Genomic DNA, 288,358 nt, shown 5'->3' with positions numbered 1-288,358 from the left:
CGGTGTCATCTAGAGGCGTCGCTGCCAAAATGCCGCAGAAATTCAGCGGCATTGCGGCGGATGCTCCATCGCCGGCCAGGACGCGGGCGCATTTAGATGCACCCACGGGCACCATGGTGCCCACAGGCACCGTGTTGAGGACCCTTGCCCTAATTGCATCTACAGTGGGTGGTTAGGTCAATCTAACTTTGTCAAACAGGGCGTGAAATCTTTCACAGCCTTGAGAATTATAAGTAGGTTGATGTAATTTTTAGACCAGGCCTTAGGCCCGCTCCTGCAAACACTTCCTCATGTGCTTAACTCTAGGGGTCAAGTATCAGAGGGGTAGCCATGTTAGTCTGGTTCTGTAGAAGCAGCAAAGAATCCTGTGGCACCTTATAGACTAACAGACATTTTGCAGCATGAGCTTTCGTGGGTGAATACCCACTTCTTCGGATGCAAGTAGTGGAAATTTCCAGGGGCAGGTTTATATAGGCAAGCAAGAAGCAAGCTAGAGATAACGAGGTTAGTTCAATCAGGGAGGATGAGGCCCTGTTCTAGCAGTTGAGTGAAAACCAAGGGAGGAGAAACTGGTTCTGTAGTTGGCAAGCCATTCACAGTCTTTGTTTAATCCTGAGCTGATGGTGTCAAATTTGCAGATGAACTGGAGCTCAGCAGTTTCTCTTTGAAGTCTGGTCCTGAAGTTTTTTTGCTGCAGGATGGCCACCTTAAGATCTGCTATTGTGTGGCCAGGATGGTTTCTGAGGCTGTGGATGGCATTGCGTTCTGCACGACTTAGGTTGTGGAAAAACAACATCGCTTGCCTCATAACCTAAGTCGTGCAGAACGCAATGCCATCCACAGCCTCAGAAACCATCCTGACATTATAATCAAAGAGGCTGATAAAGGAGGTGCTGTTGTCATCATGAACAGGTCTGACTACCAAAAGGAGGCCGCCAGACAACTCTCCAACACCAAATTCTACAGGCCACTTCCCTCAGATCCCACTGAGGAATACACTAAGAAACTGCACCATCTACTCAGGACACTCCCTACACTAACACCGGAACAAATCAACATACCCTTAGAGCCCCGACCAGGGCTATTCTATCTACTGCCCAAAATCCACAAACCTGGAAATCCTGGACGCCCCATCATCTCGGGCATTGGAACTCTCACTGAAGGACTGTCTGGATATGTGGACTCTCTACTCAGACCCTATGCCACCAGCACTCCCAGCTATCTCCATGACACCACTGATTTCCTGAGGAAACTACAATGCATTGGTGACCTTCCAGAAAACACCATCCTGGCCACCATGGATGTAGAGGCTCTCTACACAAACATCCCACACGCTGATGGAATACAAGCTGTCAGGAACAGTATCCCTGATGATGCCACAGCACAACTGGTTGCTGAGCTCTGTGCCTTTATCCTCAGACACAACTATTTCAAATTTGATGACAATATATATCTCCAGATCAGTGGCACCGCTATGGGCACCCGCATGGCCCCACAATATGCCAGTATTTTTATGGCTGACCTGGAACAACGCTTCCTCAACTCCCGTCCACTCACACCCCTTCTCTACCTATGCTACATTGATGACATCTTCATCATCTGGACCCATGGGAAAGAGACTCTGGAAAAATTCCACCACGATTTCAACAGCTTCCACCCCACCATCAACCTCAGCCTGGACCAATCTACACAGGAGGTCCACTTCCTAGACACCACGGTGCAAATAAGTGAAGGTCACATTAACACCACCCTATACCGAAAACCTACCGACCGCTATGCCTATCTTCATGCCTCCAGCTTCCATCCCGGGCACACCACAAGATCCATTGTCTACAGCCAAGCACTGAGGTACAACCGCATCTGCTCTAACCCCACAGACAGAGACCAACACCTACAAAATCTCCACCAAGCATTCTCAAAACTTCAGTACCCGCATGAGGAAATAAGGAAACAGATCAACAGAGCCAGACGTGTACCCAGAAGCCTCCTACTGCAAGACAAACCCAAGAAAGAAACCAACAGGACTCCACTGGCCATCACATACAGTCCCCAGCTAAAACCCCTCCAGCACATCATCAGGGATCTACAACCCATCCTGGACAATGACCCCACACTTTCACAGGCCTTGGGTGGCAGGCCAGTCCTCGCCCACAGACAACCTGCCAACCTGAAGCGTATTCTCACCAGTAACTGCACACCGCACCATAGTAACTCTAGCTCAGGAACCAATCCATGCAACAAACCTCGATGCCAACTCTGCCCACATATCTACACCAGCGACACCATCACAGGACCTAACCAGATCAGCCACACCATCACCGGTTCATTCACCTGCACGTCCACCAATGTAATATATGCCATCATATGCCAGCAATGCCCCTCTGCTATGTACATCGGCCAAACTGGACAGTCTCTAAGGAAAAAGATAAATGGACACAAATCAGATATTAGGAATGGCAATATACAAAAACCTGTAGGAGAACACTTAACCTCCCTGGCCACACAATAGCAGATCTTAAGGTGGCCATCCTGCAGCAAAAAAACTTCAGGACCAGACTTCAAAGAGAAACTGCTGAGCTCCAGTTCACCTGCAAATTTGACACCATCAGCTCAGGATTAAACAAAGACTGTGAATGGCTTGCCAACTACAGAACCAGTTTCTCCTCCCTTGGTTTTCACTCAGCTTCTAGAACAGGGCCTCATCCTCCCTGATTGAACTAACCTCGTTATCTCTAGCTTGCTTCTTGCTTGCCTATATAAACCTGCCCCTGGAAATTTCCACTACTTGCATCCGAAGAAGTGGGTATTCACCCACGAAAGCTCATGCTGCAAAACGTCTGTTAGTCTATAAGGTGCCACAGGATTCTTTGCTGCTTAACTCGAGGGGTTACTCCAGTAATAAAGTTTCACATGATCTGCTGGAACTGCTACCTTGGCTCCATTACCCAGGTGTTCACACTAGGGTTGCCAATTCTGGTTGGAGGTATTCCTGGAGGTTTCATCACATGACATAATCTTTAACTCAAAATTAATTTTAATTCCTTGAGACTCCAGGACAATCCTGGAGCAAGGTTGGCAATGCTAGTTCACAGGGTGCCTCCTTCTCAGTGCCCCTGCAGACTGTCACCACCATTGTGGAATTGTTCGCTGCTGAGGCATGTGTCATAGGAAACACTTAGGGTGACCCGATTTTTCACACTTGCTATCTGGACAAGGTGTGGGAGGTAATAGAAGCCCATTTTTTTTTAAAAAAAGCCCCAAATATCAGGGCTGTCCTTATACAATCGGGACATCTGGTCACCCCAGAAACATTCCCCCAGGCTGTGGCAGGGGACGTCGCGGGTTTCGCAGGTTCTGTGCACTCAGACTTGCTCTGGTCTCCCAGCGCTTCACAGTCGCGTCCCCTGGCGTGCAGAAAGAAACCATGATGGGAAGGACAGTTTCGGCGTCTTCTGCAGCTGACGTTTCCCTTCGCGTTTCAGCTGCTCGCTCCGCCACAACCCCAGGCAAGAAGCTTCCTTGCCCGCCCCTCCCTCGCACAGGGCGCGCTGCCGTGTGTCTCTTCACACCCCCCGCAGACAGGGAACCACCCTCCTCCCAGGTGTGTGCGTGCGAGCAGCTGATAATACCCCCCCACACACACACCCAGCCCCCGCCACGCCAGTCCCGCCTTCCCAGCCCCGCTGCCGAGGCCCCGCGAACTCAGCTCACGAGTGAGGCTGTGCGGGGCGGCGCAGGCACCAGCCAATGGGCTAGAGAGCGCGGCGAGCATCCGTCCTCCGCGGGGCCACGGGTGAGTACGAGCCGGGCGCGCCGCGGCCGCGGCGGCGGCCCCCGTATGCCGGGAAGGGCGAAGGGAGCCGGTGCCCCGCGTCCTCCCGAGGGGGCTGCAAAGGCTCCACCCCGCGGCGCACTCGCCCTCCCGCTCTCTCCCTTTGTTCGGCCGCGCGTCCCCGGGGCGAGGGGCGGCTGGGCCGAGCCCCGGTCCCCCTCGGTGTCTCCCTCTGGCGCCGGCTGCCTTTAGCGGGGCGCTAGTTACAGCGGCGCGGCTACGTGCCTGGATGCCCGGAGGGTGATTTCAGACGGGCTGGGTCAGTCTGGCCAACCCACGTCCCAGGGTTAAACCGGCAAGCGGCTGTGAAGACACACCCTGAGGCCTCAGTATGGCTTGGGGGGGCTAAGGGGGTGATTTTTTTTTAACTGAAATAGTTCTAGGGATACCTTGCACCCCTGATTCCCCTGCCTGTAAAGCGATGAACTGTACTAGCATAAGCAATTTAATCCAGTGTAAACTGTGTCCACGCTAGGGATTTTTTTTTAACTGCTTTAATTATACTGCTATAGTGAATGCAGTGCAACTTTGTAGACCATCCCTTGGAGGCAAACAGAATTAGGAACAATCATCTTTTCAGCGCTGCTAAATAATGTGCATGTGTTTCCAAGGATTGCAGGGAGGAGGGCCTGAAATTAACTCCTTTGAGGGCTGAATAACTGCATGAACTTTTCCCGAAGCCTGAATGGACCATTGTGATGACCCGGTCTGCCCTGTGTTTAGATCTTCCCCAAAATAATTCCCACACTAGCAGTGTTTGCTTTTATAGTTTTTAAAAATTTAAGTTATCCAGAAAAATAAGGCCATGAAAACAAGTTCCAAATTTTGCTATAAATGGGTAATAAAATGTACATGCTATTTGTTGCTACCTACTCTTTACTTGTCTCTCAGTATAATTCAGTATAGACTCGGGCCCCATTAGAATTCAAAGGATATCTCCTCTGTTGCAGTTCTTCACTAAATATAAAGTCTAACAGTCCTTTGGACTGTCAAGCTACTTGTTCAGATTTGTCTGGTACATAAGCACCCTCCTATGAAGTATTTGATTACACATTCAAGTTGTTAAGTAATCTTGAGGATAAGAGCGATACTACAGAATGTTAGAACATCAGCCTTCCTCTTCGTGCCGCCTAATGCTCTGAGCAATTTTGTCCTTTGTCAAAACTGATTTTTTTTTTTAATTACATTTTATTGTATACTGACAAATGGGAAATACTGGGTAACTTTCATGAAACTTCCTGTTTTGCTGCCCAGAGTAAAATGTACTCACTTTCACAATCCTCTTTGCCCCTTGAAAAATGTTCCTGTAGAATTAATATTCCTAAATACAGATTACTGGGGTTCCTAAACATATAGCTATGGAATTGCAGTAAATGTATACAAATACTATGAAGTACAGGGAGATGTTTATTTAACTAGATTGCCACAACAGTACAAATAAACAAAACATCTACAAGCCCTAGTCATGGACCAGAGCCCCACTGTGATAGGCACTGCACAAATACAGGAAAAAAAAAAAAAGATAATCTCTACTCCAAAGAATAATGAGGTGTCCATCATGGGAGGGCAGGGGCAGGGGACGGGAATGAGTTTAGCTGACATGTTTTTCCTCTGCATCTTTTTAGTGATATTCTTATTAAACACTGTCCCCTCCCTGTCCCACATGCAAACTCATTTTAAAGGCTTAGCTCAAGTCTGCAGTTAAGCAAGCAAAGCACCCCTCCTCTTCTCTGCTGGTTTCTTTCATCAGTCTACAATAATTTGTTTCATTTAGACATGGGGAATAGCTTTCCCTCTAGTTCTGTCAATCCAAGCCCTGGTCTAACATAAATCTCCAAAGTAAGAAAATGCAAAGATAATGTCCTCTAATGCTTAGTGCCCTGCCTGAGAGGCCCCTGCCCCCCGACCCCTCGCTGAAGTTTTTTAGGAAACCCAGTAGAACTAGGGCTGCCCAGGGGATTCAGGGGGCCTGGAGCAAAGCAATTTTGGGGGCCCCTTCCATTAAAAAAAAGTTGCAATACTATAGAATACTATATTCTCGTGGGGGCCCCTGCAGGGCCTGGGGCAAATTGCCCCACTTGCCCCCCCCCCCCGGGCGGCTCTGATTAGAACATCGTTTTACCACTGAGACTAGAAGTGTCCCTTTCAAACAGTTTTATCTGAATGGAAGTCTGTGAAAGGAGTATGTAGGATTAGTTGGCATCAAGGTCAAGGAGACAATGATATTTCTATGATTAATAGGTTTAAAATTTGAATTGAAAAAACAAGATAATGCCTTCATGTAGCAGAAATTTATCTTAACAGAAACCTGTTCTAGATTCTTCCATTGAGATTCAGGTTAATCTAGAGACTTTTTGAAGGAAAAAGTAGTCAAGGACATTGAGGTCAATGGTAATTGGGACAAAATACAACATGGTTTTACAAAAGGCAGATTGTGCCAAACCAGCCTGGTCTCCTTCTTTGAGAAGGTAACAGATTTTTTTAGACAAAGGAAATGAAGTGGATCTAATTTACCTCGATTTCAGTAAGGCATTTGATACGGTTCCACATGGGGAATTCTTAGCTAAATTGGAAAAGATGGGGACCAATATGAAAATTGAAAGGTGGATAAGGAACTGGTTAAAGGGGAGACTACAACGGGTCGTACTGAAAGGTGAACTGTCAGGATGGAGAGAGGTTACTAGTGGAGTTCCTCAGGGATCCGTTTTGGGACCAGTCTTATTTACCGTATTTTCCGGTGTATAAGACGACTTTCTATACTAAAAAAACAACCCCCAAAAAATCGGGGGTCGTCTTATACGCCGGGTATAAACAGCGGGCAGCCCAGAGCCCTCTGACTCCCCGCCGCGGCTGGGATTTAAAAGGCTCTGGGCTCCCCGCCGCAGCGGGCAGCCCAGAGCCCTCTGACTCCCCGCCGCGGCTGGGATTTAAAAGGCTCTGGGCTCCCCCCCTCGGAAGGGGGGGTTGTCTTATACGGCGAGTATAGGCCAAAACCTATGTTTTAACTGTAAAATTAGGGGGTCGCCTTATACGCCGGAAAATACGGTAATCTTTTTATGACTGACTTTGGCATAAAAAGTGGGAATGTGCTAATAAAGTTTGCAGATGATACAAAGCTGGGAGGTATTGCCAATACAGAGAAGAACCGTGATGATATACAGGAAGATCTGGATGAACTTAGCATGAAATTTAATAGTGAAAAGTGCAAGGTCATGCATTTAGGGATTAATAACAAGAATTTTTGTTATAAACTGGGGAGGTATCAGTTGGAAGTAACAGAGGAGGAGAAGGACCTCTGAGTATTGGTTGATCACAGGATGACTATGAGCCGCCAATGTGATATGGCCATGAAAAAAGCTAATGCGGTCTTGGGATGTGTTAGGCGAGGTATTTCCAGTAGAGCTAAGGAGGTGTTAGTACTGTTATACAAGGCACTGGTGAGACCTCATCTGGAATACTGTGTGCAGTTCTGGATTCCCATGCTTAAGAAGGATGAATTCAAACTGGAACAGGTACAGAGAAGGGCTACTAGGATGATCTGAGGAATGGAAAACCTGTCTTATGAAAGGAGACTCAGAGCTTGGCTTGTTTAGTCTAACCAAAAGAAGGCTGAGGGGAGATATTATTGTTCTCTATAAATGTATCAGAGGAATAAATACCAGGGAGGGAGAGGAATTATTTAAACTCAGTACCAATGTGGACACAACAAATGGATATAAACTGGCCATCAGGAAGTTTAGACTTAAAATTAGACAAAGGTTTCTAATCATCAGAGGAGTGAAGTTCTGGAACAGCCTTCCAAGGGGAGTAGTGGGGGCAAAAGACATATCTGGCTTCATGACTAAGCTTGATAGCCTAATTGTTGCTATTAATTGATCTTTGGGCATATTTGCTGCTAATAGTCAATGGCCTGTGATGGGATGTTAGATGGGGTAGGATCTGAGTTACTACAGAGCATTTTTTCCTGGGTGTCTGGCTGGTGAGTCTTGCTCACATGCTCAGGGTTTAGCTGATTGCCATATTTGGGGTTGGGAGGAGTTTTCCTCCAGGGCAGATTGGCAGAGGCCCTGGGGGTTTTCCGCCTTCCTCTGCCGCATGGGGCACAGGTCACTTGCTGGAGGATTCTCTGCACCTTGAAGTCTTTAAAACACAATTTGAGGACTTCAGTAGCTCAGACATAGGTTAGGGGTTTGATACAGGAGTGAGTGGGTGAGATTTTGTGGCCTGCATTGTGCAGGAGGTCAGACTAGATGATCATAATTGTCTCTTCTGACCTTAAAATCTCAGTCTGATTTCTGAAATTCCTATAAGATGAGGGTGCTGTAGAGTAGATTGAGGTAAATGTGTCATTTTTAGGATCCATTTCTGCAATTGTATCTGAGTGAGCGGTGAACCTCCTTTCTGCATTAACCTCTTTGAAGTCAGTGGCCCTTTTCATATGTAGAAAGTTCTGCCTATGCAGACCTGATTCACTCCATTTCAGCATAATGAGTAAAGGATATGCAAACGTATGTGTGTACAGAGAGAGAGAAGAAGAAGAAGATGTTCCTTGGGGATTAGAAGTCATTGGACATTTAGAAACAGGTAACAGGTACTTTAGCAGGGAGTGAGAATTTCTGTAGTATTCCTCCTCCACCACAAATAACTTGTTAAGTTAGTTCCAGAAGTCAGCTTTACCATAGTAGAAGTCTATGGGGGAAACCCTGTCTGTTTATTGTTGAGGTTCTTCCCTTCCAAATATAAATGGAGTTGAATGATTCTTTTAAAATGTTCTGAAAATGTATCCCATACTTGTACATATGCATGTCAGTTTTAAATTTTCATTGAGCCTAAGACTGGGGATGTGATTGGAAGTTTGAGAATGCAAGAATTTGAACAAAGGTAGAGCCAAGGAATTGATCCACCAGCCACTGAAGTTAGTGGAGGTATTCCCATTGGGCTTTGGACTGTGCCCCAAGTACATTGCAGTAGCAGTTTATAATGAAAGTGCTGAGAGACCTTTAGGTAAAATATTGTTTGACTTTAAAACATTGTTAAAATTCCTTCCATTTTTTGTGTAGTCAGGAAGTATCTTTTACTAACCTTGCTTAAATATAGAACTAAGAATAGGCCCCAGGGGTCTCATGAGAAAATACCTGTACATCAATTGGCTAACACTGTGTGAAGCATTATCTGAAATGGAATTTTGGGAGAGTTAACAGGCAAGTTTCTATCTCGGTAAAGAGATTTTCTTCTTTTCCTCTATTAATAAATGAAACAAGCTCTGTGGTCAAGCTCCCCTCAGTATTTTTCTTCTGTCTTTTTTTTTTTTTTCTGTCAATATTCACTAATGCTCACCGAGTGTCTGTCCTTGCTTTGAAGTCTGTCCTCCCCTATCCTGGTCTGCATCTCTAACTGACAAATCTAATACCTGCATGGAACAGAACAGATAATTAATGAAGAATGTGTGAATATACAGTTTCAAAGAAAAGAAATGGACAGTAAGACATTTTACATTTCAACTTGAACTCTTCAGCGGTAGCAGTCGGATTTAAAAGAACACTGTCAAGTTAAAAATTATACTTATTCTGAAAATATTTTACTTAACTGTTGGTACAAGTATCACATGGGCATATAAAAACAGATGGGAGAAAAATATTTTCCTCAGTTTATAAACTTTATGTAGTAATTTTAATTGTTTCCTCTGTATGGTTTCACTTTTAGAAAAATCTTGTGAAATACACTGATTTGGGTAGAGGTAGGCCCTTAAACAAAGAGATACTAATACTGGCATTCTCGTATTAACTCTTTAAAACTCTAAGCTTCTTCTTTAAAGGGGACAACTAAGCATGGAAACTTTCCAGTTGTACTTTTAAAGGGGACTTGTTCTTTCAGATATTGAATGATTCAACAAGATGTTTGCAAAAGCAACAAAAAATTTTGTGAGAGAGACTGACTGTGGCGGTGACTTGATCCCTGTATCCCGCTTGAATGACTCAGATAAATTACAGCTTCTGAATTTAGTAACAAAGAAGAAGAAATTGTGGTGCTGGCAGAAACCGAAGTACCATTTCTTGACAGTCACGCTGAATGATGTGCTTACTGAAGACAAACCTATAAAACCAGGTAAAATTAGACTTATGACATTACAGTAGATAAGAAGAATGCAAAGTACAATCTGTTCTAACCATTATTAAAGAAAGCTCTTGCAGCATGTTACTGCATGGTTTCTCTTGGTTCTGAAATATTCAGCACTTTTAAATGAGATGGTTTGATCTTTTCTATACTTGACTTGTCATTTAGTTAATAACAACACTAATAAAATGTTAGTTAAAAAGTGAAATGTCTTGTCCAGTGGGAGGAGTGTGATTGAATGCTGGAGACTCCAAATGACAGTGTTGTTAAATATTATTATTTTATGGCTTGACATTCTGAAGCTCTCTTTCAGAGTCACTGTCAGGCTCCAGTGTGTAGTAATACTGTGCAGTCATAATGCACTCTAGGTGAGAGTGCACGGTGATATGCCCAGCAGTTTCCTGTTGCCCCACCACGGTGAGGTGAGCTGCATCTCATAATCCTCAAGCCCTGGGGCAAATGATGATGAATTTTTGGGCAAATCAGTCTTGACAGCTATCTGAGCTTTTATAATACCTTTTTTAAATGTTTGTTTCAGATGCATAATTAGCTGACATGGAGAACAAGGTTGTACATTGATTCCCCAAAACAGAAACCACGCAGGTAGCAGGAATGCAAGCTTTCCCACAGGCTCCCCCCAGTATTTATTAACCCTGACCTGGAAAGTCCAGTTCCAGTTGTATACAGGGGAGAGCTCAGTCTTCCTGTCTGTTTATTCCTTGGCTTCTCTGCCAAAACTGAAGATTTTTGGTCACAGGTGACTAAAGGTAGATTTGATTGAGTGACCAGCAAGTGAAGGAGTCTGGGCCTGATTCTGATACTGGTTTATGCTAATGTGTACCAGTGAAAATCTGCTGGTGATAGCAATATTGGAAGTGTTTGTGTAGACAGGGCTCAGGCATTTTTATCCTCATGTCGTCATCTCCTGTGTGGCGTGTCTGTACTTGTGTTTCCTTAAGTTGTTCCCACCATTTGAGTTGCACCATTGCTAGACTAACATTCAAAAGGGTTATAGCATGAACAAGGTCAGTATCTCTAGGCAGACATGAGTGTCCAACATAAGCAAGTAATCTGGAGTGATCTGTTTATAACTTACACATAACCGTTCCCAATTTTGAGTTCTGTGCCTAGAGTGTGTTGTGTTTTTGGCATAGAGGCCATGATCCAAAACCCATTTAAATCAATGGGAGTCTGTCCATTGGCTTCAATGGGTTTTAGCTCAGGCCCTGATAAGACAAACCAAGATAATGGAAAATAGAAAGCTGAAAACATAGGTAGTTGAGTTGTGTATTAATTCTGTGTATGGCAGGAAAAAATCTCTAGGGTACTTTATGAACCTCTCATAGGATTTGAACTCAGTACTATAATCATCATACATTTCCTTAAAATGCCAAAATGAAAAATAGTTAAGAGCCGATTGAGGAAAAGATGGAACAAACAAAAATAAGGGTTGTAGGCCTGTTAACTCTTCTATGTGACTTTATTTACCTGTTTATATTTTCCACAAGCTTCTGTGTTTCAATCACATTCTGCTATTGTTTCAGGATCTATTGTTTTCAAGTCTGCATTAATCATTTTTTTAAATTATTTTTTCCAAGTTGTTGTTGAGTCTGAGTTTGTGAAATATGAAGGGAAGTTTGAAGACTTTGTCAGAGGAAGTATTGAAACTTCATTTGGAAAGATCAACCTGGGTGCTGGAGGAAAAGGCTTTGTAGAAAGCCAGTCTTCATTTGGAAACCTAAAAAAGCAGGAGGCTGATTTGCAGCAGCTTATGAAAGACCTCAAGGGAAGGTATGAGTGGTGTTTGTTTGTTTGTGTGTTAATTTTGCCAGCCACAAAGTTTAAAAAGGAATAATGAAAGTGGCTTATTTTTATGCTGAATTTACATGTTTAACTTGGAGCCAAATCCTCCCTCTGTGGGGCTCTCTGTGGGTGCAGGGATCTGGTTGTTTGGTGCAGGATTGGAGCCTGAGTTTAGACAGGTTGTAATCAGTGGGAGTAGTGAACCATGGGAAAAGAAAAGGGAATGCCAAAGATAGGAATAGAATCAGGCCATTTTTTGGATTGTAAGTCTTGATGGATCCAGTAAGAATACTTTTCTCTTAATGTATATTGGTTGTTTACAAACTAGAAGATTTGAGGATTTTCTTCACCAGATGTCTAGTGCAAATGCTCCTGGAAACCAAACTTCAAATACCCAGTATTCCAGTAAGCAAGCCTTAAATTCCATTCTCTGAGTGTTCAAGCTAGTAAAACTTGATTACACCAATTTAATAGGCATGAAGTATAACAGGGGAGCAATATGTCAATGAATAATCAAAACATTTTACACTAAAACTATCACTTATAACCTGAGAAAAACAGACTTCCGAAGTCAGGGGCTCAGTTCCATGATGTACAGAGCACCTCCTGCCAATCTCTGTGTGACCCATATAAGGGGCTCATACTACAATGAGTTGTCCATGGACAGACCCCCTTCGTGGAACCCAACTTACTTCAGTGGGAATCTTGTGCACTTTGGCTTGCAGGAGTGGGGCATGAGTCATATGGGAGTCAAGGGTACTCAGCATGTGGTAGGATCAAGCCCTTAATCTATCAGATTCAATGCAACATAATTAAACGGCCATTACTAATGCTCTGATGAGAGGTGGCAGGTGTAGAAATGAGATGGAAGAATTAGTGTTTGTTTGTTTTTTCCTAGCTGCATGATAGTTGTCTAAAGCAGTGTAAATTTCCTTTAAACAGCTGCTCTAAAAGTAATCAATTTCTCACAGTAACAATTGCCTGCTGTTCTACTTGTCATGAGTCTTTACAAACAGTCATCAAACTTTCTCTGTTGAAAGGCACCTTGTTACCTTCCTAGTAAATTTCCTGATTAAAAACATAAACATCATGGCAAATGTGTGTGCCATGATTCAAAAATGAATTTATATATAGTAAAACGGTGGGGGGGAAAAAAAATCTCAAGTTTTAGAGTAGAAAGCATGACAGTGACACACTAGATCATACCTAGTATCCGCTGGAAAAGATGAGTTTTGAAAAAGCTAGTTAGCTGCTCCATTGGAACAGGCAACTCTCCCATAGCAAATGGAAATGTTCTGAAGTTAATCCAATGTCTGTGGGCTCACAATCTTAACAGTAATTAAACCACATTTACAAACATTATCTGTATTCCACTTGGGATGTCATAAAGTATACACCAATCTGTGAATATCTAAAATGAAAATTAAGATCCCAATGATACACCTCATGTTTGTAAATGTAGTGTATTAAATTAATACAAGCCCTAATCTAGTAAGAAATATATATTTGGCTTCTGAAGTGTGGGAATGCACATGGGACTGCAGAATCCTTGGTTTGTTACACTCAGAAACCAGTTATTGAGGCCCTAATTTTCTGACAGTAATATGCTCTGTATGAGTCTCACTGGATTGTTTATGCAGATTTTGCACTGGAAGTATGCCAGCGCAATATGCCTGCATTGCACCCAAGCATCTGGCTCATTTTCTCTAGAAAAGACCCTTCATAACTTAATGCTTATGATACAAAATATATTGCCAATATTCCAGCCAGTCCTAGTTTCACTAGGAGTTGGGAAATTACAGAACAAGATTAATTTGCGGTTTTTCTGTGTCCTTGGTCATAAGCAGTATGGCCCTTAGAATTTACCCTACTGAGGCTGTGGCAGTACTTTAAAATTGAAATTTCCTGTATTTGTATGTTTTCATGATGTACCACAATTTTTTTTTCAGCATCTACCTATTATCTTGCTCATAGATATAACATTAAGAAACACTGGTAACCTTGAAACTGAGGGTTTGATTTTAAGCAATATATTATCAAGGAGATGCTTACTTGTTTTCACCTAATGAAATTACTGTTATCCGGGTTTGCTGGATCTGTAATTATTTTCTTCATTTTTAATGTATATTCTAATTGTTTCTTGCAAAACAAGCACTGCATTTTTGCAATTACTTGAATTGTGATATAATTCAAAACTTTAAATAAAGTTTAAAAAATAATTTGTCCTCAATGTACAGAATGTGATACTGTGCTGTGTGGTGTAAAATCAGCTTCCCTCCCCTTATATGTACCTTCTAAAGAAGAACCAGAGTAAAGCTCCTAATTAAATTACAAAAACCTATGGTGTATCCCCTTTTTAGCAAGGCTTTAACAGCTGAATGGTGTGATGTAAGGTCCCGCATAAGTAAAATATCATTACTTTTACAAAATATGCCACACATCTGTTAACATAATATGAAGCATCACAAATTAAAATGCTCATGTCAAATATATGAACAAAGCACATTTTGTGATACATTATTCTTGTTCATTTTTTTGTTTGTTTGGTTTTTTGCTGTTTGCTGAACTAAGTTGCTAATTCACAAAATGCAGTAATTCACTGTCTTGCAGCTTCTTAGGGTGAGTAAATGAGGCTCTACTACTAATCAATTTGTTAGAAAATAAGATCAATCATAATTGTTTTGTTTTATACCATCATAGAAGTGTAGGACTAGAAGGGACTTCAGTAGATCATCTAATCCAATCCCCTGCACTGAAGGCAGGACTAAGTAGTAGTAGTGCTAGACAGGTGTTTGGAGGTTTTTAAGAACAGATTAGACAATGAGGGAGATTCCATACCCTGCCTAGGCAATTTGTTCCAGTGATTGATTGCCCTGTCAGGAAGTTTTTCCTAATGACCAACCTAACTTCCCCCCACTTGGTGCAATTCAAGCCCATTGCTGCTTGTCCTACCCTCAGAGGTTAACAAGAACAATTTTTCACCCTCCTCTTTGTAACAACCTTTTATGTACCAGAAAACTGTTATCATGTCCCCTCTCAGTCTTCTCTTCTCCAGGCTAAACACACCTAATTTTTTTCCTCCATAAGTTATGTTTTCTAGACCGTCAATCTTTTTTTTATTTTTTTTGCTCTTCTCTGGACTTTTTCCAATTAGTCCACATCCTTCCTGAAATGTGCCCAGAACTGGATACAATACTCCAACTGAGGCCTAATCAGTATGGAGTAAAGTGGAAGAATTACTTGCTTTCAGCACTCCTGCTAATACATCCCAGAATGATGCCTGCCTTCTTCTTTGGCAACAGTGTTACACTGACTCATATTTAGCTTGTGACCCACTATAACCCCCCAGATCCCTTTCTGCTGTACTCCTCTTTATGCAATCATTTCCCATTTTGTACATGTGCAATAGATTGTTCCTTCCTATTTACTTTGGACCATTTCTCCAGTTTGTTCAAATAATTTTTGAATTTTAACCCTATCCTTCAAAGCACTCGCAACCCCTCCTAGTGTGGCATTGTCTGCAAACTTTATATATGTTCTGTCCATGTCATTATCTAAATCATTTATGAAGATATTTTAAAAGAACCAGGCCCAAATTGAAATATGTTCTGGTATATTCTACCTTCAAAATTCACTTTATTGCTTATGCACTGAGTTAATTAGCCAGATAACCTATACATATGCCTAAACTGAGTAATGGTGGGAGTTTTATTGCTGTTAATCTTGTTCTTCCTCTATTCTCTCCCCCACCCCGCACTTGTCAAGTAATGCATGAAGTTAAATTGTAATCTCATCAAGGCAGGGACTGTGTGTTTGTATTTGTTCTTTAAAGCACCTAACACATTTTTGAGCACCCTTGAAATACTTAGAGGCTGGTAACATACCTGGGCCAGTTCTCTGTTCAGTGTAGATTTCAATCAGTAGTATTATGTGGCTTAAGTGAACTCATAAAATGTCACCACTCAGACTTGCATTGTGTGTGTGTGTGGAAAATTCAGGGGCAGTGTCCTCCTTTTGAACTCAGTCCTAAATCAGGAAAGATGTGGTATAGAGTAATTGCCTGGTGTCTCTGTAGGGGAACTGTGAAATCTATTTAAGGAGATTATAGTAAGTATTGTGTTATGGTGTGATGGTAAGTAATCACTCAGAAAACTGATTTTAAATGGCTTAATAAAGGAAATAATATGGAACTGTGTTTGGTGGAATGTGACAGTGGATTAGACTGGTGTTCTCTGCTGTCTGAGACCAGGCTACAGACTTTTGTTCTGAGAAGGAATAAAGCTTTGCAAGAGTTGACATTGTAAAGTAGGAGGCAGTATTTGAATAGAAGAAATAGGCTATTGTGCTTTATAAGTGAGGTGGAGAATATTGAACCAACTAGCACATTTCTGTTGAGTAGGTCAGAGGACTGCGTTTTATAATGTGAAGAAGTAGATGCATTTATTTTCATGGGGGTGGGGTTAGCATCCATTTGCGATTGGTACAGCTAGAAATCGGTTCACATGTGGAAAGCAGAAATATGTGGTGCTAGAAGATTGGATGTTGCCCATCAGTGAGTGTGCCTAAGGGCCCAGCATTGCAAACCCTCTCTGTTTGGCAACTAGCTGAGTACTTAGCATAAAGAGTTTGCAGGATTGTGCTTTTCCTCTTGTTTCCCTGGAAAATCTAGGTAGGATTGGATGGAAGAGTGGTCCTAGCCCTCCTGAGGAAACTCTGGCTGCAAGGGACCCAAGGACGCCACTCAGCTGGTGGCTCTAGATTTGTATCTGCCTGTCGTGCTCCTTCCTTTTATTGGCTTCTCTAGTTTTCTCTTTGCCGTAACCATGGAACTCATTGCCATAGAACATCACTGAGTTATAAAAACTTTCATTTCATCTTTTAACGTACAACACGGGTACCGAATTTAAAGTAAACATATCTGTGATTTGAGGTATCCAGCATTTCAAATGTGTTTTGTTTTCTTTGTAAGGCTTTTCAGCTCACCTTTAAAGAGTTTGAAAGGAACGCAGTGGAGTGATAGGAAGTTAACCCAGATCAATGATGCATGTAAAATAGAATGTGAAAGTGATTAGAAGAGTGATATGTTGCATACAATAAGAGCATTAAAATACCCTTGTCAAATAAAAACTGCAACTACATTTGTATGCATCCTCGTTCATTTAATCTAGCCCTTCCTGCGTCTCATGTTAACTATTCTCATAGTACAAGGCTAAGGTAAAACTGAGTGAATGAGGTGTCTTAGACTTGGCCTATACTACAGAGTTAGGTCAACACAAGGCAGCTTATGTCAACCTATGACAGTGTCTACACTACAGCCTTGCTCCCGCTGATGTAAGTGCCCTACTACACCAACATCATAACTCCACCTCCAAGAGAGGTGTAGGGCTTATGTCAGTGTAGTTAGGGTGACATGAACACTGTTTCTTACATCAGCTGTTGGCTTTCTTGTCAATTTCAGGGCCAGGGAGCTCCCAGCTCCCCAGCCTGGCTGCTGTCAGGCTCCCCACCAGGAGTCCTGCTGCCCCCCAGGGTCGTGGGACTCCAGGTACAGATCTCTCCGCTGAAGGCAAGAAGCTCCCAGCAGGGAGCTATGTGGACCTGAACGCCCTGGCTTTCATCCCCCCCCCTCCCACACTTCCCCTCTTCAGTCAATGGAAGCGCTCCTGGTGTGGACTCACACCACCAACAGAAGGAAGGTAGTGTGGACATCAGCCACTGCAGTAATTACTGTGGTGCCTGTAAGTCAACCTAACCTAGGTTGACTTAGATTGTAGTGTAGACTTGCCCTTAGTCATTGGAATTCTCTGATGCATGGTGGACACTGTCCCTCCGATACATTAAAACCAGCTTTAACTGCTGAACCTTTGCCTAGTTATGTTGTGTCCTTGAAGATAATTAAGATAAGATGGCTATTCATTTACTTCATCTGGTGAGGTTTATTAAATGTTTGATTTAGTTTTCTTTTTTTCCATCCAAAATAGCACCGTTTTCTCTAGGGCTCCAGTCCTGCATTGTGATCCACATGAGCAGTTGACAGCACCCCAGGACTTCAGCAATCTGCCCACACAGATCACAATGCAGGACTGGGGGGGCTAAGATGTTTATATTATAGCTGTTTGAAAATGAACCGAGTGGTGTCTCTGTGGGAAGTTATTTAACTGTGGTGTCCTTAAGAGACTTGTTTCAAGATTAATCATTGCCATTATAAATATGTTTTTACATTCCCAATCCTGTTTCCTCACTGATTTTAATGTAAACAGGAGGGGGGCCGCTAGTGTATGGGGACTGTATTCAGAAAAGCATTTAATGCATGTCCTGTTGGAGTCAATGGAATTGGGATCTGAGACTAGGAGGCTTCAGTTTTGACACAGGACTCTTAGTTGTTTAGCTGTACTTCAGAGTCAAAGGGTATAAGGGTTTGGGCCAGATTAACTCCATTGCAGTAGATGAAACTGAACTCTGCAGGGCCGTTATTTTTAACGAAATTTAACCAGGTTTTGAAGTACTTCTTGAGTTAGTACTGCTTCTGGGACCAAACTAATCTGGTTGTATTCTTCTACATTCTCTTTTTTTTCTTTTCCTATAACTGGATAGAATGGAGGATGTCCTGTAAGTTTGTAACCACCTAAAATAGGTGGAATGAACGCAAGAGAGCATGGGGGAAATGTTCCTGTGTTGCATCCCTGTTGGTCCTTACGTTGCTTATTGCAAGTTCTTTGAAGCATGGACCCATCTTGCTTCAAGATGCCTAGTACACTTCTGAACACTGCATAAAGCTTAATTATAGTAGTAATAGGGAAAGTGTAATCTCTGTTAGTTACTATGCTGCTCAGTAGCTCCCGTTTTGCATGTCAGTGGGAGTTTCCAAGAACAGCGGTGTTTGTGACCATGTGAAAATTCTTGGATTTCGACTTGGATTTCAGAGCCTGACCTTTCAGATATAAAACTAAGCTTTGTAAATAAATAAAAATTTAAGCCCCAAAAAATCTCAGGAATGTTTGGGTGCATTGTTTATAATCTATTTTTCCTCATCTACACAGTATTTAGGGTTTCTAGATAGTTCTTCCTGAATGATTGAGATTTCACAGAAACAGTTAGAGGTTTCTAAATTCCACACAGATAAAAAATTGTCTGAGGGTGTTGGGGAGGTTTTTGGGGGGAGGGGTTGTTTTTTAAAGAAAATAAAAGAACCAAACTGACTTCCATCTGACGTTGTGCTCTCTGTATCATTTCTGAAGCTCCAGAAACTGGGGTGTCTAAACTTTTTTAATTGAAGGGGGAAGGAGGGGAAGCTAGATCGATTTAAATGAATCTGAGGCAGAACATGTCTTTGTCTTTTTTTCTGGGCATTTATAGTTTAACCCCTTTGAATACCCCATTTACAGTAGAATGGAGAAGAAAGGATTAAATAACTCCTGTCAAGGATAGCAATCTTTTAATCTTCTAGCTACCTTGCTAGAGCTGTCTGTTAAAAGAGGTGTCATACCTTCTATTAGGAACCCTCAGATGAGTATTTTGAAAAAGGTTGGTATAATTTACACATTTTAGTTGATGGAATACAGTTAAAAGTTCCTTTAACTTCACTGACAGGACTGAATCCTTTATCATAGACCTCAGAAGATGTGGTAATGAAGTATGTCATCATTTCTTAGAAAAATCTTGTGGCCTCTTGATATTTTTAGGGCATGATTCTGGTACCTTTTCTCATGTTGAATACCATCTTACTTCAGGAGTGACTTCAGTGGGACTTAAGGACGTGCTTCGCTGAGTTGGGATGATTTGCTAAATTGGGGACGTATTAAGGTGCTACTCAACATGAGTAAAGGGGGCAGAATCACTCCTCCCTCTTCATATCCTGCCCCCATCTTTTGAATGTGCCAGTTCTGGTAATTGACTCTCTTTTTAAAATGTATCCTTGACCTTCACAGGTGCATTGGAACTGAGGCCTGAGGCACCTTATATTTTAATGCAGTGGTCAGGTAAACAGGAAAAGCCCCGCGAACTTTGAATATTTCCTGTTGCCAGCGTGGCATGGACCATGCGGATGTGATCGCTGTGTAGGGGCAGGCAAATCCGTATCAGCAGCGCTCCAGAAAATGAATGAAATTCAGATTTTTTTAAAAAAAAGACAGACGACATAGCAGGACCTCAGCAGCGCTGCAGCGTGACAAGAAAGCCAAAAAGCCAAAGAATCAAAAATGGGATGGAGACGGACTGGACTGCTATCCCACAGTTCCTGCAGCCTCCGATGCATTCTTGGCTGCTGAGCTCCAGCTGCTTCTAGGGTCAAACACACTGTCATCAGCCTATTGGCCCTAATTTTTCTGGTGGATGGATGGTGCAATATGGGTGGTAACCATCCCATCATAGCAACAGGGGGGAGAGCAGCCCATCCCCCCCACCCTGTGTGTAAAAAAAAAGTTGCTCCCTGGACTAGCAGTGGATGCTGGGCTTCTTCTCTCCACACCACAACACTGTGTGTCCTCCTGTCTGATGGCAGCTGCTGGCTGCCTTTTCCACTATTCACATCTCACAGTCAGTGTGTCTTATTCCTGCATTCTTTATTATTCATCACACAAGTGGGGGGACAATGCTGCAGCAGCTAAGAGCTGGGGAAGAAGAACGGAAACAACAGGGGGGTTACAGGGGTTACCCTGAATAGCATATATACATATAGATAACAGAGTCTTTCTGCAGAGAGCAGCTGTCTCTCTTCTACTGATACGGTGGTTCTCTACTGTTCTTGCCTACTTATACAGCACAGATTTGATTTTATTTTTAGAAAGGAGGGATTGACCAGGGAGTCATTTCCATTTTTTTTTTTTGCGCTCTGGCTGATCGGCCAGGGGCAGGGCAGACAGCAGCACATGGTAACAGCAGAAAATGGTACAAATATGGCCTGGCTGATTGGCCAGGGCACTCAGCAGCAAATGGTACAAAAGACTGGGTAGCCATGATCATCCTCAGTTCCAATTTTTGGAAGGAATGGTATGGTGCATGGCTAGTAACATCTCTGTCTGCCATGCAAAAAAAAGCAAATCTGTGCGTGGTCTGGCTGCTGAATCGCCTCTGTGCATCTAGCACACACACGGTATGAGAGAGTCAAAAACAAAAAAAACAAGCTCCATGCATGCTATGGCATCTGCCAGGGCAAATCAGGGAAAAATGGAAAAATGCCGCTGGCTGCTTGTCTGCGTTCCCGAAGGAGTGACTGACGACATTTTACACCCACCCACGACCCAATGATTTTTGTTTTTTCCATCAGGCACTGGGATCTCAACGTTTGCGGGAACTATGGGATAGCTAGGAATAGCTACCCACAGTGCAACGCTCAGAAATCGACGCTAGCACGGACCCCACGGACGCACACCCATTTTGTGTGTGTTTAGTGGGCCGCGCACTCTTTTTTTTTTTAAAAAATCTTTTTACAAAACCGGGCAAATTCGATAGTCTGACACGGAATAAAATCAGGGTATCCTTTTAGTCCACGGAAGAGCTTTAAGCTCAACAAATTCATGCTAGAAATAAAGTATGCATTTTTAATTGTGAGGGATAATTAACCATTGAAACAACTTCCTAGGAAGGGGGAGGATTCTCCATTTCTTGAAGTCCTTTTTAAGTCAAGACTGGATTTATTTCTAAAAGATGTATGCATCACTGAAATAAAGTTATGGACGCAATTCAGAAATGATTGGGTGAGGTTCTGTGACTTGTGTTATGCAGGAGGTCAGACTGGATGATTTTAACGGTCTCTTCTGTCCTTAAAATCTATGAAATGTTATCTACTTCCACCATGTAAAGTATTTGGTTGTGATCTCAGTTTACTAGCCATGAGTCTGACTAGACACTAAAACTGATTTATTAATAGCAAGATTAGAAGACCGAGGTTATTAGTTATTATATGGGGTTGGGAGCATGACTTCTTATTAAGGTTGCCTGATAATGTCCCATTATAAGACCTGTTTTCAGTTGTTTATAACTTTGCCAAACTTTAACTGATTGGTCTGAAATTTTCCATGTTGGTGGTCTGTCTCAAGCGGAATTTTTCTGAACATTTTTAGCCAAAACAGTTGAGTTTTTGTTTCTGAGAACAAGGCTAAGGAAAAATATCTTGTTTTGCCCATTTTAAAAAATTCTGGTGTCCATTTCTTTGAAAAGTTGTAGTTGCCCCCATGCTTTGGAGCAGGGACTGGAAATTTGCAGGAGAGCGATCTTTGTGTCAGGGATGTGCCTTTTGCTATCCCCTGATAAAACTATCCAAGTTATAAGCTTTTGAAAAATAGCAGTTCAGACATGCTCAGTTGAGACTTGCTACAGCATTACAGATAAAATCTTGGAAAATTCTTTCCTCACAGAGCATGCTTGACCCTCTCGCAGCTACTAGTGTTGACCAGACTGTGCATGTACCATCCACACAGTGCGACAGAGCATGGTCCAGCCATGGTCCAAAGCTGGACTTCCCCTGTAACGGCTGCTCTGTGCCAGAGTGGAGCCAGTCTCTCCTGTGCTCTCAATGATATCTCACCCCTGCTGGCACCCAGACGGTGTGGAGGAGGAAGCTGTCTGATTCAAATGCCGAGGGGATAAAAAACGGAGCAGGGCGGAAGGAAAAGGAGTAGATTGGGACAAGGAGATTGTTGGAGCTGGGACTGGGAGGCTGGGGAGGCAAATTAATTCTGGTATTTTTTTTAGCATTTGAATGCTTTGATTTTGTAACCTTAAAAGAAAATTAATGGGTTTTTTTTTTTGGTATAATTAGACATCCTCCTTATCTACTAGCCAATAATTTAAATCTCACACCCTTAGGTATGCCACTGGAGGGACCACACATCTTTTTTTGGTACTTACTGCAGTCCTTATTTGGGAATTGGCTATTCTGTGACTCAGTTACTTCAATGGGGCTATGCTTGTTAGTCCGCAATAGACTCTGAAGCTAGTGGGGCAGATTCTCAGCTGGTGTAACTTGCCATAGCTCCATTGAAGTCAGCGACAACTGACCCACCAGCTGAGGATACGCCCTTATGTTTGCAAGATCAGTTTATTTGTTTTCAAATCACAAAGGAGTCTTCTATTTGTCTGAAGTTATTTGGCTTTTATTTAAACAAATAAAAATAACTAAATTCCCTTGACTGACGTTTTTGCTGGAAATGGTGAACCAAGAATTCACTAAATATGATGGGGATTTAAATTGTTCCAAGCAGATAATTACAGTCTTGCTGCTACCCGATAACAAAAGAGAACATCATAATTTGAGGAGGCTACTCATACTGAAACCATTTATACTTTACAATAAAAGCTTCTTACAAAGCTCGCCAGGCATACAATTAAGAAGAATGCTGTTTTATCAGCTGCAGTGTTTATGCTATTAATACTTTTCTTTCTTTCTTTTTCTTTTTTTAATTTCAGAACAATAAATCTAAACAATAATTTACTGCAACAAGTGCTAGGAAGAAAACATGAGGTACTGTGTATCTTGACAGAAAAGATAGTAACAACTCAAAAGTGTTTGGTATCTGAACATGTTCAGACAGAAGAAAAATATGCTGGCATGGTGGGACTCCGTACAAAAATTGTAAAGGTAAAAAAAGAAAACAACCCACCAACCATGCAGCACACGCAAATATTTCTTCAACATCATTAGATGCCTTCAAAACCTCAGTTACGGTATTAAAAAACAATAATTGAAAAAATTGCCACTTTTTTTCTCCTCATTTTGGACAACCCGTATTATAACTGACCATATCCTGCCCTTGATCTAATAATTGATCTAATAGATCTGTTCCTTCTCTAACTGCTAGAGCTAAGCACATAATTGGCAGTGAACATGTTATCCAATTAATTTAGCTCTTTTTCCTCCATATGAATTTTCTGAGAACAGATCAGTTTTCTCATATGTATTAATTATTTTTAAGTATTTGACAATTTTTGTCAATATTTTAAACTGTATCTGTTGCAAATAGTTCTCCACAACTTGTGGGCCACAAGTATTTGATACATTGTTTAGTTGTCACTGATCGGTGGAGTCCCCTAGTTGGATGAGAGTGCAGGCTCTTCTTCTGGTGTGACTCTAGAATGTGGTTTCCAGGAATACTCTTGACCTGTGATTCAGCTTTTGTGAATGTTCATGCCCATGACATAAGATCACACAAACATTAAAAGAAATGGCACATTAAAGGGGTAAGAGCACAGCTGAAGCCAATTCATTTAAAAATTCAAGTGACTTTGGAAACCAGGTTTTGCCACGTCTCCCAGCTCCATGGAGTACAAGCATCCTAATTGTTTGACCGTTTTTCTCCAGGTGCATTACAAGCGCTTCTGAAATGACTGTCTGACAAACTGAGGCAAAATCATCCGAACTACAGACAAATCCCCACTGTAGGGGGTGCCTCCACTGGCGTAAAGCTGGCAGAGCTAGCTCTGCCAATCTGCTCTACCAGCTCTTGTGCTGCCTGGTTGTAAAGAGGGAAGGGATGAGCAGGAGGAGTGTCAGGATGGGACGGCAGGCAGAGCAGAGCCGCAGTATGGCAAAGCGAGGACCAGTTTTCCACTGGTGTCATGAGACTTTACACCAGGAGCATAAGTGAAAGTTGCCCCCTGCACACGGTGGGGCTGGGAGGCTGAGGGTTGAGGAGCTACTCTTGTCTCCTGCCCCAGGGCAGAGCTCAGACACGGAGAGCTTTGCTGGCATAAATGTTTGCAGACATCTAATATCACGTGATCTTGACTCGGGCTAGGGCAACTAGACAGCAAATCTGAAAAATTGGGACGGGGTGGGGGGTAATAGGAGCCTATATAAGAAAAAGACCCCCCCAAACCAGGGCACAGTGGAGAATTGAGCTAATTCTTTTCCTAATCTAATTTGTGGTGTTACCCTGAATTTGTGTGCAAGCTGCTCTGTAGTTGAATCAAATAAACAGTGGATGAATATGTCCCTCAGGTTTCAGTGAGCGAAAATGGGAATGTGAGAAAGGATTCCAATGTGGTCTTAGAGATTCCTGCTCCCACCGCGATTGCCTATGGCGTAATTGAACTGTATATAAAGCGTGATGGTCAGTTCGGTAAGTACGATGTCCATTTTCTTTTACATGTAGCTCTGATATGGAAAAGAGTTACCTCCTCAAGGAAAGCCTTTCATTCACCTGCAGGCTTACAGCACCTGGTTCTTCATTGCCCTGCATCTTGCATGGTCGTCTACACCAGTGCAAAATGGGCATAAAATGCCGCTACTCTTTTGATTTAGTAGCATTTTATACACTCTTCGCACTCCCTTTTCACTAGTGTAAATAACTACATAAGATGCAGGGCAACAGTCAGTCAAATATTGTCTGTTTGTACAACATTTGATTAGAAAAAATGATGACGAAATAAAGTGTAAGGCTGGTAGTTTGTGAACTTTACTGATCTACATTCAAATGAATGTAGATCAGCTCAGAAAAGTGACAGTAAAAATGTCCTTGCCATGTTCAGTCTTTGTCTCTTGGTTACTCCAGATAAAATTTGCTGAGATTACAAATAAAAATACATTGGGGATTTTGGTTTGGTTTGCTGGTTTTTTTTTGGTTTGTTGTTTTGTAACTCCCTGCTCTGGACATTCCATCTGGCTCTTCCTTCTTGTGTATCATCACTACAAATCCCAGACCCATGTGAGGTTACTGAGGATAATGTGCAAGAAGGAAAGAACCCAGGTTGGGTGTGCAGTGCAGGCAGTTAGAAAAGTTGAAGTGCATCTGAGATGAACTGTAGATGTCCTCAAGGTGCAATTGAGATGTAAATCTAAAATGTATTTCATTTGGGTCTGTTACAGGAGATGATGACTTTTTTTGAATCTCCTGATGAGTTTGTAGGACTGGCAGTAATAATAATAATACAATTTTATTTATTTGTAAACAAAATGTATTTGGCCTAAAGTCGTCAAGATGCGACAAACAGGAAAATTCCCTAAGGCCGTGCATTTTATAGTCACTTTTCAGAAATGAATTACATTTCCCAGTTAACTACACTGCTTGCTGAATCAGGTGTTAATAAGACAGGTTAACAATGTGTATAAAAATATTTAGTAAAAGTTTTTGTAGCTGGGAATCTCTCCCTGGGAATATCATGTGTTCTGTCAGCTGGTTGGGGTGTGTGTGTGCATTCATTGATGTCTCTTTCTTCACTGCTGCCTAACCTTATTTTCATTTTAATTATCTAATCTTTCCATCTTCACAAACAACATATGTCTCATGTTGCCTTTATTTGTTGGACCTCATAAACAACATATGTCTAGTGTCTGGGTTTTGTTTTTGTTTTTATATTTGTAACTATCATCCATCCCTTCCCTTCCTTTCGGTGGGCAGGGAAACCAGTGGGACTAATTGCAGAGTAAGGTACTCTTCAGCAAGAGTAAGAATGGAATTAATGTCTGGTTAGGAATAGAGGAATTGCCATACTGGGTAAGACCAGAGGTCCATCTAGTCCAGTGTCTTGCCTCCGATAGTGGCCAGTACTAGCTGCTTCAAAGAAAGATGGAAGGATCCCCATAATGGATAATTATGGAATAACCTGCACATGAGTTTTGTTTGTTCTCATTTCTGTCAGTGGTTGGCTTATGCCATAAGGCATGAGAGTTTAGTCTCTCTCTCTAACATGACCACAGAGGTCTTAGCTATAAAAATGTCTAATCCTTTTCTGAATCCTGCTGAGACCTTTACCACAGTGGTGTGTGTGTGTGTGTGTGTGTGTGTGTGCCTGTGTTCCACGTGTTAATTATGCACTGAATGTGTAAACACTCTCTTTAAAGGGTTTAATTTTTTTTTTATTTTTTTTTTTGCCTTTTGATTTCATTATGTCCCCTTGCTCTTGTGTTACGAGGGAGGATAAATAGTAGCACCTGGCTGATTTTCTTTGTACCATTCATTGTTTTATATATCTTTGACATGTCTCCCCTTAATCATCTTAATCTCTCTGCTTCTCATCATTTTCATTGCCCATCTCTGGATCTCTTCTGTTCTACCTGCATGTTTGAGATATGGTGACAAGAACTGATCACTGTGCTCTAGGAGAGGGTGCACCATTGATCTTGTATAATGGCATTATGATACTTTGACTTTCCAATCCTCCCTGCCCTTACCCCCACCTCCATAAAGGGTCATGCAAACTTAATGTGCTATAAAAATAATGAACAATAGTAACAATACAAACTTTCATGGCCTTGCGTTTTGCTTTTGAATCCAGATCTGTTATGGGTTTTGACAGTTGTGACTGCCTCACTTATTTTCACATGATGCTGTGTATGTATTTCAGTCACTGGCCTCATTCTCTTGTAAAGGGCAGTTAGTGTGTGTGTTGTTGGGGTGGTTTTTTTTTTTTTTGTTGTGCATATGTAAACCTCATTAACACAGGGGTTCTCAAACTGGGGGTCAGGACCCCTCAGGGGGTCATGAGGTCATTACATGGGGGGTCACGAGCTGTCAACCTTCACCCCAAACTCCGCTTGCTTCCAGCATTTATAATTGTGTTAAATATATTAAACAGTGTGTTTAATTAGGAGGGGTCGCACTCAGAGGCTTGGAGGCAGCAAACAGGGCTGCCAACAGGGGAGTTAGCGTGGGAGTTGCATTGGGAGGAGCGTGTTTTGTATCTGCTGTAGGAGGAGGAGGGGCAGGCTGCTGAAGGGGGGCTGAGCCAGGATTGGCTGAGCCCTGAGTGGGAGGGAGGGAGGGGGGGGGGAGGGCCTGCGCCGCCGCCCAGCCAGGCAGCACAGGAGCAGAGGCACAACAGGGCTGCCAGGGGAGTTAGTTGGGGGGAGTTGGCAGGGGAGGAGGAGGGAGGGAGGCCCCCCCCCCAAGAAAAGCAAGCGGAGCAGCGCAGCAGCAGCAGCCAGCAGCATGAGCCCAGACAGAGAGGACACATGAGAGTGAGCATGCAGCAGCTGTGGTGTGGTCCTGGTCTGGTCCCGGGGTAGTAGATACTATATATATATGAAGTGTATAATAGCGCTGGAGAGGAGCTGGAGAAAGATCCAGGGCCTAGAGCTGCAGGTGGAAAGAAGAGAGAAGAGAAGGAAGAGGATGGAGAGCAATGGAGCAATGCAGCAGTGGCAAAACAGGGGCAGGGGGGGGCAGGGGGGGGAGCAGGGAGGGGGGGGGAGGAAGAGGGAGGAAGAGAGAGGGAAGCATGGGTGGAGGAAGAAGGGCAGGGAAAGGGAAGCAGGCCAGGGGAAAGGAGGCTAGGGACAGGTTTGAAGGGGTGAGAATGAGGAAGAAGTAAGGAGAAGGTAGAAGTGGTAGGTGAAGTGAAGAAAAAGAGGGTGAGAGGGCCAAAGAAAAAGAAGGAGCGAAAGGAAGATGAGAGAGAGGAGGAGATGGGATTTAGCAGGAATGGGGGGGAGGGAGGGAGGATGGATGAATGGGGGAAAGGGAGGGAGGAGGGGGAATGCTGGGGGGAGGGGGGGGGGGACGTGGGAGAGGGGGACCCAGGGGAAGGCAGGAGTGGTGCCAGGGGATTCCATATTGGACAGGCCTGTGAGCAGGGCCGAGGCCTGCCTGAAGGGCGTGTGAGGTCTGTGGGGTGCTAAAAAGTGCTGATGGAAATACGTTGTGGAGGTTGAAAAAGGAGCGGGTAGAAAGGGAAAGAGGATCCTTAAGAACCCGCGAGATGACTTTCACGAATGACACGAGAGGATTCTCGCTAGAGAAAGGAGGAGGAGGTCATCTTGGTTAGATCAGGTTGCTCAGGGTAAGGGGCTCAAGGGATTGAGGCTCAGATTTCTCTCAGTGGTGATCTGCAGTGGGAGGGGGAAGGATCGTGATGATTGGGAGTTGATGGAGGGGAGTTGATAAGGGGAGGCTTTTGGAGGGGGGGGAGGGGGGGGGAGGGCTGGGGGGACAGACTGTTCTCAAGGGGGATGCTCCAGGAAGTAGGGGGAAGGAAGTAGACTTCTAGGAGGAGGCTGGCTCATCTGATTAAAAAGAGCTTTAAGAAGGAGGCGGGGGGGAGGGGTCGGGAGAGGTCCTAGGTAGTGTCCACACGCCAAATTTTTCACATTGTGAGGACAACAAGAAGAACACAACATATAACAGAGGGAAGAGGTTACTTGTAGGAAGAGGGGGGGGAGGAGGGATGATACTAGGTCATACAAGGAGTACTCCCTACCGAGGTGGGTGGGTGAAGAGTGAGAGAGAGTGAGAGAAAAGAAACAGGGATGTTTGTTCAAAGGTTCACGAGAAGTAGAAAACAAATGGGAGGAACTGGAGCTCCTGGGAGGGGGATTGAAATATCGGATATCATGGGAAACATGGTGGAGGTGTGATGGTAACAGAGTGTGGTAATGAGGGTATATATGATGTGGGGGTTAGGCTGTGCAAGGAAAAAGGTGGCAGGATATAAAGGTGGGGAGCATATAATATGAATAGAGATAACTAATAGTAAATTATAACAAGACAAACTAAAATGCAGAGTCTGTAGTCAATGGTCACATTGGGGAAGAAAACTAGGATGAGCCTGGGGGAGGATAGTGATTAGGGTGTGCTAGGATCTAAGCTTAGAGATGGGGAGAGAGGAGAGAGATGATTTAAGAGATTTTTTTAATGTTAACAAAAATAAAAAGAGGAACTTTGATAATGCTTCGGATTTCCTTTACTAGATAGATTGAGTAGATGCTAGAGTTGTAATAAGTAGTAATAATAGGGCTCAGCTTTATAGATGATGATTTGAACATGGTTCAGTTTCATCAAAGGGGATGCCATTTTTGAGGGGATTTTTGGTTGGGTGATGATTTTGGAGAGTAACGTTGTATTGTTGGGACAACCTGTTGTGAGGACAATCAGAATTGGATCTGAATCCAATCCATAAAAAAATAAATAAATATCTGATTTCTATGTGAAAGGGGTCGCCAGTTTAAAAAAAAAAAAAAAAAAAAAAAGGTTTGAGACCCACTGCATTAACACAAGCACCTTGAGACAAGACTATACTCCTTAGTCAGTAATGTCTTGGCTGCTGCCTTTGCTGGGAAAGACTTGTATTTGTGTCAATCTCTTTCTGTTCCTCTATAACTTGCTTTCATCTTTAAGTTGTTTTGCAGGTGACAGCAGCTTTCTGAAAGGTTGCTTTTTTCCTCTTTCTGTAGCAGAGATTTCTTTCCTCCCTCGCCCTTTGTTTACTTTTGGACTTTCCTCTCTCTTTGTCACATACTACTTTAAAACTGATTTTGGTTTGCTACAAAATGCCATGGATAGTATATGGTTCAATATCTTTTGGGGCCATTACATTTTGTAATAACATACAGGGTCTTGGATTATTTCACATATATTATTCCTTTGGGCATGGCATAGTAGTCTGAGAAAAGGTCTGGAAGTTACAAACTTGTACATTCTAATCCTGGCTCTGACAATGGCTCCCTTTGTGTCCTTAATCTCTGCCTTGGTTTCCCCATCTGTAAAATGAAACTTGCTTAACTCTCAGGGTAGTTACTGTTTGTGAAGAATTGTAAAGCTGAACATTGTTGGGTAGACTGTACTCTGTTACTAGCGAGTGTCTTCTATTTGAGTCACATTGTGCCCTCTGAATTGAGTGAAGAAGGAATCCTCAGCACACATGTCCCCTCTCCTTCGCAGAAGGCTGGATCATTGCCTTCTGTGGCACTGCTCCTGCCTCCTTTCCAGTACCAAACATAGAAATCTGGCTGGGGGCAGGGAGGTGGCAGCCCCACATTGGGTGGGGTAGAGGATGCACATCAGCCCATTATGAACTCGCAGAGACTAGACCGGAAACATAATGCAGCTCGAAGCTGTATTTCCTTTCCCATGGAGTCTCCTCCACAGTGGGTGTCTCCCTTGAAGAGTAGTCCTGGAAGCATCCATGGCCGGAGGAAGACCCTAGTGATGCAACTCTGTGGGAGCCAGGCTGCTACTGAGCTGGCATGGACCTGCCCTCCCACTGATCTGTAGGGCTTAGACATGGACCTGCAGCCTTCCAAAAGCAGGGCAGCACACTGATAGAAGGACCAGGGCAAAGCTCTGAGGGATGCTCATGAAGTTTTTCTGACCTGTAACTCTTTCACAGGGGTTTCCTACAGGAAGGGGTGATCTGAGCCACTGTATATAACATCTAGTAGTTTTATAGATAATGTGAGAAATATATAGCTCCTTCCTTCATATACAGTATGCAGGTTTTCATTGTCCACAAGGAGCATTGCTGTGCTAATTTACCAGGTTGCTTCTTTTCTTGGTATTTGCTGAACGGATTATTAAATGTATCCACAAAATCTTGAATCAGGTTCTGTAGTTAGTACTCTGTTTCCATTTACATCAAGGCAGATCTGTGCACAGCTCTGTTCTAAATATGCACCAACATATAATGTATAGTAGTTCATGTAGACGGTGACTATTGACTTCCCCCCCGCCCCCACAAGAAATGGAATACATGGCCTTCCCGAGTGCACGTTTCTAATGCCTACCTTGAAAGTACAATCATTAATATTTGCTTCTGTACACTCATCTGGTTTTATTTATTTATTCGCTTGTGTTTCTAATTACAGAATTCTGCCTGCTAGATGAGCAAGAAGGAGGTTTTGAAAGAGAAAACACAGAAGGCTCATCTTATCCATATTCATTTAGAGACTCTTCCTTTCTATATCAGCCAGACGCTGTGGATAGTGACAGGCACTCTGGAGATAGAAACATCATTCCCAGCGATGTTTCCTTAAGTGTACTGAAACAAGGTATTACCAGAAATGCTTTATTTGATTACACTAGAGTCTTAAGCAAGATAACAGAAGGAGGCATTATTGCAAAATAGTACATAGAAATTAAGCTGTCCTGTTTTAATAGCCACTAGCAATAACTCCATAGCGATCACTTAAAAAAACGGGAAGATATTGTACTTCTGGAATGAATGTATGAAGGGAATGGGAGTAAGTTGTATATCTCTTAGGAACATATTGTTACCCTTTGTCATAAATATAACCTTATACAATTTTGGTTTTGCATCAGTTTTGTTATATCCCTGCTAAACTGCACAAGATTAATAATTTATGTTGGCACTGAAAAATGTTCATTGAGAATATTTGACACATGATGTGAAAACATCCTCTTAGTAAAGCTTCTCGGGGAAGGTTATTTGACATCTCTAGAAATACAAAGCTGTTTTTTCTTCCTGAACCTCTTAGTTCTGAGAAACGTGGAAAAAATCAGAGTTTAACACTAGGATTAAATTCAGATGCGCGCTAAATGGCAGTGTGAATTACATGTTGGTACATTGATTTAAGTGGCTAGGGAGTGGAAGGGAATGGTTGTACCAAGAAAAACAACAAACAGGAAGGAGTAAGAAGGTGTAAAATAAAGGAGGCCCCATCCCTCTTTTATATTTTCTCCTGTAGTCCTGCCTTTACACCCACTTTCACATACCAAGATGTGATTTACCAGTTATGTCACCTCTGAATTTGGCCCTGAGTTCACAGTTTAGTCAGTAAATTAATTATGACCAAAATAGCCATTTTATTGTACTAGAATAAATCCTATTCTTCTCTAGTGTAGACTTGTTTAAGGGAAATAAATTTATCTTTGTAGGGATAACATTTTTGTGTGAAGGACTCTGTGTTGCACTGTTCTTTATTACCCTCTGTGCCTGTCTTAGTTAAAGAATTGTCATTCTGTTTCTTTATTTGATTAACCTAACCTATTCATTGAAATGCTTGTAAAAACTTTTATATTGGAATAATTTGGGGCAGGCGTTTGACCTGTCCCGCTTTTCCTCCCATCATGATGTTCTAGTATTTGTATAATTATTTGGTTGAACCATATGTAGAGACACTACCTATAGTAAAATCGTTTTTCAATATCTTATTATTGATGTGAAATAGGCATCTTTAAGGATCAATTTTTGGTTGACAAATGTTGCATGTGGTGGTATGGCTTCCAAAGTAACATCAGGCATCCTCAGGGATTAAAAAACCCAAGCCCTAAAGTTCTGTTGACTGGAACTCACAGCTGGAATATTGATGATTTGCTACTCATAAAACATCTTGGCTTAATGCCATGTTTGCATTGCAGGAAAAGGAATCTAATAAACTGTAGTTGAGTTTCTAAACTACATACTGTAATAGATTAAATATTATGTAAAACATAAAGAGATCCTCTTGAAGCTAATTAAGCATTTGATTTTTATTTTATTTTTTTTTGGTCAAAGGAGAAAGAGGTGTAAATCTTGTAAAGTCTGTGGTGAAATATGAGGACAGTAAGAAATTGTGTTACTGTCTGAGCTTTTAATTTGAAGTATGAACAACACCATCAGCCTTAGTTATTCATGATGTTTTACTATAACATGAAGCAATTCCAGAATAAAATATTCTGGTTGAGAAGTAAGACTACCTGGTTCTAAAAATGAACATCCTATTGGGAATCATTAACAGCTTTCATGTGAAAAACAGTATAAAATATTTGAAATCTTAAAATTGAATATTGATTCCTAATAACAGTATTTATTTTTCTCTCGGTTTGCACTGACAGTTCATTAATTTGCAAAGGTCATTAGGACAAATTTGGTTACAGGTGTGTTTTACTAACATTTCATTATGAATTCTAGAGATGAGTGGTTAATTACAGAATTTTAGTTGCACATACTGGCATTTGTAAGAGTCATGAGTTTTTAACATTGTGTTTCTTTCTTGGAAAGATCTGTTGCTGTTAAAGATGCAGTTCCAACCCTTCGTGAAGCTTCCAGAAGACAAGCAAGGAGCTTTAAATAAAATATTTTATGAGCTCTTGCATCATGAAGAAATGGTAACTGCACTGGAGGAGGTGGTAAGAGGATGGAACTTTTTTTCCTTCTAAAAATAGAGCCAACATGTCCCTCTATTCAAACACTTCTTTTAATAAGTATTTTTTTTAACGAGTTTTTTGTTGATTTCAGTGGGAGGAAGATCAGGGCTTATTTCTCTGTCTAGTTTAAAATGTAAGAACCTGATGTATCTTTTCCTCTTTCCAGTTAGATAGTATTTTCACAGGAGAGGAGCCGGATTTTACAGACCTGAAGGAGTTGAAACCTCCACAGCAGCAAAACCTAACCGACTTCTTGCAGCTGGTCGGGTACAGTTTACAGAATGAGCTGTTGTTGCAGAAAGACCAGCTTCATTATAAGGGACTCTTCTCGGCTGCTCACATCCTGATCAGTGCGGTGGCAGGTACAATGGAGATAGTGGCAGCTTTCCCACTTAGAAACTCCTCTTTTGTGTACAGTTTGTAGGTAAATTGTAACAGCTGGGTAGCTTCAGTACGTGTCTTGATTTCGGTTTCAGTTTTATGGGGCTAGGCTGGATAGAGAAGAAAGCACTTTATGATTCAGGCTAAGAATTAAATTCAAACCCCCCTGCACTGAATATTTTACAAGTAAAATTTAACATTCCCTGGAAATCATTTGATTTGAGTTTTTTTTTTTCATTGAAGCCAAACCTTTTCACTCCGTTTTGTAAATTAATTATTGTTCTCGTGCGTCAGAATCCTTCATATCTAGTGTCTCAGGGTTGCATTGTAGGTGCTGGCTTCCTTGTATTTGCTGAATATGTGGCTTATGTTAAAGTACAAACCATATTTAGCAAAAAGAGTTTAACATGTAGATCTGTAATTAGAGGGTTATTTTGCTGCCACAGAAAAAGGAAATTACTCATAAATGTAAATGAATGGCACCCTCACAATGAAATTGGCAGTACAGTATTAATTAAAGCCACCTGCAAATCCAACTTTTTCTCATAAAAATCTTCATTCCATTAAGACAGGTGTTGAGAGGCAGTGAAGTGTGATATTGGGTAAATATGTAGCGCTGTACAATGGAAGGTCAGTTTCCATGCAACTGTACATGGTGCCAGTTTATGAAAGATGAGAGAGACACTTTGAAAGCATGACCCAGTTGCAGAGAGTCAAAAGAAATTGAACAAAATAGACCCACTGATGATACTTGTCAGATTCTATTAAAAGTAATGTAGCCTGGCTCTGGACATAATATCTAGATCTGACATTCATGTATACCTGAGGCAGTATCAGTAACCAGAAAGCTGCTTTGTAGCGGTTTTCCATTGGGAATTATAATTATGTGGATTGTACACGCTGTGTCTCATATTAATATTGGAGCATGGACCCTGTCTTCCTTTAGGCCCAAATCCTCTGTCCAGCACCCAGACCTAATACCATGCCTGGCACTAGGATAGGCAGGAGAGAAATTCTCCCAGCCAGGCTGGAAAGCTGCCTTTAGCACCCAAAGGCTTACATGGCCCTCCTGGCTCCACCCCTCTGCCAACCTACTTGCACTGCCCAGTATGTTGCTGCTCAGGGAGTTCACACAGAACAGGACTTTGCAACACATGGAGAATGTACACAGTGCAGCTCCTAGCATCCATTTTCCCCCAAATAGTCTCAAAGGTTGTAAGGCCAGAAGGGACCATCGTGATCATCTAGTCTGACCCCCTGTACATTCCAGGCCATAGAACCTTGCCCACCCACTCCTGTAATAGACCCCTAACCTCTGGCTGAGTTACTGAAGTCCTCAAATCATGAGTTCAAGACTTCAGGTTAGAGAACCCATTTGCACTAGTTTAGACCTGCAAGTGACCCGTGACCCATACTGCAGAGGAAGGCAGAAAACTCCCCTAGAGTCTCTGCCAATCAGACGTGGGAGGGAAAATTCCTTCCCAACCTCAAATATGGCCATCCGTTAGACCCTGTGCATGTGGGCAAGACCCACCAGCCAGATACCTGGGAAAGAATTTTCTGTAGTAACTCAGAGCCCTCCCCATCTAGTGGCCCATCACTGACCGTTGGAGATATTTGTTGCTAGCAGTCACAGATCAGTTACATGCCATTGTAGGCAATGTCATCACACCATCCCTTCTATAAACTTATCAAGCTCAGTCTTGAAGCCAGTTAGGTTTTTTAGCTCCCACTGCTTCCCTTGGGAGGCTGCTTCTGCTGCCTCAAGAGCCTGTACATGCGCAAGGAAGGGACTAGATTTGCCTCTTATGGATGTGTGGCACAGAGCATGCTGACAGGGCTCAATAAAACACATAATTGTCTTCAATGGTGGGTTTGTGTTGGTCTCCAGAGCACTTGATGCTAATCAGGGCAGCACTCAAGAGAAGCAGTGCATCTGTCACTGCCCAGCAGTGGAATTTCATAACTCTGTGTGTAGGCTTAGCTTATTCATATACATTCCTACAGTCTCCTTTTTAGCAACCAGCCTGCTTCAGAGATCATTGAAACTAACTCTTCTCCTTTTTGTATCTCCTTCCACAGAATTGTCTGACTACACACTGGCTCTGCTGCGTGCTTGCTGTGATATACAAATAATCCCTGCCTTGTGTTGTTTGGTAAGTAATCCAAAAGGGAGTGGACTACCTTAGTGTTCAGAGGTCAGTCCTAGTGACTGTGAGGAGTTTGTAGGCTCTAGCTGATTTTATCTGTCATTAAATAAAGGAGAGGTCAGAATGTGCTACAAATTAAATCCATAGGCATTGATTAAGCCTAGTCACCATCTGGTCCAGTGTGTTAAAATGACTAACAATGCAGTTAGTTTAAACCAAAACTGGATTTCTTCCTTCTGACACTTTGTGGCATGTAGAAAACTACATCAAATGCGAAGCAAGAGAAAATAGGAACTTTTGGTTTGAGTGTCAAAGGTTACGATTTTATTTTACTAAACATCTAATTAGACCACTTCATAAACCAAAAACCTGCAGTGGGCATCAGAGGCAGGTGAGGTAGGAATTGCATTGTGCAAACAGTAATATGTAGGCAGTGGTAAGTTTGAAGTGCAGAAGCTCTGAGCTGGCCTGTTACAATACTTTAAGTGAGAGGTTGTGAGGAGAGGAGTGGGAGATCCCAGTTGGGTTCAGTAACAAAACCTTGGTAGGGAACTATAGGCAGGCTTGTGAAGAACAGTCAGAGTGGAAAGTCAGTTGTGGGAAGAGCTGAACTTGCTGTTTGGATGCAGAATGACAAACTCTTTCACTGTGGGCAGGTGTTGGGCTGGGATCGGAGGCCTGCTGAGGTTGTAGAATAGACTGGAGTGCTCTTGGCCGTGCACCACTCTGTCCCATTATACAACCAGGCATGGTTGTAAGCCTGAGCTTCAGAACTTCTTTGGAAGTCCTCTAGCCAGCTGAAACTGTCACACCACCCTCTCGATTGCTGGTCCATGGGCTTACGTCAATAGTGGCCAGAAAAGATGATGTGGGTCTCACCCTTGCTACCTATCGGAGCAATGGCATTCTCTGTAGGGCACCAGGGGAAATAGTAGCCCCCACAGTGAGGATCTGAGCAAGAGGCTTCACTCAGTTGCTTTTGAGGAAAAGGGTTGCAGTTAAAGCATAACTTTCCTTTAACACCAAGCCCCTACTTCAAATGAGTGTTTGGGGCAAAACGAGTGCCTCAAGTGTCAGTGCCAGTCTGAGAGACCTTGGGCCTGATTTTTAGATTTGCCAAGCACCCAAAACTCCCAGGGAGGTCACCGGGAGCAGCAGGGTGTCAGCTCCTTTTGAAAGCCAGGCTCATGTTGTCTCAAACTGAACTCCAAAAATGGAGGCATCTAAAAATAGTGGATGCTTCTGAAAATGTCTGCGTGAGCTTAAGTCTCCATTCAGGCTGAGTGTATCACACTGGTTAATCTTTGCTTTACCTAAATGTACCTTTTGGCAGCAAGACAAGATATTTTCTTGTTTTTAACAGAACTTGAGCCCCCTGAGTTTTACTGCAGAGAGCAAAGTTGTATGATGTCAGAAACTGTACTCTATATGAAAATAGCTTTAACATCTTTCTGTCTCTATAAATACAGCCTAACGTCGCTTCAGCTGATGGCACTTTGACACTGAGAGATCCTGCCCTGGCCCCTCTCACTGACACAGGAAGATTTCATATAGTGCAAAGGCTGTTTGCCGTATCAAACATTAACCTCGAAATGATGGAGTCTTCAATGAAAGCTGTAACCATGAAAGAACCTAGCTTTTTCCCATTCATTCTTTATATTGCATTGTATGGATTTTATGCCTTAGGTGGGACCATCTGAGGGAAAAAAAGAAAAACCTAGAATAATAGCTGAAATACTGCACTAATAAATGCCAGTTTTTTCAGTGCTATAGAATCCTGCCAATTCACACTCGTATTCCTGGGAGACAACTGCAAATCACTGAATTTTGTAACCAAGTGGGTGAGTAAATGAACATGAAAAATACAAGGGCACCGCATCCCAGCATGTTCTCTGTTCATTTAGGGTCCGCTCACGTAGAGCGCCCTCAAGTACTACTCAACTCAGCACCTTGCAGAATCAGGTGTTTATTTTGTCAATAGTAGTTTAGATTGATTTATGGCAATACTCCACAGTATAGCAAATACTCCCATGCCTCTCATTTACTTTCCTAACACGAATCAAATTAGTGATTAGACCTCACTACAGCATCTTTGCTGATCACTTTTTGTGCAAGTTAGCAAGTTTCAGCAGCATGCTATGTTTAAATTGCACCCTAAACTCTCCCTTAAAAATGTAGTAATTCCTTTTGATGTGTGTGTATGTGCTTCAACCTGGTTCAGTCCAGACTAATACTTGTTATACCCTTCTGACCTCTTCAGTGTGGTGGTTTTTTAATAAAAGTAATTTTCAGTGCATTACTTTGCTATCTGTCCTCTTTAATCCTAATTGTTTTTTTTTCCTCATTGTGTGAATGGAGATAAAATGTCCCTGTGCTCTAAAAATACAATGCAAATGATTGCAAATGTTGTTTTTGGGAAAATTTCAGTTAAGACGGAGGATCATGATCTTATACTGCACATAGTGGATCATAAAGTGAACAAGGGCAGCACTGTGGACATGTGTCTAGGCAGGAAGAATGGTTGAGTAGTTAGGGTGCTAGCCTGGGATTAAGGAGATTGGAGTTCAGTTCCCTGCTCCCTTCCTATGGGTCTTTAAGTATGTCATTTAGGGCCAGATTATCAAAGTGACACCAAGGGATTTACAAGCTAAGATTTCAATGGCTATTAGGTGCCTAAACTGCTTTGGCGCTTTTGGAAATTCCATTAGGTGCCTATCTGCATCTTTGAGCACCTAAATACCTTTAAAAATCTGGTCCCCGGGCTCTGTGCCTCCATTCCCTATCTGTAAAACAGAGAAAACACTTCCCCACCTCACAGGATGCTCTGAGGGTACGTAAATTAAGATTGAGCTGCTCAGCTTCTGTGGTGGCAAAGGCCACGTAATTACCTTATTACAGACACACACTGTCTATCATTTACAGTAGTCATGTGTTTGATTTGTAAGTGGAGTGGCAGAAGTTCCTTTGTCTAATAATAATAATTAACCTACTTTGCTGCTTAACTGCCAACCACTAACTCTTTGAAAGCATTTTCACTGTAACTGTGTAAGTTATCAACTGTTTGAATTAAACATTTGATGTGAAAACAGAAGCGTAATTTATAATCTCTCATTTTGTTCCCATTGTGTTGTATCCATTATGGACATAGTAAGTCTCTTGGGCAGTTAAAGTCCAAGGCACGAGTTCCCATTTGTCTGAAATCCTTTTACATAATTTGGGAGAAGCCTGTGTACAGTATTTTGTTCAGGGATTTCAGTGACTGGGTTAGACTGATGGATTTTATGAGGGCCGAGTCCCCATTCTTCCCCAGATGCTACCACCCCCTTCCCTAGGCTTCAGAGCCTGGAGCTCCAGTCTGAGCCACGGATTCAACACACTGTCTACACAGCTACTTTTAGAGCACTAGTGCAAGCCTTGCTAACCCAAGTCTGTTGACCTGGCTGGAAAGCTTGCTTCTGCTGGCTCCAAAATGCTGCTCCAAACCCAGAGAGTAGAATGGCCACAGATCTGCTCCAGAATGGAAGGTGCTTTCTGCCCCCATCTATTGGTGAACAGAGGGAAATATGGCTAAAGAGAGACTTGTATAAACTTTCTACCCAGAATTCTTCCATTGACACTTCAGGATCCGCCATACTAGTACACAAACTCAGAATTGCTTGGGTAATGGAACTGAAAGGAGAGTAGGAAATGGCTCTTATCTGGTAGCAAGGACTTTTTCTGTTTAAGGGTCCTATATCTTACTGGTTATCTGCCACTGCGGTCCCATGCCTTCAGGAGGACTCATCAAAGGAAGACAAAACAGGGGATAGCAGCAAAGTTGAATGAACATGTGTGAGCCTCCTCCCATGGGGCCATAAATGAAGCTCAAGTCAATATATCTAGGGTAGCAGGTGGTATCTCAGGACAGGACCAGGCACCATTTCCCAAGGGGCTGGAGTCAGGCATGCCCACGTATATCTCAGGACTTTAGACGGCTGCTTCTGGGAGCTGTGCGAAGCGACAGCAGGCAGGGAGCCTGCCTTAGCCCCACTGCGCTGCTGACTGGACTTTAAATGGCCCAGTCAACTCTGCTGGGTCCCTTTCCAACCAGGAGTTCTTGTTGAAAACCAGAAGCCTAGCAACCCTACCTGCTTCCCCTCACTTGTCTCTAGTTGCCCTCCCCTCCAAGGTCCCTTCTGCACTGCTTTGACTCCCTCCTTCAAAACCCCCCAGCAATGGTCTTCAGATGTTTCCTCCTACCTACCCCTCAGCTACCAGTGGTGCCACTTGAGGCCTCAAGCAGGGGTGAAGCCCACACCATGTAGTGCAGGGATCGGCAACCTTTGGCACGTGGCTTGCCAGGGTAAGCACGCTAGGGGGTCAGGCTCGTTTGTTTACCTGTCATATCCACAGGTTTGGCTGATCGCGGCTCCCACTGGCCACGGTTCACCATTCCAGGCCAATGAGGGTGGTGGGAAGCAGCGGCCAGCAGTCAGCCCATGCAGCTTCCCGCAGCCCCCAATAGCCTGGAGCAGTGAATCGTTGCCACTGGGAGCCGTGATTGGTTGAACCTGCGGACGCGGCAGGTAAACAAACAAGCCTGGTGGGCTGCATGCCAAAGGTTGCTGATCCCTGATAGTGCCTTGGTCCATGAGCTAGGGCCACTATAACCTAGGAGCATGTGACAAATCAAGTGTGTGGAGGGGGGGGGTAAGGTGACCAGATGTCCTGATTTTATAGGGACAGTCCTGATTTTGGGGTCTCTCTTATATAGGCTCCTATTACTCACTCACCCCATTTCCTGATTTTTTTTCACATTTCCTATCTGGTCACCTGGGGCAGGTGAGGCCTTACAGCTGGAGTCAGGTGTGTCGGGTGTGGGATGGGAGGCCTTACCATATGTGATTGTGCACCACAAACGTGATCTGCTTCTCTGCACCACCTTGCTCCCTCCTTATTGGCATCCTGGACTGGGCCCTTTGCTATGGCTCAAGGGCTGGGATTAAGCCATCCTGGCCCTACTCTGCCTTGGGCACTACCAGGAGGGAGGGGTACAGTTTGGGCTGCTGGGTGGGGCCTGCACAGGAAAAAAAGGCCTGGCAGAGGAAACACCATTCCCTGGGCCTGGCCATCTCCTCCCCACAATCAGCACCCTCAGAGCCAGCTCCTCAGTAGCATCCCTTCCCCCTATAGACAGCTCCTCCTCTTTCCTCCCTTCCCCACCCCCAGGCACTCTCCACAGCCAGCACCTCCTGCCCCCACAGCACCCACACCCCATGAGCCGGCACCTCCTCCCCTCATGACACACCACTCCCAAGCCAACACCTACCTTCCCCATGGCACACCCCACCCCAAAGCTAACACCTCCCCACCCCATGCCACTCCCCACCAGAGGCAGCACCTGCCCCCTTCATCCCCCAGAGCCAGCACTTCCATCACCCATAGCACTGCTCCAGATGCAGCTATCCAGCACCTCCAGGGGCAGCGGGTGAGCTGCTGGCTCAGGGAGGCTAGCCCTCAGCTGCCCTGACCTCTCCTTCCCCTGCTAGAGCCACAAGCACCCCATGACTGCCAGCCCTGCCCCCCTCTTTCCCTCTCAAGCACAGGGCGGGCAGCCCCAGCTCCCCCACTGTGGCCCGGCAGCATGGCCCTCCTAGCCCCAGCCCCAGCACGCTGCCGTGAAGATGAGCAATCAGCCTGCCTGGGCTGGGACCAAAGGGGAAGGGCAAGGGCAAGCAGTGGGGGGGAATTGGGGGGGGGTCTTCCAGACAAAGCCTGGGCAAGGCCATGCTGGGCTGTTTGGGAAGGCACAGCCTCTCCCAGCCTACTATACACACCACCCCCACCCACCTCCCCTGCCCCAACAGGCAGCACAGAGACAGAGAGAGAGAGGCAGCAGACCCCCAGCAGTAGCCGGGGGATCAACTTTTACTGAATGAGTTGGGGGAGGAAGCACCTCACTCCAGCTGCTTGTGATGCCTGCCAATTACCACGCACACCTTGCCCCCAGCCCTGCAATGCTCCCCCCCCGTCTGCTCTGTGCCAACCAGACCATGTGGTGCCCAACCCGCATGTGTACTTTCCTCCCTAAACTCAGTCCAGCAGCCATGGTTCGTGCTCCTCACCCCTAGGGCTGGGAATGTTAGGTACATTTGCTCCCTGCCCAGCTTGAAGTGGTCAATGTCCATCTCTCTCGCTCGCGCTCTCTGTTCTTCAGGGCACCACCCAGGAAGGTCAATGTCCTGCCTTCCCAAATTAAGCTATCATCTTCAGGAGCATGGCAGCTGTCATGCCGCTTGATAGGCATGACCTTATTGAGCCTTGGACCTTATTGAACCCGGTCAGTGCCATCTTGTTATAGGCAGGGGAAGAGTGAAGCCCTGCTGCCTAAACACGGGAGTCCCAGTGGTCGGCCAGCTTGCTATACATGCATGTTGAGGCGCCCGCCCAGTGGACGCCTGCTAGGGTGTGAGATGGCCACAGGCCTAGCTTGAGCCAGGATGACAGTCAGAAGATGCTAGACTTTGGCCCCTCTGGCAGAAGGAACGAGAGTGACCTTGCTGCTTGGATTAGGGGCCTCGGGGCGGGTGGGGGGGGGAGAGGTGTGCTGGCTCAGGGTGTGTGCTGTGGGGGAGGGCGGTGCTAGCTCTGGCGAGGGGTGCCACAAAGGGAAACTGGGGGGGGGAATGTTATGGGGTGGGGGTGTGCAGGAAAAAAGGCCTGGCAGTGGCAACACTGTGCTCAGGGACCACCAGCCTTCTCCCCACAACCAGCCCCGGCAGAGCTGGCTCCTCTGCAGTCCCCACCCATGACCCCACCCCCAAAAGCCAGCACCTCCCTCCCCTTTGCCACCTACTCCAGGGCCAGCCCCTCGCTCCCTCATGGCACCCCCCCCCCAACCCCAGAGCCAGCACCTCTTCTCCTATGGTGCACCCTCCCTCCCCCGATGGCACTGGGAAGGATGTTGGCTCTGGAGGTGTGTGGGACAGGGAGGGGTTGGCCCTTGCCTTGGAGAAGGGAGGTGCTGGCTCTGATGGGGGATGGCAGTGCTGGAAGTGGCTCTTGGTGGGTGGTGCCATGGCGGATGGAGGTGCTGGCTCTGGGGGAGGGGAGGGAGGGCACATGGGGTATGGGAGAAGGTGGTACAGGCTCTGAGTGGGTGGTGCCATGGGGGGGGGCAGGAGATGTTGGCTCAGGGAGCTGGGCGGGGGGGAGGGATGATGGAGCCCACAGTGTTGCCACTGCAGTGCCTATTTTCCTGCACAGCGCCCCCCCCCCCAACCCACCCACACCAGCCTCCTGAATGTCAAAGACGGACATGGGTGAAACACTGATCACAGTCAGAAGCCCTTGCCCCCTTCCCTCAGGTAGTGCCTCCATTCCCCCCCGTTCCGTCACGCACTCCCATCTTCTCCCCCCGCCCGGCTCAGCTTCACCAGGCTGGGGCCGGGGGCGGAGGGGGTGTGAAGGCTACGGCTCAGGGTGTGGCCTCTGGGCTGGGGCTGGGGATGAGGGGTTAGGAATGCCGGGGGGTGGGGGGGGGTGCTGACCTAGGGCAAAGGGTTGGGGTACAGGAAGAGGCGGGGGGGCTGCTGTCTCCAGCCAGGCAGCACTTACCTCAGGCAGCTCCTGGAAGTGACCGGCATGGCCAGCACCTAGGCAAAGGGGCCAGGGGACTCTGCATGCTGCCCACACCCACAGGTGCAGCCCCACGCAGCTCAGGGCGGGGCAGCGCACAGAGCCCCCATGGCCACCCATGAGCCTAAGAGCTGCATGTAGCCACAGGGAGCCTCCCTTAGCCCCACTGTGCTGCCAACTGGACTTTAGCAGCCTGGTCAGCGATGTTGACCAGAGCCACCAAGGTCCCTTTTCGACCAGGCATTCTGGTCAAAAACCAGACTCCTGGCAACCCTAGTGCTGGGGCTGTGCTTGGCTATGCCATGCGACCCATTCCTCAAACAGGGGCTTGGCCACTGCTGGAGCCAGCCTCACTAAGTGTGAAAATACCTGCTCTAATGCCTAGCCATGGCTGGAAGCTCGGAGGTGACCAGGCCCATTTCCTTGCCTCCTGGGAAAAAGAGTAGCCAACCAGGGCTACTAGACCAAGTTCTCCCACCTCTCAGGAGCCACAGAAGTGTCTGGGGAGGGGAAGAGGCGAAAGAGCCCAGCAGTGCCAGGGCGGTCTCTAGCCCTGCCCTCTTTCCCCTGCCACCAGAGAGCCAGGCCCCCCCGAAAAAATCTGCAGAAGGATATATGGGGAAGGGATGGGGGAAATGAAGCGTTCCCTGCTCTCCTCCCATGCAGGAGAGCAGGGGCGGGTGTGAAGAGGCTCCACAACTGCAGGAGGAGTAGAGGTGGGACTGCTGGGGGCAGACATGCGTTATCTGAGAGTGCGTCAGTGGGGGGTAGAATTGGTGCAGTCATGGGGAAGCAAAGTTGATGGACTGAAGACTGGGGCAGATGTAAGGGCTTGAACACTATTGATACAGCAACAGATTTACATGGGGCTGTGTAATTAATTGCTAGGCAAGGAAATGGGCAGATGTGGTGGTGGGAGGCATGGTCTTCATGGGAATTTTGTAGAAAAGCCATCAAACAGCACCATGTACAAATTTGTCATTTGACCACAGCTAGGTCTTCCTGTAAGAGCTCCTGCACTGAGGGGTAAAACACATTTTTCACTGTGAATTTGTGAGCTGTTGTAGCACTGTAACTGTCCCACACACTGGGGATGGGTACTAGGAGCTCAAGAGGATAGTGTGTTTTGGTTTAGCATCTTTTTAAAAAAAGACCTTAAGCTTTTGGGGCTAATTTCATTATGTTTCAGGGGTAGAGGTCTGACTTTCCCCCCCTGAGGTTGGAAATACTGCTGTGTCACTGCAGCAGGGCTCTCCCCCTATAACTAGCCCATGGCCAAGAGGAGACAAGAGCTGCTAGAGCAGTGGAAGGGAAGTGGAGCAGCAGCCATGGGGTGACCAGGGCTGCTGAGGTGAAGATTAAGAAAGCAGAAGCGCTGTGCTCCTCCTGAGGCTCATTGCTACCATAACTGTGCCTGCTGCTGCCTTTCCAACTCTCCTTTGACAACTCATGTTAAAGGGGCCACTGCTCCCTGCCTTAATACACGTGATACGTGCCTATATGAATAGCTAACAGAAAGGTGCCAGGGGCTAGCACTCATCGTTCCTAGGTAGAGCACAGGACTAAAACTTGTGCACTGCGTTTGGCTTCTTCTGTTAAGCTCTCCATCAATTGCTAAGAAGATCCCCAAGGGGGAAAGGTCAGGATCTTCCCCTTAGCTCTGCTAGGATATACCTCAAGGAAAGGGGGAGTGTCCCTGCCCCCCCACCCCATTGACTCACCCTCTTCAGCAGCCACAGCCACCTACCTGGGTGATGGGGAACCTAGAGCCCCTTCCCTCGTTAGGGATCATTCTGAGGGAAGCAGCTCCAGAAGCAGCAGCAGCTGGATTTTGAAGTCCCTTCTGCTGCCAGCTGTTCCTTTTACAAATGCTAGCAAAGAGGGTTGAAGGAAGGATGGATGGATGGATGCAGGAGCAGCAGAATGAAGCTGGGGGTGTTCTGTAGCTGTTCCCAAACAGTTTTAGGACTTGTCTAAATTAGTATTTAACATGTAATGTCTGCATGAGGTAGCTAAAATGGATTGGGCATTCACCATGGCTGTAACTCAGTGTTTCTCAAACTGGGGTGGCTGCTTGTGTAGGGAAAGCACCTGCCCCATCCACAGGTCCGGCCGATCGTGGCTCCCACTGGCCACGGTTCAGTGCTGCGGGCCAATGGGGGCTGCTGGAAGCAGCAGCCAGTAAGTCCCTTGGCCCATGCCGCTTCCAGCAGCTCCCATTGGCCTGGAGCAGCGAACCATGGCCAGTGGGAGCCGCGATCGGCCGGACCTGCGAACGGGGCAGGTAAACAAACCGGCCTGGCCTGCCTGGGGCTTTCCCTGCACAAGCAGTGACCCCCAGTTTGAGAACCACTGCTGTAACTCAAGCAATTTACCATGCTACATGCAATGTGTTTGTCTACACTATGCTCTCAAAACACATAAGTACATTAGTGAACAGGTGCAAATATCACACCTTAAATTCTAGTCTAGACAAGGCGGCTGCTCTCCCGCTCTCCTTGTGCTGCCCTTTGGGTGGGAGAGGGAGAGGGAGAGGCTCCATTTGGAAAGCTGGCTTTCATGGCAGCAGCTGGTTTCAATGGGCACAACATCTCATTGCCCTGGGTGCTTGCCCTCCACCACAGAAGCAAAAGCTTCCATGTCTTTTCTCCAAGCATTCCAGAACACAGACTTATCAAACCACTTTCCATACCCTTAGCCCCACCCCTTGCTCTGGCCACACCAAGAGATGCAGCCCCACTCTTCCAAAGCCTTCCTCCCTAAGGATCAATGACCTGAAGTCGGCCAATGTATGTGCCACCCCTTCACATCATGTTAGGGTCACTTTGGCCTTTCTGAAACACACCTTAAGTCCTGAACAAAGCTGACTAAGGTCAGTAGATCCTTGCAGGGACTTCAGCTCACAAAAGGATAAGGTTTACTCTGGACATGTGTAAGATTCATTTCTAGGTGTTGATGGAGGCCCATGTAATTGAGCCTATCCTGCACTCTTAACAGAGCTGCAACTAGCAGCTCTCTTCCTTTCCTAGCAAGGGAGATGGAAGGTACAGGAACAGGGGATGGGGAGGGGAGCTAGCATTGAAGAAGTCTCTCAAGAATAACTAACAGTTCAGATGATCCGCCCAACAGCTGCAGACACCAGAAAACTTAACAGCTGCTGCTGTCACCTTCTTCCTGCCTCTCCAACTCTTCAAGACACAGGACTGACCTAAACGAATGCAAGCCAGCTTTTATCTCTTTCCTGTTCTGCAGATAGAACCTTTTTAGAGATTAGGTATAGGACTCTTTCATAGATCATGGCTACTAAAGCTGTTTCTGAAGCTGCTGGTGGAACACAGAGGCCTGCAGGCCTCCAATGTTGAGGCTACACATAGAGGTTGAGGGCATGTTCTTCTTAAATTTTCTTTGGTTATACCGATAGCTGAGGCAGCAGCGTCTTGCTCCTGCCCCACCCCACAGCCAAGTTTCCCATACCAATAGCTAACCCAGAACTGACGCTGAGACAGATTTGTGGCCATGTGTACCAATTTTTTAAGCTTCTAGGGCCAGATTCTAGTGGTATTTAGGCACCTAAAGATGTAGTTAGGGCATTTTGAAAAGCTGACTAGGTGCCTAACTCCCATTGCTTTTTATGCTTTAGGCATTTAGGGCCTTTTGAAAATCCCACTACATCTTTACCTATGTAAATTTAAAATCTGACCTTTTGTGTTAGTCCTGGGTAAGGAACTAGAAGGTATTATTATGCACGGCTTAGGAAGTTTAAACCAGTGGTCCCCAATGCTGTGCCAGCAGGCACAATGGCGCCCGCGTACTGGCCGGCAGACAAGCATCCGCCAAAATGCTGCCAAAAAGTGGCATCATCAAGAGGTGTCGCCGCCGAAATGCCGCGTCACCTTATTTTCGGCGGCGACGGCTCTTGATGACGCTATTTAAGCAGCTTCTCGGCCGCAATGCCTCTTGACGTTGCCACGGTCCTCGGTGGCTCGTCGTCCGGTGCCCGCCACCCGGAAAATGACTCCCACTACCAAAGTTCAGGAATTTAGGACACATTATAATGGGTCTGGCCTATTTCCCTGCTCTAACCACAATGATTAAGGCACCAAGCTCTGATGGCAGAGGAGGGTGTGGGAAATATCTATGGTACGTCTATGCTCCCATCACTATGCTCTCTGAGTGCCTCACAGTCTTTGAATGCATTTATCCTCACAATATCCCTGTGAAGGGATGCCTGCCATTGCCTCATTTTACAGATAGAGAAGTGAGGCAAAGAGACTAATGCCCCATGTCACACACAGTCTGTGGCAGAGTCAGGAATTGCACATGGGTCTCCTGAGTTGTAGGTTAGTACCCTAATCACTAAACCAGGGGATCTCAATCTTTTCCTGTCTGAGACCCCACCCCCCACATGCTATAAACATTCCATGACCTAGCTGTGCCACAACTGTTTTTCAGTAGATTAAAAGCCAGGGCGAGCATTATGGGGGTAGCAAGCAGAGCAATTGCCCGGAGCCCTCGCAAAGCTAAGTTAGTCAGGCTTTGGCTTTCTGCCCTGGGCCCCAGTGAATCTAATGCTGGCCCTGCTCTCTGGCTTATTTTGGCAGACCCCCCTGAAACCTGCTCACAGCCCCCCAGGGAGCACCAGACCCCTGGTTGAGAACTGATGCACTAGACCATCCTTTCCCCGTTAGATAGAGGTAGGAAGAATACATCTTCTTGCCTTTTAGACAGGGATGTAGAATGAAGCTGTCTGCCACAATGCCTTCGGCAGCTAGTCCGAAGTAGGATGCAAGATTCCAGCCACCCTACTGGAAGGTGTTTCCTGGCCCAGGTATCTCATCTACAGCTCTTGTAAATTCCTGGATTGGCATAGACTCAAAAAAATCTGGCTGACAAACTCCGGAAAAGTTGCCTCTACCAATGGCATCAAAAGTATCATTCTGGTTCACTTATTTTGAGTACACAAGTGAGTGGCTGAAAAGGTCATCCACAAGGCTGTATCCTGGATAAGCACAGTCAGTATGGACTACTCCTTTGTCAAAGACCCTTGGTGCAGGGAATACTGGTGTTGGGGCCAATTTCTGCACATCAAGAGAGCAAACTTCAAGGACTTGGCCATTGATGTGGGCACATAAAAAAAGTCCAACGGCACCCAGAGATCTGGCATTTTATGTCATAGGCCTAGGGGAAAGCTCAATGGAAGCACTGCAACCTTTCAGCCAGCTTCAGAGATGACCAGGTCTGACTTGGCCAGGTTCTTGAACTTGCACTGCTACTAAATCTTCCCAGCTTAGTCTCCTCCCTGCACTATTATCCATCTAAGGACAAAATACCTCATTGGATAAGGCAGACCTTAGTACCCTCAATTTCGAGAGTCAAGGCTTAGACAGCAGTACTACCTCAATATACAGCAAGAAGTTCCAGGCTTAAAAAGGGACACAGAAGAATGATAAAAGACAAAAACACCCTATCACCTGGGGGTGAACACTTTCCACAAAGTGATCACTCCATATCTGACTTATCAGTCCTCATCCTCAAAGGAAACCTACCCAACACGTTCAAAAGATGAGCCTGGGAACTTACATTCATAACTTTGCTAGGCACTGAAAATCATAGTCTCAAAGAACTGTATTTATGGCCTAATACAACAATCTGTAACCTACTATTCTGCCTTGCCCATCCCCCCACCCACCCTGCTTTTGTCCTATGACTACAGGAGTGTTAACAGGCACTTCACCTTGAATGGTTCCTTAGAATATGTGCTAACTACTTGTACTAAACTATTTGTTTGACCCCGTATTTAGCGGTGGCACTATGTTCCCAAACCTGAGGAAGAGCTGAGTAGCTGGAAAACTAGTCTCTCTCACCAACAGAAGTTGGTCCAATAAAAGAAATTATCTCACCCACCTTGTCTCTCTATAATCCTAAAAAATAAACTATACTTGAGGCAGGCAGTTTTGAAGCCCAAAACTCGGAAGCCACAGAGAAAACTGAGGCTTTATTAAATGTTTCATGGAGGAGCCCAAGTACAGGCACTAAGGCACCAATGTTCTCAAAACACAGACACAGAAGCACCAAGGCAAGGTGACAGCTCACCAAAACCCTGATATGAGATGGAACTAGAAAGTACTGTGAATACAGGTGCTGGCAAGGCCAGGCCAAGGCAAACTGAGAAAAGTGCCTAAAAAATCTTGACCAGAGACTGCTCCTGGTGGAAGTCTGGAAAGAAGTTCCTTCACTAAGGAAGAAACTTCCAGTAGTTTTGTTGCCTAAGAACAGTGGTTAGAGTCCTGAGTGGTGCACACAACCACTAGAAACAGGGAAAGGATGAGGATCACTTGCAGAGTTCTACCTTTCTTGTGCTGCAAAGAGCATAAGAATTTAAGTGTGTAGATTTCCTTTGAGCATGGGGACTGAGAGGTCAGATATAGTGATCATTTTGTGAAAAGTGTTCACCAACAGGTAATAGAGTGTTTTTGTGCTGTAAGAGCACAAGAGCCAGAAGACCTGCCAAAATACAATCTATAGAGGGAAAAAATGTTTCCACTGGAATATATGGAAGGAATGGAATGGTTGTCCAAAAAAACTTTAGAATAGATTGTGGTGTTACACAAGCACCAAAGTGCTTGTGGATATTCAAGGACCCAGGGTATTTTCCCCCAAATATTTTTAAACTTAAAGTATACATCCCACCAATATATTCTCTATGTTATGACTTTCAAGTTAATTACCTTATTGGAAAGTTGCCTGCTGGCCTCCGAGAGAGCGTTTTGGAGAGGCCATGCCTAAACTAATTTCTCATATAATTTTCAGTGGAAGTGTTAAGAGGCAAACTTTAGGACCACTGCTACTGTTTTAGACACAAACATAGAAACTTTAAAATATCTGTTTGAAGAAATAGATTGAAGCCATTTATGTAGAACCAATGACTTTCATTTAATTTTTACATCTGGCCTTTTTCCTTGCCCACTTCTGAGAACAGTACCATACTTCACATGGAGTGAATGTTAAAACTGATTTTTAGTAACTAAGGAAAACTACTGCATTTATGTGCTTAGGGCTCAAACTGGCAATCTGATCCACATGGATGGATCTGAGTTCATGTGTAACCCCTTTGACTTTAGTGGGATTCTGCCCAGGCAAAAAGATTAATTGCTGCTGATCAGATCACAAGGCCCTGGTTTGTAAGATGTCTGCCAGAATACTGTAGCAGAATTTCCAGGTATACTGATTAAGTGCATTGGTTGACAGACAGTCCACTTGCAACATCAGAGGAATTTTTGCACTTAAGAGAATAAGATGGCTGTAGTTAGGGATTTATTGAGGTAGGATCTAATGTGTAGTGTGGTCTAATCTTGTCAACTTTTATTATTTGGTTAAAAGTCACAGTATAGCGAACATCATGAAAAAAGACTACATTTTCTCCAATATTAAATCTTTATTATATACAAAAATATTTTGTTGCAAATTAACATAATTTCACATATTTGTACATTAATATTTTTATGCTGGACTATGCATGGCATGAAAAAGATAACTGTGTAAAAGACAACATGATAATGTTGGGGATCTTTGAATACAAAATGATTAAAAACCATAGTCCGACATGTAAGCTGATTTTATCCATGTAAAGATATAATAATACTAACAGGTTCCATTTGTTGGACCTGTTCCACAATATCGTATTTCTTAGGCAAAAGTTTCATTGCTAAGTTATTTTCAGTGTCTTGCTTTAGAAAATACAACTCAATAGCTGGTTAATGTGGCAACGACAAGGTTTTCTTAGTTTTGTTTTTTGCACTGCTGAGACCTGTATACATCAGAAGAGAACAATTTTTAAAACTCACAAGTACCAAGTCCAGTTTTAAAATTTAATAAGTTACACAAAAAGCATGCACGTTAACATCCAGAAGAAAAAGCCACTTGTGAAAACACGCAAGGTAAGTCAAATCTTAATTCAAGGTGACAGAGACATATTTTATATTAATGTAAATCAGAGTTTCACTTGACCGAAATCTTGAAATTTCTTAGCACAATCCCCTGACAAAGAAACTCCAGATTTTAGACTTCTTCAGTAATAGTGGGTCCCCTTACTGTACCACAATATATAGAAACATTATACATATGAAGTGTACGATTTGTGGGAGAAGAGTATACTCAACATGCATTTTTAAAAGTCAAGAAAAAGTTTATGGAAGTAATATTTTGTACATCATGAACACAATATGATGTCCTGGACCGTGTTTTGAAACAGAATAGACACCAGTTCAAAACTGCATTGTACTGGCCAATATACTGCCATCTAACAAAACCCAGTGTTAAAAGGAATCTTGTGACTCCTGCTCTATGCCTTATTTGAGAGGTCAGATAGTACGGAAAAGCCACTTGGGTTCTGGAGGAAGCGTTACTAATCTTCATGTTCTAGAGAAGTACCTGTTGGGTATGTTATGGAGCAATATTTAGATCAGCCTTGGAGGTGCCCAACTATCCTGTCCTTGAGCCTGGATAACAGCTGGCAGAGACTTATTAAAAAGAAGAGAGAGTACGGGAGAAAGTGTCCCCATAGCCAATGTAACTCTTTCACGCTTGAGGACCCAATCTTACATTAGCAGCAAAGGAAGGGGAATCCATGCCCACTAGCATGGAATTATGAATTATTATAAAAATTATGAGTACCAAAAATCTTTCCTTCTAATGTACGTGTATGATTTCACATTTACTTCTGAGTAGAATTTGCTCCATAGAATATAAATACTGCCCACTATAAAAAGTAATTAACTGTTTATAGATGGGTTTACTTAACAGAAATGGAACTACTTACTTTACAGAATGCCTTTAATCAAGATGCTTTTCATATTTTGTACAGTTAAACTAGAACTTGAATAGAAGTACAACATACTGCAAATACTTTCTTACAGACAAGACCCACTGACTTACTTAGGAATTCTCTATGCTGAAAAACGGTGGGGTATGATTCCTCATGGTGATGGACATGTTAACCACCACTCCTGTTATGAACTCATGTACCAAAATATCCCTTTTAAAAAGAAGTAGGACCTGACATTTTCAACACTGAATTTGGCAGTATAAATTATACTTAGTAATCTCTCCAGGATTTAATGAATGGGCCACAGTTCTAATTACAGAAGCATGAACATGCCTTTGAACAGGAGCATGCATGTTCCCCACTGGGTTTCTCAACTGGGTTTTGAGGCAAAAACCCCTATGTACCACACTAAGTTTAGAATCTAGCCTCATAGCTGTATTACAGTAGTGCCTAGAAGTACCACCTGAGCTGGGGGCTGTATTGCAGTAGGCACTATGTAGACACAGTGAGAAACGGTGTTGTTTCTAAAAGCTTACAGTCTAAATAAGCAAGACAAAGTGTGGAGGGGAAACAGAGGCACAGAGAGTGGAACTGACATAGGCAAGGTTATACAGAAGGTGAAGGGCAGAGCTGGGAAAAGAACCCAGATCTCCTGATTGCCAGTCTAGTGCCTGACCCACCAGACCACAATTGTTTTTGCTGTAGCTAAAATAAGGAACAGTATGGACACAAACTTTAAAAAGGACCCAGCCAGGCATTTTTCATATTTCATAAAACATTTTTCTATTTCGTATTTGCATCACCATCCTGGAAACCTAGGACAGCTCGAGTGCTGAGCATCAGGCAATTTGTACAATAAAAGCACTGAAGTTTGATTTTAAAAGACACAATTAGGATTGCATGCAAGGAGCAGGAAAAAGTAGGTCACATTTTGAGCCTTCATAATCCTTGACAGTGTCTTTAAGCACAGAAATTCAAAGTTAAGGTTGACTTGCCATCCTGTTCCACACAATTCTTGCACCTCAATACACATACAGAAATTCTGATCTGAAAACACTGCACGAGGGAAAAAAATAATCATACTGTGCTGCCCATAAGGCTGAGTTTCCTTGCCGGTGTCAATTTATGATACTGCTCTAATTTCACATTTTTTTATTTAATACTGAACATTTTAAAAGTCCTTCATAAAATACATATAAGTTGACAGGTTCTATTATGGTTTACCACACTGAACCTTAAACAGACTCTGGCTTGTCACAATATTTAGAAACTTAAGTTGAATCAATAATATAACTTTTAAAGAACAGAGTTATTATGAACGAATCAGTTATGTGCCCGAAATATTTGCATTAAAGTTTAGTTTGGTGTTTACTTAAATTAGTCCATCTATGAAACAGGGTGGATTGATTTATATCAAAGCAATTGAAATCAGCAATCAGGAAACCTTTATTTAAATAATCTATTTTAATTGTATTTTGCATGTGTACATTTTAGTTATTTTCCCTAAAGATTGATTCTTATTGATTGGTAACCATTAACACATATTGATTTGCAACTAAATAGAGCCTTTACACTAAACTGGTGTGTGTTTTGTTAACCAGGAGGATACATTATATCTATGCATATTTAAGCAATTATATAGCTTAACATACATTTGTTCAGATTCTTAATTTTTACATCTTTTATGTTAGAAAATGGTGAATGATGCATTTCTTATTTACTAGATGATTATTTTACTTGTGATTTGTTTCAAGATGTATTTGGATGGATATTCTAATTAAATTAAAGATGCACAAAACCAAAAATTTTTAAACATTAAATAAAACTACATCAAATGTGCTACACGCTTAAGAAAAAAGTTTATCAAAGAATGTTTTGCATTTAAAATTGGAATTGAACTGATAGTTTCTGGTCACTTTGTTCAAGATTTTAGAACTAGTAGATCTCATCCTGACACCTAGTCTTTATTCCTAGGTTGGAAGAAGAAAACAACCTTTCCTGGTTTTCAACTCTCAATTGGTTTCTTAATTATGAATGAACTAGTAACTGAACTGAACTAGTTGAATAAACTGAAATAAATAAAATATTGTTTCTGCACCTGCAGAAGAGGCTACTGCTGTCAAAACTGCTGTGTAAGCCCTTAAACAGACTTTGGTTCCAGGTGCTTCGCCAGTGATTACCACCAGTTCAGTGGTTTGATTTTCTTTAAAAGTTGGCAGCAAACATGAACTGCTTATTATTTTTGTATTTAATTTAAATTATTTTAATAGATAAAATTTAAACAGATATATTAAAAATAAACCTGCATTTAATTTAACTTAAAAAATCCATTTTTTTCTTTTTGATCTTTTAAAAGAAAAGCATCAATTTTTTTCCATCCTGCCATGGAATAATTTGTGGTTCATGACATTCTGATTGCATTCTAGCAAAATGCTATCATTCACAGGATGAACCCAATATTTCCTCGATAACTCTATACATACACGTACACAATTTTATGGTACCTCATGAACTGCTTAATATAGATAGAACTGGTTTTCAATATATCTCATATGTAGGAATATTTCCTGTTGATTAAGTCTTGGTACATCAGTAATATGATTGTGTACATTAACATTTTTTGTTTTACCATCCATGCATGCACACATTCACCTCCCAGCTATTTTACTATTATGAAGATAAAAGTAAACTAATATATTCATGTACCTTACAAATTTAGCAACATCTCTAACTCACTCACACATACCCATTGTGGTGTTATGATTAGTCAGCATAAAGTTTAGCTACTTTACTTTTCCAGTGTCCAGGAAAAAGTAAGCAAGTGCTTAATACTCAGAAGATGAACCAAACACGAAAGTGATTTCTGGACAATAGGAAATGTTATAATTTTAAACCCCCAAAATACTATTAACAATATAGTACATGCTATGAGAAATATTTTCATTTTTTTCAAGCTTAATGCATTCACAGCATCTCATCATTACTTGTATATTATGCAGGTCAGTCTAACTTGTGTATCTTCTAGCCCAGTGGTTCTCAACCAGGGGTACGCAGAGGTCTTCCAGGGGGTATGTCAGCTCATCTACATATTTGCTAGTTTTACAACAGGCTACATAAAAAGCACTAGCGAAGCCAGTACAAACTAAAATTTCGTACAACGACTAGTTTATACTGCTCTGTATACTATATTATACTATACAGTAACAACGTGCATATACACACTGTATTAAACATGCGTTTTATGTCATTTACTGATGCATGCAAGCACATTAATGAGGTTGAAGTTTTCATGGTATGTATGCAGTTCCAATATAAAAACGGACCGATTTTTAAAACAAGATGCTGGAAGCGGTGGTAGTGGTGACAATGAAATTTGTAAGAAATTGAAAATGACTGCAAAAACTCCATCAGTTCTGCAAGGAATATGTTGCTTTTGGATTCACATCTACAAATAGTGATCCACCTCAAACTTTGTGTTTCCTTTGTGGAGAAGTCTATTAAACAACAGTATGAACCTGGCATATTTGCAACAACATTTGAAGACAAAACATCCTGTGCATGTGTGTAAACTGGTAGAACTTTTTCAAAGAAAGGTTTCTGAGTTCCAGATTTGCCAGCTTAAAATGAAAAAAGCTTAAACTATTTCTACAAAAGCACATGAAGCCTCACATGCTGTCTCCTTTCTTATAGCAAATCAAAGAAGCCGTACACTATTGCAAAAGATCTGATTCTGCCTGCTGCTGTGGCGCTTGTTAAAAAAGCAGTTGATACGCTCAAGAAAGAATCCTTATCAAATGATACTGTGTGTCGTAGAATTGAAGAAATGGCTGAGGAAATTTTTTCTGAACTTGTAGAGAAACTTAAATGGCAAAAACATTTGCCCTTCAGCTTGATGAGTCACAGATATTAGTAGAGAAGCTCAGCTGATTACTTATGTTCAATACCCTGAAACTGGTATCAACAAGCACATACTGTTTTGCAAAAGTTTAAAGGCAAACTCAATTGGAGAGGACATTTTTAAACTGACTTTTTCTTCTGAACATGATTTGAGTTGGAATTCATGCAAAGTCATCTGCACTGAGAGGGCCACTGCAACGACCGAGAGAGTGAACGGACTTGCAGCTAGGATCAGGAAAGAAAATCTTTCCGTGCAGTGGGTGCACTGTATCATACACAGAGAGGTACTTGCTTCAAACAAGATGAGTTCTTAACTGCATGAAGTTTCAAATGAGTGTCAAAATTGTCACTTTATCAAGTCCAGGCCCCTCAATGCTCACCTGTTTTGCATTGTTTGCATAGAGATGGAGTCAGAACATCAGCTACTGTTGCTTCACACAGAGGAACTGGCTTTCATGACGGAAAGTACTTGACAGACTGTCTGAATTATACACAAGTTCATGCGTTTCTTTCCGATCATTCATTCCCTCAGCCATTTCTTCAATTCTATGACACACAGTGTCATTTGATAAGGATACTTTCTTGAGAGTATCAACTGCTTTTTTATCAAGCATGTTTTCTGCAAGCGCCACAGCAGCAGGCAGAATCAGATCTTCTGCAATAGTGGACGGCTTCTTTGATTTTGCTACAAGAAGGGAGACAGCATATGAAGCATTGTGTGCTTTTGTAGAAATAGTTGAAGCTTTAAGAATACTTTGTGGTTACCTCAACTTGCCTACCTCGCAGATACACTTAGCAATCTGAATTATCTAAATTTGTCCATGCAAGGCTGTGACACTAACATTCTGAATCTCTATGACAAAGTGAATGCTTTGATCAAGAAAACTGAATTCTGGAAGTCCAAATGTGGAGACAAAGACTTTACCTGTTTTCCACTGCTTCATGCACGTCACTGATTTCTGCACAGGAGAAACTGAGCAGAGCAAAATTAAAGATATAATAGTAGATCATTTTGCTCAATTGACCTCTGAGTTCATATTGTAGTGAGAGAGATTCTGCTTTGAATGTTCTGAAATACCATGAATATTTCAATAGAGGCTTACAGAAAAACCTCAGAAGGGGTTTAAATATTGCGAAAATTCACTTTTCCCAATTGATATAATTACGGTGGTGGCGGTACTCCTCTACCCCAATATAACGCGACCCGATATAACACAAATTCGGATATAACGCTGTAAAGCAGAACTTGCGGTGGGGTGGGGTGGGGTGGGGGGGTGGGAGGGCTGGGCCGTGCACTCTGGCAGATCAAAGCAAGTTCAATATAACGCACTTTCACCTATAACGTGGTAAGATTTTTTGGCTCCCAAGGACAGTGTTATATTGTGGTAGAGGTGTATCAGGACACTTTGGTTTGCATAAAATAGTAGTTAGTTTTAAGGTTAAGGCTCTAATTAAGTAGAAATTAATGATAGTTTAAATTTAGAAAATCCAACAAGGCTAATCAAAATGGGAGAGATGGGGATTAAGTAGTTCAAAATTAGGTTGTGGAAAGTTTAGCAAACAAGATGGCATCAGAGGGAGGAGCTTAGAAAGGTCTAGAATCCAAGATGGCATCAGAGGAGTAGCTTTCCTGCTTAAGAAATAAGTATGATGTCATACGGAGGAGCTGAAAAACTAGCAGCTGATTGGCTGAGAGGAGCTGACCTTGAGAGATCAAACAGTATATAAGGCTGACAGCCAGCAGCTGAGTTTGTGGGTTCAGCCAGCAGGCTGAAAATATAGAAGGCTCCCAGCTAATAGGCTGAAAATAGTGGGTTTATAGTGGGTTCAGCCAGCAGGCTGAAACTGAAATACGGAAGCTGCTTGAAAAGAAGAATGGAACATCCTGGAAAACAGCTACCTGAAAAGTAGCTACAACAGCAGAATTCCAAGGCTGCCATGGCAACTGCCTGCCAGCAGCTATCTTACCAGCAGCAACAAACAAGCAGCACCCACCACTGCATCCGTGGCCCGACTGAGCAGTGAAACTGCAAGCTGTGAAAACTGTGCTCTCTAAATTCAGACAAATCAGAGGGACCAATGGACGAATCACAGGGAAATTTTTAATAAGAAGTGTAAGTCTGATCTTTTTTATCTAATATTTAAGAGTGTATGGGTTTGTCTGTAAATAAAGCTGGATGCCTGTGTCTTGAGGGAGATCTTCCCTTCCCCTCTTGTAATCTCTTGGCCAGTGCTTACAGGATGTTAAATGTTAAGTAAAGATTTTATGTTAAATGTTGTGACAATGATTTCTTATAGGTGTATATAGAGACTGCATATCTTACATTAAGTACAGGATTAGATTGTAACACTAAGACTAAAAACCTTTGTGTATGTGGGATCTTTATATACATGTTACACTGAAGCTGCTGTATTCTTTGTGTGTGTAAATACTGTAAGCAGTTTGTCTTAATTGCACTGCTTTAATTACGATGTTTTAAATGTAGTTTTATTGCATTTTTACTATATTCTATGTATTCTTTCTCGCTTCATTAAATACATTGTAACCACTTATCTTTTAAATAAACAATTATTTTATTTTCGAAGAATTACTGCTTGTGTGTCTATCCTTGAGAGGAAGGCTGTATCCGTGTCCTTTTAGGGGGTAGCAAGACTAACTTGCCCTGGGGAGCCCTCTGTGGGTGAGAAACAAGCCCCCTGGTAACACCCTGGCAATTCCTTTAGGGCAGATCACAAACCTGGTTACCCTTTTAAGAAATTAAAAGTGCCATTGTAGGTAACGTAACTGGCGTCTAAAATTTTAGGGTAACAACATTGCCCCAACATTCAACACAACTTAGCTTAACTCGACTGGGTAAGAAACCCATTCAAAACATCAATTTTGTCAGATGTTAACAGCAGTAACCTCTCTTCCAGGCGGCAAGAAAATCTTCTTGAGCCATTCTAAGTCCAAGGTCGGCAAATGAAGTTTAAAGACTCTGTACTAAACACCAGAACTGGGTTAGTATGGAAAGAGTACAGTGACCTTGGGAACCATGCTTTGGATGTTCAGTTACCTTTTGGGTCAACATATTTTTGTGAAGACTCATTTTCTGTTATGACTCCCATCAAGACAAAGAGTAGGAATAGACTCAATGTGGAGAAAAACTTAATTGTTGCTGTTGCTTCACTGCCTCCCAGAATGATAAGGCTCAAGTATCACAATGAAATGTAAGTACAATCAATATTTATATTCCAATCCATTTATTTTATAATTATATGGTAAAAATGAGAAAGTAAGAATTTTTCAGTAATAGTGTGCTGTGACACTTTTGTTTTATGTCTGATTTTGTAAGCAAGTAGTTTAAGTGAGGTGAAATTTGAGGTACGCAAGACAAATCAGACTCCTGAAAGTAGTGTAACAGTCTGGAAAGGTTGAGAACCACTGTTCTAGCCTACCACCCTTCCTACCAATATGTATTATGAGATGAAGCTATCACCGTAGTTATGGTGGAAATAGCATCTTCATTCTCTAACCCTCTGGTGAATGGCAACCTCTCTAAAAGGTTAGTTTGAACTCAAAATTCTCATTGCTGTCAGACTAGAAGACTTTTTTTTAAAAGAGTAAAAGAAAAAAATTCAGCAATTTGAGTGACCATATGTGCTGAAAACCTATTTTTTATAGTTTAAAGAAAAGTTCCAATGTTTTCTTGACAGTTGTTTTAAATCCAAAGCAGGTGTGTTTATATAGCTAACCTGGTCCTCAACGAGGAAAGCATACTTCACTAAATTTGAAAGATTTGGTTAAAAAGTCTGGTAAAGAGTTTACGTTGCTTACCACCTTAAGTGTAGAGATCCAGATAATCCCCATAAAGGTTTTGATACATTAGGTTCTTATATACATCCTGTCAGACAATCCTTCCTGTGAGGGAGTCCCAGAATCACACTCCCCAGCTGCTTCTACATTAAAGACAATACCTAAAAGGATACAGCAGGCCTGATGGCACTTACGATAGGCTCCAGTGTGATAAATTTCACATTTTGCATGCTACTGAACACAGGAGGGCCTAGGCCCCAGCACAAACCACCACCACACTGTCCCTTTTGACAGTCCTATTTCTATGATGGTACTGGAAGTAGTACAGTAGTTTTCTGACTATACCTTGGTGCCTACATTTCCATTTGGGGAAATACGCTCTGACAAATCTGCAGAGTAAGTGAAATTTGCAATATACGGCACTACAGTGTGGAAAGTAAAATCTTCTAATGTCACTCATTAGGGAGGAGCTAGCTCAACCCACTTTTGGCATCACAGTTCAGGAGTTAGTCGTTTATAACTCATAATGAAAGGCGCAGTGTCTGTCTAGATAACATTTCCCACATACAGCACACGTTTATCTCCTATTACATAGTGTACAACAAGGACACTGATAGATCAATCATAGCTATAAAGTCCTATAGTACCAAGATTGAATCTTTAAAATATTCAAGCAAAGGCTCTGCTATTTGTTGGCAACAATAGATCTATTCCTCAAAGTACCTTTAGAGCAGTAGCATCATAGAACCTAGTCTCCTGAGAGTACCAAATGGAAAAAAGTGTCATGATGGCACCAAATATTATGAAATCTACCAAACTTTTAAAAAGAAAAAAACAAACCCATATATACTTTGAAGAATTTAACAGAATAAAAACAAAGTAGTGATACAAGTTTTCCTTAAACGTTTCAGACTCACTTTAAAAAACTGAAATCTCAATACCAAGAGCCACAGAGACGACCAAGGCTATGCAAGATTTTGTGGAACATTTACAAAATATACTGGACTCTTTGAAAAATATTTTAGGGGTTTTTTGATTGTCTATAACTTTTGAGACTCACAGTTTCTTTGTATAAAGTAACTACATTAAACTACCTGAACCCTGTTTTCTTGTGTACATAATCAAAAATCTTTAAAAGCCCAAGAGCACACTATTGTTTTTACAGTGTATCTACTCTTTTGGGCTTTTCATCAGAAAGAGAATTCAGCAGAAGTCCTCTTTTTGTTGGCATTCTGTGTAATATGCTTTGGCCTGGAAAAAACTTCAGAAGACAGGTGCCTGTCATCAGAGAGAAAATAAATTAAGTGGATAGATGACTGTAATTTAGGCTCATAAAGCTGGTAACTGATGAAGAAATGTGACTATATACAAGAGCTAGTGTAATATAAAATATGGTCACAAGAAAAGTTTGTCTTAGTGACAATTTGTATTTTCATTTTATACTTGTTAAGGAGAATTTATATTAGTAAAAGTCTTGAAAATATGAATCAGTATGAACTTGGAGATAACAGGAATTATGCCAGTGAGTCTACTGAATTGAGAATTATTTCATCACAAAACAAAAAAATCCTGTTATAAAACAAAATATAAATAACATTGATTTTTAGCATCTGACAACAACTTTCCAACACAAGCTATCCAATGAAGAATGCAGTTTAAACACAACAAATAGCACAAAAATTTCATCACATCACATTTCATAAAACACAACAGCTGATCACTCACAATATTCCAAAATGTAAAATAAGAGCCAGCTAAATATCACAGGAACTCAATTCACAGATCAATATACAAATACCGAACAAGGTATCAATAAAAAAGCAGGTTTCTTTAGCCATGTGTTTTCACAAGTGTGAATAAATAGTCCTACACACCAAGCCTCCTTGTAAGGCTCTGCAGTATAAGGCTCTCTTCTCAGCTACTTCACCATGATCCTAACTACAATGATTTACATTACATACAACCTTTCTGACATCAGTACCTCAACTGTAAAGGGCTAAAAGGCTGGCTCCCAAGAACAGCCTAATAAGTAGAGTGCAAGATATTGTTTTATATTATTGGTTTTTTAACGGTACACAGAGGGGAAGTCTACAGTACATCTGTCTAAATCAAAATAGACAACAAGAAACCATGAAACTGCAAACGTGTATAAACATTGAGCAGAAAAATGTCAGAGCAATGTAGCAAAGCAGTGCTGGTTGCTGCTTTAATATTTAAAATTCTGCTCCCATAAAAAAAAATAATTTAAAGGTGCCTATTAGGAAAAGAATTAGTGTTTTTTCCTAATAACAACTGACCTTTGACCAGATGAACACTAACTTGAACAAGAGTTTTACAAAAATTGTTTCAAGTATCCTTCCTTATCACAGTGAAAATGTAAGACCAAAATGTAAATGTTAAAGTGAATGACTTGGAAGTTTAGATGAAAAAGGCAAAGGTACTAAATTAAAACATATAAAAATGCTTCAACGCATTTCCTTCATGTGACATGAATAGAAAGGTTATCTGTAAAAAGTTAGAAAAATTAAAATAAATTACATATTTAAGTACACTTTTCCTTCAATATGTTATATAAAAACTCAGAATAGTGTACTATCATCTGAATATACACAGCATAAAAATGCAAGGGTGCTGCAGGTATCTTCCATCTCTACAGAATGTCTTCTGAGAATGTTTGTTGCAGCTAATTTCATTTGTTAGCTAAGTCCATCTTCAAAAATCTGTCAGTATACCCAACTAATTGGGACCCATTGTTGCTCCAACCTCAATTTCTCTATAGCAGTCTGTAGCTTCTCAAAGGCTTTGTCTAGATTGTCATTTACAATGATGAGATCAAAATAGTGGTTGTATGCTCTCTGAATACGTGCACTTTCATCAACTGTTTTTTTCAAATCAGTGTCCTGTTGAAAAGATTTGGAGACTAATTAAAAATTGTGACATTAGCAGTTCATTACAAGTTCAAACAAAGATAAATGAATGAAACAATTAGTAACATCAGTTTGTCAGGTAGTGCAATTGACTTTCAGTTTAGTTGCAATATTGAACGAAAGTTTTCATTTACTACAAATACTTGGAAGTAAAGTTTAAAATATTTGCTGGAGATGGAAGAAGGTATGCTTAATGTAATTTGGGTAACAGTATGAGCAAAAAGAACGAGGAGTACTTGGAATACACCTTAGTCTCTAAGGTGCCACAAGTACTCCTCCTCCTTTTTGCTGATACAGACTAACACGGCTACCACTCTGAAATCTGTCACCAAGTAAGGGCAAAACTTTCAAAATCTGCTAAATTTGAAAGGTGACTACCAGCCCCAATTCAGGAAAGCACATAAACATGTGCTCAAACTTACATACATACATAAATGCTCTGATCAGCTGGTGCCTATCTGCCCAAAGAGACCTTTTACTGCAGCTACTTATTTTGTATGTGGAACTGTTGGATGCAATGAGTGTGGAGGTAATATTTTCAGGAATCATTCACTCCTCCAGCAGCGCACTCTCTCACTCCTTGCATACACTCCTACTAACTGATGGGAGGTCCTTTTAAAACCAGGTGTCCTGATTAGCCTGCCTGCCATAATTGATTCTAGAAAGTTCTTAATTGGCTCCAGGTGTCTTGATTAGCTCGCCTGTCTTAACTGGTTCTAGCAGGTTCCTGATTGCTCTAGGGCAGCCCCTGCTCTGGTCACTCAGGGAACAGAAAATTGTTCATCCAGTGGCCAGTATATTTGTCCTCTACCAGACTCCTGTAACCTCACTCCTGTTCCTGTTATTTCATTAGTTGTCCCCCAGAATTATTTGGTATCACAGACCTGTGGATTCTCCCCTTAGGCTGGGGGGAGGTCCTTTAGCAGTGGGCGGGCTTTGCCCACCCACTCCCTGGATACCAACAGGACCAGACTCCTATACCCCACTGATCTGGGTCTGTCACAATAAGAAGACAGTAGATATCATAATGCCACTATATATATCCATGCTATGCCCACATATTGAATACTACATGCAGTTCTAGTTGTCCCATCTAAAAAAGATGCATTAGAATTGGAAAAGGTACACAGAAGGGCAACAAAAATGATTAAGACTATGGAACAGTTTTCATATAAGGAGAGATTAAAAAGATTGAGAAGTTTCAGTTTAGAAAAGAGACAACAAAGGGGGGATATGACAGAGATCTATAAAATGTGAATAATGTGGAGAAAGTGAATAGGGAAGTTTATTTTCCCCGTCACATAACAAAAGAATTAGGGGTCAGCCAGTAAAATTAACAGGCAGGAGGTTTAAAACAAACAAACTTCATACAACACAAAGTCAAACTTGTTGCCAGTGGATGTTGTGAAGGTCAAAACTATAACTGGGTTCCAAAAAAAGAAATAGTTAAGTTCATAGGGGATAGCTCCATCAATGGCTATTAGCCAAGACAGTCAGAGATGCAACCCCATGCTCTGGTGTCCCTAGCCTCTCACTGCCAGAAGCTGGGAGTGGAAGATAGGATGGATCACTCACTAATTGCCCTGAGGGAATCTGTTCATTCCCTCTGAAGCACCTGCATTGGCTGCTGTTGGAAGACAGGATACTGAGCTAGATGGACCATTGGTCTGATCCAATATGGCCATTCTTAAGTTCCTCTTTTCTAAAGGAGGAATGCTAATTTAGCACCAAAACAGCCAAAAGCAGTAGGGAAATTTGCAATTGCTTGTTATATTAGAAGTGATTTAAAATAATCCACTAGTATGCAAAACAGATTCAATGGGGGGAGGGATAGCTCAGTGGTCTGAGCATTGGCCTGCTAAACCCAGGGCTGTGAGTTCAATCCTTGAGGGGGCCACTTAGGGAACTGGGGCAAAATCAGTACTTGGTCCTGCCAGTGAAGGCAGGGGGCTGGACTTCATGACTTTTCAGGGTCCCTTCCAGTTCTATGAGATAGGTATATCACCATACATTATATTATCATCCAAATGCACCCATTTACTCAGAAGTGGCCGCATAAACAGATAATATTAAACAAATACACACTTTCTGTCTGTGTGTGTAAAATACACACACAGATTCTGTATACATACATATATAAAAGGCAGAACAAAAACACATTAAAAGAACATTCTTTAGGTTGCAAAGTCACACTTGAAAGTCAGGAAATGCCAGATTTACAGTTGCACAGGCAATCTGTTTTCCAATTTTAAAAAGAAAAAGGTAAAAACTAATTATTTTATGTGCAAATGTAAGAATATTGTACCACAATCATGAATCATCAGTAGGATTTCAACCTTTGGTATTACAACAGAAATTGCTTCTACTAAAACATCAACTGGCAGCAGGAGAAGGCTGTTTTCTCATACAGGACAGGGGAAGAAATGGGTTACTGGGTTCAGATGGTGGATCCAAGGAGGAGCCCAGCCCAGCTCTCTCCCTTATGCTGCTGGAGTTGGGGGAGTTCCTGCCCAGTGTGTTGACCCGAGGGTGGATTGGTATCATGTGCTTGGTCTATGGGATAGCCTGAGGAAGCACAGCTCATATTCTCTCCCCTGCCCTCTGCTCTCCCCAAGGAGTTAGGGGAGCTCCTAGTCTATGGGACCACTTGACTCCATGTGTTGCAGCCAGGTAATTTACAGGGGCAGATGAACCCAGCTTGGCTCTCCATCATCTCCCCTCCCCCCAGCAGCTCCCAGGTGTTCCCAGTGCAGGACGTGCTGCTGCTGTGGTAGCAGCACCACAAGCCTGTTCAGTGATTGACAGGCTGTCAAAATCTTTCCAAGGAACACAAAGGAGAGAAGGACCATTTTGATTTTTAAATCATTTATATTTTAGACAAATCTCAATGGAACTTCATTGGACAAAGAAAAGCTACCTCTGCAGCCCTAAAAGATTCTGCCTCTCAAATATCAACGGTCTACTGCAAACAGTGGAGGTGTGAGAACATCCCAAAGAAAAGTTTTAAGAATCCTTTATAACAGAAAGTATTAGGTAAACCAAATTATAGGGGGTGCCACCATAATAAATTAATTACCTTTATTTAAAAATCTATCAATTCTTGTCAGAACATAACAACTTGTGTTAGTAGTATATGATCAGTTTAAATTACTCTGTATTATGTAATCTAACATAAATCTTGCCTAATCTTCCTCAGCAAGACATTACACTCACATGTGTTACAAAGAACTTCTTGAAAAGGAAAAAGGTTTAAGAAAATCCTGTGAAAAAGAAACTATATATGGAAGAATTTGCTTACTGTTAGAAGTTTGGTTGTAATTCCAGCATCCACCACAGCCTTGTGCATAGCACGCAGAGTCTCTAACTCTGGAGCAGCAATAAACACTACATAGGGCATAAACTCTGAAGTCCTCAATACTTTCAAGGCCTAGAAACAAGAAAACACACAAAAACAAACAAACAAAAACAACCCCCCCCAAAACACTAAATTGAATTAGTTAAAAATGAGAATAAGTCACTGTACTTCTCAGTCACTAATCACTGAAGTACTGCAATTTTAATCTGGTACCATTAACAAAATAACAAGACAATTTTTGCACTCCTATCCCATCCTCAAAATGCTACCTTGCCAAAGGATGCTATGAAACTCCCCTTTGAAATGTTCAACATCACTCTTTCATTGGCCAAATGGATTACTGATCAGCAATGCAAAACACTCTCTGTTACAGGCCTAAACTGCCTTTTCACATTCCTGATCTCTTCCACCTCAAAATGTTAAAAATCCAAACTAACTTCTGAATCTTCCATGGTACTGTAGGATACAAGACTAGCTTACAAGTCTTTAAATTTAAAACATATCTCTTCAACACTCTGATATTCATCTTAGGATACATGACACATTACATACCTGTGGGTTCACATCCAAGATGCATGTCCTTCCAGTCTGAACCACTTCAAGGATGGAATCTATTTTGGTGCCATAAAGGTTTCCTTCATACTCTCCATGTTCTAAGTATCTGCCAGCTTTAATATCTGCCTCCATTTCAGCTCGTGACACAAATCTGTATGCTTGCCCATCTTTTTCATCATCCCTTGGCTTTCGTGAAGTAACTAAATAGAAATTTTTGGCAAATCACTGGATATAAAAACTCCCAAGACATCTGAAGATTGATTGGGTGTAAAGCCATGTACATATAATGTGTGTCTTTTCTGTGTGGGGAACAAACCACTGTCCAAGCTCATGTTCAAAACTTATGAGCATAATTCCTCCCAAACCAATTCCCTCTGCCCTTACTCTCTTCCCTCCCTCATTTCATCTACCCTTTCATTTATTCCCTCACCTTCATCATTCCATATCCCAAATTCACTATGCCTCTTCGTCAATCACTATTGTGTAAGATTTTCAACAGCACCTAAGTCCCATTTTCAAAGATGACTTAGATACATAGGAGCCTAAGTCCCACTGACTTTCAATGAGACTTAGGCTCTTTCCAGCTGATCCCACAACACATTTATTTTCTCTCTCTCTCAGACACACAGTGTGGAAGTGGAAAAGCCGTAGAAAAACACTAATTACCCATTCCTCCTTCAAGACCCACTTCTATTGTAAAGCCTATGGTAAATTTTCAAGTGATAGTAATTAGGCAGTTGGCCAGTACAAGCTTCTAATATTTGTCTTATTTATTTCTTATAATAGCATTTTTTAAAAAATTGACAACTAAAACTATCTAGCTGTGCTCAAAACTTCCCTACATAAATGCATGTCCTTTTTACAGCTTCTCTGATGGTCCCTCCACCACTCCTTCCTACTGTTTGTCACATCTTATCTTAAATTAGGTAGTAAACTCTTCAGGGCAAATGCTGTCTTTTTATTCTGTACAGCACACAGTACAATGGAGCTTGATCCTGAATGGGGCCTCTAGGTGATATTGTTATACAAATGAATAATAAAATATTAAATGTGTTTTATTATAGTTAAGTAGTTTTCATCATTATTATAGAAAACCACAAGTCTCACTAGCTTCTTATGATGCATCAGACACCACAGTGATGAGTATGGTATAAAAACCTGGATGGACTAGACAGGGGATCTGAGGAGCTTGAAATGGCATTTGGAAAGTGAGCAATGGAAGACTTCATATCCAAAATAGATATTATGAACGCTGCAGAGGAGGGAAGGTAGACTTTGCACTGAATCCAAATCCACAGAATCCAGAGGATTCTAACTCAGTGCCAGAAGGTATGCACATACACATCCCAAGAGTGGGGATCAATACTGACAATATTTGAGGGAGAATACAACTCTGATAAAGAGAAAAAAATATTTAATGAAAAATCTGAAAACATTTTACCGTTCAATTATAGAAACTGTGATGCCTTTCTGAGCCCATTCCTATCTCCAAGTAGGAATATGTATATAATTTATTTATTTAGGTGTAGTTCTGCATATGAAAGCAGTTTTAAGTATACATCATTTATATCCACATACACACACACGCATGCATGCATGTGTACAGACATACACTAATATTACTGAATATGTACTTATATGAATCTCCAAATAAGTTATTATGGTAGCTTGATTAAATACTATTTAACTTTACATGTTTTGTTTATATGTTGCTGGTTTACTGCTTGGTAATTTGCCTTGTCTATTTAAGTTGTCAGATCTTTGACACATGGACCATGTCTTCTCTGAGTTCTGTGACATTCCTATTCAAGTGGCCAAAAGTGCTCTAAATAGATTAAACAATAAATAAATAATGTTGGCACATATGCTAATTGTGAGATCTCATTTATTACTTATCTGCAGTTATGACATCTTACAGAAACCTATAATTTGTTAATTTTTAGACAATTTATTGTTAATGTCATGTTGTGCATTACCCTTTGCCTACATGGATTATTAACCTCATTCCCAGCACAGGTTCCTTTGGACAGATTATGCTAGCAGATATGCACATTGATTCTAATGGCATGGACCAGTTTGGAGGTTTGGTGAGCATTACAGATGAGGAAAGAGATTAGGACTCCTAGGGCTATCTGGTTTCCCCACCTCAATCACAAGACACTCCTGGCTTGTCTTTCAGACTTGCCCACATCCCCACTACTGCCAGCCCTATTCTTTGCCACACACTATGAGGCAGAAGTGAACAGATGGCTCTTAGAAGTGGCTTGGCATAATGGGGATGGAGCAAGGAATGTGCTCAGAGGTCAGCCAGAAGGGGTGGTCTGGCAGACAGGAAGGAAGGGGTTCTTTCAGAAAGTGCAAGGTAGGAAAAAATTCTAATACTGCAGGAAGGGGCAGCTTTTTCAGCAGCTAAAAGGAAGAAAGACCAGAGCAGAGAGGGAAAGGGCTGGTGCTGGAAGAAGTAGGAAGAAATTACATCAACTGGCCTCTCATCCCTCAGTTTATAACATTAACAACCAATAAAACAGAATTCATAGTTTATTAATCCCTAGGGCTAAATCCATGAACTAAAATTTTCATATGAAGTTTTAGTTTCACATACAGAGAAAGATAAACAATAAACAATAAAACAATAAAATGAGTTTCTAAGCAAAATTCTAGTAACTGTTGATTATTAAAATTTATCAGGAATTTTTAGAAGCATTCAGATATTGATGATAACCTGAACTATAGGCCACTGCTTGCATCCGAAGAAGTGGGTATTCACCCACGAAAGCTCATGCTGCAAAACATCTGTTAGTCTATAAGGTGCCACAGGATTCTTTGCTGCTTCTACAGAACCAGACTAACACGGCTACCCCTCTGATACTGAACTATAGGAAAACCCCAAAATAGATATACTTGAATAATACTGCCAGATGAATGCAAGGGAACTCCTGTCTTCCGCATGAGCAGACAAAAGTTTGGCTGGTAGTTAGATGTCATTAACACAGAAATAGGGTCTTCCTACTTATTGAGGAGATTGAAAACATATTTCATTCTCCAGTCAAAGTTTTCAACCCACAATTATTACTCCCAGATTGAGTCACTACAACAAGCTTCAGATTAGAGTAAATTTTTCCAGATGAATTACAGGCTTCAAAAGGATCTGACAGTTGGAGTGTTGATAACTTACATGGCACTGTAGTTCCAAACCTAATAGGATTCAATACTATAAATCTGTTTTTCAAGCTTCTTCGACCCACTCCCTGGGCCCCTATTAAGACCAATGTCTTCCTCTGAAAAGGAGGCATTTTGGCTACCTCCTCATATATCTGGATTTCATGACGATCAAATTCTATATAGAAAACAGTGACAAAATATTAAATGCAGATCAAGTCATTACCATTTGTAGAAAACCAGCAATTCTATTCTGTATTCACATATTACATATTACAGTAAATAGTACTTAAAAGGTATTTTTATCTGATATTTTTATCACAGTTTTCATATGTATAAACAGAAATGGGAATACTGTAGATTCTTTCAATGACCATCTGCTCTAAACAGTGATTCTATAGTAGGATTGTTTTTCGGAAATGTAGGCAATAGTCACACCATGCATAGGTGCTGACTTTCTAATGTGCCATGGGTGCTCCCCCCCACCCCCCAGCTCCGTCCCAGGCCCTGCCCCCAACTCCACCTCTTCCCCAAGGGTCCTTGCTTCTTCCCATCCCTGCCCTGCCGCTTCCCACCTCCTCCCCCGAGCGCACTCCCCCCCTGCTCTCCCCCAGCGCCTCCTGAATGCCATGGAGCAACTGATCCATGGCAGGCAGGAGGTGCTGGGGGGGCGGAGAGGGGGAGGAGGTGCTGATCAGAAGGGCCTCTGGCGGGCTGGAGGGGTTGGGAGAAGGCATTGATGGGGGGCTGCCAATGGGTGTTAAGCACCCAACATTTTTTTTTCCCGTCGCTGCTCCAGCTCTGGAGCACCCATGCAGTCAGTGCCTATGACACCATGCCAGCATTTACCACTGTGCCAGTGGTGTTTAAGCATTTGAAAATTGTTCTTTAATCCTTTGATCCCCTAATACATCTGCTCAAGAGTTACAACTTTTCTTTGGGCACCATGACTTTACCACAAAAACTACCCTGTTTATAATTTCTGATCTAGCTGATCAATTTGCAAATCAAGCTACTATAATTTATTTTAAAACTTTCTCCTATAACATAGGCATTCACTGTCATGGTAGTTTAATCTGCTATACCCAGTGTGATAACCTACGTTTAAAATGCAGATTCAGAAACTCTACAACATACTGGACTTGTACACTATTCCACTAGATTTTACTCATGATGCAAGACTAAAAAGTACCTGCATTTCTAGTTGTGAGGTACATCATCTTTTTCTTTTTTTTGCTACTTATTGTTCCACAAAAGGGCCCTGAAAGTAAAATAGACAAGAATACTGAAAGCTCTCAAACTCACTTTTTGATAAATATCTTTTCATGGTGGCTTACTCTATGTAGATTTTAGGGTTAACTAAAAAGACAGCCATATTTTGAAGGATGGTTGCACTTTTTTTTTTTAAACCAGAGACACAGTATGACCTTTATTGGAGAGACTAATCATTATTAAATCCTCTTTGCATATACTTTAAATGGTATAGCAGACACATAAAAGCTAATGCTCTACATAAATGTACCAGAAAACAAAATAATTTTCTAGAAACGAATAGGAAAGGGTCAAAACAGTTTCCAGTAAATATTTACATTTGGGCTGTTGATTAATCACAGTTAACTCATGCGATTAACTCAAAAAAATTAATCACAATTAATAGCACTTTTTTTAATCGCACTGTTAAGCAATAGAATACCAATTGAAATGTATTACATATTTTGGATGCTCTTCTACATTTTCAAATATATTGATTTCAATTACAACACAGAATACAAAGTGCGCAGTGCTCATTTTATATACTTTATTACAAATATTTGCACTATAAAAATGATAAACAAAGAAATAGTGTTTTTCAATTCATCTGATACAAGTACCATAATGCAATAAAACTTACAAATGTCCATTTTTTTTTGTTACAGAACTGTACTCAAAACCCAAAACAATGTAAAACTTTAGCGCCTACAAGTCCACTCAGTCCTACTTCTTGTTCAGCCAATCGCTAAGACAAACAAGTTTGTTTACATTTATGGGACGTAATGCTGCCTGCTTCTTATTTACAATGTCACCTGAAAGTGAGAACAGGCATTTACATGGCAGTTTTGTAGCGGGCATGGCAAGGAATTTGTGTGCCAGATAAGCTAAACATTCGAAAGCCCCTTCATGCTTTGGCCACCATTCCAGAAGACATGCTTCCATGCTGATGACACGCGTTTAAAAAAATGTATTAATTAAATTTTTGACTGCACGCCTTGGAGGATAATTGTATGTCTTCTGCTCTGTTTTACCAGCATTCTGCCATATATTTCATGTTATAGCAGTCCTGGATGATGATCCAAGCACATGTGGTTTGTTTTAAGAACACTTTCACTTCAGATCTGACAAAACGCAAAGAAGGTACCAATGTGAGATTTCCAAAGATAGCTACAGCACTTGACCCAAGATTTAAAAATCTGAAGTGCCTTCCAAAATCTGAGAGGGAGGAGGTGTGGAGCATACTTTCAGAAGTTTTAAAAGAGCAACACTCAGATGTAGAAGCTGCAGAATCTGAACCACCAAGAAAATCAACCTTCTGCTGGTGGCATCTGACACAGATGATGAAAATGAATGTGTGTCACTCCGCACTGCTTTGGATCGTTATTGAACAGAACCCGTCATCGTCATGGACGCATGTCCTCTGGAAGGGTGATTGAAGCACGAAGGGACATATGAATCTTTAGAGCAGGGGTCGGCAACCTTTCAGAAGTGGTGTGCTGAGTCTTCATTTATTCACTCTAATTTAAGGTTTTGCGTGCCAATAGTACATTTTAACCTTTTTAGAAGGTCTCTTTCTATAAGTCTATAATATCTAACTAAACTATAGTTGTATGTAAAGTAAATAAAGTTTCAGAATGTTTAAGAAGCTTCATTTAAAATTAAATTAAAATGCAGAGCCCCCTGGACTGGTGGCCAGGACCCGGGCAGTGAGAGTGCCACTGAAAATCGGCTCCTGTGCCGCCTTCGGCACCCGTGCCATAGGTTGCCTACCCCTGCTTTTGAGCATCTGGCATGTAAATATCTTGCGATGCTGGCTACAAGTGTGCCATGCAAGCACCTGTTGTCACTTACAGCTAACACTGTAAACAAGAAGCAGGCAGCATTATCTCCTGCAAATGTAAACAAACTTGTTCGTCTGAGCAATTGGCTGAACAAGAAGTAGGACTGAGTGGACTTGAAGGTTCTAAAATTTTACATTGTTTTATTTTTGAGTGCAGTTTTTTTTGTACATAATTCTACATCTGTAAATTCAACTTTCATGATGAAGAGATTGCGCTACATTATTTGTATTAGATGAACTGAAAAAATTTCTTTTGTTTTTCACTGTGCAAATATTTGTAACAAAAAGTAATATAAAGCGATCACTATACTTGGTATTCTGTGTGGTAAGTGAAATCAATATATTTGAAAATGTAGAAAACATCCAAAAATATTTAAATAAATGGTATTCTATTATTCTTTAACACTGTGATTAATCGTGATTAATTTTTTAATCGCACAATAATCACGATTAATGTTTTTAATTGCTTGACAGCCCTAATTTATATATTTTAAAAGCAACTTGAAAATGGTCACCCTATGGCTGATTTTCCCGCTTAATTTTACCATTCACCAGCAGGTGGCAAAAAGGCTCAGAACTCTGAAAACAATGAGTGTACATTTTAATTCTCGCTCTTCCAGTCAAGGTAAAAATAAAATACATTTGCAATAACTAGCATCTATTTTATGTATTGAAACCATCCGTGGAGCCTCTTTTATAAGGTCTGCCTTATTGTGTAAATGGAAAAAGCAAAGCAAGCTAATCATAAAGGAACCCATCTCTGAACACGCATTAAACCTTACCCGAATTATCCCAGTCCCTCCTAACAAATGCCTTCCGCTTCTCTTCCAGGAACTGGCTAGGTATAAGGCCAGCACTTCCTCCTTCTTTGACATGGCTAGCCTGTAATCAAGTTAATAAGCTATAAATCCCCTGTGACAAATACTTTGAATTTTAGTCCAATGATGCAATCAAGCAGCAAACTTTCAATCAGACATTCACTCTTGAAGACTGGCTTCTTGAAAGATGTCACACTGTCAGTTAGGATTTCTGGAGGCTAAGCACTGATGCATTAGTGATGGACACCTGAAAAAGGACAGTTACCTGTTCCGTAACTGGCGTTCTTCGAGATGTGTTGCTCAGGTGTATTCCACAGTAGGTGTGCATGCTCGCCACGTGCACCGGTGCCGGAAGTTTTTCCCTTAGCAGTACCCGTAGTGGGGGAGCCCTGCTGCGACCCCTGGAGTGGTGCCCCTATATCACACTATAAGGGGAGCTGCACACTCCCCCCACCCTCGGTTCCTTCTTGCCAGACAACTCCGACAGAGGGGAAGGAGGGTGGGATGTGGAATACACCTGAGCAACACACCTCGAAGAACGTCAGTTACGGAACAGGTAACTGTCCTTTCTTCTTCGAGTGATTGCTCATGTGTATTCCACAGTAGGTAACTCCAAGCTATACCTGATGGAGGCGGGTAGGAGTTTAAGGGTTACCGGGGTGGAGCACCACCCTACCAAACCTGGCGTCATCCTGCGTTTGGGAGATGATCGCATAGTGCGATGAGAAGGTATGGACAGAGGACCATGTAGCAGCCTTGCAGATGTCCTGGATAGGGACATGAGCCATGTAGGCAGCGGACGAGGCCTGAGCTCTTGTCGAGTGAGCCTTCACTATAGGAGGTGGGGGAACCCCTGCCAGGTCATAACAAGTGCGTATGCATGAGATGATCCAGCAGGAGATCTGCTGGGTGGATACTGGTCGCCCCTTCATGCGCTCGGTGGAAGCAATGAAAAGCTGAGGGGATTTACGGAACGGCCTGGTTCGGTCTAAGTAAAAAGCCAGCACGCTACGCACATCTAGCATGTGCAGGCGTTGTTCCTCATTAGAGGCATGGGGCTTAGGACAGAGGACTGGGAGGATGATGTCCTGATCCATGTTAAAAGCCGAGATTACCTTCAACAGAAAAGCTGGGTGCGGGCGGAGCTGGACCTTACCCCTATTGAAGACTATATACAGGGCTTCGGAGGTCAGGGCCCTAAGCTCCAAGACCCGGCGGGCTGAGGTGATACTTACCAGGAACGCCACTTTATACAAGAAGTGAGACCAAGAACACGTGGCCAAGGGCTCAAATGGAAGCCCTGTGAGGCGGGAGAGCACTGGGTTCAGGTCCCAGAGCGGGACCGGGGATCTAGCGTAAGGGAATGCCCGATCCAGCCCTTTGAGGAACTGGGAGGTCATGCAGTGTGAAAACACGAGTGGCCCTGCACCGGGGGGTGGAAAGCCAAAATGGCTGCCAGGTGCACCCTGACCGAGGAGGGAGCCAGCCCTTGGGTCCTAAGGGACAGGAGGTAATCGAAGATGAGCTGGATAGACGCGGAGGAGGAGGAAGAACCCCCTCCATTGCCCACATGGAGAACTGATACCATTTGGCCAGGACGGTTTCCTGCTCTCGAGCAGGACTTGTCTAACATCCTCAGAACACCTCCCCTCCTCCTCAGTCAGCCACGGAGCAGCCACGCTGTCAAGTGAAGCGTGGCCAGGTTGGGGGGGAGGAGACATCCTCCCTCCTGGGAGCAGAGGTCCGGTCGGAGCGGCAGTCTGCATGGAGGGGAGGGGGGCACTAAAAGCTGCAGGAGGGTCCCGTACCAATGCTGACGGGCCCAATCCGGGAGTATGAGGATAATCCGAGCCCTGTCTGCCTTTACCTTCTGTAGGACCCTGCCTATAAGGGGAAAGGGTGGGAAGGCGTAGAACAGACAGACCGACCATGGGATTAGGAACGCATCCAATATCAGCCCTTCGCCCTCTCCTGCCCTGGAGAAGAATCGTGGGCATAGGTGATTCTGGATGGTGGCGAATAGATCTACCTGAGGAGTGCCCCACTGTAGGAAGAGCTGCCTGGCCACCTCCCTGTTTAGAGACCACCCGTGTTGTTGGGAGAAGAACCTGCTTAGGCGATCTGCGAGCGTATTGCACCTGCCGGGCAGGTGAAAGGCCCTCAGAAGGATGTTGTGGGCTATACAGAACTCCCACAGGAGCTGGGCTTCCTGGCACAAGGCCACAGAATGCGTGCCCCCTTGCCTGTTGATATAATACATCGCAGTCGTATTGTCCGTGAGGACCCTGACCACCCTCCCTCTATGTGCTGGCTGAAGGCTACGCACACCAGGGGTATTGCCCTGAGCTCCCTGACATTTATGTATAGATGCAATTCCGAGGGCAAACATCTACTGTGGGTTTTGAAACTCCCGACATGGTCTCCCCATCCCAGGCCCGAGGCGTCCGACACCAGATCTAGTGAGGGAGGGGGTTCCCAGAAGGGGATACCCTGAAGCATGTTGCCCGGGAGGGACCACCATTGCAAGTCAGCTACTACATTGGATGGCAACGTGACGACCTTGTCCAGGTCGTCTCTGGCCTGGGAATACTGAGACGCCAGCCAGAGTTGGAAGGGGCTCATCCTGAGCCTGGCATGTCGCACCACGGAGGTGCATGCTGCCATATGGCCTAGGATTTGAAGGCACACCCGTGTCGTCGTCACCAGAAAGGCCATGACCGAGGTGATGAGACCTTTGAGTGTCTCGAACCTGTCCTGGGGGAGGGAGGCAGTGGCTACCAGGGAGACTAACAGCGCCCCTATGAAGTGTATGCGCTGAACTGGGACTAACCTGGACTTTTCCTTGTTCACCACTAGGCCTAGACTCGTGCAGCAGGAACTCCATCTGCGCCTGCACCTGGGACCGAGACTTGCCCTTGAGCAGCCAGTCGTCCAGGTAGAGGAAGATCTGCAGCCCATTCCTCCTGAGGTGGACTGCCACCACCGCCATGCATTTGGTAAAAACCCTGGGGGCCGTGGAAAGGCCAAAGAGAAGGACCGTAAACTGGTAATGGTCTGTCCCTACCAGGAAGCGGAGGAAGTGCCTGTGACCCTTGAAAATGTGGATATGGAAGTATGCATCCTGGAGGTCTAGGGATGTGAACCAATCCCCCGGGTCCAGGGACAGAATAATAGAGGCCAGGGACACCATATGGAATTGGCAGCGAACCAGAAACCGGTTGAGATTCTGCAGGTTGAGGATGGGCCTGTGCCCGCCTTTCGCCTTCGGGATCAGGAAATACCGGGAGTAAAACCCTTTGCCCTGGAATTCCCGAGGTACCCTCTCCACCGCGCCTAGGGCGAGAAGGCATGTCACCTTCTGATTTAAGAGGAGGGCGTGTTCTGGGTCCCCAGGGACACCCTGGGGCGGAGGATGATGTGGTGGGGTTGCATCAAACTGCAGCCTGTACCCCTCGGAGATGGTACTGAGGACCCACTGGTCCGACGTTATACGGGACCAATGCACTCTGAAGGTCGATAAACAGTTGCCAAAAACCAACTTTATTAACTGGGAGGTTTCCCTGGCAACAGGCCAGGTGGCCCCCCGCAAAGAGTCAAAACCACCTCTTCCCTTGCCTCTTGCCCTTTGAGGGGCCGGGGCGTGGGGCTGGCGCTGTGACCTGTGCCTCTGATCCCTAGGCCTTTTCGACGGGGGCTCGTATCTGCCTCTTACTGGGGGAGCCAAGGGCTGCGGCCTGGGTTTGTCCTTGGCTGGCGGGACATACAGGCCGAGTCTGCAGGGTGGTGCGGGAGTCTTTCATCTCGTGCAGACGCGTATCCGTTTGGTCCGCAAATAATGCTTTGCCGTCGAATGGCAGGTCTTGCATCAGGGACTGGGATTCCATGGACAGCCCCGACAGCAAAAGCCACAATGCCCGTTGCATGGAGATAGCCGAGGCCATCGAACGTGCCACTGTGTCAGCCGCACCTGAGGCTGCATGGAGAGCTGCTTTCGCTGCTGCCGCACCCTCGTCGACTAGAGCCTTGAATTTCTTCCTGTCCTTCTCTGGGAGGGAGAGCTCAAATTTAGGCAGAGGCCCCCACAAGTTAAAGTCATACCTGCTCAGGAGTCCTTGATGGTTTGCCACCCTGAGCTGGAAACTTGCAGAGGAATAAACCTTTTTTCCAAAAGTGTCCAGCCTCCTCGCATCCTTGTCCTTAGGGGAGGGCACAGGCTGGCCGGGTTTTTCATGGTGGTTGACCAATTCCACCACCAGTGAGTTCGGGGCAGGGTGAGTGTAGAGATACTCATGCCCCCTTGTTGGCACAAAGTACTTCCGCTCTGCTTTCTTAGAAATGGGCGGCAGAGAGGCCGGGATTTGCCATAGAGCAAATGAAATATTGGCTACCCCTTGGTGAAGCGGTAGGGCCACGCGGCCCAATGCCGAGGAGGACAGGACATTAAACAAATTGTCCGACGGTTCCTCCATCTTCTCCACCTGGAGCTGGACGTTGGTGGCTACACGCCGGAGAAGCTCCTGATGAGCTTTGAAGTCCTCCTGAGAAGGAGGAGGCGGCACCGCTATGGACTCGTCTGGTGCCGACGAGACAACCGGTACTGTGCCTAGGGCATCGGATGGCGCTGGTAGGTTGCACTCCATGTCTGGGTTCGGCGCCCAAGGACTGCTCTCGGTGCTGAGGCGGAGACGCCGAGGGTGCTTGAGACGCCCCAGCCACGAGCGGGGCCCAGTGGTGCAGGTGCCTGGGACCACGGTGCCCACTGGCACCACTGTCCTTGCCATGGTGCCCTTTGCCACTGCGCTGGCTGAGGCCCAACCAGGGTTACACGTTCCTGAGGGACGATGCGGCCTGGGGAAGGGTGGCTGGGAGCTGAGGCTGAAGTGACCGAGGATCGCACGGAGCCATAGGAGTGGCTCGATCGGTCCCATCCATGTCAGGTCCGACCCCGGGATTTAGACCTCGACGACGATGAGACAAACGGCGGAGGTGCTATCTCTGGACTCCCGTCGGCAACCGCGGATACAACACGTCGGTGCCGGTGACTGTCGGGATGCACTCCGAGCTTGGCATGTGCCGTGGTAAGATTGGCGGTGCCGATGGCGTCGCAACCTGCTATCACTGCGGCTGGACAAGGAGCGTAGACGCTTTCGGTCCCGGTGCCTGCGGCTCCTGTGAGCCAAGGAAGACTCCGGCGACTCGCTCCCAGGCGACGACAACGGAGCAGAAACGAGACGCGGGCTACGGGAAGGCCCCGTGGATCGAGCAGGGACCTCAACCTCCAACCTGGCTGGTGAGAGCTCATGGGCGCTCAGCGGCGGCTTTCCTCGGGACCGGGGCCCCAACTCAGGTGGCCCGCTCGGTACCGGCATGATGAGGATGTCACGTGCTGCCTGAGCTGCCTCCGGTGTCTACGGAATCCTCATCATTGGGTAGGCATGCAATGACGGGGCCAGACTACTCCGCTCCACGCGAGTTGGAGGTCTGGATTCCAAGGGGGATCGCGGGCTGCCCAACTCGGGTCCGGCTTCATCCCGTCCTTGTCTCGGCGCCGCTGGGTCTTGCCTTGCTTCTTGGCAGGGGAGCGGTGCTGACTGGTGGATGGGGCTTTGCTCCATACCAAGGATGCGGTGCCCAGTGCCGGGTCGGCGCGCCGGTGCCGGTGCCAGAACCGACTCCATAAGCAGAGCCCGGAGTCGAATCTCATGTCCACGTTTAGTCCAGGGTTTGAAGGACTTACAAATTTTACAGCGCTCACTTATATGAGCCTCGCCCAGACAGAGAAGACACTCGGAGTGTGGATCGCTTCTGGGCATGGAATTGCAACAGGAGTCGCACGACTTGAAGCCTGGGGCATGCCCCGAGCCAGGCTACTAACTGGAGAAACTAGTAACGGTTGAAGATCGTACTACTAAGGAAGACACTACAGCAAAGCTGGAGCACAAGTTCCGACTACCTTCACTGGCGGCAAGAAGGAACTGAGGGTGGTGGGGAGTGCACAGCTCACCTTATAGCGCGATACAGAGGCGCCACTCCAGGGGTCACAGCGGGGCTCCCTCACTACGGGTACTGCTAAGGGAAAAACTTCCGGCACCGGTGCACGTGGCGAGCACGCACACCTACTGTGGAATACACATGAGCAATCACTCGAAGAAGAATCCAAATTTAGCACACCATGCTTCCCAGAAACACAGGGGGGTTTGCCGGTTCTCTAGTCCATTTAAGCATCATAATTCAAGGGACACGGCTAGAGTAGAGACACAGAAAACTACTTATTGATAATGACCTTATTGTACTGTTTACCACATCAATTATTAAGTCTCTAATTCCAGAGGTTTATATTTCAGCAACTAAAAAACAACAAAAAAAACCTTTGATAAAATGTACATTTACCAAATTGACCAAAATGGCTCAGGAAACACTTAAAGCCAAACATAATTCATTTGAAAGGATTCTGCATGGCACATCATCTATGGAGCTCTGCTGCATACTTATGCATTTATTCTGCATTCTTGTTGGAATCCAGAGGCCCTAACCTAAGCATGATTCCAAATATAGGTACCTGATGCACCTATTTTTTCTGTCATTTCACAACCATGGAATATTATCCTTGCCTAATAAGTGACCATACCTTAAAATTCCCCTTGCATTGTACTGTTTTACTACTTCTTGGGAGAGAAAACTCATAGATCTAGGTTTTATAAACCAAAAATTATGCTTAGTTGTGAAAGATTAGAAGACAGATATTCTCTACTGAAATCATGTTATGGTGAGAGTCCCACTGTCAGTAATTCAGGACACAAAAATGTGAAATTTTATAGTTTTGGTCCTCTCAATAGCAGCTACATACATCCATTTCTCTTAAAAAGGAATGGTATAAACAGCAGGCTGAGTCATATTTTCATCTTATTAGTAGCCAGGTGGAATGAAGTTAATATCTCACTTTTTGCCCACTCAAGAAATACTGGTTGGATGCTGAAAAGTCTCTAGCTGTAGGAATTCAATTACATCTATTCTGATACACCTGCAAGGTACTACTTACAACATAATACATCGTTGTTCATGTCAACAAACAGAATGAAATGCAAAAAAGCACTAGAGATGGTTTGTGTGAGAGGGCTTTTGGTTTATTTTGTTTGGACTCTTGCAAGTTGCCAGCTGGAGGAGTTTGAACAGACAGATAGGTGACAGCATGCATGCTGAATGTCTCCAATATGCTCTTGTGAAGAGATTCAGAGTGCCTTACTTCGGAAACACATTTATTTGGCAGTAAGTAATTGCACAGACTATTTTTTTCTTCTTTATTTTCCCTTCTTTAGTTACTGTAGCTGGCTGGTTAGAAGAAGATGGGAACTTTAAACACACAAAAAGAGTGAGATGGAAATCCAACTCTTTGAGCAAACAAGAGAAAAGATACCTGCATCATAACTGTTGTTCTATGAAATGTGGGTGCAGACATGTATTCCACAACATGTGTGCGCGCATGGGATTACTCTGTCTTGCAATATTCATCATGCTCATTCCTGCCCCAACCTCCACCCCAAGTTCCTTCGCGCCAAAATACCTGGCTGAAGACTCAATTGCAAAGGGGTGGAGAGTAGGTCATGGAATACATGTCTGCACCCACATCTCGAAGAACAGTTACAAAATAGGTAAGTAACCATCTTTTATTCTTTGAGTGGTGGTAGACATGTATTCCAATCAGATGACTCACAAGCAGTTCCAGCGGGAAGCGGGCTCAGAATTATTTAAATAGTGAGTGCAGAACTGCTCCCAAAAGTTTGCAGCTGATCTTGATGCTGTGGTGATAGCGCAATGTCTAGCAAAACTATGTAGAGAAGACACATCTCAGCCCCGCAGATATTCACTACTGAGACACCACGAAGAAATGCAGCTGATGTCACATGAGCTCTCGTTGAATGAGCCCACAAATGATGGTGGAGGTGTCATCTGAGTCACTTCACAAGCCATAGTAATTCAGGCAGTTATTTACTTGGAAATAGTCTGGGCAGAGAATGGTTGTCCTTTCATCTGCTCAGCATAGGAAATAAAGTGCTGAGGTGATGAATGAAATGGCTTAGTCCTTTCTAAATAAAATGCCAACCACTACATTTAAACCACGGGTTCTCAAACTGGGGGTTGGGACCTCTCAGGGGGTCACGAGGTTATTACATGGGGAGGTCATGAGCTGTCAACCTCCACCCCAAATCCCGCTTTGCCTCCAGCATTTATAATGGTGTTAAATATATAAAAAGGTGTTTTTAATTTATAAGGGGGGGGTCACACTCAAAGGCTTGCTATGTGAAAGGAGTCACAAGTAAAAAAAGTTTGAGAGCCACTGATCTAAACTATGCAGATGCTGTTCCTCCACACTTGAATGTGGTTTGGGAAAAAAATATTGGTAAGTAAATAATCTGATTAAGGTGAAACTGAGATACTACTTTAAAGAAAAAATTTCGGTGTGGTCTTAAAGCCATCTTGTCCTTGAAGAATTGAGCATATGAAGCATCTGCCATTAAGGCCTGCAACTCACTAATTCTTGTAGATGTTATAGCCACTAGGAAGGCAGTCTTCTGAGAGAGCTCAGAGGAGAGCCCATGAACATGTTGCTATCAGCTTCAATGGTGGACCAATCAGTGCTGGCAGGACCACGTTAAGGTCCCACAATGGCACCATTTCTTTTGCTAGTGGAAAAAGATGGATAATACCCTCTCAAAAACCTCATAATCATAGGGTTTGAGAATACCAACTTCCCTTGAATGGGAGGATGGAAAGCTGAGAATGCCTCCAAGTGAACTTTCAGGGAGCTCAGAGTGAGGCCTGAAGATTTCAAATGCACCAAATACTCCAAAACGTGGGCTGAATTTGCATGGATGTTGGGTTTAACTAGCATGGACGCTGCCCAAATCAAAAATTGTTTCCACTTAGACAAGTAATGACCCTTAACGGCTGGTATGCTACTACTAAGCAGAATATAGCTAACTGCCTCCGAGAGCTAGCCATGCAACATCCACACAGTAAGGTGCAGACTGCTCAAAGCTGGATGAACAACCTAGCCAAGATGTTTGAGTCAGTAGGTTGGAAAAAAAAGGAAGAGTCTTGGGAGGTCAAGGCGACAGAGAGAGGAGGTTGGAAAATTAACACTGCCTAAGCCATGCTGGTGCAATCATAATAAATTTGACATGGTCCAATTTGAGTTTGAGGATAGCCTGAGAGATCAGAGGAATAGGGGAAAAGGCATACATCAGGTTCCCTCCTCAATTTAGACGGAAGGCCTTGATAATAGACCCTGGGCTAAGCCAGGCTCAAGAGCAGAATTGATGACATTTTCTGTTGTCCTTTGTTGCAAAAAAGTTTATGTTAGAGATACTCTATTGCTGAAAATGAACCTCAACACACTCTTCTTTAGGGACCACTCATGGTTGATCAGAAAAGATCTGCTGAGATGACTGGCCATTTGGTTCTGAGAGCCTGGCAAGTATTCTGTGGGTATAATATCTTCCTTGGTGCAGAAGTTCCAGACCTTTATTGTTTCCTGACAAAGCTGGTTGGAGCAAGAACCACTCCAGTTGTTCACATAATACACTGCAAGGGCAGTGTCCTTGAGAATATGAATCCATGCCCCCTAAGATCTGATCCTGAAACACTCGATAAGCATTGTATACTGCTTGAAGTTCCAGCAGGTTTATATGACAGGAAGCTTCCTCTGACCATAAACCCTGAATTTTTAACTCTCCCAGATGTGTTCCAAAACCAATTGGGGAGGCATCAGTAACTACTGTCTTGGTTGGTGGAAGGTAGGCAAAGGGGACTCCCTGACACACAGTATTGAATTCTATCCACCACTGTAAAGAGTGCAAAATGTTTAGGGCACCTGGACAGGGTGTCCAGCAGCTGGCAACACAGGTGACTCCAGCCACAACTGAAGAAGGTGAAAATGCAACCTCACATGTTTCACTACATACGTGCATACCATAGGGCCCAGTAACCTCATGCGTACCCGGTCAAAGGGTGCAACTGAAGATCCCAACTAAGGTGATGAACTGCCTGGAACAGTTCAGACAGAAGAAAGACTATGAATTTGAGGGCCTATCAGAGCACCAATGAACTCAATTTTTTGAGTTGGCTTCAAAATTGATTTGCTCCTGTTTCAGACCAGATCCAACTGATAAAAAAAAGTCCAGTGTGAACCTGACGTGACAGAGAACCTGTTCCCTGGATGCACCTCTCAGTAGCCAATCATTCAAGTATGGAAAGATACAAATTCCCCTTGTCCTGAGAGATGCAACCATCAACGACATGCATTTAATGAAGACATATGGGTCTGACGACAGTTTGAAGGGAGAACTGTGTGCTGGTAGTGATGGCTGGTGATGAAGAATCTGAGGTACTTCCTGTAGCCTGGGAAGATTGCTAAATGAAAATAAGCATCCTGGAGATCGAGAGCAGCAAACCAGTTGTAATTCAGAGCAGGAAGAACAGTAACCAGGATAACCATGTGGAATCTCTGATAAGTTTGTTGAGATCAAGGATAGGTCTCATTCCTTCCTTACATGTGAGGATCAGGAAATATTGTGAATAAAACACCTTTCCGCAAAGATGACGAGGAACCTCCTCTATAGCGCCCAAAGTACACAGGGTTTGTACCTGCTGTAAGAGCAGTGACTCATAAGATGGGTCCCTGAAAAAGATGGGAGTGGAGAATGGATGGGAACGGAATGGCATAACCTAATCCCCCAGTGTTTAGGACCCGTCTTGACCATAGTTATTGTCTCCCAAACACTGTAGAAGCAAGACACCCTGTCCCCAAGTATCTGGGGCATAGAAACGACATTGACAACTGAGGTGCTGCTCTCAAAACACCAGTCAAACAGACTGTCTAGCAGAAGAAGGAAGATAGGCCATTTGACTAAAAGTAGACCCAGAAGGTTTCTTCCTCCATGATTTATGCCCCTTTCTGGGGAAATCTTGCTGCCTTGCAGGGTAGGAACACTGACAGAAATATCATTGAGGATGATATTGCTGCTGCCGCTGCTTCCCAAAATGCAGTCTCTTTGCTGCCTGGGTATAAATCCTCAATGACTGTAGGGCAGCAGGAGTCTTTCAAAGAGTATAATGTCGAGCCTGATGGTTTGCAAAACGCATCTACAAGGAGGAAGTCAAGTAGATTTTTCTCCCCAATCAACATAGCATTTTGGACTCCTTTTCTTTAGGCATAGATTTATACCTTCCTGGTCTCACTCGCTCATTTGCTGCTGTCACAACCAGGGAATTTGGAACTGGATGGGTGAAAAAGGATTTGAAGCCCTCCATTGCCACATAGCAGTGGTCCCTGCCATGGCGCCTGCGGGGGCATCTTAATGCGCCCGTGTCCTGGCCCCCGGGAGAGCACCTGCCGAAATGCAGCCGAATTTCAGCGGCATTTCGGCGGGGACGCCTCTGGATGACGACGCTTGTCACCAACAAGTGACATCATCGACAGGCGTCGCTCCCGAATTTCGGCAGTGACACCTCTCGATGACACCGCTTGTCAGCGACAAGCGGCGTCATCGAGAGGCGTCACTGCCGAAATGCCGCTGAAATTCGGCGGTATTTCGGCGGGTGCACCACCGCCGCAGTGGTCCTTCGGTTGGTGCCCGCCAGCCAAAAAGGTTGGGGACCACTGCCACATAGTATCTCTTGTCAGTGCACTTTGCTGTGGCTGTTAACGAAGCCAGGGTATTGCATAATGATTTACAGACTCTACTGTTGCTTCGTTTATAGGGAGGGCAGCTCTCCCAGGAGCCAATTGTTGGAAGATATCTTTCATTTTATGGTTGTTTTCCAGCACAAACTTGGCCTGAATACGTAAGGCTGATACCGTGTGTTTGAGCAGATCCTGACATGATCTGAAATCCTCTGGTACTGGAGATGAGGACTTGAGTACCACTGCATCATCTGTGACGAGGATGACAATGTAGTTGGGGCCAGTGGAATCCCTTGAGGAATGACATCCAACCATCGCAAAGGTTCAGAATGTCCTAATGCACAGGGAGTGTGCCTTCTGCTGTGCCTGCAGGACTGATGGTTCTGGCAGGGAGACTACTGGAGGTACAGGTGATCACCTCCTATAGCAAGCTGATGATTGGGACTTTGCTGAGCGAGAGACTTCTCAGGGATTTCTGGGAGGCTGCTCGGCATAAGGATACAGCATCCAAGGCCAATAAGAACTAGGTCAGGGTCCCTTGTCTCTGCTGTGGGAATGATATCAATCCTGGTACCAACTATGACTCCGCTGTGTCTTGACAACCTTCAAGAGTGAGATGGGGAAGGGAAAGGAGATATCTCTGAGCTCAACTGTGAAGAATCCCCCAAATAGCTAGATGGTGGCGGTGGAGCCACTCCTGTCAGGACTACCAAGAATCCAGAGCCACAATGCCACAAGTACCAAAGGAGCAGTCAACAAGTCCTTGAATATTAGTACCAGCCGTGAACTCATTCTGGGCCCCCAAAAAGGCATCAGTACCAAAAATAAAGCTGGTCTCATGCCAGCAGATCCAGACTGCTGTAGAGAGCATTGATACCATGGATTCTATGCATGCCAAAGACACCCTCGGTACCAAGCAAGAAGTTGACAACACCCATGAACTGTGGGTAAATTGCAGTGTGGACGACGGCGTCAGAAATTATTTAAAATTCACCAACAATCCCAGGGTAGCAGAGGATACCACAGATGATGCAACTGCAGTCAGAGGAGGGTCCTGAATAAGCAGTGAATTAGGAACAGACAGGCACAGCAAATCTGCTGCTGCCTGATCCACAGAGTGGAAAACGATGGTGCCATCATCTCTGTTGAAGGTACCGGAATCAATGGGTGTCCCCAAGACAGTATACAAGAGTTGCTGGTACAGATTCACAAACCTGATCTAAACGTGATACCAGAGATCGGGTTGATGGTCCCACTCTATCCCTCATACCAGGGGACTCCCAGTGCCAATCAGTACTTCCCTTAGTCTGAGAAGATGAATCTCCCCATCCTCTGGAATGACCCTGATCTGTTTTGTTGGTTCTTTTTGTTTGTGGCCCCAATGAAGGGGAGCAGTCCCTCTTCCTTCTGGCAAGTAATCTGAGCTCAGTCTAGAATGGGGTGGGCAAACTTTTTGGCCTGAGGGCCACATTGGGTTTCGGAAATTGTATGGAGGGCCGGTTAAGGGAGAGGGTCGTGGCTTGGCTTCCACCCCCTATCCGCCCACCACCCGGGACTCCTGCTTCATCCAACCCCCCTGTCCCCCCCCACCCGGGAACCCTGCCCCATCCAACCACCCCTTCTCCCTGTCCCCTGACTGCCTCCGGAACCCCTGCCCCTGACTGCCCCTCGCTGCCCCTTCCAACCCCTCCTTTTATTCCGGACTGCCCCCCCCGGAACTCCTGCCCCCATTCAACCCCCTTGGTCCCTGCCCTCTGACCGCCCCAACCCCTATCCACCACCCTGAACACCCCCCTGCCCTCTATCCAATCCCCCCGCTCCCTGCCCCCTTACTGCACTGTCTGGAGCATTGGGGGCTGGTGGCGCTACAGCCGCGCTGCCTGGCTGGAGCCAGCTACGCTGTCACCACTGCACAGCACAGAGCACCAGGTCAGGCAGGGCTCTGCAGCTGCGCTGCCCCAGAAGCTTGCAGCCCCGCCAGCAGGTCAAACTGAGGCTGCGGGCGAGGGGGGACAGCAGCGGACGGGCCGGGGGCTAGCCTCACTGGCCAGGAGCTCAGAGGCCGGGCAGGAGGGTCCCGGGGGCCAGATGTGGCCCCTGGGCCATAGTTTCCTCACCTCTGGTCTAGAAGCATCAATACGTACTGGCTCCAGTACCCTTTCAGGGGCCTGACTCTCCACACCGGTCCCCAATGTTGAGGCAGGCAACACTGTCTGATTTAATCTTACATCACTAGTTACCTGTGTCCTCTTTTTAAAGGACTTACAAATAGAGCCCCTTTCTTTAGCATGCCCTTCCTGAGGGAACAATAAATATCTGGGGTGGGGATGGTTATTGGGAATAGCTGCCCCATAAAAAGGGCAACGTTTTAATCCCGGTGAGGGCATCCCACCAGGAGAAGCTACCTGGCTACTATCATTAACTAACTAAGGGTACTAACAGTAACTATATACAAAGATAACCCAAAAAGCTGTAGAGACAAGTGAGAGGAAAGCTCACACTAAGTGCTCCAACTCTAGCTGTGAGCAGTGAGAAGAACAGAGGGGAGTTGGGATGGTGCTGCCCTTTTATGGCCCTGGGAAGAGCTATAAGGGGAGGGAAGCCAGTGCCGATTCTATGGGTACTGTTAGGCAAAATTATCCAGCTTTGGTGTGCTGGGTGTGCACACACCTGAGTGCAACATATATCTGCAACCACTCAAAGAAGAACCTGCTCTTCCACAATCACTGTCAGAGGGAGGTTCACCATAATTAACTGACAACCTAAGACTTAATACTTTCCTGGAAATTATCTTTCTATAATGAATTTTGGAATGTAGCAGCTTCAGACCAAATAAGTAGTAGTATAAAAAGGATAGAGTGGTATAGATAATACTGAAGTGAAAGACTGAATGATATAAAGTTGTTTTAAGACTTTGAGGTTACACTGGAGAGTGAAAAGTAGGATCAATACTTTTTCCTAAAAATCCTACCAACAGGATTAGATTAATACAAATCTATTACTATTATAAATAATAAAAGTAATAAAGGTCTCAGCATTTTACAAACCTGCCACCAATTTGAGTCTTCACGGTTTACGATTTGAAGAATTTCTCCTTTATAAAATTTCAAACCTGCTTCTTTGCATGGGATCAGGTTGTCATTGTATGGATTATAATCAAAATGACACTTCACAAATACCTGAAACACATTGTAAACTTTTAAAGCTTAAAAGCTTGGATATCAACAATTGCTACTGATATCAAAAAGTCTCATTACTTCATTAGAAAAGCCAAAAATACTTAGTAACTTTGCTAAGGACATACAAAATTTCATTAATGGTTAACAATTTGCCTTGGTCAAGCGAAATACAAGTTATTGGAGAAGATTTAAAGAACATTTTGCATGATATATATATATACTGATATTATACCAGCAGAGAGCACATTAAAGTAAGCAGCAACACTAAAATGATCTCAAAAAGCTTCTCAACCCAGGAAAATACAATTTAAAAAAAAATACATATATTGTCTACCTGGAACTGAAAAACTCATTTTTACACTTCAGTATAAACCACAACTCAGCATTCTGATATGCACTATCCTGAAATTAATCTAAAATATGTATTTCTGAGAATGCGAGCACTGGCCTTGTGATTTGTGAAATTCTATGTATGAACTTAGGCTACGAATTGCCGAGGTTTCAAGCAGTCACTTGTCTTGCTTGTATTAAAGGCCTTCCTCTCAGAGTTGCTACTGGAAAGTGAACTGGCAGTAAATTGTCCCCCTTCTCTGTGGTTCCAGTGCTTCAGAAGATGGGGATTTCTGTGCCTTATCCCCTGTAAAGGAGAATGCATCTCTGACTAAAGCTCAGTGCATTCATATAATCCTATAGCTCCTGCTTAGCCAAGCAGTCTTTTGTCTTGCATATACTCAAGACTGGACCTGGAGAATTTATGTTTTTGATAACCATATTCAGAAAGATAAATTTACCACCTGCAAAGAGCTTTTTTTAAAATCTTCAAATCCATCAATTTAGAACAATGTATTTATTCTTCCAGCGTACAAGTTAGCAGTGAGAACACTGAGCTTTTTGGCACCTCACATTCTCTCAACAAAATCAACTTCTGAGGAAGTTTCTCTCTCTCTCAAATTGAGACTGTACCCAAATTCAGGCAAGTCTTTGAAAACTGCAGTTTGCTCAGTAGAAATTTGTGAGACTGGCAGCAGCATCACTCTCTGAAGAGTCTGCCTGCACAGAGCATTCTTCATCCCCATACATCTCCTGTGGACCGACCAGACTAGTCATGTGCCATTCCAGGGATATGGGGTTGGGCCAGACTTTACTTGCAATTGCTTCTCTCAACAGCTGAACAATTCTGTGCTGCCAGGCACTGGAATTGAGAGCAGGAAGAATGTCCCGCCTGTGTTCTCAATGCTTCCATTGCTACCGCCCAGGCAGCATGAAGGAGAAGGAGGAAGCAATGTGACCTGAATGCGGAGGTGTGAACAGGGAGGAGCTGGTGGGAAGGGAAGGGAAGGGAAGGGAAGTGGAGGTAGGCTAACGAAATGAGTTGTGTGAGGGCGAATAAAGAGGAGCAGAGGAGTAGTGATAGCCTGGAGAGAAGGAGGACAGGGGCAGAAGGGTCTATAGCCATCTTAATGACACTTTAACTACAAGATCACGTACTATTTTTCCAGAGTGTACTATAACACAATCTTAATTCTAGCGTTTCTTAACTTCTGAGTGCTTGACATTGCAACCTTAGCTTTCTTTAAATGTGTGTGTGGGGGGGGGGCTGTACGTAATTAACAAATATACTAAAATAAAAACTAAAGTTGAAAGTTTTCTATCGAAACTGTTTCTACAGAAAATTCAGTTTTTGACTAAAATTGTTTTTGTGGAAAATGTCTACTTTCTACGGAAAATTGATTTTGTCAAAAAACTGAACATCCAAGAACCAAGCCCCTCCCCAGCTGGACTACAGCTTTCAGGATGCACCCTAGCCATGCAACTGCCATTATCTATGCCTCTGCTCACCAAGAGTAAAGACCCATATGCATCATGGGAGATGTAGTTTGCCAAGGGAGCCCAGCCTACAGAAGAGAATGAAAGCATTATGTACTGCAGAAGCATTTCAAGAGCAGAAATATTTTGGGTTTTGGCCAAAGTGTTCTGGTTTTAAATTTTTCATGGAAAATTCAACATTTTCTATGGGACAAATACCCCATTTTCTGGGGGGATATTCATGGATGGGTGAGCAGGGAGTTTGGCAGATCCATAAACCAGAACTGTCTCTGCCAATTGGGTGCAATCAGGATGACTTGAGCTCTGTCTTGGTGGATCTTCCATAGAACCCGTGGTATCAATGGTATGGCAAGGAAGGCATACTCCAGGCAATCCGTCCATGACACCAGCAGAGCATCTCTAATTGAGCCCCTGCACAGGGCTGCTCTGGAGCAGTACTGAGGAAGTTTCCCGTTCCCCCATACCTCAAAACAGTCCCAGTCTGGTGTTCCCCAGTGACAGAAAACATTGAGAACCAAATTGTAACCCTGCCATTTGTGATTTGCAGAAAAATGTCTGCTCAGACAATCTGCTAGGGAGTTTTGCACCCATGGTAAATATGCTGCTGGTAGGGCTATGTGAAGGCTGACACACCAGTTTCAGAGGATGCTTGCTTATATGCACAGAGGATGTCAGCTTGTTCCCCCCTGCTTGTTTATATAAAATACCGCTGTCGTGTTGTCCAATATTTAGCCATGTTTGGGTTGGATGAATGGGAGGGAGGTGTCGCAGGCTCAATGGATTGCTCAGAGTTCTAGTAAACTGATATGCATTCTGGACTCCCATACAGTCCAGATACCTTGTGCCATATGATCACCCACGCGAACACCCCAACCCAAGGAGGCACTGTTAAAAATGGTTGCATCAGGAGTCAGTGTGAAAAATGGAATCCCCATCCAAACCTTTTCCAGTTTCATCCACCATCTGAAAGAGTCCAAAACTTTGAAGGAATGGTCACCTTACCATCTATATTGCCATTCTGATGTGTCCATAGAGAGAAGCTAGGCTTGTAGGCAACAAAGATGAAGTCTGGTGAATGGTGTCACATGTGTGCAAGAGACAATGTGGCCAAGGAGGGAAAAGCAAGTTTGGATTGACATCCTGGGTCTGATATTGACCTGACGTATGAGTGCGCTCATGGCCTGAAACTGGTCAAGTGGTAGATATGCTCTTCCTGTGGTTGAGTCCTACATTGCCCCTGTAAAGTTTATGCATCTTGTGGAGGTCAACATGGACTTTTTGTGATTGATGCAGACATCCAGGGAAGCCAGAGGCTGAGCAGAACACTGGCTCTTCACTGGACTTCCTCATAGGAATTGCCCTTCAGAAGCCAGTTGTTGAGGTAAGGGAAGCCTGTAAATCCCTTCTTATCCGAACTGCCACTACTGAAAAAAACCTTCGTAAAGACCTTAGGTGTTATAGGTAGGCCAAAATGAAGGACACTGAGCTGGTAATGTGACTGATTGAAGAGGAACCTCCTGTGAGTTGGGTGGATGTCTTTGTGAACATATGCATCTTTCAGGTCAAGAATGTCAAACCATGTGTCCTCCTCTAACAAGGAAATTATTGATGCCCAAGGATATCATGCAGAATTTTAGCTTTCAAATGAATCCATTCAGCTGCTTCAGACTGAGAATTGCTTTCCTTCTCTCATTCTTCTTGGAGGTCAGGAAGTAAGGGGAATAGAATCCCTTCCCTGATGTAGTGGTGGAACCCTTTCTACAGCTCCCCGGAGGAGAAGGGGGCTTGCCTTTTGTTGTAGAATTTGCTTGTGAGAGTGGTCCTTAAAATGGAACAGGGAAGGGGATTTGTGAATAGGAGTACCGGAAATATGATCAAATAGCTACTATGAATAATCGCTAATACCCATTTGTCTGTAGTGGGCCCTCCAGTTTTTGGCAAATTAGGTAAGGCAGCCTCCAAATATCAAGGGGGGCAGGGGGGAATGAAGCAGCATCAATAAGGGTATGCTGGTCTTAACAGACCTATCAAAAGAAACTCTTCATTTGGAGGCTTGAATATGATGTTTCAGTTGATGTTACAGTGTCTGAGTTCCTGGATCTATAAACCCTCTGTCTCTTGTGTGGTGGCTCCTGAAGATGTTGGTGGTTAAAAAGCTGAGGAGATCATCTTCCCCTATTCCCCGTGTCTATGGTGTTTTCTCTGAAAGATGGGAGTATAAATGCCCAGCGAGCAAAGCATTACCCATAAAGACTCAAGGAGTGGAGAAACGATCATGAAATAGGTTGATACTATCAAAGGGCAGATCTTGGATGGTACTCTGCACCTCTCTAGGGAAACCTGAGGATTGCAACCCATTAGTCCCTCCTCATAACAATGGCTGCAGCCATCTTTCTAAATGAGCAGCTTAGAGGGAAGCTTTGGCCACCATCCTACCCTCATCCACTAAGGCCTGGGAGTGGGCCTTATCCTCAGGGAGCTTGTCCTTGAATTCCAAAAACTTATTACAGTTGCTAACATTGTATTTGGACAAAAAGGCTTGGTAATTTGAGCTCCTGAACTGGAGTGAGGTGGATGAAAAGACCTTTCTCCCTAGCAGGTTGAGTCACTTGTGTCTCTTATCAGAGAGTGTGGGCTTTGGGTGCTGTTGCTTGGACTGTTCTGTAGCTACCTGCACTACCAAAGAGTTAGGCAGTGGGTGAGAAAACAAAAAACAAAAATCTCTCCTCTTCCCCTCCAGGAATGAACAAAGCTTGAGATAAGCTTTTTGGCCCTCTTCGGGGTGGACACACAAGAAGCCAGGATGTGCCAAATCATCTTTGCAAGGTCCACGATTGCCTCATTGATGGGGAGGGCCACTCAGCAGGGACCAGAAGGTTGCAGAATGTCTAGCAAACTGTGCTGAGGCTCCTGGACCTTCTCCAGCTCAATCTGTGGCTCTACTGTCACCTTGTGCATGAACTCCTGGTATTGCTTAAAGTCATCTGAGGGAAACAGAGAGGATGGAGTAACCACCTCATCTGGTGAGGATGACAAGAACTGTTGGCTCCTGCTCACCTTCCCCTTCCAAATATTCTGACAGTTTCAACTATGGGTAACTGGATGATGATAAATAGGACTCCTGAAGTGATCCTTGGTGTCTCTGGTAGGCTCCCATAGTCCACAAGATTTTTTTTTTTTTTTTTTTTTTTTTTTTTTTTTTAGAGAGAAAAAAAAGCCAAGCACAAAAGCCAGCGACGACCCGCGACCACCCCGACGTGCTGCTTTCTGGGGATGGGGATGGGGGGACATGGGGGATATCCTCATCTTCATTTCAGCTAGAGCTAGAGCTCTGAGGGCTGGCTGGAGGGGAGACTCCAGTCTTCCAGTCCTCTCGCGGCTTGATGTGAGCACCTCGCAGCTTGATGTGAAGCGCGGATGCCCAGCCCTCCTTGCACGCTGGGGCACATCCTGGGCCAACATAGCAGCAGCAGGGCGCTAAGACTCGCCCCGTCGGCCTTCACCATCCCACCACCAGTCACTCGGCAGATGGTTTCAGAGAGAGAGATCAGTTACATGACAAAAAGCCATTGAAGAGGGGAAGATATGGCATGGCACGCGCCAAACACATTTCCCCTTCGCAACCTGCGGTCCCTGATGACCTGCTCTTCTTTCTTCTCTCTTTCTTACCCCTTTTTGCATGCATTTTTTTTTTGCTCACCCCTCAAAGATTGCCAGTAGGATGGATCAACTGGTGGAGGAGGAATCAATGGCATCAGATACCACCTGTCCTTTGGCCAGTTGTATCCGGTCTGGGACTGAAATCCTGATCATCTGGGGCTCTTGTCTCATGTTCCCTCTGCCTGATGCTGCAGAGGATCCTGCAGCGGCTAATACTCATCTGAAGAGAAATCTGGATTTCTTATCTCTGGTGGAACCAATGGTACAAATGGCTGTCTTGCTGGAATAGTCTCTTTCTAGGTGTATGCATGTCCAAGAGTAGAGATGATCCCAATAGGAGGGTGAATGAAGGTAAGGAAGAGCAAAGATGTCCTCCAGGGAGACACAGATCTCAGAACACCCTGTAGTCTGAGGAGAGTATATTGGCAGAGCCATTGGAACCAGAGCTTCTCTAGTCACCGTGGCTGCTGGCTCCCATTAGGGCCATGTCGTTATTGGTACCACATAAGCTTTAGAAGTAGATGGCAGTGTCAGAAGCTGTTTATCCCAAGCCTTCACCATCAGAGCCAATGTCAGAACCATTGGATCTATAACCTTGTGTGCCTCCTCCTTCTGTCAAGAAGATTTACTGAGACCTAAGCCCTTAGAGCCTGTGCACCCTGGCTCTCTTGACTTTGATGGAGTCAGGGAGGGAGCTCTCTCTTCAGGGCAGTTTTAGATGAAGATGACTTGTCCTGATGTCTATCAAACTCCATCTCATATGAAGCTTTCTCTCTAGGCTTAAGAGCTGTAGCCTCCATTCCTGATAGCTCGCTTGTTGAGACTGATAAACAAAGGTGTCCCCAGACCGGATCTGATTGGGGCCTTATCGCCTTCTCCACAAGATGTTTTCTGAGTCTCAGTTCCTGACCCTCACAAGTTGGGGGGGGGGGGGGAGGGAGGAGAAGAGAGGAAGAGAATGGCAGATGCTGCACTAGACAGAAATATGAGCCTCACCCAGGCAGTAGAGGCACTGTTGATGTTCGTCGTTCACTGAAAAGGAGAAAGGGCAAGAAACAGTTTTTGACATCTGAGATCCTGGGCATAATCCCAGACTGCTTAGGGTGAAAACATCCCCTGGGGTGAAGAAAAAGGAAAAAAACATTATCTAACTCGACTATGTAGAACGTGCTATAAAAATACTAAAAATGAACTATATCAAATATCCAACAGCAATGACAGTTAAAAAAAAAAAAAAAAAAAAAAGGAGCAGAGGACACCAAAGATTCTGACTCAGACCATGCAGCAGTAAGAAGGAACTAGAGGGGCATCGGCTTGCACCACCATATATGCTGAGTTTGGAGAACAAGGAGATCTATAGCCCATAGGTGGGGTAATGAATATTGCTTACAAAAACTTCCAGACTCAGACACATGGTGCGCATGCATATCCCACATGTGAAATACACATAGGGACCATCACTCGAAGAACAAGCTAAACTTTATTGCTGCTAGTTCTAGCCCAAGCACATGTGTCCACAGGACTGGCTCTGACTGAAAGTGAATGTAAAGTAACGGAGGGCAGGATGAACAGAGGGGACACAAGAGGCATCTCCTGTAATTTTATGCAGTAACACCTGGTCATTACTGAGGGTGCCCAATCTTGTACTTATCAGTATTTTTCTCTAAGAGTGAAGAAGCCTACCCACTTTAAATCACTCAATGAGATGGTCTGGTAGATAGAATGAGCCCTAAAAGATTCTCTCAAGATGAAAGAACCTCTTCGTCTATTACAGGAAATAAGGAAATGTGAATTTATGGGAGGGCGAGAAAATGTTACCCTTTTCTGTATGGGTCTAGATTGGGGTGTCAAACGTTGGCCAGATCCAGCCCACCAAAGACATTTGCATGGCCTGCATAGCATGTTCACAATCTGTAGAACCTAAGCTCTCACCAAAAAAGAAAAAGTTCCTTTTCTCCTGGCTACACATGATAACCTTTCAAATGTGAACAAACTGTAACCAATGTAGTGCCATCTGCCTGATTCTGCAAACAGCCTGAAACAATGATTCATAGATGTGAACATCCTCTGACTACCAATAATCTAGACACTTTAAAATATAATAATTAACTATTTAATTTATTCTTTTAGCAATGAAATGAGGAAAGAGTTGAGATCAAAATCCACAGGTCAGAGGTGAGAAAGTGGGAGTTGCTACAGAGAACAAAGTACAAATGAAAGAAAGAAACAGAAAGGGGAAAGAAGAGAAATAGTGGGCAGAAAAACAGCAGTTCTAAAGTAGAGTATGTTTTCCCTTCATGCAACAATAAGGTACTAAACAGAATAAATCTGCACAAAATAAGTTTGACAAATCCAGTCCAGTCTTATGCTTGGAGGTTTGAAGTTTCAGTTTTGAGTCTTTTAATAAGTCCTTTTAACAGAATGATACTTAAAAGGATCCTTACATGATAAAAGAACAGCAGTAGTGTTACTGAGTAATCCTTATCGGTCTTGGCAGAAGCTAGACTTTGGTGAGGAAAAGAAGCTTTTTGTTTTCTGGGCTACTGATTATCTGAATTGAAGGTTCCAACAAGCTGAAGGTCAATTTGTGGGTGCCCAAGTTGAGACACCTTAAAGGGGCCACATTTTCAAAAAATGTTGAGAACTTATCCTCTTAAAATCAGGCCATTTTTTAGTAGTCTCAAGTCAGTCAGACAAAAAAAGTAGACTCAGCCAAAAATCACTAGTCCCTTTTAAAAATCTTGCCCTCCGTGTTCTAATTGGCTTTTTCTGTTGCCTCGTAAGTTATACACAGAAGGAACAACCTATCAAACCAGACTGAAGATACAGAAATTATATTTCTTCTTGCAATTTTCCATCCCATGCTGATTTGTGTTAGCCAAAACCTTGGGTTGAAAAAAGTTTAAAGGGGGTCTTATGATTTGTCTCTCCATACTATATAATATCTAGCTCTAATAGTGAACTTTTCATCAGTAGATCTCAAAGCACTTCACAATCTGTGAAATGAGGACAGTAGCACTTCCCAGAGAGGCTGAGTGACTTGCCTAAGATCACTTAGGAAGTATTTTGTAGAGCAAGGAACTGAATTCAGGTCTACCAAGTCCTAGGCTAGTGCCCTAACCACTAGACAATTCTTCCTCTCAGTTAGGCCTCTGAGACAACTAAGGACATAAAGATCACTTGAGATAAGCTCACATGATTTACTGTAAGCCAACATATGTTTCAGTAAAATCTTATTCAAAATTTTTCAGGAACATAATTTATTTTGTACTTTAAAAGAAATCACGTTTAAATGGTCAAACCTATAGTGTGGAGCAAGTGCTCTGGGCAAGGGCAGCACGTGGAGCCCTGTGGGCCCCTCCTACCTAGGAGCTGGACATGCTGCTAGCCTCTTCCAGGGCACAGCGTGGTGTTGGAACAGGTAGGAACTAACCTGACTTAGCCAGGTAGTACCGCCGACGGGACTTTTAACGGCTCGGTCAGCAGTGCTGACTAGAGCTGCCACGACCCAATGCCTTCCATTCCGCGACCCAGTACTGGGTCACGACCCACAGTTCGAAAACCACGTATCTATAGGGACAGTGAGGGGGAAAATAATTTGAAGAGACATGACTGGAAGAACGTGCCTACCAAACCTGGCAAAGCACTGAAGCTGTGCAGAGAAACAATTCACCAAAGCAACAACAGAAGAGTCTGAAGTACTACAAGACCAGAGACACTGAAAAGAAGCCAACAAAATGTGCCAAAATAGACAATCTACTAAGACAGAAAGCCTCCAAATACAGAGAAGCAAAGTAGGATAAAACAAGCTCTGAGCTGACTCATGAAAGGATTTCAGCAGATGGCAAAGGAACAAGTAACACTTTTGGAATTAAATAACCAGAAGCACTGACAAAACGCACCATGGGTTAAATAAACCAGAAGAATGTATTACAGATCTGACTGGACTGGCTGATTCAAAAAGAAAGGATATAAATACAGGAGAAAAAGCTACCCTGGCACATGTGACAACAGAAGTGGAAGCCCCAAAAGTCAGGCTACATCACTTAAGGAGAGCTCTTTTACCAATCAAGGCAACACTAAGTGGAAAGTCCTGAAAACTGAAGTAAAGGCAGCTAGGAAATGAATGCTGACCAGACTGTATGAGGGAGGACAGAGAGGAGGAGAGGAGAGAATCTTGCTTGCTTGATACCACCATCTTATTTATCTCTCAGAGTCTGGATAGTTTTGCCCTATCTTACTATGGGGACGTTTCTGCTCTATTTTATTCATGATACTTTGAGGTCCTTCAGAAACACATTATGTGATGTGACTAACATCTTTAACATGTGGTTCATCCTCTCATCATCATCCCCCAGAGGAAAAATTGTGTGGCAAATAGAGTGTTCAGTTGTGGTAGTTTTTTTTTTTAAATATATGTATATTTTAGTTAAGATATGGACAAAGAAGCATAACTTGCACTTGGAGTGGAAAGTGAAGAGGTTTGTGACAGTTCTCAGTTCCTGTGGGAGTGTGTTCCACAGTCTTGGCTCTGCTCCCACAGCAGCTGTCTCCTGCACAAAAGAGCTTTACCTTTGCAGCAGACAGCTCCGTTGTGCCTGAGGAGCAGAGCTGTAAACAGCCATCCTTATCTCAGAGCTGTAGATGATCTTCTAGATATCCTGAACTCAAGCTATTAAGTGCCTTGAATGTAAGGATCAAGACCTTGAATTTGACTCTACGTTCTATGAGAAGCCACCGTAGAGAGATGATGACAGGTCTGATGTGCTCACTGTAGCCCGTGTTGTTGAGGAAACACACTGCCACATTCTGTAGTAGCTGAAGTTTCCTAAAGTCTGATGGCTTCATGTCCAGGTATATTTTGTTGCTGGAATCACAGATTCCATGGACAAAATAATCCATTGTGATCCTCTACTCTAACTTCCTGTAGAACACAGGCCATAAAAAACTTACCTAAAATCAATCCTAGAGCAGATCTTTCAGAAAAACCATTCAACCTTGATTTAAAAATGGTCATTGACAGAGAGTTCACCACCTCCTTTGGCAACCTGTTCCAATGGCTAATTACCCTCATGGTTAAAAATTTACATCTTACTTCCAGGCTGAATTTGTCTAGTTTCAAACTTCCAGCCATTGGATCATCCAAACAGATGATGATAAAGGTTCCTATCCCCACAGACTTTCTGTCTCCTGATTCTCAAAGAGGACAAGATATAAAAATGGGGAACAGATGCCCCAAATCTCCTTTCATCTTTACTCACGACATCGACAACACTTGAAGAACAAAGTAAATAGCTTTGGACCAGGAGGAGAGATCCTGACTGAAAGATTCAGCCAGTAAGTCTTCTAGATGAATTGAGATGAGATGAGATGAGATGAGATGAGATGAGATGAGATGAGAGAGACCCTAGCTTTGAATTCACTTAGCTTATGATGTTAGGTATTAGTTGCGTTTTTCCTTTCATTTCTTTGTAATGAATTCTGACTTTTATGCCTCATTACTTGTAATCACTTAAAATCTATCTTTCTGTAGTTGTTAAACTTGTTTTATTGTTTTATCTAGACCAGTGCGCTTGGGCTGAAGTGTTTGGGAAACTTCATTTGAGGTAACAGGGTTTGTGCTTTGAGCATTGGCCTGCTAAACTAGGGTTGTGAGTTCAATCCTTGAGGCGGCCATTTAGGGATCTGGGGCAAAAATCTGTCAGGGGATTAGTCCTGCTTTGAGCAGGGGGTTAGACTAGATGACCTCTTGAGGTCCCTTCCAACCCCTGATATTCCATGATTCTATGATTTTCTATTAATAAAATGACCGACTTTATATGAGCTTGTGTTGTCCAGGAGAGGGCTGAGCAGTGTAAGATGCACATTTCTGGGGAGGAATCTGGGACTGGTGTTGTTCTGCAGTGTAATTCAAGAGTGGCTCACCATAGCACTCACAAAGAATAGCTGGGAGTAATTTACATGCTGGAGGCTGTGCACGACCAGGGTAAAAGGCACCCTAGGCTGGAGAATTGAGGGGACATAGCTATTCAACAGTCCAGATTGCACCCTGGGTAATGCCACAAACAGACACATCTCACTTTGTGTTCTGTGTTGTAGGAATTCACAATCAGTGCACAAATTGTTAGAATATGTACGGGTCACTATTAGTAGAATCAGAAAGCCAGTACTAAAATACCACTCTGTTTGCATTCACAACTTAGTTAACTAAATGTATAGGCTTTATGAAGCCAACTGCCCTAAAAGTGAATTTGGCTGGTGGATAAATACGTGATAAAAGCCAGGATGGGATATGGAAGAGATTTATTTTGCATTGTATTATACTGTTTGGATCTCTTAAGCTCAGCAATACAGCTTTTTGATATGCTAGAACCTGAAACACCCATTAAATAATAGTACTTAGCATTTACATAGAACTTCCTATTTGTAGGTATCAAGGAAGGACAAGACCCTGTATTTGCAGAACGTTAACATGGCTACCAGAAATCTATATAAACCCCAAATCCAGAAGAGTGGCTTTCTCATACAGTTCATACAGATTAGGATAAAGTATCTGTTCTAGTGTGCTGACCCTTCACCAAAATTGCGGAGTGACTATGGGCAAGTCACTTAATTTCTCTGTACTTCACTTTCCTCATCTGTGAATGGAGAAACTGCTACTTACCCATCTTTTTAAGACAGCTGAGCTCTTCTAATAAAGAGACACTATGCAAATGCAAAGGACTATTACTCAACATACAGGAATATGAAGATGTGAGGGATTTAGGGAATTCTTGGTATGAAATCAAATTAGAATTATTGGATAGTGAGGCACATGCAACACTAGCTTTGTGCGCACTAGAAAGCAAATAAACTTTCTTCATTGTTAATTGGTTAAAAGGTCTTTACACCATCCTATGTGTCTATGAGGGACTTAAGAGGACAGATATAAACATATGAAATTGGCACACGTTCCCAGAACAAAAGTTTTAAAACCAAAATGTTATTTATATTAGTAAAGGAATACCATATAACATAAACAGTATGCTTAATGTGCTATGTTTATCAATAAAAATTAATCCATAGCTCAGTTGTATACTCATCAGGTTTTGTCTGGCAAAAATCCTGTTACGTGAACCTTCCTTTATTCATCTTTTAATATCTGAAGCAACCTACCACATTAAGAGGCAGTAGGAGGCATTTTAAGACACCAATTACCATGGTATCTATGGGGCCAGATAGTTATATTCTCTAGTTTATCTGCAGTATCTGTGTTTATTACTAAATGCTCCAAATGACGAGAAGGAAATACCCATACTGCATTGTTTTACATGAGAAAATGGTAGCAAATACAGTAAAAAAGTCACTACAAAATTTAGTCCAAAAATTGTTACTCTTCAAAATGTTCATTTTTTTCAAAATTTCAACCAGCTATATAGTAACTTTACATTACATGATGTATCCTGTATCTATCATTAAAAGGACAACTTAATCTATTTATTTATTTAATTTATTGAGAATTAAAGATACTACACTTGCTCTTCAGCCCCTATGCTAACTTTTGTGGTTTTAGCTACATATTCCTTTCTCTTTTAAAACAATCTTTTTTCTTCCTCTTCTCTACTGTATGGGAAAGACCCAGACAAAGGGGAAACTGGCTGACTATGCAGGGGAAGAGTTAAAGTGACTATACAAAGAGTGCAGTCAAATGCACAAACAAACAAACAAAAAATAGAGAAAAGTATTTTGTCTCCATTCCTTCAGTTATAATAATCTTATGTATTATAAACAACATCACTAAATAAAATGTTTTCTGGCAGAAGCAATGAAAATATCATGTTACTGACCTGTTGAGGAATAACAGTGTCTCTATAGCTGGGAAGAATTTTCAGAGTGACACTGCCACTAATATTTTTCAGTAGTTCTTGTAGCTCTTTTGGATTGTTTCCAACTTCATGGCCATTCACCTCTTTAATGATGTCACCCACATGCAGAAGACCTTGTCGATCTATCATTCCGCCATGCAAGATTCGTGCTATTACTAGATCATTATTCTCAACCCTAAATGTAACACCCTAAAGGAAGCATTGAGTACCACCATTATTTAGTTTTATATCACAGTTTGAGTTTCACTTTACATTTTGTTTTGACATTATCTGAGCTATCCTAGTTATTCCTTATCCAAAGTAAAATGCTGACTTTTTAATAGTGACCACAAATTGTTAACATACTGACATTATTGCACTGTATTATGCAAATATGCATGGTACAAGTGAAATAAATGCAAATAATATGTACTCCAGACAGGAAGTTGATACGTAAGCATACACCGGTCAGACCATTTGCTCTTGACTTCACGAAGTTCTGTCGTTCCTTATTAGGATCAAATACTAAAAAAAGTTTCTTCATACCACTTATGCTATCATATCATCCTGCCTAATGACAAAGTCATCATTTGTCCTTGAAGAGAAAAACGTGGGAGAATGGTAATGTATCTTCAGATTTTAGCCTTTCATATTGTATCTCTTGTCAAACTGATATTGAAAATGTTATAGTGCACATTATAATCAATGGGATTACTCAATATAAAAATTATAAACATCAGTATGAATAAAGAGAAGTAATAAGAACAGTGTAGAAAATTCAAAACATCTAAAATATTTCTTTTACTGTTTAGGTGAAAGACAGCCACAACTAATTACATTTACTTACCAGTGGCTCCCCTGCTCGTTTGTGAATGCCAAGTATACGAATGGCATCTACTGGTATTACCTGGTTGTTCACTGAAGAATTATTAATTTCTGGGCTAGAAGGAGGGGAATCATAACACTTTGATGCCACAATATCATGGGCTTCCAAGAGTGACTGTAAATGAAGAGTGAATAAAGCATGTTTACTATTAATATCCATGGAAAGCATTAGTTACTAAATGACAATTCAGTACCTAAAGGTTTTGTAGCAACTCATTTAAGTCTAGATTTTGCAACCCTTATTTCATTTAGAATACAGTAACACTTAAATAGACTTCTTTGGGACATATGACTAAGTATTTACATGACCTCATCACCATACTATCTGAACAAATATGGGACTACTCACATAAGTACTATTTACTGTAAGCAGTTGTAGGAGACCCAGAGTAAATATGGGTTGAATAGGACCAGGTGGACTCACATGCATGCACATACATACAGACACCCTAAAATATTCTTTTTCTTTGACTAATAAGGAAGTATTTGAGCAGTCACATTAGGTTCCTAGAGGCTCATGAAGTGGTGGAAGTAAAACGAACAATCCCTCACAAAAAAGCTAAAACTATGCAGAATTATAAGTCCTAGATTTATAAGAGTGTCTAGTGATTTTGCAAGATGTGTGTGGTTTCTACTTACAAGAACCTGAATTATAGTCCCATTTACAATTTGGGATATATGTAAACTGAGAACTCCACTTGCTGGAAACAAGTGATCAGAACTTTGAAATAAAGGAGTTCTTCCCAGTCTACATACATGGACACACACACACACACACAAAATGGAAATCTTATAGTGAATACCTTTGGAAGATAATTTACTTTACAGTTTTAAGGTACCTGTCATTAAAAAAAATCTAAACTTCTAACATTTATGAAAAATCAACATAAATCTAGGTTTGCTGGACAAAGCAAGAGACCAGACTCTAGGGGACAGATTATAGTGACTTCAGACCTAAGTGGAAAACGTGGAAACAAGAAGGGTACGCCAATCCATGTCTGTACCACCTGGCAATAATTCACTCCGATGAGATGGAAGTACCAGGCCCCCTCATAAAGGTAGCTAAGGGGCATCTCATTGGTAGAGGCAGGGAGAGGAAATATGGGCCCTTGACAAGTTAGTGGAGTGGGATGGCCCTTAATCCTACCTCGCCTTAAAGTGGGGTAGTGGCAGCTTATTTCACAAAAGGACTTCCTGGAGTTCTAGTCACAGGCAAGGCCACTGACAGGCATCACATTAAGTAGTTGGATAGAAAAAGCAGAGTACAAGATACCATGAATGGTAGTTTTGGTAGGGCCACACACACAGCATGGGTAGGTAGAGGATAGGACCAGTAGCTAGGCTAGGCTGTACTACTTGAATGCTGCAGCTTCCAGAGGCCTACCAGAGCATGGACACAGAAAGCAGAGGCCTTCAAGCAACTCACATGGGATGCTTCAGGAGCCTCTGTGCCACAAACAGGGAAACAGCGAAACAGACATAACAGAGAAAAAGGAACTTCAGGTCCAGCTGTGGAAAGCAGAAGATAGGGGCTACAGGTTCTTGGGAGCCTCTTGGAGGGCCAACAAAAATTTGCTTGAACTGCTGCCAGTTTGCTTCTGATTGAACCTGGCAGTTACAGGACTGGGAGCTATTCTTTTATAGAGGCAATCTTATGTGGGACAGATCCTGGTCCTTTGCCAAAACTTGAGTAAGTGGGTTTTTGTGTAGGAATCTCTGCAAAGGGAGAGTCAGAATCCTCATGACACCATGAGGAGTAAATTATGAAAAAATATTCTAATATGCTCTTTCAAAATCAGTTTAACCTAATGTGGTGCCACAAAATGCTAAGATTCCTTAAACATCATAATCTCACAATGTTACTACAGGGCAGAGTTAAGGTTATTATTTTTTGTATGATCACAGTACCTAGGAGCCCTAGTCCTGGACCAGTACCCCACTGTGCTAGGCACTGTACATACACAGAAGAAAGACATTCCCTGCCCCAAAGAGTTTAACAATCTAAATGAAAGAAAAGATAACAGAGGAATACAGACAACCCTACAGGAAAGTACAAGGACACAAGGGACATTATTGGTCAGCGCAATAAGCTGCAGGCTCAGTTCACCAGCAGCCTAACTTTTGTCAAGTTTTTGTACATAACACCACACAGAAGAGTCCAAAGGAGGAATCTGAAGGAAAATAATGAGTTAGCTTTGCAGATATGTATGGGGAAAAACTCACAAGTGAATGGGACAACATGGGAGATGATGCTTGTTAAATTTTCAAACAAGTGAGCCAGGGAGGCTGGAGTTGACCTTTTGGTACTGAATGAGAGATGATGGATAAGGTTGTTTGGGTGCCATAACTGTGAATTTCTTACTTTAAACATTTTGGATCTCTTAAGTATTACCTTAACTCTGAATTTCCTGGTTTTGTAGTGCTTGGTTTTGGTAGGACATCATCATCCAGGTTATGTTTTTTCCCTTAAGTTACTGGTACGTACACTCAACCTTAACTCTGCCTTGACAATTTTTTGTTTGAGAATATGTAGAGGGCATAGCTCACATCAAGTGCAATTCCTAGACTATTAATGATTTAATAGATAGAAATGCGCAATATCTCTTTCCTGATTGAGTATCTGGCTAAAAGTCCATAAATATTTATAATAATCAAAACTGATATATATCTAGCCTCAGTGTCGCTATTCTCATTTATCTTTAAAGAATTACAGACTTAGTTTTGGTTTTATCGGTTTTTTATTATCATTATTACTGCTTTCCACCTCATATGATTGCAAATTTACCACCCTGTACATACAAAAATTATTAGCTAATATAGGCATACAAAATTGTATTTAAACCATTTCTCTGTTGCTAAATTTTACACTTGGGATGTCCGGTAAAATACTTTACTTTTTGTGCAGCAAGGTATATGAATATACTTAAGAGATTTAACAGCATCCACAATGTAGCATCTGTTGACAGATTGGTCAAAACCAGCCTTTTCTGAAAAAGAACATTCTGTTTAACCTCTATTTTTAAGTAAATTTAAATATTGTGAAAGGTGCCATATTGACAGCACTGGAGAGTGGGTTCCTCTGTTTGCTTAAGAGATACAGCATGCACTATGACAGTGCAATCAGTTCCCCTGATTACGTGACAGTGCAATCAGTTCCCCTGATTACTGTGCCTCAACAATGAAGAAGCCACCTTCTAAGAGTTCTCAGTATCAGTTCAGTCCTTGGCCTTTTTGTTAGACTGTAAACAAGACTGATTACTGTGGTTATGGTGACATTGTGGGCACATACCAAATTCAAATAAACAAAGAACAGAAATTAATGTAATCAAACAGCTGTCAAATGGTAGTAATTACAAGTTTAAAATCAATCCCAGATAGTGAGAACCAGACACAAAGGTGACTATTTCTACCTGCAGAGTGTTGTTACAACCACATCTGCTCTAACCCCTCAGACAGAGACCAACACCTACAAAATCTCCACCAAGCATTCTCAAAACTACAATACTCGCACGAAGAAATAAGGAAACAGATCAACAGAGCCAGACGTGTACCCAGAAGCCTCCTACTGCAAGACAAACCCAAGAAAGAAACCAAACAGGACTCCACTGGCCATCACATACAGTCCCCAGCTAAAACCCCTCCAGCGCATCATCAGGGATCTACAACCCATCCTGGACAATGATCCCACACTTTCACAGGCCTCGGGTGGCATGCCAGTCCTCGCCCACAGACAACCTGCCAACCTGAAGCATATTCTCACCAGTAATTGCACACTGAACCATAGTAATTCTAACTCAGGAACCAATCCATGCAACAAACCTCAATGCCAACTCTGCCCACATATCTACATCAGGTTGAGGGGGGATATGATGGCTCTTTATAAATATATCAGAGGGATTAATATCAGGGAGGGAGAGGAATTATTTAAGCTTAGTACCAATGTGGACAAAAGAACAAATGGATATAAACTGGACACTAGGAAGTTTAGACTTGAAATTAGACGAAGGTTTCTAACCATTAGAGGAGTGAAGTTCTGGAACAGCCTTCCAAGGGTGGTAGTGGGGGCAAAAGACATATCTGGCTTTAAGACCAAGCTTGATAAGTTTATGGAGGGGATGGTACGATGGGATTGATTAATTGCCAAAATTAGGCTAAGATCAATTGCCAAATTATCAGCAGGTAAGTTTGCCCAGTGGGATGGGATGGGATGTTAGATGGGATGGGATCTGAGTTACTACAGAGAATTCTTTCCTGGCTGCTGGCTGGTGAGTCTTGCCCACATGCTCAGGGTTTAACTGATTGCCATATTTGGGGTCGGGAAGGAATTTTCCTCCAGGGTAGATTGGCTGAGGCCCTGGAGGTTTTTCGCCTTCCTCTGCAGCATGGGGCACGGGTCACTTGCTGGAAGACTCTCTGCAGCTTGAGGTCTTCAAACCACAATTTGACGACTTCAATAACTCAGACATAGGTTAGGGGTTTGTTATAGAAGTGGATGGGTGAGATTGTATGGCCTGCGTTGTGCAGGAGGTCAGACTAGATGATCATAATGGTCCCTTCTGACCTTAAAGTCTATGAGTCTATGACACCATCACAGGACCTAACCAGATCAGCCACACCATCACCGGTTCATTCACCTGCATGTCCACCAATGTAATATACGCCATCATATGCCAGCAATGCCCCTCTGCTATGTATGTGGGTTGTAGATCCCTGATGATGCGTTGGAGGGGTTTGAGCTGGGGACTGTATGTGTTGCTGAGGTACAACCGTATCTGCTCTAACCCCACAGACAGAGACCAACACTTAGAAAATCTCCACCAAGCATTCTCAAGACTACAGTACCCACACGAAGAAATAAGGAAACAGATCAACAGAGCCAGATGTGTACCCAGAAGCCTCCTACTGCAAGACAAGCCCAAGAAAGAAACCAACAGGACTCCACTGGCCATCACATACAGTCCCCAGCTCAAACCCCTCCAACGCATCATCAGGGATCTACAACCCATCCTGGAGAATGATCCCACACTTTCACAGGCCTTGGGTGGCAGGCCAGTCCTCGCCCACAGACAACCTGCCAACCTGAAGCATATTCTCACCAGCAACTGCACACCGCACCATAGTAACTCTAGCTCAGGAACCAACCCATGCAACAAACCTCGATGCCAACTCTGCCCACATATCTACACCAGCAACACCATCACAGGACCTAACCAGATCAGCCACACCATCACCGGTTCATTCACCTGCACGTCCACCAATGTAATATATGCCATCATATGCCAGCAATGCCCCTCTGCTATGTACATCGGCCAAACTGGACAGTCTCTAAGGAAAAGGATAAATGGACATAAATCAGACATTAGGAATGGCAATATACAAAAACCTGTAGGAGAACACTTCAACCTCCCTGGCCACACAATAGCAGATTTTAAGGTGGCCATCCTACAGCAAAAAAACTTTAGGACCAGACTCCAAAGAGAAACTGCTGAGCTCCAGTTCATCTGCAAATTTAACACCATCAGTTTAGGACTAAACAAAGACTGTGAATGGCTTGCCAATTACAGAACCAGTTTCTCCTCCCTTGGTTTTCACACCTCAGCTGCTGGAACAGGGCCCCATCCTCCCTGATTGATCTAACCTCGTTATCTCTAGCTTGCTTCTTGCTTGCTTATATATACACACCTGCCCCTGGAAATTTCCACTGCTTGCATCCGAAGAAGTGGGTATTCACCCACGAAAGCTCATGCTGCAAAACATCTGTTAGTCTATAAGGTGCCACAGGACTCTTTGCTGCTTCTGCTGAGCTTCAGTTCATCTGCAAATTTGACACCACCAGCTCAGGATTAAACAAAGATTGTGAATGGCTTGCCAACTACAAAACCAGTTTCTCCTCCCTTGGTTTTCACACCTCAGCTGCTAGAAGAGGGCCTCATCCTCCCTGATTGAACTAACCTCGTTATCTCTAGCCTGCTTCTTGCTTGCATATATATATATACCTGCCCCTGGAAATTTACACTACATGCATCCGATGAAGTGGGTATTCACCCACGAAAGCTCATGCTCCAAAACGTCTGTTAGTCTATAAGGTGCCACAGGACTCTTTGCTGCTGTTGCAAAAGGGTAATTTTTGAATCTCAGTAATGAAACCAATTTTTTGGTTTCTCGGTCTCCAGAAGCCTATGAATCTTGACACATCACCACTACAAACAAGATAGTCACCATCAGGATCTCTCAAGTATTTTTCTCTGTTGGTTATAGCCCAGAAACAAATAGCTCCCTAAAGACTGATCTGACACAGCTGATAACACATTCCTACACAACTCCTCCCATTCTCAAAAGGGAATGGAAATCATCCACATCTTGCTTCCATTAATCCTTTTATTTTTCCCTTAGACTTTTCCCTTGGATAAATACAAATTCGCTCTGAACCATTTGTAATATCTACCAACCAGATAAGTTTGTCCCAGTCAAATTCCTCTTCAGTCTATTCACACAAGTACAAGTCATAGAAGCACTTTTGGAAAAGCAAGTCACCATCTGCAACTGTGAACCAATTTCTCCTTTGAGGAAGGAAATCTACCAACCCCTTCAAAGGGCACCATAAACCAGCCAGTATTTAAACCATTGCTTGACAAAACCAACCTCGCCCAACTACTGCCCAGTAATTAATCCACCATTCCTGATCAAGCTAACCAAGAAACTCACCAAGGTTCTGCACCAGTTTTATACAGATAAACTTATATTCGTCCAGATCCTTAAGAAACCGTTTTTTTGAGGGATGAGAGAAGGCCACAGACTTATGAATAAGGGGTTTCCTGCACCTTCTTGTGAATAACCTGCTACTGGCTATTGTCAGAGATAGGATAATGGAATAATGGTATAGTTAAATGTCTGCCAAACACACCACAGCAGTGGAGAAAGGTAAATCCAAATTTAAGATAAAAATAAGTACAGAGTAAAAAAAAAAAAAAAAAAAAAAAAAAGTTAGGGAAATCCTTTTAGATCTTGTGTAACCTTGGAAGCATAAAACTGTCTAGTAACCCAGCCCCCCCAAAAAACACTGTATGCAAGAGCAACAGTGTGACCAGTTCTAAAAAAACAGAAAGATTATTTAGCTGACAGTGCAGGACTAGGTTTCCAGGTGAAAGGATGGCAAATCTGTATGTAATATAGATCATCCCCCTGAGCATAGCAAATTTGGACCAAGGGAAGAAAGAATGGCAAGTACTTGGCTAGAGACAGATTTGTGAATATGTCAAGGAATGTATAATATGCTTTGATCAAAATGAATTAGTCAGCATATATACCTAATCCCTCCGAGTGGCCTTTTTTGTTTTGGTTTTATCCTATTTCTCTTTAACTTTACTCTTGGTGAAAAAAGACTGTGGTGTTTCTTCCAAATTCTTCCTCCTTATTTGGTTGGGGGGGGGGGGTAAAATTATTTTTTCCACTCTTTCTAGTTAGATCAATATGCATATGTTGATATATTAAGTGGTAACATATTTAAATATTCAAACTGAAAAAAATGGTACCTGAAAATGAGGTTCCTTGAGTATACCAACTAATTCTGCAATACTTTCATCTTTGTTTATTAAAGGACTGATGTCTTCAAGAATTTCATTCACTAGCTCCAGGTTGTTGTCACTGACAGCCTCAAGTTTAGAATCTTCCAGTCGCTCATGAGCCTGTGAGAGATTAAAAACAAGATTATATTAATGATAGCCAATGAGTTGCCGCAGTACTTTTAATTCATTTAGCCCTGTGATTAATTTTATTTCCTGATTTATCTTTTCATCAAGAAGATTAAAAAGAGTGCTTTATCTAAAGTAAATCTGCTGTTTTGCCTTCACAGCCTCACCGTAGGATTAACATGCTTACCCACTTGGCCACAGAACCCCCATTTAAAAGCAGGACTGGACTGACGTTTGTGTGTACACGTATCCCCTCAAGCTCTATACAGTAACTCCTCACTTAAAGTCGTTCCGGTTAATGTTGTTTCATTGTTACATTGCTGATCAATTAGGGAAATTGCTCGTTTAAAGTTGTTCTAATGTCATTTGGCAGCCGCCTGCTTTGTCCACTGCTTGGGGAAGAGCAGCCCATTGCAGCTAACTGGTGGGGGCTTGGAACCAGGGTGGACTGGCAGCTCCCCCTATCAGCTCCCCGCTCCCCTAAGTTCCCTGTGCAGCAGCTGCCCAGTAGGCTAGCAATTGCAGCTGTCCCTCCCCGCACTCCCATGTGCTGCTCCTCCCTCTGCCTTGGAGCTGCTCCCCGAGACTCCTGCTAGCTGTGCAGGGAAGGAAAAGGGGGGCTGTCAGGGTGTCCGCCTCTCCTGATCCTGCACCCTGCTTACCCCATCTTCCATAGAGCAGGGGGGACACACGACAGGGCTCAGGATGGAAGGAGTTTGCTGTCAGCAGCTGCGGTCTCAGCAAGCTGATGTAATTAACAAGGCAGTGTACTTAAAGGGGAAATGCGCATCTCTCTCTCCCTCTCACACACACAGGGTGTGTGTCTCTGTCTGCAATGCTGTCTCCCCTCCCTCCATTCCTGCTGCCTTGTAGAGTGTGAGAGTTAACCCTTGAGGACTCAGCCAATTGCTAGTTCATTATTTAGCAGTAAGGCATTCCCTGGGAAATATCCCACCCTCTGACTCCTCCACCTCAACCAAGCTTCATAATCATCATCACTGTGTACCAATATTAAACTGTTTGTTTAAAACTTATAGAGTGTGTGTGTGCGCGCACGGTCTTTTGTCTGGTGAAAAAAAAATTCCCTGGACCCTAACCCCCTCATTTACATTAATTCTTATGGGGAAATTGGATTCGCTTAACATCGTTTCGCTTAAAGTCGCATTTTTCAGGAACATAACTACAACGTTAAGTGACAAGTTACTGTATTACACAACAGTAATAGCCCACCATCTCTGAACAATCTCTCAGTTCCTCTCTATCTTAGAAGTGCTACAAGGGCTGGGCTCTGAAACAGAGAGGAAGAGGGAGGATCAATGTCGCTTTATGAAGGCAATACAGTTGGAGAACAGGAGTTTACCTTGGTAACTCTCTTTTGCTTGATCCTGGACATTTCTGTCACAGAATCCCACTCTAAGAGACTAGTTAGCAGTGGGGTGACCAGGTGGCAAGTATGAAAAATCGGAACTCTTTTTTTCAGGAATAGGGGATATAGTGCCTATATAAGACAAAGTCCCTAATATCAGGATGTCTGGCCACCGTAGTTAGCAGTGACCTCCTTGAAAAGAAGGTCCAAGGAGCCCTGCTAGTTATACGATTGAAGCATTGTCTTTCTGAAACCAGCATCTACTCTTGACGCAGTGTCAAGAGAACATGTGAACCAAGCCCACACAGCAGTCCTACAGATTTCTAACAGGGGAACATTGCTAGCCCTTCAGTAGAAAAGAGATGCGTCACAGAGGCTGCCATTTCCTCACATAGCAAATCCTGAGGCATTCAGACATGGGAACATCAATGACTTCATATATGACTGGATGTAGCACCTCATACACAATCTCTGTGCAGAGATTTTTAGGAGTTTTTCTCCCCTCTGTAATGACTGGGCTACATAGTCTGACTTTCCTCTTAATACATTATACTCCATTTAGCCGAAACCTTATTATCCTCATTATCTGAATCCCTTCCTTGTCTCCCAGCAGCAGAGGGCCTGAATCTATGCTGGGGGCCAAGAAAGGGATTTCGATAATGCAGAAATTCTGATACTAGAGCAAAGACCCCTGGCCAGGAGGACAACGACAACACACCTTGGCCACAGGGGAGGCCACCAGGATGCGGAATGGCTCCTGCAGCTGCTCAGGGAGCCCTGTGCAGCTCTGCTGTCACGGGAGTGGGTGAAGTGGTGCTATGACAGTGGAGCTGCAGAAAGCTCTCTGCGCTGCTGCAAAGCCGGTGACACCTGATGGGGAAAAGAGGAGACCCCCTCCACCCTCCGGCTAGGACTGTGAGGAGGAGGCACCCCACTGCTGAACAGCTCCTGCCCTCTCCATTATCTGAACTCCCGATTATCTGAATAAAATCTCTGTCCCCCATGCTATTTGGGTAATCAGGAGCATACCGTAATAAAAGAGCTCTTAACCATCTCAACCTCCCTTCCCCACAGCAGATATTGGGCTCTGGGGAAAACACAAGCAGTGAAACTGACTTATTGAGATGAAATATAATTTTGGTCAGAAACTTGGGATGCAGCCTAAGGACACTTCTTCTTTGTGGACTATGATATAAGAATTGCTGGCTCTCACTGGCAGCTATGTAAATATGAACAGTTGCCAAGAACTGCTTAGTGATACCAGAGATAGGACAAAGTCCAAAACAATTGTCTTCATAAATAATTTTACCATATTTTTGATATCTAAATTTCTTAAAACACAGGAATTTGCCTAATCAACTCCTACCTTCGATCAGCCTATGATGTCAACCTCCATTGCCCACTTGTTACATTTTCATAGATTCCAAGGCCAGAGAGAACCACTGTGATCATCTAGTCTGGCCTCCTGTATAACACAGGTCATAACACTTCCTCAAAATAATTCAGAATATAGAGAATATAATTTATAAAAACATCCAATCTTGATTTGAAACTTGGAAGTGATAGAGAATCCACCACAACCCTTGGTAAGTTGTTGAAATGGCTAAATATTGTCACTGCCTTATTTTCAGTCTGAATTTGTCTAGCTTCAACTTCCAGCCATTGGATCATGTTACATCTTTCTCTGCTAGATTGAAAAGCTTATTGTTAAATATTTGTTCCCCATGTAGATACTTATAGACTGCAATCAAGTTACCTCTTAACTTTCTCTTTAATTAAGTTAAAGAGATTGAGCTCTATCACTATAGGGCATGTTTTCTAATCCTTTAATCGTTCATATGGTCTTCTCTGAACACTCTGCAGTTTATCAACGTCGTTCTTAAACTGTAAAAGCAGGACATCCAACGAAGTGGGTATTCACCCACGAAAGCTCATACTCCAATACGTCTGTTAGTCTATAAGGTGCCACAGGACTCTTTGCTGCTTTTACAGATCCAGACTAACACGGCTACCCCTCTGATACTTCTTAAACTGTGGGCACCAAAACTAGACAATATCCCAGCAGTGGTTGCACCACTGCCAAAGATAAAAGTAAAACATCTATTCTTACTCGAGATTCTCCTGTTTACGCATTCCAGGATCACATTAGTTCTTTTGACCACAGTGTCACACATGGAGCTCATGTTCAGCTGATTACCTTCCACAACCCCCAAATCTTTTAGAGTCACTGCTTCCCAAGATAGAGTCCCCCATCCTGTAAATATGGCCTATATTCTTTGTTCCTAGATGTATACATTTACATTTAGCTCTATCAAATTTGCTAGCACCCAGTTTACCAAGCGATCCAGATCACTTTGAATCAGTGACTCGTCCTCTTCATTATTTACCGCTCCCCCAATTGCAAACTCTATCAGTGACTATCTTGTTTTCTTCTGGGTGATTGATAAATATTTTAAATAGCATAGGGACAAGAACTGATTCCTGCTAGTCCACACTGGAAATACACCTGCTCAATGACGATTCCACATTTACAATTACATTTTGAGACCTGTTGGCCAGTTTTTAATCCATTTGTGTGTGCCACGTTAAAAAACTAGAATGATATAAAACTAATCAAAATATTGTGCGGCACCAAGTCAATTTCCAAACAACTTCCTTTGTGTTTTCTCCCTTCATGCTTGGAAGAAAGGCTCCATGACATCTACAAAACTCACTCATTCTTCTCCCTTAATTCCCTCCTTAAAATTCTCCTTTGCCAAGGTGCATACAAAAACCTGACAATGGTAAGGCTGCTGGTGTGCACAGCCTATCTATCACACTGACCAGTAATGTTTCTTGTAGTTACCTGTTGGGTCTGTCTATAACCATCTAAAAATTTCCTTTTATTTAGATTGTAAGCTCTTTTGAGGCAGGGAATGTCTTTTTGTACTGTGTGTACAATGTCCAGCAGAGTAGGATCCTGGTTCATAACTGGGACTCCTAGGCTCTTTGATAATACAAGTAATAAATAATAAACTTATTTTCATCCTCCCTATTCCAACCCCTTTTCTAAATGCTAGAAATGAAACTGAGTTCGATAGGTGGAGAAAGGATCAAGTCAAGGGGGTCCAGGATTAAATTTGTTCTCACAATTTCCTCCAAGTCCACCAGTGGTAGCTATGCTCTGGACAAAATGAATTTATACTACCAGTCAGAGCTCTTGAATTGACAATATTCCAAGTAAAAATATCAAAAGTGTCAAATTTAATTCAAACTATCAATTCATCAAAATACCTTAGCAAGTGATCTTACAATAGGGTTCTCCATAATTCCTTTGAGGAAAATAAGGTCTATTTCTTCAGCTCCTGTTGATGTGGGCAGATCAGTAAGATTATCCAAAACTTGCTGCATTGCTGCTGATAAAAAGAAAAAGTAATGACAAAAATACTCAGGACAAGCCTTTAAAAACTGAAATACAACTAAAACCCAATATTCATAAGACATCTCAGATGTTTAGAGACTACCGATGTACTGACTGCCCCAGTGGAATTACTGTAGATATTTTATATAGCACATTGGAGTGAGTGTGGGGCAGCCAACATTCTAATTGCATTTATAAAGAAATATATATTTTTTTTTTTAGATCCACTTAGAGTTTTACCAATGCAATTGCTTTGAAGCCAGGTGCAGCACATCTTTTCCAACATTTGCTAGTGTGTAAAGGTGTCAAGAAATATATAAATGAGTATATGCTATACATTATATCCTTGGAGACAAACCTGCACATATTATTATTAAATGTAACATGTATTAATGACTGCTTTCCTTCTATTTCTCTTTTCTTTGCACATTCAAAAAGTGTTTTCAGCCTTCATGTGCACATGTCCACACGTACTGCAGGTCCAAACATATGCATGTTGTACCCTTACACTTGTGTACAGTTGAACAATTCTGACATTTGCATGTACACACAGGCTTGCAAATGTTCCACACACAAAATTTTTTGTAAATAATAATAAGTTACTGTACTGCAATAGTCCACAGGCTGCAAAAAGTCAGAAAACTACACACATACCCTTTCCTCCCACACAGGAATGCATTCCTAATCTGCATTACTTCTTCATGGCTTTCCACAATAGCTTTCATTATGTAACAACAACTTTACAGAATGGATGGTATTTAAAACACCTACATTCTGATATCTATCCTTCCTAGAAAAATCCACTTCATGAAAATATTTACTGGCCACTCTTTATTAAGTGGAACGTTTTAACACAATTAAATGCTATCGTGAAGTACAATAGCTTGTGTCAATCAACAGGTTTGTGAACCATTTTTAATATTTAAAAAAGTCTTCTATAACCATATTTTGTAATAAACATCTCCCCCCCATTTACTTTAAGTAAATTCTCCTTGAAAGGGTGAGTAGGAGGGAAATGACAGTTACATTATGCTTTCATAGATTCTGACAGCAATATATGATTTCCAATCTTTAGCTGATAGACAAAAGCTGTTGGCAACCACATTGTGAGGTTCATGCTGAATACCGTATCTAAGTCAGCAAAACAAAAATGACTAAAAGCAACCAAATCAAACTCTACATAGCCCATATGTTTTTAAAAGCCCCTGTTCAAGTTGGCAAACAATGTTGCACTCACATTTCCTGACTTCCAAATTCTCTAACTGCACAACTGTAACATTCTCTTAATGCTGGTTTTCTGGTATAAAATAAATACCTTTGCATAAGTATACAAGTGCTTCTATCTAGCATTTTTATTGGTGTAATATGTGTCCATACAGTATTGGAATCACAAATGTTAAAATCACAATAATATGCTTTCTTTGCTTTACAAAGAAATTGTGCAGAGCTCACCAAATTCCACAAAATTACACATCTTTGCCAATGCCATTTCATAGTTAACAATCTTCCTAAAATTAAGAACTTATTCCAAAAAGTTCTAACAAATTATGTGTTTTATAAACAGAAGCAACCATTACATGCGGACAACAGCACTAGTTACTTATTATGGATACTATGCATCAGCTTCCTCCTTCTGTCTCTCTTTAAAGTCCCTCATATGGGTGATCTAACAATTTTTTTAAATGCCAGGGAGTTCTTTAGGCTGACAATCTGTATCCTTTCCCACATTTATTGGGCATACTTTGTCTTTGCAGATTGTAAATTCTTTGGGGCAGGGATTGTTCTTCTTAAATGACTGAAGCACCACATGTACCACAGCACTGTATAAAAAATAAACTACCGTCACTCCTCCCCTCTCCAGGTCAGATTAAGTCCTGAAAGCAGCACTGTGAAACTCTACACCGTGGGGGAACGCCCTGTAACCCCCATATTCATCATTTGTGTATAATTGTGATATTGCATATAAAGCACGCCATGTACGGTATCATGGGAAAGATTATGATCGGTTGAAACCCACTGTTCCATCTAAATATGTATATCATTAATGCATATGAAGTTATGAGAATTGCATTGTATGGTCGTCATTAAAATATGTTTTGAGCACCCAGACACTAGCTCCCCAAAGCCAATAAGAAGGGGGATAACCAGCATCCAGGTGGGTGCTGAACAAACATCATCAGCCATTGTCCAGCAAGAGACAATTCAATGACTCACTTGCAGAAGGCCACACCAGGAGAATTGTTCAACCTTGCCTGATGACTCAGCAATGCCCACGAGACATGCCTAGATGTATGTTCTCCAAGCACATGGACTATGGCTATAAAACACAACACAATGGTCCGATGCTTCATCCTTTCTCTTCTCCCCATCTACGCAGAAGGCAACAAGAATGCTGGAGCTGAAGAGACTGGTCCCCAGACTAAGAGGGAAAAGCCTGAGTATTAAAGACTGTAACCAACCTGAAATATCCAGTGAGGTGAGAAAAACTGCTTAACCTAGATCAGCGGTTGGCAACCTTTTGTTTACCTTGACCATCCAGAGGTATGGCCCCCTGTAGCTCCCAGTGGCCGTGGTTCACCATTCCCGGCCAATAGGAGTTGAGGGAAGCAATGGGCCACAGGGACGCGCTGTCCGCTGCTTCCCGCAGCTCCCATTGCCCGGGAACCGTGAACAGCAGCCACTGGGAGCTGTAGGGGGCCGTACCTGCAGACGGTCAACATAAACAAAATGTGTTATGGCCCACCAGCGGATTACCCTGATGGGCCACATGTCAAAGGTTGCCGACACCTGACCTAGATGTTGCCTAGTCTAGTAGGGTTGAGAGTTTAGACTGCATGCTTATATTTTCTCTTCTTTTGGGGGGGGTAACCACTCTTTTTGCCTATCACTTATAATCACTTAAAATCTCTCTTTTGTAATCAATACACTTGTTTTACTATTTATCTCTACCAGCGAGTTTGTCTGAAGTGTTTGCCAAATCTGCTCAGGTCACAAAGGCTGGTGCATTTCCACTTTCCACTGATGAAGCTGTGAACCAATTAATAAATTTGCATTGTTCAAGAAAGGGTCTTGAACAGTGCAAGACGGTATATTCTTACGGTACAAGGCTGGGAGCTGGTGGGATTTGGCTGGTACCTTTCTCTGTGTGCTCCATGAGTGACTCTGGGGGTATTCATGCAATATAGAATCATAGAATCATAGAATTCAAGATCAGAAGGGACCATTATGATCATCTAGTCTGACTCCCTGCAGATGCAAGCTGGGTGTGGGGCTCCACATGCGGTTGTACTGAGTGGTAACAACACCTGGCGGGCTTTGCTGCTTGCCACCAATAAGGCATTGTGAGAGACAACCCAGGATAGTGAGCAGAGGGGGTACAATGGTCCCACAGTCCCAGGTTGCACTGTCACAAGCAGATACACTAGAATTCTGCTAGGCACCTCATTAAAACTACAGTGGTATAGTTCCATTCATTCTTTAATAAATTAACTAATAGAGTATGTAGCTGAAGTGTTAAATCTGTGATGCACCAAGAAAACAAAAAAGCTCTTAGGTAATACATAAGACAGTTGATCCTGTTTCAATATTATTTTCTGACTTTCCTTTCACTTCAGACATCTATCCCTCAGAGCTGAATCAATTTCTGTGCCACTAACCTCAAATGTTTCCAGAGCAAGAATTCCTGACATAAGGGGAACTTCCAAAAGAAACTACTAGAGATGAGATGAATGCAGGGGACTAGGTGCCCAGAAACTGAAAGTCCTGAGGTGTTCACATCTTTCTTGTTTCAGTGAAGGAGAAGGGTATTTACCATATGAAAGCTTATTCATTTTGGCAGACTATTCTGGACACCATATTCAGTTTCTAGTGATCTCCTCTGCTGTGCTAGTAGACTTGAAGTAGCCCTGCTTCTGAGCCTCAATTGATTTTTAAAATTTGATAAAATGCGAGTATTGGCTATGCTAAGCTGGCTTTAGCATGGGAAAATGGAGTTTACTTACCGTATAGTTACTGGAGTTCAAGATGCACAGTCCCTATAAGTGCATGTGTTCCACGTGCCTGAGACCAGAAGACTTTTCCATAGCAGTGTGTTGGTCCATACCTGAACCCTATGCTTCCTCATGCTCTGAACCGAGGACATAAGTGGCAGTGAGGACCTGCTGCCTCACCAGTTCCTACTCTACTCTGACTCAAGTAAGGATCTGAGCAGAGGGGAAGGAGGGCAGGTAATACCCATCGGGGCCACACATCTCAAAAAAAAACAAAACCCTCCAGTTACTATAGAAATAAGTAACCTTCACTTCTTCAAGCGCTGGTCCACCTGGGTATACACTATGGGTGACTCCCAAGCAGTACTCATGACAGAGGAATATGCAAGAAGAATGCTGCAGATCACGGGATCGTCAAACCAAAGGACGCATCCACAGATGAAGCTTGGAAAAAAGCATAATGCCTGGTAAAGGTATGAATGAAGCCTTAAGCTGCTGCTCTACAGATGCCCAAGAGGGGAACTAACTCCCTGCAGTTTGTGCTCTAGTTGAATATGCCCAGATACCGTAAGGGGGAGGAGCTTCCATAAGCTCTTAGTAGCGGAGAATACACCCTGAAATCTATTTTGAGAGTCTTTGAGAAGAGACTGCTTCTCCTTTCATTCTCTCAGTAATGGAAATGAATAGCCTTGGAGACTTTCTAAAGGGTTTTGCCCTTTGCTAGTTGGAGGCTAAAGCTCTGCCAACAGCCACAGAGTGCAGTTTCCTGTCATTTCTATTACTGTTAGGTTTTGGGTGAAAGCAAGTGAGCAGTATGATTCATGTGAAATTCAGAAGGGACTTTTGGGATGAACTTGGGATGTGATTTTAACACTTTATGCCTGCGGAACACCATGTGGAGGGGGTCCACCATGAGGGCCCCAAGCTTACCCACTTTCATAGCCAACATGATCACCATTAGGAAGGCCACTTTCATAGACCGGGGCAAAAGAGAGGAGGTGGCCAAAGGTTCAAATGATGCAGACACATCATGGACTGATTTCTACCCTAATTTTTTGCAATCTGTCTCTGTGTGTGAGTCTTTTTATAGTGCAAAGCCATCTCATCTCAAACATCTGTAGGCACTGACCCTGCCACTCCTTTACTGCCCATGTTTCTCTACTTCAGAGCATTGTAGCAGCACCATTCTTCTATACAGTTGAGCTTTCAGTCACAGTGACATATGCTTGTCATAAACAACACTGGAGATACTATTCCACACTTTGCCAACACTCCCCAGTCTGGACCATGTCATATTCAAGCTTACTATCTTCTGGAACCCAGACACCAAAGTACTTGAACTGGTCAGTCTGGTTTTGTCATACTCAATTAATCTCTTAAACGCTCTGCCATCCAAAAATCTGGCTGCCAGATGGAGGGAGGCTGGATTTGGATGGACGGCTCTGTCCTCGTTCTGAGACAGCAGATTTAGAAACACTTATAGGTTATGCATGGGTGAGAGGCCATCTGCAGGATGGTGGCAGAACAAAATTATCTCAGCAACCAAGGTGCTATTAGGATTATTTTTGCCGTTTCCTGCTTGACCTTCCTGTAGGCACAGGCTAATAGAGGAATGGGAGGGAAGGCCTACATTAGCAGCTCCAATCAGTATCCCAGAAAGGCATCCTTCATAGCAGCTCATGAGCAGTAAGTTGGGCACTTCTAGTTTGCTTGAAGAAGTCCCAGAATGGGAAATCCCACTACCAGAATATGTTCTACACCACTGAAGAGTGAAGTTCCCACTCACAATCCTGGTAGATATGTCTGTTTAGACTATTTTCTAGCATTCATTACTCTGGTCAGTGCACTGCCAACAGGGATCTGATACACCAGTTTCAAAGCTTGATTTCATCCATGAAGAGTGGAGGAGACCTCGCTCCTCTCTGCTTATATAAAGTACTGTAGTAGTCACGCTGTCGGACATAACTTAGACATATGTGGAGCAGATGAAGGGTGGCAATCTTTTGCAAGCTTCTGAAGCAGGAGAAGATTGATGTGCAGTTTGGTTGTGTGTGGAGTGCAGGAGCCCTGAGCGATATGACTGCCTACACATGCACTCCTCAGTACAGTAAGGAGGCATCTGTAATGAATGTATCTGTGGGTGATGGGGGAACAAAGGGAACCCCTACACAGTTTCTTTGTTTTCCCACCAGGTGAGGGACAAGAGGACACTCAGATGAAACAAAAGCTGTTTGTTCAGGGTGCATCTGCTTGGAGCATTGGCCATTCACAATCAGACTCTTACAAATGATGTCACATAGCTGCATGCAGCCAAATGGCATACAGGGACCAGACAGGACTGGATTGTCGCTTGTGGGGGTGAGTCAGAGTTGGGCGACGCGGTCCTTTATCACACAGAATCTGTAACAGTAAGTATGCCATGACCAAAATTGAGTTCAGATTCACTCTGATAAATTCCATAACTTTTGTTGGTGCTAAATTGGACATTTTTGGATTTGCCTACATCCCAAAGAGTGAAAGAAGTTTAGTACGGAGAGGACCACCATCCAACCCTCCTGATACGAGTGTCCTGGGAGCAGCCAATTGTTAAGGTAAGGAAATACTAGGCTGCCTCGGCAATGAAGATACACTGCTATCCCAGAGAGCACCTTTGTAAAAAAAACAAAAACAAAAACAAACAAACAAACAACTCTCGGTGCCATCAAGAAGAGGGAGAACTCTGCTTGAAAGTGCTCTTGATCCACTATACTGCACAGGAATCTCTTGTATACTGGATGAAAGTGCTATACGAAAATAGGCACCCTTCAAATCAAGGGCTGCAAACCAGTCACTTTCACTTGGAAAAGAGATTATTGAAACCAATGTGGTTATCCTGAATATTTAGTGGTGTATGAAGACATTCAAGCTTCCTAAAGTCCAGCCCCACTTCTTTTAGGGGATGAGGAAATATCTTAAGTAAAACCACTTGCCCTTGCGCTGAGGTAGCACAGGCCCTATTGCCTCCTAGTGGAATTAGGGAGTCCACCTCCTGTTGAAGAGACCTCTCATAAAAGGGGTCCCTGAAGAGACACAGGGGTGCCGAGGTTGGAGGAGTAGACAGGAATTCTATGGTGTAGCCAGTCGAGATGATGTTTAGGACCAATTTGTGCAACACAATATAGTGCCACATCAGGAGTAAATCGGCCAGGCAGCCACCAAAAGGTGTAAGAGTAACTGAAGGTGTGGAGACAGGTTAATAGCTCTCGAGGATGCTTTCCTGGTGGGAAGTTGGGACTGAAAATGGGATAGTGGTGGTGCATTGTGCCTGCTGTACTGTACCCTCTGACACTTCTTAGGGGGATCACAGGCCCTTTTAATGACAGAATGGCTGAGAGGAAGAACTGTGTCTCTGAGGCAACTGGACAGAATATTACCTCCAGGGTGCCAAGGCATATATACCTGAGGAAAGGAGAATTGTGCGAGTGTCCTTAAAAGAATGAAGTGACTCATTGTTATCTTGCTAAACAGGTTGTTTTCTTCGAAGGGAGATCTTCAACTATTGCCCAGGCCTCCTTGGGGAAGCTGAGGATTGCAACATGAAGCCTGCCTCTTCACGAGCGAAGTTGCCATGGATCAGGAAGACATATCTGCTGCATCCAGTGACACTTCAAGCGATGATCTGACAACTAATTTCCCTTCATCAAGGATAACCTGTAACTAAGGCCTGAGCTCATGTGGCAGCTTATTAACTAATTTCAACAGTTTGTTGTAATCAAACACTTGTTTGAACATCAATGCCTGTAATTTTGCTATATGAAATAAAAATTCTTTCTGCCAAAGAGATCCCATCTCTTGGATCCTTGTGCAAAGGAGTGGACCTAGGATGGTGAAGCCTGTTGCATTCCATGAAACCTTGGACCACAAGACAGTTCCGATTAGGGTGGGAGAACAAATATTCCTCACCTTTGGAAGGAACAAAATATTTTTTGTCCACCCTTTCATGGACAAAATATGCCAAGCCATCTTAGCAGGGTCCAATATGGCCCCATTAGTAGGGAGCAACACCTTGTTATGACCCCTCATCCGGAGAATGTCCATAAGTTTATGGGTTGGATCTTGAACCTCTTCCAAAAGGATCCAGAGAGTTTCCATATTCCTCCTCAAGAAATCTTGATACTATATTCCTCTGGTGACGAGGGTAAGGCCAGTGCCTCTGCCTCATCCAGGGAAGAGGAAGAAAGAACTGCCAGATAGAAAGAAAGAAACAACTGACGTGGCTGTTCCTCTTTCTCAAAATATTTGTGGCAGGGCAGAAGGTGTACTGCAGCTCTTCTCTAGGAATTCTTCTGTCTAAAGTGTTGCCCAGAGTCTTCATAGTCAGGAGCGCTAAAGCAGTGTGTCTCAACCTTTTTGATACCAATGACTGGCTTACTCCCTTCCTAAACTATCTCAGGGACCGATGCTGGTCCATGGACCAGCTGTTGAGAAACATTACTCTAAAGTAAGGATCCCAGGAGCCCCATTATGGCCATAAGGATATGGGGGAAGGTCTCAAGAAGAAGTACCACAGGCCAATAATGTGCACTGTAGGAACATGAAGGTGTCCAGGAAGCTCTGAAAGTTGTGTCAGGGCTCATCTCTCACCTCAGGACTGTTGGGGGAATTGCTGATAACACCTGTTCATCAGAAGAATAGGAGCTGCCAGACTCCACTGGCAGTGCAGACAGTACTGACATTATAGCATTATAATGTTCTGGTTGGTGAAAGGAACCAGCGCGTGGCGCATTAACAGTGTCAGAGTCTCTGTATCACAGCCGGTACTCAGAACTGACATCTGACGTGCCAATCGTGTAGGAACATCCCTGGGCAGTATCAGATCCAGAAGGATCAGTGAAGATCATCAGGTCCTCAATACAGAACTATGCAGGCCTAGCAGACAGAGAATGGGAGGGATTCCTGACTTTAGGTGGATCCACCAGTGCAGGTTTTTGTGAGGTGGTCTTCTTGGAGTGCAGTACTACTGGTGCAGAAGGTGAATGGCCCGTTCCCTATATAGGTGGTGAAGTCAGTCCTATACCTTTCACAGAAGGTTTCAGAGGACTCTTAGCTCCTATAATATCAGTGCCAACATAAGCATCCCACGTGCTCTTGACACACCTACACCAGAGAACAGTGAGACTTCAGAGGGCTTGTCTTCACTACCATGGTACATTGTAGCGTGTCTGGTGAAGAATGCTCTCCCATTGATGTAATTACTCCACCTCACTGAGAGGCGGACATTATGTCATTATGTCAGCAGGAGACCATCTCCCGATGACATAGCATGGTGTAGACACCGCTTTAAGTTGATGTAATTTACGTCGTTCAGGGAGGTGGTTTTTTCACACCCTGAGCCACATAAGTTGCATTGACTTCAGCGGTAGTGTAAACAAACCTAGAGTCTCACTCAGTACCAAGGATAGGTGAGATGCAGTCTTCTACTTAGAGGACTTATGAAGTGATGTATCCCCCTCTTTGTGAAGCGGGTGTCCACCTTTAGCTTCCAAATGCCTCTGCTTAGACAAGTCCTTGGGCTTGATCAAGGATTGCTAGGGAGCCTTGTTGCTACAGGGGCACTACACAGAGGCTCCAGCCAGCGAGCAGGAAGGATCGGAATTGGAATGAGGCCTCTTGGAGAGTTCTATGAAGTAGCTGCAAAGTTGGAACTCCCCAGCTTATCCAGTCCTAAGGGAAAGGATCAACAGATTTTGCACTTAGAAGAAATGTGTGATTCCCTGCGTCAACACAGGCAGGGTCCCTAACCAGGCTTGTGGGCAGGCCAGGCAGGGCTTAAAGCCTGGAATCTTGGGCATACTAAGTGCTTCAGACATTGGGGCAGCAAGTAGGGAAAACCCCTAAACCCCAAAACTAACACTAACAGCTAACTAAAGGAAAAAAAGTGAATTCAAGCAGGACTGCCAGCAAAAGCTGAGGACACTGAAGGGTTCTGTCTCAGACCACAAGCAATAGAAAGGAATTAGAGAGCAGTTGGTTCATGCTGCCCTTTATAGTCATGGTTAAGAGTTTGAGGAGGCGCAGAGCACAGGAGCAGACCAATGAACATGGCCATTAAAAAGTCTTCTGGTCTCAGGTGCCTGGAGAACATGTGCACCCTCTGTGAATACCAATTGGAAGAAGTGCTTGAAGAACTACTCCTTAGATCTTCCCTCTGGCACTGTGCTCCTACCTCTCCTAGTTCCACCACATACACCAGCGTATTCTTGCTGGAATATTTGAAAATATATGACCCCGGTCAAATAGGCAGTAAACTGACTTTATTTGACTAATTACAGCTGACCACCGTGTCAAGCTTACCACCCACAGAGCTAGACATATAAATCATAGAATAATAGGACTGGAAGGGACCTTGAGAGGTATACTAGTTCAGTCCCCTGCACTCAAGGCAGGACTAAGTATTATCTAGACCAGGGGTCGGCAACCTTTCAGAAGTGGTGTGCCAAGTCTTCATTTATTCACTCTAATTTAAGGTTTCGCATGCCGGTAATACATTTTAACGTTTTAGAAGGTCTCTTTCTATAAGTCTATAATATATAACTAAACTATTGTTGTATGTAAAATAAATAAGGTTTTTAAAATGTTTAAGAAGTTTCATTTAAAATTAAATTAAAATGCAGAGCCCTCCGGACCGGTGGCCAGGACCCTGGCAGTGTGAGTGCCACTGAAAATCAGCTCGCGTGCTGTGTTCGGCACGCATGCCATAGGTTGCCTACCCCTGATCTAGACCAGCCCTGACAGGTGCTTGTCTAACCTGCACTTAAAAATTTCTAGTGATGGAGATTCCACAACCTCCATAGGCAATTTATTCCAGTGCTTAACTAGAAGGACTCGTATTTGCCTTACTGAATGTGAAGCACGTACAACTATTTCTAAAGGAGAATTATTTGGGCGGAATTTTTAAACAAGTTTTCAGGCTGTTAGTAGCAAAAGTAAATTTTTTCCACCTAGTAGTGCATTCAGGAATATATCAGGTCAAGTTAGGAAAGCAGTATTAATTTTCAGAGGTCTAATTAAGATTCCCCAGAGATGAGATCATATAATTCTGGAGCACATACTCCAGAATAGCTCAGTGGTTTGAGCATTGGCCTGCTAAACCCAGGGTTGTGAGCTCAATCCTTGAGGGGGCCAGTTGGGGATTGGTCCTGCCTTGAGCAGGGGGTTGGACTAGATGATCTCCTGAGGTCCCTTCCAACCCTAATAATCTATGATTCTATGATTATTAACCGACTAAATCTTGGTATTCAGCTATCCATCAAAACAGAAATTAAATCTTAAAGTACCTGGTATGTTCAGGGTTCATTCTAGCCTGTAGGTTCACTACCTTTGTGCCAGAGCCTGTGATTACAATAAATATGAGCAGCTAAAATGATATAGCAGCATATGCAGTGTCGTTGCAGCCAGTCATTAGCTATGCTATAAAGCAAAATAAAATCAGAACTATTATTATTCATTTGGAAGAAACACTTACAAAACTACCTTTGGAATGGTGAAAGCATCCTTATCCTACAATACTTAACTTTTCTTAAGGTCAATGATTGCGATTTCCAAAGGGACCCAATGGGGTTAGGCACCCAAATCACATGGGTTTTCAATGGGGATTAAGCACCTACCTCCCTGAAAGAACTTTTAAAATCCCATCCACTACTTGTTATAAATTTTAATTAATCTAACATGATATGAAAGAGTTCATAGCAAACAACATGTTTAGTTCAACACTATCAGATCATATGGAAAATTATATGTTCAAAGATACACATACTTTTTATGGGCAAAAAAACCACAAACACCCAGCACAAAGCTACAAACCCCAGAAAAGCTTAGTAAGCCCATGCAACTACAAACATTGTCACTTTGCATGTATAAACTCACATTACCCCTATCCAAAACCAAATAAGTCACCAAGGTGGCAGCCAGACCATTTGGACTCTATCATTTGTGGGAGGAACAAGTATTCCTGTAAGACCATTGCATTTTTTGTTTTGGAGGTTTGGTTTGGACATTATATGCCTTTTGGAACTTCAACCATTTAAAAAGGGGGGGGGATGTATTTTTTCTAACCCTGGATTTGTGAACTATGCTATTAGTAAACAATGTTAATGCATTGTTGCATGGCTTTTGGAGTAGCTTACTTTGTATTAGCAAAGGGACAGCTATAATAAATTTGGTTTTTGTTGTGACATCCCAAAACCTTTTGCCATGTTACTTTACACTGAAGACAGAGCTGACATCTGCACATGAAGATAGCTATTTTTGTCAAAATTTCTCAAACCTGTATTCTTATGGTCCTACCCAGTGCTCTACATTTACCAAAAATATGAAGTTCCTACTACAAATGAAATTTCATGACTGTAGATGCCTAATTTCTCACAAAAATAGTCCCCAAAAAACAGTGACTCCAAGTTTTCAATAAGGTTTAAAAACAAAAAACACCAACTTCTCAATTATAAAAGCTAATAAAAATTAATTTAGAACAGTAATTTTCAACCTTTTTTTCATTTGCAGATCACTAAAATTTTTTGACTGCAGATGTGGACCCCTTTGGAAATATTAGATATAGCCTGTGGACTACCAGGGATCCGTGGACTACAAGCTGAAAACCACTACTTTAGAAAATTAAGCATTTTTGAATTTCAAGTGTTTCCTCACCCTATCCCCAAAAAATCCAAGTATGAAACACATGAAAGTTCCCATTAAAAGAACTATCCAGGTGCATCCTTAATTATGGATCTTCTATCAGCACCTTTATCATATCATGATAGTACAGAAGATGGAAAAAGGGTATCAAGAAAGAAAATATGAAACTGAGGGAATATGACAGAACTGTTTCTTTGGACTTTTTGCCTGCAATAAACGTCCATATTTTTGCCATTTTAAGCAGTATGGTGATTGGGAACCTTGAGTACCCATGTGATTGAAAAGTAAAATTAGCTTCTTTACCTGTAACTCTACTTGATCCAACTGTGTACCTGCTGTTTTGGAACCCATCTTGTACTTATCAGAGGGGTAGCCGTGTTAGTCTGGATCTGTAAAAGCAGCAAAGAGTCCTGTGGCACCTTATAGACTAACAGACGTATTGGAACATGAGCTTTCGTGGGTGAATACCTACTTCATCAGATGCATGTCACATGCATCCAACGAAGTGGGTATTCACCCACGAAAGCTCATGCTCCAATACGTCTGTTAGTCTAAGGTGCCACAGGACTCTTTGCTGATCTTGTACTTAAGTTTCAGTAACATGTAGGTTTTTTGCATGGAAATATTTTTACTTCATAATGGAACCTGGAGAATGAGAACATGAAAGGCTTTGCTCCCGATTATATATTTGAACAAAAAAAGTCCTATTAGGCCAGTTTTGGGGTCATTTTGAATTCTTGTGCTTATTATTTAGTCTGTATTTCAATGTGGCAGTATGCCTAGGCCAGGGATCAGCAACCTTTGGCACGCGGCCCACCAGGGTAAGCACCCTGGTGGGCCGGGACGGCTTGTTTACCAGCTACGTCCACAGGTTCAGCCAATCGCGGCTCCCACTGGCCGCAGTTCACCACTCCAGGCCAATGGGGGTGGCAGGAAGCGGCGGCGAGTACTTCTATCAGCCCGTGCCACTTCCTGCAGCCCCCATTGGCCTGGGACGGCAAACCACAGCCAGCAGGAGCCACGATTGGTCAAACCTGCGGACGCGGCAGGTAAACAAACCGGCCCAGCCGCCAGGGGACTTACCCTGGCGGGCTGCGTGCCAAAGGTTGCCGATCCCTAGCCTAGGCTCTCAGTGTGGCTGCAAAATCTCAACTAGGTCAGCCAGAGGAGCCAACACTCGACATGAACAAAATAAGAGTTATTTTACTATCTCTGTCACATGGTGTTCGTGAGGAAAGCCCATCAAAGCTTGATTGATGAAGCAGCACATAGCCACCTGGGACAAGACATTATGGTCATGTAACGAACTATAGCTATCTCCCACCTGAATGAATGAGTGTCTCTCAAAGTGGAATAGGCTTCTAAGGGCTTGTCTACACTACCCACCACATTGGCGGGCAGCAATCGAGCCAGCGGGGTCAATTTATCGCATCGTATAGATGCGATAAATCGACCGCTGAGCGCTCTCCCATCGACTCCAATACTCCACCAGAACGAGGAATGCAAGCGGAGTCAACAGGAGAGCGTCAGCTGTCGACTTACCACAGTGAAGACACCACGGTAAGTAGATCTAAGTACGCTGACTTCAGCTACGCTATTCATGTAGCTTAAATTGCATATCTTAGATCAGGGGTCGGCAACCTTTCAGAAGTGGTGTGCCGAGTCTTCGTTTATTCACTCCAATTTAAAGTTTTGCACGCCAGTAATACATTTGAACGTTTTTAGAAGGTCTCTTTCTGTAAGTCTATAACATATAACTAAACTATTGTTGTATGTCAAGGAAATAAGGTTTTTAAAATGTTTAAGAAGTTTCATTTAAAATTAAATTAAAATGCAGAGTCCTCCGGATCAGTAGCCTGGACCCAGGCAGCGTGATTGCCACCGAAAATCAGCTTGCGTGCCGCCTTCGGTATGCGTACCATAGGTTGCCTACCCCTGTCTTACATCAACCCCACGTGGTAGTGTAGCCCTACGGAAGGTTGTGGAATCCCAGTCATTGGAGATTTTTAATCACAGCTTAGAGAAACACCATTCAGGGATCATGTAGGTATACTTGGTCCTGCATCAGCACAGGGGGTTGGACTAGAAGACCTCTGGTAGTCCCTTCCAGTACTACATTTCTCTGATTCTAAGTGAGAGAGAAAGCTGTCCTTAGGCAAAAACAGTACCATCAGACTTAGCTCTCATTGTTTTGTATCTGCCAGAGATGTAGAAATAGCAAACCTAATAAGCATTTGGAACATTGGTAAAATTTTCAAAAGCACCTAGGGACTTAGTAGCCTAAGTCCCATTGATTTTCAGTAAGATTTAGGAATGTAGTCACTTAGGGACTTTTGAAAATTTTACCTTGTGTCTAGATAGGTGTTCAATTTCCTTGTTCTTCTATTTTTAAGATTACCAGAAAAGCTTCAACAGTAGAAATAAATTTAAATCATCTGTTAGATTTTTATCAGCACCCATCCCTTCACTGAAAGCACAGCTAACTTACATAAGCCAAACAGTTATTTTAATTTTTTTAAAAGCCACACAGAGGGATTAAAACACAATGTCTAATTCTGTAAATGGCAAATTACAGCCAAAAGCCTTTGAAGTCATATTAAAAAAACCCTGATGTGTATAAATATTTCATCACTCTTTAATCATGATTTAAACATGGGATTTCTTTCAAGTTAAAAAGTGCATGCTTACTATATTTTTATTTGAATATCTTAAAAATGTATTTAATGTTTGAAACAAAGAGGTTGCCAAGATTTTAAATGAGTATTTATAAAGTCCAAAAGAGTAGCAAAACAGAGGTAACAAAATGGGCACAGCAATCCTTTAAAGTGTGCCTTCCCTCTTTCAATTTAATTTATCTCATCTGTAATGCGTACCTTTTCAGAAGAGTCATAAAACTGATGTGGTTACAGCTATGATCCTGCTGAATCATTTAATCAATTTGTTGCAGTGAGGTGGAACAAACAGTATTGCTTTAACCAGTCATACTAAGAAGCATAATTCATTGCTGCAAGTACCATTACCCAAATTTCATACCACATTACTAGCCCCACAAAATGAATATTCATAATATACATATATTTGTTAGACTATTTTTCTTTGTGAAAAGATTAAGTAATGGTCTTTCCAACAGTCCCCACTGCATGTCCAGATCTGATAGAGGACAGGAGCTACAGAACTTCATCCCACAGATGTTCCAGTCTTCCCTGTTAATTAGTGAGTTCACCGGGGAGCAAGCTGCTTTAAAAAAAAATTAAATTAAAAAAAAAAATCACATCTTCACTGTATTGATGTTGAGATCTTATCTTTCTCTCTCCGCTCCAGAATGTTAATACATAAAGCATTTTTCCATTGATAACAAGATCAAGGTATTGTTAACGTGTGACTTAAGTGAGATCCCCTGCTCCTCAGATTAGCATCAGTTCTGAATGATACCTAGTTTGATTTCTCCAAAGGGCGACCCTGTGAAGGTTAAGGTTCTTGGATCACTATACATAAAAGTGTGAGGATGAATGAACAACTTTCTGGAAGAATTCCTTTATTTTCTACTTTCTGTGCACCATTATCCTTCTTTTTTAGAAAACAGACTGTTTATCAGCCAAACTTTAACAGAATTTCTAGACTAGAAATGGGGCTCAAAGGCTCCTCAAGCTTCTCCACTTGTGCTATAATCTTGGGGTTGAGACAGTCTTAAAAATATCTAACTCTGCAATAAAGCCAGAAGCAGAGCTTGCTAGTTCACCACAACACCAAGAATGGATACTGGGATAGTAAGGAGCCCAAGACTAGTACAGGCTATGCCAGCCTAGCCAGACAAGTGCCCAGATGAAGCCCACCAGCCAGCATAAGGCATCAACCAGAGATGAGATCACCTGGTCCCCCAAACTGTAGTCCTTGTCTCCAAAGACCAGGCTGTTGTGGAGAAGCTAAATGAATTCTTTGCATGGGTCTTCACTACATAGGTTGTGAGAGAGAGAGTGTTCCACATCTGAACCATTCTTTTTAAGTAACAAATCTGAGGAACTGTTCCAGATTGAAGTGTCAGTAGAGTAGGTTTTGAAACAAACATACATTAAACAGTAATAGGTCATGTGGACCAAATAGTAGTCACCCAAGAGTTCTGAAGGAACTCAAATACTAAATTGCAGAATGACTAACTGTGGTATGTAACCTTTCGCTTATAACCTCCAGTTATCTGAACCACATAACTGCAGGATACCTAATATAACACTAATTTTTAAAAAATGCTCCAGAGGCAATCCTGGCAATTACAGGCCAGTAAGCCTATCTTCAGTTCCAGGAAAATTGGTTGAAACTATAGTAAAGAATAGAATTATGAGGCGCATACATGAACATGCTATGTTGGGGAAAGAGTCAACATGGCTTTTGCAAAGGGAAATCATGTCTCAATCTATTAGAATTCTTTGAGGGTGTTGACAAGCATGTGGACAATGGTGATCCAATTAATCTAGTGTACATGGATTTTCAGAAAGCCTTTGACAAGGTCCCACACCATAAGTTTCCAAAGACAGGAAACAAAGGGTAGAAATAGATGGTCAGTTTTTACAATGGGGAGAGGCAAATCGCAAGGCTCTGTACAGGGACCAGTGCTGTTCAACATACTCATAAATGATCTGGAAAAGAAGGTAAACAGTGAGGTGTGAAAATTGGCAGACGATACTCAATTACTCAAAAAAGTCCAAAGCACACTGCAAGGAGTTACAAAAGGACCTCATAAAACTGGGTGACTGGGTAACAAAATAGCAGATAAAATTCAATGTTGATAATTGCAAAGCAATGCATGTTGGAAAATATAATCCCAATTATAGATATAAATGATGAGGTCTCAATTAGCTGTTACCACTCAAGAAAGAGATCTTGGACTTGTTACGGGTTGCTCTTTGAAAACATCTGCTCAATGTGCACCAGGAGTCAAAAAAGCTAACAATGTTCAGAATCATTAGAAAACGGATAGATAATAAGACAGAAAATATCATAATGCCATTATACAAATCCATGGTACACTCACACCTTGAATATTGCATGCAGTTCTGGTTGTTCCATCTCAAAACCAATATAATAGAATTGGAAAAAGTACAGAGAAGGGCAACAAAAATGATTATGGGTATGGAACAGCTTCCATATGAGGAGAGATTAAAAAGAGTGGGCCTGCTCATTTTAGAAAAGAGGCAACTAAAGGGGGATATGATAGAGGTCTATAAAATCATGAATGGTGTGGAGAAACTGTTATTTACACCTTCACATAACACATGAATCAGAGGTCATCCAATGAAATTAATAGGCAAGAGGTTTAAGACAAACTTAAGGAAGTATTTCTTCACACAATGTATAGTCAACCTGTGAAATTCTTCACCAGAGGATGCTGTGAAGGCCACAAGTATAACAGGATTAAAAAAGGAATTGGATAAGTTCATGGGGAATAGGTCCATCAACAGCTATTGGCCAAACTGATCAAGAATGCAACCCCATGCTCTGGGTATCCCTAAACCTCTGACTACCAGAGCCTGGGACTGGATGACAGGGGACGGATCACTCAATAATTGTTCTGTTCATGTCCTCCAAAGCATGTGTTGTCGGCCACTGTCAGAAGACAGGATAATAGGCTAGATGGACCATTGGTCTGACCTAGTACTGTATGGCCATTCTTATGTCCTGACACTGATGACTGAGCAAGCTAAAGAAACTTTTTTTCTTTTAAATACCGTTTTCTTGTCCCTATTTTGTGGTTAGGGACACCTGCGACTTATACTCATGATTCTTCTCTGAACAGTTCTTTAGGTGTTAATGAGAGAGACAGAGAGAGAGAGAGAGAGAGAGAGAGAGAGTCAAAAATAGCATGTGCGTATCCAAATTCTAAGTCAGTCCTATCTTAAATCACTTTGTGGGTTATAAAAGTGTCTCCAAAAAATACTTTGCCCAAAGGACACAGTAAAGATAAATTAAATCAGGGAAAGAGACACATGGTGAAGTCACTCAGGGCAAATCTACACTACAAAATTACGTCAACTTAAGTTACGTTGACGCACAGCCACGACAATAATTAAATCACTTTAGCATGTCCACACCATGCTCCTTATGTCAGCGGTGCACATTCTCACCAAGAGCACTTTCACTGATTTAACTGTCAGTATGTGGCATTGTAACATGGCTTCTGAAAGGCAGCAACAGTTAACGTAAGCAACACAGTGTCTATGCTGATGCTGCATCGACCTAACTACACCAACCTAAGTGCTATGCCTTTCACAGAGTTATTAAGTCAGTGTAGCAGGTAAGTGACATTGGTGGGAGCGGCATTTTAGTGTAGGCACTTATGTAAGCTGCGTAACTCTGTAGTGTAAACCAGCCCTCAATGACAACCTTGAAGGAATTTAGACAACTTCAAAGTACTGAGAAGCAAGCCATGCCTCCTTATGTTTCCAGGGACAGTATGTAGAAGAACTGATCATGTGTTGTTATCCTCATAATTTAAATCTTATTGTGGTCATCCAGTGATTTAGTCAGTTACCGACAATAATAGGAAATGAAATCTATTTGTTGATTTATCAACATTTCCAACTGTCATTTTGATTAGATAATTGTGTTGTTTAATCCTTCATTGGTTAGTAAGATTTATAATAGTTTTAGTGACAAGTTTAAATCAATTTTACATTTATTATTTGTAATAAAATTCACAAGTCACAGACTGGTTTTCTTTCAAAATCACAACAAGAGCCACAAATCTGCCCCTCCCTGCAGGACAAAGGTCATTTATTAAAGTATCTAAGAACTACATAGCGCTGTACCTAAATAGTACCCATGTCTCTTACAATGGCCACGGTCTCCATTTTCTATATCTACACAACATGGAATTTAGGTTCAGCAAAATAACTGCTGCAGTGCTCTGCTACTTCTTCCCTTTTCTATCTGTTTTGAGCAGGGGTTGTTTACTTGTTTTGAATTTGAGATGCTGATTCATTCACTACTTTGAAAAAGAAGGAAAAGAGGAAATTAAAAAAATTTCACAAGTCCCACAATAAAGAAACTAATTACAGATAGCTACTTGCTGTCTTTGTTTTTAATTATTACATAAAAGCTTAAAGTTATTTTTAAAATAAACTAAAAGCAGTCACAAGCAAGCATTATTAAGACTCATGACCAGATCTTTCTTTTCAAATTATTCAGCCAGCCACTTGCTAATATTGCATGAACAACTAATTTATTTTCACTCAGTTGGCTGCTACTATCCATCAAACATACCAGAAGAGACTGGAGTTCTCAAGTTTTCTGGAATTTTATGGTCAGTAGGTGCTATAGTCACAGAATTTCATTGCTTCAAAATTTCTGTTATTTGCAGAAGCTGACTCTGAAGTATCTTAGAATTCCAAGGTCCTGAATAAACGTGCTACAGTTAGAAGCAGTGTCAATTGCTTTTGTATACATATGCTACATAAGAATAGGCTCGGTTCAACCTAACCTTTGCAGAAAGACTGAACCAAATCCATCCTTGTGCACATTTATCATTTAATCCATACAAGGAAAAAACAAATTGTTAATTTTGTATTTTAAACAGAAGGAGCAATCTGTTCTCGTACCACCAAGAATTTTAAACTAGTCAGGGTACTTTAAGTGTCCTCCCTAATATATTAAAATCAGAACGTTAAAGGAAGCCAGAAGGCATTAGCTTCCTATACAATGGACTTTGTTTTGCCACAAAGATATAGTGCCTAGATATTATGAAGACACAAATTCCAGAAATAAATATAACTAGTAAAATGTTTTGATAGTACATTAAAATCAGATTACAGGATGTTTACAAATTTTAGACTTATTTCATAGCAAGAGCTGGATGTTTACATACGATGCAACCATTTAGTGAAGTACTGCACCTCTCACAAACTTAGGGCCCTGATCCCGTAGATGCGCCATGCAGGTGGATGTCTGCACCTGTGCAGAGCTCCCTTGGACTTAGTTATCACAAACTAACATTGCCTGCCAATCTATGTTCCTCAGAAATGTCAGCATATATCAATTTTAATTGACAAAATGAATACCTCTTACAGTTTAATACACTACACAAAATAAGTATTTAAATATCCAAAGTTATTCAAGACTATTTTAAAAGATTATTTGATGTTAATTTGTACAAACGAAAATCAATTATTCAGGACAGCTTTTATAATGAACTGCAGCAAAGAAGATGAATCATATTTCCCCCCCATTATTTAAGCGTGATCTATGCTGACACCAACCTAAAAACAAAAAATCTGAATATTTTTATTTATTATTGTTACAACTAACATTTGGGGTTTTTTTAAAATAACAATTAGAGAAAAATCTACATTTCAGTTCAGTTACTTTGTGCATTCAACAATTATGAATCTAGTCAGTTTCACCTGTGTAGTTCCCCCTTTTCTTTGTGTAAGTCTTTCACGCAGGAACAGGGGAGCATAAAATTTTTCAAAATAGAAATTCAGATTGTAAAGGCACTAAAACTGACACAGGGAAATCAGAAGCAAGTGTATATCTCTAATCAGTTAACTTTTTTCTGTAGTTAGACACTATCAAATTGAAATCTAAGAACATCATTCAGAACAGCTTTATTTACAGATGATTCCCAGACAAACTTTAGAGTTAACTATAAATAAAGAGTTTTAAGAATTTAAATTGTCAGACGTTGCTAGTGAGTCCAGGCTTCAGGTCCCTTCCAACCCTGATAGTCTATGATTCTATAAACAGTCTAACAGGTGATTTGCAACTGAAAAACATTGGACCTGCATCCTTCTGCTTCTTTGAGTAAAAAAGAACTGAATGTGTTTTGTCCAAAACAAAAATAAAATAAAATAAATAAAAGAGAAGAGTCTCAGCTACTCTTGAATACTCTTATTGTAAAATACAGTTTCTGTGTAACTTAAGGGGAGGATGCAGTTAAACTTGACATAAAGAGGAGTTTAAAAAAGGAAGTAGATTGAAGTATACTATGATCTTTCTATAAAGTTGATTGGTCTTTCTGTCTCATTGTGGAGAGATTATGTTCTAATAAGCAAATCAGAAACATTAAGTGATCACCATTAAAAAGCCTCAACAAATACTGTGCCAGAACCACGATCCATGTCTGGCTAGTACTTATAGTGCTGAATCCATGATTACCTTGATACTGCTGACTAAAATAGAAAACAATTCTTATATGGAAAGGTGTACTGTTGTGTGAGAATCCATCAGATCGCATGTTAGAATGCATTTGTCACCTAAACTATTTCTGGTTTGTACATACAATTCCATTCATTTATTCAGGACTTTGCATTTCTTTATCGTTGACAACTGGCTCTCTTTCAGACCTTGGAAACCCATGCTCAGAACACCTACCTCATAGATAACAGGACTACCTTGACATTTAGTTTATACCTCCCCTGATAGGTTAAATCAAATCGTACATGGTCATGCATTTCAGCCCTCTTTACAGAAATGTCCCATATCACTGCTCAGAAATTTATGATAGAGATTTTTTTAGATCACTTTGCTTTTTATATTGAAATTTAAAATGTGAATATTTAAAACTTATAATTTCATTTTAGACAATTCAAGGTTGTCTAAAAGCTACAATAAAAACATTAGACAACATGTTGGCATTTCCTATTGTAAGGGGGCAACTGAAGTTGGGGAAAGTATGTTTGGGTCAGTGCAAGGTGTTTTTTAGATTGATATTTACTAATATGTGAAGTGAGGCTTTGAGATTCTTGAAACATTGTCAGTATGATGGTGAATACAATGATGGACACTGATACAGGATAAATCTGTTTGCAGAAAAGACGGTTACTCACCTTTGCAACTGTTGTTCTTCGAGATGTGTTGCTCATATCCATTCCAATTAGGTGTGCGCGCGCCGCGTGCACATTCGTCGGAACATTTTTACCCTAGCAACACTTGGTGGGTCGGCTGGGTCGCCACCAGCGCCGAATATATACCCCTGCCAACCCAACGGCCCTTCAGTTCCTTCTTGCCGGCTACTCCGACAGAGGGGAAGGAGGGCGGTTTTGGAATGGATATGAGCAACACATCTTGAAGAACAACAGTTACAAAGGTGAGTAACCATCTTTTCTTCTTCGAGTGCTTGCTCATATCGATTCCAATTAGGTGATTCCCAAGCCTTACCTAGGCGGTGGGGTTGGAGTGAGATGTTGCGGAATGCAAAACTGCTGAGCCAAAGGCTGCATCATCTCTGGACTGTTGGACCAGTGCGTAATGTGAGGCAAAGGTGTGGACCAAGGACCAGGTAGCTGCACGACATATCTCCTGGATGGGAACGTGAGCCAGGAAGGCAGCAGCAGAAGCCTGAACCCTGGTGGAATGTGCAGTGAGGTGGCTCGATGGAACATGGGCCAAGTCATAGCAGGTGCGGATGCACGATGTCACCCAAGATGAAATCCTCTGGGAGGAGACAGGTAGGCCCTTCGTTCGGTCTGCCACTGCGACGAAGGGTTGGGGCATTTTACGAAAGGGCTTTGTCTGCTCGATATAAAATGCGAGCGCCCTATGGACATCTAGGGAGTGCAATTGTTGCTCCCTTCGTGATAAGTGTGACTTTGGAAAGAAGACCGGAAGAAAGATATCCTAGGTTGATATGAAAGGCCAACATCACCTTAGGGAGGAAGGCCGGATGTGGTCGCAACTGCACCTTGTCTTTGTGAAACACAGTATACGGTGGGTCCACCGTGAGAGCCCGAAGCTCGGAGACTCGTCTGGCCGATGTAATGGCTACGAGGAAAACTGTCTTCCAGGAAAGGTATAGCAGTGAGCAGGTTGCCAGTGGCTCGAATGGGGCAGTCATAAGTCTGGTTAGAGCCAGGTTGAGGTCCCAGGTTTGGGCGGGGTGGCGAACTTGAGGGTATAAGCGCTCCAAGCCCTTGAGGAACCTAGAAACCATAGGGTGCGAGAATACGGAGCGGCCACTCTCCCCTGGGTGGAAGGTAGAGATGGCTGCCAAGTGTACCCTCAATGATGACACCGTCAGGCCCTGCTGTTTGAGAGACCAGAGGTAGTCCAAGATGGAATGGATCGGGACCTCGGTGGGAGTAACATTGTGCATTTCGCACCAGCAGGAGAAACGCTTCCACTCGGCCAGATGTGTTAACCGAGTGGAAGGTTTCCTACTACCCAGGAGTACCTGTTGTACCGAGGCAGAGCAACGTAACTCAGATCGGTTTAGCCACGCAGCAGCTATGCTGTGAGGTGCAAGGATTGCAGGTCTGGGTGGTGAAGTCTGCCGTGATCCTGCGTTATGAGGTCTGGGCGAAGAGGAAGGGGAATCAGGCTGGCTATCGACAGGTCTAGCAACATGGTGTACCAGTGCTGCCTGGGCCACACTGGAGCGATCAGGATCAGGTGCGCTCTGTCCCTGCGGAGTTTTAGCAGGACCCTGTGAACCAGCGGGAACGGTGGAAAAGCGTACAGCAGATGGCTCATCCATGGCATCAGAAAAGCGTCCGAGATAGAGCCCAGGGAGAGGCCTTGGAACGAGCAGAACGTCTGGCACTTCCTGTTCTCGCGAGAAGCGAAGAGGTCTATGCGGGGAAAGACCCACTTCCGGAAAATGGAATGGATAACGTCTGGACGAATCGACCACTCGTGAGACAGGAAGGATCTGCTGAGACGATCTGCCAGAGTGTTCCAGACCCCTGGGAGAAAGGACGCTACAAGGTCTATTGATTGGGCTATGCATAAGTCCCAGAGCTGGATGGCTTCCTGGCAAAGAGGGGAGGACCGTGCTCCTCCCTGCTTGTTTATGTAATACATGGCCGTTGTGTTGTCTGTGAACACTGAGACACAACGGCCTTGTAGGTGCTGCTGAAACGCCTGACACACAAGGCGGACTGCTCTCAGCTCTCAGACACTGATGTGCAAGGCCAGCTCTTGAGCTGACCAAAGGCCTGAGTGTGAAACTGACCAAGGTGAGCACCCCAGCCAAGAGATGAGGCGTCCGTCATCAGGGACACCGAGGGGTGAGGTGGATGGAACGGCATCCCTGCACACACCAGGGAGGGCGCCGACCACCAGTCGAGGGAGCCTAGGATGCTCGGGGGGGGGGAGGGGAAATCATGACGATCATGTCTATACTGTCTCTGCTCGGGTGGTACACCGAGGTGAGCCACGATTGGAATGGACGGAGGCGAAGCCTGGCATGTTTGGTTACGAACGTGCAGGCAGCCATGTGACCCAGGAGACCTAGGCAAGTGCGAGCCAAAGTTGTCGGGAAGTTCTGTAGACCCTGTATAATTGTTACCATCGCCTGAAACCGAGGCTGAGGTAAGCAGGCTCTGGCGAGATTGGAGTCCAGGATGGCCCCAATGAATTCTATTCTGTGTGGGAATCAGAGTGGATTTCTCTATACTGATCATCAGGCCTAGACGCAGGAATAGGTCCTTGATGATGCCCACATGACGGGTAACTTAGGCCTCGGAGGTCCCTCGAATTAGCCAATCGTCTAGATACGGAAAAACGTGTATCCGACGGCAGCAGAGGGAGGCGGCGACTACAGCCATGCACTTTGGTCTCTCTACAACCCCAAGAGTATTCAAACGGAAGGACCGTAAACTGGAAATGTTGACGGTTGGCCACAAACCGGAGGTACCTTCTGTGTAGAGGATAAATGGCGACATGAAAATACGCGTCCTTCATATCGAGGGCGGCATACCAGTCTCCGGGATCCAAGGATAGGATGATGGTCCCCAGAGATACCATGCGGAACTTCAGCTTTATCATGAACTTGTTGAGTTCCCGCAGGTCTAGGATAGGTCTGAGACCTCCCTTCGCCTTGGGGATTAGGAAATAGCGGAAGTAGAACCTCTTGCCCCTTTCGTCCTTTGGTACCTCCTCTATAGCTCCGATGTTGAGCATCCGCACCTCTTGCAAGAGGAATTGCTCGTGAGAGGGGTCCCTAAAGAGGGACGAGGATGGAGGGTGGGAGGCGAAATAAACTGGAGGCGGTACCCAAGTTCCACCGTGCGTAGGACCCAACGATCTGATGTTGGATGGGACCACGCAGGGAGGAAAAAGGAGAGGTGGTTGTAAAAGGGAGGGAACGGATCCTGTGTAATAAGTGGTACGCCGTCCTCGGGCATGCCTTCAAAAGTTTGGCTTTGGCCCCGCTGGTGGTTTAGAGGGACCCTGATTTTGGCCCCCTTGGGGCCCTGACTGATGCCTACGACCGCCTCGGCCACGCCTTCTGCCAAAGTCCTGTCTTTGTCTAGGCACAGGGTAAGGGCGGTGAGGCTGGGGACAGAAAGGCCGGCGCTGAGTCACCGGCGTGTGCATGCCAAGAGAGCGCACAGTGACCCTGCTGTCCTTTAGGCTTTGCAGCCTAGGATCAGTTTTTTCAGAGAACAGGCCTTTGCCATCGAAGGGCAAGTCCTGTATAGTATGTTGCAGCTCCAGGGGAAGGCCCGACACCGGGAGCCATGAAATGCACCTCATGGCAACACCTGAAGCCAGAGTCCTGGCAGCGGAGTCAGCTGCAGCCAACGAGGCCTGGAGGGAAGTTCTCGCCACTTTCTTCCCTTCTTCCAAGAGGGCAGCAAACTCCTGACGGGAGTCCTGAGGAAGCAACTCCGTAAATTTGCCCACCGCTGCCCAGGTGTTGTAATTGTAGCGGCTAAGCAGGCCTTGCTGGTTTGCTACGCGGAGTTGCAGGGCCCCTGCCGAGTACACCTTACAGCCCAGTAAGTCCATTCACCTAGCCTCCTTCGATTTAGGGGCTGGTGCCTGCTGGCCATGGCGTTCCCTCTCATTGAGAGACTGGACGACAAGGGAGCAAGGGGGAGGATGTACATATAGGTACTCGTACCCCCTGGGAGGGTACCATGTACTTGCGTTTGACTCCCCTGGCCGCGGGCGGGATAGAGGCTGGAGACTGCCAGATGGTATCCGCATTGACTTGGATCGTCCGAATGAACGGTAGGGCCACTCTAGTGGGGGCGTCAGCCGACAGAATGTCTACGACCGGATCCTCTATCTCCGAGACTTCCTCCACTTGGAGGTTCATATTGAGTGCCACCCATCTCAGGAGGTCCTGATAGGCCCTCAAGTCGATTGGAGGAGGATGTTCCTGCCACCGCCTCATCTGGGGAGGAGGAAGAAGAAAGGCCGGGGACAAGTAGGTCCTGCATGGGCTCGTGCTCCTGGACGACCTCCTGTTCCAGTGGGATCTGGGAGTCCGGTGGCTGAACCGGGGCTTCCTCCGTACTGGTCAGAGGGGGACGGCTAACTGTCGCCTCTTGCACCCAGTGCTCTGACGGAACAGAGCGAGATGGGATCACAGGTACGCCTTGGGCCTGGTGGTACGCCCAAGGTGTCCAGAATGACCACTGATGGGGCCAGGGTCCTGGGCCTGGGGTTCCTGGAAGACTCTGGTGGGCACATCCGAATCACGGTCCTGCACGTATGAACTGCCCGCCGTGGGACAACACTGATGCATGTCAGGATGGCCATGGAGGAGCTGAAAAGCCCTGGGCAGAGTCTCCCTCTCTAGCTGACGTTGCTCGACGCGGCACCGGGGATCGGTACCGGGAGGCATACCGGTACCGGGAGCGAGATCGGGACCTTGCAACCGGAGCGGTGCCGGGAGGTTGACCGAGATCTCGAGGCTCGACGTCGGGTGTGGCTACGAGAGTCACGGTACCTGGAGCTGGATCGGTGCTGAGTGTACCGGGCTGGCGAATGGGATGCTGACCAGTGCCGCGAGTACGACCGGTACCGAAATGGAGAACGGTGCCGGGACTGCGAGCGGCGTTGGGACGTGGATCGGCGACGGGACCGAGAACGTCTGCGGGACCGCAATCATGAATGGTGCCACTCTGCAGTGCCAACGGAGGGTGTTCTGATCAAGGCAGGCTTGCCGATTGACTGTATAACCCGCACCGGCGGTGCCAGGGGTTGAGGCAGCACAGATTCCGTCATTGCAATCAACTCCCTCGCCGTGGAAAATGTCTCCGGCATGGAGGGAATAGTGAGCTCAACCATGGCTCACACTGGGGAGCTTTCAGGCACCGGACTCGACGGCTTTTGCGTGGCCGGAATCAACGGTGCCAATGTTGTCGGTGCCAGGCGGTCCGACTTAGTATAGCGCTCGGGCTGTGGAGCAGGCAGCGCGAACGCAGCAGGAGTCTTGTGCTCTTCGCCCTCGGGGAGAAGGATCGGTGCCGAGTGGACGTTGGTGCTGGCGACGGCCCGTGCCGAGAGACCTTGGCAGTACCGGCACGATCCGGTGCCGAGGGAGTGCTTCTTGAAGACTGTCCAGCACTTGGTGCCGAGGGCGGAGGAGTAAGAGCTGCCTCCATCAGGCGCTGCTTGAGACGAAAGTCCCGCTCCTTTTTTGTTCTCGGCTTAAAGGCCTTACAAATGCGACACTTATCTGTTAGGTGAGATTCCCCGAGGCACTTAAGACAGGAGTCGTGGGGATCTCCTGTTGGCATCGGCTTGTGGCAGGCCGAGCACGGTTTGAAACCCGGTGAACCGGACACAGGCCCCAGCACCGGGTGCGGGGAAAGGGATAATCCCCGAACCCCTCTGAACTATATACACTAACTACAACTATATAAATCTGAACTATATATACAAGAATTAACAAGAGAACTATGAGTAGCGAGGGAAGTGGAGCTCAGCTAAGCCGCACTCCACTGTTCCAACGACCAACACGGGCGGTAAGAAGGAACTGAGGGGCCGTTGGGTCGGCAGGGGTATATACTCGGCGCTATAGCTGCGCCACTCCAGGGTGCGACCCACCCGACCCACCGAGTGTTGCTAGGATAAAAATCTTCCGACGAACGTGCATGCGGCGCGCACACACCTAATTGGAATCAATATGAGCAAGCACTAGAAGAAGAATCTTAAGTGACCCCCAAAGAATCTTTTTAGAAGTGGTCATTTGCACTTGTTTCTTAAAGTTTTGCTACTTTTTTTTTTTTTTTTTTTTTTTTTTTAAAGCACAGAAATATCAGGAATGGACCTCTAGGAGGTTTCTGGAATTTTAATCATGAGCTCTAGCACCCTAAACAGGGGGGCAAGAGTGAACTTTTAACACAGGCTTCTTTTATCTAAAGTGTTAACCACTGAAGCGAAATAGATGTTAAATTAAAAATATAAGTGTAACGCTTATTTTCCAGACAATTCTTCCTTTTATTATGAGAAAATGGGATATGAGATTATCACAAGCACAAGTGTTCCCCAAGTGTCTATATTTATCACAATATATAGTATAGACAGCACCCTTTTTTTGTTTTAAAAATTTTGAAATTCAAGATATATATTGCTGGGGAGAGCTTTGAGGAAAGACAACATTACAGAAGGATTTGGAAGTCTGACAAATTATTTCCATCAGTTTACAGTCAACCTTAGCTAGACTGGTGTCACAAACAACGTTAGACACTTTCCACCTCCTTGTATTGTCCCAAACGTAGTCAAAATGGAAGCCAGTGCCCTGCATTTTTATGCAGAGATTAATAATGGGATTTGGAAAACTGGGCATGATGTTTCCAACTCTCAGTTTAAAAAATAACTCTCACTATCAACAATTGTGAAGGCATTCACTACCAAAGGATGGATTTAAATCAAATCCAAAGTCAAGTTTTAATTTCTCCTCTTGTTTAGGCTGTAAAGTATTGAATATTTTATGCCAAGGCCTGATGTACACACAGTTTTTGTAAGGGAATAACTTTTGTTTAGGAATGTGATTTTTACCAAAACATGTATGTGTTACAACCCCTACTGTGGATGCAGTTATACCAGTCTAATTTATTTCCCTTTCTGTATGAGACTAGCACCCTTATATTGATATAACTGTGGTGACAATGATTGGTGGGGGTGTTACTGGGCCAAGTTGTAATACATGGGTCTGCCCATGAGTTTCAGTTGCAGGGCCCATGTGATTAAATTCCACGTGCAACCACCACTCTGCAGCTGTCAAATGCAAACCGGAAGTTGTCCGCACATTTGTCATGCATCTCTGATACCTGAAGTAATGTGAAACACTTCTGCAGATTGAAAACAAACAATTTTCTAGGCAGTTAATGAAGATCTGTGAAGAGTACAAAACAGGATATTGACTCCATTTGCCAAAAAAATACCAAATGGCTGTCTGAAAAGGTTTGTTATGGGATTGCTCAAATACTGAAGTCCATAGTAATGACAATTACTGTAGAGGGAAATTAATGTTCACTAGCTAAAGCTGTTGAAATGTGGAAGAAAAAAAACCCAACCTTTCAGTGAACTGCAATTATATATTGTCAAAATGTTTTCAGTATTTTGCACCATGTCATTTTCCAACATAAGTGATCAGCAGGACAAGTATGAGCCATTTCCCCCACACAGCAAAACACATGCAGAAGTTTAAGTTGTTTACACTACCACGGTAAATCGATCTAAGCCAAGGGTTGGCAACCTGCGGCACGGATGCCAAAGGTGGCACACAAGCTGATTTTTACTGGCACGCTGCTGCCAGCTGGGGTTCTGGCAGCCAGCTCGGCTCAGCCCGATGCCTGCCTGGGTGAACAGAACCCTAGGCCGGAAGCGGCCTGAGCGCAGCCAGTGGCCAGGACCCTGCTGCCAGGAGCCGGCGGACGGAACCCCAGACCGGCAGTGGGCTGAGCGGAGTACCGGACAGAACCTCAGACCGGCAGCAGCTCACCCGCTGCCAGCCAGCTCCTGCCAGCCGGGATCCTGGCCACTGGCCCTGCTCAGCCCGCTGCCAGCCTGGGGTATCAGCCACCAGCCCCACTCACCTTGCTGCTGGTCTGGGGTTCCAGCCGCCCGGCCCCCTGCCAGTCGGAGTCCAGGCCTCCGGCCCTGCTCAGCCCGCTGCCGGCCTGGGGTACCAGCAGCCAGTCCAGGACTCTGCTCCTGGCCTGAGCCCAGCGCTCTGCAGCTGCCCCCAATTTCTAAAAAAGATCTTGCATGTCTTGCACCCCCAAAAAGGGCACCTCACACTCCTGGTTAAAAATCACTGCACTAAACTGATAAGATCTGCATTGTAATTTAATTTTAAATGAAGCTTCTTAAACATTTTTAAAACCTTGTTTACTTTACATACATGGGGGGTTGGATGGGGCAGGAGTCCCAGGGGGGCTGAAGCAGAGGGGGTCAGATAGGGGGCAGGGGCCGGCCCATGCCTGGCTGTTTTGAGAGGCACAGCCTCCCCTAATGGGCCCTCCATACAATTTTGGAAACCCGATGTTGCCCTCGGACCAAAAAGTTTGCCCGTCCCTGGCCTAAGTGCTCTGGGAGAAAACAAGGATGTTTCAACCATTAATTCCTATAGGCCTATGCTGGTGCTAAAGGTGGCCTGTCTCATAATGGTTCAAATCTACTTTGGTCACTCTAATGCCCCCATATGCCACTCCAATCACCAACACAACAGGAGGAGCCACCCCATCTTACCCAAAGGTACCAGAAAAAAAGAGCCAAAAGATGATTGCAGGTAGGATTGGTAGTCAGCCCCAAAAGCCTGGCAAGAAACAAGGGTCTGCTTTCCCGGGGAGGAGGAGAAGGGGATAAGAGGGTAGAAGAGGAAAAAAACCTGGAAACAGCATAACAAGGAGCAACAGCCAAAGATTCTAGACTGGTGGCTTTTTATATGAAGAAAAAAGTACCCACTATCCAGCAGATTTTTTCTTCTGCTTATTATATTAAGCATATTTGAAAGTTTACTATGCTTCATTGCAGGTTACAAAACTGCACCATTAGTATGTGTCACACAACTGACATTGCAGCTCCAGTTCAGATGCATACGGACATTCTTGCCTTATCTTCCAAAAATCACTGATGGAAGTTTTAGTGTTATAAGCAAAGCCAACAAAAAGTTGCATTTGTTTCCCATTATCTTTGGAATCTATTTTTCCCCCAGAAGATATCAGAGTAAGCCCAGACTGCAAGCACCTTAAAACAATTAGCCTATTTCTTCTTGAGATATACAATAGTTGGGTGTGGGTGGGGGAAGAGAGAGGTGGCTGATCTTAATCCTTCAGCATTTGTGGGATGAATGAATGGTGGCGGTGAAGTTACTCTCTTTATATGCATCTCTTATTTTAGAAATTTGTAGGTTGTCCCATTCATCACAATATGTGATTGATTACCAAACATGGTAATTAAGATTTACATAAGGCCATATCAAGGGTCTCTGCTCTTCACCTTGCCTAGGGCCTGTCTACACAAGATTAAAAAGGTATATTTTTAAATATGTTAGTATCAAACATCTGTTCTCACATGACCTTTCGATCAGGCTATATTTCCCTAATTTGCTTAACAAACCTATTATAAGGTGGGTGCGTAACTGGTTGGAAAACCGTACTCAGTGTAGTTATCAATGGTTCACAGTCAAGCTGGAAGGGCACATCCAGTGGGATCTGCCAGAGATTTCTCCTGGGTCCTGTTCTATTCAATATCTTCATAAAGGATTTAGATAATGGCATAAAGAGTTCATTTAAAGTTTGCAGATGATACCAAGCTGGAAGGGGTTGCAAGCACTTTGAAGGACAGAAATAGAATTCAAAATGGAGAAATGGTCTGAAATAAATAGGATGAAAGTCAGTATGGAGAAATGCAAACTAGTACAAGTAGGAAGGAATAATCAACTGCACAAATACAAAATGGGAAATGACTGCCTAGGAAAAAGTAGCGCAGAAAAGGATCTGGGGGATATAGTGGATCACAAACTAAATGTGAGCTGACATAGTAATGCTCTTGCAACAAAAAAACAAAACAAAACAAAAATGATCATTCCAGAATGTATTAGCAAGAGTGCTGTAAGCAAAACAAAAAGACAATTCTTCCACTCTTCAGCATTGACAAGGCCTCAAGTGTAGTAGTGTGTCCAGTTCTGGGCATCACACTTCAGGAAAGATGTGAACAAACTGGAGAAGAGGAGAGCAGCAAAAATTATTAAAGGTCTAGAAAACAGGACCTATGAGGAAAGATTGAAAAAACTGTATTTTGTTCAGTCTGGAGAAGGGACTAATCGGGGGAAAACAACAACTTTTCAAGTATGTAAGAAGGTGTTATAAACAGAAGGGTGATAAATCATTCTTCTATCCACAGAGGGCAGGTCAAGAAGCAATGGGCTTAAGTTGCAACAAGGGAGATTTAAATCAGACATTAGGAAAAAGTTCTTAATTGCAAGGGTGGTTAAGCACTGGGTTGCTCTGTCACTGGAGGTTTTTAAGAACATTAGACATACATCTGTCAGGGATGGTCAACGTTTCTCACATACCACCACCAGGGGCTTTTGTGGCCACAGCTCATGGGTGGTGATGAGGGATGGGAGTCACAAAGCCATAGCCTCTCCCTTGGGGCAGCCAGCAGAGGTTGGGCCTTGCCCCCCTCTGGGGACACAAACTCTGGAGAAGGAGGCAACCAGTGAATTCCTCACCTTCCTGCAGGTGGTGGAGTCAGGCTTCAGCCTGTGGGCAGCAGCTCCAAGCCCGGGGCTTCAAACTCTATCTTTACGCCAGGGATCCAGCCCCCAGCCTCATTCCCTGGATGCAGGGCGCAAGGCTCTGCCCCACAGCTGCACATTGGCAAGCTCCAGCCCCAACTGTCCCTGTCCCCTGCTGCCTCACACAGCCCCCTTCCATTCTCTCTATTGCCCCTGGCCCCGTTCGCTCCCTATTCACCTCCCCATCCAGGGCTTATTTTGTCCCCTGGCTAGCCAGGGCTGAGTAAGTTTGCAGTGAAAAGTGGTATTTATATGTTTGTTAATAACACTTTTCACAGCAAACTTAGTAGTTAGCTGTGAGGCCGTGCAAAGTGGTATTAATATACAAGCATCACTTTTCACAGCAGCAGACTTACTAGCCAGCAAGTCTTTTAAAAAGCAACTAAATGAGCAAAGGAAGCAACAAAAGACAAGAATGTACAAAGCACCTTACTTGTGTTTCAATTATGTTTAGGTCCAGTAAAGAATAGAGACAACTGTACATTTTTTTTTTGCAGTAATAAAAATAAACACCAACCCCCTAGATAAATCAATTACAATGATTTGGACATGTATATGCGCATGTGTGTGTTTTTCTAAAGTTAAATATTTTAGGAAAAAATTGTCAGAGGCCACCAGCAAAAGTTGGTAGCCACACTTGGAGGCCACCAAAAAAAAAAAAACTGTTGGGAGAACCCCTAGATATTATTTAGTCCTGCCTCAGTGCAGGAGACTGGACTAGATGACCTACCAAGGTCCCGTCCAATCCCATATTTCTTTGATTCTGTAATTTAAAAACCCTACAACAGAAGGGACAAGCTGTATTTTAACATGTTAACAATAGGTTCAAGTTAAGAGGACAGTGCCTTCTCTCCACTTGGATTTAAAATAATCACACATACACACATTATCTTAGTGCGTACAGAGCTCTAGGTACCACAATTTAGTCTGCCATTTTTGTTCTCTCATATTGGTACAATTCTTCATCTTCAACTGAGACAGCTTTTCCAGCCAAAATAAGAAAACCCTCAACTATGGGCAGAAATAATATGTGTTAAGATGAAGACAGAATTTTGCCCTAAGATTGTGACTGTCTTCCTCAGCAGGCAAGTCCTACTGAAGTCAATGGACTAGTAAACTGAGGGTATGGCTACACTTGAGAGTTACAGCGCTGGTCGTACCACTGTGTAGGGAAAGCGCTGGTGTGTGGCCACACTCACAGCTACCAGCGCTGCAGTGTGGCCACATTTGCAGCATTTGCAGCGCTGTTGGGAGTGATGCATTATGGGCAGCTATCCCAGCGTTCAAGTGGCAGCAACGTGCTTTTCAAAAGAGGGGGGTGGGGTGGAGTGTGACAGGGACCGGGAGGGGGTGGGGAGAGAGAGGGGATTTTTGGAGCCGACACTGTATCAGCTCCCTGCCTTGCAAAATCAGAAAAAAATTTCCCGACCCCTTACTCTTAACTGCAAACAGCCTGCAGACCAGATAAGCAGCTGCTCCAACGGACTCCCTTTCTCCCTCCTGCCCCCGCTGTTTCTATCCTCAAGCAAACACTCATACCCCTGCCTGCCTCATTCACAGAAAGGTAGTGGGTTATCTCATTTGATTGTTCACAGTCAGTTACAGATTGATCACAGCAAACAAGAGCTGTGTTTGTTTTTTGGATAAGCAGCTCCCGGAGCCCCGAGTTCACAACAAAACAAAGACAGGCAGCATAACAAAACAAAGAGTAATTTAGTTAAAAGCATTCTGGGATATATCCTAATACCCTGGAGGCCAATAACAGCGCTGGTGTGTGGCCACACTTTATGAGCAGCACTGTAGCACCAGCGCTGCAATCGTTCTACTCCAAGACGACCCAGGTGTACAGCCAGCGCTGCAGCCAGGGAGTTGCAGCACTGGATGTGCCCTGCAGGTGTGGACAGTTGCTAATTGCAGCACTGGAAAGCCTCCACCAGCGCTGCAACTCTCAAGTGTAGCCATACCCTGAATAAAGCAAAGATGATTTGAACCCCAGGTCGTTTAACATTCCTAAAATAATTCCTCGCGCAAGAGCCATCCTAGTAAATTCAGTGGAAACCTACTGAATAATCAGAGACAAAACAATGCTTGGAATGTAGGTAGTGTGCAACTTCTGTAGCCTCATGCTAAAGCTAGAGTTCTGCAGTTGTATACAGCAAAATAGGATATTTGCACCTTTTCAGACTGATTACCAACATTTGTTTATTTTGCCATTGTTAAACTTTCCTTCCTTTGGTTATACAGTCCTACAGAATTGTTAAAATAGTACCTCTGTCTGGTAGCAATTTTTCATTTGAAAAACTTTGATGAAAATTGCCAAGAGAAGTTTCTTTCAAAAATCTGTTAAAAATACTGTTTTCCAACCATTTCTACCATCACTCCTGGCTTTCCTCAGATAATTTATGTTTAGTGCCTTAGAACCAGGGCTGATTTGGAACAGTTACCATCATGCACACAGAAGACTGAAAACTAGATATCAAAGTTCGGACTTTCTTTCAATCAGTTCCATTAGCCAGCACAAAAGTAGTGTGTATAGTTGAGTGATTTAAGCATGTGCTTACCTTTAAAGTCAATGGGATTACTAAAAAACTTAAAACTGGGCATGTGCTCAAGTGCTTTTCTGGATCTAGAACACAAGAAGGTTAACTTAATTGTATTAAAGACTCAGACTGAGTTTGTATACAGCCTCTTGAATAGAGATGAGCTAATATGGCAAGAGCATGTACAGTACATTTGAATGAGATTTATGAAATTTGCTTGAACTGTATCCATAACCCTTCTTATTCAGTTTTCATATGCAACTTGTGATCAAAACTTGTGAAAGTGTCAATCTCATTATTTCCATTCACCTAATACCATACATACTTTCCTACTCTGCTCTCTACTGATTTAATGTTCAAAAATATTCTGAAGTGTTGAAAACTGCCTCAAGCCACAACAGCTTTTCTATTGATTGTGATGTGGGAGGAGTTTGATTAGAAACAGTGGATGCAAGAAAAACAACTGAGACCTGTAGGCAATTTCCAACACTAAAAGTGATCTGAAACACAGCTTAAGGGCCGCCCAGAGGATTCCGGGGGCCCGGGGTCTTTGGTGGCAGGGGGCCCTTCCGTTCCGGGACTCACCGCCGAAGTGCCCCGCGGCGGGGGTCCCCCAACCACCGAATTACCGCTGAAGCGGGACCCGCTGCCGAAGTGCAGCCCGGTCTTCGGAGGTAATTCGGCGGCGGGGGTTCCCGCCGCGGGTCTTCGGGGCACTTCGGCGGCAGGTCCCGGAACGGAAGGCCCCCCCCCCCCCGCCGCCGAATTACCGCTGAAAACCAAGCTGAACTTCAGCGGCGGGTCCCGCTCTGTCTTTGGCGGTAATTCGCCAGTGGGGGGTCCTTCCACCCTGGAGCGGAAGGACCCCCCGCCGGCAAAGACCGGGAGCGGAAGAAGCTCCTGCGCCCGGCCCCGCAAGAGTTTTCCGGGCCCTGCTCCAGGGCCCCCGAAAAACTCTGGTGGGGGCCCCTGTGGTGCTCAGGGCTGGGGCAAATTGCCCCTCTTGCCGCCCCCCCCCTCTGGGCAGCTCTGCACAGCTTTGATATGGAGACAAGAGAGGGAAGAGAAAAAAAAAGTAGTGAAAGGCAGAGCTATCAGGACTGTAGCCTCAGTCACAAGTTAAATCTACTGACATTTGCCAGTGAATTATCAAAGCTAGGCATCACAAGCCCTGGCATAATTCTAACACTGCTCACAGCTTGCACAAGAGTGGCTTTTTGAATATCATTTGAAAATAAAGTCGCATTTGACATACGCATTGCAAGGAACAGTTTGAATACTTTAATTTTTTTTGACGCAACATTTACTTTTATTTTTTTTCCTCCATAAAATGAACATACACAAAGCTAGTCCTAAATGCTATAATACAGCATTTACTGAGTTCCCAGATCAAAAACACACTAAAGGTAAAAGCATTACATGCATTTCAGTTCTTTAAAAAACAAAGCATTACAAGCCACAGATATTTAGAATTAAGGTTAAATTTAAGGATATCCAACCAGGTTAAAATATGGAGATGCCTAGTTCAGACACCCAAATGTTGACTGTATTGTGTCACTACAGGACATGTATGACTAGTGCACAGTAGTGTTTGTAGTCCTAGATACTATTAAACTGTTAAAAACACACACAGAGATTTCTTCATCATTCCCACCTTCTCCTCACCCATGTCACTAGAGACCAGAGGATGAGAAGGGAGTAGTTAAGGTTTTCCTTAAATATACAAAATCCAAGTTAGAAAGAGTTCCCAGGGAATAGTGCTATTTCATACATCAACACTAAACAAGAAACCCTAAGAGAACATAACCTTCAAGTTATTAGGAATATTACATTATATGAAGCATCAGCCTTAATTTTTTCTTTTACTTTGAGAGTCAGATTCATCTGTGGATTCTGACTGCTTTTTGCCATTCTGGGACAGCCTGAGCTTTCTGGCTCCTTTCCGGTAACAATTCACTACTACATTCTATTTCACATCCACAATTTCTCCTCTCACTTTCCCCTAAGCATACAGGTTTCCTGTCTGGTTCTCCTTGTTGACTAGATCTGATGCAATGGATAGTCCTAAGACTTAGTTTGAGAGTGCATGCTTTTTTTTTGCGCCATTTTTCATAATTAAGTTTTGTCAAACAGAGTCTGAAGAATATTTTTCTTCAGATACTTCCATGAAGAATGGTGATCTTTCAAGACGGTTGCCAGCTACCATGTTCAATGAAACTGAGGCCATAGTGTCCTCAAATTGAGCCAAGCAGCTAAAAAGTGACTGGAAGCCAGTGAAAGGATTTTAGCATGGACCAGATTTGCTCATGATGGCCTACACCATGGAGTAGGGCAGGCAGCCACATTCTGTACCAGCTGCAGCCTGTGTATGGTCTTCACTTTCAGCTTCAGATATAATAAGGGTCATTTTTCCAGCTGGAAGTGACCAGTGCATTGATCACTGTGGCCCAGACCTCATCTGGAGGAAGGCGTGAAGTTTCCTAGCAAGCTGGAGGCAAGAGAACATATTTTAGATATCAATGCTACACAGTCATCCAAGCTAGTGAGGAGTCAAAAAGGGCATACGTGCACACCAGAGGCTTCACACTACTTTAATGAAAGGGGTTGTATGCTTTCCAGTGAAAGAGGACAGTGTCTGCTAGTTTTTCATTTCAAGACCAAAAGAAGTCTAAAATAGGGCAGGATTTCTTAAAATGACCAATTTTTAATTAGCTGCAACTCAAAATTAAAGGATTTAGTTGCAAGTTCTCACAAAATTCATTCTGTACTCAAAGTTGGTAATTTTGGGAGGATGCGCTATATTCTTCATATGTAAGAGTAACTGAAATCTCGCTTTAGGTGCAAACTCAACCTTAAGCTACAAACAGACCCGTTTCCACACTATAGTAGAATTCTAAGATGTTAGACTAAATAGACTTGTTTGAAACACATAGTTGAAAAGATATTCCTAAATGCCATAAAAGTTGACCTCTGAGTTGTGTGACCCAGACAAGTATCTGACTACTAGAAGTTAATTTTATCACCAATATTAAGAGAATGTCAACTTTTAGAGCTCTCATTCCTTGTTCATCCAGAGAGTTCTGTACTTTACGGATTCTTCATATTCTGGTTGTTATGGCAACAGACTATACATTACTGTCTTATGATTACACAGCACTGGCACATTGCAAGGCACAAGAACGAAGTCCAAGGTCTTTGTGCATTACTTTCTTACAATTAAAGCTCTTTGAGTTGTCAATGAGTGCATTATGACAAAGACACCCATTAACAAAGTCTTTATTCTCACAGCTGTTTATCGTAACTGATTGGAGCTTGACCTGGCAACCACTCAATTTTCAAATAAAGTTTTTTCATTCTGATCTGTTTACCATACTGAAACACCTAAACTGAATATGCAAGTACTGTAGCTACTTCACAATTCTAGATTTCTTAAATCACTGCTGTTCAGAGGGAATAGTAGGATAGATTTTGTATTTTGTTTCAGATTTATTAAAAACAAATATGAAACTAAATATAGGAATTGTGCCCAACTGACAGCATTACACAGAACAGCAAGTGCTGTGCTATCAGTTTAGGGGGCCAAATGTAAATCTTTAATATTAGGAAGTTTGCAATAATTACGAAGTATGATATAATAAGACATTCACGTATCAAGAGACAATCTTAACATTTTGCATTTAAAGAGAACAAAGGATAGTTACGTATTACATACTATTAGCAATTTCCATAAATGCTAAGGCTGGAAATGCAGGCCCTCTAAGCCAATAATTGGAATATTTTAAACAAGAGATTGTGCAGAATGAGGGTCCCAATGAAGGTCTAGCAATGACAAGCTCCTGCCAATAGCCACTTCATGACATGGAGTAGTAAGAAGGCCTTAAGTCTTATTTTCAAAATTGCTGCAGTCACAAGATCCCCTAACTGACTGGAGTTGCATGTACTTTTTTGAAAGATAGGTTCTAGACGTTCACTGGAAGTTTAGGCCAAGACTGGCATTCATGGCATTAGAAACTTTGCCAAATACCAAGTCAACTCTTTAAGTTCTGGATACTGATCTTAGAATTCTCACTACATTCTCTTTTGCAGAGTGACTTTTAAAGCACAGATGAGAGTGGGAGATGAAGTTTTCGGAGTGAGATGTCACAAAGGAATAACCTGAATTTATGGGAGATGTAAGCTACAAATCTAGGTGGGAAGCTCAGAGGGTCCTTCATCAGCAAGAGGGAAAAAAATTGTGCAGTTAGTTACAAGTATCTATACCATCACTTCTGGAGCACACAGAGTTTTACAGTGCAACAACACTACACCCACTAGTATCTTCAAAAAAACCTTAGTGGGGTGGTTCAGCCTGAAGAAGCAAGACTAAAACATGCAAGTACAGCTTCATCATACTCCTATAATGACTTCTCAAGGAACTGGTTCTTGGTCAAGAAAATAGGTAAGACTCCAGTCAACCCTTGGCCTAAGACTGCCACATGATGAGCAAACTATACCTGTATTTGAGATCAGAACTAGATAAGCCATCAACACATTTAAATATATGCCACTGAACACAGCAACAGCTTTGTCACTTTTGTTGAAGAAAATTCACACCTGTAACTGCAAAGTGCTTGTAGAAATAGGAATCACTTCTCCACCCAGAATAAGAGAGGAGAGGTTGATTAATTTTTCTATGGGGTAGGGTTGACTGTGCTCTTCCTATCACAGTCAGAATGTCACCTCATCTACAGTACAGAGCTGGGTCGACGCAAGGCAGCTTACATTGACCTAACCCTGTAAGCATCTAAAATAAAACGCCGCTCCTGCCAATGTAGCTTGCCCACTACGCTGACTTAATTCCACCTCTGAGAGAGGCGTAGCTCTTAGGTCAATGTAGTTAGGGTGATGCAGTGTCAGTCTACATTGACACTGCGTTACTTACATTAACTTTAGTGGCCTCCAGGAGGTGTCCCACAATGGACCATCATGACCACTTCGGTCACGATTTTGAACTCCTCTGCCTGGTGACCAAGTACACAGTCCTCCCCTTTTAAAGCCCTGCAAATTTTAAATTCACATCCTGTTTGTTCAGTGTGGACAGCTCACCTAGCAACTGCCCAGCTGACCATGCCTGTTCCATGCTGCAGATGCACTCCTGCCTAGAGTAAACAGAAGGTGGTGGATCTGTGGGGAGAAGAGGCTGTGCAGACAGCTCTGATCCAGCTGTAGAAGTGTCGATATCTACGATCATATTACTTGGGGTATGGAGGAGAAAGGCTACAGGAAGGACCCACAGCAGTGTCTCATGAAAGCTAAGGAGGCAGGTGTACCAGAAGACAAGGGAGACTAGCAGTCGCTCTGGCGTGGAGCCAGAGACATGCTGCTTTTACAAAGAGCTATATGCCATCCTCAGCAGAGATCCCACCACACCCACATCAGCCCCATAGATACTTCAGAGGAGTTGAAGTCACAGGCCTCCCGAGTGAACAATGAGGAGGTGGTGTTAGATGAGGAGGAGTATGGGGGACAGGCAACCAGAGGATCCAGTGGCACAGTGAGCCAGGACCTGTTTTTGACTCCGGAGCAGTCAAGCCAATCCTTACAGTCCAGCACAGGCAAGCTTGATGCAGGGGAAGGAACTTCTGGTAAGTATGAAGTTTTGACATTGCAAGGACACATCTTGTTCATTCATTCACTCTTTTTTTAAGCATGCTAGAAGACGTAATGAAATAACCAATAGAGGTAGAGTCATTATCTGCTTCTCATTCCCCTGTAGTTAGGCAGAGGAAGCCCTTCAGAACAGTTTATGTTCACTGGGATGTCCATGAATCCTCCATAGAGATTGCGAGGAAACGTTCCTGGAGATAGTCTGCAATCCTCTTACGAAGATTTCTGGGGAGGGCTACCTTATTTTTTTTTCTGCCACAGTAGGACACTTTCCCATGCCATTCAGCAATTACCACTGGAGCACACTGGCTAGCAGCGTACGAACCCAGTATGCAGCTGGACATGTGCAGAAGCGGTTCCCTTTCAGCCTCCATTACCCTCAGGATTGAGATGTCAGCTAAAATCACCTCAGCCTGTTGAAAACAGGGCCATTATTCAGTTCAATTGTGCTATCCACATATCCTCATGCCCATGACCTATCCCACCCCTTATTGAACCAACTCATCCCCTCCCCCCAGGCGGTACTCACTGTGGCTGGGACTGCCACCATGCTCTTATGAATCCCAAGGAGAAATGACTATGTAGTACTTGTAACTTGTGTGGATCAAGGGGAGTGAGTTCAGTATACCAAGTTTCCATTTATCTTGTAAATACACTCACAATAGTATCTCTATGCATTGTATCTTTTACAGCTGGAAACGTGGCCTCGAGGGTCTCTCCATCCATACCAGCGGAGCAGCTCAACCGATAAGGAGAAGGAAGAGGACGCAGGATGACATGTTCCAAGATACCCTGCAAGCCTCTGGTGGCTGGGGCTGACATCATTCACCGATAATAGCAATAGGCACATTTGCAATGTTATAGTATTACACACAGCACTCATTACAAGGTTCATACCAGGAGCAAAAACACAAAACAAAACCACAATGCCAGACAGAGCACACTACAGAAACACGCTCACTATTTAAAATGGTCTTTCAAAGCCTCCCTGAACATTACAGCTCCCCGTTGAGCTCTTCTTATAGCCCTGGTATCTGGCTGTTCAAAATCAGCTGACAGCCATTCCACCTCCACCCTGGCAAAAAACTTTCCCCTCTTTGCTTCACAGATATTATGAAGCATGCAGCAGACAGCTATAAACATTGGGATATTTTTTTCCACTGAGGTCTAATCTCATGAGTAGACAGCACCAGCAGCCTTACAAACAGCCAAAGCCACATACAACTATCACTTGCTGAGCCTGTGGCCAAAACACTCCTCGCTGTCGAGATGGCTAGTGTACAGCTTCATGAGCCACAGAATAAGGGGTAGGCTGGGTCCCCCAGGATCACCATGGGCATTTCAACATCCCCCCAATGGTAATCCTCTGGCCTGGAAAAAAAAGTCCCTGCTTCCTGCTTTCAGAACTGGCCTGTGTTCTTAAAGATGCATGCATCATGAACCTTCCCTGACCATCCCACACATTGCAGTAATCAAGGGGAACAAATTGTATAATCAGAAATATAGGGATGGACAAGACCTCAAGAGGTCGAGTCCAGCCCCTACATTGGGGCAGGATGAAGTATACCTACACAATCTGTTTGTCTAACCTGTTTTGTGGGATTCCACAACCTCCTTTGGAAGCCTATTCCAGTGCTTCCTATCTTCAGGGGATATGCAGAACAATTCATTTGCACTATTGTTGCAGCTGTGTTGGTCCCAGGATATGAGGTAATATCTTTTATCAGACCAACTTCTGTTGGAGAGACAAGCTTTCTGGCTTACACAGAGTTCTTCTTGATCACCAGCCTCTTTATAACAGTCCTAGCAGATCTGAAGACCTACCAGTTTCCCCTTCAGTCATCTTTTCTCACCATTAAACATGCCCAATTTTTAAGACTTTCCTCATAGAGTCTAGAGGAGAGTAATAAAAATAAGACTGAGAAAACTCTCTCTAGTTTGTCTGCATCTTTCCTAAAGTTTGGCGCCCAGAACTGGACACAGTACTCCAGCTGAGGCCTCACCAGTGCTGAGTGGAGCAAACCCATTTCTTCCCATTTTTTACTGTGACACTCCTGTTACTACACCCCAGAATATTAGCAGCCTTTTTCACAACTGCATCCCACTGTTGGCTCATTCAGTGTGTGATCTACTATAACCCCCAGATTCTTCTCAGAACTACTGCCTAGCCAGTTATTCCTCATTTTATATTAGGCAGGAAAAATCAAAATCACTAAGTAGTACTCTGCAGTTGTCTTTAATGAATTTCACCTTTCATTTTAGACCAATTCACCAATTTTGTCAAGGTTATTTTGAATTCTAATCCTGTCCTCTGAAGTTGAGACCCCTCCTAGCTTGGTATCATCCACAAGTTTTATAATATTCTCCACTCCATTATCCCTATAGCCTGTCTCCACCATAGACCATCCTACCCGCAAGCTCACAGATACTTGCGTCAACAGCTTCTTCGTGGTAAAGAGTGGATTGTGACAGGGTCTTCTTGATAGGTGAGCATTCCTGGCTTTGAAATTAACATTTTTCAACAGCCAGTTTACTTGTGGGGGGAGAGGGGGGAAAGGAAGAGAAACCTAAATCCACCAGTTCATCCATCTTGTTGTGGAGAAAAAGGCAATCAAAAATTAATTCAAATTGGTCAGAGGTAGTCCTGGACAGTTTGCCTTCTGGAAATATGGTGATTGTATTTGTGCTGGGGAGAAGATTGTTTCTCTGGTGGGGATGCCTAAGGGATCTCCTTTTTAAAAGCTTTGGAGAGTAAAATTTTCAGATGCCAGGAAGTGAATATTGAGAGAGTTGAGGACCTTTCGACCAGGGTCCTCTTTAATGCTTTGATAACTGTTTTTATACTTAAATAAAAGCTCAGGGCTTGTCTACCTCTACAGAGTTTTGCCAGCAAAAGACAGCTTTTGGTGGCAAAACAGTGCCAAAACAGGATAGGTTTATCACCAACAAAATAAAACCACCTTGATGAGAATTTTTTGCAGCAAAGTTTTAGCGGCAAAGTGCCAAAGTAGACACCACACTTCATTTGGCTGCTGTAAATGGCCTCCAGGAGGCATCCCACAATGCCCAACCTGACCGTTCTGGTCAGCAGTTCGAACTCTGCTGCCCTGCAGCCAAACAACCTTCTGCCCCTCCCCCTTTGAAGCCCTGTGAATTTTTGAAATTCCACTTCTTGTTTACTCAGCCTGGAGAGCTCACTTTGCATCTTCCCAGCTGATCATGGAGACTCCATGCAGTAAACTGGCTCCCGCTTGGACCAATGCAGAGCTGTTGGATCTGCTCAGTATTTGGGGAAAGGAGGCTGTCCAGTCCCAGCTGCACGAATTTCAATATCCATAGGCAGATTTCTCGTGGCTTTTGTGAAAAGGGGTATGATCAGGATACAGTGCAGAGAAAAGATCAAGTAGCAGGTGTGCCAGAAGGCAAGGGAGGCAAACCATTGCTCCAGTGCTGCACCAAAGTTCAATAAGGAGTTGGATACTATCCATGGCAGTGACCCCACCACCAAGAGCCCTGTGGTCACTTCGGCGGCGCTTGAGGCAGCAGAAAGTGGACCTACCCAGAGGACAAGGTCGTGGACGAGGAGGTAGAGTTAGAGGATGCAGGGGAGCCCACAGAGGGGTTGCCAGGGGTGTCAGGCCAGTCAAGAACCGTTCTCCAATCCGGAGTGGTTTAGCCAGTCCCAGCACTCCCACTCCAGTGAGCAAGAAGCAGGAGAGGCGACACCTGGTGAGTGATGTTTAAAAAAGTTGATGGTGCTTGGTTACATGATGAGTAAAGGGACAGAAATGGACAAGGCTAGCTGTGTTTGTGTGCTCAACATTTCTATATGCAGCTAAGCAATAGAGTGAAACAAGTGTTGATGCACACTGAGATTTCATGAGACTCCTCCAGAGAGATCTCTAGGACTTTCTTGGAGGTACTTGGCAATCCTCTGCCAGAGATTCCTTGGCAGAGCTGCTTTGTTCCTTCCTCCACTGAAACTTTCCCACCCCACCCTGCAATCACTTGTGCAGGGACAAAGCGCCACACAGGAAAGCAGCATAGAGACTAGGTTGGAATCTGCAAGCCTGCAGCAGATGCAGCCTTGCTTCCCTGGCAGGGGCGGCTCTAGAGCCCAGCGGGGCAAGCAGCCGCCTGGGGCGGCCCTTTCCCAGGGGGGCGGCAGGCTGGGCCGGTGGACCTGCCGCAGTCATGCCTGCAGGAGGTCCACCGGAGACCCGGGACGACCGGACCTGCCGCAGGCATGACTGCGGACGGTTCGCTGGTCCCGCGGCTCGGCTGGACCTCCCGCAGGCATGACTGCGGCAGCTCAACCGGAGCCGCCGGACCAGCGAACCGTCCGCAGCTGCGGGAGGTCCAGCTGAGCCGCGCGACCAGCGGACCCTCCGCAGTCATGCCCGCGGCAGGTCCGCTGCTCCCGCGGCTCGGGGGCGCCTCCCGGGCATGATTGCTTGGGGCGGCCAAAGTTGTAGAGCCGCCCCTGTTCCCTGGTTATCCTCACGAGTGAGATATCTGCTTCAGTGACCCCTGCCTGTGGAAAAGGGTTTACAATATTGTCCCTAGTCACCTATACTGAAACCCTTTCAAAAGCACCATTGCTGTTTAGCCCAGGTAGAAACTCACCTACTGCGGTGAAACTCACTGTGCCTGGGGTGTTCACCCAGATGTGTGCTTGCCAAGGGACAGCAAGAAAGGAGAAAGTGCTTTGTATGTTACAAGGGGTGTGCTAAACTGTAATTATTCAATGTTGTGCGTTAACTAACAATCGTGCTCTGTGTATTGTTTCTTGTGCTTCTGCAGATGTGGCCTTCAGTGGAACCCCTTACATTCAGATGAAGCAAGGAGAACATGTCCCGGGAAGTCCTGCAACTCTGATGCAGAAAAAGGGGAACACAGGGAGTGAAGAGAAATTGAAAGGCAGGACAGAAAAGAAAATCAGGACTTCGTTAAGGGCGCCACCAAGTGGATGATAAAAGTAATGCAATTCATTCAGAAACATGCTTAAGTCCCTCATAACACTGCAGTCAGAACAGATGCATGCCCGCCCTCCCCTGCAGCACATTCAGAACTGTTTTCCACACCCCCACAACTCTTATCTGCATATTCCCTGATGCTCCCCAGAATTTCTCCGTTTCCCATTCACTCCACCCCCGGGCCAGCTTTCAAACTGATAGCTGGACCTACGCACAGCTCCAATAGTCTACCCTTCCCTGGTCCCTTCTTTTCCCAAGAAGCGTTTGTGTGTGTTGATTGTTTAATAAAAACAACATATGAAAGAGAACATCTTTATTTATGCCCTACAAATTGAGATAGCAGGTGGCAGCAAGACATACACAGGCAGTTTAATCCTTTGCTTACTGAAATCCTAGACCACGAATCTTCCCAAGTGCTTCCTAGGAAAAATTGATATAATGAAGCATTGCAGTTTGCAGCATAAAAAAAATATATACATTATTGGTTCTCAAAGTGTTGCCTCAAAACTTCTGATTTGAACTGGCCCGTTTGCCCCTCTAACAGCCTGGTATCAGGCTGCTCAAAATCAGCTTCCAGCTGGCGTGCCTCGGCAGTTCACCCCCAAAGAAACCTTTTATCCTTAGCTTCATAAATATTATGCAACGTACAGCAGGCAGCTATGACGTGGCTCTGGGAAGAAGGATAAAGGAGTTTGAGGCGCAAGTGGTGTTCTCGTCTATCCTCCCTGTGGCAGGAAAAGGCCAGGGTAGAGACCGTCGAATGGTGGAAATCAACGAATGGCTACGCAGATGGTGTCGGAGAGAAGGGTTTGGATTCTTTGACCATGGGATGGTCTTCCAAGAAAAAGGATTGCTAGGCAGAGACGGGCTCCACCTCACAAAGAGAGGGAAGAGCATCTTTGCAAGCAGGCTGGCTAACCTAGTGAGGAGGGCTTTAAACTAGGTTCACCGGGGGAAGGAGACCAAAGCCCCGAGGTAAGTGGGGAAGTGGGATATCGGGAGAAAGCACAAGTAGGTGAGTGCAAGAGGGGAGGGCTCCAGCCCCATACTGGGACAGCAGGACGATTGGGGAGTTATCTTACATGCCTATACACAAATGCAAGAAGCCTGGGGAACAAGCAGGGAGAACTAGAAGTCCTGGCACAGTCAAGGAATTATGATGTAATTGGAATAACAGAGACTTGGTGGGATAACTCACATGATTGGAGTACTGTCATGGATGGATATAAACTGTTCAGGAAGGATAGGCAGGGCAGAAAAGGTGGGGGAGTTGTGTTGTATGTAAGAGCAGTATGACTGCTCAGAGCTCCAGTATGAAACTGCAGAAAAACCTGAGAGTCTCTGGATTAAATTTAGAAGTATGAACAACAAGGGTGATGGCGTGGTGGGAGTCTGCTACAGACCACCAGATCAGGAGGATGAGGTGGACGAGGCTTTCTTCCAGCAACTAACAGAAGTTGCTAGATCACAGGCCCTGGTTCTCATGGGTGACTTTAATCACCCCGATATCTGCTGGGAGAACAATACAGCAGTGCAGAGACAATCCAGGAAGTTTCTGGAAAGTGTAGGGGACAATTTTTTGGTGCAAGTGCTGGAGGAACCAACTAGGGGAAAAGCTCTTCTTGACCTGCTGCTCACAAACAGGGAAGAAATAGTAGAGGAAGCAATAGTGGATGGGAACCTGGGAGGCAGTGACCATGAGATGGTCGAGTTCAGGATCCTGATACAAGGAAGAAAGGAGAGCAGTAGAACAGAGACCCTGGACTTCAGAAAAGCAGACTTCGACTCCCTCAGGGAACTGATGGGCAAGGTCCCCCGGGAGAATAACATGATGGGGAAAGGAGTCGAGGAAAGCTGGCTGTATTTTAAAGAATCCTTATTGAGGTTGCAGGAACAAACCATCCCCATGTGTAGGAAGAAAAGTAAATATGGCAGGTGACCAGCTTGGCTTAACAGTGAAATCCTTGCTCGTCTTAAACACACACAAAAAAAAAAAACAGCTTACAAGAAGTGGAAGATTGGACAAATAACCAGGGAGGAGGATAAAAGTATTGCTCAGGCATGCAGAAGTGAAATTAGGAAGGCCAAATCACACTTGGAGTTGCAGCTAGCAAGAGATATTAGGAATAACAACAAGAAAGGTTTCTTCAGGTATGTTAGCAACAAGAAGAAAGTCAAGGAAAGTGTGGGCCCCTTGCTGAATGAGGGAGGGAACTTGGTGACAGAGGATGTGGAGAAAGCTAGTGTACTCAATGCTTTTTTTGCCTCTGTCTTCACAGACAAGGTCAGCTCCCAGACAGCTGCACTCTGCAGCACAGTATGGGGAGGAGGTGACCAGCTCTCTGTGGAGAAAGTAGTAGTTTGGGACTATTTAGAAAAGCTGGACGAGCACAAGTCCATGGGGCCGGCTGCGCTGCATCCGAGGGTGCTAAAGGAGTTGGCCGATGAGATTGCAGAGCCATTGGCCATTATCTTTGAAAAATCATGGCGATCGGGGGAGGTCCCAGACGACTGGAAAAAAGCTAATGTAGTGCCCATCTTTAAAAAAGGGAAGAAGGAAGATCCAGGGAACTACAGGCCAGTCAGTCTCACCTCAGTCCCTGGAAAAATCATGGAACAGGTCCTCAAGGAATCAATTCTGAACCACTTAAAGGAGGGGAAAGTGATCAGGAACAGTCAGCATGGATTCACCAAGGGCAAGTCATGCCTGACTAACCTAATTGCCTTCTATGATGAGATAACCGGCTCTGTGGATGAGGGGAAAGCAGTGGATGTGCTATTTCTGGACTTTAGCAAAGCTTTTGATACAGTCTCCCACAGTATTCTTGCCAGCAAGTTAAAGAAGTCTGGGCTGGATGAATGGACGATAAGGTGGATAGAAAACTGGCTAGATGGTCGGGCTCAACGGGTAGTGATCAATGGTTCCATGTCTAGTTGGCAGCCGGTATCAAGTAGAGTGCCCCAAGGGTCGGTGCTGGGGCCGGTTTTGTTCAATATCTTCATTAACGATCTGGAGGATGGTGTGGACTGCACCCTTAGCAAGTTTGCAGATGACACTAAACTGGGAGGAGTGGTTGATACGCTGGAGGGTAGGGATAGGATACAGAGGGACCTAGACAAATTAGAGGATTGGGCCAAAAGAAATATGATGAGGTTCAACAAGGACAAGTGCAGAGTCCTGCACTTAGGACGGAAGAATCCCATGCACTGCTATAGACTAGGGACCGAATGGCTGGGCAGCAGTTCTGCAGAAAGGAACCTAGGGGTTACAGTGGACGAAAAGCTGAATGAGTCAACAGTGTGCCCTTGTTGCCAAGAAGGCTAATGGCATTTTGGGTTGTATAAGTAGGGGCATTTCCAGCAGATCGAGGAATGTGATCATTCCCCCTCTATTCAGCACTGGAGAGGCCTCATTTGGAGTACTGTGTCCAGTTTTGGGCCCCACACTACAAGAAGGATGTGGATAAATTGGAGAGAGTCCAGCGGAGGGCCACAAAAATGATTAGGGGGCTGGAGCACATGACTTACGAGGAGAGGCTAAGGGAACTGAGATTGTTTAGCCTGCAGAAGAGAAGAATGAGGGGGGGGATTTGATAGCTGCTTTCACCTACCTGAAAAGGGGTTCCAAAGAGGATGGATCTAGACTGTTCTCAGTGGTAGAAGATGACAGAACAAGGAGTAATGGTCTCAAAGTTGCAGAGGGGGAGGTTTAGGTTGGACATTAGGAAAAACTTTTTCACTAGTAGGGTGGTGAAGCACTGGAATGGGTTACCTAGGGAGGTGGTGGAATGTCCTTCCTTAGAGGTTTTTAAGGTCAGGCTTGACAAAGCCCTGGCTGGGATGATTTAGTTGGGTTTGGTCCTGCTTTGAGCAGGGGGTTGGACTAGATGACCTCCTGAAGTCCCTTCCAACCCTGAGATTCTATGATTCTGTGACCATTGAAATATTCTCCTCAGTGAGAATAATGCCATAAATGCATTGCCAGCTCGCCTTTAATCTGCCAAACTCACATTCCACGATCATCCTGCACCTACTCAGCTTATTGTTGAAGCACTCTTTTCTGCTATCCAGGTTTCCTGTATATGGCTTCATGAACCATGAGAGTCAGGGGTACGCTGGTCTCCCAGGATCACCATGGGCATTTTAAATGTCCCCCACTGGAATCATCAGGTCCGGAAAGTCCCTGGCCCCAGCTTTCTGTACAGGCCAATGTTCCTGAAAATACGTGCACTATGTACCTTCCCAGACCATCCAGTGTTTATGTCAGTGAAATGCCCATGGTGATCCACAAGCGCCTGCAACACCATGGAGAAGTGCCCCTTTTTATTAATGTATTTTGTTACAAGGTGGTCCGGTGCCAAAAATTGGGGTGTGCGCACCATCTATCACCCCTCCGCAGTTAGGGAAACCCATTTCTGCAAAGCCATCCACTATTTCACGTACATTGCCAAGTGTCATGGTCCTTCACAGCAGGATCCGATTAATGGCCCTGCACATGTGTGTTAACGCAGCCCCAACAGTCCACTTCCCGAATCCAAAGTGATTGGCGACCAACTGGTAGTAGTCTGCAGTGCAGTAGCTGGTGACTCCAGTCACCACGCATTTCACCACCACCAAGGCAGTTCCCATTTTGGTGTCCTTGCACCACAGTGCTGGAGCAAGCGCCACACACTGTTCCAGGAAGGTGGTTTTCCACATCCGAAAGTTCTGCAGCCACTGTTAGTCATCCCAGACCTGTATAACAATGCAATCCCACCACTCAGTACTAGTTTCCTGAGCCCAAAAGTGATGGTCCACTGTGTGCAGCTGCTCTGTGCCAAAAGTAATCACGTCACTCCTATCCACGTCACCCAGCAAGTCAGGCAAGTCTGAATCCTGTTCAGTTAGGAACTTTATGATTAACTGTACTGCCATCCATGATGTGTTAATGACCGAGCATTGGAGAGCAGTGCAGGATCCATCCTTTCACAGAGATGGCAGGCGAACAGTGAACAAGAGCGGTTGAAAAACATTCAAACCGATGCTGGAAGACCATGGAATGCTGGGACAGAAAACAGTGCATCATGGGACTTCGAGCGCGCACCCATGATGTGCTATGATCCACTCTGCCAACCCACAAGTCATAGCAGCATAATGTGGCAAGTATCCCTGTGGGATAGGTACTCACAGTGCACCGCTCTCACTGTCAATGGTACTAATAGTGGACGCACTCTGCCGACAGAGGGAGCATAGTGTGAACATGCAATAGTGATACTATAGCACTTTTTGGTTGTCAACATAACTTTTGTCTACAAAACTCTGAAGCGTAGACGTAACCAGTATTATCTAAGGCTGACAGGCATAATTAAAAATTGAGTGTCATCTAGTTTCCATGCAACTTTTAGATGTACGTTTAAACCAGTAAGTGAAAAGTTATATTGCAACTTCTTGCAATAATACTTCATCCCAGTTTGTAACTAGACCAGGAGTCAGCAACCTTTCAGCAGTGGTGTGCCAAGTCTTCATTTATACACTCTAATTTAAGGCTTCGCATGCCGGTAATACATTTTAACGTTTTTTAGAAGCTCTCTTTATAAGTCTATAATATATAGCCAAATTACTGTTACATGTAAAGTAAACAAGGTTTTCAAAATGTTTCAGAAGCTTTATTTAAAATTAAATTAAAATGCAGATCTTATCAGATTAGCGTGATCCTTGCCCTTGCTTTTCCTTGCTGAGTTTTCCAATGTGTGGCACATATTTGGATACTTGAAGCTGCACACAGGCTTCTGAGTGATCACTTGTTAACCGGCTCTGAGAGGGACAGAGGACAGATTTTGTGTGTGTGAACAGGTATTTCCACAGGTATGTGGATCCAAATGCTGAATGCATTGCAAATGCAATTTTCTTCAAAACAGTTAAATTTCACTGGCAGGGATGTCCAGCAGGTCAGAATAGAGGCCCCATGATCTCTCTCGGTAGCTTCAAGTACGCTCTGCAGATCCACAAACTTTGATGTCCACAATTCTAAGCTTTTTAACTGAATGAGTTGCATTTTGAAATCTTCAACACCCATCCATGGAAATACAGACAAATCCAAGTCACTTTTGTTGAACTTTTCAGGTTTAATTAGAAAAGAAAGCATTGGGCCAAATCGCTGGAAATCTTGAAATCTGTTAGAAAATTCTGATTCCAGTTCTTGCATGTACTTTCCAATCTCATCAACGTTGATGATGCAACATGTCAATAGCTCTTATGAGTTGGAAGTAGCGGAAAGTAGAAGTTTGAATATCCCTGGAAAAAACTGCTGGTTTCACAACAAATGCTTTCCAGGCTTCATAAAGATCCAGAACTGTTTGCCCTGAACCCTGAAGACAGAGGTTGAGTTTGTTTAGGTGAGCAGTGATATCAGTTAGAAACATGAGCTTTACACAGCCATTTGTCATCATCCAGTTCAGGGTAGTTTTGTTCTTTTTCCAACAAAAAGGCCTTGACTGCATCAAAACAGTTTACAAAGCATACCAAAACCTTGCCACAACTTAGCCACCGAATGTTGCTGTGAAGTGGGATGTCGTTATAAGCACTGTCCATCTCTTCTAGCAGTGCTGAAATTGTCTGAGAGTCAAAGCAAATCGAGCAACAAGGAAATTCACAATTCGCACCACTGTATTCATCACATTAAGCAGCTCTGAATTAGAAATTTTAGCACACAGGTTTTCCTGATGGATGATGCAGTGAAATTTGACTGTTGGATGGCCAGTTTGATCTTCAAGTAACTTTACAAATCCCTTCTGTTTTCCGACCATGTCAGAAGCACCATCTGTTGTCACACAAAATATTTTTCTGATGTCAACTCCTCATTCTTCAAAATGGTTTACAAACCTTTCCAGTACATCTTCCCGCTTTGTTGTGCCATGCAGGGGTTTTAGGCAACAAAGTTCCTCTTGGATTTCATTGGAAGCACAATATCTTGCAACAACTGCCAAACGTGGAACGTTGTTTATATCCACGCTCTCATCAACTGCAACCCTAAACACTGCTGTGTCTTTCAATGCAGTTGTCTGCTTTTCCTTAATGTTTTCTGCCATTTCACTTATGCGTCTCTCAACTGTTCTGGCAGAGATGGGCAGTTCCTCTATTCTGGATATGATTGTATCTTTATTTGGCAAATCATTGAACAAAATCTCCAAACTGCTGAGAAAAACTTAATATATTCCCTATCTGTAAACGGCTTTCCGTTTTTTGCAATGCACTGTGCAATCTTGTAACTTTTATGTAGCTTGATTTTTACTTACACTTAAGCTTTTAAAAAACACTGCTTTGCTTCTCATAGGCTGCTACTGCCTTTTTGATTGATTCAGTCTTGTCTGCTTCGTCAAGAAAGGTTTTCTCGTGCTTCGTTTCAAAATGTTGAACACTTGATGTGCGACAAACACTTTCATAACAGAAAGCACAAATAGCATGGTCCTTCTTTTCAATAAATCCAAATGCGTCTGTCCAAGCAGGCTGAAATGATCATTCACCTGCACAACACACGAAGGGTGAAGCCATCCTGCATTTGTTACGCAAGAAAGTGGGAGACCCAAGAGGTATCATGAGTTGCTTAAAGCCTCCAAGAACAGGAAGCTAGAGACTCCAAAAGGAGTTGTGCAATTTAGTCAATAGTATAGTATTCCCTTGCACAAACTCAAATGTTATTTCAACTAACTTCATCCAAAAAAGCATGCTTTTAAATATTAAATCCCCCTTTATCCCACATATAGAAGGCATTTTTTACTTTTTATATGAATGTCACTGAACATTTTGTAAAAGAGTTCCTGTTTTTCCCCCCCAATAGACATCTTGGTCCTTGTAAATAAGACAAAATACAATTCCAATGCTCTTTGACCACTTTTATTAGTAAAACTGCTAACTCAGTGCATCACCACGGGGAGCCATTCATTACAGATGATCTATTTGGTCCTAGTTAGCTGGGACAGGCAGGAGTGTTGGACTGCAGCTCCAAAGCTTAAGTCCTGAAAGTCCATGCACCTGCACTCTCTCTCGGACATGCATTAAAAATCAGTCTAAATCAAAGTGCTGAATGGACGAAAGATAGATAAGTTTGGAACAAACTTTTGACATTTCCCACGAGACTGGAGTTTCTATTTACGTAAATAGTATTTACATATACTGTTGAGGAAGCATGAGAAATCAGTCTGTTCTAATTAAATTATTTAAGAAGCTTGTGCTGTCAGTCTTGGGCCTGGGTTATACTACAAAGTTAGGTCAATGTAAGCCACCTGGCATTGTGTCTATAATTAAATTTAAATTTAAATATATTTAAATTTGTCTCCTACCGATGTAAATGCCCCGTTACAGCAACCCAGTAACACTACCTCCCCAAGCGGCATTGAGCTATGGTCAATATACTGAGATCATAGAAGCATGACTATAGACACTGCATTACTTTTGTCAACCCTAACAGGCATCCGGTAGCGGTCCCAGAATGTTCAATATTGACCACTCTGGGCACAACTGTGACCCCCACTGCCCTTGGGTAACAGAGAAGAAGCTCCCCCACCCCTTTAAAGCTTTTTCCTGATTGTACAGCCTTGTGAGCACACCTAGCAGCTTCCCATTGTTGTGCACAACTGCTAAGCTGAGCATGCTGGCTACACAGTCCAGACATGCTCTTGCTTGGAGTAGACAGGAGATACTGGATTTCCTGTGCGCGTGGGGAGAAGAGATTGTGCAAGCACAGCTAGAGACCAGCCATAGAAACATCAACATCTATGAGCAGATTGAATGGGGAGGATGCAGGAAAATGGGTACGACAAGAACCAGTAGCATTGCCATGTGATAGTGAAGGAACTGCACCAGGCCAGTTGATCCAGTGCTGCGCTGAAGACCTGTTGCTTTTATGAAGAGTTGCATGCCATACTTGGCAGATATCCCACAACCACTCCACACCCCACCATGGATACCTCCAATGGATCCAAGACACAAGCCCCTAGCTTCAACAGCGAAGACAAGTTGGAGGAAGAGGAATAGGATGGGAAACATGCAACCAGATGGTCCAGCTATCCTGTGAACCAGGACCTGCTTGAGACTCCACCACAGTCCAGTCAGCTCTGGCAGATGAACCCAATGAAGAGGAAGGTAAATGTGAAACTATTTCACATTACAAAGATGTACTGATGGTGTCCCCAATTTAACAGGGCACAGCTATCAACTTTTTAATTAGTTTATCCATAGAAGAGGCAGTGGTACAACCAAGAGAGATATCATCATCCGCTTTTCATTCTCCTGTAGAGTTAAGCAAGCAGGGCTATGTGGTGTAGTTTGTCATATACACAAGAATGTCCCTTGAATCCACCTGAAAGATCAAGATGAAACTTTCATGGAGGTACTTTGCAAGCCTCTCCTGAAGGTTTCTAGGGATGGCAGCCTTACTTCTTCCTCTGATGCGGGACACTTTCCCACACCACTCAGTAATAACTTCAGTAGGCACCATTGCAGTATACAAGCTAGCAGCATACTGGGGAATACAGCTTCGGGATACCAACAACAGCTGCCCTCTCTGTGCCTTTGTTACCCTCAGGAGTGAGATATCAGCTAAAATCGCCACCATCTATGGAAAATGGTTCCAGTATTCAGTACCATTGCCCTATTCGCATACTTTCATGCAACTGAGCAATTCTCTTCTCATTTCCCTCACCCCTAGGCAGACCATACTCACCAAGGCTTGTGCTGTGAGTAGTGCCGTGCATAAGCACCTCAAGTAGAAATTTCAATAGCATGTCTTGTTTAAAACTTTACAGGAGCAAGGAAAAGAAGTTCTGAACCTTAACTTTTGATTTCTGTTGTGACTATACTGTTTTAACTGCAGCTGCAGCCTTGAGGGGTTCCCCCTTAACACCCGCAGAAGACCTGAGCCAGATACGGAGGAGAAAGAAGAGGACTCGGGATGACAAGTTCAATGAGATCCCGTAAGTCAGTATTGCTTCAGATCATGGGCAAAGGGCCTCATGGGTGAACATTGCAGACAGCCTGGAGAAGGAAAGAGGACAGGAGAGGCTCTGGAGTCCCTGCAGGAAAAGGAGAGGGAAATGCACCAGACCACAGTGGGGGTTCTCTCCAGCAGCAAACAAATGCTGCTGACTCTTGTGGACCTACAGAGTTCACACTCCCTGGTTCACCCTCCTTTGGAGTTCTCCATGGAGAACTCCATTACAGCACCTCCCTACATACCCCCTCAACATTCCACGGGACATCTCATTCTATGCAACATCGCTACCACTCCACCCTGAAGGACATTAAGGACAACCACACCTTCACATAGAGCAATCGTGGCTTTCACAGATCAGTCTACATGCAGGTAAAATGGACATGAATGTTCTGTCCTCTTAAGTACTGTTCTACTAATGTATTAGGTTTAATGCATTTGCTTTTAAATTGCAGATTTTTTTTGGCACTGGTTTTGTTATTGAATAAAATTCTATTTGGAAAATAATTCATCTTTATTAGTTCACAATATATGCTGCAGAGTGCCTAGCAGTTCTGAAAGCACCCACTTTACTAGTTGTTGTACAGGGTGACAATTCATAAGATCAGTGACAGTAATCATCAAATGTACAGCAAGCACTGCAAAATTAATAGATTCATTGACAGTATTATATTCATCAATATACACCAAGAGCACCACAATTTCTAGCAGGGTCAAAACAGCAGGGTCAAGTAAAACATAGTACAACACATTACTGTGGCTCACTATTAAAGTGCTCTTCCAAAGCTCCACATTGGAGCTCTTCTAATAGCCCTTATGTCTGACTGTTCAAACTCAGTAGATAGCCACTTCATCTCCGCCCTCCCCGCAAGCAGCAACTTCCCCCCACCCACCATCTCTTTGCTTCACAGTTATTATGCAGGACACAGCAAGGAGCTATAACTTTTGGGACTTTTCTCCCCCACTGAGATACAATTTTGTGAATAAACAATGCCAGCAACCCTTCGAATGACCCAAAGCACATTCAACTGTCATTCTGAACCTGTGGAGCTGGTAGCTGAATCTCTCCTTGGTGCTGTCAAGATGGACAGTGTATGGCTTCATGAGCCTAGGGAGCAATGGGTAGGCTGGGTCCCACAGGATCACTATTAGCATTTCAGTATTCCCAATGATAATCCACTAGTCAGGAAAGAGACTCTGGCTTGTATCTTTCTGAACAGTCCTGTGTTCTTAAAAGATGCAAGCATCATGCACCTTCCCTGACCAGCCAACACTGATGCTGGTGAAACATCCCCAGTGATTCATCAATGCTTGCATAACCATAGAAAGAATAGCCCTGTGTGTTCTGTGACAAGGTCTAGTGCCAAAATAAGGATGCAAGTGCCATCTATTGCTCCCCCACATCTCCAAATCCACCCACTATGTCCTGCACATTGCTGGGAGTCTCAGTCCTGTGTAAGAGGAGGCAATTAATGGCTCTTCACACTTCCATGGCAACAGCCCCCACAGTTATTTTACAACTCCATAGTGATTTGCCACTGACTGGTAGCAACCCAGCATCAGAAGTTTTCACAGTGAAATCACCACTTTCTTTTCCATTGTCAGCAGTGCTCCCATTTTCATGTCCCTGTGCTGGAGGATTCGGGCAAGCTTGGCATACAGATCCAGGAAAGTTCTGCAGCCACTGCTCACCATCCCACCAGTCAGTGCTCATTTCTCAGGCCCAGAAGCGGCACTACACTATCTGCTCCACAACTGCCACCAACCACCTTGAATTGGTTCTCATTATATTCCATAGAAATCTGTCGTCAAGAAATCATGTTTCACACTGATCGTTCTTCTTGCAGCTCTGCAAATACCCAGAGGATCATGCATTCTGTGCTTGCAATGCTTATGACAATAGTGCTGAGCTGTGCAGGCTCCTGCTTCCGTCAGAGACAGCCAACAGGGCTTGTGGGATTTTTTTTTTTTAATTTTAAAGTGTGAACATTATGGGATACAGATGACATTATGGGATGGAGACAGTTGCACACTGGGAAGTTGATCCCTTGCTCCCAGTCACTTCTGAACAACTCCTTTCTGCCCCTCCATGCATTGCCAAAACTTCCCAAAAGACAGTGTGCTGGCTGGTGGCAGGTTGCACATCATGCACCGCACTGTGTATTATTAACACAAGCATTCCTAGTGAGTACACACAGCACTGACACAAGGAGCCAAGTTTACGCACACACGTGATATACTAACTGTGAAAGCTTTATGCTGACGTAACTTGCAATGACCAGTCTGTCGTATAGACATGGCCTCACTCTTCACTGAAGTGATCTGTCTTAACAAGTACTCTTAAAGCTAAGGTTTGCTCAGTGCAGTGGATCCCTACAGTCACATAATTAGCTGAAAAACGTAATACAAAGTTATAAATGTCTGTTTATGGTTAATTTTTCACTTCCAAAAAATGCACTTGCAAAGTTTTGGGTTTTATTTATTTATTTTTAAAAAAACAGACTTTAAAAATCCCTAATAACTTTTCAAGCACTGATGATCAGGTTACCAAGATTTCTAGACAGAAGACAAATGAAAGGTAGTCAGGTGCCAATGGCCCGGGGGAGAAGCAAAAAACCACCACACACACACCTACCATAGCAACTCGGTCTACACTAAGGAGTGCTTTGGCAGTAAGCTACACTGCCAAAAGCAGTTTTTGCCAGCATAACTGCATCTACGGTAGGAACTTTTACCATCACAACTATATCAAATCACAAATGTAGACTGGTCTGGGAAGATTTCTGCCAGGACACAGTCACCGTTGAAGAGCTCAATTTTTTCTATCAGCCTCTGCTTAGGTAGGTGTGTGATTAGTTTGAAGCCTTCTATCCCCACCAACTGCTGGAAAGACATTCTCTGTTCTACCTCCAACTCCAGAGCTTCATGACTGCTGGGGATATAGGGTCTCCGCTGTTCTACACACCCTAGCCCAGCTTCTGATTTGAGCACCTCACCCCACACACATACACTGATTAGTCTCAATGCATTGATTCCTTTAAGTCCCCAGATAGACAACCTAATTGCTTCTGCAGCTGCTCATAGGTTTCTTAAGATGCAGAAGGGTGAAAACGTGCTTGCTACTCAGAACATTGTGGAGACTTAAGGAAGCAATGTATTGACTTCTGCTTCAGAAAGTTCTCTTCACAGTCAGAGCTAATAAACATACATGTTTTGTGTAAGTGGAAGATCGCTATAGAGTCATCATGATTTGGTAGCACTAGCTCCCCTGCTTGCCAGAGAGAGAGAGAGAGAGAACGAACTGCTGGATAAGTAGGCAAGTAAAATTTCCAAGGCCACTTACTACATGACATTTTCTGAACCCCGCTCTATTTTGTCATTTATTGGTGTAAAAATGTAGTAGGCTACCCTAAGAGATACTACACAAGATAAAAAAAACAATAAAAATTAAGTTACACAACCAAGGAACCATACACTAAAAAGTTCATCAGGCATCTATATAGCTTCACATAGCATCCACACCAACTACAACCTCTCCCAGGACTACTTCTCAATTTAGATACTGCAACTCAACCACTAGATGGAGTACTCTAGCTAAATTTGTTTTGTAAGAATGTTCTGCTTCTAAAACAGGGGTGGGCAAACTTTTTGGCCCAAGGGACACATCTGGGTGGGGAAATTGCATGCAGGGCCATGAATGTAGGGCTGGGGCAGGGGAGTGGGGTGCAGCAGAGAGTGCAGGGTGTGGGAGGGAGTGTGGTGTACAGGAAGGGGCTCAGAGAAAGGGGTTGGGGCAGAGGAGGGGTGCAGGGTGTCTGAGGAGGCTCAGGGTAGGGGTGCAAGGTGTAGCAGGGGGCTCTGGACATGGGGTTGGGTGCAGGACGGGTGCAGCAGAGGGCTCAGGGCTGGGAGTTGGGGTGCACAGTGCAGGAGGGGTTTGGGGTGCAGGCTCCAGCCCCGTGCCGCTTACCAGGGAGCCTGCCCTGGCCTCGCGCCGCTCCAGGAAGCGGCCAGCACCACATCCCTGCGGCCCCTGAGGGAGGAGGCAGCAGCAGAAGGCTTCATGCACTGCCCTTGCCTGTGGGTACCTCCCACAAAGCTCCCATTGGCCACGATTCCCCATTCCCAGCGAATGGGAGCTTCAGGGGAGGTGCCTTCAGAGCTGGGGGGCCGGAGAGCAGTGGCTGCTGGCCAGCACCCAGCTCTGACGGCAGCACCACCACTAGCAGCAGCACAGAAGTGAGGATGCCATGGCATGGGGGGCAGGGGGTTGTCACTTTTGGGGGGAAGCAGGGCTGGCCTTATGGATGGACAACTGCCCATGGTGCCATGGTCACCCCCCACTCCACACACACACAGCCAGCCCCTTTAACCTGAATTCTGGGGAGGAAAAGCTGAGGCATCCTACTGTACACCAGGCTCCAGCTGCTAGTCCTGACAGGGCTGTGGTGGTACAGGACTTCCTCTTACCTGCCCAGACCACTCCTGGGGCCAGTTCAGACCCACCTCCTGGGGCAGCACAGAAGGGTGGCAATACCATACCATGCCATCCTCACTTCTGCACTGCTGCCAGTGGTTTGCTGCCTTCAGAGCTGGGCTCCCAGTCAATAGCCACCACTGACCATCTCTGACAGCAGCACAGACGTAAGGGTGGCAATACTGTGACCCCCCACCACTACCCATAGACTTGTGACCTCCCCCCCCCCACACACACACAAGTCCTTTTTGGATCAGGATCCCCAGTTATAACACCATAAAATTTCATATTTAAATATCTGAAAATGTGAAATTTAAGATTAAATCCTATGACCAGGAAATTTATCAAAATGTACTGTGAATTTTGTAGGGTCCTAAACCTGAGCAATCCGTCTTAGCCACAGGGTTCTTAATAATCATAGTCAAGATGACTAGAGCATTGCCATCAAGTCCTTAGGAAACTCCAAATGGGCTGCATTGTCTAATCACTAAAGGCTACCATAAGCCCATCATACCAGATGGTCTTCTGCTCTCTATCTAGCTTTCTATAGAACAGAAAGTCAAATTCAAAATTTTCTTCATTTTCAAGGCACTCAGTAAACTGGATCCCAGATACCTAAAAGGTTGCCCGAGGCTCCAGAATTAGGACCATGAAACAGAATTCCATTCCTCAAGCACAATGAATCCACTTTAATGTTAAAACTCACCTGTAGACCAAGCACAAAGTTCTAAGGCTGTGGAATAAACTCACAGCAGCTAACAATCACCTTAAATATCATGAACGTCCCCCTTGAAAATTAAAAAAAAAAATCACTGTGTGCTTCTCTATTTTTGGTCTGCTGTGCAATATACTGAAAGCAATAGCAGTTTTCCCCTTTGAGAACAGTTCACATGACAAAGTCTAGTCACATCCTTTGGGCCTGGTCTACACATAAAAGTTAAGTCAACATAGCTATGGCACTCAAGGGTGTGAAAAATTCACACCCCAGACCACTGTATCTATGCTGACCTAACCCCCATGTAGATGCAGCTAGGTTGATGGAAAAATTCTTCTGTGGATCTAACTACTGTCCCTCAGAGAAACTGATCACCTACAGAGATGGAAAAACTCCTTCCAGCATTGTAGAAAGTGTCTACACTACAGTGTTACAAAAGCACAGGAGTGGAGTGACTTTCTGGAAGTGCTCAAATATTACAGTGATGATGGAAGTTTAAAAGCCTTGTCAAAAATGAATTGAGCAGAGTGAGTATTGTTCATCTTATTCTGCTGTAACTTAGCAAAGCTATAAGCAGCAAGAAGTCACAGAAACTACCTATCTGCACACTTAGGAAGACCATACTACGGTTGTTTTTGCAGCCAGAAGGACCAGAAACTTAAGCAGTAGTAGCCTCCCCCAATCCTCTCCACCAATGAGTGAGAAAGATCCTTTTCAAGCATTGATAACCACAATAGTTCCTCCTGCATTTCAATGACCATGGCAAAAATGCAAAGACTGCTAGTATGAAATATTATGAACAGGAGATTTAAGTCATTTCTATGTAACACTGTACCTAGTTATAAGTAACAGCCAAGGTTAGTGTAACCTAGAGTTGCTAGGAAGTATTTCTCTAGTTTTTCTATTTGATCATTTTGTGCATTTGACTGCAGCTTCTTCATAGTCAGCTTCATTGTTTCTGCTATGTAAGTACTCAGGCTTTCTTGTTGAAAAGATCTTTGTAAACATTAACAGGAAATCAGGAAAAATTATAAATCATTTGAATTAAGTTACGTAAAGAGGCCATTTAAAAGGTTGATTTACCAGTAACTGTATTTTTCTAAAAATTAGTCTCAAACAATTTAAGTCAGTGTCTCTTTAAGACAAGTTAAAAGTTTGTCTAGGAGGTTCTTCCTATGCATGGAATCCTCCTGGTGTGACAAATGCCTGCAGATCTTTGTTGACACTGGAATGGTGTCATAATTGCATTCAATTTTTTCTGGAGATCAGCAATAAGGCAGTTAGAACTACTAATTTTTCCATTCCCCACCCCTCCAATTTTTGTTTTCCCAATGGACAGCAGATGCTATACAAGAGCTCCATCTCTCTGATAATTGTATAGAATTTAGTCTTAACTCCCCTCCCTTACTAAACAATTTTGCCATTAAAAAAAAAACTCATTCTACTCAATACATTTTCCTGCACATTGCACTTCAATTCTCAGGTTGCACTTCAGATTTTCTGCTAAGCACATCTGTCCACGAGGTGGCAATATAGCCATAAAAGGACAAATTATAAACCAATGAATTGACTGCAATCACTCTTCTTGGGCAGCATACCAGCATGCTCATGCTATCTTGATGAAGAGGTAGAATGCAAGGAAATATGTTTTTTTAAAATCACAGTGATTTTTCTCAATTAAGCACACATCAATAAAAGTGTGCCTTCATCTGTTTCATGATCAGCAGCATTCTACCAATACTTTGGCAAAAGGCTAAGAGTCAAAAAGCAAAGGTTTGAACTGGTTTGAGATCAACTGCTTGTCTCCAGCTACTGGATAAGTGAATTTAGCAGAAAAAGCTAAAGCAAGATTTGATCCTTCCAGATTCTGTAGCTAAGCAAAAACAGAAACTGACAGGTCAGTGCAAGATGCAAAAGACTGAAAAGTCAAAGCTAAACTAAGCCCCACAAACTTATGGAAAATAGAGGATAATCAGCCAGCAAGGATATAGGACTCTTCTGCTGTTCCTGCTGTTGAAAAAGACTGTAAAATGAAGAACTGAGAGTCAGAAAAGTAAAGTCACAATACCTAAAGCTCTTACTTTAATAAGACATACCGGTATCTTGGTAGTTTTATACATCAAGTGTTGACTTATTCCAATTATTTTTTTTCTTTTGATGTCACTTCAAACAGAATTTAAGGAGACAGACATTAAAATCAGCAGTAATTGTAAAAATGTTTATATTTCATATTAGCAGCACCCCACACATTTTAGTCATGTTCTTTAATCAGCAAGACCTTGAAAGTAATTAAACATGGACTAAACAGAAGGGAGGGCTTTCTGAATTCCTTCCATCTTCAATTATAGGAACAAATTCTATTTTTACCAAACTCATTTGGGATTATTTCATATGGCCTGTGAAAGTACTTTACAAGTACTTATGCTATAAAAGCAGTACGTCTTTTTTAAAGAGTTTACAGTCTTATTCTTGGCCCCCTTGTTTCTCACCTCTCCTCCCCCCCCCCCCCCACACACACACCCTCTCATATATCCTTCCTTCTGCTGTCATCAACTTCACCCATCATCTCTCTAACACAACTAAGACTGTCTTTAGCAACAAAGAGAGGTTTGTTACCTCAGGACAGCTAATGTTCATCAACTATCCTGCTGTAAAAACATAGTCGGAACAAGGAACTGTAGTTTTAAATGTATTGTGATTAGGTGAAGTCAACCACAGGCATCAGCATAATGTTGACCTCACCTAATTTACAATGGGTTAACACTACAAATGCCTTGTCTCCATTTAGGATTTTACAGCAAGACAAAACTCATCATGCATCTATTGCTGTCTTGTCTCCTCCATCCACACCTGTATGTCAGCCCAGCTCCCTGAAACCACCACCACCAACCCCCTCACTATTCCTATGCTCTGTACCAGCTGACACTACCATCAGCCTCCCTGTCACACAGAATCTTAATCATGTGGTCATTTCACTCTACCCTCTTCCTACCCCCACCGCCGTATAGTTTGTATTCAAATCCTGCTGCTTCTCCCCCTCCCACCAACATTTCTAGAAACCCATGTTTTTTGTTCTACCCATAGAACTAAGACTCATCCAAGACACCCTCAACACATTCTGCCTTCTCGACCCCAACACTCATCACCACCCCCCTTTTTCCAATTCACAGAAGACAGCTGCTAAGGTCACCTTACTAGCTCATCTAACCAGGCCTTCTTTCCTCATTTTGGGTATGTCTTCACAACAACCAGAAGGTGTATATCTACCCTTCCTGGGAATTGCATGTGCTAGTTCTGCTTGAGCTAGCATTTAACACAACAGTATGGCCATGGCACCACAGAGTAGCTGCCCAAATATCTGCATCTCTCTGCATCCCTGTATACCCTCCCACTCTATAGCTACCCTATTTATGTTGCCAGCTTTGGAGCCAGACAGAATCATACTTGGGCAGCTAATCTGATCTGCCACCCATCCCACCATGGCCACACTGCTATTTTAAATGTGCTAGCTCCAGTGCAGCAAGTACAAGTGTCTACACCCATCCTGGGAAGTACACCTCAGCAGCTGTGTATACATATCCTTTGAATCCCTCCACTGGCTTTCCTTCCCCACCACAAATTTAAACTTTCCACCTTCAAGGTTATGCAACTATGCCACTCGCTATACCAGGGGTCGGCAACCTTTCAGAAGTGGTGTGCCGAGTCTTCATTTATTCACTCTAATTTAAGGTTTCACATGCCAGTAATACATTTTAACGTTTTTAGATGGGCTCTTTCTTTAAGTCTATAATATATAACTAAACTATTGTTGTATGTAAAGTAAATAAGGTTTTTAAAATGTTTAAGAAGCTTCATTTAAAATTAAATTAAAATGCAGAGCCCCCTGGACCGATGGCCAGGACCCGGGCAGTGAGAGTGCCATTGAAAATCAGCTCGCGTGCCACCTTCGGCACCCGTGCCATAGGTTGCCTACCCCTGCCCTATACATACAACTTTATTTTTTTATATATAAAAAACACTCTTCAACTCTTGATGCCAATCTTGATACCTCATTTGACAATCTCTTCCAGGGCCTCCCCTATGCACAGAATGACCTTCCTGAACCAGTTGCTTGGCCACTGCCTTTTACTTGTTCAAATCCCTTCCTTAGAAACTATGTATTTTAAGTAAAAAACAAAGAAACTGACTTGTTCTATATTGTGGCAGAAGTGGAACACACTAGTGCCAATCACCTCAACCACTTGCTTGCATCTTGCATCCCTCTCCCATTTAGGCCATAGGATGCAAGCCCTTTGGGGCATAGATTGTTTCTTTCTCGATATAGGTACAGCACCATGCACATTCCAAGTACTATTGCAACAAGTAAGTGTTATGGTTATATAGGTACTACTGACACTCAACTATTAAAGAAACTCACTTCTCTGCCTGTAGGAGTAGAGACTTGTATTTAGATCTTTATTTATTTTAAATGAGCAAGCCTGTACAGAGAGGCAATGGGATCCAGGGAACTGGACAGGTCAGATCTTGGTTCTATACCCAGCTCCACCACTTTCTTTCTGTATGACCTTGGCCAAGTCATCTCTCTGCATCCCTGTATACCCTCCCACTCTATAGCTACCCTATTTATATTGCCAGCTTTGGACGAGGAACAGTGTTACTCTGAATTTGTACAGAGGCTAGCACAATGGGGACATAATCTCAGTTGAATCTTGATTGTCCCATGCCACTAGCAGAACTGGAAGATGCTTATAAATGGTATTTAAACTTTGCGGGTTCAGATCCTTATACGGGCAAGTTTCACTCTGGACCATTATTGGGGGGGGGGTATTATAATTAGTCTTGGCATTCAAGAATAAATGATGCTGTCTAGATTTCTGCACATTTCAAACTCACCCAAGTTCTGTTCCAAACCACTAGATATAGAGTTAGTCCAAGGGCAATTTTTTAAATCCAGAACTTCTTGGAAAAGTCATCTTTCTTTAAAGGTTCATCCTTTCCACATCCACACCAACAGTTTGATATTTGCATACTTTGGTAATTTACATTTTTTTATTGAAAAAGTTCCAGTGATTAGTCCATTATTTAAATTAATTGCTTCTGTTTTTGGCAAAAAAATGCCATTTTCTTTAGAAAATGATCTACTGCACATATTCTGCAACAGCTTTTAAATCATTTCAGAAATTTTTGGTATGCACAGTTCGTCCACAAATATACAACAGAACAAATACAGCTCTGAAGGAGCTGTAATGGTCTAATTGGCAATAACCTTTATGTTACGTTTTTCTTGACAAGATAAACCGAAACAGCAGTGATCTGCAGGATCTGCAGCCTATGGAAGCATGCTGAATTCAAAGGAGTTGAAGGCTCAGTACATTCAAGATGATGTTGGAGGAGTGTTATTTGAAAATAAAACGTTACAAAAGTTGGAGAGTCTCCTCTACAACAGAGCCACAGAAATCCAAAGCCAATACTGACACTCTAGCCTTATTCATGACATTGTGCCTTGACACTGCAGACATCTCTGAGCAATGTGTGATCTCATATAATCTATGTTTATGTGGTGCAATACCCAGGCTCAAGCAGATAGGAAGGCAGAGAGACAGCCTCTGTACTCAACATTCTTGTAATTTTGTCAGTTTGGTCTTTTCTTAAGAGCCTTTTAAGATTATGAAAGAGCAGTTAGTAAACTAGCTACCAATTAATCAACATTTTATTTAAAATGTCAAGTTTCTTTATGGCATTTCTAAACAGTATCTGGTGACAAATGTTGGCTAATCTAAGAACATTTAGGGGTGTTAAAAGCCAACCACCACAGCAGGACTAAAAGGAAACATTATGACACTACTGACAACCAACCAGTTTAACAGACACTGTGTTCATAAGTAACACACCAAGATTTATTCAAAGCCTCCTCTAGATGTCTATTTATAGCCACCCAGTCTCTCTCCAATTTCCCTTGGCCCCTCCTCTTCCCAGAGCCAAGTCAAGGGAAGTTTAATGGATGTAATCCTGGGCCCTGAGCTGCAGAGCTCATAGGAAATTCTGCAGTTCCGAGCCAATGATCCCATGTTCAGCAACTGGAGATAGAGAAAAGACGAGTGGTCTGACCCAAGTGGGAGCAATACATAAAGGGTCACCCTTATCGCTACTCCATTAAGCAAACTTGTTTTCCCCTCAATTAGTGTCACTGCAACACTAGTCCATACACATACACCAGGGTCTGAATGCAAGATGTTTGCCCCCTTCCCCAGTGATCAATCAACTGTCTTAAAAAGAGAAACAGTCAGTTCAGAGCTGACCCTGCACGACAGCAATGTCATCTATGTAGCCTCTTCTTTGTGTTTTAATTTTACCTTACTACTGTATTTGATGGGTGGTGGTGGTTTTTTTTTAATGAACTGGAGGCTAGGTATTTTCTCTAGAGACACTGTCCAAAAATAAATGATTGAAAAGGAGACTCCAGAACCCAACAAGAAAGTGCATGTGTACATATATAAAGCATAATGCCAGACAGCTGGCTTCTTCTCTCTCACCAGCAACATCATCAAGAGCATTAATGCTTTGGTGAAGCTGGATATTTCCTCCTGCATTTAGCACACACACTGCAGCCCTAACTCTGCCATGTATCCCCCTCCTCCCCCACAACCGTGTACTTCCATCAGCCTGTAGTACCAGTACAAAACCTAGTAAGGTGACAGCCCTGTGGCAATTACAACCCACCCTCCTCCCCGATCAAAACCAGCCCTCTTTCCCCCATCTCAATGCGAACTGCAGCGAGGGGAAGGGAGACGATTCCTCGGGGAAGGAGGAGGAACGCCGGGCAGGGATCGGGGATAAACCCGCAGGAAGGGAGGGGAGATAATCCCTAGGAGGGGCAGCGCGGGATCAGAAAGGGGGAGAAGGGAGGCAGCGTAGGGAGAATAATCCTCTCGGGGAAGGAGGGCGGGAACAGATAATCTCCACGAGACCAGAGAACGGGGGCTGGGGAGGGAGAGATAATCCGGAGCGGCCAGAGAATCGCTGGGGACACAGCAGCGGCGAGTGAGCAATCCCCACCTCGGGGGCAAAAGCAAACCCGCTCGCCCGCCCAGCGCTGCCATGTTCCCCCGCAGGTATGTGGCTCGCTCGGGGCGGGCCTGCGTGCGAGCGGCTCCCACACGGGGCGGCTCGACCCCCGGAGGCAAAGGAGCCTCCTCGCAACGCCGAGGCCAGCTGGCCCCACGCGTTACAGCCTCCCGCCGCAGCGGAGAGGAGCGGGGCGGAGGGGGGGGGGTCTCCGCAGAGAAACCAGAATAGCAACAGGACCCCTCCCGCCCACCGTCTGGAGAGGAGCCCCGTCCAACATCCCGCACCAACCCCACCACGTGAGGCGGGGGGGGGACACACTCACCGGCTGGCCCCGGCTCCCGCTCCCCGGCTCCTCCTCAGCGGGCACAGCTCTGCCCCATCTACAAACTCACGTTCGGCTAGTCGGGGGGGGGGGGGAGGGGAGTGCCCAGAAAGCCGAGGCAGCTCCTGCCGCTGCCCGCCGGCCGCTCGTGCTCCAGCACAGACTCCCCGTCCTCCCTCACAGCGCGCGCGGCCGCAGCCACTATGGCGCGTGAGCGCTACCCGGGGCAGCGGTTGCGCTTCTGCCGAGCGCCCAACAGCTGCTCTAGCCAGAGAGCGCGAGCGCGCCCCCTCCTTGCCTCAGGCCCCGCCCCTTTAACTCTTCGGAGCCCACGTGGCTCGGCCACCGTTTGGGAGCGTGCGCGCCCGAGCCGGTTCAAGGGCCTGCTCGCTTCGCGGTAGGGAGCCGGGATCTGGCTGAGGGAGCGTCCCACTCCCATCCACTGGGGATGCAGGCCTTGGCCCCTTAAGGGAAGGACAAATGGTGCGTTATGCCCATTGGCTGCAGCTGGTGTTTGGTCCGAGTATGGGCGGCCTGGTTCTGGGGCGGGTGTCAGAAGTGTCACGCCCTTAATTAGGCTGTAAAAAAACAAATCCCTGTGATTCACGCCCTGCACAGAGTGCGGTGAGGTGCACAGTCCGTTAACACACCCCCTGCCTAGTTTGGGACTCCACTCTAATCAGTAAGGGTTACACCAGGAATTAGTTTGGCCTAATGGGTGGGGATCAAATGTGTTTAGGAACCTAAACCCCATGTTTAGGGTTTAATTGTAGAATTTCAGGGTTGGAAAGGACCTCAAGAGGTCATCTAGTCCAACCCCCTGCTTAAAGCAGGACCAATCCCCAAATGGCCTCCTCAAGGATTGAATTTACAACCATAGGTTTAGTAGGTCAATGCTTAAACCACTGAGCTATTCCTCCCTCCCCAGAAGTTGTCTGAAGCAGGATTTGAACCTTGATCTCCAGTACCACATTACAGCACTTTAACTACAAGACCACCCATCTGCCCTCTCTGGTTGGTGTTGCCTGTTGGCTAGTTTGGCAGCTCCTTCCCTGTGGGTCCCATTCTAAGACATGAATCTTTCCCCATTCATTGTATAGGGAGCCTAGGTGTCTAATACAGGCTTTGTGAAGCACAGTGTGTTCCTCAGATTTTCTAGGTGCTTAAAAATTAGGCTCTGTGATGCTGAGCACTACAATGCCTGAGTCCCTTTGTGGATCCCACTCAATGCACTTAGCCAGCCAATGAGAGAGACTGGCAAATGGAAAATCTAATTTTCCTCTCAGTTTTTAGTCATTGTTCACTTTTTGCATTTTACTCTGTTTGAACAATGACACTAGACTAATGATATCACTTTTGTTTATAGTCTGTGCCACAGAAACTTTCACATTTAGGCTCTCATGGACCCAGCCTAATGCTGCAGTATCTGAGTTGCAAACACTGGTGCAAAATACCCATTGAAGCCAGTAGGAGTCACATGCATATGAAAGGGAAGTATTAGCCCCAGTGCACAAAAATATTTAAATCTAAAACAAACCACCAAAAAAAAAAATCCCATTACCTGTTTTCATTCAAACTTAAAAAAAAAGTCTGTTAGTCTGTAAACCCATTTTTAAAATTGAATATATATTTTGCACTTAATCTATCTGATTATGTCACTTTAAGAAAACCAGATAGAGTGACGAACACATGATCACTCTGAGTAATGGCTCAATGCAATTCACACTGGCTCCTGCAATGGGAGCAGTAAGGGGGAGGAGGAATAAGGGCTTGCACAGTCAGAGCAATTTGGGGTAGAGTTCATTTGGGAAAAAAATTGGCTAGGTATTGATTTTCGTTTAACAGATTGGGGTTGTGCTCTACCACTAGATAACGAACAAGCTGACTTTTATACAGCCAGAAGAGTTAAAGGAAGCAGTGTATACAGCGAGCCCAGCAAAAGAAACCCAAGTAGCAGCCAGCATGTTAAAAATCCTTTTCAGATTAACAAGTTAATACACATAGTAAATATGATCTTGCCATTGTACGTGCGGTCTTAGTTTAGGAGGCCAGGCTGTAAAATTCCTCCTATAATTATTTACTATTTGAATTACAGTTGCAACCAAAGACTCCAGTCAGAAGTAGGTCATTGTATTGGAAGCTGTACAAACTCATGGAATGATGTGGTCCCTGTCCCCAAAGAGCTTACAGTCCTCTCAATATCTCAGCCACAAAGATTGGGAGCATGAATGGGGCTTAAAGACACCTTTGTCTCCCCTGTCTTGCACTGAGTACCATTGGACTAGACTGGAGATTACAGCCATAAAAAGTTGTGGACTCAGTCCTCTGTGTTATGAGGAAATGGGCCTCATTTGGGTGGAATCATCTCTTTATTATATCCAGAGCTCAGATGCTCAGTACCCCTCTACACATAATGATAGAGAACAGGGTTGCTAGTTTTGTGGTAAAACTCTGTTGGTGTTACAAGTACAACTGGAATATTTCTGTCTCTTCTCTTACCTAATACTCTTGGCATTGGGATAAAAGGGGGAAAGGCATGCGCCCCCTTTATCCACCTATTATTGGAGGAATGCTCCCATTGGTAGTATCTTTGGGCCAAATTCTGTTCTGCTCCATGTAATTCCATCAGAGTCTGAAAAATTGTTATAACTACTGATTTAGCTGTGAGATCCAGCTTCAGAAGATCATGTCCTTTTGACAAAGTGTTCCTTGTGTATAATCCAGTTGTTGTGAATCAGTGTGGTCAAATTGTTAAAGTGAGGGATGAGGCATCAGTATACTCTTTGGCTATGTTCCCATCTATTCACTGACTCACTGTGCAACCAGTGTGAATCCTGTAATTTCTGTGCTTCTGTTTACATTTCTGTAGTATGGATATAATAATGCACACTTCACAAGAGCTTTGTGATGGTAAATTATTGAAGTACATTGAGATTTGTTTATGAAATACGGTTCTTATTATTACTTCTTAGATGAGTTTCAGTCTACTATCATGTTGGGAAACCCATGGAATATGTTCCACTTGTCACATGATATTATATTGCGGTCAATACATCCACAATTACTTTGCCATATTTGCCAACATCTGGGATATTGGCTCCCTAGTTTATTTATTCTGCTGACATAGTGCACAAGGCAATCATAATGAACATTAGCGATCTCTTTTTATGAGGTTCTTTATGGCAAAGGATCTAGCTAGGAGTTTGAGGCAGATAATATGAAGTGGTGTCTCATGAAATATCCTCCAAATTGAGAATAAAAAAGGTCCAGTGAAGTGCTATGAAGGTGTTAAGCAACATGAGTGTAACCTTCATTTGATGAGAGATTGCACAATTTTAGGAGTTTTTAGCTGGAAAGAAAAATAATTCAAAGGGGTCATTAACATTATTAAGGATAAAGTAAAAAATGACCAATTTCTCCTTTTCTCTGACCCAAAATGAGATAATTAGGGGAACATTCAGTTATATTAAAAAACAGTACATTTTGAACAAATGAAAGAGAATATTTCTTTACAAAATATAAAGTCTATTTATTTAGGCTCTTTCACATATTCCAGCAATGTGGTATTTTCACATGTGGAATTCAATGCCACAGGAGGAGGTAATCAAGACAAATATTGTGGCTAGATTTTTTTTAAAGGGTTGAATAATTTCATGACTGCTTACAGTATTGGTAACTGGACAAGCTGCTAATCAAATCTCATGCTTCAGAACACTAGTTCCCTGTGGGATCAAGAAAGGTTCTTTCTCCTATATACAATATTGCACAATTAGCTATCCTTGTTATTGGGATGGCATAGAGGGGAAAAATATCTTCTTCTAAAGCATTGTATTGTAAAGCAAGTGTTGACTACTGTTGGCATCAGGATGCCATACTTGTTGGACTAGATGAGCCAGCAGGCCAGATAGACAAAAGATCAATGATCTTTGATGCCTGTTCTGTTACTCCTCCCTCAATCATCTGTTAGGTCCAGTATTTTAGGGATATAAGAACCAAGATTTTTTTTTTTAATTACTTTCCTCTCTGGGCATTAATGCTTTCAGACATCAATGTTGCCAAATATCTGTCAGAAATCTTCCCCAGTAGGACTGAGCAGGCCAGCCAGCTCAAAAATAGCAGGCATTGATTGGACTCAAGAATGGCAATGATTAGGTGGCTTTTCCTCAACTTTTGCAATATATATTATCATCTGTTTAGGTCAGTATTGATATAGAATCTGCCAAAAACTGCTTCCCTGTGATGGCTCAAGCAGAAACTCATAGTCCCAAATGATGATCAGTTCTTTTAGCTGGAAGCTAAAGTGACATGTGTTTGGAATATTTAGTTGTAGAAGTACTGTTCATTTTCTTTAATTGCATGAACATATTGTTGTAGGTGTTCTGTCTGTATACTTGAATTTTATTTTCCTTCAATGTGTGCAGCAGGGAGACGATATTATTTATAAGTGAAAATATTATGCTATTTCTTTGTGCAAGAATTATATTCTCCATGTGAATGTGGCAATCCTTTACTATTTTGTCTTAGACGGTGGAAGGATTACAATGAAAGGACAGTGTGTCTTGGAAGTCCACATTCCAGAAGGAACTTCATCTCCACTAGCTATAACGTACATAGTACAACTGGGAAGTGCCCATCTTTGATCTCTACCCCCAAAGATATTAATTTTAAATGTATCAATTATTCTCTAATGTATAACTCCGTTCCTCTGTGCTCATCCCACATACATTCTCAGCTCTCAGCCCACATGGTTTAGAATAAAAAACTAACCCCCTTCTTGGGGTTGGCTTTATTGACAAAAAGATTAGCATGAGATGACATGACATAAAATTAATCTCAAGCCTTATTCCCAAATGTGGATGCTCCAAGGGTTCTTACCTGAGGATTACACAGTCAACACCCTAGTTTCTTTCTTTATAGACAGCCATTCTAACCCCATCCCAGCCTCACACCCATGAGCCACCTGTCTCAGCAAACCCCCTTAAGCCTCCCAGAAGGATCAACATCTAATAAGAGAGTGGGGTATTTCAGGCAAATATTGTCAGCCTGTTACACACATATTCTGTCTAATTAGATGAAAGGCACTGAAGTAGTGTTTAAAAGGAAGTGATATAGTTAAATATGCAATGATGAATATTATTCTTTCCTGTCTTTCACCTTTCCCCAAGATATGTGCATGTTTTAGCACGGAACAAAGAATATCCATAGAAAAGCATAACCATAAAAAATTCTTTACATGCTATTCCATTCGGTCTTGGATCCTGTCAGAGTAGGGTGACCAAATGTCCCGATTTTATAGGGACAGTCCTGATTTTGGGGTCTTTTTCTTATATAGGCTCCTATTACCCTCCACCCCATCCCGATTTTTCACATTTGTTGTCTGGTCACCCTATGTCAGAGGGAATCACCCCTCTCTGTCCTTCTCTGATAATTGTGTAGCTGATAAGCTACCTTATTACTTGTAACTTGCAACTGATGAATTGTTGCCCATACCTTGTAAAAAACTAGATGAAAAAAAAGCACAGCAAATAAATAATGGGTGCTTTGAAAGAAAAAGTGTGAACATTTTTTAAAATGACTAAATTGTAGAAAATTAGTTTAATGGAAAACAGAAACTAAAAAAGAATGAGGAAAAAAATAGACAAAGAAACCCCTCCCCCCGCCAAAAAGGTGAAATATGAAAATGAGTGAAGAACAAAGAGAAGGGAAACATGGTAAATTAACCTTGAAAAATATTTTTTATAATAGTATCTTTAATTTTATAGCACTTTTCATCTAAAAAACCAGGGATAATTTCACTTCCGACTGAAATATAACAACCCCAGGAGGAAAGCTTGCCTAATAGCACACAGCAACACTTCAGAACAGTTTAAGAAAGGAAGTGAAGAGGAACATGATATCTAGTTGAACATGCAGAGAGAATTTAGGTAAGTAGAATGTAATCATCCACATTGGAATTTGGACAGGACCCCAAAATTCACTCCTGAACTCTTACAAAACTGCCATCTGTTCTCTAACCATGAGCGATGAGGGCCATTTACTTCTCATTCAGTTGTCAATTAAAGCCAAAGACCTTCATGTGGTGATTTGGCATGACTCATAGGAATGATCACATTAGGCTTCAGGTTCTGATGGGATCCTAAATGAAAATTTTGTAGGGGGCAATACACAACAACAATATATTTATCAAAAGTGTTTAAGGCATTACATATCAAGGCAATAGATTGTCTTAGGTTTGCAGTAACTGCAGTGCCACAAAAAAGATTAGTCATCTGCTGTCCACCAATTGCTGACCTATCATCCCAAAGCCTCTGCTCGTATACATTCCTGTCACTTTCCACCTGCATTGTCTCTATGCAAATTATGAAATACTGTAAAAATGCTCCCCATAATCAACTTTTTAGGTTCAAGATAAAAATCAGAGGAATTCTAGAAAATTAGGGGAATTCTAAAAACAGTGGTATCTTCTCAGTAGCTATAAATTTTGCTGTTATTACCATATGTGATTCAAACTAGCCTATGGAAAGTGTATAAATTCAATGACATTCTTCCTCAGGAGTGGCAAGATGAGCTCCAGAAGATTGTCTAACTGAAAATATTGTGTGTATGCCCCTAGAAGTACTTGAATATGTCATTTAATGCATATGACTCATTTAGTTTAGATTAAAATTTTCCTCTCATATACAAATCTGGTGTTCTCCCACTGTTTTTTACTGTATATCATTAACATGAAATTTGTTGGATCATGAAACTGAGGAAATGGGTAGTGTTTAGAGGAGGGAACAGGAAGTCGGGGTTCTTGGATACTATTCCTAACTCTTCCACTGATTCTGTGTGAGTACACAAGTCACTTAAGCTCTCCAGTTAACTGCCTCAGTAGATCCATTTTCAAAATGGTCTAAAATTACACTACCCTGTATCTATCTCATAAGAGTGTTAGGCAGCATAATTAATGTTTATAAAGGGTTCTGTGATCCTGGGATGAATGCAATAGTATCATTTATGTTAAAGAAATCAGCCTGGCTTAATTTTATTCAGGTTCTTGTACTGCACCATTCACTGTGATGTCCAAATACCTTCCAATGTTAAAAATAAACAAGGTGACTAATGTTGATCATGTGTTCTCTCTGCATTTGTCCCTTACAGAGGCAATGATATATGAGGGGCGGTTGAAGTAATTAATTTAAATATAAGAAGTATGCTCTGTGTTGCTATTCAGGAAAGCACAGTTAAAGGGGAAGGGTAGTCCAGTGGTTAGGGCACAAGCCTAGGAATTAGGAGATCTAGGTTCAAGTTCCTGCTCTGCCACAGACTTTCTACATGACCTTGCTTGGGTCACTTAACCTCTGTGCCTCAATTCCCCATCTGTAAAATGGGAATAATAGCACTTCCCTATCTCACAGGAGTATTGAGTATAAACACGTTACAGATTGTGAAGTGCTCAGGAACTATGGTGAGGGATTCCATACAAGCACTTTAGATAGATAAAAGAAGGGGGATTTACATTTGGACCAGAAAGAAATGAGGTTTGTGTTTACTTTTAGGGTCTAATTCACCACTACCCTGCACCATATGTAGTCATTTACAGCACTGCAGTGAGTACAAAGTGAGAATGCTACCAGAGCAGAATGATAGTGTTTTAAGCCAAATCTGCACTAGTGTAAATAGTTACAAAAAGTGCAGGGCAATGGTGAATCAGGCTCTCTGGTCCAGCAGTAGTGAATCCCACAGTCGTGGGGTAGGCCCTGAGAAAGCCCTGTCGCCAGCCCATACAAACTTCACCCTGGAGGTTGATAGTTCCATTGTTCCAGAGGGGCAGAACTGTCAAGGGCTATCCAGGTCATCACAGAAGCTTTGGTCTCTATTTTTTGTTGTGTTCCTTATTTGGGCTCTTGTTGCATATTTTGAAATCTATTTGGGCTTCAGTGAGGTGGAGATCTCTGTGGTATTAAAATCTGAATATAATCACTTCCGAGTGCAGCAACTCCTTTGTTTCAGCATCATTTCCTCAGTTCAGACAATAAAGGCTCACTAAAAAAAAATAAATACAAAGACCCTGATTCTCATTTGCACTAAGGTCTCTTTTATACTGCCAGAATGTTGTATAGGGCCCTTAGTGTAAATAAGAATCAAGCCCCCAGAAGCCTTTTTTCATATTCAGTAGAATCAGAGCACAAAGGCAAAGACTTTTAATTAAAAAAAAACTCAAATAAACTTGGGGAAGTTAAATCACTGTGGATCTCAGCACGTTAGAAAAGCTACAGATTGGTGGCCAACGTGAATGGACTTAGCTCACTTCCTAATAGATTGGTGTCCACATTACAAAAAAACCGAAACACAACCACCACAAGCTAAAGTAAAACTAATAAGGATTAGGAATCACCATGTTTCAGGGCAAAAAGTTAATCATCAGCTGTGGTCAGGAAGAAATATATGCCTCCCCCCAATACACAATAATGCACAAGATTAGTATCCTCAGGAGTGCATACCCCTCTTCACTCTACTGCAAATATCTCTGGCTGCAAAAGGCAGCTCCTTTCCAGATCTCCTTGACCAGCTGCAAATCTTCTCAAGTCAATATTGTTCTGCATCCCTACAGCTCCTTGGGATGCCAGGGAAAGAATTAAGCACCTAATGAAAATCTTATAGAAGATGATCTTCAGTAGCAAGCATTGCTGCCTGTTCCCTGCTCTCTGCCCTGGCAAATTCATTTAAAGGGAACCACAAGCAGTTCTGGCAAGAATGACAGCAGTGTCAGAGGAGATTTTCTGCCTGAATGAAGAAAGAAAGAAGAAAATCAGGGGAGACAAAATATGAGGCAATTTTCAGAGTTAAACACTTTGGAGAGGGGAAAAAAAAGAAAGGATTAGGATAGGTATTTTACTGTATCTGACTTTCACATATTTTAAAAGTGTTAATTTTAATTACAACCACATTTAAGGACCAGATTCTCACTTCAATTAGGCATGACATCATTGGGAGCTGCAAGTGTATGTCTAATGAAAAAAATCAGGCTCAACTCTGCATACCTTTCCTACTTACTTTTCTCTTAAATTTCCATATACTTTAAGGGTCAGAACCTGTGGATTTAGGATATAGGCCAGTTTGTCCTAAATGTGCTTTAGAACAGAGGATTGAGCTTTTGGGGGCAAGTTTTCAGAGATGCTTCAACCAAACTAATTTTGTAACCACCGTTGTAGATGCAAGTGGTAAAATACAGAAATCTAATTACCTGTTTTACCCAATCTAGTTAGTTTGGTGTATAAACCCTACCGTTTGTTCCTGTAGTTAGTTTCAGGCATGAAATTAGAGGCCAGTTGTGAAGACTTGGCTCAGAAGCACCAATTTTGCCCTTACATACACAGGTATAACTCCCATTACAGCATCACCCCCATTATGAAGTGCATCCATGAAAGCCAAGGTGGAGTTGGGTTCTCTCATCCCTTTGGGCCAGCTGTTCTCATGCAAGTGGACTGCAAAGCAGATGCATGAACCCATGGGGAATGCCCACAGTGCTAGGAACCTTCTGTGGGAGTCACAGAACCAGCTCTGCATACCTTTTCCCTAACAGGAAGCCATGGCACAAGGAGCTTTTCAAGGCATTCTTATGCCCTAGTTATTCTCCACAGCTGCAGTGGCCTATAGGTACCATTGCAGTAGGAGCAAAAGTTAGGGCAGCTGTCACCTGCACTGAGGGCCTAATTGATCATTTGGCAGCCCTCTGAATAGGAGAGGTGAAAGCCCTCCAGTCCTTTGCAAGTGCTGACACAGGATTGAATTCCCCTGTTAATGTTTATATCCCACAGTTATGAAATCTATTACCTTTTCACATTCAGAGACTAATCTGAGTTTTTAAATCAAAACTGAACTGAGTATGTCTGATGCTTTATATTGCATTGAGTTTAGGAAACCCCAGGATCTGTGGGGGTGTATAATTTAAAAAATCTTTATTAATTTATAGTAAAAACATCCCTGGTTTAGTGTTTTCTAATGCTATGTCTCCTTTCTCCACCCCATTGTCTGTCTTGTCTATTTAGATTGTAAGCTCTTCAGGGCAAGGGCTGTCTACAAGTGTATTGGGACAGTGCCTAGCATGATGGGGCCCTGTCGTTGGTCAGTTCCTAGGCACTATCGTAAAAATAATAGAATGTAATATTATTTTGAATGTGGTTTTTTTCCTTTTTTTTTAGTCATGTCACCTTAATGCTTACTTTGGTTCCCCCTTCTTCTTTCAGACTTCCTGCTCTGACTCCAGACTTCAGCAGATTTCTACCTGACATCAGTGCTTGCATGGTTTTTCAAAAGCACTTCACCCACCATAGTGCTTCTTTTCAACATTTGGTTGTTTTTTTTTAATTAATAAAAGTCAAATTGTGAGGGGTCTTTAAAGCTCAGGGCTTTTTAAAAAAATAAAAAGTTAAAAAGCTGTAAAAAGTCAGGGGGATAGTTTCTGAAAGTGACAGTTGAGCTAGTGCCATCAAAGGAATAGAAAAAATCATTTTTTTTCAGCAGAGACTGTCAGTGGGTTTTAATGCTGCTTCATTTATGGCTGTTTCAAGGTTGATTTTCATTTCTCATTAGAGAAAAAAATCTAGAGAATCAAACGCTTTTCACTAAAATGTGAAAGTTAAAAGCAGCAGTGTCCTGGGTACAGAACTGTTCAAAGCTGTGCTGGGTAATATTGGTAACTATTTGCCATGTAATTGTGTATCAGGATTCAACCTAAAGGATCCCAAAACACTTTATAACTGATACACATGTGTAAAGGCATCATTTCATCTATCACAGAAATACAGTAACCTGCAGGGGAGAGGCAGCAGCAGTGAGCAGCTGTTCTACACAATACTTTAGAACATGGTGTGAAGAAGAATACCCGAATTCAAATGAAACTACAGGTTGATTTTAGGAAGGAGGTAAGTAATTTGGCTGGGTCACTCAGGGGTTAACTTTTCTACTCTTACAAATGCTGCTATCTGTTTTTAATCACTGCAAGTGGTCAAGTTCCTTATTTTACATCTTAGGCAGATGACAGAGGCCCAGATCCTCAACTGTGGCCAAAGAATGTACAGCACAACTTGTGTGTGTGTGTGAAGGAGTGGCCTTAAGGCACTTTTGCAGTCCCCTAATCATTGTCTAGCTGTGTGCTGGAATAAGTTAGAGCCTGAATGTGACTGGGGATTACCAGGGTACAGGGAATCCCCAGTCATGCTCCCGTTTTATATGGAAGGGGAATGCTGCAGGAGCCATTACACCAGCTCTACAATACAGTGGATCACCCATGCTGGAGTGATCCTCCTGTAACCATCTACACTGGCTTTTGGACCAATGGCAGCATGGCACAAAGTGGCCCTAATGCAGGGAAGAATCTGGGTCACCAACTTCAAAAACACAATTTCCCATGCCAAAATTCTGGTTCAGTGCTGCTTCTGAAGGAGGTGTGCCATCTACTGAATCACCTATGCCACTTCCTGCAGAACCTGGTGTTCCTTGGAGGTCTCCCATTCAACTATTGATAAGATAGGCAGCGCTGAGCTTTGGAGAGCTAATAGGCTCACCGCCCAAGATGTAAGTAGAATTGAGGCTTGAACATAGCCTAAAAGAGCCAATGTATAAATCAAGCTTTAAAATTCCAAGTAGTTATAAGAAAATAAGAATGGCCATACTGGGTCAGACCAAAGGACCATCTAGCCCAGTATCCTGTCTTTCGACAGTGGCCAATGCCAGGTGCCCCAGAGGGAATGAACAGAACAGGTAATCACCCCACGTGATCGCCCCCTTTTTGCCCATTCCCAGCTTCTGGCAAACAGAGGCGAGGGACACCATTCCTGTCCATCCTGGCTAATAGCCATTGATGGACCTATCCTCCATGAACTTATCTACTTCTTTTTTGAACCCTGTTATAGACTTGGCCTTCACAACATCCTCTGGCAAGGAGTTCCACAGGTTGACTGTGCATTGTATGAAAAATACTTCCTTTTGTTTGTTTTAAACCTGCTGCCTATTAAGTTCATTTGGTGACCCATAGTTCTTCTGTTATTAGGAGTAAATAACAGTTCCTTATTTACTTTCTCCACACCAGTCATGATTTTATAGACCTTTATCATGTCCCCCCCCCAGTTGTCTCTTTTCCAATCTGAAAAGTCCCACTATTATTTTTTTTGAGATGGGGCAACCACATCTGCATGCAGTATTCAAGATGTGGGCCTACCATGGATTTATATAGAGGCAATGTGATAATTTCTGTCTTATTATCTATCCCTTTGTTAATGATTCCCAACATTCTCTTCGCTTTTTTGACTGCCACTGCACATTGAGTAGATGTTTTCAGAGAACTAGTCACAATGACTCCAAGATCTTTCTTGAGTGGTAACAGCTAATTTAGACCACATCATTCTATATGTATAGTTGGGATTATGTTTTCCAATGTGCATTACTTTGCATTTATCAACATTGAATTTCATCTGCCATTTTGTTGCCCAGTCATGCAGTTTTGAGAGATCCTTTTGTAGCTCTTCACAGTCTGCCTGGGACTTAACTATCTTGAGTAGTTTTGTATAATCTGCAAATTTTGCCACCTCACTGTTTACCCCTTTTTCCAGATCATTTATTAATATGTTAAATAGGACTGGGCCTAGTATTGTTAAATAGGACTGGGCCCAGTCCACCTGGGGGACACCACTATTTACCTCTCTCCATTCTGAAAATTGACCATTTATTCCTGGCGTTTGTTCCCTATCTTTTACCCAGTTCCCAATCCATGAGAAGACCTTCCCTCTTATCCCATGACAGCTTACTTTGCTTAAGACCCTTTGGTGAAGGACCTTGTCAAAGGCTTTCTGAAGATCTAAGTACACTATATCCACTGGATCCCCTTTGTCCACATGCTTGTTGACCGCCTCAAAGAATTCTAGTAGATTGGTGAGGCATGACTTCCCTTTACAAAAACCATGTTGACTCTTCCCCAACAAATTATGTTAATATATGTGTCTGACAATTTTGTTCTTTACTGTAGTTTCAACTGGTTTGCCCGGTACTGAAGTCAGGCTTATTGGCCTGTAATTGCTGGGATCAACTCTGGAGACCTTTTTAAAAATTTGCATCACATTAGCTTTCCTCCAGTCATTTGGTACAGAAGCTGATTTAAATGATAGGTTACAGACTACAGTTAGTAGTTCTGCAATTTCACATTTGAGTTTCTTCAGAACTCTTGGGTGAATACCATCTGGTCCTGGTGACTTATTACTGTTTAGTTTATCAATTTGTTTTGAAACCTCCTCTAATAATACCTCAATCTGGGACAGTTCCTCAGATTTGTCACCTAAAAAGAGGAATGGCTCAGGTTTGGGAATCTCCATCACATGCTCAACTGCAAAGACCAATGCAAAGAATTGATTTAGTTTCTCTGCAGTGGCCTTATAATCCTCCTTTAGCATCTCAATCGTCCAGTGGCCCCACTGGTTGTTTAGCAGGCTTCCTGTTTCTGATGTACTTAAAAATATTTTGCTATTACTTTTTTAGTCTTTGGCTAGCTGTTCTTCAAATTCTTTTTTGGCCTTTCTAATTATATTTTTACATTTCATTTGCTACAGTTTATGCTCCTTTCTATTTTCCTCACTAAGATTTAACTTCCACTTTTTAAAGGATGCCTTTTTACCTCTCACTGCTTCTTTTACTTTGTTGTTTAAACACGGTGGCACTTTTTTGTTTCTTTTACTATTTTTTTTTTCATTTGGGGTATACATTTAAATTGAGCATCAGTTATGGTGTGTTTAAAAAGTTCCCATGCAGCTTGTAGGGATTTCACTTTTGGCGCTGTACCTTTTAATTTCTGTTTAACTAACTTCCTCATTTTTGTGTAGTCCCCCTTTCTGAAATTAAATGATACGGTGTTGGGCTGCTGTGGTGCTTCCCCCGCCACAGGGATGTTTTGATTTAATTATATTATGGTCACTGTTACCAAGCAGTCCAGCTATATTCACCTCTAGGACCAGATCCTGTGCTCCACTTAGGACTAAATCAAGAATTGCCTTTCCTCTTATGGGTTCCAGGACTAGCTGCTCCAAGAAGTAGTCTTTAAGGTGTCAAGAAACTTTATCTCTGCAACCTGTCCTGAGGTGATATGTACCCAGTCAATATGAGGATAGTTGAAATCCCCCATTATTATTGATTTTTTAAATTTTAATAGCCTGTCTAATCTACCTGAGCATGTCACACTCACTATCACCATCCTGGTGGTCAGTAATAGATCCCTACTGCTATATTCTTATTATTAGAGCATGGAATTACTATCCATAGAAATTCTATGGTACTGTTTGGTTCATATAAGATTTTTACTTCATTTGATTCTACGCTTTCTTTCACATATAGTGCCACTCCCACACCAGCATGACCTGTTCTGTCCTTCTGATATATTTTGTGCCCTGGTATTACTGTGTCCCATTGATTATCCTCATTCCACCAAGTTTCTGTGATGCCTGTTATATCAATATCCTCATTTAAAATGAGGCAAGACTTCTAGCATTGGCATATAAGCACTTTAAAAACTTGTCACTTTCTAGCTGTCTGCTATTACATGATGTAATTGAATGGGACTTTTCTTCATTTGACTGTTTCTCATCAGATCTTACCTGTATTTTATCATCTTCCATCCTCTCCTCCTTACTAGGACATAGAGAATCTCCATTAATAGATCCTCCCGTAAGGGATGTCACTGTCCAAACCACATGCTCCTCTGCACCTGTCGCTTTCCCCCAGTCCTTAGTTTAAAAACTGCTCTACGACCATTTTAATTTTAAATGCCAGCAATCTGGTTCTATTTTGGTTTAAGTGGAGCCCATCCTTCCTGTATAGGCTCCCCCTTTCCCAAAAGTGTCCCCAGTTCCTAATAAATCTAAACACCTCCTCCCTACACCATTGTCTCATCCACGCATTGAGACACCTCATTTAAATAGCTTAAAATAAAAATTAAAAAATTGAGATTCAAATTTTTTCTATCAGAATGAATGGTGACCTCCAGTATCTACCAATGGCAAAGCCATTCACATGGATGGAGACCCTCTCTGTTCTCTGTAGCATTGCAGCTTTTGTAGTGCCTTTCACCTTTTGATGTCCTGGAAACTCTTCTTAGGAGCGAGAGGGGTGTCATGTCACAGTGGTGGAAGTGGCATAAATTAATGCTGACAGGGTTAAGGAGGTGCTTCTGGGTCACCATTGAAAGCCGGCCATAGAGCTGACATTCCCTGCTCTGCATCCATCCTCTTGTCAGGATCTGCAGCTGTTCACTCTCTTCCACTTGCAGAAGCAGAAGGGAACATATGGCTCAGTATATTCATGTTTTACATCTTGCTCTTCTTTCCCCATGACCTGTTTAAGAGAATGTGTCAAAAATCTTGCCTTTTTCAGTTGGATTTGGAGATGACTATTACTGGGTACAAATTGATGGTGTCTGTTCTGTTTAGAATTAAAAAAAAAAATTCTTAACCCAATAGACAAACATAATTTGGGATCAGTTCTGGTGCATCAAGTTTAAAGTACAAATTTTAAAAAGTCATTACAAAGAGTAAACTAAATTTCCCATTCCTTTTTACTATAATTATTTTTTTCATAAAATAAAAATGCATTCAATAAAATGCACACAAAATAATTTTCAAATTTTCATTATAGACATTCCTTGGTAAATACAAAAGATCCGTATTATTACAGCAATAAGACACAACAAGGTATATGTTGGCCATTAATACACTTCCTGGGTGGTTGAAGTTACTCGGCCTTTTGCTTCACAATGCGTATAAGGCACATTTTAATAGACCATTAAAACATGGCCTATTGTGTCTTATTGCTGAGGTAATCTATTATCTGAATTAACAAGAACTGTGCTAGAAGCTCGTTTGGAATGAAACAAGTGGAATTCAGATGAGACCATATTTCATACTTTTTGCCTGGGAAATGAATGAGAGCACTGTTCTCCAAGTACGATACTCTCCATTTACAGTTGGGAAAACCAGAAACGTCTAGTGTTTCTAAAAAGGTCTAGAACTTTTTGGAAAGATTTTGAGTCAGATTGTCCCCTCTACCTCAGTGGGGTATGTGAATGACTTAATGCATGGATACTTCAGCTATGAACACTATAGAAAAACCAAGATGGATGGATGGATAGGCATAGAAGGAATGGGTAACATGCCTGCCACAATACCATTCTCTCCACTTCCTCTGGAGTTTTATAGGTTGGGCCTCTGTAATACTTGAACATGAGAGAGAATGGATAAGAGGGACAGCTGCTCTCACTGTAATTATTCTCTGTGGACCCTGTAGATTTCTGATTGCGAGTTAATGTGCTTCAAGGATTAACTCCTGCTAGGTCATCTTCATGGACTCTCAGTCCCTAGCCCAGGGGAGGGCAAACTACGGCCTGCAGGCCAGATCCGGCCCATCAGTGCTTTCAATCCAGCCTGTGGGAGTGCCAGCCCCATGACACAGCGGGGTAAGGCACACTTCCTGCTTGCCCTGGCCCCGCGCTGCTCCTGGAAGCAGCTGGCACCATGTCCGTGAGGCCCCTGTGGGAGGGAGGGCAGAGGGCTCTGTGGGCTGCCCTCGCCTGCAAGCACTGTCCCCCTCAGCTCCCATTGGTTGGCAATGGGGAACTGCGGCCAAAGGGAGCTTCAGGGGTGGTACTCACAGGCTAGGGCAGCATGCGGCCGAGCCGCTTGCCCCATCCCACCCCACCCGTGCCAGACATGCTGGCCACTTCTGGCAGAGCGCGGGGCCAGGGCAGGCAGTGAGCCTGCCTTAGCCCCATTGCGCACCACTGCACCCCGGAGCCACTCGAGGTAAGTGGTGCCAGGCCAGAGCCTGCACCTCAAACCCCTCGTGAATCCCGCACCCCAACCCCCTGCCTTGAGTCCCCTAGCCCCCTGCCTTGAGCCCCCTCCGACACTCCTCACCCCCTCCTGAACCCAACCCCCCTGCCCTGAGCTCCCAACTCCCTGTGGCACACCTCCTGCACCCCAAACCCTGCTCTGAGCCCCCTCCTGCACCAAGCCCCTGCCCTGAGCCCTCACCGCATCCTGCACCCCTCCTGCACCCAGACCCCTTGTCCTGAGCCCCTTCCTGCACCCACCCCCTCCTGCACCCCAACCCCTTGCCCCGAGCCCCTTCCTGCACACCAAACCCCCTCCTACATAAGAACATAAGAACGGCCATACCGGGTCAGACCAAAGGTCCATCTAGCCCAGTATCCTGTCTACCGACAGTGGCCAATGCCAGGTGCCCCAGAGGGAGTGGACCTAACAGGCAATGATTAAGTGTTCTTTCTCCTGCCATCCATCTCCATCCTTTGACAAACAGATGCTAGGGACACCATTCCTTAACCATCCTGGCTAATAGCCATTAATGGACTTAACCACCATGAATTTATCCAGGTCTCTTTTAAATGCTGTTATAGTCCTAGCCTTCACAACCTCCTCAGGTAAGGAGTTCCACAAGTTGACTGTGTGCTGTGTGAAGAAGAACGTCTTTGTATTTGTTCTAAACCTGCTGCCTACCAATTTCATTTGGTGACCCCTAGTTCTTGTATTATGGGAATAAGTAAATAACTTTTCCTTATCCATTTTCTTCACATCACTCATGATTTTATATACCTCTATCATATCCCCCCTTAGTCTCCTCTTTTCCAAGCTGAAGAGTCCTAGCCTCTTTAATCTCTCCTCATATGGGACCCATTCCAAAGCCCTAATCATTTTAGTTGCCCTTTCCTGAACCTTTTCTAGTGCCAGTATATCTTTTTTGAGATGAGGAGACCACATCTGTACGCAGTATTCGAGATGTGGGCATACCATCGATTTATATAAGGGCAATAATATATTCTCAGTCTTATTCTCTATCCCCTTTTTAATGATGCCTAACATCCTGTTTGCTTTTTTGACTGCCTCTGCACACTGCGTGGACATCTTCAGAGAACTATCCACGATGACTCCAAGATCTTTTTCCTGACTTGTTGTAGCTAAATTAGCCCCCATCATATTGTATGTATAGTTGGGGTTATTTTTTCCAATGTGCATTACTTTACATTTATCCACATTAAATTTCATTTGCCATTTTGTTGCCCAATCACTTAGTTTTGTGAGATCTTTTTGAAGTTCATCACAGTCTGCTTTGGTCTTAACTATCTTGAGCAGTTTAGTATCATCTGCAAACTTTGCCACCTCACTGTTTACCCCTTTCTCCAGATAATTTATGAATAAATTGAATAGGATTGGTCCGAGGACTGACCCTTGGGGAACACCAATAGTTACCCCTCTCCATTCTGAGAATTTACCATTAATTCCTACCCTTTGTTCCCTGTCTTTTAACCAGTTCTCAATCCATGAAAGGACCTTTCCTTTTATCCCATGACAGCTTAATTTACGTAAGAGCCTTTGGTGAGGGACCTTGTCAAAGGCTTTCTGGAAATCTAAGTACACTATGTCCACTGGATCCCCCTTGTCCACATGTTTGTTGACCCCTTCAAAGAACTCTAATAGATTAGTAAGACACGATTTCCCTTTACAGAAACCATGTTGACTATTGCTCAACAGTTTATGTTTTTCTATGTGTCTGACAATTTTATTTTTAACTATTGTTTCGACTAATTTGCCCGGTACTGACGTTAGACTTACTGGTCTGTAATTGCCGGGATCACCTCTAGAGCCCTTTTTAAATATTGGTGTTACATTAGCTAACTTCCAGTCATTGGGTACAGAAGCCAATTTAAAGAACAGGTTACAAACCTTAGTTAATAGTTCCGCAACTTCACATTTGAGTTCTTTCAGAACTCTTGTGTGAGTGCCATCTGGTCCCGGTGACTTGTTAATGTTAAGTTTATCAGTTAATTCCAAAACCTCCTCTAGTGACACTTCAATCTGTGACAGTTCCTCAGATTTGTCACCTACAAAAGTCGGGTCAGTTTTGGGAATCTCCCTAATATCCTCAGCCATGAAGACTAAAGCAAAGAATCCATTTAGTTTCTCCGCAATGACTTTATTGTCTTTAAGCGCTCCTTTTGTACCTCAATCATCAAGAGGCCCCACTGGTTGTTTAGCAGGCTTTCTGCTTCTGATGTACTTAAAAAACATTTTATTACCTTTGGAGTTTTTGGCTAGCCGTTTTTCAAACTCCTCTTTGGCTTTTCTTATGACACTCTTGCACTTAATTTGGCAGTGTTTATGCTCCTTTCTGTTTGCCTCACTAAGATTTGACTTCCACTTTTTAAAGGAAGTCTTTTTATCTCTCACGGCTTCTTTTACATGGTTGTTAAGCCACGGTGGCTCTTTTTTAGTTCTTTTGCTGTGTTTCTTAATTTGGGGTATACATTGAAGTTGGGCCTCTATTATGGTGTCTTTAAAAAGCGCCCATGCAGCTTGCAGGGATTTCACTTTAGTCACTGTACTTTTTAACTTCTGTTTAACTAACTCCCTCATTTTTGCATAATTCCCCCTTTTGAAATGAAATGCCACAGTGTTGGGCTGTTGAGATGTTCTTCCCACCACAGGGATGTTGAATGCTATTGTATTATGGTCACTATTTCCAAGCGGTCCTGTTATAGTTACCTCTTGGACCAGCTCCTGCGCTCCACTCAGGACTAAATCTAGAGTTGCCTCTCCTCTTGTGGGTTCCCATATCAGCGGCTCCATGAAGCAGTCATTTAAAGTATTGATACATTTTATCTCTGCATTTCGTCCTGAAGTGAAATGTTCCCAATCAATATGGGGATAATTGAAATCCCCCACTATTATTGAGTTCTTAATTTTGATAGCCTCTCTAATTTCCCTTAGCATTTCATCATCACTATTACTGTCCTGGTCAGGTGGTCGATAATAAATCCCTAATGTTATATTCTTATTAGAGCAGGACATTTCTATCCATAGAGAGTCTATGGAACCTGTGGATTCACTTAAGATTTTTACTTCATTTGATTCTACATTTTCTTTCACATGTAGTGCCACTTCCCCCCTCCCCCCACACGACCTGTTCTGTCCTTCCGATATATTTTGTACCCCGGAATGATTGTGTCCCATTGGTTGCTCTCAGTCCACCAGGTTTCTGTGATGCCTATTATATTAATATCCTCCTTTATCACAAGACACTCTAGTTCACCCATCTTATTATTTAGACTTCTAGCATTTGTGTACAAGCACTTTAAAAACTTGTCACTGTTTATTTGTCTGCCCTTTTCTGATGTGTCAGAATCTTTTTTTATGTGAATGTTTATCATCTGATCTGGCCCTTATATTATCCTCTTCCATCCTCTGCTCCTGACTATAACCTGGAGATTCTCTATCAGTAGACTCTCCCCTAAGAGAAGTCTCTGTCCGATCCACATGCTCCTGTTCAGCAGTCGGCTTTCCCCCATCTCCTAGTTTAAAAACTGCTCTACAACCTTTTTAATGTTTAGTGCCAGCAGTCTGGTTCCACTTTGGTTTAGGTGGAGCCCATCTCTCCTGTATAGGCTCCCCCCATCCCAAAAGTTTCCCCAGTTCCTAGTGAATGTAAACCCCTCCTCTCTACACCATCGTCTCATCCACACATTGAGACACCCCATCTCCCTGCCCCAGCCCTACATTCATGGCCCTGAATACAATTTACCCACCCAGATGTGGCCCTCGGGCCAAAAAGTTTGCCTACCCCTGCCCTATCCCCTCCCACTAGAGAGGATGATCTGAGGAAAACTTCTATCAACAGTCATATCGTGGAGTTTCTTGGATGCACTGCATCTCTTGTCCCTTCCATGGATATCTTTGCAGGAAATGATGGTTTGACTATTGTGCTTTAAAATCCTAGTGGCTGTGTCCCCGTTTTCTCTCCCTGTATCAACATTCAGTCAGTGTTATCAGAGTTGAAAATTAGTTGCTTCCAAGACTGCAGAGCATGTCAAATTAAAGAAAGGATCTCTTAAACCAGAACAGAGTAATTAAAACACAATCTAAATTTACTCCTCACTCTAGAGATCCTAATCCATTTTCCTGTGTCTGTCTTTTAGATTATAAACCCTTTGTGGCAAGGGTTCTTTTTATATTTGTGTCTTATACTTTTTCAAATAATAATAATAGCAAAATAATAATAATAGCAGCAGCCCCAAAACTAGTCTACAATCATAGTTAGCAAATAGGCCAAAGTATATCTGTATTCTAGTGCATTTAGAAAAAATACATTAGTGCAGCAAATAAGCTATGACAATATAGAGAGATGTGGAAGTGACTCAAAGCAAGTTAGAAAAAAAAGAATCTCTGTTTATTCAGAACTGAACTAAATGGGGAATCTGACATATTGATCTGACAGTATTAAACCTTAACATTGTATTATTTTGATGGTTTTGTACCTACATACTTTAACATCACAGAGCTAAAACTGTGGTGTTGCATGCCCTGTTTCTCAAAAAACTGTATGAACAAAAGAGAAGGAATTTGTTTCTTCATCTTCTTCATATTTGTGTTGTTGATTCCACATTTTATTTTACATTTTTCATTCAATTAGGATACATATGGATGCTATTAATTGGAAACACAATGCATTATTAATAATAAGGGAATGTTTCATTTAAGCTTCAGAGCTCTGGTTAGGTGAGGAGCTAAGTGCTTCCTGAAAAGGAGACAAGGGTCTTTCAGGAGGTGCTCAGCACCCCTCAGGACTGCACCCCAGATCTCTGATATTTATATTCTATTAATATTTTAAAAGATTTTCAATAATGTTTCTGTTGCCTTCATTAAATAATGTGATGTTTGTGGTGGCCAAAAGAAAAATCTAATCCTTCCTGTGCTGAGCACCTCTTGCCAGGCATAGAGTGCACTCAGTTCCCAATGAGTCAATAGGTTGAGGACACCTTGCAGAACTGGATTGCCTACCCCATTGGCACCCTCTACTCTCATTGACTTCAGTAGGAGTTGAGAATTCTCAGCCCCTCTGAAGAGGTTTTCAACAACTTTCACAACCAAGCCCTTAATTTCCAGTGAAAATGGCTCATGCAAATGTATATAGGCTTGTAGAAAAAAATTGTGTTTTCTATTTCAGAAGGTACTTAGTCAAAATGTTGGGTCTGATCTAGTTTACAGCAGTGAAAATCAGAAGTAACAGTGATGGGGTTAACATCAGAGTAAAAGAGATGTAAGTGAAAGGAGAATCAAGCCCTTGTATTTTTTTTTTTTTTTGGAAGTTCATATCTATTTTCTCTGTGTCAAATGCATTGCTACACAGGGCCCATCCTGCCCTCAGATACACAATAGGAATGATAGGAATTACATCTGTGAAACTGAGGCCAGGATTGGGCCTTTAATTATTTTATTCATTCCAAAATACTTTTAACAAAAGTCCAAGAACGACCATTTTTATTAAATAACTAAAACATAATATGGGCTATTAACTCAAATTTTAGCTAAATGACTGCATGTTGATTTTGATATGTAATATAGAATCCACTCTGTACCTCACAATCCTTATATTCAGTTTTAAAATTAATTTGTTAGTCATTCTCAATAAATTTCTATTGCATCCATGGGAAAATATGTGAGCCCTCTGGTGGTCAAAACAATACCTTTTGTTTCCCCTGGATGGTATGCTAAAATAGCATATCCTAACAGAAAAAGTGTCTGCTTTATATATTTCAAAGATATTGAATTAAAATTTTGTTAAGATTGTACTTTTATGAAGACTTCTTATATGTCTTTCCTCCATAGGTGATTTTAGACTGATCCTTACTACCCCGTAAAGCCAAAAGTAATAATATCTGAATCAAAACCTTTGCATTAAAAATAACCAACTTAGGACTTGTCTACACTACAAAATTAAGTTGACCTAACTTATGTTGGCATACATACACCACAGTAATTACATCACTTGTGCATGTTGTTGCCTGAGTTTCAGGGATTTACAGTGTCTACTGTCAGCTGAACTGTCAGTGTGACGCATTGTGGGACAGCTTCTGAAAGCCAGCAACAGTTGATATAAGCAATGCAGTGTCTAAACTGACACTGCGTTGACCTAACTACATCCATGGGCAGCCAATGACCCTGCTGTTTGGAGGCAGGCCAGCCAGCCCCAGCCCCAGCCAGCCTGGGCCAGGGCAGAGCGCCAGGAACTGCAGGATGCAGTCTGGGGGCGGAGTGTAGGCGGGGCCATGCCAGGCTGTTTGAGGAGGCACAGCCTCCCCCTGCCTACGATACCTGCCACCCATGACTACATCGACATTGACTCTGTACCTCTTGTGGAGGTGGAGTTATTAAGTCGGTGTAATGAGCGAGTTACATCAGCAGGAGAGAAATTTAATTAGATTTTTATGGCTCAGCAGGATATCTATTGTTTCCAGAGTTGTTGTAGCCATGTTAGTCCCAGGATATGAGAAAGACAAGTTAGGTGAGGGAATATCTTTTATTGGACCAACTTCTGTTGGTGGACGGTACAAGATTTTGAGCTACACAGAGCTTTTCTTCAGGTCTGGGGAAGGAAGCAGAGTGTCTGAGCTAAATACAAGTTAGGACAGATTGTTAAGCAGAAGATCTAAACTCCCTCATACACTGCCACCACAGCTTCAACAACCACCACCTGTCCATTAAACTCTCTCTGGAACACTCCCACAATATCATCAACTTCCTGGACACCACAATCAGCTTCAGCAATAGAACCCTACAGACAACCACATACAAGAAACCCACAGATCACCACACCTACCTCCTCAGATCCAGCAATCACCACAGACACCCCCAAAAAATCTGTTATCTACAGCCAGGCATTCAGATACCACGGAATTTGCTCTGAAGAGAAAGTCCAGGATACACACCTAAACCACCTTCACTAAACAAGGACACTCCACCAGAGAAGGAGATTGAAGGTCAGGAGATTCAATACAGGAAAAGGAAACCCACTGACTGCACACCACTAGTTATCACCTACCAGCCCACCCTGGACCCCACACAGGATTTCATCAAACAATTACAACTCATATTTGATGGGGACCACATTCTGATAGAAATCTTTCCTGAATCCCCTCTTCTGGCCTTCAAACAATCCCCACCCCTCCCCGCCTCACCAAGCTCACCATCAGAAGCAAGCTCCCCACAGACCAGGACACACCAACTCAAAGCAGCACCAGACTCTGCCACAACAACAGACACAAAAACTTACAGACATATCTCTACTGCTGCAATGAGCAATTATTCCCACAACATACCTTTCAAGACCCATGGGTCCTACACATGCCTATCACTAGTGGTGTACAGCATCCAGTGCATCCAATGCCCCAATAACAACTATGTCAGTGAAGCATAGACAATCACTACACTCTCAAATGAACTCACACAGAAAATGATAAAAGACAAAACCACCATATCACTGAGGGGTGAACACTTTTCACAAAGTGATCACTTAGTATCTGATCTTTCAATATTTGTCCTCAAGGGAAACCTGCACAACACCTTCAAAAGATGAGCATGGAAACTTAAATTCATACCTCTTCTAGACTCCAAAAGCCATGGACTTAGGCCTGGTCTACACTAGGACTTTAATTCGAATTTATCAGCGCACACCAGGAAGCCATTTAATTCCCGGCAGGTGGAGTAGTGTGGATGCTAATCGATCCACAGTGCACCACTCTGTTGACGCTCTGGACAGCAGTCCGAGCTTGGATTCTCTGGCCAGCCACACAGGAAATGACCCGCGAAAATTTGAATTCATGTTCCTGTCTGGGCGGTTTGAATCTGACGTTCTGGTTGCACATCGCACCTGCAACGATGCAGAGCTCTCCAGCAGAGGAGTCCGGGCAATCCCAGACTAGAAAGAGGTCCCCAGCATGGACTGACCGGGAAGTCCAGGATCTGATCGCGCGCTCCAACAAGCTCTCTAAAGCCATGAAAGACAAAGGATACAGCCGGGATGCGATGCAGTGCCGTGAAAGTGAAGGACCTAAGACAAGGGTATCAAAAAGTCAGAGCGGCACTGCATGCCATTCTAGGTGGGTCTCAGTGCCCCACCAGTGACGGTGGACTCCGAGGACGGAATAGTGTCCTGTTCGCCGATGGGGAAGATGAGGAAGGGTCTTTAGAGGCCACTCCCGCTTTCCTGACAGCCAGGATCTCTTCATCACCCTCACAGAGATCAGGACTCGGAATCAGGGAAGGATCAAAGTGCTACAAACAGGGAAACATTTATTTTTTAAGAAACAGGGATTTATATAAAAATAGAAATACTATATAAACATTTTTAAATATGAAACTAAACAAACAGCAGGTCTACACAAACAGCAATGGAGCAATAGTCCTCTGGGGATATTTCAAAAAGCTCTCAGAGAGCAGCTGGAAAAGCCTCAGCAAGAGGTTTCTTGGGAGAGGTGCAAGCACACTTGCCATCCTCAGGTAGAGGGGACCATCGCCAGCATGGCAGCGTAGGGTCCTGGTCTGTGCAGGGCTTCTATTAACATCCGCTCTCTCTGTGCGCCTGACACGCCTCAGGGTGATGTCGAAGTGCTGCATCTAATTAGTGGAATTAGTGTACTGTTACTATTGTGCATGGTAGACTTTTACTTTGCATAAGAATGACAACAGAGTTTTACTTTGCATAAGAATGACCCTCGCTTAACAGAGTTTTACTTTGCATAAGAATGACCCTCGCTTAACAGCCACTTGTGGCAGGCCTCAGAGGAAAAGCATACAGGGTCTTTCCGTTCACTGGCGGGAGATGCCGCATAACGCTCATCTTTTCTGCTTTGCACATTGCCTCCAGCAGGAGAGCACAGCTAAGCACTAACTGATAAGCACTCTGTACTGTAAGGCTTACCAGGACTTTGTGCAAGAGGATGCAGCTGTCTCTCAGTGCAATGGCGCCGCCAATGAGAGCGTAGACTAGTTCTGAGATCTCCTGAGACTTGGTTCCCTCTTTGGTCTTGTTCACTGAAACTGACTAGACTGTGTTTACTGTTGGCAAACATGTATGTGTTCAAGGAAATCACCTACTTTTTCACATCACACAGCAAAGAAAAAGACAAGGGACGACATGTTCCAGGAACTGATGGCCAGCTCCAGAGCGGAGGCGGCAGAGCAGAGACAGTCGAGGAGAGCCTGTGTCAGCAGCATCGCACACACCTGGAACGGGAGGATAGGTGGCGGCAGGAAGACCAGCAGGCGACTCAAACGCTGCTTGGTCTAATGAGGGAGCAAACGACACGCTCGGCGCCTTGTAGATGTTCTGCAAGACCGCAGTCAGGAGGAGAGAGCCCCCTGCAGTGCATCTGCAACCGCCCTCCAACGCCAAGAAGTCCTGTCCTCACCCAAAGTGACAAGACGGAGGCGGTAGGGGCCGTGAGAACTGTCCCTGCACCGCAGCACACCGATAATGTTAGAGACAACTGTCGCTGTAAATTTGTACAAGCTCTTTCTTTACAGCATCAACCAGTCCCAACTCCAAGTTCAAACCCCACTGTGTATTACATTATTAAAAGCGGTTTGGTGTTACTGACTGTTTCACGTTTCTGGTGTCAGAAGACTTTCTGTTGTTCTGTAATGTCACGGCATAGCCCACAGTGCCATGCTACAGACTTGGCTGCAGGGTCAACTGCAGGGCACACACAGACTGCAGTCACTAGGCACCAGGGACAGTCTGTGTGGTGTATGCTGCCCGGGTCTTTCCTTGAGGTGTATGCTTGTGCAGGGTCCTGGTGCCTGACATCCCCGAATGTAAAGGCAGGCTTCCCTTCACATGCAATTGGACCGTAGTCACGATCCTCCCGGTGCCCGAGCCCCAAAAATAGACCTCATCCAGGGGCAGATACTCACCCTTCCCCACCCCTCACCTTCCAACGCCCAAACCCACAGCCGTCATGGTAACCCCTATCCAAGGACGGCACTTCCTGCAAACCCACCCATCAGTGCACACCTTAACCAGAACAGAATGCTTCCATGTTTCAACGAATAAACAGAAATGAAAAGTCAACGAAAGATTTATTATTAATTACTAAAACATGTCCTTAGTTTTAAAACGTCCTTGGGAAGTGGGGAAAACTTGGTTTATGATCAGGCTCTCTTAAAATCAAGTGGACAGTCACAGGTTACCCTGCTCTCAAAGCCTCCCTGATGCATATCGCTTCGCTGGGATATTCTCTCAGCACGGGTGTCTGGCTGATCGTAAACAGCAGCCAGGCGATTTGCCTCAACCTCCAGGTCTCGCCTTGCTCTCACAGAGATTGTGGAGCACACAGCAAGCAGCAATAACTACGGGATATTCTTTCGCTGATGTCCGGCGAGTCAGTAAGGTCCGCCATCTCCCTTGAGACGTGCACACTCCACCACCATTCTGCACTTGCTCAGCCGGTAGTTGAAGAGTTCCTTTTCAGTGTCCAAGGCGCCTGTATAGGGCTTCATGAGCCAGGGCATTAGCGGGTAGGCCGGGTCCCGAGGATCACTGTAGGCATCTGCACATCCCCAACCGTTATTTTGTGGTCCGGGAAGAAAGTGCCTGCCTGGAGGCGTCTAAAGAGACCAGAGTTCCTGAACACACGCGTCATGAACCTTGCCCGCCCACCCGACGTTGATGTTGGTAAAACCTATGGTCCACCACAGCTTGCAGCACCATTGAAAAGTAGCCCTTACGGTTAATGTACTCGCTGGCCTGGTGGGCTGGTGCCAGGATAGGGATGTGAGTCCCATCTATATCCCCACCCCAGTATGGGAATCCCATCTATGCAAAGCCATCTATGATGGCCTGGACATTTCCGACAGTCACTACCTTTGAGAGCAGTTGCTCAACGATTGCGTGGGCTACTTGAATGACAGCAATCCCCACGGTAGATTTGCCCACGCCAAAGTGGTTCGCTACTGACCGGTAGCTGTCTGGCGTGGCAAGTTTCCAGAGGGCTATGGCCACTCGCTTCTGCACAGTCAGGGCTGCTCGCATCCTTGTGTCCTGGCGCTTCAGGGCAGGGGACAGCAAGTCACACAGTTCAAGGAAAGTGTCCTTACGCATCCTGAAGTTTCGCAGCCACTCTGTGTCATCCCAGACCTGCAGCACTATGCGGTCCCACCAGTCTGTGCTTGTTTCCCGGGCCCAGAATCGCTGCCCACACCATGAACTTGACCCATTGCCACCATGATCTCCACTGCCCGGCGTACCCTGCTTTGTGAGAGGTCTGCGCCACTCTCCTCACCGTGCTGCGGAGCCTCCTCGCCCGGTTTCTCAGCATCTGACTGTGGAAGAGGTGGACGATAACGTGCGAGGAGTTGACAACGCCATAAGTGCAGCGATGATCGCAGCGGGCTCCATGCTCGCAGTGCTGTGGCGTCCGCGCTGTAACCGACCAGAGAAGGCGCGAACAGATTTAAGGAAGAGAGGAGGCGGGATTGACGGTTCAATGACATTTTCCCCCAGCATGCATTGGGGTGAAATCCACAATTCCAATGGGCAGCGGAACTGTGGGATAGCTTCCCACAGTGCACCGCCCCGTGAATGTGGACTCAGAAGTTCGAATTTGTGTATTTAGTATGGATACACAAATTCGACTTATTAAGGTCGAATCCACAAATTCGACTTAAGTAGATTCGAAATAGTCCTGTAGTGTAGACAAGCCCTTAGAGATGCTGGTTTAATGGTTCATTACAACAATTTTTAATGTACCACACTACCTGCTACCCTTTATTGCCCACTTCAAACACTTTATGCATATCAATCTAACCCCCAATTGTCCACTTCATTTCAAATGACCACCAACAATGTGCATTACCCATTCTGTTAAATAATCTATCCCAACTTGTATTTTAGCTCTGACACGGCTTCTTTCCCTGGACCTGAAGAAGAGCTCTATGCAGGTCGATAACTTATATCTTTTACCAATAGAAGTTGGTCCAATAAAATATATTACCTCACCCACTTTGTCTCAAGGATATCTATAACACTCTTGTCTGATTGATATTAACTTGCCATCAGAACAAAGTGCCAACAGGCTGGTGTCCTACAGAATCACAGAATATCCACAGTAATCCATCTAAAACTGGAATGTAATTTGCTACTGAACTTTCACACCCATTTATTTATAACAGTTAGAACCTGATTGTGTTTGCACCTGGTTTTTCACTTAAGGATTCATAGAGTTTAAGGCCAGAGGGACAACCAGATCATCTAGTCTGACATCCAGTCTGTCTATCACAGGCCACCAACACAATCCAGCACCCGCATACTAAGCCAACAACTGAAATTAGATGAAACTATTACAGCTCGATTGTCATGTGCCACAGACAGAGAATAGGAGGGACCAAGGTGCAACAGTGCCTGAGGCCCTGCAATGGCAGAGAAATGATTTAGTGTTTCCTATTGCTAACACCTACACTTAGACGCTAAGACCCCTGTCATTAACTGTATGTTAACATTCAGCAGAATTACAGAAAGGAGCTGACACCCAGTAATTTCAGATAGTCATATTTTGCCTGAAAAATCTTAGATCATTGATATACTGATTTTTCTCCTCCACAAGCTTGGCCATTTATATTTAAACCAGGATTAAAACCCCAAGTGTATTGTAAGAGCCTTTTTTAGCATACACTGAAGTCAAAGGGAGATTTGCCATCCATTTCATTTGAGCAAAATTAAGCTGTAATTGACCAGCTGCTAAAAAAGAAAAATAATTCACATGTCCATGTGTTAATGTATTTTTATTATACCCAAATGTCTAGGTTTATGAATACAAAGAAGGGCCCCCCTGTTAACCCTAATTATGATGTTTTGCCATCTTTATTATCTTGACAGAGGTGTCAGTGCTGCTGTTTTTGTTATTGGGACATGCTCTCTCACGCCCGCCCCCTCCTACCCCATGACTCCCACACACTGCTCTGGCAGCACATATGAACCCTTAATGCACCACAATAGTTTGAGGAAAAGTCCCCCAGCACAGGCACAGTGAACGATCAGCATTCACAGCACTATGCTGCCCACCTCGCAAGTAGAGATGGGCAAAATTTTTCAGCCAAAGTTTTTCTCAGCTGAAAAATGCAGATTTGGATCAAATAAAGCGATCTATGCACTTCCAGTGCTGTGCCTTCATAGAATCATAGAATATCAGGGTTGGAAGGGACCTCAGGAGGTCATCTAGTCCAACCCCCTGCTCAGTGCAGGACCAATTCCCAACTAAATCATCCCAGCCAGGGCTTTGTCAAGCCTGACCGTAAAAACCTCTAAGGAAAGAGATTCCACCACCCTCCTAGTGAAAAAGTTTTTCCTAATATCCAACCTAAACCTCCCCCACTGCAACTTGAGACCATTACTCCTTATTCTGTCATCAGGTACCACTGAGAACAGTCTAGATCCATCCTCTTTGGAACCCCCTTTCAGGTAGTTGAAAGCAGCTATCAAATCCCCTCTCATTCTTCTCTTCTGCAGACTAAACAATCCCAGTTCCCTCAGCCTCTCCTCATAAGTCATATGCTCCAGCCTCCAATCATTTTTGTTGCCCTCCGCTGGACTCTTTCCAATTTTTCCACATCCTTCTTGTAGTGTGGGGCCCAAAACTGGACACAGTACTCCAGATGAGGCCTCACCAATGTCGAATAGAGGGGAATGATCACGTCCCTCGATCTGCTGGCAATGCCCCTACTTATACAGCCCAAAATGCTGTTAGCCTTCTTGGCAACAAGGGCACACTGCTGACTCATATCCAGCTTCTCGTCCACTGTAATCCCTAGGTCCTTTTCTGCGGAACTGCTTCCTAGCCATTCAGTCCCTAGACTGTAACAGTGAATGGGATTCTTCCGTCCTAAGTGCAGGACTCTGCACTTGTCCTTGTTGAACCTCATCAGGTTTCTTTTGGCCCAATCCTCTAATTTATCTAGGTCCCTCTGTATCCTATCCCTACCCTCCAGAAGTGGCAGCTCAGAATCAGACCCATTATTTATTTATTAAGTACCAACTTCGTGCTTGGCCCTGTTTTAAATGAGGACATTTCCTGCTTTGAAGCTGAGAGTTTATTTATGTATATAATTTTGTTTCACTTTTGGAGGGACTAGAACGTGGAGAGGGTGATGGCTAGGGAATTTGGGATGAGGGTGGGTATAAATAACAACAACAATAATGGATAATGGCACGGAGGTGGGAGCAGAAGGAGGAGGAGACACATTTGGCAATGAGACTAGCCGTGACCAACAGCACCACAAAACCTAATTACAGCAGAGGAAGTTGGTGAATTTCATATGGCAAAAATGGCACTTGAATACTAACAAGTTCTGCCCCATTATTGTCACATTTTAAATCCATTATGTTTGAGCGAGTTTAAAATTTGGCAGTATAGCAAGGTGGTCTGGTTCCCCGCCGCCCCAGAGGGGGACGAGCCTCTCTGGACACCAAAGTGGGCAGAGCCAGCGAATCCTGCGCCCGCCCTGCAGAGGTCAAGGTGCAGGACAGGAAGTATAAAAGCCCAACCCCAGAGCTCACTTGGAACTCAGCCACCGGAGAGGCCAGATGCCTGTGGCATAGCTCCCAGTTGGGAGACCATGACAATCGGCAGCCAACCTGAGGACTGGCCAGACCAGCCAATACCTGATGCTAGCCCGAGCCCAGAGACGCTACCAAGCCTACTGCTCGCCCATTATCCCGAGGAACTGCCAAGCCAACCGTGCGCCAGTTACCCTGAGAAGCCCATGGTGTGTGACCCCTTGGAGGACACCATCCGGACCCAGGTACCTCTAGAGGGGGAAGAAGGAAGTAGCCTGGGGGCAGCTGACCCTAGTCTGGCTGTGGCACCCCCAGAGCCCATGTCAGTGTGTTGCGGTCAGGATCCCACTGACACAGCAGCGGGTCTTCTGCCACTGCTAGGGCCCCGGGCTGGGATGTAGTGGAGTGGGAGGGCCTGTGTCCCCCCTGCCACCCACCTTGTGGGTGGCGTCTCCCCCTCTCCCAGGCTGCTTGGAGCCAGGAGACTGAGGTTTGCTGTTCAACTGTTTGCTCAGCCCCGGCCTGAGGGCCTGAGCTGCTGACTGTTTGTTGCCCTACCCTGATCCAGGGCCTGGGCTTGCTAACATTGAACTGTTTGCTCAGCCCCAGCCTGAGGGCCGGAGCTGCTGACTGTGTGCCGCACAGCCAGGATAGTTCCCCGACACACCTGACCGAAGTAGCGAGGCAGCCTAGTTGCTCGCCACCCCGGAAGGGGACGAGCTCCAGCCAAACCTCCCCTACAGGCAGATCAAGTTTTCCCATCTTTGTGCCAGTGCATCCTTCAGGAATAATGTATGCGCTAGGAGACATGGGATCATACAAGCACTCAACGAATGAATTTCACTTCTGTGCCAGAGGACCAGCACAAAGTCATTGCACCACTTAAGTCTCATTTAAGCCCTCAAAACAAAATTTAAGTGGGATTTAGATGGTGCATAGGGCTTGTGATGGGTCCCTGCACAGGGATGGGAATGTCTCTTAATATCTTCTTTCAGATATTAGCATTTCAGATGGAGCATACTTTTTATTTGTTTTCGTTTTATGGCATTTTTGAAATAATGATTTGTCTTTCTTTAGCTCTGTGATTCATTTGATTGTTTTCTCTCATTTTAAGATGAATTTTAATGTTTTAATCTGTTTGCTGTCATCTCTCATTTCTGTGAAGCACTTACATTGCCATGCAGATAGTTTCTATATAAAGAAGATGTATTATTAAAGTTAGAGAACCTTGAGTCATCTCTTACTAAAGATAGCGCTTGCACTCCCATCACACTGAATCTTCATTTCTACAGGTAGTGCTTCCTTTTAGGTGACTTGGAGGAGGTGCAATTTCCAAGTGTGTCCATGCAGAAGAGCCAGGATGAAATATTAAATGAGAATGATAGGGTAGATTTAACACTGAAATGTTCAGAGAATTATTTTACTCAATAAAAACAATGATCAGGATACTGCTGCAGAGGTTGATCTCATCATATCAACTCTCAACCAAATAGAATAGGGACAGGTCAGCACTCCGGTGGGAGATCTCCAAAGTGCAGCGGTGCTCCAGGAAGTGGTGGTGTTGAGTGAGGAGGTGGCGCTCTCTTCTCTGAGGATATGTTTACAGTGCAGTCACGGAATGTGAATGCAGCTCACGTAGACATACCCAAGCTAGCTTTAATCTAGCTGGTACCGGAACAATGAAGTCACAGCAGCGTGGGCTCTACAAGCCCATCCAGGAACCTTGGTTAATTACTCAGACAGCTAGCCCATGCAGAAGCCCATTCTGCCATGGCTTCACTCCTCCAGTCCCCAAGCCAGCTAGATTAAAGCTAGCTTGGGTGTGTCTACACAAACTTCAATCACACTCCACGATTACAGCATAGACATACCCCGAGTCAGTAATGAACCAATGCCTAGCCAAGTGCTAGGGGACACTGCTGCTGGAGGTTGTGTCTTTTGGATAAGGGGCTTTTGGAGGCTGGCTCAGCCCTGTTACCTGCGTAGACTTTTCTAATTAGTACCACTGATTTCAGTGACTACTATGGAGCAATGCCAGGGTGCAAAATTACCAGTGCTCAGGTTTACCCCAGCCATGTTCCCTCCCTTTTCTGGCATGCTCCCATGCTGACCTCCACGCTGCCCCTGGAATGCCCCCTATACTGGCGAATGCTGCAGAAGCAGCACAGAGGTGACGGAATCACCTTTTTTTCCCCCAGTTAACTGTGACAAGAAGGACTTCAGCTTTTCTGCCGCCCCAAGCGGTGCAAAAAAAAAAAAAAGGGCGGTGGCACTTTGGCGGCAGCTCAATCGTGCCGCTTCTCCTGCGGCAGTTCGGTGGCGGGTCCTCTCTCCCTTCCTCTTCAGCAGAAATTTGGCAGCAGCTCAAAGAGGAAGAGAGGGAATGAGGGACCCGCCGCTGAATTCCCGCCAAAGACCTGGACGTGCCACTCCAATACTGGACGGAGTGTCGCCCCTTTGAATTGGCCGCCCCAAGCACCTGCTTCCTACGCTGGTGCCTGGAGCCGACCCTGCATACATGCCCTCTGCACCAGTGCAATTCATTACAGGGCACAGAGGAGCAACAAAACAATGATGAACCAGGACTATTGACTTCAATGAGAGCTGTGAACGCCTAGCATTTCTGAGAATCAGCCCATAAAGTGTTCTTTTATTTTATCTGCACTGCTAGTTTTTAAGGCTCAAGGATTAACCCCTTCTTCCCCACAAAATAATTATCTCGTCCTCACGTCCTCCCATATTCCTTACAGATTTGTTTGCCAAAGATCAGAAATAATTACTGAAAATATTTTACCTAACAAAAATTTTAAAATAACACCATTTAAAATAGCTGCAGGTGCTTTGTCTTAATCACATAGGGAATTGAAACTTCCAGACAATTTGAGAAAAGACATTAATGCTCAGAGCCCTTTATTAGCCAAATAAGATTTGTTTTAATTTTCCATTAGCAATAGCAGTAGTTCCATCAGGTTGCTCAACCAGCCACACCTGAGCAGAATCCAGACGAGGATGTCTTTCTTTTCAGCCTGGAGTGTTTAACTCTTAGCATGGCTGTGAAAAAACACCCGATATAGCTGGGTTGCATAGGGTACAATACAGCATGATATTCTCCCCACAGCTAGAACAGATTACAAGTCAAAGGAGAGTCTTCATTTCCTCTTCTATAAATATAAGCACATAGGTCCATTTACTCACACCACCCATCACTGCGGAGAAGCTCCGGGCACTTCTCTGAAACTCCTGGCACTTCTCTGAAACTCATGCTGTTGTAATGTACTATTAAACAGAAGAAGCACACCATGATCTCCAGATGTCTGTCGAGAAACCAGTAACATCATGAGGTAATGATTTGGTTCTGATTAAGTCTCTCTCTCTGACCAATTGATTTTTGCAGTCTGAAATATCTTACCCAGAAAGTGTTTTTTATGCTGCTTGCCTGTGGGTCAGGTGTACTCAATCATTCAGCCCATCCCTCTGGCAGCTGATCCACTCTGAACTGGGGACTGTTTTTTTGAAGCATGAGGTAGTGACAATAACTACCCATCACATTTCTCTTTTGAAGGTGATGTCAGAGATCCAATCATTCCCCCTGCCTGTATTTGTATTCTGTTCTCATCTAAATTTGAGTGAAAATCGTGCTTTGCAAACCAGATGAAAAAAATCCAGTACTATCTGTGTCAGCTTTAGTTTGTTTAGAATCCAACCATCCATCTTAAGAGCTCTGAGATTGTCGTCTCTTTTGATTCCAGCACATTAGGTTTGCTTGAACCTACAAATATATATATATATATAAATGGTTGTCTTTGAACATATCTAATTGTTATTCTTTGACAGAGCTGTCACTAGAGGGTCCATTTTGAGCTCATTCATTGAAAGCTGTGGGAGCAACAGCAGCCAGACTTAGCTCACTTCTGCCTCTAGAGATTTGCAAAGAAGCTATTGGAGTTTATCACACAGCTTTACAAAATACTACAGCCTCAGCATGCTGTTATAAAGAGGTTCTCACTCCTACTGGGATCATTAACAAATACTGTTTTATTACTCTCTACCTTTTTTATCTTGCACCTTGCAAAGCCTTTCTTTACCTCCTTTACTCAGTGGCTAGATTAAACAATTCTGGAATAGCATCATAAATGTTTAGTATCTTTGAGAGAGACAAGGTGGGTGAGGTAATATCTTTTATTGGACTGACTTCTGCTGGTGAAAGAGACAAGTTTTCCAGCTACTCAGAGCTGTTCCCCAGGTCTCGGAAAGGAACTCCAAGAGTATTTTAAATTAATTTATAATTCAACAGACATTGTGGTGCTATCACACCTGAGTTCTTTGATTCTTAGCTTGAGTCGTTCTTGTCACAGTTAACTGGGGGAAAAAATAAATTGATGTGAACCCAAGTATCAAAGTGACCCTCCCCCCATCTAGGGTTTCTACCTATAACCATGCTGTTTGCCATCTATCTACATGTCAGGCACCTCCATGACATCCTTGAGATAAGGAAATGGTAAACCTTGAGCACAGGAAGCAGCTGATGTGTGAAAGGTAGTGTGACAAAACTCTTTGGCCAGACATGGAAAAAACATGCTCACAACAAAACAGAATGGTGTGGTGTTGACTTGTGTTTGTGGAGGGACATACGAGGACAAGCTGGACAAAGGTGACCCCAGCAGAACACAGAACCAGAGATAGACAGAGACAGCCTGAAGAAATCCAAGCAGAAGCCTGTAAGAATTCCATGGTGTGACCCTGAGCAAAACCTAGAGAGAGGTTCTGGGTTGGATGGGCCTGGCTTGGGCCTGTAAGGCAAGAAACAGCTCCTTTTGCCTTTGGTTCCTGATGCATTTGGAGAAGCAAGACTTTATACATTCCTCCAAATAAACAAGACCACATCAAAGAAAATGCCAGACTCCATCATCAATTTCTGCTCCTTACTGAAACATCCCCAGGTCCCTGAATTTTGACTAGCCACTTGGGTCGAAAAGGGGTACATTCTCAATAGACTATGACAAGCTAACAAAGGTACATAAAGCCCAGTTTGTCATTGCACCATGCCCCTTTTATACCACCTCTTTCAGTGAATCTAGCCTTCATGATGATGGGGCTTGCCCAACTGGTGATGGACTAGGGGAAGGGTTTTATGCCACCCCCGGCAGTGTGACTGCTCCCTGTGGATGTCGAGGAGAGGCACTTCTTCCTCTCTTGTAGTCCTGTGCAGGGTCTAGTCAGAAAGGCAGCCTTCACGGTCTCCTGAGTGCAGGGAGTGCCTATCAGAGACATTACAAAGGGAATGGTGAGAAGGCTTGGCCTTGGCCTTGGCCTTGGCAGCAGAGCTAAGTTACTGTGAAGGGGGAATGCTGCCCCCTTTAAAGGCGACGGTGCAGTGGGTAGGTTCCCCTTGCAGGCCAGCTATCTCCAGGCAGCACACCAAGGAAGCTAGGAACTACTTCCAGCACAAGCAGGTATATAAATGTCAAAACTGGGTTTCTGTGACTACCTGATCACTATTGAGCTCTCCAGTTTTGGTTCCACATTTTATAGGAACCTTTCCCAGAATGCTCTGCTGGTAACAGGTCCTTTAAATCTAGGAGAGAAAAGCGGCTGCCACCTTAAGGTAGCTATTTTGCATATGACTGCTGCTGGCTAGCCCTCTCCCCCTTCCCCTGGTATATTTAGCTCCTGTTACGTTTTCCTCTCTCTCTTAATCCTGAGAGGTGGCACATCCTCACATATCTCTCTGGTCAGGATGGAACTTGTTTCTTCTTCAGTTTTATCTGGCATCACAGTTCCATATGGGAAATGAAAATTTCATTTTTTATGTTGCGGTCTTGGCCAGTGCATGATTTTATATCTATGTGGCTGGAGTAATTCAGGTGTTTATGTCTTACATATGCTGTTCACACAGGTTAGTGGGTGATGTCTGTTACTAACAAATTCTCACGCTAGTAGATAACAAAACATATTCTTACTCCTTAAAAATGCATTTCATAGCCACACATTCCTGTTCTATCATGGGATCATATCTGTTCTACCATTTGTTCTCTTGAGAACCGTTTTTTAACCAAATAAAGAATTGACCATTCCATTTCTGAGGATTCTTGGTTTAATGCTACTCCTGTTACAGGCACAGAGGCAGTGCTTAATTTGTGCTAGCCTTGGCAAGCCCTGGAACCTCTAGGCTTGGCAGTTCATAGCCCCGGAACCTTTGGGCTTGCCGCATCAGTTGTGAAAGTTAAAACATTGCTTGAGCCCCGGCACCTAATTTCTTGATCCCTGGCACCTCTTTAATCACAAATTAGGCACTGCATAGAGGTATCTGTTTGCAGAAGGGTTTCTCAAAATCTGGGCTATGTAAAACAGAAGAATAACACAACCATTTCTTTTTCTCTTAAACGACTCACATTCTATATTATACTGACTTTTTTTTTACACTTATCTTCAAGGATGCTTGTTGATAGAGCAGTAATTTCACAGAAATTACAGATCTATTGATAGATCTGTAATAGCTGGCTAACCTTATACAATGTTTCACCTCTTTTTTGGTGTTAGGAACTTACCCCACTTCTCTGCCTTGACTTTATCCTAGTCAGGTTTCATCACTTCAATCCTTAAAATAAACCCAAACTCTTTAATTTCCCTAGGGCTTAAATAGCTTCTTTGGATTAATAAAAGCAACAAAGAATCCTGTGGCACTTATATAGAACAGACAGTTCTGCAGCAGCAGAGCTTTTACTGTGTGACTTCACTTCTCGAGAAAGATCTGAAGTATTGGGTATTCAGCATGCTGCACGCTAGTTAGTCTATAAGGTGCCACAGGATTCTTTGTTGCTTTTACAGATCCAGACTAACACGGCTACCCCTCTGATATTTGGATTAATAGTTAGCCCTGTTGTTTCCAATTGTTTTATGACACACGAAAATCTAAGAAAGTAAAGTATTTTAAAATGTCTTATGCTGCTCATGTTGGAGTGCAGAACAAAGCTAGAAGACTCCTGAATGTTAGGGTATTGTTATAGTTAATGCTAATGTTGACCAGCATTTTCTTCCCTTTTTTCATCTCTTTTGCTCTAATGAAGAACATAACATAGCTTCTAAGGAGCTTGCATGCACTTCTGACAGGAAGGACTCCTTCGGTGTGTGACTGCCTGAAGCAACATATGGATGTCTTCCAGGGGCCCTCTTCTCATGCCCATGCCAAACTCCAAGGTTAGAAATAATCCAATGGTGGACAATATAAATCTTACTCTTGAAAGCTGCATTATAATAGATACTGTTAATGCACTGCTGTTTTTACGGGGGAGCGGGGGGTTAAAATGTATGTGTGCTTATATAAAGTCCTCAATTTATTTTTCAGAAGGGATGCTGCACAATTCGGCTTTCTGTTCTGCCTCATGTGTCACCTGCAGAGGCTTCATCTGGGGGTGCTTCTTAGTTTCTCGGCTGAAACTGCTGATGGTATGACATGAGCGCAGGTGGACAGAAATGAGACCACCAACTCGTTTCATACAGACTACCAAACAAATTGCCATCATATGACAATTTTTGATCACCACCCATCTTGGACCTGATCCAAAGTAGTGACGTAAAGATGAAAGCTTCTATATCCCAATACAAATCCTCTAAGCCATTCAAGTCCCTCTAAATCTCTGACTGTTTGTTAGCTGAAGACTTTTAGTCTGAATATATAGCATGGGTGGCATAAAATGCTCTTGTAAAGTGCACTGATGTCCTTTTTATTTTGGATGCTTAATCTATTTCCTTTTTACCTTACATACAATTATTTTTATTGTACATCTGCCCTGTGGGAGGACAGCTGTTTCATAACATTTTAGTTTTATTCAACAAGTTGCCTGTTTAATTAATTTGCTAGATCTAACGAGCATGAGCTGTTATTGCAGTTTGTTGTATTTATAAATGACAATTTTATGTTGCCTGGGTTTACTAACTTGCGTGGGCTTAGATTCTTATAGCAAAACAAACAATAAAATATGTTTCCAAAACATCCAAAGCTGCCTAGTTTACATTTTTCAGTGAAAGTGGCAAAGGGACATGGAAGGAGTTTTTAGTTTTTGTTTTTGTTTGTTTGCAATACCCTCCTGGAACCTGACAATTAACATGGTTTTTCTTACCAGTGCAAGCCTCTTCCATTAGGTGAACTTTGGTTCCTCCTTCCAATTACCCAGATTTAGTGAAGCAGAAGCAAAATGTGGCTGTTTCACTTAGTTCTCTTTTAAAATCAGTAATACTTTTCCAACTCTGAAAATAGAGACCCAAGTCTGCAAAGTACTTCAGGACATCCTTAAGTCCCATTGACTAAAAGTCAAGCATGCGTTTAAGTGCTTTGCTGAACCAGGGTCTGAGAGCTTGCAAATCCCACTGATTTTAACCAGCATCTCTCAGTATATGGGCCCAGAGTTTGTTATTTAAGATATGCTCCCTCTGCTAGATCAATGGCTGTAAAGCAGCAGAGCACTAAAAACAGTGGGTGAAATCTTGGCGCCATTGAAGTCAATGAGAGCTTCGCCATTGACTTCAATAGGGTCAGGATTTCAATTAGGTAGGTCCTACCTAAAAAAAATGTATTGGTGACCAAGTGATTGATTAAAACGTATATTATGGTTGCATTCTTGAGCTCCACTCTTTGAAACTGCTCTGTTGTGGTCTATGCCAAGTGAAGTCCTACTAAAGTCAATAGAACTCAATGCAGGTGCAAGAGTCCATCCAAATGAAGTACCTTACAGAAGTAGAGCCTTAGTTTATGTTGTGCTTTAAGCTTACTGATCAAAGAGGATGCATGTGATCTGTATCAGGCTTTCATATGAAAATATTTTAAAATCACAAAAATTAAACTTCAAAATGTTATTTCGATCTCACAGCATTCTCTCCATCAAATTATGATAAATTCAAGTAATGACAGTACTGGACTGTCCCCTTAAATTAATGCTTGGAAATATTCCAATATGCTGCTTACTACAAAAAAATAATAGCTGCTAAACTGTATTCTGGCATCTGCTTCTTTTGAATGTAGTCAGAATAACGTTGCATTCTTTGTAGATGACATAACTGGTTTAATTCCCTGGTGTGATAGTCAGGAGAGTTTAAAAAGCTAATCTCATATTGGCTGATGCAGGAAGATAAAAATAATTTATGGTTTTTGTGTAAGAATCATAAATATAATTAAATACATTAATAGAGACATTTGGCTACATTTGCAGCTATGTGTAATCTTATTAATGGCACTCAGTCAAATTCCAAACAGAAAGTTGGGGACAGCTCTTCATTTAATTTACAAGCACCTTCTAACTAGGGGCCCAATAGAGTTCTGATCATTTTATGTTAATGAAAAACAAATTTCAGCAGACATTAGACATGCTAATTTAATGCATTCTAGTGGCAATAAATGTATGAGCTATTTATTAGTACTTATTCAAGCAATTGCAAATTACCCAAAGAGAAATCCAGGCTGGTATGCCAGTTTACTGGTTGGAGTTCTGGATATGAAATTTTAAAAAAATCCTAAGGGCCCTGTAAATCTCTCTGAAGTGTCCTGGTTCTTTATATCCTTATCCAGAAAATTATTTTAATGGGGAAATGAAATTGATATAATATGCAAGTGTGTCATATAGGAAGTTTTAGTTTAATTTGTTTATGGTACTCTAATAACAAAAATTTTAATTTAAGTCAGTGAGCAGACCAGATTTGAAATGGAACCTAAAATGCAACTATATGTGTATTAGACGTGGGACTAAGGCCATCAAATATGTGGACTTTGCCACACAGTTTGGGAGAGTTTGGATATGAGGTTCTGATTCAGGCCCCTCGCTAATGTTTATTTTTAAAATGTCCCAGTACCCACCCAGGCTGATTAGATGACATTGCTGTTACCACAGCACCTGCAGCACAGACTCATACACTTTAGGGCCAGAAGGGACATCATGATTATCTAGGCTGATCTGCACACTGCAGGCCACAGAACCTTTCCCACACATTCCTGTAAGAGACCCCTAACCTCTGGCTGAGTTACTGAAGTCCTCAAATCATGATTTATAGACTTCAAGTTACAGAGAATCCACCCTTTACTCTAGTTTAAACCTGCAAGTGACCCATGCCCCATGCTGCAAAGGAAGCAAAAATATCGCAGGGTCTCTGCCAATCTGACCCAAGGGAAAATTCCTTCCCGACCCCAAATATGGTGATGAGTTAGACCAGGGGTGAGCAAACTTTTTGGCCTAAGGGCCGCATCGGGTTTTGGATATTGTATGTAGGGTTGGTTAGGGGAGGGGGTCGTGGCCTGGCCCCCACCCCTTATCCCCCCCTGCGGACTCCTGCCCCATCCAACCTCCCCATTCCCAGATGGCCCCCTGGGATCCCTGCCCCATCCACACCACCCCCCGCTCCCTGTCCCCTGACAGCCCCCAGAAACCCCACCCCGACTGCGCCCTGCCGCCTCATCCAACCCCTCCTCTCATTCCTGATGGGTGCCCCGGGACCCCTGCCCCCATTCAACTCCCTGTTCCCTGCTCTCTGACCGCCTCAACCCCATCTACCCCACTGCCCCCCCCAAACTCTCCTGCCCTCTGTCCAACCCCCCATGCCCTCTGTCCCTGCCCCCTTACTGTGCTGCCTGGAGAATTGGTGGCTGGCAGTGCTACAGCTGCATCACCCAGCTGGAGCCAGCCACACTGTCGCCACCGCGCAGCACAGAGCACCGGGCTCTGCAACTGCACTGCCCCAGGAGCTTGCAGCCCCACCGCCCAGAGCATTGTGCCGGTGGCGGGGCAAGCTGAGGCTGTGGGGGCGGGGGAACTGCAGGGGAGGGGCTGGGGGCTAGCCTCCCAGGTCAGGAGCTCGGGGGCCGGGCAGGATGGTCCTGTGGGCCGGATGTGGCCCGCGGGCCATAGTTTGCCCACCTCTGAGTTAGACCCTGAGCACATCAGCAAGACACAACAGCCAAACACCTTGGAAAGAAATCTCTGTAGTAACTTAGAGCCCTCCCTGTCTAGTGTCCCATCTCTGGGTGTTGGAGATATTTGCTAGTAGCAGTTACAGGTGGGCCACATGCCATTGTAGGCAGATTCATCATACCATCCCCTCCATAAACCTGTCAAGATCAGTCTTGAACCAGTTAAGTTTTTTGCCCCCAGCGCTGTCCTTGGAAGGCTGTTCCAGAACTTCACTCCTCATTTAATTTCAAACCTAAAATTGTTGATGGCCAGTTTACATCCATTTGTTCTCATGTCAACATTGGCACTTAACGTAAATAATTCCTCTCTCCCCCTAGTATTTATCCCTCTGATGTATTTATACAGAGCAAGTATATCTCCCTTCAGCCTTTGTCTGGTTAGGCTAAACAAGCCAAGCTCCTTGAGTCTCCTCTCATAAGGAAGGTTTTCTATTCCTCAGATCATCCTAGTAGTCCTTCTATGCATCTGTTCCAGTTTGAATTCATATTTCTTAAACATGGGAGACCAGAACTGCTCTCAATATTCCGGATGAGATCTCACCAGTGCCTTGTATAATGGTACTAACACTTCCCTATTCTACTGGAAATACCTCGCCTGATGCATTCTAGGATTGCATTAGCCTTTTTCACGACCGCATTACATTGATGGCTCATAATCATCCAGTGATCAACAAATACACCGAGGACAATGTATTGGCATGGAGATTTCAGCTCTCTCCAAGGGTATGTCTGCACTGCAATCAGACAGTATGATTGCAGCACATATAGGCATACCTGAGCTAGCTTTGATTGAGTCAGCTCGCTAAAAGTAACAGGGTAGCTGCAGTGGCACAGGCAGTGGCACAGACTAATCACCCTATGGGTCTGGGCAGGATAGTGCTTGACCAGCCAGCTCATGTTGCCACCTATACTGCTGCAGCTACACTACTATTTTTAGCAAGCTGGCTCAATCAAATCTAGGTTGGGTATGCCTACATGTGGTGCAATCACACCTCCCAGTTGCAATGTAGGCATACCCCAAGAGACAAAGGGCCAGATCTCCAGCTGGGGTAAAGTGAAGATATGCTGATTTACACCAGCTGAGGTTCTAGCTCAAAGGGGCCCCTATTTGTATCAACCAGAAACCCTCTAAATTACTGAACAGGAGAGAAATCTGCTAAAATGTCTAATACATTCCCATTGAACATCATAAATAATATTTCTTTATCAATGGTCTATCTATAAGTGTCGAAACCAATAAAATAACATTGAACCAATGTTAAAATCAATTAATATAAAATATTATGATATATACATGGAAAACTCCACTATCCACTCCACTTTCAATTCAGCTGACGAGGAATCACAGTTTTTTCAGATTTCCAATTCCCATGTAGTAAGACCAGCTGGTCATGATCGGAGAATAAATATGTAGTCTTGTTATTAACAATCTGACATTTACAGTGTGATTCTTCCATGAATTTAAGATAAGGAATGAAAGCTAAAAACCTTTTCCTCGGACAAAAAGTGAACTGAATAATGCTTAGGCAGATTAAAACTCTCTGCTCCTGAAAAAGAATACCTGGACATTGTCAGGCCAGTTTACGTATCCATTTCCAGCCAGTAACAAAAAATTAATGAATAAGAGCTTCTTTTTGTATCAGCAATAAAAATGGTGCACCTTTTCTATAAATGCTGGCACTAGTGAGAATATTTTGGATCAGTATGTAAAATATTTTTGCTTTAGGAGGAAATGTCAAACCTCTTCTACACAGGATTTTTTAAATGTCAGGGCATACATAACAAGATGTCTCAGAGGTAATCAAAAAGACAGTTTTACAATAGGTTTGCTTTTCAAACCAGAATTATGATGATTATTTCAATATTTTTCTGATCCCTCTCCTAAAAGATGGAACTAACCTTTATGCAGAGGGCCCACACAAGGCACTTAAGTCTCACTTTAGCTCTATTTTGAGGTCCTTGTGAATTTCACCCCAAAGGCAAAGGCACAGTTGATTTGAAACAGTTTGCCCATTTTATCCTAACAGAAGGAGCAAGTTACAGAAATTCACCAACTGTGAGAGAGGAAAGCATGATCTTGTAAAAGGAAACACTCTTGTAAATATCAGATCAAATTCTCTGCTGATGCAAGTCTATTGCTGGCAAAACTCCGCTGACTTCAGAGACTTCAGCCCATTACCTAAAAAAACGACAGATGAATTTATCTTGGAGAGTGTCTACCATCCCAACATGGCATCAGAAATCTTTTGCTAGAAGAGGATGCTCCCCATATTAAATTTAAAATTGCCTGAATATTTTCCTGACACTGAAAAATGTTTATTATTGGTTATTGCCTAGTTCAGTTCCATTTCCAATCAGTGGAACGGCAACTTTAGTAACAGAATCAGAACATAATTTATATCAAGTTTCAGTTGTATATAATAAATTGAGTGATGTTTTGATGAAAGCAGCTCTCAGTACTGGAAAATTCCAAACCCTAGTGATGAGTGTTAATATTTATATTGTCGTTGTTTCCCAGACTTTAGGAACAGCCTGAGATTTAGCTGGCTGTTTAGATTAATCATTAGTGGCAGCTGCTGGAAACACCAGATTGAGCATAAGCTGCCAATCACTTCTGGGAGTAATGCACTTGTAAACAAGGTCATCAGGTGGCCATGAAATATCTTATGTCATCAACTAAAGAAAAAGCTCTCCTTTGCTTTTGACATTTCAAGAGTCTTGTCACGAGGGTCAAGAACAGGGCTCTGACAATTCTGCAGCATTGGGAGCCCAAATTCTGCAGAAGAATTCCTTGTCTATAGCAATAGTTCTGAAACAATAGTCCTCAAAAAGTGCCTTTATTAACAGCAATATTGTGTCTCTGTTTGAGAGTCCTGGTAGGGAATCTAAGGTGAACTAGCAGAACATTAGGGCATCTATTCCTCAATACAGGCCAAACTATATGGGGAACCTGTGATATTATTAGTCTAAAAATATCACGCATCAAACTTTGTACTTTTGAGTTTCTGCACAGATTGGCTGCCTCCAGCATCATGGGCACTAAGTCTGTGCAATAATGAAAAAAAAAATCTTGCAGACTTTAATGTAGAAAAAATTCCCATTTTTAGGTAGAAGTAATAAAAACCTCAGAGCCAGATTGTTCCGGTGGGTGGAGGGATTGAAAACCTGACAGTTCCCTAGTATGGGGAAAGTAATGAGGTAACTGCTGCCCCCAGGGCATTATTCCCCATTCCCTTTCCGGGGACATAGGAGAAGCACCTCTGAGGTAGTTCTGCAAGCCTGGGATCTCTGAGGGTGGAGGCTGTGGTGGCAGGGAGCGGAGCAGAGGACTCATTGCTTTCCACAGCATCGTCCTCGGCTGACCCTAAGGATTTCCAGCTGGAAATCTGAGCTACAGTTAATACTGCTTGACACAGGATTAATTCTCAGAGACTCCTCTGTAGCTACTACTACACAACCACAGGGGAACTCTGCCAATGACAGCACACCTCCTGTGCTATGTTGCTAGGAGAACTGTGAGGCTAGAACAGCAGCATGGAGGGACATCCCGTCTGTGAGTCCGGGGGTGCCCATCCTCCTGGAGCCCAAAAGGGGATGATTTGAGGCAGACTTCATGATCTGAACTGCCCTAAGTTTCCTAGATCTCCAGTGACTCTCCCACAAGTGTAACAAGGGAGAGGACAATATGCCCCGCAGTAAAATGAAGTTGGATTTTCATAAAATGTTGCATGCTGGTATATTTGGATATGCACTAGAGAATGCACTGGAAACTTCCTAACCTTTCTACTGAATGTTTACGCGTACTTTCAATCACTTAATGATAAAATTATAGCGCCAAAAATTTCACTCTATATAATTCCATCAGAAAAACAGGACCCATTCATTTTTCCATTATACCCCAAATGGCAACATACAAACTAGGCTCATAAGAATTATATTTAATTCTACATTTTAACTCCTGTAGGTGGCCCTGGCAATTCTATACATTTGCCAGTTAATTTAATGCCAGCACCTCTCTTCTGTCCTTGTAAAAGACCAGGGCATGGTATCTAAACCCTTGCACACAGAATCATACAAAAGAACACAAAACATGGAGCCCAATGCAGGTTCTAGCACTGTTCCTGAAACAGGGCCCCAAGCTTCTCCAAAGAGCCCTCAGCAGCTCCACAACAGCACTTCTATGTGGCAACCTAACCCAATCCCCTCCAAAGGGGCTGTCCACGACTCCAGCCCAACTTCCATATATGGCAATCAAGCCACTGTAGATTAAATCAGCTCAGGCAATGGCTCATTGTTGTCAGGAAGAGGGCAGGTTTCTCCCCATCTGAGAAACAGGTGGACATCAAATAAACTGCCACCAAAGAGAGTGTCCGTGGCTAACAGTTTTGCTGTCTTTGCTTCCTGAAATAACACTGTTGGGCAGGGACTGAAGACTGGGTCTTAAGACCAAAAAATGCTCTATTCACAGTCAGAGCTCCAGTGTTTGCAGCAGCATGGCAGGGAGCCTTCCAGGAACCCCCAACTACTTCAGGTGACTGACAGACTCTGTATAGTTGGTCTCTTTGTTCCATACTTGGAAACTTGAGTGAAGGTTACTGTACATCCTTCTCAAACAACTCAGCAGCTCTTTACCATGGATCTCACCTGGATGTTTTTGATGCTTTGATGTTTGCTTTATTAGAGGGTAATATTAATAAATAATATTATTAACCATTATTTCTGCAACTAAGTAGTTACACACACTGGGCTGAATCCTCTTTTCTAGCCAGGCTATGCTCAGCAAAGGACCAGAGAGAAGGAGCAAAGGTGACTTTGGTACTGTCAGTTCTCCCAATCCTGGAGCTTCTAGGGGCCAGTTCGGCTCCCAGTGCAATGTAGTGCAGCCGTAGGTCTGCTCTAAGTTGTATCTATCCCAGTGGGCTGTTCCAACACTTAGGGATCACTGGAGTGCAGTAGTGCTCAGAATACACCCATTTTTTGCCAGATAAGCCTTCTATGCCAAGAACTGTTACACTGGCTCTTTGCCACCCAGGAATCTTCCTACATAAGAGGGCTCCTCAGGAGGACAATTAAGCTGCTTTATGGCCCTTTGTGCTGCCAGAGATTTGCAAAGGGACTGTATATAGCAACGCTAAGGATCTGGTCCAATACTTGTATTTCATGTACATTTAATTATTTCAGAACTGTCAGAGACTATATTAGATGACAAAGGGGCTCTCCAGATATTAAAGATAGTGTGCCACTGATCCAAATAAATGAAAAGGGCAAGGATTTGTGCTGTAAATATGAAACAGAGTGCATGATTGCAATTCAAATGGGTTACGTTTGTCATCTTAGATTAAATGGCCTTTCACCCTAACTCTTCTAATTTTAGCTAAAATCCTTCAACATTAGTGCTCCTCTGGGCTTGTTTTATGTTCTCTGACATGCTCCCTGTGACGCTTTCTTGAGGCATCCAGAACTGTAAGTCACCCTGTCACCTTTCTGCCTTAGCAAAAGAGGAATTTGTTGGTGCTAGCCTGCGTGACAGCTCCCTGCCACCATCGTTGGTTAGCCAGCCAAACAAACTCCTCAGGACTCTGTCAATCCTAACTTTGCCTTGCAGGTTGATCCTTGGTGTACGTCAGTTCCTGAACTCTCCAGAAGCATCTCCCTGCAGCATCCAGCCCCTATTCTGGATGCCCACAGAGATACCAAGCCCACTGTCTCCAAAAACATGAGCTTGTTGGTTCAACTGCGGATTCCCACCTCATTTGAATATAACAGCACTGAGGTGAATGTATAACAAAACAGAGACTTAAATGATACTAAGCAGAGATACTAGAAACCGAAAATGATTAGAAATAAAACAAAAATATAATCACACTTCTTAGTGACCAAAACTTAACTCAAGAGGTTACAATCCTTGTCTAAGGCAGTTTTCTCACCTACAGCCACTTCTCTGAGTCACCAGCCCCAAGAGGTTGGGCAGTGCCAGTGCTAGCCCATTGGGCATACAACACATATTAATTATTAATAAAGGCCCCCTTTGAGCTGTTTGGGGCCCTAAGCAATTGTTTAGTCTGCTTATGCCTAGCGCCCTCTGGGGTTAGGGATCCACTTGTCATGGGATGCAAAGAGTGCTGACCTCTTTGTTCCCTCAGTGATGGATAACTTATATTCTTATATTCCCGGGGAGTTCACTCTCTTTGTGGGTGCTGACGCCAGGCTGTTTCCTCATCCTCCTGATAACTGGTGTTTACCTCAGATACAAATGAACTGTCTATTATCTCTGGCACCGCCATGCTCAATTTACATTGGAGACATAGGCAAAGAGTCAAATCAACATTCTTTTCTCTAAGACAAACTTTTTTTTTTAATCAACTCTGCCCCAAAACATATTTTAGGAAGGTATTTCCAGCATACACACCATCCGTTCGTACACACACACACACAATTATATTAATGACCAGGGTGTCACCAGCTTTCAGTTGATAATTCATACAACACTCTTTACAGATAAACACTATCACAGCAATGGGTTAGGTGTAGTGAGCGTGTCAGGCCTGACAGGAGTTACAGAACATTGGGCCCTGTGCCAGTGGCACTGAGGGGCTCTTAGGGTAACACTCCCTTTCCAAAATTCTCTCAGTGATATGCCTCAGCAGGATTTTCTCCTACCTTTTCTTCTGTGTGACAGGGAAGGGAGATAGCTGAAACCCTTTTAGGAGATGGTGTTGTCTATTTTCTTTAAATAGGAAGAGGTGCCTGTCACAATTATATCATAACACCAGGGCCGTCTATGGGGGGTGCAGGCAGGGGCGGCTCTACAGTTTTGGGCATGACTGCAGAGGGTCCGCTGGTCCGAGGTCCAGCTGAGCCGCGCAGGTCCGCCGGCTCAGCCTGCCGCCCCCTAGATTTGGCCGCCCTAGGCACCAGCTTGTTTTGCTGGTGCCTAGAGCCGCCCCTGGGTGCAGGGCCAAGGGTGGAAATGACGGATTCGTCTCTTCCGGGACTGACTGCACTGGCCAATCGCACCAGCCCTCAGGGCCCCCTAAAGTGCGGGGCCTGGACCAGTCGCCCCAATTCACCCTACCCAAGGGATGGCTCTGCATACCACTATGCCTCATTTTCTTTAGGCATTAACAAATATAAAAGATCACATGATGGAGAATAAACCAAGGGAGAGTGCAGAAGAAACAAAACCAAACAAGGATCCAAACCCCATTTAAGCATACAATAAAAACACCAACATTAATATATTATATCTATCTATATATAAAACTATATAGATCTACATATAACTATATCTACATCTATTCATCCATCCATCCATCCACCTACCTACATATAACTACCTCTCTCTATATCTGTATGTATATCTATATCTATAGTTCCCTGCTATTTTGTTCATATTCCTTTGGACAAAGTGGAAGTTTCAGAATGGTTGTAAAATATCCAGTACAATAAGTATAGTGCCAGAAATCTAAATCAAAGTTCTTTTGATGGTGAAGATAAAAGGATCTTCCATGTACAGCATAGTTAAAAATCACCCACTGAGCATATCAAAGGTAGCAATGCATGCAGCATCACGATTTCATGTTTTGGAAAATAAATCCCTCATCCTTTTCACCAGAGGTATATATTAAATAGCTGACATGTACAGCCTGAGTTTCATAACATTAGAAGCCCAAGGTCACGTTGAAAATTAATGTAAAATTGTTTGCCTAATTTACACACCAAATTACCATGATCACATGTGCAAATTGCTTATTTGTAAGTCTGCTTTAGATATTTTTGCATTTTAACCAAATTATCATAATCAGATTTATGCAACAATACCTTTTAGGACAAGATTAACCATAATTGTTAGTCATAATCCTGAAATAACAGGACATAATAATGGAACACTTATACAATTTAAACAGCATGTTTTGTGCAAACTGCAAATTTATCAGGAAGCAGAATTTATGACCACTACATTATGAACTTCAATATGATTTGCATGGAGCAAGAATATTAGAATGATACTATTTTAAAAATAGAATCTCATAGTGTTTTAGTGTAATCAACCATGGACAAGGCCCATCTGTTATATCCACTCCATATGTCTAATTGTTAGTGATCTCTAATTGATATTTAGTTGTATTAAATAAACAAAGATGCTGTTAGAAATCCACTAATTCAATCCTATTATAAGCAGTACTTTGGGGGACAGGATAGATGAGTCTATGTGGTAGATTTTTGGCAGTGGTTATGTTTATATGTACTAAAATAAACATGTTCAATACTAAAACAAACAAATCTATCTGCAACACACAGCAGAGCAGTGAGACAGATGTCTAAGTTATGGCAAACTCATCTGGAGTGTTCCCTGCTTTGGAGAGCATTGTGAATGAAAGATGGATTCACCCTGTTCAGAGATTATATTTTCTAGGGGATTCTGGACAAAAAGTGCCATACACATCCCATACAATACACTGAGCTCCAAAAAAAGGATCTGTGGTTTTGCACCAGAGCAGTAAAAGCTAATACTATCCCAAAGCCAGAGAATTTACAGGACTAGTTTAAAAACCTAGGATGAAATCGTGCTCCTGTTGATGGCAAATCTCCCATTGACTTCAGTGGAGTCAGAATTTCATCCCTTGAAGGCAAAATGCACTTTCTGTGAGGCATTAAATCCCTCAATTGTCATAGATTAAGTTAAGGGAGAGATGACGTTACTCAACCCAAGACAAAATTGGATTCTTCATCACTAGAAAGCAAAGGGACTTACTGTTTGTGCTTAATGAAAGAGTGTTTGTTTCGAAAACCACCTTCTAAGGGCTTGTCCACACTTGAAATGCTACAGTGGCACAGCTACCGCGGTAGCTCTTCAGATAATTCCTACACTGAGGGGAGCGGTTCTTCCGTCAGTGTAGGTAATCCATCTCCCGGAGAGGTGGCTAGGTCGACAGAAAAATTCTTCCATTGACCTAACGGTGTCTGCACTGGGGGTTAGGTTGGCTTAAATACACTGTGATTTTTCACACACACCTTGAGTGATGTAGGTGTAAGCAGAGTCAGGATGAGCTCTACCCTGACATCTGATGGTATATTGTGGGGAGTGTGAAAAGAATTTCAGTTATTTGCATTGGCAATCCCATCCCACTTAGCATAACACACAGCAGTCTGGGATGGTTATTTTAGCACTTGCTAGACAAGGGACATGGGTTCCAAAACCCAGTGATTTGAGAGAGGCTGGGGACAGGTATCTGTACTTGATGGTGCAGGCTCCTTGTGTGAGCCAGAAGCACCAGTTCCACCTGTGCCTCTCTCCACTGTGGAATGTCAGAGTTAATTTTTGATTCCCTTAATAATCTAGATACAGGTTACTGAGCTGAACTGACTTTGGACCAGTAGTGCACTGGCACTGGGCTCCCCTACTGTGAGTTGAAATGACTAAGAGCTGAATTTACTAAAGAGCTGGAATTGCTGAGCTAAGAGCACTGAGTACTGTGCTAACTAGTGGGGGAACCTAAAGCTATACTGTGGAGCACAGCAGCTGGCAGAGTGGAGCCGAGCAGTTTCCGAGGACAGCTGGAGCAGATCACAGGACAGCTGGCAGAGCGGAGCAGCTGTGGGACGGGTGGAGCGGCCCACGGAGCAAGCGAAGCTGAGCAGTTTGCGGGGACGGCTGGTGGAAGCAGAACCCCACGAAGAGGCAGGGCAGTTGGCCCCGAACCACGTAAGGTGCCCCTTTCTACCCAGGCTGGGAGGGGGACCTCTGCAGAGAGACTCTCGAACTCTGGGGCTGCACTGACCCGGAACAGAGACTTTTGGATTGTGGGACTTTTGGGACTGTGGGCGATTTGGGGGTTGCTGGACTCAAGAGACCAGAGAGAAGGACACGGCCCAATTTCCTTGGGTGGGTCTTTGCTCATGGTTTGATCTATGAACTCTAGCTGAGGTATTTTCCCAATTTAATGTTTGTGGTTTATCTCATGTAATTAAACCTTTTCTGCTACACCAAGACTCTGTGCTCCTCGAGGCGCCCAGGGGTGTGTGTAAGATTTTCCCAGGTCACTGGGTGGGGGCTCGAGCTGGTTTTGCATTACGTTGCAGGGAAGGGACCCCTATGTATTGAACCCGGCCCTTGCTGCTATCGTTTCGGCCTGGCAGAGGGGTTACATAGGTAAGCCATTTAAATTTTTAAAATTTTTAGTGCAGACCAGGCCTAAGACCCCTAACTCTTGCTCAGTAGAATAAATAACGACCAGATATATATCACCAGATGCAATTTTTCAGTGGGTGTATTCATAAACTGGAAAAGTGAAACACCACAGCTTGTGCTAGAAGCAGAAAAGTCTAGAGATCTAGATTTTTTCGATTTCATTTAGCCTCTGCTGATTTTCTCAGCTAATCTGCCTTGTTATGCAGGTGCCTTATCACTATCAAATCAAATTGAGCAACATATTTAATGCTAAAGACTTAAGGTCTTGTGTTCCATTGGTGTCTGTTGTTGTGTAAATACCTTGTCATTGATACGCTTGAGAAGTAAGTGCAGGGCCGGTGCAACCACTAGGCGGACTAGGCAGCCGCCTAGGGTGCCAAGTGGCTGGGGGCACTAAAAAGCGGTGCCCCCCAATTTTTGTTTTAAACAACGGAGTGAAAGGCTGCTGCGGCTCCCCGCCTCCCGACTCCCGACGGGCCGCCCATGGTGCGGCCAGTCCCTCCCACCAGGGGAGCAGCTGGTTGGGGAGCGGGGAACGGGAGGATCTAGCTCTAGCAGCTGTGCCTTCTTCCTCGCGCCGCAGGCTGTGCTGGGCTCCCCACCACTCCCGGGGCAGGGCCGCCAAGGGGGGCAGGGCAAAGGGGGCAATTTGCCCCGGGCTCCGCAGGGGCCCCCAAGAGAACAGCTGAGGATCCCGCCTCCGCCCCTCTCCCGGAGCCTTAGCGCATCAAGCGGCGTCCTCAGACAGCGCCGCAGCAGGGCCCCTGAGCCCCGCCCCGCTCAGAGCCACGTGGTGAGGGGGAGGGGCTGCGAGCTCCAGGCTGAGCTCAGCTCCCTCCGCTCAGCGTGGAGCTCCCAGCCCCGCCCCCTCCCTGTCTGTTACAGCTCCATTTTGTTCTTACAGCTGTCCCCTTACTCCATTTTGTTCTTGTTTTCCTCCTGTGGCCGCCCCTCCCTGGCTGTTAAGTTGTTTACCAGAGCCATTACCCTTCTCAAAGGGATGGCCACTTATGCTAAGTGGGACCACTGCCCTGTTCAAAGGGTTAGTCCTGTTATCACCTTGTTAAAACCTGGGCTTGGTGTAGGGTGGCCACTGTCCAGAGCTGCAAGACCTATCGTGTTTTTAGGATCCTGGGCATGAGTCATACCTCTGGGCTCAGGGCTAGTCCAAACATGCCTCTGTGGCTGCCTGCAGTTTTTTCTCTGCCTCCCTCCTCCCTGTAAGAGGGGGAGCCAATCAGAGTTACTGGCGGGAAGCTGCCAGGGTTTGCCTTTAAAAACAGACATTTTTTGACCAGACTTCAGAAAGGTTTTTGCATTGCTGCCTGGTCTGATCAACCAGGGGTTCTGGGGGTCCTTTCTCCGCTCTCATTTTATTTTTGAGCGTACCCCCATTTTTTAACCCCCCCCACGAAGAACGAATTGCTGCCTGAGAGATCTCCTGATTATCAAGACTGTACCGAGCCTTCTGATGTGCTTGCTGTTTCTGCCTCTGCTAAACCTTGGTCTGTGTTTTAAAACCTCTCTCTTAAACCCCGTGGCACTCTGCCACTGAAAATAAGTTTGTGCTGCTGCTAAGTTCTGCTCCTGTGGGCTTTGCCTTGGACTGTTTTCAGCTGTATCCACTGCTGCAGTCACCCCCTCCCTCTTTGGAGCTGTCCCCTGGACACACACCACTCAGCCCTCTGGAACTATCCTTAGCATAAGGTGCACCCATTAAGTTAAGTTTAGCATTATACTTTGTAAATTAGGCTTAGAGAATTGTTGCATTGTGTTTTAATTTGTGTAGTCTTGGTTAAGTTAGCTCATAGATAAGATTTTGCTGTGTTCTGTATAATTGTAATTGTCTGTCTTCCCACTGCAAACACCCCCCCCAGCTTCTCTGTGTCTTTCTACCTTGTTACACTCTCTCTGCTGCTTAAGCTTGCAGCCTGTTTGTTCTGTCTCACTAAGTTTAAATCTCTAGCATAAAACCCCATTGGTTACTTTCTTCCTTTCTGATACCCCTCACATTCTACATTTACACCACTGTGACACATTTTTACCTAAAATTGTTTGTTATTTAACACATTTTATCCATAACTGTTAGTTGGTTATATGCTGCTGTGACACACCTTTTTACATAGAAATCGCTAGCTACCTGTTACATTTATACCTCAGTGTTAACTGATTACCCACTGTATTGTATCCTACTGTGTTGTACCCCACTATTGAAACCCCCTTACTGTTCACCAAAAAAAGAAACCCCTCCCCAATTGTCTACCTTAACAACCCCATACCCCTCACTATTAAATTTTCCCTGTTTTTGTATTTGCTTAATAAAGTTTATTTTGCACCCCACCCGTGTGGTAATTGCTCCCCAAGATCCCATATACCTGCTGGCAGGGACACTCCCCACGCAGCTCTGAGCGGGGCGGAACTCAGGCTCCGCCGGAGACACGCTGCAGCTGTTCAGCGACGCGCTGAGGCTCCGAGTGAGGCGGGAGCCGGGGGTAAGAGGCTGGGGCCAGGGGGGTTGGCTAAGGGGCAGGGAGTCCTGGGGACAGTCAGGGCACAGGGAGGGGGCAGAGGTTGGGGGGGCGGTCAGGGGGCAGGAAATGGGGGGGTTGGATTGTGGGCATTCCTGGGGGGGGTGGCTAGGGGTTGGGGCAGACAGGGAGCAGGGGTGGGGTCCCAGGGTAGTGGTTGGGGGGGGTTTCTGGGGGACGGTGAGGGGACAAGGAGCAGGATGGGTCAGGGATTCTGAGGGGGGCAGTCAGGGGGCAGGAAGTGGGTGGGGGTCAGATAGGGGGCAGGGCCAGGCTGTTTGGGAGGCACAGCCTTCCCTACCCTAAAGCTCATTCAGCAGTTTGAGGCTTGTAGAAGAGCCAAGCTGTTAGCTTTTCCATTAGGGCAACCATCCCTTTCACTTCTCAAATGCCAAATTATAGTCTATATTTAATTTCAGTGCCATAGGGAGATTCATGTCAGGGGAGGATAGCTTCATTTAAAATTAGCCACTGGGGGGAGGGATCACATGAGAAGAGCAACCCTACCAAGGGAGACCCCCCCTCCCCTGCATTCCCTGAGGCTTCAGAGGGGTTAATTCAGTGGTTCTCAAACTTTTGTCCTGGTGACCCTTTCACACAGCACACCTCTGATGCGACCCCCCCCCTTTATAAATTGAAAACACTTTTTTATATATTTAACACTATTATAAATGCTGGAGGCAAAGCGGGCTTTGAGGTGGAGGCTGACAGCTCACGACCCCCAGTAATAACCTCGTGACCCCCTGATGGGTCCTGACCTCCAGTTTGAGAACCCCTGGATTAATTTAATTTTAGCACCCTGTGTCCATTCACATGCATGTGCTATTTTGAGCATTTCAGTTTTGACAACATAGGCTCATCCCAGATTCTGGAACAAGCTCAAATGCTCAGTTTGTGGAGTATGTACATAAGCTACAGTAAAGAAAAACCCACAGTAACCGTCTCCAGTTAGTGAGGGACCCCATGGAGCCAGTCTCTAGGAAACAGATAAATGCATGGAGGTTAAGTCCATTAATGGCTATTAGCCAGGATGGGTAAGGAATGGTGTCCTTAGCCTCTGTTTCTCAGAGAGTGGAGATGGATGGCAGGAGCGAGATCACTTGATCATTACCTATCAGGTTCACTCCCTCTGGGGCACTTGGCATTGGCCATTGTCAGTAGACAGGATACTGGGCAGGATGGCCTTTGGTTTGACCCAGTATGGCTGTTCTTATGTTCTAACCTAAATGAACCCAAAGTTATGGAAACAGATATGAGTCAAGGAAGCCAGCAGAGTATCAGAAACCTGGACAAATCTCTGCCTAGATGGGCTCAGGTATTTGGTTACAAGCTGAGATGGTTCAAAAGTTTTGGATTTTTTTTTTAAGCAGAATTTTTTTATTGTTTCTTTAAACAAGCAAACACAGCAAGCAGCAAATATTTGGCCACACACTTCTGAAACCTCAAACCATGTTCAGGTTTTGGCAGACTAATTTCAGCTTTTCAATTAAAAAAACCACAACAAATTTTGAAGGATAGCAGACATTGTCCGTGATTTTTTTCTGCTTTTTAAAAACCCCTAGTTTTCGATCCAGAAAAAGTTTTGATGGAAAATATTTGTCCAACCCTTTTAATGAGCTATATGCCTTTTAGCAGGAGTGGGCAGGTCCAGTCCCTGGCCTGGGGAATGGTATATGTGGGAGCAACCCGGGCACCCCTCCTCCAGCCAGTGCCACCCCCTTCAACACCCACCGACCAGCTACCTTCTCCCCTGTGCACCCCCCAACCCAACAACCCACCCCGTCCTGCCACTTTTGCCTCTGGGCAACCTCCACCTGGCAACCCCCCGAGCCAGCCACGGTCACTTTCACCTCTGCATCAACCTCGGGACTGCTCCCCCACCTGCCATCTCCCTCCTGCCCACTCCTCCCTTGTGCAAACCCCTCCCTGCCACCTTCACCCCCTGCAACAACCCCAGGCACAGACACCCCCCACCTGCCAGCCCCTTGCAACAACCCCCTCCTGCCCACTTCTCCCTTGTGCAAACCCCTCCCTGCCTCCTTCAGCCCCCTGCAACAACCCCAGGCACAGACACACCCCCCCCCGCCTGCCAGCCCCTTGCAACAACCCCCTCCTGCCTAATTCTTCCTTGTGCCACTCCCTCCCTGCCACTGCACCCCCTGCAACGAGCCCCTTTTGCCTCAGTGCAATCTCTTCCCTGCCACTACACGCTCACCCCCTCCACCTCTTGGCCACCTCCACCCCCTGCAACAATCCTGTGCACCTCCCTCTCTGGAAGAGCCCCCATACGACCTCCCTCTTTGCAGCCTGCCCTCGGTGCCCCCAGCACTTTGTGAACATCTGGGCCTCTGGGGGGAACTTGGCCATAGGAAGGTGGGAGCTGGACATCGGGGGGGGCGGGGGGAGAGAGGCAAGGTAGAAGTTTCGCCTAGGGCGCAAAATATCCTTGCACTGGCCTTGAGTATGGGGGGTATTTTTACTGCTATAAAGCAACAAAGGGCTTGATGCTGCAAAGTTCTGAGCACCTTCTCTCCTACTGAGCACACTGATAATCGCATTCAGTACCCAGCAGGAAGTGCTCAGTATCTCACAAGATTAGGCCCTGGCTAGCAGTGCTCTGTGTATTTGGAATCATTTTTTGGTACTTTGGCCACCTAGACAAGAGTTGTCATTTTTTCCTGAGTGTCACCTATTGGCTGGGTAGTGTTGTTTTTATAAGTTTTAAACTTAAACCATTCAACATACAACTGTACATATAAGTAGGTGGCCACTTAGGGCATAACCTATGAGAGCAATACTGGAAGAAAGCTGAGACAACTAGGGCCATTCACCAACAGACCACGCAGAATTGTTCTTCTCTGGCGTAGCTAGAGATTCCAAGCCAGGAAGGTCTCTCTGGTTCTGCTTAGTCAAATAAATGCCTTAGGTCTTAGATATACTCCCAAGACCTTTTGCATTGGTTGCTGTAGAGCTCCCCTCTGAAACACCACTGTAGTTGCTACAAGTAATTCAGTGGTGCTGTTAGGAGACTGAAAGCATCTGTCACAGATGACAAAAGCAGAAACAGGGACAACCTTCCATAGGAAGAAATGGTTCAGATTTGTGGTGACACAGCTAAGGAGAAGGGAACAGGGAGTCACTATGTGGAAAGAAGAGTCAAATCCTGTCTGTCTAGGGCACCAATGGCCTGATTTTGTCTGTCATAGAACAGGATCCACAGTAATTTTATTACCCATAATTATAAGGATCATGCCCATAAACTTAGACTAATGTGAATTTTTATTTTTACTAACAGCCCCCACAGCTCATATGAAAGATTATTCTAAAAGGGTGGACAATAGTGTCCAAAAATACCACTTATTGCATAGAGGCCAAAGCTTGGGTAAGCCCTGTGCTAGAATCCCTGCCAAATGAGTTACTATCTCCAAGAGTTCAGAAAGAAAGTGGGAGAACTGCAGCATTGTTTGGCATGTAGCATGAAGTAAAAGCATGTCACTCAGGCAGATTCAGTTGCCTGGCTTGTTCCACTGAAAGCCTCAGACTGTCTGTTTTCTACTGTAACAGATACTTTCACTTCTTCAAAACATGCGGTCCCATCCACAGTGCAAAGCTGATATCAGGGATTGCTCTTGCTCTAGAGAGCTGAACGGTTGCATAGGCTGGAAGCCAGAATACTCGGCTTTGGGACGCTTTCAATTCTCTTTTATTTTAAAATGTGCTTTCTGTTTGTCTCTTATTTTATACAGTTGGTCATGATCTTCACTTGCAAGCTAGTGTCACAAATGTTTGCTCTCTGTATGAGCTTTTTGTTATTTTTTCTGCCTTTCCCAAAGAACAATTTTCTTTTCCTTGCTTCGTGTCTTTTTTGTTGTTGATAACGTCACACAATTTTGAATGCTAGAATTTTGCTTCCTGGATTTTGCCAATAGGTGTGGTTTGTTGTTAAGTTATATGTTATTAAAGAAAACTGATATTTAGGGTTGGTTTAAAACAAACAAACCCCCAAAACTGTCCCCTGCCTGTTTTAGTCTGTGCTAATATACCAGCAGATTCTGCATCCCCAAAGCTGTGGGGTAACATTTTCGAAAGCACCTAAGTGACCCATTTTCAAAGGGGACTTAGGCCCAGTTCCTTAAAGTTATTTAGGCACCTCAATCCACCATTTAGGCACCACTGACATTTTCAAACTGCTACTCAGCTGTCACCTAACCCCCAGGCACCTACGTTTTCACCAGTCAGCATTTGCAAAGCCCCACAAGCCCTGCCTCCCAGCTATCGAACAACTCACAGCCCTAGCTCAAGCCAAAGCCCCAGTACATCTGCACAGCCTACGGCAGCCAGCCATCCAGCCCAGGTGGACAGACTGGGGCTAATTCTCTAAAAACAGCTGTGTACCCAGGGGGGCTGGAACAATTTGTATAGCAGGGGTGCTGAGAGCCATTGAACCAAAGTGTAAACCCTGGATATAATGGAAACCACTTCAAGTTAGGGGGTGTTTCAGCACCCCCTGCATCCCTAGTTCCAACACCTATGTGTGTAGCCAGTACTTTGAAGTTGCCGCTCAGGCTCTGAAACCTATGGAGAGGGGTGAGCTTCGGAGTCTGCGCTCCACCCCAAGCGGCAACTTCAAAGCGCTGGCCACACAGCTATTTTTAGAGCACTAGCCCTTGTCTGTCCATCCAGGCTGGGAAGCTCACTGCCAGGGGCTGTGTAGACATACCCCCAGAGGCCCCGAAGCAGGATTCTCAAACTAGGCAGGGGAACACCTGTCTCACCAGCGGAGCCTGATCCTATAGGCATCTCTCCTGCTGAAACTGTTCTACTATAGATAAAGAAAGAGTCATTGGACTGGAGAGAAAGAATGACTCTGTAGTCCAGTGTTTAGGGCACCCAGCTGTGGGAGAGGAGACCCTGGGACCAGGCCCCCTGTTCCAATCACTCTTTATTTCTCCACAGTAGAACTGCTTCAACAGGCAATACTGATGGAGCCCCACATCAGACCATCCCACAACTCAGTGCTTAGAGCACTCCCCTGAGAGGTGGCAGACCTCAGCTTCAATCTCCCGCCCTCTTCCCAGATGCCAGGGAGGAGGGAATTTAACCTGGGTCCCACAGCCCAGGTGAGTGCTCTAACCACTAGGCTAGAAGTTATAAGATGGGCATCCCGGCACCTCTTCCAGACAGATTTTGAATGGGGTCTGATCCATTAGGTGTCCTCTGAGTGCACCCACCAGATCAGGTCCCTTGGGTGAGTTAGGCACCCAAACACCTGTCTTCCTTTTGTTTGTGCGTCACTCTGGGGCATAGGAAGGAGACAGGTATACAGATGTCTAGATGGAGGCAGTCGTGCACATGACCAGAGGCAGAAACTTAGACATCTAGGGAATTTTTTACTTAGGAAAACTTAGGTGCCAAGTGAATTTAGGCACCTACAGGGTTTGCCGAGAGCTTTGTGGATCACAGTGGGGGACTTAGGCACCTAAAGATGGGTTTAGATGCCTAAATAGCTTTATGGATTCCACTCCTAGTCGCCTGTTGCTTAGGCGATTTTGGAAATTTTTCCTGTCATCTCACACAAAACACTCTCCTAGCTGCCATGCAAGTGTTAGCTTGTGTTATCTCACACAGTAGGTGTGTGTTATGCCTTCCATTTCATTGCCCTGCATGCCACTCATACTGCAGTCCTCTTTGACACTGAGTCCATTTATTTTCCATTTTCTCACTTGCCAGTTCCCAAACAGAGGCCAAATTATTTTTCTGCCATGTACTTGACTTTATGGGCCTGATCCTCAGCTGATGCAGACTGGCATAGCTCCACTGACTCCAACGAATCGTAAAAAGAATACAGACAAAAATACTGTCATTTCCACACTATACATTAATTGAACATTGGTGCAGTTTTGGGGTTGCTGAAAAAACTCAGCTGTTAGCCTCATTCCTTAAAATGCAGCTGAGGTTTAATACTTCAATAGCCCATGAATGAACTCTCTTGTACATTCTGCTGACTATATTAAGCCCCAGGATCCCAGAAGATCAGGCAAATTTTGCTATGCCAAGCCACCTACTGGAGGGATGAGTGTCTTGCAGTTCAGACAGTTTCTGTAGGCTGTCAGTCAATGTTCACTGTCTTAAGACATCTAGAGCTAGTAAATAGAAATGAGGTCAAGCCCATGATGTTTACCACTGAGTGAACACATAAATGTTGAGACTGATTAGATACTATCTCTTCACTCATCTTGAAGGTTTACAGATTACATACCAGTTTATCAGATTAATAACTCACACATAGAGCCTTACCAAATTCACGGCCATGAAAAGCACGTCATGGACAGCGAAATCTGATCTTCCCCTGTGAAATCTGGTCTTTTGTGTACTTTTACCCTATACTATGCAGATTTCACAGGGGAGACCAATGTTTCTCAAATTGGGGGTCCTGACCCAAAAGGGAGTTGCAGGGGGGTTGCAGTACTTCTGCGCTGCCTTCAGAGCTGGGCAGCTGCAGAGCAGCAGCTGTGGGCTGGGCTCCCAGCTCTGAAGGCGGTGCCCCACCAGCAGCAGTGCAGAAGTAAGGGTGGCAATACCATACCAGGCCATCCTTGCTTCTGTGCTGCTGCTGGCGGTGGCTCTGCCTTCAGAACTGGGCTCCTGACCAGCAGCTGCATCTCTGCAGCTGCCCAGCTGTGAAGGCAGTGTCACCACCAGCAGCAGCGCAGAAGTAAGGATAGCAGTACTGCAACCCTCCCTACAATAACCTTGTGACTCCGCTCCCCCGCCACACCTTTTTGAGTCAGGACCCCTACAATTACAACACTATGAAATTTCAGATTTAAATAGTTGAAATCATGAAATGTATTATTTTTAAAATCCTATGACTGAAATTGACCAAAATGGACAGTGAATTTGTTAGGGCCCTACTTATACAGTTTTGTACCAATGTCGCCAGTTTTTATTCAATTATTTCAGCTCTTTGGTTTTATAAACTTTTATTTCTTATTTTGTCTTTCCTTCTGTCAGGAAATGTCTTCTGGGGGTCAGTTTTGAAAGCACTGCACTATGATTTAGGTTCATGACTCCCATTAATGTCAGTAAGAATCATGCTCCTATGTCTCTGAGCACTGTCTTTAAAATATACCCTCTAGTATTTTCAGCTATTTCTGCATCGTAAGCACTTCTGTACAGGATGCCTCATGTCATACAAATATATGCTTAGCATATACAGAGTAGCCAAGGAAAAAGCACTCTTTTCTCTACACCTCCCCTCCACCCCCCGTAATTGCGCTGGTAGAGGAGATGAATGAAAGCCTCGGGGGAATGCAGATAAAAGGACCAGGGTCAGACAAGGAAGGTTAATGCCTTCTACAGAATCTCATCATAGGACTTAGTATAGCTGCAGCACAACAGAGAAGCAGATTGTGCAGCTTGGTCAGCAGCAGACACAGTGTAACAACATGAGCATTAAGCTAATTAAATAGACAAAGCAGTTTTCAAGATCAACAACTGTCCCTGTACCCACTCACTTTTCAAATTAGGAGATTTTATTTATGTAAGTAGTTCTTATTTCTGTACATACGCCTATAAACTGACACATGACCACCCATCCCATACCTTACATTACACGTTAACGTTCACTTAAAAGCATTTACCAGTGCTTGGTACTGTCCGCATGGCACTGGTCCTGCCCAGGGATCCCTACCCCGTGACAGAAGAGACTGGAGTGTGCTAGGGACCAAGAGTGGAACACAGAGGATGTGGATTTTTATAAGCTCCGTACTTGCATTTATAGGAGTCTCACTTAATAAGCTCCACAGCTGTGCATTTTATACACTTCATGTATATTTATTTTTGAGCAGCCAAAATTGTACTAGTTGTTTTACAGAATGAAGTAAAGTTAAGTAATGTTGACAATCCATGGCCTCAATCCTGCAAATACTTGTGCACATGCTGAACTTTAGTGCCTTTGAGGACCTGTTCATGGGTATAGTCACAGGCATAAAATTAAGCACGTATGTAAGTGATTGCAGGATTAGCCGGAACTAATAAATTCCACTTAGATGAGATCTGCACTTGCACCACAGGTAGAACCAGCTGTTCCCTGGTGCAGCTGCTCTTTCCCTGCCCTTTAATTCTACATATAATGCCTCTTTTCCCCGCTCAAAAGAAAGTCTGGCACTTTTACTAGAGATGGCTGGTGGACAACAACTGTGTTCCATGGCAACTTTTGAGATTTTGAAATTTGTTCTTGTTCTGCATTGGAGTGAAAACAAAACATTTCAAACAGTTTCATGAAACCGAATAGTGTTGAAAAGTCCATTTTTGAATAAAAAAGTTCAGGTTTTCAGTTCAGATCTCTCTCACCAGAAGTGACGAGAGAGCTCATGTGCCAATATATCCTTCACTATGAAAATGTTCCCAAAATAAATGCATCTCCGTGAAACACTTCAATGAAACAGCATGTTTTGACAACATTTCATTTTGTTGAAAATGTTCAAACCAGATCTACTTTTTACTTATTTTTTTCCCTCCAACAGTATGGAAACTGTATTTTTATTCTTCAGTGCTTTATATATTACTATTAGGAATGAACAAGGTGAACAAGGTCCAAAACAAGGGTGAACAAGTCCAGATAAAATAAGAACCCCGCAACTCCTACAAACTTTCATTCAAAATTCAAATGGAACCCAAACCAAAACCTTTTCTTCAGGGTTCAAATTTTTTTTCTTAGGGTATGTCTACACTGCAGATACTAGAGCGGCACAGCTACAGCACTGCAGGTGAGCATATGTAGCCCCTTAGTGTAGACACTTGCTACAGTAATGGTGGGGGCTTTTCTGTCACTGTAGTTAATCCACATGCTGGAGAGGCACTAGCTAAATTGATGAAGAATTCATCTGTTGACCTAGTGGTGTTTATACCGGGACTTAGGTCATGTTAACTCTCTCTCTCAGGGGTGTGATTTTTTTCACACACCCGCACCCCCCCCGAGCAACACACTTTGGTTGACCTAAGTTTTAGGTATAGAGCAGGCCTTAGTTTAAGGGACGCAGATGTAGTGAAATGTGGCAAGAAAAGCTGTTCCCACAATACTTCCATCCTGACTGGAAGCACAAAATACTGGAGCTCTCACAGGAAACCCTGTTCTCATGAAATTCCAAGCTTCCTTTTCAATCTCAAGTGGTTCAAGGTAGATGCAAAATGTCTCAGCTAAGCATCCAAACTGTGGGGTGATTATCTCACTGAACTAAGCCTGGGAACCTTTCAGTGTTTCTCTGTGTGTGATACCATTCTGCAATACAACTTTGTGATTGCTGATATAATTAAACTGAAAAACTGGACACTTTCTTCCAAAGAAACATAATTAATGTCATCAGGGATTAAACTTAATCTAAACTAAATCTCTGTCATTTGTGTTTCCACTGCTCCTAAATCACACAGAAGGATGACTTTCTGCCCACATTTAGCTAGTAAAGTTTCCAGAAATAATTGTTTGATCTTTTTGGCAGCTCCATCACACAGGGCTGAGGGACTCCCCTCCCCCCGCCTTTCTAAAACAATACTTCTGATTTACTGCGTCTTTTTTTCCACCATCAGACACTGTAGCCAGGTAAACTACATTTTGTCAGAAAAGGGAGTAGAGGAAAGGGCATATATACTCTCCAGCAATTGAAATCTGGCTCTAAACCCTGGGTTTAGTAACTTGCAGCCAGAAGCCTTTCAACCTGTCAACACACAATGGGGGAATTCACAATGTCCAGATTTACATTGCTCACAGTTGCGGACAAATTAAATCATATGCTGTAAAAGACTGCACACAAGAACAGGTATGGCAGCCAACTCCTGAGCAAGCATCCTTGATCTCTCTTCTATTTCAGGCTACTTTTTTCAGACAGGTAATCAGACTCCATAATTCCCTGTGAAACTAGGGGTTTTATGATAACCAAATGAGCCTTGCTGGACCCATGGCACGTTCTTGCCCTTCAAAGTACAATATTTTAGAGGCAGCTCCTTACATTCTTTTACTTCTCAGACCAAGGATATGTCTACACTACAACGGTACAGCTGCGTGCTGGATCTACGCTGCTGTAGCGTACATACTGCCTACAATGACAGAAGAAGTTTTTCCATAACTTTAGCTATGGTTCTCTTGTTGCTGTAGTAAATTTATCTCCCCAAGGGGAGGTAGCAGTGCCTACACAGGGGCCTAGGTCAGATTAACTGTCTCCCAGGGTGTGAATTTTTCACATCCTTTGTTGGGTTTGTTTCACCATTTTGTTTTTCTATTATTGTTGTTTGCCCTCCATGTTGGGTCCCTTCCTTGTCGCCCAGTTGGTGCTCTTTTTGAATAATGGTGGGAAAGTTAGAGTGAGAAAAGTCACCTGACTTGGTGAAATCTACCTAGCAATGGCAGACTATATCAAGACTGTACACTCTGGATGAGGTGCTATCCACCCCAGTGGCAGCCGTGCTTGCTCCATGTCATCTTGGAAGAAGAAAAAAAAGATTGTACCTACCTCCTCCTTATATCGATCTTGATCCCGCTCCTGCATTGTTGTCGTCTTCATTGCTGTCCCGTCCATTTTGATCCCCAGTGGTATCAGCTCTTAGTGGTTCCCGATCCAGTCATTGTCCTGGTGTTGTCTCAGTCTGTTGTGTCCCTGTGAAGGAAATGATGATGTGTATAATTATTTGTCTTTCTTTGTAACCCACCTTATTAGTTTGTGGTCCTGGCTCTAAGCCATTGAAAAGTTAACTACCGAGTTATTTTTTAAATAAATCTCTGTTGTTGTATCTTAATTGCATTCCCGTTGTATTACTGATTGGGAAAAGGATCACCACCAGTGAATACATACGGAATCAAGGAAGAACCTTGGGGGAAAGAGGCCATTATAAAGAATGCCTCTCTTTGTTAAAGATGTTATTTTACACTTTTTGGTTAACATCTTGAGCGACATAGTTAGGTCAACCTAAGTTTTAGAACAGGCCTTCTCAGGCAGGTAATACAACTGCTTTTTCGTAGAAACTTGGTAGAAGAAGAAGAACACTTCTTTTTCTGTCTTACTGGAAAACATTCTTCAGAGTAGGTTTTTTGCTCTTTCCTCTGCCAAGTCTAGGGATGGTTGTAAATTTTCCTTTGAAACAGTTTTTCAACAGGAAATTAGATTTTTGACTGAATGAATTTCTCTGCAAAAAGTGCATGTTTTCTATGTTAATTTTTGATTTTTCAATCTAAAACAGAATGCCCAATCACACAAAAGATTTTGGTTTTTGATATTTTTTGCTAAAAAGTCAAAATTATCCACCGGGTGGGGAGATCAGTCACTGACTGGCTATAGTCAAGAAACATCAGATGTCTAATTCCTTATCTGTTTACTCTTCCAATATCAAATTACTGTTTCTTTCAAAGGACAGGAAAAAGCTAAGCTTTCAATCTCATACAAGTTTTACAGGTTTTATGTTGTTCTGTTCAAATAATACTTCTCTGTTTTTTTCACAAGATATTCCTTGAATTTCTCATCATGGTGTGAGCAGAGAATGTCCTAATACAGGGGTTGGCAACCTTTCAGAAATGGTGTGCCGAATCTTCATTTATTCAGTCTAATATAAGGTTTCGCGTGCCAGTAATACATTTTAACATTTTTAGAAGGTCTCTTTCTATAAGGCTATAATATATAACTAAACTATTGTTGTATGTAAAGTAAATAAGGTTTTAAAAATGTTTAAGAAGCTTCATTAAAAATTAAATTAAAATACAGAGCCCCCCAGTCCTGTAGCCAGGACCCAGGCAGTGTGAGTGCCACTGAAAATCAGCTCACATTCCGCCTTTGGCACATGTGCCATAGGTTGCCTACACCTGTCCTAATAGCTAGCTAGCTTTTGGTGTAAAAACATGGTGGAAATATTATAACCCCAAATCCATCCTCTGAAAGTTATGTCTGTCTTCCCTCAAGTCTTTGGGCTTAATTGTTCCTCTCTCCGGAGAGCATTTTCCTAGCACAAGAGGACTGGGAACCGAGCTGCTCTTTTCAGAGGACAAGGTAACTGCATCCTTCTTCCTTTTCCTAGGATGATCCTGTGATTCATTCCTTCCATTTTACCTTCCAGTTTTTGCCCTTGTTTTTCCTCTGCTGGGTGAGGCTATGATATACATTAGATTGTCAAACTCTATATGAACAAGATAGGGGATGAAGGTGGTTAGGGTGCTAGTTTGAGGCTCTAGAGACCTGGGACACCATGGTGCATCATGGGAGATGTAGTCTAGCCACAGAGCCCAGTCCATTGAGGACAATGGTGGCACAAGGCACCTGCACTACCAGTGACACTGTGGCATCATTTCCAGATCAAAACATCAGTTTTCAGATGATTTGGGGGGGGGTTGATTTTTTGCCAAAAAGTAAACATTATCTGTGAAAAAATAAGAAAAAAAATCCTTTTCATTTTCAGTAATGTGTTCTCTAGAAAAACAACCAACTCATTGTCTGACCAGCACTAGTATCTAATCACATAAGAAAAAGCCTCTTGTGTAAGGTTTCCTTTACTCTCTCTCCCTTAAAGATGCTTCAGCAGAAAATCTGCTATGGCCAGTTGAGACACCTACCCACTGCTTCTCTATCTATTAGATAATGGGCATCCTGGGAGGCACACAAGGGCTAGATACAGTTGCTCTAAAGCAGGGGTGGGCAAACTTTTTTGGCCCGAGGGCCACATTGAGGTTGCAAAACTGTATGGAGGGCCGGGTAGGGAAGGCTGTGCCTCCCCAAACAGCCTGGCCCCCGACCCCATCCAACCCCTCCCACTTCCTGCTCCCTGACCGTCCCCTTCAGAACCCCTGACCCATCCAACCCCCCCTGCTCCTTGTCCCCTAACCACCACCCCCGGGAGCCCTGTCCCAACCACCCCCGTGACCCCACTCCCCATCCAACCCCCCTGCTCCCAGTCCCCTGATTGGTCTGACCCCTATCCACACCCCTCCCCCTGACAGGTCCCCCAGGACTCCCACACTTAGCCAAACCCCTGTCCCCCATGAGAACCTCTGCCCCATCCCACTGCCCCCTGCTCCCTGTTCCCCTGACTTCTCCCCGGGACCTCCCGCCCCTTATCCAACCCCCCCCAGCCCCAGCCCCATTACCATGCCGCTCAGAGCAGCATGTCTGGCAGCCATGCCACCCGGCCGGAGCCAGACATACTGCCACGCTGCTCGGCAGAAGCATGCAACCCCGCTGGCCCGAGCGCTACCCCTGCGGCGGCCTGGCTGCAGGGGAGGGGCCAAGGGTTAACCTCCCCAGCTGCGAGCTCAAGGGCTGGGCAGGATGGCCCGCGGGCCATAGTTTGCCCACCTCTGCTCTAAAGTTTTCTGTTTCTTTCACCTCCAGTTCTTACTGAATGTATGGTCCCTATGGACAGAAAATGAAACTCTCACCTGTAAATTGTGTTTATATAAATCGGAACCACAAATCTTCCCAGGAATCGGACCGACAAATCTCCATGTTTATTTATTTTGTTTGCTTATTTATTTCGCCTTTGGTTTTGTAACAAATACAAAAGAGTGGATCTGTTTTATGTTGTTTATTCCAAGGATGCCAATCTGGGCATTCTAGTAAAAGGAGCCTATGACTGTCATGATGATTTTCTCATCTCAGATTATCCTATCTTTATGTCAGGCATGAAAGATATCAAGTTTGATTGTTAAATCTGCTTTGCAAAAACCCAATTTACAGTCAGAATAAATTCCTTTTTTCTTGATTCGGGAATTTCATTTTGCCTATATTGAGTAGGATTATGCATTTATTGTGCACCCAAAACTCTCATTGACTTCAAAGAATTTTGAAGCACACAAAGAGTGCAAGATCAAGGTCAACGTAATTCTATCACTTGATAATGCAGTATAGTACCTGTATGGCAATGTGAAATTACTTTCTCCTATTTAAATGCTACATGCCCTAAACACTAAAACATTGCACATATCTCTCTATTGAGGAGTTGTTAAGGACTGGAATAGCGTGGGCGTTGCAACTTAGAATTGAAATGCATTAGTAGAGCACTGGGAAAGAAGCACCCCTCTCACCTTATGCTTAGCTTAATATGCTATCCATCCCTTCCTTTTATGAACACTACATTTACTCACAAATTAAAAAAGTTTCCCATGTCTGCACCATACATGCTGAACAGCAGAGTCACACGTGATAGAGCTATCCACCACAATCATAGTACCTTTCCCTGTAAAACATCTTTGCAAAACTATAGAAGGTATGTTACCTAAGTTATAAATAGTTACTGTCAGTGCTGATAGGCCAATAGGCTTTACAGCTGCACATAAAAACATGGCTACATCCCTTCACTCTGTCTGCTTTTTTTTTTAAGTTAGTTGTTACTGATTTTCAAGAGTAAGTGCATCCAATAAAACTATCCATTTCAACAGAAGAACAGAACACAGACTAATAAAAACTGGTGGAAATAATAGTGACAGCAGGTTATATACCAAAGCACAAATCAAGAACCAAATTTTAGTCCATGTTTACACAGGAGGAAGGACATATGACTTTATTAGCATATAGCTAGTGGTTAAGGTAGATTAGAATCAGAGGAGGAGCTCACCAGTTCTGGTGACCATCATTACAGGTGACATGTCCTGCTTTGGCATTATCTTGTGGTGACAGGCTGCAGCGAGAGCAGAAATGTATCCAAAAAGATTTCATGTCCCCAAGTAGGCCCATAGATAGTCAAGCACAACTATGGGGAGGGTGGGGGGGGTGGGATGAGCTGGACAGATGCACATCCCTGAGTCTCTCAACAACTATCTTTATAAATACAGGGGCGGCTCTAGCCATTTCGCCACCCCAAGCATGGCGTCTGCCGGTCACGGGTCCCGCGGCTCTGGTGGACCTCCCGCAGGCGTGCCTGCGGATGCTCCACCGAAGCCATGGCACCAGCGGACCCTCCGCAGGCACGTCTGCGGGAGGTTCACCGGAGCCGCCTGCTGCCCTCCCGGTGACCGGCAGAGCACCCCCCGCGGTGTGCCGCCCCAAGCACGCGATTGGCGTGCTGGGGCCTGGAGCTGCCCCTGTATATATACCCTTGTTTAGACTTACCCTGGGTGGAGAAACTGTCCTGATGTAATGACAAATAAAAAGAAAGGGCCCAGGAATTCTTTTCTGGAAAAACTGGAGTGCCTGGTGCAGTGTCCTGAATTTTAAATGATTTTAAGACATTTCAGGAGACAGATTTTATTAATTAAAAAGAAAAGGGAAAAGGAAAGGAAAGGAGCCTGATCTTTGTCTGTGATTTGTATGTAGGTTTGGTTAAAAAACAAAACAACTCAGCAAACACTGGCCAAAGCCACCAGGTGTCAAACTTGCAAATTTTCCCATCCAACACACATATTTAAATATGTCAAGCCATTGCCAAATGCCAGCATTGTTGATGTACAATGTCATATCCCATCAAAGCGCCTCTCTAAAAATTCTAGGTTCCTGTATTCATCTCCTACCCACAGCCAAATCCCTACATCCCCCTCCTACTCGAGCCTGTGCCCTGACAACTACTTTGTGTATTTCATTGTAATATTTTTATATCAAACTTTCTATGACAATATACTATTTTTTTTACTTACTGTGTCTCCTAGGTTTTCTACCCTCCCTTTTCTTTTCATTAATTCACTCCATTTTTTTTCTCTTCCTATGCCTACCTGCCTCTCGCCAGCTCCAACTTTTCTTTACTTCTCTCCCCCCACTCCTTTTAGGATACATCAACACAGCAAAAAAAGACCTGTGCAGTGAGTCTCTGAGCCTGGGTCAACTGATTTGGACTGACAGGGCTCATGCTGTGGGGCTAAAAATAGCTAAGGAGCTGTTTGGGCTCTGAAACCCAGCTAGTGAGGAAGGTCTTGGAGCCCAGCCTTCATCCCAAGCCCAAGTATCTACACTGCTATTTTTAGGTCTGCAGTACAAGCCCGAGTCGGTTGACATGGACTCAGAGACTTGCTGCCTAGGTTTTTTTTTGCTGTGTAGACATAGTCATAACAACTATGGGTATGACCCCTGTCCCCATAATATCCAGTCTCTCACTTTTTTCATGTATTTAGCCTTACAACGCTAGAGTATGATTCTCCCCATTTTGCAGATAAGACACCGAGGCCCTGTCTACACTGGCAAGTTTCTGCACAGTAAAGCAGCTTTCTGCTCTGTAACTCCCAAGGTGTACACACTGCCAAGCCACTTAGGCCTGGTCTACACTAGGAGTTTATGTCAAATTTAGCAGCGTTAATTCGATTTAACCGTGCAACCGTCCACACCAGGAAGCTAATTAGTTCGACCTAGAGGGCTCTTTAGTTCGAATTCGGTACTCCACCCCGACGAGGGGAGTAGCGCTAAATTCGACATGGCTATGTCGAGTTAGCCTATGTGTGGACGGAAATCGACCCTAGTAGCTCCGGGAGCTATCCCACAGTGCACCACTCTGTTGACGCTCTGGACAGCAGTCCGAGCTCAGATGTTCTGACCAGCCATACAGGAAAAGCCCCGGGAAAATTTGAATTCCTTTTCTTGTCTGGCCAGTTTGAATCTCAATTCCTGGTTGGACATCGGGGCGAGCTCAGCAGCACCGGCAACGATGCAGAGCTCTCCAGCAGAGGGGTCCATGCAATCTCAGAGTAGAAAGAGGGCCCCAGAATGGACTGACCGGCAAGTCTTGGATCTGATCGCTGTGTGGGGCGATCAGTCTGTGCTTTCGGAGCTGTGCTCCAAAAAACGGAATGCAAAGACCTACGAGAAGGTCTCCAAAGCCATGGCACTCAGAGGATACAGCCGGGATGCAACGCAGTGCCGCGTGAAAATCAAGGACCTGAGACAAGGCTACCAAAAAATCAAAGCGGCAAACGGACGCTCCGGAGCCCAGCCCCAGACATGACGCTTCTACGAGACACTGCATGCCATTCTTGGTGGGTCTGCCACCACTGCCCCACCAGTGACCGTGGACTCTGAGGATGGGATAGTGTCGACAGGCAGTTTCTCGGCGATGTTCGCCGATGGGGAAGATGAGGAAGGGTTTGTGGAGGACGAGGCAGGCGACAGCGCTTACAATACTGATTTCCCCGACAGCCAGGATCTCTTCATCACCCTCACAGAGATCCCCTACCAACCCTCCCCGGCCGTTAACCCGGACTCTGAATCAGGGGAAGGATCAGTCGGTAAGTGCTATAAACATGTAAACATTTATTTTTTAAAAAACAGGAAAAAAACTATATGAAAAGAAGGTCAATGCATATGGGGATAGAACAGAAATCCTCTTGGGAGAGTTCCACGAAGCTCTCGTAGAGGTACTCGAAAAGCCTCCGCAGGCGGTTCCTGGGGAGAGGTGCCTTATTGGGTGCTCCGTGGAAGCACACTCTTCCGCGCCAGGCTATCCTCAGGTACTGTGAGAGCATTGCCTCCACGAGCATGGCAGCATAGGGCCCTGGTTTGTGCAGGGTTTCACGCAGCATGCGCTCTCTGTCTGTCTTAGTGACCCGCCTCAGGGTGATCTCGCTCGGCGACTGCTGCATCTAATTAGGGGAATTAGTGTAATGTTACTATTGGGAATGCTTCACTTTTCCATTGCATAACAATAAACGTTGTTTAACAGCCACGTGGTGGAGGCTGCAGAGGGGAAGCATACAGGGATCTTTCCCGGGGACAGCCGCGAGGGGGTGGAACAGGGTCAGAGTTTATGCTTTCCGGATTGCCTGCAGCAGGAGGGCACTGCTATACATTAACTTTTAAGCAGCCTAAAGTTTACGGCTTACCATGCCTGGCTGCTACACGGATTCTGCTGTCCTGCCCCACTTGTCTGATCTCCAGTGCAAGACCCCAGGCAATGAAAGCGAAGGCCGAAAATTCGAACTTGTCCTGAGAGCGCATGAGATAGGTGCCGTGTATGGTCTTGTTCACAGAGACAGACTAGACTATGTTCAGTGTTCGCAAACATGTATCTTTGCAAGGAAATCACTTCCTTTTTCCCATCACACAGCTGCGGCTGTTTCCCGACCTGCCCCGGCATCCCCCTCACAGAGGCTGGCGCAGATTAGGCGGCGAAAGAAAAAGACTCGGGACGAGATGTTCGCTGAACTGATGGCCTGCTCTAGAGCCGAGGCGGCCCAGCAGAGCCAGTGGAGGGAGACCCTCTCTCAGTACCAGCGCTCACGCAGCGAACGGGAGCACAGTTGGCGGCAGGAAGACCAGCAGGCGACTCAAACGCTGCTTGGCCTAATGAGGGAGCAAACGGACACGCTCCGGCGCCTTGTGGATGTTCTGCAGGACCGCATGCAGGAGGAGAGAGCCCCCCTGCACTGTATCTGCAACCGCCCTCCCCCGCCACAAAGTCCTGTCCCCCCCTCACCCAAAATCACAAGAAGGAGGGGCGCTAGGGGCGTGAAAACTGTCACTCCACCCCAGCAGAGCGCTCATGTACCAAACAGCTCTCATTCCCTAAATTTTGAGAAGTGCTTCCCTTCCTGGCTCACCCAATCCCAAATCCCAGTTTCATCCCCCAACTGTGTAGTTGAGTATTAAAAATAGTTTGCTGTTAAGTACTGTTTCTGTCATGTTTCTTTGCAGAAGACTTTGTGTGAAGGGGGGGAGGGGTTTGTTAATTGCATAGGACAGCCACCATTACCAGGGTACAGACATGGGGGCAGGATCAACAGCAGGTCACACACAGAGTGCAGTCACTAGGCACCCGGGTCACTCTGGGAGGTGTCTGCTGCCCCAGGTCAGTCTGTGAGGTGTATGCTGCCCCAGGGTCCTAGCGCCTGCCATCCACAAATGGCAAGGCAGGCTGCCCTTACCATGCCCTTCCACCCTAGCCATGAGCCTCTCCAATGCTCTGAGCCCCAGCCAGAGCCCTCATCCCCCTACACCTACTCACCCTTCCCACACACCCCTCACCCCTTCCTGCAAACCCACCCCTTCCTGCACATCCTCCTGTAACCGTCCTCCCCCCAGAGACTGCTGTAGGAGCAGGAGCCTGTCATTCCTCGAGTGTAGAAGCAGTCTGTACATCACTGCACACCGTACCCACCACAGTCTGCGTCCCTGTTTGAACCATTTAACGCGAATTCATTAGTAAGGAAAACTTTGTTAATTAACAATGTTCCATTAACTTTATTTTTAAACGTCTGTTGGAAGGGGGGAAACCTGGTGAACCGGGTATGTAACCGCAGAAAAAAGTCAACAGTAACTGAAACAGGGGCAGGTTCAGCTTCTCTGTAAAGAAACTGGATAGTCATAGGTTACCCTGCTCTCTGAGGAACCTAGCTTTCAAAGCCTCCCGGATGCACAGCGCTTCCCACTGGGCTCTTCTAATGGCACGGGTGTCTGGCTGAGCATAATCAGCAGCCAGGCGATTTGCCTCAACCTCCCATCCCGCCATAAAGGTCTCCCCCTTGCTCTCACACAGATTGTGGAGCACACAGCAAGCTGCAATAACAACGGGGATATTGGTTTAGCTGAGATCCGAGCAAGTCAGTAAGCTCCTCCATCTCCCCTTGAGACGTCCGAAAGCACACTCCACCACCATTCTGCACTTGCTCAGCCGGTAGTTGAAGAGCTCCTTGTCACTGTCCAGGGCGCCTGTATAGGGCTTCATGAGCCAGGGCATTAGCGGGTAGGCTGGGTCCGCGAGGATCACTGTAGGCATCTCCACATCCCCAACAGTTATTTTGTGATCCGGGAAGAAACTACCTTCCTGCAGGCATCTAAACAGACAAGAGTTCCTGAAAACATGCGCGTCATGAACCTTGCCCAGCCACCCGACGTAGATGTTGGTAAAACGTCCCCTATGGTCCACCAGTGCTTGCAGCACCATTGAAAAGTGGCCCTTTCTGTTAATATACTGGCTGGCCTGGTGGGCTGGTCCCAGGATAGGGATGTGAGTCCCATCTATAGCCCCACCGCAGTTTGGGAATCCCATCGCGGCGAAGCCATCTATGACGACCTGGACGTTTCCCAGGATCACTACCTTTGAGAGCAGTAGGTCAACGATTGCGTTGGCTACTTGCATCACAGCAACCCCCACGGTAGATTTGCCCATGCCAAAGTGGTTCGCTACTGACCGGTAGCTGTCTGGCGTTGCAAGTTTCCAGAGGGCTATGGCCACTCGCTTCTGCACACTCAGGGCTGCTCGCATCCGGGTGTCCTGGCGCTTCAGGGCAGGGGACAGTAAGTCACAGAGTTCAAGGAAAGTGCCCTTACGCATCCTGAAGTTTCGCAGCCACTGTGATTCATCCCAGACCTGCAGCACTATGCGGTCCCACCAGTCCGTGCTTGTTTCCCGGGCCCAGAATCGCCGTTCCACAGCATGAACTTGACCCATTGCCACCATGATCTCCACGGCGCGGGATCCCGTGCTTTCTGAGAGGTCTGTGCCACTCTGACACTTCATGTCCTCACCGTGCTGCCGGAGCCTCCTCGCCCGATTTCTCAGCCGCTGACTGTGGAAAAGGTGGACGATAAGGTGCGAGGAGTTGACAACGGCCATAAGTGCAGCGATGATCGCAGCGGGCTCCATGCTCGCAGTGCTGTGGCGTCCGCACTGTCACTGACCAGAAAAGTGCGCGAACAGATTTCCCGCTGGCGCTTTCAGGGAGGGAGGGCGGGAGTGACGGTTGAATGATGACAGTTACCCAAAACCACCCTCGACACATTTTTCCCCCAGCAGGCATTGGGGGCTCTACCCAGCATTCCAATGGGAAGCGGGGACTGCGGGAACTCTGGGATAGCTGCCCAGAATGCACCGCTTCCAATGTCGACGCTTGCCCCGTTAGTGTGGACTCACAAAGTCGAATTAGTGTCCTTAGTGTGGATACACAAATTCGACTTCATAAGGTCGAATCCACAAATTTGACCTAAGTTAAATCAAACTACTCTTGTAGTGTAGACACACCCTCAGTGTGGAGAAATTGCGCAGTTGTAGAGCTTTAACAAAAAAAAGAAAAAAGAAAAAAGGAGAGGTGTAGCGCTTTCTGCGCTGGGGCTACAGTGCCATGGTACTGGTGTAGACACCATGGCAATTACAGCACTGTGACTGGCCTCTGGGAGGTGTCCCACAATGCCTGTTCTCACCTCTCTGGTCATCGGTTTGAACTCTACTGCCCTGCCCTCAGGTGACCAACCATTATCCCCACCCCGTACATGTCTTCCTTCCTGTTTGTTCGGTGATGCGTGCAGTTGTCTCAGCGCATCTTTCCAGGTGGCCATGCCTGCTCCATGCACCAGGTGATCCCCTGCTTGGAGCTATGCCGAGCTGCTGGACCTTATCAGCATTTGGGGAGAGGAGGTTGTGCAGTCCCAGCTGCGCAGAATTAGAAAGCAGCCACGAAGAACTAAGGAGGTGTCATAGGTCTCACCCCCACTTAGACCTGTTGGGTTCCAAAATGGGGACCTGCATTGACTCCCCTAAACTAAAATTCTAGTTTAGATCTGGTAAAAGCTTCCACCACCCAATAATGTACGTGTATTGGGACACAGTCCTTCCCCAAAATCCTTGGGGATTCCAAGAGCCCCAAATCCATGGAGTTCTTACACCTAGGAGAAATAAACCATTCCCCCCTGCTTCCTCCCCCCTCCCTTTTCCTAGGAGAGATACCAGGATCCAACTACAGAGGGATGCCTCCCTCCTCCCCTTTCCCTGAGAATCCACCCAAGGAAAGATCAACCAAGTCCTTAACAGAAAAGATTTATTAAAGAATAAAAAGAAAGTAACTTGTCTCTGTAATACTAAGATGGAACAATACACAGAGTCTAACCTATAAACCTGGAGAGAATCCCCCCTCCTTTCTTTCTCAGTAAAAGCAATAACAGTACAGAATTAAAGAAATTCTATAGCAAAACACACAATTGCAAATGTAGAAATCAAATTATAAAACTAATCCGCCTTTCTAATTAATACTTACTATTGGATAGTAGGAACTACTCCAGGAGAACTTGGAGACATGACTGGCCTCTCTTAGATCCAAAGAGCACACAGAGCCAACAAGGAACACAGACAAAGGCTTCCCTCCACAGAGATTTGAAATTATTCTGTCCCTTGATTGGTCCTCTGGTCAGGTGTTTCTCAGGTTACTGAGCTTGTTAACCCTTTCCAGGTAAAAGAGACCTTATCCCTGATCTGTTTATTTATGACAGGAGGAATTTCTGCATGAGGTTATGATGCACTCCATGGCCGAGAAACAGGAATTGAAGGAGTGGTGGGATAGCACGAATAGGGACTGAAAGGAGAACGTGGCATGCCAGAATGAAGCCATGGAGAGGCTCTTAAACGTTATGGAGCACGAAGCAGACACCTCCAGGTGATATTAGCACTGCAAACCAAGCAGCTCTGGGCCAACCTTCCCATGCAGCCCACATCCCAGTGCTTGTTTCCTGAGCCCAAAAGCAGCATTCCACTGTGGTCAGCACCTCCCTGAATGCCACAGGCAATCTCGTGTTGTAGCTACTACACGTGGCGAGATCAATGTCACATTCCTCTTGCCTTTGTAGTTTAATTCCACTGCCTTTGTGATGTGTTGGTCAGAACAAGCAGCATACTGGTTAACAGTTCAGGATCCATTCCTGCAGCCCAAAGAGGCAGGGTGTGCAGTACACAAACCATTGAAAGACGGCATCAAATGGAGACATAAGCACAGAATATCAGGGTTGGATATTGAGTATCTGCAAAATGGGGAGTATGATTCTCTCCATTTTGCAGATAATCCCCAGGCAGATTTTTGCCCCAAATTGCCCCCTCAAGGATTGAACTCCCAACCCTGGGTTGAGCAGGCCAATGTGGCTTCCCCAGGACCCCACTGGGGCGGGCTCACTGTGGGAAGTGCATGGAGGGGCAGAGGATGCTGAATGCTCCAAGGAGAGACCCAGGAAGTGACGACGTGAGCTTCTTGCCCTGAAAAAGTCTGCTCCAAGGGAGAGGAGGCTCCCCAAAGTCCTGCCTGGCTTTGTGGGGAGCAGTTCCAGAGCATCGCCCGGGGACTCCGTGACACCAGCCTCTATTAGTCATCATAAAGAAGCGAAACAGGCTATAACTTTGATTTCTCCTTTTTTCAAGTCTCCTTTAATTCACTTGCAATAAGAAGGGAGACAAGTTTGAAAAGATAACAGTTAAGTCTGTGCTACAATTATGTTTGAGAAGGGCCTGATTTTTCAAAAGGAACCTATCCTCAGGGCTGGTCTACACTATGGGGGGGCGGAGAGGGGGATATCTGTCTAAATTACCCAACTTCAGCTACATGAATAACGTAGCTGAAGTCGACGTACTTAGATCTACTTACCACAGTGTCTTCACTGTGGTGTGTTGACAGGAGGTGCTCTCCCGTCAATTTCCCTTGTGCTTCTTGTTGAGGCAGAGTCTATACTAGACATGATAAATCAACCCCCGCTGGATCGATAGCTGCCTGTTGATCCAGCCGGTAGTGTAACAAGCCCTTAGTGTGAAACACATTCTAATGTTCTCCAAACAAAACCCTTCCAAAACAGGACACTACACAGCACTCACTGGGGAGATGGTTACAAAAGAAAAACCTACCATGACAAATGTTTGCCATGTTGCTGAATGCAGGACTAGAAGACACTATGGTGAGGAGGGTGGTATAAGAACCTATAGAGAATTGAATTGAATGGAAAAAAATTCTAAAGCATGTCTTTTCTTTTTAGTGACTTTGGTTCCTTTTTGCTTGCAAAGCCCTTTGGGACACAACAGGAGATATAACCATTTGTGAGGAGATAGACCAACATCAGAACACATCAAATCTATGTTTTCTTGTGTATGTGATGAATGGAGCCTTTGATAGGATGCTTATGATTTCCATTTGTTCTTTCCAAATCTATAAATAGGATAAAGAAAAACATATTCACAAAGGAAATTATATGATATAGAAATATGTCAGATACATAACTAAAAGAAAAAACAGCAATGACCTGATCCTAAATACCAGAGGCTCCCTAGATAATTTAACTCCTGCTCATCTTATGTACCAAAATCTCAAACTAAATGTCTGGGTACACAAAGAAAGCAGGATCAGACTCCAAATGACACAGTACAGTATTTTTTTATTTGGTCTGAATTGCTGTCCTTAAACTGACTACGCAACACTCAACCAAATCCTTTTTTTAAAGTGTTTAAAGGTGTTTTTAAAACAAAGTAATGCCACCACGTAATATGTCATAACAAAATGTGCCATTTAAGCTACCTAACCATCTTATAGCTGCAGTTGGATGTGCTATGGATGGGCAAAATAAGGCCTAAATAGAGACAGTCATTTGGATACAGCTCTACAGCCTGCTCTTCTGCAATGGCGCTGCAGAGACAGTGCTGTTGGCATGTACGGTGGTGACGAAATTACATTTTCAGACGTAATTCCACTTCTTTAGTTTTTTTTTGTTTTTTTTTTAAAAGGAGGTCCCACCAGTAACACAATGATTTGCAGGAGATCTTTCTACCAGATAATCACATGGTAATTAAGATTACATTTAGATAATGTCATGGTAGAATTACTTGTCTCTAATAGGCAATTCAGATAAAAAAGATGATGGGAAAGTGTGACACTTATCACAAGAGTGGCCAGTTCATTTTGAATAGCCACATTTGTATGTTTCTTGAAACTTTATTGATATTTTCATAGGAGATCAAGATCATCTAATTCACCAAGGGTGACACTCACTGGTGATGCAGGGGGCCTGTGCTGCATAACTATAGCCTTTCCCCTCCACTGGGATGGCACAGGCAGAACGACTGTGCAGGTATTCTCTACAACCACTCACACCAAGGAGGGGGGTCTTCACACCAGCCCTGAATAGACTTGTGTATAAGGAGGCTTGAGGTGGGCCAGGGGCAAAGTGTGTTCATGATTACACACATCTGGTTACCCAAAAACCCAGTGCCTGGGGTGTGGAGTACTAGTGGCCAATCTTCCCACTCATGGGCTGGAAAAGCAACCTGTGCAGGGTGATGTGAGCTGGGAGCCTATATTGTATGGGTAATTACTATATCTGGGTATGCAACAGCGGGGAGGAAGGATAGTTCAATGATGAGGGCACTAGCCTTGGATTCAAAGAGGCCATGGTTCAATTTACTGGTCTGTCCCAGACTTTCTGTGAGACCTTTAGGTAAGCCATTGAGGGCTAGATCCTCAAAGGGATTTAGCATCATCATGCTACTTTAGGCAGCCCAAGTCCAAAATTTAGATCCTCAATACCCCTGCTCAGCTACAGCCTAACCCTGTAGGCATCTAAGTTTCCACCTTTAAAGTCACCTAGGCCTATATTTCTGACACTGGGTGTGCAGGCTGCTGCCTGCGTCCTAATGCCATCAAGCTACTTGCGCTCAATCTCTCCTGCTGAAGCTGTTCCACTTAGGGGAGAGGCGACTCTAGATTTAATCCTGAGTGGAGCGCAGGAGCTGGTCCAAGAGGTAACTATAGCAGGACCACTTGGAAATAGTGACCATAATACAATAGCATTCAACATCCCTGTGGTGGGAAGAACATCTCAACTGCCTAACACTGTGGCCTTTAATTTCAAAAGGGGGAACTATACAAAAATGAGGGGGTTAGTTAGACAAAAGTTAAAAGGTACAGTGACTAAAGTGAAATCCCTGCAAGTTGCGTGGGCCCTTTTTAAAGACACCATAATAGAGGCCCAACTTCAATGTATACCCCAAATTAAGAAAAACAGTAAAAGAACTAAAAAAGAGCCACTGTGGCTTAACAAACATGTAAAAGAAGCAGTGAGAGATAAAAAGACTTCCTTTAAAAAGTGGAAGTCAAATCCTAGTGAGGCAAATAGAAAGGAGCACAAACACTGCCAACTTAAGTGCAAGAGTGTAATAAGAAAAGCCAAAGAGGAGTTTGAAGAACGGCTAGCCCAAAACTCCAAAGGTAATAACAAAATGTTTTTTAAGTACATCAGAAGCAGGAAGCCTGCTAAACAACCAGTGGGGCCCCTTGACGATGAAAATACAAAAGGAGCGCTTAAAGATGATAAAGTCATTGCGGAGAAACTAAATGGATTCTTTGCCTCAGTCTTCACGGCTGAGGATGTTAGGGAGATTCCCAAACCTGAGCTGGCTTTTGTAGGTGACAAATCTGAGGAACTGTCACAGACTGAAGTATCACTAGAGGAGGTTTTGGAATTAATTGATAAACTCAACATTAACAAGTCACCGGGACCAGATGGCATTCACCCAAGAGTTCTGAAAGAACTCAAATGTGAAGTTGCGGAACTATTAACTAAGGTTTGTAACCTGTCCTTTAAATCGGCTTCGGTACCCAATGACTGGAAGTTAGCTAATGTAACGCCAATATTTAAAAAGGGCTCTAGGGGTGATCCGGCAATTACAGACCGGTAAGTCTAACGTCGGTACCGGGCAAATTAGTTGAAACAATAGTAAAGAATAAAATTGTCAGACACATAGAAAAACAAACTCTTGAGCAATAGTCAACATGGTTTCTGTAAAGGGAAATCGTGTCTTACTAATCTATTAGAGTTCTTTGAAGGGTTCAACAAACATTTGTACAAGGGGATCCGGTGGACATAGTGTACTTAGATTTCCAGAAAGCCTTTGACAAGGTCCCTCACCAAAGGCTCTTACGTAAATTAAGCTGTCATGGGATAAAAGGAAAGGTCCTTTCATGGATTGAGAACTGGTTAAAGGACAGGGAACAAAGGGTAGGAATGAATGGTAAATTCTCAGAATGGAGAGGGGTAACTAGTGGTGTTCCCCAAGGGTCAGTCCTAGGACCAATCCTATTCAATTTATTCATAAATGATCTGGAGAAAGGGGTAAACAGTGAGGTGGCAAAGTTTGCAGATGATACTAAACTACTCAAGATAGTTAAGACCAAAGCAGACTGTGAAGAACTTCAAAAAGATCTCACAAAACTAAGTGATTGGGCAACAAAATGGCAAATTAAATTTAATGTGGATAAATGTAAAGTAATGCACATTGGAAAAAATAACCCCAACTATACATACAACATGATGGGGGCTAATTTAGCTACAACGAGTCAGGAGAAAGATCTTGGAGTTATCATGGATAGTTCTCTGAAGATGTCCACACAGTGTGCAGAGGCGGTCAAAAAAGCAAACAGGATGTTAGGAATCATTAAAAAGGGGATAGAGAATAAGACTGAGAATATATTATTGCCCTTATATAAATCCATGGTACGCCCACATCTCGAATACTGTGTACAGATGTGGTCTCCTCACCTCAAAAAAGATATTCTAGCACTAGAAAAGGTTCAGAAAAGAGCCTGAGGAAAGATTAAAGAGGCTAGGACTCTTCAGTTTGGAAAAGAGAAGACTAAGGGGGGACATGATAGAGGTATATAAAATCATGAGTGATGTTGAGAAAGTGGATAAGGAAAAGTTATTTACTTATTCCCATAATACAAGAACTAGGGGTCACCAAATGAAATTAATAGGCAGCAGGTTTAAAACAAATAAAAGGAAGTTCTTCTTCACGCAGCGCACAGTCAACTTGTGGAACTCCTTACCTGAGGAGGTTGTGAAGGCTAGGACTATAACAATGTTTAAAAGGGGACTGGATAAATTCATGGTGGCTAAGTCCATAAATGGCTATTAGCCAGGATGGGTAAGAATGGTGTCCCTAGCCTCTGTTCGTCAGAGGATGGAGATGGATGGCAGGAGAGAGATCACTTGATCATTGCCTGTTAGGTTCACTCCCTCAGGGGCACCTGGCATTGGCCACTGTCGGTAGACAGATATTGGGCTAGATGGACCTTTGGTCTGACCCGGTACAGCCTTTCTTATGTTCTTATGTAAAGCATGAAAATGATTCTAGAGCCCAGTGATTAGGACATTTCCCCTGGGGTGTGGGAGAGTCAGGTTCATAGTCCCTCCTCCAATAAATATTTAAGTATGTTATACAAAGTGGAACAGCTTCAATAGGAAAGACTGGAAGAAACCCACTCCAGAATAGCCCAGTAGCTACAGGACTCGTGTGGGAGACCTGGGCTCAAATCCCTGATCCACATCAGGCAGAATGGGGGTTTGAAGTTTGGTCTCCCACAGTCTGGGCAAGTACTTTAAACACTGAGCTACAGGACATAAGGTGGGGTGCAGCACCTCCTCAGTTCTTTGTGATAAATCACTGACCTAGTTTAGGCACTCAGCTAGGGTGACCCTACATCCCTGTTTTGGCCACGACAGTCTCTTTTTAAAGCCATGTCCCAGCCGTTCTGACTTATTATGGCAAAAGTGGGCATTTGTCCTGTTTGCTGTTGCCAATATGGGACGAATACCCACTTTTGTCAAAAAACTGGGGTGCGGAGGATCAGGGGGAGGGGCGACCAGTGATGCCTGCCCTCCACGCAGGGAGAGGGGCTTGGGCCAGCCCCACCCGGTGTCCTGTTTTCCTCTGGGGAAATATGGTCACCCTACACCCAACTCCAGGACAAGGCTCATGGCTGAGAATCCTGAGTGGTGGGAGGCAACTCCCTCTGGCCCAGAGTTAGGTACCTACCTCCCTTTGAGGGGTGGGGCTTAGGCAGTGGTGTAGTCGTAAACTGTAAACTAACCTACATTAAATTCCACATCCCCCAAATGAGAGGTGGGCAAATTCCATTTACCCATTTTGATCTTCTACATTACTCAAGCTTAGGCCACACCCCTGTCCTTGACATTTCTTACTGGCTAGCTGAGGTGGCACCCTGCCCAGTGTGCTGGCTTCTGTGCATTCTCTTCTTAGGTGCCTAACTCTCCCCAGGCATTGTATAGGGAATCTGGGCACCTAACGCAGGGCTGAGGATTCCACTAGGTGACAGGGTGCCTAAAGTTAGGCATTGTAACACTGAAGCTAAGTCCCTTTAGTATCTGATCCCCCATCTGGAAAATAGCACTTCCCTACAGCTCAGGAGTACTGAGGATAAACACAGATATATGGACCCCATTGCCATAGTAAGGCCCATAGATATGTAACTGCATGCACTGATAGCCAAGTCTGGTAGCTTGTCAAATAGCTGATAACACAATTTGTGTGCTCAGTCATGATATAATGGATACAAACGACACATGCTGTTTGAAAATCTGACCCCCAGGGTCCCTATGCATACTCCAATATCTGTCTGCTAGTACCACATTATTAGCTATATTAAGGGTATAGTGTAAGACACGTCTTTGGTGACTTTTTATTGTTGTTTTGAAGAGAGGGAATAAAATCCTTTGCCTAATATTTTAAATTGTCCCTTTGATTTATTTCCCATTTAAAATCAGGCTTATTTTCTCTTTTCATAAAATACATTTGCACTCCCTCTAGTGTCAGAAATTGTATATGAGCTTAATCCAAGTATTGCTATAAATGCTAGACTAAGGTTCAGTTTCATCATTCCACATTTCAAGGTTAATAAGTTACAGTAATATATAAAATTAATATCAGTCCTACATGGCACTGCCTTGCATCCACAGTACTGAAGCAGTACAAAAAAATCTAGTGTTGACCTGTAAAATTAAATGAGTACTTCTCTTATTTATAAAGCCAATGCCTTGATTAGCATAAACATTTATTCCCCATTATTTGTCATTCCTATTCTAAGTTACTGATCTAGAAGAAAATAACTACAGGGCCAAGTCCCATAATAAAACCTGTCAGAAGAGCTCACGTGGAGGAAACTAATTTCTTCTAATTATACCCCAGAGAAGAAGCAGAGCCCCCGAGAACCTATGGATTCTTCCCTCCCCCAATCTTAGGGATCTAATGGAAATCCAGGACTATCTGTGCAGGGAAGATGTGCCTCTACACTAGCTCCAGGGCTCTTCAATTGCAGTGCTAGAGCTTTTTCCACAAAGTCCCTTGTGAAGGGGGTTCCACTGTGTGGAGTGAACCTGTATTATCTTTCAAGGGCAGGATACTGGGGGATGCTGGATATCCTCTCTGGTCTCTTGTCCCCATTGCAGCCACAGTGCCTCAGATCTGTAAAAGGGGGAAACACCATCCAGGTTACTGCTGACGGTATGAGGGCCATTACAAGTTTCCAGCCAGCTAGCTGCCTGTAAATGAGCTAGCTCTTCTGCTAAGCAGCTAGTGTCACAAGGAGAGGTACCATTCTTGTGTGAGAAGCAGCATGATCTAGTGGAAAGCAAAGGACAAATTCCAGCTCTGACAGCGATTCTTTATGAGGCCTTGGTCAAGTTACACATGCCAAAATTTCCAAACTTGGGCACCTGAAGTTAGACACCTGAATTCAGAGGTACTGAGTACCCCCAGCTTGAACTTAGTTCAGCCAGAGTTGTAATTACTCAGCACTTTGAAAAACCAGGCACCTATATAAAAGGGGTCTAACTATTGATTAAAGGTGCCTGACTTGAAAGATTTGGCATTAACCTCTCTATGCCTCATTTTCCACATCTGTAATAGGGGACTACTATTCCCTTATATTACAGATTGGTTGTGACAATGAAGTGGTTAATGTGTGCAAAATGCCATATAAAACCCCTAATCTTGACAGCGTTCATGCAAAAACCTCCAGTGGCTAAGGACATGCCTGCACCACAAATCCCGAGGTTTTTGGACAATTATCCTTTGTAAAACTTTTCCAAATGTTGGCAAGTACCCACAGACTCAGGCCAAGAAGGGCAACTTGACTCATCCTCTTGCTCAAAGCTGGGGGTGAGTCGGACCTAAAGAAGCTTACCCCCCACCCTTACATCAACTTAGGTTACGTGTTAGGCACCCGCCAAACAAACAATGGCGCAGTCCAGTGCCCACTATGAAGAGCTCAGAATCTAAGAAGACAGACAACAAACAAAGATGGTGAGGGGAAGAGACCAAAAAACGCACAATCTACATCTGATGGTTTTATAGGTAAAAGATACAAGTATCCCCCCCCGCCTCCCGGCCTTTGAGCCAGTCCTGGTGAGTTGGACAGCTGCTGCTGGGCTCCATGGTAGAAGTGGGGTGGGAAGAGTTGAAGGAAGAGAGGGAATTAGCCTTATGAAGCCGCTCAGGTAGGGTGTTGTATGTGTAAAGGAGAGTCTGGAAGACCGAAGGCCATTATAGGAGTGGACAAAGGGACGGTGATTCAAGGCTAGCACCAGTTACAGAGTAGGAGGGAGCAGGGCACAGTAAGAGACCAAAGAGGCTAGACAGGAAGGGAGAATTGTGAAGGGCCAGTAAAATTAGAGTGTGTGGCAAACTCTGGGCATATTGGCAGCCAGCCAAACCCAAAACCCAGCCAGCCCTGGGGATATTGGCAGGATCCTAGTAAACAGGAATCTTTTGCAGTTCTGAAGTCTCTCGGTGCAACGACTGACTGAGAATCAAGCTCTAGGTGGAAGAACTGGCTTGAAGCAGTGCTCACTGAGAGGCTTCATGGGTGGCGGGGCAGCAACATTATTGCATGACCAATTACAGTAACTCCTCATTTAATGTTGTAGTTATGTTCCTGAAAAATGTGACTTTAAGTGAAACAATGTTAAGCAAATCCAATTTCCCCATAAGAATTAATGTAAAGGGGGGGGGGGGTTAGATTCCAGGGATTTTTTTTTGCCAGACAAAAGGCATTATATACATTTTAAACAAGCAATTGAATAATACGCTGGGGGGGGGGGGGGAGTAGTGTGCACATGCTGTGTGTTTAGTACTATACTGTGTGTACAGTATGTTTGTATAGTTGGGAGGTGCTCCTGCCTTACCCCACACAGGCACAGCCCACTGGCACTGGAGATGAGGCAGGCAAGGAGGCTGAAGGTGCTGTAGGCTAGGAGAAGCACGTTGTGCAGTAGCGGCAGCTTCCCCTACTCTGCAAGCACCTGGGGGGGGGGGAGGAGGCTCAACCCTCAGCCCGCCCACTCCCCTCTTCCCCCAAGCCCCCATCCTTGAGCTGCCTCTTCTCCCCACCTCCTCCCTCTTTACTTCCCACGCTGCGTCCTCGCTCCTCCCCCCTCCCTCCCTTCCCTTCTAAATGCCGCAAGCCAGCTGATTGCCACTGGCAGGAGGGAGGGGCTCCGAGTCCTCACTCCTCCCCCCTCCATCAGGCAATCAGCTGGCTTGCAGCATTGGGGAGGCAGGGGAGGGAGGGGGGAGCCTGCGTGCCCAGTCCTCACTCCTCCCCCCTCCATCCTTCCCCAAAAACGCCGCAAGCCAGCTGATTTCCACGGACAGGAGGCGGGGGGGAGGAGGGGGAAGGCGCTGATCCGTGGGGTCTGCTGGCGGGTGGGAGGCGCTGTGCAGAGGGGGGAGTGTAGGGAGGCTGCCACCTGTGGAGATAGCAGGCAGCCAAACAACGCAAGAGTGAAGCATTGCACAACTTTAAATGAGTATGTTCCCTAATTGATCAGCAACGTAACAACAAAACGTTAACCGGGGTGACTTAAAGTGAGGAGTTACTGTACTATCATTTATTCTTTGTATTTGTAAAGTCCCAGACCCATTGTGCTAGGCACTGTACAAACATAAGATGGTCCCTGCCCCAAAGAACCTGCAATCCACAAAGACCACCACCTCCTGGTGATCCAGGAGGTGCATTTATATTCCCCTCACCTACATCCTATGTTACTAGGCTTGTCAGGGATCCTGTTTTTGAGTGGAATGCTCAGTCGAAAAGGGACCCTGGCAGCTCCATTTGGCAGCACAGTGGGGGCCCGGAGCTAAGGCAGGTTACCTGCCTGCCCTAGCTGCGTGTGGCTCCCGGAAGTGGGCACCAGGTCCCTGTGGCCCCTAGGCACATGGGCAGCCAGGGAGGCTCCACGCACTGCCCCCGCCCCAGTGCCAGCTCCGCAGCTCCCATTGGCTGGGAACTGCAACCAATGGGAGCTTCAGGGGCAGTGCCTGAGGGTGTGAGGGCAGCACGCAGAGCCTCCCTGGCCACCCAAGTGCCTAGGAGCCGCAGGGCTCTGCTGGCTGCTTCCTGGGAGCTGTGATAAGTGATGGCGGGACCCTGCACCTCAAACCCCCTCCTGTACCCCAACGCTCTGCCCCAGCCCATAGTCCCCTCCCACACCCAAACTCCCTCCTGGAGTCCACACCCCCAGCCCAGAGCCCATCTCCCCCCCCGCATCCCAACCCCCTTGCCCAGCCTGGAGCCCTCTTCTGCACTCCAAACCCCTCATCCCTGGCCCCACCCCAGAGCCCATACCCCCCTCACGCACACCAACTCCCTACCCCCAGCCCAGTGAAAGTGAGTGAGGATGGGAGCGAGCGAGCGACAGAGGGAGGAGGGGGAGATGGAGCGAGCGTGGCCAGGGCCTCAGAGAAGGGGAGGGGTGTTTGTTTTGTGCCATTAGAAAGTTGGCAACCCTACATGTTACCAGCTCAGCAACTCCCTCTGGGCACCAGTGCCCTCAGAACAATACAGTGCTGTCTTTAAAATGGACAAAACCATGCCCTGAAAATAGGGACTCTTCTTTTCAGGGACGCTTAGTCACTTTATTTTGTTATAAATACCTAGCTGGGCAGTTCACTCGCATTAATGCGAAGTGGTGTCTATTCAACTAGATTTTTTGGAGGTGGAAAGAAGAAGAGTCAGCCATTTTCATGGCATAAAAACAGGGTGAGCTGGGTTAGTGGAGATAAGGTTTGCAGGTAGGTCTGGCAAAAAACTGCTGAACTCAAGCCTGCTGGAATATTTCTAGGGTGCGATTACTCTTTCCCCTCATTTTTTTTAAATGCACTGCAATTATATAGTGGAAAACACGTAACCCACAGGGACAGAAACTTTCTGGAGGCTGTGAAAACTTCTTGGCCTACTTCTTGGTTTCACAAAGCTAGTTTGGACTTATGAACCTTTTTTTAAACCTGTAATTTTAACCCCTCCTATCCCAAAACCCATATATTTTAAAATACACGTTTCTCTTATTTAAGGGAAGCCTTTGCTATGTACTGGAAACAGAAGAACCCTCCCCTTCCCAAAGCTAGACTGGTTCAACTGGATGCCCACTATAAATGTATGATTGTTATTTTTAAAATTAGAATTCTTTTCTCTCTCATCTGACACATGACAAGAGTTGGTACCCACTGCTTGGAGGGCACTCTTACATACAATACCTTGTAAGAAAAAGTTTTAGTGATTATGATTATTAGGCCCAGCTCCTGCAAACATTTTGGCATGCTTAAAATATTTTATTATATGTGCTTCACTTTACCACCAAGAGTCGTCCCACTGAGGTTAATGTCGCGTTTGCAGTGTGAACTACTTGCAAGGTGGGGGCCTTGGAATGGAGCCAGCAGGAAAGATACCTTATTGTGGCAGGAGTACTGTATCAAACGTCCTCGTGCCTCATCTGCACTGACATCAGTTCGTTGAGAAGGACATTATGGACAGTTTCATTTTAGAAAGTGACTGATCATCCTTTCAGATTTTTCAAGCTCAGGACATATTTGTTGCTAAGGCACCTGAACAGCTATGTAAATGCAACAGTGTGTTTATGTTAGGAATATTGCAGGTGTTTTGAGGAATGTAGTTTCACTTGCTGGAAGATTACACAAACAAACTGTTATAAGGCAGCAACTCATTTATTTATATTCACTGGTATCCATTCTCTCTACTCAGTTCTTTCATAATACATAGAATAGATACCACTAGTCCGTTAAAAACAGTTCTTTTATTGTCCCACTAGAGGGTGCTTTAGCAAAATATATCTTAAATACTTGATTTAACACTCCATGATAGAATCATCAGGCTATAGGGTAAATTAACATTGAAAAATGCCCAATTATTTTAAGTTGCTATGAAAAACATGACAAGAGTGGAGCTAAGATTCTATAATGTGTCTGTGTGAGTGCAAGAGAGTGATCAGCATACTAATAAATTAAATAATGCAAATGACTATTGTGCACATTAGTGGCAGCTTTATGAAAGAGAAATTTCATAATATCTAATGCTTTACACAAGCAATAACCCTAAAGATCCTGGCTGTCTTGCAAAAACATCAATTATATTTTCTCTCAGTTTGCTAATATCTTGGGTTAACTCTCAGTGGATAAACATCAGAGCTGGTCAATTCAAACTGTCTCGGTAACTGTTATGTTGATAGTTTTGCTGTGTTGCCAATTATCATTTTATTGTGAATTTCAAGATATTGGGTGTTTTCCTTAAAGCCCCAGATCCTGCAGTCCGGTGACTGCATGAGAATAGAGGTGTTCATTGGGGAAAAAACGGTGTAAGGCTCCATTGAAATCAGTGGCAAAACTCCTCTCCCCATCCAAGGGCTAGGATTTCACCATGAGCCCTCACAGTTGCAGAGAAAAGCTTGAAAATATTACCCTGAAGGCTTAAAATTCGGAAGCCAAATAAAAACACAAACTTTATTCCTTTAAAAAAAGGTCTCTTGATTTGCAGGCTTGGCTTATAGCAGGGGTGGGCAAAGTATGGCCTGCGGGCCAGATCCGGCCCATCAGGGCTTTGGATCCAGCCCACAGGATTGTCACCCCCGTGACGCCATGGGCCCCGTGCCACTCCCAGAAGCAGCGGGTACCACATCCCTGCAGCCCCTGGGGGAGGGGGCAGCAGAGGGCTCTGTGTGCTGCCCTTGCCTCCAGGCATCACCCCTCGCAGCTCCCATTGGCCGGGAATGGGGAACCACGGCCAATGGGAGCTTTGGGGGAAGTACCTGCAGGGGAAGGCAGCACACAGAGCCCTCTGCTCCCCTGCCCCCAGGGGCTGCAGGAACATGGTGCCAGCTGCTTCCGGAAGTGGTGCAGGGCCAGGGCAGGCAGGGAGCCTGCCTTAGCCTCACTGTGTGCCGCTGCTACCCCGGAGCCACTCCAGGTAAGTGGCGCTGGGCTGGAGCCTGCACCTGTCCTGCACCCCAATCCCCTGCCCTGAGCCCCCTCCCATACCTCAACCCCCTGCTGCACCCTCCTGCACCCAACCCTCTGCTCTGAGCCCCCTCGTACACCCCTCCTGCACCCCAACCCCTTGCCCTGAGCCCCTTCCTGCACACCACACCTCCTCCCACACCCCAACCCCCTGCACCAGCCCTACATTCATGGCCCTGCATGCAATTTCCCCACCCAGATGTGGCCCTCGGGCCAAAAAGTTTGCCCACCCCTGGCTTATAGGCTTAGGGTGGGTGATCCTGGGTAAGCCAAAGTGTGTGTGTGTGTGAGGGGGAAATTCCCCTGTAGCTGTAATCACAGCCCAGACAAAGTAGCAGATCTCCTCAGTGATATGTTCATATTGTGAAAGACTATACTGGGTCTGACTGAGCCAGGGTTTAGACATAGTGTCAGATAATGACAAGGAAAAGAGGCTCTCTATCTCCTTCATTGCTGGTACTCAATAGAGACCTGACATTTATCATCAGATAAATATTTCAAGTAGTGGCTGTTGAAGTTTACTGTATTGTAGCTGCTGAAAGACATAGGCAGCAAAGCAGTAAAACTGGAGGCGGTTTTACTGTAAGCTACAAATCTGTCATTAGTGGCATAAGTAAAACGTCCATAACAGTCCAAAGGAGAGTTCTGCCAGGTTGTCATATGACAGTAAAAGGCACTGAAATCATAGAAATATAGGACTGGAAGGAACCTCGATAGATCATCTAATCCAGTCCCCAGCACTGAGGCAGGACTATTATCTAGACCAGTGGTCCCCAAACTTTTCATGGTTGCACCCCTCCCTTACCCTTGTCTGTGCCTCCCCCCCCACCCCATGAGCCAGGGCTGGGAGTGGGATCATGGCTCCTGGGGTCGGGTGAGGGGAGACTGGGGCCGCAGCTGGGGGAGGGTCTGGGGCCAGGAAGGGAACCGCGGCCAGGGGGCAAGGCTGGGGGTGTGACTGGGGATGGGGCCAAAGGCCTCGGCTGGGGCCGAGGCTGAGGCCAGGGCCAGGAGCAGAGCCATGGCCGCAATGGGGCTGGGTGGTGCTCCCGCCCTGATCCCCAGAGGCTGACCCAGGCCCCACCATGCATCCTGAACATTTCTGCACATAGCCCTGGGGGGGGACGCACCCCACAGTTTGGGGACCTCTGATCTCAACCATCCCTGGCAGGTGTTTGTCCAACCTGTTCTTAAAAACCTCCAGTAACTGATTTCACAACCTCCTTAGACAATTTGTTCCAGTGCTTAACTACCGTTACAGTTAGGAAGTTTTTCTTAATGTCTAACCTAAAATCTCCCTTGCTGCAATTTAATCTAGAGTCCAAACAAAAGTACCTTTATCTACAAAATAGTTAAATAAACAAATTAAGCTTCTCAAAACTAATCTCACCTTCTCTTTTTCTTTTTCTCTAATATCGAATGCATGTGGTTGACTTAAAGCTCTTCGGTTCATCTGCACTCTTCTGGATATTCCTGGGAGTGTGTCTACTCATCCAAATGCGTAGTTAAATCAGGGAGAACACAAATGGGCTCTGAGCAGAATAAGATTTAAAACTAATTGGATTTTTATAAACCAATTTGGTTTGTTTGTAAACTGTGTAATACAAGTAATTGATTTATATTTTAACCATTCATATTTCCCATAATCTACTTTTTCAAATATAGTTACAGTTAGGTAGCAAATGGTTAACACATTATGAGAAGTTTATGATGTTTTATTTTGTGTGTGTATGTATTCAACATTTAATAAAACATTATATGAAAAAAATGGGCTCTGAATTCATTTTAAAAAGACAGATATTCTCTTTCTCTCTCTTGCTCGCTGTCTAAATTGCCTTTTTTTCTTGAAAGATTTCCCATTTCTGCTAATATTGGTGCAGCTCCACTGATGATACAGCAAGCACTTAGTGAAAATAGAGCTCTAGGCAGCTGCTGGCATTTTAACTACAGTACCACCTGAGCCTCCTCAGAGCATTTTTTAAATGAAATGGTGGTAAAAATACTGGCAATAGACAGTACAGGTAGTGGCACTTGTAGTTAAGGTAGCCAGACACTTCTCATTGTAAGGCCCTATTTTCAGTTGCTTACAACTTAGCCAAACTTAAAATTTCCCAGGCTGGGAGCATTCCTCAGGCTGAATTTTGTTGGAAATTTTTAGCCAGAATGGTTCATCTGTGTCTAAGAATAAGGCTAGGAGAAAATACATTGTTTTGCCCATGTTCAGCAATTGGTTGAATTTGTCTTTTTTTTAAGAAGCTCTAGTGTAGAGCCCTGCACAGATACCCACTTTATATCCGTGGATATCTGCGTCTGTGGATATAAATTTTGTATCTGTGGAGCTGCCGGGCTCACCAGGAACTGCAGCAGCAAAAACATCACCCCCTCCTGAATGCAGCCAGAACACAAGACAGCTGAGGTTGGACTACCTCATTAATTTGCATCAGGATTAGTTTCTCCATCATCTTGTCAGTAAAACACAGCAGAGAAATTGGTCACTAGGTCTTTGGGTCTGTCAGTGGTTTCCGAGCTTGGGAACACTTACGACCTTTGCTCTGTGACAGACTTTTGGGATGCTGCAATCATGGGGACGAATCAGAAATCAAAGCAGCCAGCTTTTGGCTATTGACTCAAAGTGAGAGGTGAACTCGTGGATGTTATCTAGACCAGGAGCCTTGTGAGGCTGCAGTTGGTGTATAACCAGGCCACACTTTTGATCAGTAAAATGAGGCATTGGGGTCGCGGCCACTCTCAGAGCCTGCCTCTCTCAGCAATCATCATTTTAACTGCCCAGCAGGAAACTTTACACTGATTAGGAGCTCTGCCATCTGCCGCCAGCTGAGATGCCATGGAGTTTGCTGTGAGTGGTTATTCCCACTTGTTCTAATATTATAAACTAGGAGACAGAATTGAGCTAGAAGGTCACTAAGAGAAGTAGTTTTTTTAAACAGGATTCCTGAAGAAGAAAGGTGTTGCAGCAAAAGGGGATTTCCCCTCTTTGGGCCTGACCCCAGGCTGACTGAAGCCAATGGAAAGAGTCTCATTGACTTCAGTAGGCTTTGGTCAGGCCAGTAGAGAGCTCTGGGCAAATGACTTTTCCAGTAAAAACACAAGGTGACTGAGATTTTAACTCTAATTACACTGAGAAAACCTAGAGAACAGGGAAGTTACTTGCCTTTAGAGTCATTTGGGAAAGGAATGCAGCCCTGAATTACGACTGTGATAGGAAGGAAGGGAAAAGGTGGTTTTCTTAAGTGATTTGAGTTAAAGCCAGATCCAGTATTTTAACAAGGGTCCCCACATCCATTTTCCTCATTAGCATGTTATAAATCTTGAGTGTTTGTGCTATAAAGAAGAAAGGTGAAGGCTGGAAGCTCTATTCACTTTTCAGCCATATGGAGACTTATGTGCTTTAGTCACTGCTGAAACCCAGCATTCAGCCTGCAAGGCAGGGTAATGGTATTAACCTCATTTTACAGATAGGGAAACTGAGGCAAAGATAAATGACTTTCCCAAGTTCAAACAATGATTCAGAGTAACCTCTACTCACCATAGGTGGTACTGCCTCCTGGCCACTCTGGGGATTAGCTCTTTCAGTCCAATGCCCTCTTCTTGCAGTTCTTCGGCCTGTTGTCTCCCTCTCTTGGTTTGCAGCCACTCTCTTGCTCCTGGGGACCTGCCGCACCCATCTTCATGGCTTAGCCACTAGAGTCCTCCCTTTCTAGGGTACTATTACAGTCTTCCACACCATCCCAGACAGGCCTTATCTCCATTGCCACATTTGGGCCACTCCTTCAGTGGCAAGAACAAATAGTCCCGGACAGCCTCCTATTTCACTACCCAGACTGCGCTTCTCACACTGTGACTGATTGGGGAACCCAGGTCCACCCCATACACTGGGTTCCAGGCCAAGGACCCTGTCTGCAGCAGCAAAGATCTGGGCAACTACAAACCTTCTTGCCACTCCCCTGGACTTCTTCCTACCTTGCCTATCCTAGGCTCACATTCTCTACCCTTCTAGCTAAACCCCTGTCTCCTGGGTCTGGTAGACAAACCCTTCCTCTTGGGTCCAAATCTCTCTCTTGCCTTTGTCCTAGGAAGAATGGCTGCAGCCCCCTTTCTACTACCAGCTCCTTGGTTTTATATCAGCCCGCCTGTTACTGCACAGGTGAGCATCCCTTAATTAGGGCTCTCCTCTTAGCCTAAATGTCCCCCAGTTTGCAGGCTAATAGGTTGATTGACCCCTCTGGCCACCATTAACCCCTTCAGGGCAAGTGTGGGGAGCACACGCCGTCACAGAGTGGCAGCGCTGGCAATAGAACCCAGTGGTCCTGCCCACTAGGTCTTCTGTGCTCCAATGAAAAGACTCCTGTAAAAGATCACTTGTGAACTGAGTAAGATGAAAGTGAGGAGAGGAGGAGGAGCCAGACTATGACATTATGCCCTCACCATAAAAGGTCCCTACCGTCCCCCCCAGTGAGGATGGTGAGTCTGGTAGGAATCGAGTGAGAAATGTCCCCCCCAGGGCATGACAAAGGCAGCCAGGACCAGAAGGCAACTCTTGGAGGACCCAGGTCCCCTTGTTTCTGAGACTCTTGGGGAACAGGAGATGGAAGCAGGGATTTTACTGAATAGAGAGGGAATAAGACAGTGATATTCGGGATGTGGGTGAGTTCCCAGAGGGGATTTCACATATTACCCACGCTGCATGTTAAAAGTTGGATTTTTAAAATTGTGTCCACTGCACACCCCGGACTTCACAGTAACAGCCGGGATAGAACTTGGCTCCTCTTACTTCTGACTTACAGGTCCCTGTCACTGGAGCTGAAGGAGAACTCTTTCAGCATGGCAGAGCCTAGGACACAAGGCAGTTCTTGATCCCATCCAGTACAGAACAGTAGTACACTTATACCAGCCTGTTCATTATATTTTTTGCTCCTCTATAGTACTTCTTAGACTCCCATCATCACTGGATCACACTCCCAAGGTATAATGACAGAGCTAAGGTGGTGGGACTAGGCTAGGAATTTGGAGCAGAAGTGGATTTTGTGGGGGCAAGACTGGGGATGCCCATGGAAAGGTGTTTGGTTTGGGGAATTGGGTCACCCATAACCGGAACAAAAGGAGATGTTGCAGGTCTGATTTGGGTTAAAATCACTAACACATCCTTGAAACAAACCTCCAGCTCTGGGTGACTCTTTGATTCAGGAAACCCAGCAGGACTCGGGAGAGACTTCTCTGCCAAAAGTGTTGGTAGGTCATGCCAGGACCACTACAGCTAGTCCCCTGGAGTGGCTGTCCCATTGTTACCTTGCTGCCAAGGTATAGCTCAGCCCATTTTTTATTCCACAATTAAGCTAATGGGGAGTTCTTCAGCTGAGACCCACTGAGCTTCATGGGGAAAAGGGAGCAGAAGGTGCTGGGGCTGCCTGGTTGTTCTTGTGGTTTCTACAAGCATTAAATGGTAAACTTAAAAAAAAGTTCTCTGTAGAACTGGACACTAAACCTTCATCCCTGTGATCTGATCAGAGGGGATTGAAAGATGAAGGACAGAGAATGGAGATGGGCTGACATGATAAGGGAGAGCTTTTACCCCTGTATCTGAGACAGGTTTATGCGGAACTGCATGGACATTACTGATCATCTATTAGGAACACTGGAACTCTGAAGGGAGTAGAACTAGGGTTTGTTACTAGAAGAAATTCAGACAAGTGCTGACATCTAGGGGAGATGGGAAAAACAAAGAAAAGGGTTGTGGATAGAACAGGTTTTGTTCTCACAGGCCTGGGAGAAGGGAAGAAATCTCCCCCTTCTCATTTATTTTAATTCTCTGTTTAAGTCTTTTTCTTGTTCTTCCTCTTATAATAAAATCCCAGGAGGTTAAACCTTCCCCTGTGAGAATGGGTTTGAATCACCTTCCCTTTGCTTCTTTCCACCTTCATCTTTGTTGACAAGAAGAATGAGCCCAAATCAAAACCCCAGATCCAAACACCTTGGGCCAGACCCACAGCTGGCATAAAGGTGTAAATCAGCTGAACTTCACAGAGATAAGTGGCGCTTTGCCAATTAATACAAGTTGAGAAGCTATGCTCTTGGTAGCTTGAATCTGGATCAGAACCGCATCTCCATTTGATCGAAGAGCAGATTGGCAAAGGGATTTGCTTTCTCCGGACATTTTATTCTGCCTATTAAATTCTGCTGCCTGTATTTTTAACAGACCATGGTGTCCAGGGAGTGTAAAGTTAAAATCCCTGGGAGGTGATTACATTAGGTCACATCATTCCCACGCCAATGTTGGGGCACGGGGTGGAAACTAGCTTTCATTCCTCTCTGGCTCTTCTGTTCCTCTGTCATTTGCTGCTGCTTCCACCTGCTCTATGGTGTTGAGATCAACTGCTGGCCTCCTCCTGGTTCTTCTCAAGGTTTCTGTTGGGCACCCTCACTTCCTCACACCAGTTGGTTTCCCTGTGACAACTTCTCATGGCAGTCTGTGAATTGGCATCAGAGAACATGTCCCAAATATGCCCCAGGCTTCCTTCTGATTTTAGTGGAGGTGAGCTGCGGGTTGGTGATTTCTCAGATCTCTTCTTTGGTGACTTAGGGTACGTCTATGCTGCAGTGTAAGCCCAGGATTCAAACTCAGGCACAAGCCTAACTCCTGCTTCCTTCTACACACTAACTCAGGGCTTGGGCCCAGCATCCCAGGACCCCACAGGGGTGGAGATTCTGAGCCTGAGTAAAGCTGGGACCCAGGATTCAAGCCCTATTGCATTGCAGGCAGTGTAGATGCAGCCCCACTGGACTTATGCTTTGGCCGTCCACAAAAAGTATCCCACAGTCCCAGGGGCTGACTTTCTTTGTCCTTTGGACAGTCAAGTTTTCCCACACTGCACAATGAACAAAAAGCTAAATCAGCCACATTTTGGGAGGGTGCTAGGAAGTCTGGGATATGGGCAGTTAGAACCAGGCCCGCATAATGCAGTGTAGATGCTGGAACCACAGGCTGGACCAGGGTTCAACAATTCCTAACCTGGGATTATAAATGAGTGTAAACATTCAAGACATAGCTTAACAAACCAGGGTCTGCCAACTTGCGTTCTACCCATCCTAGGCTTACATTGCACCGGGGACACCTTGTGTCTTTCTATCCAGTGCACAGGATCTTTTGTAGGCATTTTGTTAGCTCTCCAGCTCTTGCAGTCACGTTAGCACTGAGATAACATTTGAGTTGAAAATTCTCAGTGTTCTGGTGCTATATATCTTTGATTTCCATATGTTGTTGAGTGTAGCAAATGCTGTGGATGCCTTTCCCTGTACTTGATGTCACTTCCTTCTCAAGGTCTTTATTGACTAGTTAGGTGCTGCCCAGATAGATGGACTGTTTCTTGGTGTTTTTTGCCTTCTAATGCGATGTTGCAGCTTGATGTCTGGATTTCGAGGATATTTATTTTGGCATAACTGATTATGAACCCTGCTTGCCCTCCAATTTTTGTATGTCTTTGTAGCTTTTAGCGGGTGTCACTCAGGAGCAAAGATCATCTCACTATTATTTAGTTTATGTAATTTATCCTTGCTATCACACATCCTAGAACAGCCTCCTGGGGCTCAGCTTTTAATTTTATTTCACCTAGATGTTAACCAAATTGCAAGGCCTACTTCAGGGTGTAAGATTTAAAAAGGAAGATACATAAAAACATCCACTATTACTTTTTTTCCTTAAATGTTTCACCCTGAAAAGGTTTGAACAGGGGTCCCCAACCTCTCAGGGGCATGCCCTAACCACTGAGATATGGGATATTCTGATGCAGGGGCCCCTTAATTACTTCTGTTGAAACTGTTCCACTTTGGATCAATAATTAGTCACTGGAGCAGGGGGACTGGACCCTGCATCTCTCACATCCCAGGAGAATGGTCTAACCACTGAGCTAGAAGTTATCAGGGAGGCACTGCCACCTCCTTGTCTGCTGGGATTTTGTATGGGCCCCAGTCTGGTAGGCCTGCTCTGAGCACACCAAATGGAGAGGCACACATGGAAGATAGGCAGAGGAACATCAGTCTTCATCTAGTCTGACAATCCTGCTGGGCCTTATGCCTGAGACAGGTTTAGGGGCACTGGGTGCCTAGACTGAGGTGTTCTGTTGATGCCCAGAAGTAGAAATATAGGGGACTTTTATGACAAAAATTTAGTAAACAAGGGATTTTAGTCACCCACAGAGGTAGGTAGCAGATGAGCAGGGATCTTGAGGATTACAGTACTGCCTACATTTTGCACTTAGGCACCGAACTACCCACTTTAAGGACCAATATCCCCTTGTGTATCCAGGCCTTAGCCTCTAATGTCAGGAGAGGGCTCTGAAGGCACAGCAATGCGTGAAAATAACCCTGTGAAGAGGGCCAGCCCCAAAGTTATGCACCAGGCAAGCTCCAGTTTGAAGGCTTTTTTTGTACTCCAGTGAAGCCTAGGCCTTTTGCACAGAGGTGAACTGCACCCCGGGAGCTGATCTGTTGCATAGTAAAATCTCACACAGGCAAAGTGGAAGCATAGTCCATAAGGAAGAGATTTCCTTTAAAATATTTGTGTAACTTTATCCTCAAGCTAATCAGGTAATTTTAGCAAATCTGGGTGGAGCAGCCAGATTCTATAGCCATGCAGCAAGAGGGAAGGAAAGGTTACCCGTGCTTATAATTATGTCATGAGGTCTTATTCCTGGTTATTTGCTGCTCAAACAATAAAATGGTGTACATCTGTTTTGTATCAGTTTGATCAGCTGATACCATCAGCACAGAAGAGAGATTAACCCTTTGCCGTGAGGACATTTTTAGAAGGCACTTGCTATCAGCGGTTTGTTATAAGAGTAACTTTCTTTAAAACCTCTAATTTAGACATTTGTCATATCATCTGACAGATTTATTTCTCATTCCATAATAACACTACATTGATTTTAAAGCTAGAAATCAAGCACTCAAAAATTAGGAAACGCCAGAATTAAAGTTGCCCACACAACCTTAGTTCAGTCCCTTAATTACATGATCACATACTATTTTCACCATGGGACCTCTGCCCCATTCAGTACACAGAATGGATGGTGCTCAATGAGCAGCTACTCAATATTTTGTTTTATCCTCATCATTCACCATGTGGTGCATGCTTTATTTGCCAATCACCATCTAAACCTTGCACCAAATACAGAATTATTCATTTTCTCATGGCTTTTCTATGGGATTCTCATCCTAGTATCTTTGGGCATGTCTACACTACAAAATTAGGTCGATTTTACAGAAGTCGATTTTTACAAATCCATTTTATACAGTCAATTGCATATGTCCACACTAAGCACATTAAGTCGGCGGAGTGCGTCCCCACTACCGTGGCTAGCATTGACTTACGGTATGGTACACTGTGGGTAGCTATCCCACAGTTCCTGCAGTCTCCACCGCCCATTGGAATTCTGGGTTAAGCTCCCAACGCCTGATGGGGCAAAAACATTGTTGTGGGTGATTTTGGGTACATGTCATCAGTTGCCCCTCCCACCATGAAAGCAAAGGCAGACAATCATTTCGTGCCAGACACCAGGGCGATTAGAAGAACACAGCAAGGTGCGCTGTGCATCAGAGAGGCTTTGAAAACCAGTTTCATGACTGACCAGGCTTCAGTGTGACAGTTGTGTATGTGTTTCTCCTTGATGCAAACCCACCCCCTTTGTTGATTTTAATTCCCTGTAAGCCAACCACCCTCCCCCCTTCGAAATAAAGTAACTATTGTTTTGAAGCCATGCATTCTTTCTTTATTAATTAAAAAAATGAGATAACGGACAAGCCCAGGTCGGGTGGGGGAGGAGGGAAGGACAAGGCCACATTGCTTATTGTAGCCACACAAAAAATCAAACTGTTTAAATGACAGCCTTCTGTTGCATGGGCCATCCTCTGCAGTGGAGTGGCTGGTGCCCAGAGCCTCCCCACCCCCACGTTCTTGGGCATCTGGGTACGGAGGCTATGGAACATGGGGAGGAGGGAAGGCAGTTATACAGTGGATGCAGCGAGGATTTGTGCTCTTGTTGGCTTTCCTGCAGCTCCAACAGATGCTTCATCATGTCCGTTTGCTCCCCCATTAGCCTCAGCATTGCGTCCTGCCTCCGCTCTTCATGCTCACTTAATTCTTTCCTGGCCTCTGCCACTGAATGCCTCCATGCATTAAGCTGTGCCCTATCAGTGTGGGAAGACTGCATGAGCTTGGAAAACATGTCATCACAAGTGCGTTTTTTTCGCCTTCTAATCTGCGATAACCTCAGGGACGGAGATGATAGCGGGAGCATAGAAACAGTCTATGCTCTACGATTCTGGGAGGACTGCATGGTCTCCTGTGCTGCTGAATTTGCCACACTGACCAAACAGGAAATGAAATTAAAAAGTTCCTGGGGCTTTTCCTGTGTACCTGGCTACTGCATCGGAGTTCAAAGTGCTGTCCAGAGCGGTCAGAATGGGGCACTCTGGGGAAGGCCGGCTCCAGGTTTTCTGCCGCCCCATTAACCCTGGTGTCCCATTCAATCCCCTCATACCTATAGGCCCAATACACCAGAAATTCAGGTTAAAGGGCATCACATGTTTTTGTAAGACTGACACAAAGGTGAACCCTAACCTAATTCTAATCTGGTTACAAACACCACTTTTATCAAGGTAATCAATTTGGAACACTAGGTGCTATATCACCTCTTCATCCATTCCTAGCTATATCAAACATTTGATTCCATTCTTAAATCTTGACCAAATGTGTTATTTTTAAATACAGCCACAATGGAATTCAGCAACTGTTTAAAAAAAAAACAACCAAGCCAAGCAAAACCAATCAAAACACTGTGTATATTGGTCAGGGAAACCTCGCTAGAACAGTGGTAAAAACCACCATGTTTATTGTTTCTAAAATGATTTTAAGCTGTAGACCCTGATTCGACAAAGAGAACCATGGAGGATCTGTGTGGACACAGGGGTCTGCCTATGCAGAAAAAGTTGTTGGATGGGGACAGTAATGTGCACAATGTGTCAATTACATTGTTTGAGTGACATTGGATAAGGTGCCTGGGAACAATCCCAGTTAATTAGATGCACCATATATCAAGTGCTGTATTCAACCCTAACATTTTGGGGGCAGGAATTAATGCAAAATATTCTTTGACAAATGCCACAATACCACTGCAAAATAACAATTTAACATTTAAGTGTATACATAATTAGACTAGATAAGTTATATAAATAAAGTAAAAGCTGTGATCATTACTATAGTGTAAAAGTACAATATATGTGTTATTTTATTTTTTGCATGCAGAAAAAATGTATTTGGCACCAAGAAGCAATTGTTTAGCTTAATTGTCTTATTTGATTGTGATTCTACATCAGTCAGACAGCATTTAGTAGATGTATTAAAGTATATTAGCTCTCTGCTGGTGCTTAATGACAAACAGGCATAGTCCATATTCACCAAGCAATTATTTATATCATGACCTTTTACAGAGTTGTGAATTATCCCTTAGGATTTTCACAGTGACTGATATTTCTAATACATTCTTAATTTTGTTCCATAAATTGGTGGTATTTTTTGCTGGGGAACTAAAAGCTGTAAAATTAAACTCCCTATGCAAGCTGTGCAAATCGGGTCTATGAGATTAAGAGGCAGTTGCAGGTCACTCTAACGTAACAATACTGCTCCATTACAATACAAATTATGGGAAACATTACTATCTACAAATGGACTTTTGTGAGAATAGCTGTATCTAAATTGCTAATGTAAAGAATTTATGTAAATGCTGCCACTTCTGCTATTGGGACAGGCTTTAGATATTTTTTAGTACTCACCAGATTTACCCTCATTTTTCTGTAATCGAATATTATGGTTGTTGAGGATGTGTTAGGCAGTCTTTACCCACTACAGCTGTTGTTGTGGCCAGCACTTGGCCATCAGGACCGCTCTGATATGGGTGCTGCAAAATTTTCATAGCAATTACAAATAACAGTACATTGAAAAAATAAAATGCAGTTCCTGGGCCTGATCTTGCACTCTTTTACTCAGGCAAAATTCCCTTTGATGTCGACTAAAGATTTGGCTGAATAAGGAACGCAGGATCAGGTCCTCTGATTTTTGGCCCCAATTCAGCAAAGCACTTGGGCCCAGTTTTTTAAAGGTATTTAGGCATTGCTCCACTTGGCGTTGCAAGGTCAAAGTGACGTGACAAGTTATATCTTCATTATAAACCTTTCAGTGTAGACCCTCACGGCAGTGACGGGAGGGATTCTCCTGTTGCCGTAGTTAATCCACCTCTCCAAGAGATTTGTTCCATTGAAAAGCACTGTAATAACATTAATTACATTGAGTTTTGGGTGAAGGGGTATAGATGTGGCTAGTGGATCTGCAGCTATGAGCAATCATGAGCTGCAATGGTGAAAGCAGTTTCACTAGGGCTTCATGGCCCAGCAGGAGAGAATTCCATCTCCCCAAACCACACAGAGAGAGGTTTTGTGCAGGGAGGTAGGATTTGCCCGGATAATGGTGTTTCTTTGAATGTTCTGTTTGAAAAATCCAAATAATTCACAAACAGGTCTGTTTTCCACTTTCTGCTGATGTACTTTCATCATTTATACAACAAGAACATATTCCTGTAGGATCCTGTGACATTTTTTACAATGCTTACATCATAAAAAATGACATGTACCATAATAAAAATGCCAAAGACAGACTGTGATAGACTTTCTAACTGTCCACACACAGAAATGGAAATTGGGAATTTTTCCATAAATGGCTTTACCCTCTCCTGCAATATCTCACAATCTAATATTGTATGGAATCCTGTCTACCAAGAAAGCATCGATAAGAACTTACAATATTGTGAAAGCATATTTCTGTCAAAGAGAAAAACCCTGATGTGTTCCTAAGACTGTGGTGATTCTATTTAGGAAAAGTAATCAACAGCTATAGTATGTGATTTTGTGATG

The 288,358-nt window shown here is 44.0% G+C and overlaps 2 protein-coding genes and 3 long non-coding RNA genes across 14 annotated transcripts; 2 read left to right on the top strand and 3 right to left on the bottom strand.

Annotated features, from left to right (window-relative positions):
* The first annotated feature begins 3,636 nt into the window (after positions 1-3,636).
* On the top strand, positions 3,637-38,376 carry GSDME (gasdermin E). 2 transcript variants are annotated; one of them, XM_039521653.1, is made up of 11 exons: positions 3,663-3,793; positions 9,194-9,312; positions 9,707-9,937; positions 11,545-11,737; positions 23,156-23,327; positions 24,687-24,807; positions 31,266-31,448; positions 33,401-33,528; positions 33,713-33,908; positions 36,010-36,083; positions 37,547-38,376. In XM_039521653.1, the coding sequence occupies exons 3-11, from the start codon at positions 9,727-9,729 to the stop codon at positions 37,775-37,777; spliced, it is 1,509 nt and encodes a 502-aa protein (XP_039377587.1). In that variant the 5' UTR covers positions 3,663-3,793; positions 9,194-9,312; positions 9,707-9,726; the 3' UTR covers positions 37,778-38,376. The 2 variants fall into 2 exon arrangements, with proteins under 2 accessions (XP_039377586.1, XP_039377587.1); XM_039521652.1 differs by lacking the exon at positions 9,194-9,312 and having other exon boundaries at positions 3,637-3,793.
* Positions 38,377-51,162: 12,786 nt separating this feature from the next.
* MPP6 (membrane palmitoylated protein 6) lies at positions 51,163-184,894 on the bottom strand. 5 transcript variants are annotated; one of them, XM_039523457.1, is made up of 12 exons: positions 184,495-184,892; positions 115,543-115,643; positions 110,727-110,879; positions 103,157-103,309; positions 102,292-102,519; positions 88,847-88,978; positions 74,081-74,180; positions 71,400-71,468; positions 70,224-70,385; positions 67,046-67,248; positions 66,437-66,565; positions 61,577-63,111 (listed from the first exon to the last, which is right to left on the bottom strand). In XM_039523457.1, the coding sequence occupies exons 2-12, from the start codon at positions 115,639-115,641 to the stop codon at positions 62,935-62,937; spliced, it is 1,605 nt and encodes a 534-aa protein (XP_039379391.1). In that variant the 5' UTR covers positions 115,642-115,643; positions 184,495-184,892; the 3' UTR covers positions 61,577-62,934. The 5 variants fall into 5 exon arrangements, with proteins under 5 accessions (XP_039379392.1, XP_039379391.1, XP_039379389.1 ...); XM_039523455.1 differs by having other exon boundaries at positions 115,525-115,643; positions 184,495-184,890; XM_039523456.1 differs by lacking the exon at positions 184,495-184,892 and adding an exon at positions 179,201-179,217 and having other exon boundaries at positions 115,525-115,643.
* On the top strand, positions 184,819-223,900 carry LOC120397514. Of its 4 annotated transcripts, none has more exons than XR_005593839.1 (7): positions 184,819-184,977; positions 190,257-190,418; positions 194,727-194,832; positions 195,280-195,404; positions 206,567-206,625; positions 222,984-223,113; positions 223,262-223,900. It is a non-coding gene; the product is annotated as an uncharacterized LOC120397514 (long non-coding RNA). The 4 variants fall into 4 exon arrangements; XR_005593838.1 differs by having other exon boundaries at positions 206,533-206,625; XR_005593836.1 differs by lacking the exon at positions 206,567-206,625.
* On the bottom strand, positions 192,104-194,054 carry LOC120397515. Its single transcript, XR_005593840.1, has 3 exons — positions 193,765-194,054; positions 192,981-193,263; positions 192,104-192,522 (listed from the first exon to the last, which is right to left on the bottom strand). It is a non-coding gene; the product is annotated as an uncharacterized LOC120397515 (long non-coding RNA).
* LOC120397516 lies at positions 218,924-279,459 on the bottom strand. Of its 2 annotated transcripts, XR_005593841.1 has the most exons (4): positions 278,928-279,459; positions 276,771-276,912; positions 250,099-250,242; positions 218,924-219,230 (listed from the first exon to the last, which is right to left on the bottom strand). It is a non-coding gene; the product is annotated as an uncharacterized LOC120397516 (long non-coding RNA). The 2 variants fall into 2 exon arrangements; XR_005593842.1 differs by lacking the exons at positions 218,924-219,230; positions 250,099-250,242 and adding an exon at positions 269,415-269,536.
* Positions 279,460-288,358: the final 8,899 nt, after the last annotated feature.

The sequence above is a fragment of the Mauremys reevesii genome, linkage group 2, assembly GCF_016161935.1.
Source record: "Mauremys reevesii isolate NIE-2019 linkage group 2, ASM1616193v1, whole genome shotgun sequence".
Classification (NCBI taxonomy): Eukaryota; Metazoa; Chordata; order Testudines; family Geoemydidae; genus Mauremys; species Mauremys reevesii.
This window is presented reverse-complemented; position numbering and strand designations above follow the sequence as displayed.

Bases quoted from the DNA above. Each gene is read 5' to 3' on its own strand.
- GSDME (XM_039521652.1), top strand. From the start codon at position 9,727: ATGTTTGCAAAAGCAACAAAAAATTTTGTGAGAGAGACTGACTGTGGC. The intron at 9,938-11,544 runs GTAAAATTAGAC...ATTTTTTCCAAG, and splicing joins AGACAAACCTATAAAACCAG to TTGTTGTTGAGTCTGAGTTT. The intron at 33,529-33,712 runs GTAAGAGGATGG...TCCTCTTTCCAG, and splicing joins TAACTGCACTGGAGGAGGTG to TTAGATAGTATTTTCACAGG.
- MPP6 (XM_039523455.1), bottom strand. From the start codon at position 115,641: ATGCAGCAAGTTTTGGATAATCTTACTGATCTGCCCACATCAACAGGA. The intron at 70,386-71,399 runs GTACTTTTTAGT...TTTTCTATATAG, and splicing joins CCTCACAACTAGAAATGCAG to AATTTGATCGTCATGAAATC. The intron at 66,566-67,045 runs GTATGTAATGTG...TCTTGTTTCTAG, and splicing joins TCTTGGATGTGAACCCACAG to GCCTTGAAAGTATTGAGGAC.